This window comes from Leopardus geoffroyi, chromosome A1 (genome assembly GCF_018350155.1).
Source record: "Leopardus geoffroyi isolate Oge1 chromosome A1, O.geoffroyi_Oge1_pat1.0, whole genome shotgun sequence".
NCBI lineage: Eukaryota > Metazoa > Chordata > Mammalia > Carnivora > Felidae > Leopardus > Leopardus geoffroyi.
The window spans coordinates 12,899,973-13,188,330 of NC_059326.1; the positions used below are offsets into that span (position 1 = coordinate 12,899,973).

Sequence of the window (288,358 nt, forward strand, 5' to 3'; positions counted from 1 at the left end):
GTTACTTTCAAGTATATAATACAGTGTTATTAATTATAATCACCATGCTGTACCTTAGAGCCCCAGAACTTACTCCTCTTAAAACTTGAAGTTTATATTCTTTGACCAGTATCTTCTCATTTTCCCACTTCTCAGTTCCTGATAACCATAATTTTACTATCTGTTTTTGTGAGGTTGGGCTTTTTAAAATTCCACATATATGATGTCATACATTATATGCCTTTGTCTTTTTCACTAGCATAATGCTCTCAAGGTCCATCCATATTGTCATAAATGGCAGTGTTTCCTTCTTTCCCATGGCTGAATAATTCCATTGTGTGTGTGTGTGTGTGTGTGTACACATGTATACGTACATATGTATATATGCACACACACACATCACATCTTTAACCATTCATTTGTTGAGGGACATTTAGGTTGTTTTCTTATCCTTGGCTATTGTGAATAATGCTACAATGAACATGGGAGTGCATATATCCCTTAGATTTTCCATTTTCCTTTACTTTAGAGGTATACACAAGTGGGATTGCTGAATCATGGATCATGTACCTGTTAGCCATCTGTATGTCTTTAGAAAAATGCCTATTCAGATCTGCTTATTTTTTAATTGGATCGTTTCCTTTTTTGCTATTGAATTGTATGAGTTCTGTACGCATTTTGGGTATTTGGATACATATTTTGGATATTGGATATTATCAGACATGTTCCAGAAATAATTTCCTCCCATTCAGTAGGTTGCCTTTTCATTTTATTGATTATTTCCATGGCTGTGTGGAAGCTTTTTAGTTTTTTTTTTTAAGTTTATTTATTTTTGAGAGAGAGAGAGAGCATGAGTGCAAGCAGGGGAGGGGCAGTGAGAGAGGGCGACACAGAATGGGAAGCATTCTCCAGGCTCTGAGCTGTCAGCATAGAGGCCAATGCAGGGCTCAAACCCAGGAACAGTGAGATCATGACCTGAGCCAAAGTTGGACATTTAACTGACTGAGCCATTCAGGTGCCCCGAAGCTTTTTAGTTTGATTTAATTCAAATTAACTAGTTTTGCTTTGTTACTTTTGCTTCTGGTGTCACACTCGATCTGTGTCAAGGATCTTACCACGTATATTTTATTCTAGGAATTTTATGGTTTCTGGTCTTCAAGTCTTTAATCCGTTTTGAGTTAATTTTTGTGTGTGGTATAAGATAGTGGTTGAGTTTCATTAGTTTTGCATGTGGCTGTCCAATTTTCCCACCACCATTAGTTGAAGAGACTGTCTTTTCTCTATTGTAGTATTGGCTCCTCTGTCATAAATTATTTGATCATATATGCATGGGTTTATTTCTGGGCTCTCTATTTTCCATTGATCTCTATGTCTTTTTATGCCAATACCATATTGTTTTATTTACTATAACTTTGTAATATAATTTGAAACCAGGGAGCACAATGCTTCTAGCTTTGTTCTTCTCTCTTAAGACTTCTTTGACTATTTGGGGTTATTTTGTAGTTCCATACACATTTTAGGATTTTTTATTTCTGTGCAAAATGCCATTGCTACCAACTGCATTGAATCTGTAGATTGCTTTGGGGAGTATGGACATTTTATCAGTCTTCAAACTCATAAGCACAGAATACATTTTCTATCTTCAGTTTCTTGTAGTTTTCAATATACACGTCTTTAACCTCCTTGGTTAAATTCATTCCAGTTTATTTTATTCTTTTTGATACAGTTATAAAAAGATTGTTTCCTTTTCTTGTAGTTTGTTATTAGTGTATAGAAATACAAAAACTTTTTGTGTATTGATTTTGTGTCCTGAAACTTTTCTGAATTTGTTTTAGTTTTAACACTTTTTTGATGGAGTCTTTAGGGTTTTCTAGATATAATAATCAGGTTATCTGCAAACACTGACAGTTTTATCTTGTTCTTTCCAGTTCTGATGCCCTTTATACCTTTTTCTTGCCTAATGGCTCTGGCTTTGATTTCCAGTGCTGTCTTAAATAGAAGTGGCAAGAGTGGGCATCCTTGTCTCCTTCCTGATGTTAGGTGAAAGGTTTCCAACTTTTTACTATTGAGTATGATGTTAGCTCTGGGCTTGTCCTATATGGCCCTTATATTGAGGTATTTTTCCACTCTACCCACTTTGTTGAGTTTTTATCATAAATGGATGTTGAATTTTGTCAGCTCTCTTTTCTGAATCTGTTGAGATGATCATATGATATTTATTCATTATTTGATTAAAATGTGTATCACACTGACTGATTTGCAGATTTTATACCATCCTTGCATCCCTGGAATAAATCCTACATGATTATGATGTGTGATCCTTTTAAGGTATTTTTAAATTTGCTTTGCTAATAATTTATTATTTTTATATCTATTCTTGTTAGGGATATTGGCCTGTAATTTTCTGTTCTTGTGGTATTCTTGTCTGAATTTTGAAATCAGAGTAATGCTGGCCTCATAAAATGAGTTTGGAAGAGTTCCCTCATCTTTAATTTTTGGAAGAGCTTGAGAAGTATTGGTATTAATTATTAGAATGTTTGGTAGAATTCACCAGTGAAGCCTTCTGGTCCTGAACTTTTATTTGTCAAGGGTTTTTACCAGTTAAATCTCCTTCCTAGTAATTGGTCTGTTCAGATTTTCCATTTCGTCATGATTCAGTGTTGGTAGATTGTTGTTTCTAGGAATTTATCCATTTTTTTCTAGGTTGCCTAAATTCTTTACTAGGTAAATCACAGATCTCTTTGTCTTTAGATTTTGTTACCAGAGGATGATTGTGATCCTTTGGTGCAATCATGTTACCTTGATTTTTCATGCTCTTTGAAGTTTTGCATTACTTTCTTCACTTCTGAAGTAGGCGTCACCTCTTCTGGGCTTTACTAACTGTTTTTGGGAGAGAGAGACCTTCCATCAGCCATGACAGATATTCTGAAGCTATCTCAGATCTTTTTTGGGTCCAGCTGTTCATACTTCTTGCCCCTCGATGGCAGAGTGCTTAAGGTTTAAGCCTTTCCTGTATTCTATAATGCAACACGCCAAGTGCTGACAGTTTCTCTTTTGTTTCCCCTTAAAGGTGGTACTGAAGTTCAAATTTGTGGTCTTTCCCTGGCCCGCAGATTTGCCAACTTATGTGCATGTTCACTGGCCATCTTCCAGAGCTCACTCTTGTTGCCACCATTGGGAGCACAGATAGCTGGCCACAAGATAGGGAGGTTTGTACGTGAGGTACACAGAGTGCTAGAGGTTTCTGTGGGCCAGTTGAAGTGATCGACAAGTGAGGTGTTCCCATCAGCTCACTGGCAGAGTTCTGATGGAATCTGTGATCTAGTTAGGATCTGAGTCCCTTACTTTCATCCAGTAGTTATATTTGCCACTCTCCTCATCTTTTCCTGTCATGTAGCTCGTGATTCTGCACTGTGATGGGGCAATAAAGAAAGGGACCTCTTGAGCAGCATCATGTACAGATGAAGCCAGGGGCTCACACACTCTTCCCCTGTGGGACAAATAATGGTGAAGGAAGGTGTCTTTTGGCCCTAAGTTGTGATGCCTTGGGGAGGAGGTGATATGGATAAAGTTAAACTGTTACTGTTACCCACTACAATTCATTGAAACTCTTTTTTTTTTTCTCCAGTGGAGTGCTAGAACTTCTTAGAAACCTGGACTTCCACAAAGGTTCTCTCCTTTTAAAATGATTGTCTTAAGTTAGTGTTCTTCAATGTTCTCAGGGGACTGTGATTGGAGAGGGCCTGGACCCAGTTTACAGGCCACTGTAGGGTCAACAACGGGGACCGAGGTCTGTCTGTGACTCCATTGCACAGGTGGGAGAGACTCCTCTAGAGTCCCTTGACATATGGGGCTGAACCCCACAGCTTTCTCAAAGGCACTTCTGTCCATGGATACCAAAGTTTTGTTGTGGATGGGGGACAAAAACCGGGGAGGACTTAAGCTGTTATGATGCTGACTCTCCTTTCTTTTTATGTTTTTAGAATATAAATTAAAATTTTGTTCCTAAGATTTGAAGTTGTGCAATATACATCACAACAAAAAGCTTTGTTGCGGTTTTAATAAAGTTCTGTTTTATATTCAGATATATCAGAACTGAATGATAGAGATTTAAATGTTCTTTCCAAATTATAGCACTCCAAGTTGTGAAACACAGTTCATAAAAAGTAAAAAATCAACTCTTGGCAGCAGTTTTCCTTGTACCTAGTTCTCAAGAAAAACATAATTTTTTTTCATATTTTTCAAATTGGTGAACTAAATTCCACTAGATATTCACCCCAGTTTCTTTCCTGTTCATAGTTCCTATGGAAATTTGGAACATTATCACAAGATGCTATTTATCAGTTTGATCGTGGTATGCATGACTTAACAATAAATTACTCCTCTCAGTAGCTTTGCAAAAATAGTGGTCCCTCCGAACCTTAGCTCATGTCTGAATTGCAGCCTAATGCTGGTTATAAACACTGTATGGTACCTTTGTGACTTGGTACCTTCTGCCTGTTGCAGCTCTTTTGATTAGCTGATTGCCTCCCGAAGTTACCAGCTCTTTAATATAGCAGCATAAGAAACTTTAGCAACTTCCTGAAAAGCAGCTGTACAAAATAATCACTCGTAGTAGGCACATAGAGAACTCCACACAGCCTTTCCAGAATAACATTAAGTACCTCTGTGTGAGGCACTGTGCTAGGTTTTTTTTTTTTTTTTTTTTTTTTGGCATCCTCATTTAACTCTCCTAATAGTCTCAGAGCTACCCTGTTTTGCAAGTGGGAAAACGATCCAGGCAGCTGAGCACAGGTTCTATTCCAATGAATTGAAAGCCACCAACCCAAGAAATAGGTCTTCAGTACTGCCTAATAAACTTTACATTTCTCTATCAAGTCTCCACAATGCCTCTTTAAAACTTACCTCTTTATCAACCAGCTAATAAAACCAAATGTGTATGCATTCTGTATTATATGTTCATTTGTATGCATCCTATGTACTATCTATGCATGCATATTCTCTTATATAGAGAGAAGCTATCATCTTTGTTTCGAGTCTAATCTTCATCAGTTGTAGCCTGTGTCTAAAAAAGTGTCAGTATTTTCTATCCTTTCTCTCTTGTATTTTCAGTCCTCTCAAAAGTAGACCCTTGTGTTGCTTTTGATTTTCCTAACATATTATCATCAGAGTTTCCAACATACAGAAAACTGGAAAATATTGACAGCATTCATACTAATGTTTTATAGTGAATTTTAACTGTACTTGCTTTAATTTTTTTTAAGTTTATTTTTGAGAGAGAGAGAGCACACACACACACACACACACACACACACAGGGAGAGAGAGAATTTCAAGTAGGCTCCGTGTTGTCAGCACAGAGCCCAATGCAAGGTTTCATCTCAAGAACCGTGAGATGATGACCTGAGCCAAAATCAAGAATCAGATGCTTCCCTGAGTCACCCAGGTGTCCCAGTACTTGCTTTATCATATGTCTATCCTTCCATCTTTCAGTCCTCATGTTTTTGCTGCATTTCAAAGCAAGTTACAGACATCAGTACATTTTTCCCAAGACTGTTAGCACATACATCATTAACAAGCTAGTTGAATAAGGTAAGAAAAATATATAAGAGGCATAAGGAAACAAAAGGATGGAAGAAAAGTCTTCGTATTAGACAAAATGATTGTTTTCCTAGAAAAATTCTAAATAACCATTCCTTTAACAAATGGGTGAATTTAGTAAGATCACAAGATGTAAAGTTAATGTACAGAAGTCAATTTACATAGTAGCAGGATACTAGTGGAAAATAAAGTTTAAATAATTGATTAAATTTCTAATACATCAGAGACCCCCTAGAATAATAAATAATAAATTTAACCAACCTTTCCCCCAAGACCTGTATATTCAAAATAAATTCTTAAAAGGAATTAAAGAACACCTATATAAATAGAGAAATTTGTCTTGGATTTGAAGACTCAAGATGTCCATTGTCTTCAAAGTGCTTTGTGATTTATGACTATCATGTTACATCTACAACCTTGTAGAACTTATAATACAGTATTAATTTGCTTTAAACAAATAGACCCAAGTACTTTAAAAGAAATTAAGAGGAAAAATAGATTTTAGGGGTGCCTGGGTGGCTCAGTTAACTGTCCGGCTTTGTCTCAGGTCATGACCTCACAGTTCGTGGGTTTGAGCCCTGTGTTGGGCTCTGCGCTGACAGCTCAGAGATTGAAGCCTGCTTAGGAATCTGTGTCCCCTTCTCTCTGCCCCTCCCCCACGTGCTCTCTCTTTGTCCCTAAAAAATAAACATTAAAAAATAATAGATTTTAACATTAACTATTTACCTTTTCTGGAACTTCATTTTTTCCTTAATATCCAGAGTTTGATCTGTTTTGCTTTCCATTTAGCCTGAGTAACTTTCTGTAGCATTTCTTACAGTGTAGGTCTATTGGCAGATTCTCTTAGTGTTTATTTTGTCTTAATCTTTTGAAGGATGTTTTCACTAGATCTGAAATTCTAGATTGGCAGAATTTTCTTTAGTTGTTGCTCTGCTGTTGGATGATGATGATGATGGTGGTAGTGATGTTGATGATGTTGATGTTAGTAGCTTATCTTTCAGTTTTGGAGGTCAGAAGTCTAAAATATGTTTCACTGGAGGTTTTAGGGGAGAATTAGTTCCTTGCCTTTCCAGATTTTAGAGGCTGTTTGAATTGTTTGGCTCATTCCTTTTTTCTTCATCTTCAAAGCCAACAATGTGGCATCTTCAAATGTTTCTCTGACTCTGCTTCCATCCTCACATTTTCTTCTCTGATTATTCCCCCAAGTTTATTGAGATCTAACTGACCTATAACCCTGTAAGTGTATAATATGATTTGGTACACCTGTGTATTATGAAATGATTACCACAATAAGGTCAGTTAACATGTCCATAACATTTTTTTTTTGTAGTGATAACATTTAAGATCTGTTCTCTTAGCAACTTCCAAGTATATAATACATTGTTAACTATAGTCATCATGCTGTATATTAGATCCCCCACACTTACTCATTTTATAACTGGAAGTTTGTACCTTTTGTCCTTCATTATTTTTCATGAGAAGTCTTTGGTCATATGTGTTCTTGTCCTTGTATGTGTAATTTGTTTTCTTTGCCTGCTTTGAAGATTTTTCTTTAAATTTTTTATTATTTTTAATTGTGATAAAATGCATACACAATTTGGTACCCTAACCATTTTTAACTATGCAGTTTAGTGGCATTAAGTACATTTGCAGCTGTTACCAACATCCATCTCCAGAACTTTTTCATCTTGCAATACAGGAATTCTGTACCCATTAAATAACATCTCCCCATTTCCCCCTTCTCCTTAGCCCCTGGCAACCACCATTCTACTTTCTGTCTTTATGAATTTGACTACTCTAGGTACTTCATATAAGTAGAGTCCTACAGTATTTGTGTTTTTTTGAGCGACTGGCTTCTATCACTTAGCAAAATGTCCTCAGTCAAGTATTTTCTTAGCTTTGGGTTTTAACATTTAACTATAATATGCCTGGTGTTTTCTTTGTAATCATCTTACTTGGGCTCATTGGGCTTCCTATCTATGCATTTATATTTTGCACCAAATTTGGGATTATTTTCAGTTATTATTTTATGAAAATTTTTTACAACTCATTCACTTACAGCTCTACCAGGAATCCAGTTACACATATATTTGACTTATTGCTATTATCTCCCAGATCCCTGTGTCTTCATTTTTAAAAACATTTTTGTCTCTTTGTTTTTCAGACTGGATAATTTTTACAGATCTGACTTCTAGTTCTCCAGCTCCTTTGTCATCTTCATTCTCCCATTAAGACTATTCAGTGCATGTTTAAGATACTGTATATTTTAGTTCTAGAATTTCTGTGTTGTTCTTATTAACAGTGTCTGTTTCAGTACTGGTACTTTTCTGTCTATTATAAGCGTATTTTCCTTTATATCCTGGAGCCTGGTTATAGTCACTGCATTGAATATTTTTGTGTGTGAATTTCACAATCTGGATTCTGTGGGGCTGGTCTGTGTGGGTCATCCTTTCTCTTGATACGTCCTGTTCTTTGTATATTGAATAATTGTGAATTGCACCAGAAGTTCTGAATGATTCAGGCATTAGTCAGAGAGTGTATGTGCGGAATTGGAGCTCAGGCTCTCTTGTTCTCTCTTTTCAGGGATTGTCTCTACAACTTTCTGGCAGTTTTGGTTACCCTAGTCTTCTAGTTCTTCAATAAAACTGGATTTCCATGAGATATTAGATACCCATCTTAATGCAGACGAGGGCCTGCTCTTAGTAAAAGCCCTAAAAAAATGGGAAACTCTTCTGGTGCTCCACCATATCCCACTTGTTGACTCCCTTCCAGTTTCTCCTTGTTTTTTTTCTCTGTACAGCAACTGCTATTTTTATTTTGTTCAATGTTTATCCTTGTTATCTACTGGAAGGTTGGCCTGGTAGAAGTAATCAGCCAAACCAAAAACAGAAAGTTATTCCTATTGCTTGTAAATATATTCAAGTCCCTCCTATTAAGAAAAAAAAGTTGTTTATATGACTGTAGCCCCATCTTTGGGCCTTTTTTACTACTCTTTACAAACTTCTAAATAATGCTTTCTGTTCTCATTGCAACAGTTTTCTCACTTCTCAGCCCCTTTCAATCTGTTTTTTCCTCTCATAATTTCAAAAACCCATCTAGTCAAAAAACAGGTATATGTTTATATCTCCACACAATGAATATCTGCTCTATATCCAGTGAACTCTTTTGGTTGACCTCAGCAACATGTGTTACTCTTTCCTGAATTCCTCTTTTTTTTTTTTTTTTTTTTAATAGTAGACAAATGCTGTCTTCTATTTTCTTTAACTATTTCTTTGGGTGCTCAACTTTACAGGCTATTCTTACTAAACTATCAAATGTGGAATATGGCTTTATCTTTTACCCTTCTGCTCATAAGACTCTCCTTGAGTGATCTTATTCAAGCTTAGGGCTTCAGATACCACTTTGTAGCCAATAATTTCATTTACATAAGCTCAGACTTTTTCTGAACTTTAGACTTCTACACCTAAACACCTTTCTGATACTTATTCACAAATCTATCAAAGACGTCTCAACTTGGAACATGTCCCAAACTGAGCTTTTGATCTTCCCAGCTCCCAACTAGATCTTTTCCGGTATTCTTTTCTCAGAGTTATCTTTTTGGATTGTTTTTCATGTTCTACAACTGTTGGAATTTCTTGTGGTTCCATCTAGTTTTCTTTATTCAATGACCAGTTTATATGTAGCCTGAGATAACTCAGTTTGGGGTTTATAAATGATGCATATGCTAATGATTCACATGTCGAGACATTTGGTGTGTTTCCTAATATCATCTTCACTAACTTTAGCTTATCAAAAAAATAATTCACCAGCTTTTCTGTTAAACCAACTACTCCTCTTAGCTTCTTGCTTGTGTTAGTACACCACTTTTCTCCTAGTACATGGTGTAAAACTTTGGAGTAAATTGGAGCCCTGAGTGGCTCAGGTGGTTAAGCCTCCAACTTCGGCTCAGGTCATGATCTCATGGTTCATGGATTCAAGTCCCGTTTTGGGCCCTGTGCTGGCAGCTCAGAACCTGGGGCCTGCTTCAGATTCTATGTCTCCCTCTCTCTCTGCCCCACCCGGACTCACACTCTGTCTCAGTCTCTCAAAACTGAATAAATGCTAAAAAAAAAAATTTTTAAAAACCCCCCAAAACTTTGGAGTAAATTGACCTCTCCCTTTATTTTAAAACAGCCAGTTGTCAGGTTCTGGTTATTTTCTCTGATAAATGAGTGTTATTTTCATCCTTCTGTACTTGCACCATTTGGTGTATGTAGTTAATTGTACCTGCCACTAAATTGAGAACAGACTGACTATGTGGACTCATGGTTAGACTCACTCTGATGATACAACAGATTTCTAGAAAGCATGGATATAATGCAAAACATAGATATGTGTTAAAAAAAACAACAACAACAACTGTAACTCTTAATACTCATCACCTTAAGTGATCTAGCACCTAATTTATGGGCAAGAAAGAGATACATATAACTATAAATATTTAGATTCAGACCACTAAGTGCAACTTTTATCCATTCATTAGGTCAGAAAAATATTTATTGAGCACTTGTTATGTGCCATGGTATTTTTTTAAAGACACTGGGGATATAGCAGGACAAAATAGGTAACACTTCCCCTTGTGAATTACATTATACCACAAAGATAGATGATAGATAAAATAGTGTGCGTCAGATGTGTTATGGATGTGGAGCATTGGTTTGTTTTACATAGGATGATCAGGGAAAACCTCTTCAACAAGAGAACTAATCAGGGATAAGAGCATTCTAAGCAGAATAAACAATATAGGCAAGACCTGAGGCAGGAAGGAACATGCCAGTGGAGTGAGTTGGGTAAAATGGGAAAGTGGTAAAAGATGTCAGAGCTGCATCGGGTTTGCATGGAGTAGGATAGATTATATAGGGCACTGGTGTGCTGGTAAATGTTTTAACAGCTGGCTCCTTGGGGGCAAAATTAATAAAAATCCCTGGTTTTCACTGTTTACTAATTTCTCTGGTGTAAATATTCCTGCCACGGCAATTTCAAGCTACTAACATGAGAACAACGAGCTTTCAAAAATTCTATAAAATTTATTAGACCTTGTGAGCTGGTACGTCTTCTCCAGCACACCACTAATGTAGAGTCTTATAAACCACAGTTAATTAAGTTTTTTCTTTCTTTTCTTTTTCTTCCTTCCCTTCCGCTGCTCCTTCCAGAAAGGAGGTCAGTGGAGGGTTTTAGAGAAATTACATGATCAGGTTTATGTTTTAACAGAATCTAGCCACTGGGTTGAGAGTATTAGTTACTCTTTGTATAAACATTTGGCTGCAAACTCCTGGCTTACAAAGTTTTTAATTTGGTTTACATAGTGTTGAATTACACATTGCTTTAAAATATCTTGGTATCAATATTTAAAAATCTAGAAATATCCTATAAAGAATGAATTTCTTTCTCGTTTTTTTTTTTAGAAAAAAAAATAGGCATTCCTTTCGTTTCTAGAATTTAATTCATTGGAGCTGAGGAATGGCTTTGTTTAGAGTATGCATTCTCCATTTTGGTACATTTCTTAACCACATCCTTTTAACTTTCCCCACCTCCAACCTCCTGCTTTGCAAAGATTGGATTCTTTAGTTGATAATACAACACATGTAAACAGTGAATATTTCTATGTAGAGTTATTGTTATACCATTACACATCTGTGTTCTTCTGATATATCTACTGAAGTTGGATTTGGGAAATTATTTGGCAGGGAATAATTGAATAATCTGGCCTGCAATTTTATGAGAAATCCATTTCCAGACATTTAAATAACAGAGCTTACTATAAATACATTCCCCATTTGTAGAGTGGAAGACTGAATTCTAAAATGGACTTTCTGATGTCAAATTTTATGAAAATAATGTTGATATTTTAAACATTGGAATTCCATGAATGGGATTTATTAAATTGCAGTGCAATATGGTATTAAAAACATGAGAATATTATACCATCAGAATAACACAAACATCTTGAGAAAAGTTACTGTCAGTTCAAAAACGAATAAGCAAGGATTTCAACTGTGTTTGCAAATATTGTTAGCTGTGAATAATTCTTCATTCCTAGTATTTCCTTCTTGGGAAGTCGGCTCTATTAATGTAACTCCAGGCCTCTCTATCCTTTATCTATTCAGCTCCTAGAGAGATGAAATGTTTTATTTGAATGTCAGCATTGAGAAAAGTACGTGAACCGGCTTGAGTTAGCTCCAACTTTTTTTCTTATTGAGAATGAGCCTGTGTGTTCTAAGTTGTAAACCTTACCTAGTCAGGCTTCCTACATATGGGGAGGCCTACCCAAGTCCAGCACTGCCCTACCAAACAAACCATGCCATAGAGGCTGCTCTCTATCAGTAACAGGTGTTATTTTGGCCTCCCACTCTTATGTTTTGTTGTATTTCTCAACTTGTTCTAAACTGAGGGTAGGGGGCGCCTGGGTGGCTCAGCGGGTAAGTGTCTGTCTCTTGATTTCGGCCCCAGTCATGATCTTGTGGTTCATGGGTTCAGGCTCTAGGTCGGGCTCTGCACTGGGAGTGTGGAGCCTGCTTCAGATTCTCTTTCTCCCTCTCTTGCCCCTCCCGTGTGCTCTCTCACTTTCAAAATAAATAAACAGTGTGGGATAAGGGTGCGATTTATCGGGTAGGGGCTCTCACAGGTATGGTTTATTCATCAGGAACATTGAGAAATAAAAGAACATTTTGAGGGAGAAAATTTCAAGAAAAGATATTTATGCCTGGTTTACAGAGGCTTATTTTAGGCCAAACATGTTTTTACACTTTTGCACATGTCTTTGAACTTCTGTAGCCTAGGAAAGAAGCTCTAGCTATCATGAGGTATTTTGAGCTTGGCAGGTGACTGCAACTTCTGACTTACACAACTTATGTGAGAAAATAAGAGAACCCGTTAGCTGTGTTGGGAGCTTCAGGTAGAGGCTGCTTTAGCTTACTGCACAGGCTAGCTTTTCTTTAGCCAAGGCAAAGATTCCATTGTAGAGAAGAATTTTGCAAGTATTTTAGTCACTGGCTGACAAAAGAGTATTTGCTACTTTTAAACTGAAGGGCAGCTGAATTCTGCATGTATAACAGAACACTTAGAGATGCCCTAACTTTATACAGTTAGTACCATGGCTGGTTAGGCAACTACATTGGGTATTCCACGTTCTCTTCCTCTTTCAGGATCAAGGAGGGTACCGTGGAGAGACCTTGACTTCATGTGGCATTTCTGCCTATTTTTATGACTCACTGTCCCATTATAGGATCTCACATTGGCTTTATGTTGGTATAAGTTCTAACTCTGACTTGATACATGGCTTCACCATAAACTTACGTTAGATTTAATGAACAGGTAAGAGATGTGAGCCCCTATTAGAAAATGCCATCCCCTTAAGATAGAAAGTCACCCAGCCCCTGTTAGAAAGAAAATGCCATTCCCTTAAGATAGAAAGTCACCCAAATTACATTATTACAAACACAGAGTTAGAAACAAAAATGTTCTATGCTTGGAACTATTTGCCTGTAATAATCCCATTTGCTTAGGAAAACAAGGAGAAACCAGAGTGGTTTGAAAAGGGTACTTCAGTTTTACTATCAAACCCAGGAGCACAAAAAGATTAAGAAAATAAAGGAACACAGCTGATTAAACTGGAGGAAGAGATTTTTTTGTTTATTCATTCAAGAAAGAATAAGGGGAAAAGGGCATCCTGAATGATAAAAATGCAAGCAGGGGAGAAAAGTACCCAGATTCTAACTGCTCTTAAGAAGGAAAGATATTTTTGTTGTTACTAGAGCAGAAATGGTGACTGGGATCCAAACAAACCTAACAGCAACCTTGAGTGATTCCTCCAAGAAAGGCCAAGTCATTGAGAGATGATTTCTGAAAGTCACAGGCCATCACTCAGAACAATTGAAGAACCACTTCTTAGAGATTGGGACAGCAACCCCAAGTGGTTACAAAAAAATCTGGGCAGAACTGAGAGAGGAAATGCATGTGAAATAGGCAAATTGGTTTTTTATTCAAGTATAATTAACATACAGTGTTATATTAGTTTCAGGTGAACAACGTAATGATTCAACAATTTCATATATTACTCAGGGAAATGGCATTGCCTGTTTCTCTGTATACTATGATTCTGTCACATAGAAGCTCACTGAAATAATACTTTGGGGAAGGAACTTTTAATGAATCTAGCTGATAAATTTATGAAGTGAGGATCCTAAAGGGAAGTAGAGAAGAGATGTGAAGAAATCCAGTGACAAAGAACAAGTTCAAGCTTTAGCTACATGTCTGATGGAAGAATATCTCCAGGGAGGTGGGGATTATCCATCTCCTTGAGAATAAAGTAGAAAATATTTGGACAATAAACCCAGAACTTGTTGATTTCTTCTCTTTTATTAATAATGCAGAGTTGTTATAAAAATAACAGAAAGTAAAGATAAAGTGAACAGAAGGGAGGCACTCAGTTCCAGAAAGCAGCATTAGCTCTTGGGATTAGAGAAGGAAAGAGACCATTTTAAGAATTAGATTAAATTGTTAACAAACTCAAATAGCCTTCCTGAAAGCTGTCAGGAAATAGCAGAGGGAAATTAAATACCAGTGGTATGTCCCAGTATTTCAGAAAAAGACATAGCAGGAAAATAAAAAATAAAAAAAGCTAGTCAGACCCCAAGACATTTGAAACGGCTTTTCCTCAGGGCACAAGCTTGAGAAGCATCAACATCTCTTCATGCAGGAATCTGATTCCTCAGCTAAAACAAATGGGGGAATTAAGACCTCTTCCCAAGGGGGCAGGTCTCACAGTGCAAGCAACCCCCAAGCTAGAGGCAGTGAGACAACCACTGTGGCACAGGACAGAAAATACCTGTTCCCAGGAAGTGGTGCAGTTGTGTCACCAGACAGAACCTGTCCTCAGGGTGGTGTTAGGGGCCCAAGACTCCATGGGAAAGGGATCAAGAAGTACTGGGTAGGGGCGCCTGGGTGGCTCAGTCAGTTAAGCATCCGACTTCAGCCAGGTCACGATCTCGCGGTCCGTGAGTTCGAGCCCCGCGTTGGGCTCTGGGCTGATGGCTCAGAGCCTGGAGCCTGTTTCAGATTCTGTGTGTCCCTCTCTCTCTGCCCCTCCCCTGCTCACGCTCTCTCTGTCTTCCAATAAGAAATAAACATTGGGGCGCCTGGGTGGCTCAGTCAGGTGAGCGTCCGACTTCGGCTCAGGTCATGATCTCACGGTTCATGAGTTCGAGCCCCGCGTCGGGCTCTGGGCTGATGGCTCAGAGCCTGGAGCCTGTTTCAGATTCTGTGTCTCCCTCTCTCTGACCCTCCCCCGTTCATGCTCTGTCTCTCTCTGTCTCAAAGATAAATAAACGTTAAAAAAAAAAAAAAAATTAAGAAGTACTGGGTATGCTGGATGTGGAAGAAATCACCTGAAGCCCCACTGCAATTATTTGAAGGGGACAGAAATGCCTCACATGACACTTTATGTGAGGACGTAGGAATCAGAGATGGGTTTATTTTGTCCACAAAAATGTAAATGTAAAGAAGTGTAAATGAAAATGCTAAATGTGTAGGCTCAAATAACTTGTTGGGAGAATTTTCTTAGTTTGGCTTAAGTAAACAGGTCATGGAATCCAGACAGTTGGTCTTGAATGACAGACTTCCTGCTGAGATTGAGGCCAAGAATATTTTCCTTTCCTCTCAGATATCATGGGATTACTCTTGGGGTCTCGGCAGCCCTGGTGCTGGGAATGTAATTTGGCCTGCACTAATTGAATTAATGGCAGGAGAATGGATTTCTATATTAGGTAGATCTGGAAAAGGCCTAGGATAATTCTGTGTGACCTGTTAGCTCTGGAATTTTGGAAGTGAGGCTTCTGAGAAATTAGGCATTGTATTACTATGACTTCTGAGGGTTTTGAAGCTCCAAACCCATTCCAGGGAAAGATTGCTACAGTTGCTGAAGAAGCCCCATTGAACTTTACACTTTGAACTTCAACACACAGGACAAGAGAATTTGATTTCAGGCTTTAGTTCTTTCGGATTTTAATGTCTTCAACTTGTAAACGAATGCCATCTTCGGGCTTTAATTTCTTTCTTGGAATTTAATAATAAAAGGGAAATTGTGTTCAAATATGAAACATCTCTTTAAAGTCATTTTATTATTGAAGTATCTTTAAGATAGCATTCAATCTCTGCAGAACCTCTGTCATGCTACATTGGACAGCATGCCTACACAGAATTTTGGACAGAAAATAGAATAGGAAATACATTTTCTGCTTTTGGCGTGGAGTGGACTCAAAGCTGATACAATGAATGTGTTGTTTTGACCCATTGCAGATTCTTCTGGGGACAACATTTAAATATTTAAACATTTAAAAGCTTAAGCTTTGCCATTGGACCCAGGAGGAAACCCAGAAGAGCAGAAATTGGTGTAGAGTGTGGTCTCATGAGGGTCAGGGGTAAAGTTCTACTGAGGGAGAGAGCCACAACTCTTGTGACCAAAGGCTTCATGCTTAATGAAGTTAAGCTTCATGCTCAATGAGTTAAGAGAATGAAAGGCTGGGGGATGTTGATGGGGTTCACCTCTTCCCCACTCCTGAGGCTTTGTTCTTATGAGAGGAGCTCAAGTTCTTATAACTCTGGGCTCCCTTCTTCCCTGTTAATTGCTCTGTCTCTGAGAGATTTTTAGCCTCTGAGTTCAGTTAGTAGGGCATGCTCAGCTCAGCTCCCATTTTCCTTCCCTCAGAAGTAAACATGCGTTTCCCTCTATTATGACGCATGGAAGCCTAGCCCCTTTCCAGTGCTTCCTTGCTAGTCCAGTAGGTCTGCCCAATTCTGGAGTTCAGTGTTAATGGGTGTCAATATATAAGCCAAGCCCTCCAACTTGACCTCTGTTATATATAAAAGTGATGTTTTGGCTTTGTCTCTTTTGTTTTGGCCCCTGATACAACCCTTGGGTCTCTTTGCTCTGTTACAACCTAGTTTGATTAGTTTTTCAGAGTTCTTAATTTTTCTAATTTGAAATAAAAGTCAATTCAACAAATTCAGCACCTACTATATGTTATTGTGCTGGACCCTGGGAATACAGAAATAAACGATGTCTCATTAGATAGTGACTATTTACATGTTTATATATAATATTAGAAAAACACGTACACCAAAAAGATAACACAAAGGAGGAAGTGATCAGCCTGCCTGGTAATTTGGAGGTAGGCAGCTGTCATGGAGAAGGAAATTTTTGAGCAAAATGACTAAGCAGGGGAAGCATATTTTTGATGGAGAAAATAATACCTAAACATACGGGGTTATGAGATGCATGTTATATCAGGATACTAGAAATAGTTGATAATTCCTGAGCATACAACTCTTTTTCTTTCTTTCTTTCTTTCTTTCTTTCTTTCTTTCTTTCTTTCTTTCTTTCTTTCTTTCTTTCTTTCTTTCTTTCTTTTTCTTTCTTTTCTTTTCTTTTCTTTTCTTTTCTTTTCTTTTCTTTTCTTTCTCTCCCTCCTTTCCTCCTTCCCTCTCTCCCTCTTCCACCCCCTCTCCCTCTCTCCCACTCCCTTCCTTCCTTCCTTCATTTTTTTTAAAGCATAATTTCAATGTTAGGAAATAAGGATGGTGAGTAGAAGGAACCAGATCATACTGTTGAAGAAGCTTATTAGACTTAAGACATCTTATCAATGAGGAGGATGAACAGCCTGAACCCTGAGAGTGATAATGATCAGGTTAAACAAAATGAAACGGTTGGACATAACGACTTCTACATTTCTTTTAAGCCTTAGAGTTTTCTGATTTTTGTTTTGGACCTTTGCCACAGATTTAGACTATTTCTCAGCTATCCTAAATCAGCTCCTTACCACACTGTATTAGGTAGGATTAGGCTTGGCTACCTATAAGATACCCCTGATAAATAAGAACATAGATCAAATATGAGAGAAGTTTATTTCTCTCATGTAAAAGCAATTTTGAAGCTAGTCTGGTGGCTTTTACAAAACCATTGGTAACCAAGGTCCTTCTCACTCTTCACTCCACAATTCCTGCAGTACAAGTGTTGTCTTCATGTTTCAAGATGACAGCTGGAGATCCATATATCATGCTTGCACTCTAGGATGGCAGCAGAGTGAAGGGAACTTAAGAAGATTTCCTGAAGGTACCTCCTATACTTTTACTTATTTCTAGATGACCAGAATTTATTTCCCTGGTCACATCTGAAATTGGAGAAAAGCTGAGGATATGACTGTACTGAGTAAAATCCTTTTTTACAATCAGAGAAAAAGTAGAAAATTAATATTGAGATAGGCAATTATCTGTCTCTGTTCCAGTCATGGAAAAATGAAGTATCTATTTACTGATTTAAGTGGAAATAAAAGTGGTAGGTTATCAAATACAGAGGGTGTATTTTTCACAGAATTTATTTTTCTAATTCTAGCCCTTAGTCCTACCTTTTTATTTAAACTGTGGCAACATGGTGCTTGAAAATCCATTTATAAGACACACAACATACATTCTCAAATGCTAAGTGCATGGTTGTAATGTATGGCCATATCATCCTTCTCTCTCTGATCCCTGACACTTTGGATAAGCTGTTTTCTTCCAAAGGATACTAGGATACTATTCTCTGACTTATGTCTGTTAATTCTTTGGGATTTTGTGTCTCTCATGCTTTGCCTAAAGAAGACCAGGTTAGTACCCCTCCTTTGTCAAAAGGGCCACATTACTTTGTTGTAATAACGTCTCCATTGTCAGTCTTCCTAACTGGAAGTCAGTGAAAACAGAGAGGAGCTATATCTGTTTTGTTCCATGCTCTAACCTTAGTGGCTAGTATAGTGCCTAGAAAATAGGTGTTCGAAAATTTCATTGAAGGAATAAATGAGTATAAAGGTAAATGACTAAAACCAGATACAAAGGCATTCAAGTTCTTATTGCTGCGAATCAGCGAGTGGTGAAGTGTGGTGTAAGATTTGGGTATGCAAAAATGTAATAATTTTTATCCAACTAAAATTAACATTGTTGTTGAGCTCCTTATTCTACTTGGATAGTTAATCTTAGGCAATTCAGGATAGACTGAGTTAAATTATGGTTTTCTCAGTAAATTCAGGATTCCCCCTTCTGAGATTACATCTCAATTGTGAAGAAGTTACATTACATCAATGCATGAAGAAGAGGGTGCACCTGGGATATTCTCTACCCAAGTTGGCATCTGGTGATGTACACTATTCTAAGTGATCCTTGGGCTCCGTGACTTTTCCACTGCAGCATCTGCCGAGGCATCTGGGTTCTCATTGGTCTAGTTGCTGTACTCCACTGGCACACCTTTCAGTCGTTAATCCCAACATTAAGACAGATATCTCTTAAGACATCTTAAGACAGATGTCTCTTAAGACATTAATAAGATGTCATTAAGATGTCTTTTAATGAGAGTGTGAGCTCTCTTTTAATGACTCCATGCCTCAGTGGGGCACAGGCAAAGTTAAGCTCTTCTTCTATTCTACAATGTGGCCAAAGGAAACTCTGTGGAGCTTTCTTAGGTGTCTCCCTGTAGACCACCCCCCCCCCCCCACCATGGCATCATCTCTACCCACTGTCATCTTGCTGAGGTAGAGCCCTCTATAAGACTTGCCTCTTGCCTAGTCTCTAGTCAGGAAGTGGGGCACTGGTCTCCTCTTCACTCAAAGCCCCAAACCTATCTGGAGTTCGTTGCCCTCACCCTCTCCCAAGAGTTTTGGCTCTGGTGATGATGGTCAGAGGGCAGGATCTCTTTTCAGAGACCCACACCATCTAACTCCATGGCTCTACCCTCATGTCTCAGACTTCTCTCTTGTATGTTTTTATCCCTTCTAAACTGTTTTGGCTAATCTCACATGCTTTCAAATTTATTGTATATGGTATAAATACCACAAACATCATGATTTTATTTGACACTCAAAAGTCAGGCTTTTAAGGCTCAAAGGTAACTTTTTGTTCATCTTTGCTGCAAGTTTCAGAAGTCTACCTTAAATCTCGGGAGCTGAGTGTGGACTCTTTTCATTTGCCCTCTTGTCCTTTCCCTGAGGCAAAGCCCAAAGGACCAAAAGAGAGGTCATGGAGCAAAGTGAAAATTTTCAGGGAAAAAAAAAATCAAAAACAAACAAAAAACTCCAGATGGGTTAATAACCCAACATATTGACAACAGGGACAGTTGATAATCACTCTCAATGCCCCAAAATGATAAAATAGTTAAATAATATTATAATAGAAAGCTATAAAATCATTAAAGATTTTAAAGTATTTTTAAGAACATAAAAATCTTTTTTTAATGAGTGAGGAGAACTGCTTATAAAAGTGACTATGTACAAAGATTAGAACTTTACAAAAATACTCAGAAAAGGGACACCTGGGTGGCTCAGTTATTTGAGCATCTAACTTTGGCTCAGGTCATGATCTCATAGTTCATGGGTTCAAGCTCTATGCTGCGTTCTGTGCTGACAGCTTAGAGCCTGAAGCCTGCTTCAAATTCTGTGTCTCCCTCTCTCTCTGTCCCTCCTCTGCTCACACGTTGTCTCTCTCTCTCAAAAATAAATAAACATTAAAAAAAAAATTTAAAAATACTCAGAAAAGTCATGAGGAAAAGGAGCATAATTTTAGTAGTGATTGAGTAGCAGGACTATGGATAATTTCTATTTTCTACATATTCCAAGTATTTTCCCTCGAAGGAACATGAATTAAATCATAAACATATATATACATACACACACACATAGATGTATATATTTACAGTTTGAAATAAATAATAAAGATTCCTATAGACCAAGCAAATAGCATCCTTTATATAATGATAACCAAATAAGACTTACTTCTGTCTAAGTGTGTTACTTGTATTTATAAAAAAGGGGAAAAGACCCAGGGGAGAAACCTGAGGGAGCAAAGTCCCCCACAAGAAAATCAAGGGAACAATAATATGCAGGAGAAGGCCAGAAGTCCATTGCCTGCAGTTGGGGCAGGGTGCTACCTTCAGATGCTTGCCTAGATGTGGGTAAATGTTGCTTTCTGTCCCTGCACAAACACATTTAAAGACACATTCTACATTATAGAGCAAGAAATTGTGGTATATAGATACCATGGAATATTATTCAGCCAGCCATAAATAATTGAAATCTTGCCATTTTGTGACAACATGGATGGACCTTGAAGGCATTAGGCTAAGTGAAATAAGTCAGACAGAGAAAGACAAATGCCATATGATTTCTCTTATATATGTAATCTAAAAAAAAACATTTTTAAAAACCAAACCAAGCTCATAGATACAGAGAACAGGTTGGTGGTTCCTAGAAGCAGAGGGTGGGAGGGATGGGGGGTGGAAACAGGTAAACTGTTTTTGGTTTTAGTTTAAGTAAAATGAATTTTAAAGAAAGAACTCCAAATATTTAAATTAGTTATTGTATTGTTCCCTAGTTGCCCCCTCTCCAAACTAGACATCCTGTGACTTGGTGTCCAGTCTCATGTCCTTCTGGTTGCTCATCTCTGAATGTGTTTCTGCTTATCCCTTGGCTTCTTTATGTGACTCTAGACTCCATATGTGTTCCAGGCAGCTCTGAGGATAGAGAAACTCCTTGTTCTTTCCCTTTAGCCTAAAACAAGGAGAGAAGAAAGAAAATGAGATGTGTGATGTTTCTGTCTACAGCATGATTCCCTGTCATGATTTTCCTCCAATCAAGGGAGGTTACTTTGGCAACAATCATGTTATGTCCCTTTAAATAACTTTCCCCTAGTTAGTGATATTTCATTTTCATAAACAAGTCCTACAATGACTTCTTAAAGTAGCCAAACCTGTTTTTCCCCTCCTATTACTTAAGAAACATATTTGAACAGATCATACAATACTTAAAAACGTATTAACATACAAACAAAACACACCATTTAAAGGCTGCATGTTAATTTCAAGATGTATTAGAACAGTGATAATAAACTTGATTCTAGTGTGGCATTGAATTCTTTTTTTTTTTTTAATTTTTTTTTTTCAACGTTTATTTATTTTTGGGACAGAGAGAGACAGAGCATGAACGGGGGAGGGGCAGAGAGAGAGGGAGACACAGAATCGGAAACAGGCTCCAGGCTCTGAGCCATCAGCCCAGAGCCCGACGCGGGGCTCGAACTCACGGACCGCGAGATCGTGACCTGGCTGAAGTCGGACGCTTAACCGACTGCGCCACCCAGGCGCCCCAAGTGTGGCATTGAATTCTTAATATCAGTAAAGTCATCTTTTTTTTTTTAACAACCATACTAATTGTTGCTGATTTCGGGATAGCTTTGCAAAGGGAAGAATTGTGACATTTCCATGTTTGAAATAACATGTAGAATCATTGCAGTTCATTGCTATGGAGGCAGTTTATCTTGTAAAGACATTTACAACTCCACTTAGATTCTCCCAAAATGATTTTTCACTTAACAGCCTCTTACCAACTTCAAACAAAAGTGTGCCATACAAAAGTACTGCAACCAATTACAATTGGTGACCTTTGCGGTAAAAATAACCCTGAAAATGTAAGAGATTGTTTTTATAGGTAGTAGAAATGCCTATTCAGGAGCCTCTAAAAAATGCTAAATTTTACTTTGGGTGTAGAAAGGTGCCTGCAAAATTATGCTTCTTGCTATTTAATATATTACCATATGAAAAGGTACTCCACAGGGTTATTGGGAAAGTGCTATCAAACAGTGTTGTAGATTTATTTAGTGCGACACGTCTCACCTTTAGATATTTTAAGATGAAGTGTTTGTCCTTTCAATTAATCAAAAATGTTGTTCCCTTCCAGTTAGCTAGGTCACTCAGGTCTCTATTCAGTCAGCAGTTTCTCCCAGTTGTTTGGCTGAATTTCCATTACTGAAGAATTAGGTCGGTAATTAAATCCAATCTCAGCAAAATTTCTTCAGGCAGTTTATTTAGGTTCTATGCAAAATGGAATCCCTTAGGGACAGGGAATTAACATGTTGTGAAGTATAATTTCAATGAAATCTGTTTAACAGTTATTCTTAAAAGAAGAGCTTGGAGACTTCCCTTGACTTGACTCAGCTTCAATGTCTTTATGCAATTTTTTCCACGTATAGTTCCCATCTTTTATAATTAGATGTGTTCCTGTATTTTCTGCTGGTTTTCTACATCAATAAGCTACTTTTGTCCATGATTTTATATAAATCAGTATGTCTCCCACTGATTCATATACACACACATACACACATATCCAAATACTTTAAAAAAATGAGACAAAACTGTAAAAGGTTTAAAAAAGTTCTTATGTATTATATATTTATGTATTTTTACTATTTATGCGTGTATGTGTATGTGTGTGTATATATATGTGTGTGTGTGTGTCAACAACATACATATTTTGATATATGTTTTCTATAGTTGTGTCTTAAATTCCTGAGTATTTTTATCTGATCTCTTCTTGCAATTGGCAGTTTAAGTGTCCTGAAATTATATACGAAGTAGGAAACTTAGGATCCAGAAATATAATGAGGGTTGCTGTTTTGAAGTTACCTCTAAGGTCATTTTATTTAGTCTATTTCTCAAGTTTCCAGCTGTACGATTTCATCATAGAATGGAATTTACAAACTGCCTCCCAGCGCTGTCAGATTCTATTATTTATAATAAACTCTTACTTGAGTTTTCAAGAAAGTTTAGAAAATGACTTCCTGGAGGTCCTTAAGGATAGTGTTTCCCGCAGAGGACTTTGGTTTGTTTTACCAGTTGGTTGATTTTCATGTCTAGAAGTATTTAGAATGATGTTCTATAGTCACAAACTCCTCTTACTGACAGATTATCTTTTGTCACAATATTTATAACCACATTGTTATGGACTGAATATTTGTGCCCCCTCCCCCAGTTCATACGTTGAAATCTAATTGCCAGTGGGCTAGTATTTGGAAGTGGGGCCTTTGGGGGGTCATGAGATTGGAACCCCTCAAGAATGATTTTATTTATTTATTTATTTATTTATTTATTTATTTATTTATTTATGAGAGAGCACAAGCGGGGGAGGGGCAGAGAGAGAGGGAGACACAGAATCCAAAGCGCAGGCTCCAGGCTCTGAGCTGTCAGACCAGAGCCCGACGCAGGGCTCAAACCCACAGAGCACAAGATCATGACCCGAGCTGAAGTCGGATGCTCAACTGACTGAGCCACCCAGCTGCCCCCCTCTGGGATGATTTTAGTGTGGTTTTAGAAGAGACCTTAGAGAGTCCCCTTGTCCCTTTTTGCACATGAAGACACGGTGAGAAAACTGCCATCTGTGAACCAGGAAGCAAGTCCACCAGACACCACATCTGTTGGCACCTTGATCTTGTACTTGCCAGCCTTCAGAACTGTGGGAAATAAATTTCTGTTTATAAGCCACCTAGTCTGTGATATTTTGTTGTAGCAGCCTAAACGGACTAAGGCACACATTGATGATTTATGGATGAAAGAAAAAATATATACACATATAGATGTATATACTTAGTACATATATGCAGATATGGATCTCAAACACAAAATTAGGTGATTAAGAAATGATTATTTTTATTGTTCTGTAAATGAGTTTAATTTCTGTTCAGAGTCCTCAGTCTGCTAGGTAGCAGGTGTTAAGTCTTCATCAATTTAGCACCCTTTCCCTCCTCAACCCAAGGCCATGTTCATGAAAAGAGAGAGTGGGTTGAGGGAAGGCAGAGTAGCTTTATGATATTCAGGCATTGAAAAGGCCATATGCTACATGGGTCTTTGTGACTGACCACTCCGACATCAGCTGAGACATTCTCATTCCTGTTGGTCTTGAGTTATTTCACCCAGGTAATTCCTGTGTCTTCCATTCCAAACATAAGCATGTTCTCAGCCACTGAGGGGTTGTCAGTGCTGAGTCACCTCTTCCATGCTGTTTGCTGCTCTGAAATACTGTTTCTGGTGCAATGAAGTCATTCATTCTCTTGTCTGACATTGAATGTGCACCCAGGCCCTCTCTGAGACCATGTAAGGCTCTTCTGGATTTCCCACTCCACTGCTATATCTACTCCGTTCTTCCATGTATGCTGAGGTTAGGAACACCAGGATCTTGGCAATTTTCAGGGTTCTACTGGGCATAGAGCACAGATTCCTTTTGCTCTGTGCCTCCTAAACATCTATCTGGAGGTTTTTTAGTTTTTTTCCCCCTCCTCATCCTTATAATTTAGGAAAGGAGATGGCTAAGCATAGGATACCTTCTCAAGGATATCATTGTTGCATCCTCTCTCTCTGTTTCTGTTATTATATCTATCCTCCAGTTCTTGGGTTCTTTACCTGATCCAGTTGAGAAAGGAGGGTTGGGAGTGACAAGATGGAGGGAATAGCATGACTAGAGATGATGAAGTGAATTCGTGAAGGGTGAATATCAGAAATAGTAGACACTTGAGATTACCTTGGGGAGTATGGTTGGAGGTCAAGGGGTGAACTGGAGATCTGCTTAGAGACTGATAGGGCTGGGAAAAGACTGTAGATTACTGATAACTTGACCTTTTATACTATATAGATTTTTTTTTTCTTCAAGGCAATGGGAACCTTTTGAAAATATTTTAGCAGAAAATGGTACAAAAATGGTATGGATCCTAGAGACTGGAGATATTTGAAAGGAACTGGCATAGATGATGTGAGTGAGGGAGAACAACTGAACTATGATTCCCAGAACCTAAATTGGGTGATGGTGAACTTGTTTTATAGGAAGAAGGGGAGTTCGGTCTTGTTGCAGTGGCAACTTTGGGGGTGTCTGTTGTGCAGCTGGAAATGTGGGAATGGAGTTCACAAGAGAGAGAAAACCTAGGCATGTAGCTATGGTTGAAAAAAAAAATGAATAATTGATTGTGGTTGGAACTATGGGAAGCGAAGAGAGAAGATAGAGAAGATAAAAGATTATCTTAGAATCGTGAGGAATGGCCAGAAACTGAGGGAGAAAGTCAAAACCAGGAACATGAAATGACACAGGATAGAAGGAGAAGGATAGAAGGTTAGAAGGAGAAGGGTTTCCAAATAGGACAGTGATTACAAGCATCAAATGTTTCAGGAGAGTTTTACAGGAATATGGTGCTTTTGCTGTTCAGAGTAATCCTCTCAACTCAGAACACCTGGAAAGCCTGTAAAATATGCAAAAATATTTCTATAAGCATTGTTGAATTTCAGAGTAAGGCAACTTTATTTCACAGTACGTTGAGAGAGTTGCCCTGGAAGAAGTACTTTTTCTCCTTGACTTACTCACCCTAGTGATGTCTTTAGACTTGAAACCAAAGTGTGTGTTGAATGTGGGTGATGGAGGAGTGGGTGCTTGGGAAATTACAAAAGTAAACACAGGAGGAGAAGGTGACGTAAGGAAAGAATTAAACATCTTTGCTAGCTAATTCACGTCAGCAAAATCTACAGGGGAATGACTTCTGAGGAAGCTGTATCAAGGAGGGAAGAACAGAATCACAGAGTCGACTGAATTTATCAGTGCAGGCATATGCCCCATGGATTCTGGGTCCTGTGTGCTGGACCAAGCGGCTGGAAGTAGTCCTTAATGTTGATTTGGCTAGTTGAGTGAAAACTGGGTTTCACGGAGATCTAGAGTAAATAAACGTGATCTGTCAGAAAATAGTGCAAGGTAGCCTGTGTCTACAAAGACAGGAGTCCTTGATTACATTCATCAAGTGTGACTCCTATAGCTATGCCTTCCAAGAGGCCTCAGAAGAAACTGTCTTAACCAAGGCCTTGAGTAAAGCAGTGATGAGGTGAGCAGCTTTGAGAAGCAGTCCAGGGGTTCTATTCTGGAAGCTGCGATGGCAGTGGGAAGTGCTGCAGGAAAATGGACTCATAAACTCAGTGGGGATGGGAAGCACCCAGATGCCCAGGCCAGGTAATGGTGTTTATTGACAGAGGCAAAGTGGTGTGGTTACCTTCACAGGCAGCTGGGATAATGGCTGACTAGAAGAGTGTGACTCATACAGATTTTGGAGGTGGATAATTGATCATGGGATACCTGATTGGAAGCTCTCTGTGGTCCCTGATGTATTTAAGTAAAAAATAAAAATATCTGTAGGTGTGGTGAAAAAAGGCCTGATGAGCTTCTATGATAGAGTAGTGTCTCCTCACCCAATGCCCAGCCCTGAGCCACATCACAGACCTGGAGCCCCTGAAGAAAGGTGGCTCTGGGACCCCTCCTAAAGGACATACTAGAGGGGCGCCCGGGTGGCTCAGTTGGTTGAGCGTGCAACTTCGGCTCAGGTCATGATCTCACTGTTTGTGGGTTCGAGCCCCACATCGGGCTCTGTGCTGACAGCTCAGAGCTGGAGCCTGCTTCAGATTCTGTGTCTTCCTCTCTCTCTGCCCCTCACCCACTCGTGCTCTATCTCAAAAATAAATAAACGTTAAAAAAAATTTTAAAAAAGGACATATTAGAAAGTCACAAACAAGTGTGTACTCTTTACATACTTTAGGCACCACTTGTTCTTTAAGGGCTCATAGCCATTTACCATTGTAAATGTGTAATACCGAGTTACTTTGGGGAGGATTTCACAATGGTTCTAATTCAGGCTAGTTTCTGGTGACCCCAAATTCCACTAAGGTCTACCAAGAAGAATGGGGTTTGAAAAAGCGAGATAATAGAGTTTTGACTCAGATCCACCTTATCACAGGTTCAGTGTGTTTGTATACATGGTTATTTACCTAGTTCCTATAAATTTAGATGTATATGTATGTATATATAAATAAATATAAGATAAGTATACATATTACATAGAATAGTATCCCGAGTGATTGGCATATATCTTCATTAGTTTTCTGATCCATTAAGTAAAGACTGTATGGTAGGAAGGGCCAAGTGGAAGTTAAGCTACGGTATGAGAAACAAGGCAATGGTTGATGTGCATGGAATTCACTAAATTTATATCTTTATGACTAGAAGCAGTTAGCTTTATGAAATGGTGCAATGGACTATGAGGTACTCAATTTTAGTGCCAATGCCTAGTGAAGTTGGATACTGTCTTACAAAATTCAGAATGTGCTCTGAACCGACAACTGAAATATGGTGTTCTTTCTCCCATAGCCAGAATGTGCATGTCCAAGAATAATGAACTGGAAGTAAGGTGGATCCTTTACCTAGTATGACTAATGACCCACTTATAAACCTTGTTTTCTGTTCTGTGACTCTGGATTCTGTTAGTTTACTAATTATCGTACCCCAAGGAGAAATACTTCTTTCAGAGGAAATAGCAATAGTTTTCAACTGAACTGGAAACTAACATTAACCATTTCAGACCACTCATTCTTTTGGGAAAACAGAGGAAAAGGAGGATCATGGTGGTAAACTGGGGTGATGCATCCTGACTATTGAGAAGAAATACAGTTTCACTTACTGAAAAGAGACAGAGATGAGTACAGGTAATTCCCTGGGAAGCATCCTGTTACCACTTTATCAAGTTAAACGAGTTACTGAAACACTACAAATACCCCTTATAGGCTAACCCACAGGACTGAGATACCCCAGGTGAGAAAGAAGGTTTGTATCATCCATGTGGCTAAAGACCCCATACCAGTTACAATGCTGGCTAAAGACGATGGGTAAACAAAATGTGTGATAGAGGGAGAAATCATAACTATCAACTATATATCCTGTGACACTGTTTCCCTCCTTGCCGTGTCATATATAGATTTGTGTATTTTAACTATTTTTTTCCTTTCCTACCTCTTTCCCACACCATTTCTAAATAAATTTTGTTGAATAACTTTACTTTTTACTTTACTTTTTAATAATTTACTTTTTAATAATTTTTGTTGAATAACTTTGGGTTATTTGCAGCAGAATATTAAGTAGGCATTCAACAGAAATGGAGGAAAAAAGATTACTCCGAGATCTCAGACTTTGATCTAGAGGCAGAACTAGCAAGGCTGAAGGTTACCTTCCTTTGTTGGGAGGGGCTGAAAATATCTTGATTAAAGAGCATTTCATGATGAAGCAGGAGTATTTGCGAGTGAGGACTGTATGTAGAAATCCGGTAAGAAGAGCACTGACTGGACTGTGCTGGACATCTGCTATTGCTTGGCTACCTGGCATCCCAACACCCTTCCGTTTGTGGGAAATCCTGCAAAATTCGAACCTTGGTGGAACGCAGGCCTCATTTCCCATTATAGAAGCTAAAATGGCCAGACATTCCTGCCTGGCCCCCAGTGCTGGGATAAGCCTCCATTACCTAGGCTTGAGGAGCATTCTAGCGTTCCTGGGGTAGTGGCACTAAATCACAAAGCTAGTGAAAAAGTAGTAGCACCACTTCCTGGTGCTAGCTTGGGGATTGGTGGAGCTCAGCAATGGCAGTGGTCAGTGTCAAAATTCTGGAGGCAAGGCCATGAAGTGTCCGGTGGTGGCAACATTGAGCTGTTGGTGGTGGTGGTAATTGGTGGTCACATCCCGACTTGGTGTTCCTGGGTCACTGTACTGTGGCCCTGCCTGTTTTCTTAGCCTGGGCCCTCTAGCCTTCCTGTTGATTGAGTTAGCAACACAATATTCTTTTAATAAATGCCTTGCTGCTTCATTAGGTTAGTGATATTTGGTCTCCATTGTTTGCAACCAAGAGCCTTGACCTTTACAAGACTGATTCATGGGTAACATTTGATTTCTGTCTAGGGACAGTGAACCACAAAAAAAATCGAGGGCTACATGAAAAATGCTGCAGATTTTTTTTTTATGATTGTTGTTCTTTTTACTCATCTACTTTTTTATATAACAAAGTAAAAAGTAGAAAAAAAATGTGGAATAATTTCCACTAATTAATAGAAAATTAAACTCTTTTCAGGGAGGTGAGTGTTTCTCTGCAGAGAAGGATACTATTGAATTTCTCTTATGCCTTGTGCCTGCAGAGTTCTGCCTTTGTGTCTCCAGTGTGGGTTATTTGCCCTTCTCATCTTCATGTGGTTCCACCGCTGGATGGAACTGGCCTGCAGGTGCAGGATAAGGTGAAGTGAGTGCTTCAGATCCTACAAGTAAAGGGAAGAGAAAGAAAAGAATTTCATTATCATCCGGCCTTCAGGAGGAGTATCACAAAGGTCAGACCTTTCTGCACTGTGAAGGTTAATCTCCTAGCATGTCTCTTATATCTTAATCTCCTAAATAATTTGTATCATCTTTTTAATGTCACATTCTAAAAGGCCCCCCTTTTATTGTTTAAGCTTTCAGAGGCTCCAGATTCCTCAAGATGGTCGGTACAGAAACCCTTCCCCCCCGCCCCCCCCCCCCCCCCCCCCCCCCCCGCCGCAAAAGTCTGAGAGAAAGAAATACAAAAATCTAACTCTCTCTTTTCCTGATGTTTGCTAGCTTCACAAAGGGAAGGAGTGAGTCTTTGTTAAGTTGACAAAATACAGTGAGTGTTCTCATGAACTCTCAGAATTGCCAAGTTCCTGGGATCTGGTTCTTAAATGTATATACTCAGAATATTTTGGTTTCTATTTTGATTTTGGTGAAAATGTTCTCAAAGGATCTGTCTGATTAAAAGCAATTAACAGCTCAGTCTCAGACAAAAAAGGCCCTGTCCTTTGTATAGGGCCAGTGAAGGGCAAAAAGCATCACCTGGCTGTCCTCCTTAGCTTACTTCCAGCACCAAGTGCCTGGGTGGGTGGGCTTATTTATTCTGAAGATGATGAAATAGATAAATCCCAGATAAAATAATGGGATTCCTTTAATCCATTTATTTTCTTTTGTGTGTCTAGAATAGGGAGTGCTACAAGGAGGAATCTATTTTGTTGGAAATTCTAAGACACATGACATCTTAAAGATGGCAAGATAAGAAATAGCTGACATCATGTTTCTAAATATACAACACTGTGCAACAGCTACCTCGAGCAAAAGCAGAAAGGTTGAGGAGGCAAAATAATGACTTTTAGTTGCTGGAAGGCATCCATGTTCAACAGTCTGTCAGGAAGAGACAGGTGGGGTGGGCTCACCACCTGGGGTGAAGGCTGGTACAGGGCTTTTATTGAAATTACTGCACAGGAGCAGAGAAGGTAAACACTCAGTGGGTGTAGTAGAACTGCCAGACCATATGTTTGGCCAGAACTAAGCAACTCCTTCTCCGAAATAAAACTACCTAAGGCAAGCACCGTGTGTTTTAAAAAGTCCTGTGTACTAGGCAAATACATCCCAGGATTTAGAAATAAATTTTGTGTGCCGCTGTATCTTTAGTACTAATGTCTGGGGTTTGTGAGCTGGCTATATCATCATTTGAGTTATGGTATGGAAGGGAGAATGTAAACTAAATTTTAGAATATAGTCTGCATTGTTCCCATTAAAGTCTCTCAGGGCTGGAAGGGACTAACTCATTAACCAGAGTTAAACCCTGTGGTGTATGGATAGTCCTGAAAGGTAATGTGACTCATTTAGGGTCCCATGGCTAGTGGTGCCAATCTTTTTTTTTTTTTTCTTTTTTTTTTTTTTTGAGAGAGGGGGCCCAAGTAAGCAAGTGGGGAGAGAGAGAGAGAGACAGAGAGAGAGAGAGAGAGAGAGAAAGAGAGAAAGAGAAAGCTGGGCTCACCTGGGGCTCATATTTTACCTGAAGCAAGGATCATGCTCACCCAAGGTGGGGCTTATGCTCACCCTAAGTGGGACTTAAGCTCACTGGATGTGGGACTCGAACTCACAACTGTGAGGTCATGACCTGAGCCATAGTCAGATGCTTAATGACTGAGCCACACAGGCACCTTGTAGTGCCAATCTTATAACAGGAGCCAAAGTCTTTCTGACCCTCAGTCCTTTGCTCTTTTTACTAGAGAACACAGCTTCCCACTTATATCACTATAACAAATTACCACAAACTCAGTGGCTTAAAACAGCACAGTTATTATCTTGCTGTTCTGGAGGTTGGTAGTCTAAAACCAGTTTCACTGGCTGGGTCATGCTGGAGGCCTGAGGGAAAATCTGTTTCTGTGTCTTTTCCAGCTTCCAGAGGCCACCAGCACTCCTTGGCTTGGGGCCTCTTCCTTGGATCTCTCCACCTTCTTGCTTTTACTGCCCCATCTTCCATTACTGCCCCTGACCCTCCTACCTCCCTCTTGTAAGGACACTTGCAATTACAAAGGTCCCAGCCAGATAATCCAGAATAATCTCCCATACCCAGATACCTAATTTAGTCATACCTATAAAGTTCAATTTATCATGTAAGGGGCTGTATTTACAGATTCCAGGGATGAGGATGTAGACATCTTTGGGGGGCACTATTCTGCCTGTACTCCATCCTACCTCTCGTTATCCCCCTCTCCTGTCTCCTGAAACCAAACAATGTAGAAGGCATAAGAGATTTCTGGGGTCAAAACTATACAGTAAGACTCATGGAACAGTGGGGTGGTTCTCTTCACTTGACACAGCATTTTTGCCTCTGTCCATTTCCCTGACCCACAGATAAATGAAAGGCCAGCATCACCCCTATTTTACAGATTAGCAAAGGGGAAGGTTAACTTTGTTGCATTAGACTCTGGTCTTGAAGGCCTACCCTGCCTGCATCAATTAATATTGAACTGTACTCAGACTTACAGCAGTATTCAAAGCCCTGATGTTCCTGATTTTTTTTGTTAACATTCAGAGCAGGTGGTTTCATTTGTTGTCTAAATCATTTTTTTTTCTTTTATCTCTATGGCAAGAGATAAGAGAACATTTGCCTAATATCTGTTTGTTTGACTTCATGTCCTTGGGCTGTGCCAATGGGCAGAGTGTGTGGTAAAGAAAGCTTATCCATAATCTTAAACATATTATGCAAGTGGCTGAATCAGAACAGGGAGGTGCCTGTTACCCAAGGCAATGGAGTGAGGAAGCTGTGGGAGAGAAGGAGGCCCCATTAGCAAGAGAAGGTTGTCACCTTGGAGAGTTCAGTCATTTCTGTGCTTTCCACAGACAGATTAAGCTCATCACTCTCTGAATTTCTTTATTGGAGAATGATTGGGGAGAGAATAAAAATATTTACAAGTTATATGAACTTTACCAATCTCCAAATATTCGGAACACCTGGCATTATATTTTATTAAAAACAAATATAGTAGGCACTCAATAAATGTTTGCAGAGTGCTGAATGAATGAATCTCATCATTGGTTGATTGATTCTGCATGAAAAATAAATGAAGAATGTTTTCATTTGAGCTTGTTGGCTTCCTCTACATTTATTGATGACTTAAAGAGTCATTTAATTTTTAAAGTTGAGCTAAACAAATGTAGGCCCATGGTCAGAAATGTGCCAGATTTGGTATGCTTAGGAGACCAAATTAAGGGAAAATATTTTGCTGGGCTTTGGTAGGGCCTTCACGAGTATTTGAAAATAGTCACAAAATTCCTTCTATCAATCCAGAGTCTTAGTGACCAACTCCTTATACCCAGGCTTCTTCCATTGGGGTGGGGGGTGGGGTGAGGGAGGACAGTGGTCACTGGAACTAAAAAATGTTTGAGCACCCATCGTGTCCCAGGCCTTTTAAGACATGTTCTTTCATTAAACTCTCTCAACAGATCTGTGGAATGGATGTTGCTTCCATTTTACAGATTAGGAAACCTTGAAGGAGGTTAAGTGACCTTTGATAAACTTGGAAAATCCAAGTATTCCGATGCCTTTGTTTTTCAGTGCCAAATCCAGTGCTCTTTTGACTTGACTTTGGCTTATTTTTATGCCAAAAAATTCAATTAAGTGAAAAGACTAAGAGAATATCCACACGGAGTGTCTGAAAGGAAGTGAAGTCATACATTTCACACATCTTCAAAAGAAGGTTTTATGGTGACAAACTGGCAGAAGGAGGACTTGACTTTCAGTTTTGCAAAGGGCCACAAAAGCAGGAGCGCTACACTCAGGCACCTAGAATCTCAAGTCCACGTTTACTCACTAGAGACTTCAAATGGCCCCCTCAGCCCCACCTTTGTTTGCCCTCCTCATCTTTAAGACAGAATGGCGGTGCTTGGGACAGTAAGTAGAGTAACCCATATGAATCCAGTTTATGGCTCGCAGGAAGTGCTTCAGTCAGTGTGAGTGGTAATTATTTGGGGGAAGTCAAAGCCTTGTTCAGTTTTTTATTCGTTTTAATTAGAACCAGTCTTCCTCGAAGCCTCATTTCTCTTTAAATCGTCAAGGATTCTGAAGTTGTAGGTTATTATTTGGGGGATGATTACACATTTTCAAAACATCCCATTTTGGGCATTGCTTTAATTTGTGTGCCACCACTCTCTTTCATACATTCCATCATTCCATTCCATGGCACACTGACTAATCATTGTTAAATTATTAACAAACCCAACTGAGGTTTAGCAGCCAGCTGGTTTGGGTTCTGGCCTAGCAGTGCCACTTGCTAGCTGGGTATTTTCTTTCTAAATGTGGGCTCTTTCCTTCCATCTGAGGTGCTGTGGTTCTAGAAAGGTCGTGAGTCTGACTGAGAATGACTCAGTCCATGAGGACATATGTGCTCAGAAAATGTCCTTCCAGAAGGCAAAACTGAATAAAATCTTTTGCTTTAAAAATGGAAGTAGGCAAGGGGACTGGTTTGTCTGTCGTGAGTGTACTTTCGCTGCTATTTACAGCTGTACTTCCAGGTCTATTCCCTTCCAAATATTTCTCCTGTTTTGTGTCAACTAATGGTAGAAAACACGGACCTTCCAGGTGGTATATCGCTTTTACTTTCATTTGCTTCAGTGCATGGAGCAAGGATTGCGAGGGCCCACCTGTGCTTTTGTTATTGAAAACACAGCAGGGTGTTAGGACTTCAACAGAGTCTTCCAAAAGGCCACAAGATGGGGATGTTACTCTACAAACTTAGATCTTTTAACTTTTTCTACAAATAATTATTGAGTGCCTACTATGTGCTTGGCATTGTGCCAGGCCCTGGGGCTATAGTGATGAATCAAACAGACCTGGCTCAATGGAGTTTTCAGTATTATATAGAAGGTAGATGTTTGAAGTGTATTTAGCAGTCTACTTAGTGCCGTGGTGACAGAAATGCAAGGGGCCATAGGCAGGCATGGTAGGGACCCAAAATGCAATTTGAGAAGGGCCTGGACAGAGCTCTTGGAAGACTCCCTGGAGAAAGTAGTGTCTGCACTGAGACGTGCAGAATGACTAAGCACTAGCTAGGAGAAGAGTTCTAATCTAGACAGAAGAATGACATGCCCAGAGGCCTAGCAGAGACGGTGAACTTGGTTCTTTGAAGCAACTGAAAAATGTTAAATTATAATCGAAGTGTAAAAGTAATGTTTACAGACAAGTCTAGGCCATACCATGAAGGAACATGAAGACCATGTTTTTAGGGTGATTTTCAGGTCAATGGGAAGGTGGTTCCTCTTATTCTGGTTTGTCCACCTGGAAGGCGTGGAAGGTGTTTCTTACCCTTCTCTGACTGGTACAATCCTTGTCAGGTCTCATTGTACATGTTGTGCTCAGGTCTCATTGTACATGTTGTGCTCTCTAGGAATCCTGATCCTTATCCACCAAGACTGGGGTGCTATGGATTCCATAGCACAGTGTATTCTACATCTATCACTGGGGCAATGGTTGTCATTGTTAACAGACAGGGCTCGGATGCAGCAAATGGGGACTTGAATCCTACCTCCCCTGCTTTCTAGTAAGTTTTTGACTTCAGAGTCCTGACTTGGCAAATGAGGCTAATGATAGCAGCCATTTCATAGGGTTTTGTGAAACAGCCTGAAACTGCTTGAAAGTGCTTAGCATATTGCTTGGCACATTGTATGTGTTGAATAAATATTAGCTATTGATATAAGTTATCCTAAATGTTAGCTGTTGGTGTCCATTATCCTGGATTTTAGTTTTGTGATCTCTTCTTTCCCTCTCCTGTCATCTTCTAAGATTCTAGAGGACAGGGATCATATCTTATTTTACCATTATGGCTCCAGCTCCTACCATCATTACTAGAACAAAGGAAGTGCTCAATCAATAGTTATCCAATGAATGAGGATATTCATTGTATTACTTACATTTGTGTCACACTTAAAAATTATTATCTCGAAGGTGATACGATTGAAGACTGTTTGTAGTGAAGCTCCTTTGTGATCTGTGCAGGAAATGGGATCTTCCTAAAGGCAGAAAACGTGTGATTTAGGGTTTTAAAATCCTTATTTTATTTTTCCAAGTTTTTGTTGACAATCCTTACTTTAATCAATGTCCATTGTTTTCTGAATTTAATAAGTGTTTAAAAAAAATTAATTTTGCATTAAAAAATTAACTCATGAGAGTATTTTCTTGTTTCTATGTTATTTTTAAGCAATATGGACACATTCAGTAGCATATAAATTTGCTTTTACTTAAATTTTAAGCTTAGTTATAGATAGTTTACTTCAATTAATATAATCAGTCAAACACTTTGGAACAATATGACTAGTGATTCATTTTCATATTTCTAAGATATGAGATGGTGCTGAACTGACTTAAAAAGTTGTGTGTTTCTTAGTAGTTGAAAGAGCATCAGACTATAAGCCTAGAGATCTAGATTCTGCTGTTGGATCTGCATTAAACAAGCCTTGCCACCTTTGGAAGTCAATTTTCCTTTTATGAACCTCCATTTCATTTCTAAATTTGGCCAGATTGAGCTGGATTTCAGAAAAGATTCTCTCTGAGTTCCTAAATCCCACGATTTGATATCTTTCTGTTCAGATGATGAGCCAGTGAGCTTCTGGCAAAACAGATTGGTGTGTATATAAATGCAGTGGAGTAAAATCAGACCTTGATTTCTTTTTTCACTTGTAACACTTTTATTGCAACTCTGGTTTTCTGAGGATGGGGGCAAGATAACAGCTGAAAGCTAATATTTATTGAATCCTTATGAAATAAGGATGAGTGCTTTACATGCATTATCCAATTGGATTCCATTATAACTCAATGGAATGAGTATGATATTACTAGCTGCATCTTGCATGTGAGGAGGCAAGTTTCAGAGAGGTTGAGTGGTTTAGCCAAGGTCACACAGCTTGTAAAGTAGTAGTAACAGGCTGATTATAGAGCCCCATCTTTTAGCCATTATGCTATATTGACTACTTCCTATAGAGGGTCTACTATTTGTCAGGCATTGTGGTAGACAATTCACAAGCATTCTTACATTAAATTCTTACAATACTCCTGTGGAGTACTTCTCATTAACTTAATATATTTTATTTATTTTAAAATTTTTTTAATGTTTATTTATTTTTGAGAGAGAGAGCATGAGAGGTGGAGGGACAGAAAGAGAGGGAGACACAGAATCCGAAGCAGGCTCCAGGCTCTGAGCTGTCAGCACAGAGCCCAACACGGAGCTCGAACCCACAGACTGTGAGATCATGACCTGCGCCGAAGTTGGACGCTTAACCACCTGAGCCACCCAGGTTCACCAATAGGGCTGTTATGATTATTAGGGACAACATATGTAAAGCATCTAGAATAATGTGAAGAGTGTAGGAGATACTCAATAAATGATAATTGTAGTTATTTTTATTATTGTTGCATATTGTTTCCCATTTCATTTTAAACTTCTTGATATCAGGGAGTATATCTTCCCACAGTGATTTTCAGGTATATATTTTTAAATTTTTAAATGAAAATTAAACTATTTTTAAATGAAATATTGATTATAAGTCCTTTCCACAAATCCTGTGGTTATAAATCCTTTTCACTGATTGGATTGGTCAGGAGAGACTGATTGGAGTTTAGATGAGAACCAATGAGATGAATGGAGGCTCCAGAATTGGATATGGAAGGGATTGTGTGGAGGAAGAATTGTAAGGATTTGGTGATGAGCTGGAAGTGGTGGGGAGGGATGGGAGGGAGTCTCTGGATAACTGAGCTTTTCAGCTTGAGTGGATGGGTCAGGAAAAATGGGAGAAGGAACAGGGTTGGGGTGGAGAAAGATTTGAATAGTTGGGCTTGACATATGTTGAGTTTGAGGTATGTGGTAGGCAGCTCGATCGATGGATATGAATAGGTGATATAGAGTGGATCTCAGGGGCTCTGAGAGCAGGTACAGGAAGTTCAGACCCTTGAAAAGTACATTAAGAACAGATTTTCTGAAAACACTAAGAAACTGTCTCTATTTATATTTTTTCATTTTAGCATTGGCCATTAAAGCCTCAAACAAAAAGAGCAAATAATGTAGAACTTTCAGGTAGGGAAACAAATGTGGGTTTTTGGCAAGTTTTGGGGTAGTTTTTTAGCCCTCATTAAATCATAATGTTTTGGTATGTCATATGAAAACTCTAAGATGTATTTTAGCACAAAATTTCCTCCCATCTCAAATGTATTAGACCCACTTTTCTATTTTGATGCTAACAGTCAATATTTTATTGGCGTTTTTGGCTTTAGAAGCATGTTAAATTTTTTAAAAATGACAAAGTGGAAAATAAAATCTCATCTGATAGTATATAATCTCAGTAATTGACACAATAGAACAATTGTCTTCTTTCCATATGTAAATAGAATTGTGCATACTCTTCTACTGTTCTTAAAGATTATATCATTTCCTTGTCCTTTTCATGAAGCTAATAGATTAGCTAATTTTATCCTCAGTGCTGAGAACTTCATTTCAGTGTCATTTTCAGGCAAACAACCACGCTGTATTACAACTCTGTGCTTGAAGATTTAGCTCCAGGTCTGCTCTCCTCCTCCACAAGACCCACCATTCTAGGTTAAGTTCTAGGCCAGGTGGCCAACTTGAAGCCTCAGTGTCTTCGTTAAAGAACACCTGACAGCCAAAGTACCACTAATTCTTTAAAATCTGCTTCCCCACAACAAGAAGGAAAGAAAGAAAGAAAGAAAGAAAGAAAGAAAGAAAGAAAGAAAGAAAGAAAGAAAGAAAGAAAGAAAGAAAGAAAAAAGAAAGAAAAAGAAAGAAAGAAAGAAGGAAGGAAAGAGAGAAAGAAAGAAAGAAAAGGAAGCAAAGAAAGAAAGAAGGAAAGGAAGGAAAGAAAGAAAGAAAGAAAGAAAGAAAGAAAGAAAGAAAGAAAGAAAGAAAGAAAGGAAGAAAATTAAATAGAATTAAATAAGCAAGAGTTACATCCATTATACTGAATTTTAGGAACTTCTATTTACTTAGTTTCCTGTTGCTGTTGCACCAAATTATGACAAACTTAGTGGCTTAAAAAACAACACAAATGTATCACCTTATAGTTCTAGAATTTATCAGTCCAAAACTAATATGAACAGGTTAAAATTTAGGTGTTGGCGGGACTGCCTTCCTTTTTGGAGACTCTAGAAGAATTTGTTTTCTTGCTTTTTCTAGCCTTTAGAGGCTGCCTGCATTCCTTGGTGTATGGTTCTCTCCCATCTTCAGAGCCACCTTTATCATGTCAAGTCTTTCTCCTTCTGCATCACTTTGACACTGACTCTTCTTTTCCCTCCTTCTTCCATTTTTAAGGACCTTGTGATTCCATTGGGCCCACCTGGAAAATCCAGAATAATTTACTAATCCAAGGTCAGCTGATCAGCAAACTTTAATTCTATCTGCTACTTTCACTCCCCTTTTCCATGGAACATAATATTCACAGGTTTTGGGGATTAGGATGTAGACATTTTAGGGGGTGCTATTATTCTGCCTACTGCACTGCTTAACCATGTTAAACATAACATGGTATGTTAGTGGCATAATCATAAAATCTGGTATGTTTGTATAAAAGACATCAAGGTTCTAATATAGTTGGATTCTCCATAATTGTGCTGAAAGTAACTCAATGCTGAGTTATTTCAGATGTCAGGGGACCATCTGAGACATTGAGTGCTGAACCTCACACATGACTGTGTGAGGGAGGTAGGAAATATTCAGGGAAGACAAATTAGTGAGTCATTTGTGTATTACTTTAGGCAACACTGTGCATTAGAACTTTCTGAGATGACAGAAATGTTCTCTATCTGAACTAATATTGTAGCCATTAGCTACATGTGGATATTGAGCCCCTGAAAGATGGTTAGAGCATCTGGGAAACTGAATTTTTAACTTTACTTAAATCAGTTTAGGGGTGCATGACTGGCTCAACTGGGGAAGCATGTGATTCTTGATCACAATGTGACGCTTGTCTCAGGATCCTGAGTTCGGACCCTATTATGGGGTGTAGAGATTACTTAAAAATAAAATCTTAAAAAAAATAAAATCATTAAATTTCATTAATTTCATTAAATTTCATTAGTCACATAAGTCAGATCCTGCTGTTTAAATCCCAGTTTGGCCTTTTACTAGCTTGAGGGCTTCTTTCTAAGGGCAGTTTACTTAGCCTGTTTGAATCTTAGTTTACTTCTGTGTACATCTGGGAAGCTAATTTTTTGTTTTCATTTTTTATTTTCAAATAATTTTAGACTCACACAAAGTTGCAAAATTAGCACAGAGAGTTCCTGTGCATCCTCCCTGCTGGCTTCCTCTAATGATAAGATCTTAGAAAACCATAAGACATTATTAAAATCACGTAATTCACGTAGGTGGAATACCATTAACTAAACTGCACACCTAATTCAGATTTTACCCATTTTATACATGTAAATGTTTGGGGGAGGATATACAGTTGTGTGAAATTTTATTACATGTGGAGATGTGTGTAATCTCCACCACAATCAGGATATATGCCATCACCATAAAGAAACTCTATTGTGCTTTCCTTTATAGTTATACCTACTTTCCAATCCTAACTTCTAGCAATACTGGTCTATTTTCCATCACATTTGTTATTTTGAGACTGTTTTATGAATGGGATAATACAAGATGGATTTTTTTTACCCAGCATACTGCCCTTTGAGATCCATTCAAGTTGTGTGTTATCTGTGTTTCTGTTTGTTGCTGAATAGTATTATATTTTATGGATGTACCAAGTTTGTTTATCCATACCCCACTGAAGGACATTTGGGTTATTTGTAGCTTTTCACTCTTAAAAATGAAACTGCTATGAATGTTCATGTAGAGGTTTTTGGGAGAACATAAATTTTCATTTCTCTGATGAATACCCAGGCATGTAATTGATGGAGAAAAAGTAACAATATTTCTAGGTTTCTGCTATATTAAATCTAAATAATTTTTACTATAATGAAAATCCTATTATCACTCAATAGGTGATGTTTTATAGTGAGATTAACTGATTAACAACTAAACATGTATCTTAAAATGATCATATAAAAATATCAAAACTATACAAGGTCAGATTAATATTTTTAAATAATCTAGAGGGAAATATGATGAACATGAATAGAAATTGAAAGGAACTTACAAATGTGCATGTTAAAATGCATAGTTTCTGTTAGTTTATTTCTCCCACTTTAAACAATGATATAGTTCTCACCTCTCCTTCACAGTTCATTAAAACATTACATCAAGGGCAACATGATGGACACTTGTGGTGACGGAATTCTTTTGTGTCTTGACTATGGGGGTGGATATATGAACCTCAACACATGTAAAATTCTGTGGAACTACACACACACACACACACACACACACACACACACACATAGACATAAGTGCATATAAAACTAGAAAAATATGAGCAGGTTGAAGGATCATGTCACTGTCAATATGTTGGTTGTGATATTGTACTGTAGGTATGCAAGATATTACCATTGGAGGAAACTGGAACAAGAGTACTCTAGGTCTTATTTCTTACAATTGCAGAAGAAGCTACAGTTATTTCAGAAATAGAAAGTTTATTTAAAAAAAACACATCAACCATTTGCTCTATTTCTGGGGCTTGCCACCAATTCTGTAGGCTTTGTATAATCTTTGAATTTCCAGAGTGTATATGTCTTAGTCAAAAAGCTCAACTGTCTATCCTGAAACTGTTTTTTTGAGCAACTACACAATAATCTGCATGATCAAAGTATACTGAAAAACCTATGACTCAGAAACATGACATTCTTTCACTTCTTTTGGCTCACTCTTTTTAAAAATACAGGATAACATCTTAGGGAAAGTCTGTCATTGACCTCTCCCGTTCTTTAGATGCTGTGCTATAGGGTTCCACTTGAATGGGTTCTTCCCTGACCAAAGTGTGCTTGCTTTGGAGAAATTCTATTTTTACTTGTCTAATAGATAATTCTTTATGTTGGAAAATGAGGTCAAGTAAACACTCAGCCACAGTCCAGAATTATAACTACAGATACGGGGAACTGTTTAGAACCTAGACTTATTTAGAACACCTTTTGAAAACCCTAGAATGAGATGACCCAGTTACTCTGGTTTCTGCTTTATCTTCAAAGTCACCATTTTCTGAATTGTCCCTGACTGAGAACTATGCTGGATACAAGCTTTATAAGGGTGCCAAACCTGTTTTGTTCATAAAGAATTTCTTCCTGCAATTCATTCAGCTGAACCTTTTTATTATAGCTGGAGCCTTGCTCACCATGGTGACCATGGCTGGTGCAATCAGATATTAAATCTATTGATCTTGAGTGTACAGTCCATCTCGAGTTTTCAAATGGCCCATGCAGTCTCTTCCCCTGGGTGGAAGCACATCTTAGCTTCTTGTGGGCTTCTCAAGGTTCATCTTGTTTCTCGGTACAATGTGTTCTTTTGATTTGCTGGTAATTTTGTTACCTCCCATGGACAGATATAAACTAGAGGACAAAAGGAGGGAAAGAAGTCCAAGGAATGTAGACTTCTTGCTTTTCAAATCACATTTCTTATGCTTGGTTGCCGTTATACCCAGGACATTTCCTGAATTCTACTCTTACAGTGAGAGCCCACTCTTTAATTTCTCTCAGGTTGTATTGGGAAGATGGTGGGCTCCTGGAACAGAGAGTGCCTTGTTGAATAGAGCTACCTTTAAGCCTATAGTGAATAATTCCTATGAAGCTGATTAGTCTGTCTTGGGTTGCAGCAGTCAGTTTGAAGTATGGCAGTGATTAGCTATTACCCTATGTTAGAGTAGGAACCTTTACCATACTGTATATAATTAAATACTATCATACTATAATATCATACTTGAAAATATAAACATAAAATATATGAAAATAACATATGAAAATATAAACATTTGAGACATCACAGAAAAAAAAGAAAGCTGGTCTCAGAGTCAGGAGACCTGGGACCAATTCTGGGATTTATTATTTAATTACTTGCTGACTGTGTTGCTTAACCCTTCTTTGCCCCAATTTTCTCCTCTGCAGATGGAAATTAACTGTAATTTTGGTAGAATAAACAGAGAATGTTGAGCTGAAGCATACTACTCTTGAGAAAGGAGAAAAATAATACCGGAAGTTATGAAAACCTAAGTATAGTTTTAATAGACACTGACAAGAAATCTTTAATATTTGTCAAAATGTCTAGTTCTGGAGACCAAAAGCCTAATCTCTTTTCACCTTAGAATTGCCTGGAGACACTGTGGGTTGCCTATGCAAGAGCTTTCCTTTTCTTTATTTTTTCCCCCTAGTAGAGAGTGTTTGCACAATAGTGGTTAAAAAGAAATTTACTTGCTTCCCCAATCTCTCTTGTAGGTAGTACTGGTTATATGTAAGTTCTGGCCTTTGAGGTATAAGGGTAACATCTGGGTGACATCTGTGAACTAGTTTCTTCCCTTTAAAAAATAAAATAAAAAAGATACAATCAAAGAGAGTGTTCTCAGCTGCTGCATTTTCTTCCTGTATTCGGATAGTTTTCTGCAACTTTAGAAACCATCTTGTGACCATGTGATGATAAACCCAAGGACAGAAGCCAACATGCTGACCACAGCAGAATAGAATCATGGAAGATCTTGACTGACATAACCATGCACCTAGGTGTTAGGACCACTTCTTTTATATTTTGAGAAAATAAAACCTTCTATTAATTAAGCCACTTCCTGTAATATTCTGTATACTTGCATCTGAAGGCATCCTGACTGACATACAAAAGAGTTTCCCAGGAACACAAATTCAGAGGTCACCATTTATATATAGTGATGGTGATGCTCCATGGAGTCGTACAACTTGGTGACCTTGGTCTTGGTGAACTCTTACTCATTCTTCCAAGTTTATCTTACAGAGTGCCTTTTCTGAGAAGTCCTTGTATACAGAGTAATAACTTATAGTTTAACACAGCATCTTGTAATTATATTTTGTTATAGAGATAGTTATTTTTATAATACATTGATTTGAGGTTAAATGTCAATGAGTGTGTCTCAAGCACACGTATACAGCATATACAGTAGGTGCTCACAAACGGTTTCTGGAACAAAAGAAACTTTACTCACCTGTTCAGTGATAATAGAATTTTCATTATAGTAAAACTTATTCAGATCTCATATAACATAAATCTAGAAATAATTGTTATTTTTTCTCCGTATGGGGTTTAGAAAAGAGATATAGGCGATGAAAAATTTATTGATAGTAGATATTTATTTTAGTGAAAATTTGAAATTTATATTTCGGGACCATACTTTCTTCCTCCCAACTCTTACCCTTCCTACCTGTTTACTTGCAGCTGAAAGATGAAAATGGATTTAGCATATGATAATCCTGAGGCTGCAATGATCTATGACATCTTTGAAAGATGCAGTTGTGTTCACTATACTGCTTGATAAGGCAAGAGATTGCATACAGACATTGGGAGAAACATTTAGAAGCCATAAGAACTGAACCAACAGGAAGCTGAGCTACTCTTTAACCCTCAGGTGGCAAAACTTTACAGCTCAATCACGTGACAGGCTGGGTGATTGTTCAAGAATTTGCCTAATTAAAAATTAATCCATTTATTCGTTCAACAAATACCTTTAGATAGACTAGTATGTATTACTTTTTTTTTTTTTTTTTCCTGAGTGCTAGAGATATATTGGTAATCAGTATATTCAAGGTCCTTGCCTTCCTGGGCCTTAATATATTTATTCACAAGTAGATGATAATGGTGATAATGGCCAGTTTTAGGGTCAGGAATAACCCTACAATTTCCTGACAAAAGTCCCGGAGAGTGTTGAGGCTTACTTTTTAAGCTGGGCAAAGTAGGTAGAGTCCTAGTTTTCATTTGAGGGATTGCTAGTGTAATTCTTAGCAATGTGTTACTCTAAATAGAACTGGCATGTAGTGAATGATGTTAATTTATGAGTTCAGTCTTCTGGTTAGAGCCTATACCAATTTTCTGTTTGTGCCCATGATCTGAATACTGTTCGATCCATGTCTAAAATAATCTAGGAGCTCATGTATGTAGTATAGCTATCCTATATGGGTAGTCCTGCCCAATCTGATAATACCAATAATATAATGTTAATCTGACTTCATCAGACTGGACATGACTATGTCCCAGAAACCACATAATGGTGATTCAGATGCCATTGCATTGCCCCTGTGCTAATGAAATGAGCAAGAAATTGTTCAAAATGGTTTAGCGGATTTTCCTATCATAGTTCCAATCTCTTTTCAGAAAACCTATGAATCTTTGGAACTCTAATATTTATTTATCAGTTACTATGTGTCATATGTTATAAATAAAATATGTTATATCCTTTAAACTCATTACAAATTGATGAGATAGGTAATACCACTCTGACTTGATGAAACTGAGATTTCAAGAACCTAGGTTATTTGTTGAAGGTCACACAGCTTGTAGGTGGGCCAGCTGAGATTCAAACCAGGTCTATGGGACTCCTAAGTTCATTCCTGTTCTTTTTATATCATGCTTTCTTCTAGATACATCAATATGTAAAGTTAACTTAATTTTTAAGTGTAGACACATATCTTAGGGGATGGCATATTATTGTATATCAATCACAAAATTCATGAAATAACATTGGCTCTGTTATATGTAAATTTAATTCATACACAAAGTAAAAAACCCTAGAAATTATAATTTTCCACTTTTTGGTCCTTCTAGGTCATGGTCATTTAAAAAAACTGAAGAGTCCACTATGTTTCATGGTTATAAAAAGTTGTAAAGTAAGAATCTTTCACAATCTTACTTGCTAAGTCTGATATTAAATACACGACCAAGAATGGCAATGGTAATTTTCAGCATTCAGTATGCATTTGAAATACTGGCAGAATTTCATATGTAGGAACTCTAATAATAGAAACAACTCCACCAACCTTGGTTTTAATGCATTCTTTTTATTCATATGTCAGGTTCCCTAAAGGTTTTATCTTGAAGTGTTAACAGGGAAATTTGTCACCAGTAGAGGACTAAATGAAGTCACGAGTCATATAACAAGCAGAACAGACAAGTAACCTTCACTTGGATACTTAAGAAAATACTGGCAGAAACCCTGATATAATCAATTTGCAAATAACTTGAAGACAAGAAGGTACTTAGTGGATAATGACTAATGTGTTCTACTTAAAACCAAATCCTTTTAAGCTAATCTAATATGGTAGATCAAGGAGGAATGATAGATTTTCTCTGTTGTGATTGCAACAAATCTTTTGATTATCTGCATGTTACACCCATCAATGAACAAAAAAGAAAAAAAAAAGTGACCTGAAGCACACAGCTGGCTGGATTATAGTAACTACATAATGTCAAACATCTGGATGAAAATGCCAGATGCTCTTTTTCTGCAATGTCAAATATATTCATATAAACACTTATATATACACATGTGCATACACACATACCCAGAGTACATGTATGTGGAAATATATGAATTTTTGGCCTTTGTATTATGTTGGAATTTTTGCATCGTATAGACTTGGCTAAAGTTCTATGTCCCAACCATGAAGGATATGAATGTTGTGAGAAGGTTCACAAGAATGCAAGGAACAAAAGACACCAGAAAATACTTTCTTGGCATAGAAGTTAAAGATATCAGGACAATTCAATCTGGAAAAAAAAAAAGGAAAAAACAAATAAGAGATAATTCAATAACATTATTTGAATATGCCTACCTGGTATAAAACAATCAAAACATTTTGGTCAGATGATTATGCAAGCAATTCAAATGAATTTAAAAAAAAATCTGATGATGCCATCAAGATAGTAATTGACAAAATAGTATTTACTGAACATTTACAAATAGTTGAGGCATCTTAAATATAGCAATTTGCTGGCCCTTGGAGAGGATTGCCTTGTTGGCAGAGAAATAGGTAGGTTAATTAGATCTAAGACAAAAATTAGGGAAAGTTAAAAAAAAAATGGTCAAAGAGAATATAAAAACCAGGACTCTAGAAGTCAGAATTAAGGAATATGGACCCTTCTCATGCTAGCATGAAGGTTCTACCCATCTGAAACCATAGGGCCTTAAGAGTTAAAGAAAGGCTGTCTCGGGGCGCCTGGGTGGCGCAGTCAGTTAAGCGTCCGACTTCAGCCAGGTCACGATCTCGCGGTCCGTGAGTTCGAGCCCCGCGTCGGGCTCTGGGCTGATGGCTCAGAGCCTGGAGCCTGTTTCCGATTCTGTGTCTCCCTCTCTCTCTGCCCCTCCCCCGTTCATGCTGTGTCTCTCTCTGTCCCAAAAATAAATAAACGTTGAAAAAAAAAATTTAAAAAAAAAAAAATAAATAAATAAAAAAAAAAGAAAGGCTGTCTCAGCCTAGAGGCATCTTATAATCTTTCTACCCCAATTAAAACTATAAGGTTTGCAAAATTGAATGTTGGCCCACATTATTCCTATTTCCCTATTTCCTTTCCTGTCCATTTTTCTTCAGTAGTTCCATCAGTGACTCCTTCAAAGGGGCCTGCCTCACTTCAGGCAACCACCTTAGACCTATGGTCCTGAGTTAGTGCCTTTGTGCCCCTCTTCAACCCCCAGCAACCTCTACTTTCATGAATGTATTTCCTTACAGTTTAAAACTTTAGAGTCAGTCTTTGTGACTTTTAAAAAAGCAAATAATTCATGGATTATTTGAAGCTGCTTAGTGAGAAGAGCACTGAGGAGACTTCTTCCCTAGCAGAGAAATGTCCACCCACACCCCAGACCCTGACCCCTACCCTGCCATGAGTACATTTAAATTTTTTTTTTTTCAACGTTTATTTATTTTTGGGACAGAGAGAGACAGAGCATGAACGGGGGAGGGGCAGAGAGAGAGGGAGACACAGAATCGGAAACAGGCTCCAGGCTCTGAGCCATCAGCCCAGAGCCTGACGCGGGGCTCGAACTCACGGACCGCGAGATCATGACCTGGCTGAAGTCGGACGCTTAACCGACTGTGCCACCCAGGCGCCCCAATGAGTACATTTATAAAATGTCATACTTTTCAAATGTAAGACAACAGTAGTTACACAGAGTAACACTGATGGAGGGAGTGTCAGGCCAGGTAAAGAATGGTGAACAGATAGGTAGGAGACAGGGTGAATGTGATTGAAGAAACACAGGGCAATGTTTGGAGGCTTGTAGAGCATGATGAGATTCTCAGGTCCTATTAGAATTAGCCTCCTTGCTTGCTCAAACATAAGGCTGACCCTATCTCAAGCCGGTGTGATTCTATCATGGTAAAATCTGGCTAAGTTCCATGACTGTGGAGTCAGAATGCCCAGGACCAAAACTTGGCCCTTACTAGTGGTGTCACTTTGGGCTAGCTGCTTGACTTCTTCAGCCTAAGGTACTTCATTACTTACGGAAGTCTAGACAGCCAGCAAAACAAGGAACCAAGCCTGATTTGTAGCATTTGCTAATTTCTATGTTGTAAGTACCCCTACCTTGACCAATTCCAACTTACCAACGTGATGTCACCAAGCATGGCGTTGGGCAGAGACATGCAGTCATACGTCATCATATTTCTACCATACGGGTAAGAGTAGATGTAAAAACCTCAAAAAACCTCAAGAGCACAGGATAATAGTACAGTTTATAATATAATTGGTGAGTAATAAATTTTAAGTATTAATTGCCCTTTTTTAAAAATGAAACTTAATTGTAAGTATATATAATTTATTGTTTAGTAATGTGTATTTTTAAAAACTGGATTGCAAAATTCCTGAAAATTTAGCAATAGGCCCTCCTGAGCTGGTGCATGCTGGCTCCAGGACATCTCCAGTATGTACCCTAGAAGTTCTTAAACACTCCTGATTAGATTTGCATATTTATGCAAACACAAGAAAAGATTTACATTTTGTTCTTGGTCTCCCAGCTTTGACCTCCAGGGAGGGTAGTCCCATTTTGCCTGGGGCCCTGTTCAGGGATTCGTTACCTTTGTGATGTGGGGAGTGGTTTGGTGTCCTAAGTTTCCTTGTTAGGTCCCTCTGCTGTCATTTCTTGGTGATAACTCATTGGTTTTCTCCCCAAAATAGAAACTCAGTATCTCATTTCATCTTCCAGTTATGCACCGCTCTTCAAATTAAGCAAAGAAACAGATATTTACTTATGTTTTATTTTGTGGATATCCACGTTTATTACACTTATCTGTCTTTTTCTTCACTGATTTCACATTTGTGGGGGTGTATGCATACAAGATTACTTTTTTTACTTAAAAATTTTTTTTAAATTTAATATATTTTTATAAATTTCTGTCAGCACAGAGCCTGACGTGGGGCTTGAACTCACAAGCCGCAAGATCATGACCTGAGCCGAAGTCGGACACTTAACCGACTGAGCCACCCAGGTGCCCCATGCAAGACTATTTTTTTAAATATCAGTCTCATTTTCACCTTGTTAAAGATACTTATTTCTGAAATATTATTTGAACTTGAACATTCTAAAATCATTGTGGTAAATTTTACCTCATATTCAAGACCTTTGTCTTGACAAGACCTTTGTCTTTTTCCTAATTGTGTGCTCAGCATGTAGTGCATTGCTTGGTATATAACACTGAGTAAATTTAAAGTGTGCAACATGTTGTACAACACTTATATGTTGCAAAATGGTCACCACAGTAGCATTAGTTAGCCCTTCCATTACCTATATAATTACCACTTCTTTTTTGTATTGAGAACATTTAAGATCTGTTCTCTTAGTAACTTTCAAGTATATACTATAGTACTGTTAACTGTAAGCACCATGGTATATATTACATCCCCAGAACTTATTCATCTTATAAATAGAACTTTGTATCCTTTGACCAACACCTTTCTGTTCTTCCCCTCCCCCACTTCCTGGTAACCACCATTCTAGTCTGTTTCTATGCATTTGGGTTTTTTAGACAAGTGATATGATATAGTATTTGTCTTTCTCTGACTGACTTACCACACTTAGCATAATGCTTTCAAGGTCCATCCATGTTGTTGCAAATGACAGAATTTCCTTCTTTCTCATGGCTGAATAATATTCCATTGTGTATATATCTCACATTTTCTTTATCTGTTCATACATAGACACAGAAGTAGTTTCCATATCTGGGCTGTTGTGAATAATGCTGCAGTGAACAGGGGAATGCAGATATCATTTCAAGATGCTGGTTTCATTTCCTTTGAATATGTACCCAGAAGTGAGATTGCTATATAATATGTTAATTCTATTTTTAATTATTTAAGGAACCTCCATACTGTTTTCCATAGTGGCTGCACTACACAAGAATTCCTTCTTTCCACATCCTCAACGACACTTGTTATCTTTTGTCTTTTTCATAATAGCCATCCCGGTATCACCTCCCAGATAAATACCGTACCCAGGATACTGGCACTGGTTCTGTTTTTTGGGAAACCCAAACTCACACAGGAATATTTATTTTTGGGGATGCCTGGGCCTCAATCTGTGGAGCTTGCGACTCTTGATCTCGGGGTCATAAGTTCAAGCCCCACACTGAGTACAGAGATTACTTAAATAAACTTTAAAATAAATAAATAAAAGGTTGTTTTTTTTTTTTTTTTAAGGAGTATTTATTTACTTACTTAATTTTGTCATGGTGAATTTCTGTTTTTTTCTTTTTCTTTTGAAATAATTCTAACTTCTAAAAAAGTTATACTGAAAGAATAGTACAAAATAACTCCCACATTCTCTTTGCCCAAGAGCTCAATCACGTTTCATCTGTCATCTCAATAACATCCTTCATGGTAAGGCAGCCCAGTGTAGGATCACATGTTGCACCTATGTCATGTCTCCTGAGTCTCTTTCAAACTGGAGCAGTTCTTTAATTTTCTTTCACTGTCATGGCCTTGTCTTTTTAAATATACGCCATTTTATAGGCTTCCTTCAGTTTAGGTTTGTTCAATGTTTCCTCATGATTAGACTCAGGTTTTTCATCTTTGACTGAAATACCACAGAAGTGGCCCTGTGTTCTTCTTATTATGTCCTATCTGGTGGCACACAATGTCAACTTATCATATTACCTGTGGTATTAACTTCAATTATGTGGTTAAGATGATGTCTGCTGCCTAGTTTCTCCAAAGTAAATTTGCTTTTTTCCTTTCCTCTAATTAATAACATATTTTATGAGGAGATACTCTGGCAAGGCTGGTTCATGACTGTATCACCTGTGCAGTTACATAGGGTCCTGTGCTTAGAAAGATCCCAGACTTGGTTTTCTTTTTGCTTGGTTCCCACAAGGAAGGAAAGAAGGGAGGGAGGGAGGAAAGGAAAATAAGGTGGGGAGGAAACAGGCATACATTTAATTTTCTCCAATTTTTTAAATTGAGGTGAAACACATCTAAAATTTGCTATATTAACTATTTGTAAGTGTACAACTTAGTGGTATTAAGTACTTTCATATTGTTTTGTAACCATCACCACCATATTCCTTGGAGTCTTACATTGCTGTCTTCACATTTAAAAAAAAATGTTTATTCATTTTTGACAGAGAGAGTGTATGTGAGCTGGGGAAGGGGCAGAGGGGGAGACACAGAATCTGAAGCAGGCTCCAGGCTCTCAGCTGTCAACACAGAGCCCGACACGGGGCCTGAACCCACAAGCTGTGAGATCATGACCCGAGCCAAAGTCGGATGCCCAACCAACCGAGCCGCCCAGGTGCCCTGCTGTCTTCACATTTTAGGTAGTAGTCACCTTCTTCATTCTTTACTAACTGCTGTCTCCATCGTGTCCAAACACCTATAGTTTTGCTCCAGCGGTGTGCTGGAATTTCTCTGCTGGAAATCTAGACTTCCACAGAAGGTCTCTTGTTGAACTGTGTTGTCCGGGGCCTCTGGACCATAGCCGAGAGGGGCTGGAGCTGGTTCATGGGCCATTGCAATGTCCACAACCAGGAGTGAGTCTATATCCCTATTATCTGATGTATGAATGGATGAGATTCCTCCTGGGTGCCCTGGCATATGGTGCTGGATTCCACAGCTCCCATATAGACACTTTTGTCTGTGATTGGATACCAAATTGTTATTGTTGAGGGACGTACAAACAAGGGACCTCTTAGTCAGCCATGATGCTTGACACTTAAAATTATTGAATGATTGGATGGTTGTATCTTATTCTATGTCCAAAATAAGCAATATTTTTTTCTAAAAAATTTAGAAGGTTTTCTTCCTGACTTTCCTTTTCTGTTTTTCTTAAGGTACCACTTACTTTTTTTGTCACCTAAGCTCAAATCCTCTCAGTTGTCTCTTAAGCATTCATCTCCTCACCCCTGACCTTTACCAACTTTGGTAACTTCAGCTGTCCCCCCTCTACCCATTTATATCTTTTCTTTTTTTTTTTTTTTAATTTTTTTTTTTTAACATTTATTTATTTTTGAGACAGAGAGAGACAGAGCATGAACGGGGGAGGGTCAGAGAGAGGGAGACACAGAATCCGAAACAGGCTCCAGGCTCCGAGCTGTCAGCACAGAGCCCGACGCGGGGCCCGAACCCACGGACCGCGAGATCGTGACCTGAGCCGAAGTCGGCCGCTCAACCGACTGAGCCACCCAGGTGCCCCCATTTATATCTTTTCTAACTGCTGCCTCTGGCCTAGCTCATACCCTAATCACCTTTCACTGGACGACTGCTATTTGTCTTCGAATTAGTTTTCCCACCTCCAGTCTCATTCCACATTAATCCATCTTCCTGGTTCCAGAGAAACTCTCCTGAAGCACAGGTCAGATCATACCATGTCCTTTAAAACAGACCAGATGGTTCTGACACCATCAGGACAAAATCCAAATCCCTCATGTGCCATTTAGGCCCTTCTACAATCTGGCCTCAATCTGCCCATCCACCCTTTCCTCTCAGCAATTCCTTCTACATTTGACATGCCAATGTTTCCCAGGTGAATTCCTCAGAACAGTATTTCCTCAGAAATTAATAGATGCTACGTTGAACACATTTCCCACGGCCAAACAGGCTGGGATAACAATGCTGGCCTAAACAGATCTTGGTAGGACTCCTCAGAGCCCAGCTATGTTGAAAAATATGACTCAACAATATATATACGCTTTGGGTATATATTAGATAAAACTGTAGAGAAAAACAAGGGGATGCTGAATAAAAAATTCAGGGTAGTAGTTATCTTATGTGGGAAGGAGGAAAGTGTGACAAGGGAAGTGTATATAGGGGGCTTTAATGATGTTGGGAATTGTCCTATAGCTTAAGCAAGGTAGTGTATACATGGGTGCATGTTATTTGTTGTTGTTTATCCTTTTCTTTTCACATTTTAACATCTTTGAGATCAGGATAGTCTGACAATTGCTGAAAGTCAGTGACAATTGTGATATAGTTGTTTTTACCTTAGAAATATCCTAACCAATTTCTTTTACTCATATTCTCTTTTTTTTGTATGCATAAGAGTGACATATGACAAAAATCCAAGTCTGAAAGACCTCTTTCATTAAGTACAAAATAAAAATCTCAATGGCAAGAAAAAGTCATCCATAAGTTTTTAACAATATCTCTATTCCAGTTTGATGGCAACTTAAGGATATTCGTGACTGAAGCAGATTTCCCATGACTTGTTCCCTCATTATGGTCAATGTAGAGCATAAAGATGACTGTTAAAATAGCAAGCTCAGTGTCTCACACAAAGTAAGTACACACTAAATACTGTTGATTGACTTTCTAGTGACTGTTAATAATCAACTCAAATGACCCTGTACCATTCTTCACCAAATCTGGCCTTTTACACACACACACACACACACACACACACACACACACACACACACACAGAATAATGATTGGAAAACTTACTTTGGTAAATGTCTGACCTGATAAGGCAGTCCACATTTATGGGCTAATGGGAAAAGACTACAAGGAATCTTAAACTCAACCTGACCTTGCCCTTCTCCTAACTCCTGCTATGATTAGTTGTATGACACTAATTACTTCTGTTCTTAATATCAAATTCATAATGTCCTTAAGGAACTGTGGCTTCTGTTTGTTATTATATATGAAGCTGTGCATATAGTGGTACTTAATCTGTTGTTTGATTAATGATTTTGTTTGTATAAGTGGCACATTAATCACATCCTCAGAATATAGGGTTTGGCTTGTGACTCAACTCTGTGTATTGCCACAAGACCTTAAAATTCTATGCATGAATCTAAATTGCAACCATTCTCTAATACGTGATTCTTACTTATTTGGCTTATGGTCAGTAAATCAAAAGAGATTGAAAGTTGGATAAACTGATATATAAGGAAATTTCCATTTTCTGTGTTACTGACCTTCAAGCTAAAAGTGTTGGTTTTTCTAGTAGTAAGCCCAGTAGTAGACACACATTGGAACTGGACCTACAGGACATACCCAGAATCTAAATATGACCGAATGTGGCCTTCTCAGGTTCACGTAGACACTATATGTGTTGATCACTACTTTCTATGGAAATATAAGTCTCTAATTATAGAGTCGGCCATAACTCTTCAGTCTTTCTCACTGTTGACTTCTGTTTTTTAATTACACATTTTTCCTCTTTTGAAAGATCTATTTCTTAGTTCACTCTCAATCTCTATTTCTGTTATTCACAGTACCAGTGTGGCACTAAGTCCTCAGTAATGACTTATTGAAATCTCATCCTAATCATGTGTGAGGTAAAGGCTTAGGGTAATATGTTCTATCCCTCGACTGTTTGGCACCGTGAAAAGAAGATTATTTAGAAGGGGAAATTCTATTTTCTTCTTAGTTCTCATATCTTTATTACCCCTAAACCTAGACCAGAAATCTTGAGATTGCTGTATTTGCCATTTGTTCTAAAGAAATGATAAATCCTGAGATATATTTTACTGCCCCATGTTAGTACATATCAAGAATTAAATCTCCCCAAGACAAATAAGATAGATGAAAAGTTAATTGTGAATGTAGCTCATTTAAAAAATTACACTTAAAGCCACAGCCAAAAATACTTTTCTTAGTGAAGGAGACATCATATAATTGTCATGTAAAATTTTAGAATGAAGAGTTCTTATAGATTTAATTCATTCTAATATGAATAGAATTAATTGCTTCTATGGTTAATTCAAATGTTAGCAGTAATCATCCTGATAGGGATTATTTAGAACAAAAAGACAATGAAGAACAAGCTTTAATATCACTTGGCTGTCTCTAAAGACCATAGTTAAAAGCATCAACTATTTAATCTTCTTATTTTTTTATGAAATAATTTTCAAAATGAATATTTTAGGTCAGTGATCCAATTTAAATCCTATTAAAAAGCAAGAAAAGCATGTAGTCAGAAATAATTCTTCTGCTATATCTTATGTTACACTCAAGGCCTTTCACAAATCTTTGAAAAGTATTTGGGAATCAGAGTATCACAAGAAAAAATTCTTTCTCTTTTTTATGGCATGCTGATGTTATATGTTACTTTCTCCCTGACAGCTCCTATAATGGAAAGCCTTTAATGTGTTTGGAATAAAGAATTCTAGATACTAAAATTTCATTCTCTTTCTAAGGATACGCTGAAAGTCAGAGAGGGTAAAATAATCAAGTATTAAACTACTCAAAGAACTCCCTCAAATATTTCCACTAAGATTGATTTGCACTGTGTTTATCTGAAAAGAAAAAAGTTAAATTGACTAGTTCAGCATTTATTTTATAAGAAGGATGAGTATCTGCTGAACAGTCTATTAAAAAAGAAAGACACACTGCAGATTGGACGTTCAGTGTTTTGGAAAGTGTTCCATGGTGTTAAGGACCCATAGACCAGGATTTAGTGGCTAATAGCCCTGGAGTTCCAGGAAACTCTAACTTAAGTACCAGAGGAACTCTGGTTATCTGTAATTTCTGATGTGGCTCACTGGTTGCTCCATGATCTAGAAAGCTTGCTATAAATTGAATCCTAGTTCTTGTGGAGATTGTTCACTCTACAAAATTAGCAGGGAAAGTCTTAATAGTTCCAGAGAAGGTGGGAAATTATTAAGCCTTGCTTATTCCTCTTTTGTAATGATCTGTGTTCAGTCAGGATTCTCCAGAGAAATGAAACTCATAAAAGTTATATTTGAACTAAAATACAGACGTTAGAAATAATATATAACAACTAATATATATAATATGCATGCATCTATCTATCTATCTATCTATCTATCTATCTATCTACCTATATATAGAGAGAGGCAGACATAGAGATAGAAGTTTATTATAAGGAATTGGTTTATGTCATTATGGAGGCTGAGAAGTCCTAAGATATATAATAAGTAATCTGGAGACCCAGAAGAGCCAATGATATAGCTCCAGTTCAAGTCCAAACACCTGAGAAGCAGGAGAGCTGATAGCCTAAGTTCCAGCCCAAAATCCAGCATACTTGAGACCCAAGAAGAGCTTACATTTTATTTTCATTCCAAAAGTAGGAAAACACTAACATCTCAAATCAACCATCAGACAGGAGGAGTGCCCTCTTACTCAGGGGAGGTTAGCACTTTTGTTCTATTCAAGTCTTCAGAGAATTGAGTGAGGGCCACCACATTAAGGAGGGCAATCTGCTTTATTCAGTCTACTGATTCAAATGATACTATCATCCAGAAATACCCTCACAGATACACCCCAAAAATGTTTGACCGAATATCTGATCATCCCATAACCCACTCAAGTTGAAACAAAATTAACCATTACAATCTGATTCTATTTATGGACTTTTCTCATGTTGCCTGAAAGACACTGAAATTATCTATTATATACATTCTACAGTCATGATTTAAAAGAATTGAAAACAGGGCTTTCTGTAGACTTATTAATGTTTTAGACCTGGAAGAAATCTTAGAAATGTTTAGTCCAATTCTCTTGTTTTAATTCCCCAAAGATAATGCTCTTGGGGTCCCTGAGGTAACAAGAAACCAAGCTGGTCCCTCTCCTCCTGCTTTTAGGCTAGGGCTTCTCCCACAATCCACAGGACTTCTAAAGTCAAGGAAGGTGTCATTTAGGGAGAGGCTTGCCTTCTCTTTCACCTGTTCCTGCTCTTCCCTCTTTCTCTTTCTTTACTTCTTTCTCCCTTTTGCTCTTCCTCTTTTTCTTCCCCTTTCTCCTCTTCCTGCTCTGTCTCCTTTTTTTTTTTCCTGGTGTGGAAAAACTTAGCAATTAGAATAAATAGAAAACAAAGCATGCTTCTTTAACTTAAGTTTGTCCATTTTCAGCCTGAAGACAAAGACTGTTAGTCATCTCTATGTGACAGATCATTTTATGAGCCAACATCTTGGACATGTAACCAAAATAACAATGGTCCTTAGGACTTAGAAAATGCATACATGGTGCCCCTTTGATTAGGGTTGGCATACTACAGGAAAGATTCTTTGGGGCATTTGCTCATTAAAATTAACATTTGATGACCACAAACTATATGTTGGGTACTATGTCAAACACTTTAGCTCAGTTAGAAGGAGAGACGTCTTAGAAGTTCTGTTCTAAAAATGTAGTAAACTTTCACCTTTTCTGCAAGTGGGTAAGAATTATAGACCAGAAACCATGGCAATAATATCTAATAATATATAATAATATATAATATATATGTATGTATATGATTTCTCAAGTTTTGTTATCTCCATGTTTGATATTATTATATTACTTATTGTTGTTATTCTTTTTACTATTTTATTATTGCTTCTTTGCCATATTTATTAATTCTCTTGTTTATTCATTTATCTAGTTACCCAATTCCCTAACATTCACTTAGTTCCTATTGTGCACTAGGCATGTATTAAAAATGCACAGATGGGGGCACCTGAGTGCTTCAGTCGATTAAGCATCCGACTCTTGATTTTGGCTTAGGTCATGATCTCATGGTTTGTGAGTTTGTTCGAACCTCATGTCAGGCTCTGTGCTGTTATTGTGGAGCCTGCTTGGGATTCTCTCTCTCCCCACCTCTCTCTACCACTCCCCTGGTTCCTCTTTCTCTTTCTCTAAAAAAAAATAATATACAGATAAATAGGATAGAATTTTCTCTCAAAAAAAAAGTTAATAAGCATAATGGTTAAGAATTTGGACTCTGAAATTGGATGGATGGTGTTTGAAACCCAGTTTTTGTCCCTTACGTAGAAGTTAACATCTCAGATTTAAATTTAAAAAAGTTAATGTCTCACCTTTTTTTTTAAGTTTATTTTTATTTATTTTGAGAGAAATATAGACAGCAAGTGGGGGAGGGGCAGAGAGAGAATCCCAAGCAGCCTCCATGCACTGTCAGTGCAGAGCCTGTTGTGGGGCTCAAACTCACAAACCATGAGATCATGACCTGAGCCAAAGTCAAGAGTCGGACACACTTAACCAACTGAGCCACCCAGGTGCTCCTAGAAGTTAACATCTCTAAACCTCGATTTGCTCGTGTATAAAGTGGGGATTAATAGGTCTATAGGGATGATTAAAGTACATGGAAAGAGTTTGGCAGAGTATTTGGCACATAGTAAGCACTTATGAATGCTCATCATTATTTTTATTATTGACATTAACCTTACAGCCAAGTCAGAGACACATGGGAGTAAACCAAGAATATAGAGCAGCGTGACAATGTTGTCAGTGCTCCATGACAAACGGGGCTGAGGAAACTGGCACTTGATCCCAGCTAGAGGGATCCTAGGAGGCGTTCAGGAGGACATGCTACTTGAGTTGAGTCCTTGGACAGACTAGGAGCTACCTTACAAGGAGTCTAAAAAGAGGTGTTTTTAGTAAAGAAGAATAGCAGTTATGAAAACAATAGGCTGTGAGAGTTCAAGGCACTTAAGAGGAAGGGTTTTAAAGAAACCAGCAATAGCAGACCTTATGGAGACCAATTTGAGGTAGGACAGTTCTATCACCCATTTCGCAGATGAGGAAACTGAGGCCTAAATGCCTGGTTGGAAAGAATTCCTAAGTCCAAATAGCTGGTGAGAAGGAGAGCTCTTTCACATCACAGCCTCCCATCACCAACGCAGGACAGACATGGGAGGACATACTGCTCTTGGTTTATACACGGGAATATACACAGGAGAATTTCTATATATAAATTTGTATTAATAGCTTTGCCTATCTATCATTAATAATCTTTTCCTTAACTAGTTGGATATTGAAGGCTGATAAAATATGTATTTTTGGGTGTATATTACTAGAAGTCATTAATGTTTTCCTTTCTTAGACCTTACCCACACTAATATTAACACCTCTCCTCATTGCCAGATCAAAGAACTACTTGCAAATTCTTGCCTATGTGATCTAGTCAAGATGAAAAAAGGAAACCAAAAATTTCATGATATGAAGCCAAGAAAAAAAAATGTCTACAACTAGATATACTAGTTTTTAGCCCCTGATTTCTTGTCACTAGGGTTTATTTAGCCTATTAGTCAGTGATTCAAGAAATGGAGCTTCCATCTACTGTGTGTCCTAGGTCCTAGAGATATTGTTATGATCAAGAGAGACTGTTTTCACTACAGTGATGGTGGGAATGTGGCAAGTCAATGAGTGACTGCAAACTAGTGTGATGGATGCAACGATGGCGGAAGCCTCAGCCATTATGGGGTCTCTTGGGAGGGACATTTATTCTGACCCAGAGTGTTAAGAAAGGCTTTCTGGAGGAAGTAATTTTAGCATTGAGTTTTGAAATGTGTAGGAGTGAGTGAGCCAGAAAGGGTTGGTGGTTGCTCAAAGAAGGCTGGAGGAACAGCCAGTGCACTGGCCTGGAAGAAAGAAGATATATTCAGGACCAAGAAGCGAGTCAGTATGGCTGACTCATTCATCTCCAGAGGTGAGCCTGGAGAGTGGATGCAGAAACCAGCTATGAAGGGCTATATGAACCCAAGAGAGAAATTCAAAGTTCGCTCAAAGACAGTGTGGAATCATGTGCTATTTATTGGGGGAGTAAAAAGACCAGACATGCATTTTAGAAAGAGTCTTCCAGTTGCAGTGAAGTGACTGAATAGATAGTCTAGGCCAAGAGTAGGTACAGGAATATCAGTTTGGGGACTTCTGTAATAACTACAGCAAGGCATATTGGTTAATTATATAGAACAAATTGATGGTTACCAGAGGGGAGAGAGGTAGGAGACTGGGTTAAATTAGGTGATGGGGAAGCACCTGGGTGGCTCAGTTGGTTAGGTGACCTACTTAGGCTCAGGTCCTGATCTCACAGTTTGTGAGTTCAAGCCCCACATCAGGCTCTGTGCTGACAGCTCAGAGCCTGGATCCTGCTTCGGATTCTGTGTCTCCCCTCTCTCTACCCCTCCCCTGCTCACGCTCTGTGTCTCTCTGTCTCTCAATAATAAATAAACGTTAAAAAATTTTTAAAAAAATAGGTGATGGAGATTAAGGCATGCACTTGTTGTGACAAGCACCTGGTGATGTATGGAAATGTTGAATCACTATATTTTACACCTGAAACTAATATAACATTGTAAAAAAGTAAAATAAAATAATATAGAAAAAAAGATGTATTGGTAGCCTAGGGATGGAGTAAGTGGAAGGACAGGGGTGATAAACTGGCTTGGTAATAGATTGCATTTTGAGTGGATGAGGGTGAGGAATCATAGATTTGTATTCACCAGACTCTACTGAGAAAACCCACCTTTGGTAGTGCCATTCACAGAACAGGGGACCTTGGGCCAGGGACAGTTTTGAGGTATGGAGAAGGTCAGAAAGAAAAAGAGGGGAGTTTAGTTTGGGATATTTTGAGTTCGAAATGCTTGTGTATCACCCAAGTGAAGCTGTGTAGCATGAAACTGGCAATGACACTGTCAGTTTATGTAAGAAACTTAACTAGTTATTTTACTAAGGATACTTACTTTACTCTGGATAAGAAGATAAAACTCCCTGGACAAGAACATTTGCTGTCTAGGCTAGGATCTGGGGGTTTCTCAGTACCCAAGGCAGTGTCCACAGGCCTTAAACTGAGCTCAAGCAGTGATCCAGGTACTGGCAAAAGAACAAAGAAGCATCTGGATGAGTCTAAAGAGAGAGCCAGAGACACTTTTAAATCTCTCCTTCATTGTTAATCTATATGCAATTGGTGTGAAAGCACCAAGTTGCCCAAGTGGTAAATGAACTAATTTTGTGATCAGCTTGAAGGACCCAGTAGTTAAGAACATGGGCTTTTGAGATGGCAATTCTGGCTTAGAATTCCAGTTCTGTCACTTACCCTATGACCTTAAAGGGAAATTAATTTCTCTAAGCCTCAATTTCTTTATCTGTAAATAGGGTAAAACCACTTGGTTAGGTATAAAAATACGTAGCTTATCAGATTGTTCTAAGGATTAAGTGAAGTAGTGTACGTAAAGTTTTAGCACATTACAGTGTCTAACAAATAATAAGTCTCCAATAGTCTCTGTAGCGGCCATTGTTGGTAATTACGAGATATCTAGGAAAATATCTTTTTCCCCTTGTTAACTACAGCAACCAGGGATAAAAGGAGCCCACAGTCACACCCATTCACACAGATGTGCTGAGAGCATGTGACTACACATTTGTTTGTCATAACAGAAGACTTCAGTATTTTCTTGCTTTAAAACCATAACCATGTTGTTCTATGGAAATACGGAAGAAAAGTACATCCTGTTGCTAAGTGATATGCTCATGTAATTACTGGGGAAACAGATGGCCAATCAATAGTAGACAGGTAATTGCTTTAGAAATAGATTTAGTTAAAGATTGGAAATGATGATAAAGTATATTGTCCTATGATAGTGGTATTAAGGCAGTTTATGGTCAATTATAATAAAAAATTATATTGAAAAGAGCATCTTATTTCTACTTTAAAGCTAATAGGAAGCCAACGCTTGCTCTATTATTGAGCCAACCTTTGGAAGAAAATGTAACCACTCACTGTGCTAGACAAATGCTTTATTCTAGGCTACTTTTCTCTTAAAAGGAAAGAGTTGAGCATTTGAATAGTCCAACTATCTCTTCATTCATTCAACCATCATCTCTTGAACACTCATTATTATTCTTTCCTGTACTCCATTCTTCCCTCCTCTGTACCTTCTTCTTCCACATTGCCTGTATACACTCCAAACTATCAGGAAAACTTAGAAATGGCACCTCACACACAACAAATTTAGAAATGAGCACCTTACACACACATGTGGCTGATGACAAGGTAAACCGGAACAACCTTTTAAGAAAGTAATACGTCTCTGTAAGTTGAGCACACAAATATTATGCCATTTGATCTGTTAACCTCACTTCCTTGGAAATTTATCTGAAGAAAATAATTATCTGAAGAAAATAATTCAGAAGAAGAAGCTATATGAAGGTATTTATTGTGGTATTACCTATAATGAGAAGAAACTGGAAATAAACATCCAATACTAAATAATAATTAAGGATGACAATCATATTAATTCTAGATAATAATATGCAACTATTCACAATAGTTGCAAAATCTCTTTAGAAGTATGAACAAAATAAAGATCTGAGACAATATAGTTTGAAGACTTCACCTGTTCTGTCTATATATGAAGAATTAGCATGAAACATAAAAATGACTGGGAAAGAGCAAACACAAATGAAAATACTGTGTTAGGGTAGTGTAGAAATTTTTTCACCATCTTCAAAAGTTTATTTTAAACTTATTTTAATGATATTTTATGATACATTTAAAGTGAACACCACAAAGAATTGTTCTGTATGTGGTCAAAATCCAAGATGGCATCTTGCAAGCAGCAAATAGAAAGGCTTTACCACTTTTAGAATTCAAGTAATCTTAGAGAAATAAATAGTTCTGTTTCTCGGAGTTTTATCTCCCTTGTTTTCTATTGTGAGAGGCATTTACAAGTATATTGAATTTCTCTTGCTTATGAATTCAACTGCTGCTGCTTTTCCACAAACAGCCTTAATCCTTTGTTTGGCTGTCATAGTTGCTACTGCAGGAATTATGATGCTGCCAGCAGAGAATGCAAGAGCTAAAATGAAGAGGTTTTTAAAATGCCAGTACACACGTTCCCCTTTTTCTGGATATTATATATTTCTGAAATACACACACACACACACACACACACACACACACACACACAATTCCTATTAAACTCTAACCTTGTTTAGGGCAGGGACCATAATGTATATTTAATCTGAAAACATGCTTTCCAGGTTGTATTTTATTATAAAATAAAATAAATATATTCACTAGTCAGTACATCTGCTAGCAATGAAGAGGGAAAATGCTGGCTTTCCCTGGAATAGACTTCCATCGTCTTCCTTACACCCATGCGAGGGTTTTGCTTTTGTTTTCTTTTTCTTTCAATTTCGTAGAATCTATTTTTCAATCATGCAGGTAGTTTCAATTAATGTTGGGTGGGTCTACTTTCACAAATATTTTATCATTACTACTTTAGCATGATGAAATAAAGAAAACAATGGCTAAAATTATTCACAATAATTGATTTTAAAATCGAGAGAGGAAAACCGTATCTGAAAATGATAGAGCTCTACTCAGGTTAAGAAGCTGTAGGGAAAATGCTCACTTGTTAGGTTTAAGTTGCTGTAGTGGTCTATGTGAGCCTCACTCTAGACAAATCACAGTAGTTCTTGGGTGTCGCAAAGAGGTCTGGATCACATAAAGTCAGACTTTGCCTAGAGGGGGAAATATTCTTCATAGACAACTGGCCTGGTTTTGACTACATGGCATGTAATAATGTGGAATATTGCCTCATAGTCCCTGTGGAGGTTTGGCTAACGTGTCAATGATGGTTTCATGAAGGCCACTCACGGGGCAGGGGTTGGTGGGGGGGCAACTGCATGTATAGATGCAAACATGTACTTGCGCATGTGTATATGTGTGTGTGTGTCTATGTAAATGTTTTTAATTTCATTTGCTAAATGCATTTTTGGCTTATATGACTTCCCTCACCTCCAAGGTTACTGACCTCATTTATCACCAAAAGTCAAAGTTGTTATTTTGATAATTATTTTCAAAATTAAAGATGTAATTTCTAAATGAGTCCAGGGGATTCTGAGACAGTACTCTGTGAAGTTTCAACGTCCTGAAATTTTAAAACTCAGAAAAGAAGGCTAATGTCCTAGACATGATCTCCTGTCTTTGAGACACTCACCATGCAATGGAGTAGAGAGGCATGCGGGATCCTATCTCCCTTGTACAGTCCTTGAGTCATAAGACACTATCCCAGGCCAAGGTGGTTTCCCTGTCAGCCACCTCATTTCACAGAACTCAGGTGTCATCCTGCTAGGTAAGCCTATGAGCAAAGCAGGAGAGCCCTGGCTTCATTTGGACCTTTTAATATTGTAAACAGAGTAGATGTTTAAATGAACCAGAACCTTAATTTCTAGAAAGATAATCCCAGGCATGGAAAGGAAGTTTAGCCTGAAGTGCAGGAAACAGCCTGCAGGTCTAATTTTAGGACTGTGAATCTCAGCAGCATCCTTTAAATATTGCAGAACACTCTGCTGTTTCCAGGGCCTCTTCAGGATCTATTTGAATATATTAGGATCAAAAGAGCCCTCCTGTTTCCTTAGAGTTGAGCAAATGCTGCCAGTAGTTCTGTTTAGCTCCTTGAGTTGTGCTTTGTGCACTGCATAAGGCCCTTTCTGCAATCTCCACACTCCAGGCCCAGCACAACTCAAGGGTCACAACTCAGACGCTATTTAATTTTCTTCTGGAACCATTTTGTTTCATATAAGTTGATATTTTTCATACCTCTAGAATTGCCTCATTATGAAATGACAGCCCCCCTGGGATTAGGAACCTTCCTAGCAACACTGTATGTAAAGGTATCTGGATAAGACTATCCTCATTTAGAAATGAAAGGAAACCCTTTCATCCAGTCCACTAGCAGGATTCAGAACATACAGACAATCCTCTTGGATTTCACTAGAAAAACCTTTGCTTGTTGGGGCAAATAGTAGAATTGGAGTCAGAGATTGATCTGAAGGAGGTGGACTCTTAAGAAGCTCAAAATAATTATTGACTCTATTTTCAGAGTGCCTATTACCTGAAAAGCATTTAATATATGCCATTGCTAGTACTCCCCATAGCTGTCCAAGTTGCTTATTACAACTGGGGACTCTTGGATTGAGAAAAGCCCAGAAGCTTGCCCAAGGTCATCTAGTAGGTGAATTGCAGAGCTGGGATTTAAACCTGCGCCCTTGTGGCCCCGTTTTTTCATCACATTGTTCTGCCCCTCGGGACAAGTAATCTTCAAAAAGGAAATGCCAGGTAGACAGGCTGCAGACAGCCTGTGTGTTAGTTTGTGTGAATACATTCTATTAACAATAATCTACTTGGATTAGAGAAAATCTAGCAGTTTCAGACCTCAGCAATTGGTGTAGCGTTATTACTGAGCCAGCCGTGGGTCAGCCTGCTAGGATTCAAACCCTCACATTTATTTCGTACATGGTTACTGGCTAGCTGTGTAATTTGGGGCTGTTACTTAGGTTTCTCGAGCTGTAAATGGGGATGATAATAATAATACATTCCTCAGTGAGCTGTGAGGAATAAATGAAAGAATCCTTGCAAAGTACTCTCGGATAATCAATACAAGATAACTATTGTTATTGCCAAAATTGCTTATAAATGTTTGTGTCTCCCCTGCCCTGTGCATATGGGAAATAATTTTTTTTACAGGGGAATATTTTGGAGCAAACTAACTTGTAACTTGCTAGAAGCCTCAAATAATAATACCAAATAAGTAAAGCAGGCTGGTGTACGAAATTTGCCAGCTGTGGAGGGCATTGCAACAAAACCTGTGCTGGACAGAAAAGGCTGAAGCATCCATGCCCCATTACTTCATAGCCTAACTCCGCTGACTCAGCCTAAGGCAGGCAGTAATCACAGCCAAGTTTATATGCTCGAGAATTGATGTGACCATATTTTTACATTCTCAAAAGCAAAGTCAAGAAAAAAAGGGTGATCAGAAAGTTTTTATGGGACTAATCATGAAATGCTGACAGCTCCAGCTTATTGATTTACCTTTAGTTAACCTCTATAATTTGGATGATCTACCCAGCCCAAACTGGAGGTATAGCAGGGGAATCCCTTTTGTCTTTTGGTGACTTTGGAACAAAGAACTTGTCAGTTCTTATTTATCCTATAGAGGGTAATTGATTTTGGATGGTGGTGAGTGTTCAGATGGGATTTCTAGAGGACATTTATCTTAGTCCCTCCACAGCCCACACAATCAATATTGTTTATGCTAATGATGTGATCCTCTCACTGCATCAGAAATTCTGAAAAGTATGTGCCGGAGCAGTCATAGTACCGTATTCAATTATCTCTTTGTGTTTCTAATAATAGAAATAAATTAGAAGACATGTATTTGACTACTGTTCTCAAGCTGCAAATCCATTGTTTTCTTGTTAAATGGTACTAATTGTGGTTGTCATGGAAACCCTGAAGGTACTTAGGCCGAATTGCCCGATCTATTTTTTTCTTTTGTAAGTGATTATTTCTTTGGCTGACATTGAAATTCCTCCTCTAGAAAGCTATTATGCATATGCTCACAAGACACTTGCTCTAAGTTAAAATGCTCGATAAACCTGTTACACCAATTATATTGTACTATGGTTATGAGAATCAAATTACTTCATATGTAAACTGATCATTTAGAAAAATTAATAAAGCTAATTGGCTGTTTTTTTTTTTTTGCTAAAAGTATTGATGTGAAAGCTAGATGATTTTGAAAAAAAAAACTTGCTTAATTTTATTTCTATGTATGGTTTATATTATTTTATTAATATAAAACCATATATTTATATAATTATATAAAATTATATATAATAATATTTTTATTAATGTATACATTTTATATTATTTTATTTGTGTATGCTTTTAAAATATCATTTTTCTGTAACTTTTTCAAAAAATGTAAACTTTACCTTAAAGAATTTCATCTGCTTCTTGTTAATCCCATGGGTAGGTTTCATGGGGAACAGATATTTGTGGAGGGTGTGTATGCAGAGGAAAACATCTCAGGAGTCTTATGGTCTTGGGTAACATATTAGACCCACTAGTAATCGATTGTGGGTATTTTACCTGTGTTTCGGTATCCTCGTGTGTAAACTTCATTGGGTTTGTAAAGTTGAAGCATAACTCTGTATGTCATGCTTCTGGTCCAGTGCCAGGCAGATAGCAGATGCTGGAGAAATTTCACTCCTGTTCCAGTCTGTCTCCCTATTCACCCTATTCACTCAGCCCTGCAGAGAGGCTCACCCCCAGGATCCTGGAGTGACATATTTGGGTGAAAAGGACAAAATGTTTGGCTGGCAGAACCTCAGCAAATTTTTAGTGTCCTCATGCCATTCCCTTATTATGGGATACAAACAGTGTCCTGGGACAAGTCTGATCTGGAAAGAGAAGGTTTTACAAAGATTTGATAAATTTCATAATGATAACTTCCAAGTAACTATTAGAAAGTTTATTCCCCTCCCAGTACAACGTAGGATCACCCAAGGGTGGGTTGGGGTGGGGAGAAAATTCATTAGTTTACCTTGTACAAGTGTGAGTTTTAGAAAATGCATAATTAAAAAAATATTTATTGTGGTGCTGTGGCTACTCCCTCAGCTCATTACACTTCTGCAAAGTCTTCATTCTTGTGATCGAAATGCAGTCATCACATTGGTTGTATATGATATCTAAAAGGAAATAAAGTCTTATGAGTTTTTATCTTAGTAAGTCTTCCCTACTACACATTTGATTCATATTATGAATCAAATTTTATTTATTTTAATAAAATTGAATATAGAGTAAATCCAGATTATGTTCCCACTGTGTCTTCTATAAGCCTCAATTGATAGCATATACACATGCTTGCTTACCATATGATATTACCGTTGTTTATATATGTATTTATCCTCACAGATTAAACTATTTACATATAGGGACTGCAGTTTGTAAATAAAAAAAGAAAAATGAAATGAAACAAAAACTTAAAATCTCCAGCACCAAGTAGGTTTAGGCTATTTCTTTTATTCATTGAATGATTATTTACTGAGTGCCCACTCTTGCCCTCTGCTGTACTATCTGCTGGGGATTCAGTGGCAGATGCGTCTCCCTGGGCATTAAGCATGCATCTAAGCAGCGGATGCTAAGTGCTGTGAGCACTGAACTGCAGGCTCTCAGAGAACATGTTGGCTCCCTAACCCACATGGGAATGGCACGTAAGTCAAGTCAGCCTTCCCCAAGGTGATGCCTTCGAAGGGGAGAACTGAAGATGCACAATTTGATTTAACAAGGTTAGGAAGACGGTTCCAAACAAAACGAAAAGCAAATATAAACAGCCAGAGGTCAGGGACCAAAAGACGGTTTCTTGCATTCCTGTTCCCGCAAGTTTGTAGAGAAGAGTATCCAGCCTCTACAAAATCCACACTGGTGCCATTGATCAGCTGTTTTTAAATAGGAGATCTCATGTTTAACAAACTGAACTATAAGCTCTGTGGATCTTTGTTTCGTAGGCTGAGGTGACAGCTCTGATAGGCCCTGATTGTGTAGCCTTTCAAGATGACTTTGAATCAACATGCCACCCTCCCAGCACACCCCAGAATGGAGCCCGTGGGTGAAGAACAAAGGTGACCTCTGGGTTTGGTTTTTTAAATTTCAATTTACTGATCTATTATTCCAGATTTCAAGTATGTATTTAATACTATTTACTCAAATAGTATTTGGGCAAGGATTTGGACTAATTTTTCAGTATTTTAAATAAGGCATAATGGGGTGCCCGGGATTAAGGAAATTGTAGAACTCAGCATAGTCAGTGGAGTCCAGAGAAATCTGGATTTGCCTCCTGGCTCCTTCTCTTCAGATCTAGGAAACCTCTAGCATGTTCTTCCCTCATCTGTGAGGCAGAGCGGGGGGATACCTATCCAGAGGACTTCTGTGAAGATTAAGTGAAATGTAAATTAAAAAAAGTGAAACGAAGCAAAGAAGTTTCTTTGATTGAGATTCCCTTAACATGATGCCTGATGCCTGGTTTCATTAGCAAATGATAATTAGTAATGAAAGTAATTTTTTAAAAATGTTTATTTATTTTTGAGAGAGAGAGAGACAGAGAGAGACAGAGAGAGACAGAGTGTGAGCAGGGAAGGAGCAGAGAGAGGGAGACACAGACCTGAAGCAGGCTCCAGGTTCTGAGCTGAAGCAGGCTTCAGCACAGAGTCTGACACAGGGCTTGAACCCACGAACTGGGAGATCATGAGCTGAGCTGAAGTCAGACGCTTAACTGACTGAGCCACCCAGGCGCCCCTGAAAGTAATTTTTAATAGCCTCAGCAACATTCTTTATTTCTCCTGTATTATTAGTATTTTTTAAACTAGTTTGTTGGGATATACTTTACATACTATAACATTCATTTATTTTCAGTGTACAATTCCATGAATTTTAGTATATGCAGAATTAGATAATTGATATTGCAATAAAATTTTAGAACATTTCCATCACCCTAGAAAGAATGTTTTATGTCCAAGAATTCCTAATTGTGTTTGGGAAATGTTCTATTTTTTTAATGTTTAGTTTTAAGAGAGAGAAAGAGAACGCTCACCTGGTTGGAGGAGGGACAGAGAGAGAGGGAGAGAGAGAGAATCCAAAGAGGCTGCATGCTCCTTAGAGCCTAACTCTGGCCTTGATCTCACCAGCATGAGATCATGATCTGAGCTGAAATCAAGAATCGGATGCTCAGCTGACTGGGCTACCCAGGGACCTCAGGAACTGTTCTATTTAAGAATCCATGATAATCATCATATTCACTTAGTAACCACAGGTTGTCATGTGGTGATATTCTGATAATTACCACAAAAAATGTTAATTCTTCCCAACACCCCTGACAAGTTGCAGCTGACTAAGACTATTTGGAGAAAATACAGTCTAAACTGAGATCCATCTGCAGCACTGTTGTGTGATTGTTGGATGAGTTAATAGCCAATGTACCTAATACAAAACCTGAAGTCTTTTATCTGAAAATGGACATTACTTCCGGTACCTTTGTTATGTATAGTGATGATGGGAAACAAAGTATAGATAATTCTCCAGGAGTTTCCAAAAGATATTTGATACTAAACAAGAAGGAGAGGCAACCCACATTCTCCTCCTTTCTCCCCACACACCCCCACCAAAAAAAAAAGAGGTTAATTCTTTAAGTATGTTATAACTTCTGATAACAAGCTTGGCTAAATACTATTGATACAGTACAAACGAACCACTGTATTTTACTTATGTGGCTATATATTTTGGCATTTTTCAGTAATCAATCATTCTAAAAAATTTTTTTAATGCTTATTTATTTTCGAGAGAGAGAGAGTGTGTGTGTGTGAGTAGGGGAGGGGCAGAGAGAGAGAGAGAGGGAGACACAGATTCTGAAGCAGGCTCCAGGCTCCGAGCTGTCAGCACAGAGCCTGATGTGAGATCAAACTGTGAGATCATGACTTGAGCTGATGTTCGATGCCCAACCGACTGAGCCACCCGGGCGCTCCAATAATCAATCATTCTAAAGAGTATATTCTCTGATACCTTCCTTCCAATTTCTTTTCAGATAATAAGGGAGGGCATCATTCATATTTGTTGATATCATTAAGAATTATTGAATTTTTAAGATTTCATACAAAGAACATTCCATCATGACACTTGGTGGTTATTCAAATAAGCAAGTTTTAGAAAAGTGACAAATATTGTCATGAAACTTCTGTGGAAAAAAGTCTTTCTTATTTAAGTGTTATTCTGAAAAGATAGTCATTGATAACATTGAATGTGTTGCTGCAAAATCTTTGAAAAAGGGCAAGCACTACAAGAAAGTATGCTATGGGGTCAGGTATGAGGGCTCTGCATAGGAAGGCTCTGGCCAAACTGTGGTTAATTCTGCCAGGTTTTAGCTGTGGGATGTTAAACCCAGTTCCTTAACTCTGGTTCACAGTCTCCTCATTTGTAAAATAGAGGTGATAACACGGTTATGGGAATTAACCTATTATATTAGTAAATCAATTAGTACAGTGCCTGCTATCTAATAAGAGTTCAATAAACGGCTGCTGGAGTTTTATTGAGTTGTAGACTCCTAGGGAATTGGTAAAGGAGCCATTTTATTAAGTTTAAGAACAAAGGGGGTGACTTCCTATTAGGAAAATAATAAATATGGGGGAAGAGGTTTTTTTAATCTTCAGTAGGGAACCCAAAGTCTCCCCCTCTGACTGGGAAATAGTAATCATTGAAGAACTGAATGAAAATAAATTTTGGTGCACAAACTGGGTGACACAGAGATTGATCTATTGTACTGTAATCTGATTTTGCTCTTTATCTATGAGGAGAGGAGATGAGGAGGCCAAAGAAAAACAAATCTTAGTAGAAGGGTCCCAGACAGACATTCTAAGGCCTTAGGTGTATTGACACAGAAAGGGCATCATCTGTCTCCACCTGAGCCTGAAAAATGCCAGAAGTGTCCGTGAAAGGCCTGAGACTGACAAGTTGGATGTCATCCATGTTCATGGCTCTGTGATGACTGATGTGTAGTTGGGGGCTAGGATATTAACATGAAAATCAGTGGACCCAGAACAAGTGAGAAGACCTGATTGTCTGGGATCCTCAGGCCACCTGGTCACTTTCAGGACTGAATTAAGAGTGATACTGAGTAGGGCTGATGCCTGGTGATTGCTGGGGAAGCTGGATCTAGGAGCTCTAACAATGACTCAAAGTAGGGATGGATTACAAATGGGGAATGATGACCACAGGAGGAAATGGGGCAGGCTGATGCTGTGACTGAAGTTCAGGGAGCTGGGAGCTGCATCACTCCCAGTTGGTCTTTATAGCTTCTTATAATTTGAATGTACTTGTCTTTCCTGGCCTCTCTCACCTATAGGAGAGCCTCAGAGGTCCCCAGGCTGTCAGAGAAAGTTTAGTTCCATCGTGGCAGTGGTATCCATCCAAGATTCCTTGGTTTTCCCATAGTTAGAGCTGGATTCATCTCTGAGGGCCTGAAGGAACCAGCTTTCCCAAGGTCCAGAAACTTTGTCTGTGGGGGCTGGTATCAGCGCTCAGGGCTCTCTTAGTTATACTTTTAGCTCAACCCTGAAAGGGGCTTTGAAACTAAGGTGAAGCGAAGTCGTGGACTAAACATAACGTATGAGCTCGGAAGGGATTTTGCCTACAGGTTCAAACTCTAAAAGATGCATCTTGATCTTCCAAAAGATCTATGATTGATTTTAAAAGACAAGAATAGATTTATTAGGCGGTTGTAGGGGACACACTCGTTCATTCATTTTTATTCAATTTTTATACAAATATCACTGACTTTATATGAATGGAAGGTGGTGCATTCTCTGTGAAGTTTAAGAAGATCTAGACATAGTCTACATTCTCAAGATGTTTCTTGTCTAGAAAGGTGGTTGGCAAACTATGTTGGCAGGTTAAATCCTGCCTGCTGATTGTCTCTGTAAACAAGGCTTTGTTGGAAGATAGCCATGCTCATTTGCTTACCTATCATCTATGACTGCTTTCCTGCTACAATAACCAAGTGGAGTAGTTGCAACAGAGACAATATGACCCTTAAAACCTCAAATATTTACCATCTGGCCCTTCATGTAAAATGTTTTCTGACCCCTGGGCAAGAATAAGCCACTTAGAAAAGTTCCACTCTTCACTTCACCTTACACAGTGACACGGTGTTTCTTCAGTGGGATAGAAACAGAAAATGGTGATATGGCACTTTAGGCAGAGAGACTATAAGATGAACCCCACTCTGCCATGTGTCTCCTGCCCTGAGTGACATGGGACTCAAGAGTATATGAGATTTGCTATGACTTTTCAGAGATTCAGAAGAAGCTGAGTGTGGGCTGTTGGGCTAGAGAGGCCTGGTGAGTGGATGAGGTGTGTGGTCCTAACTGGAACAAAGGTCACTGGGTGAAAAAGAAGTTGGTTTATATCAGCAATGGATGGTCCCTCAAGTCCAAGGAGGGGCTTTGGATGAGATAGACCAATATGTTGGTAAAATAGAAGTTCCCAGGGACTCCATCCAGCAGTAAGAACAATGGCTAACATTCTCATGGTGTTTACTATGTGCCAGATACAATTAACATGGTAAATGCTATGAGATATGCCATGAGATAACATAGTTTAACTCATTTAATATTCAAAACAGTCCTGTGAGGTGGGTAGCTATTATTATCACCTCCTATCTGACAGAGGGTAGACCCAACGTACAGAGAAGTTAAATAACTTGCCCAAATCCCCATAGCAGTGAAGTAACAGAGACAGGAGCTGAACACATGCAGGATCAGGATCGTGGGCTTACCTAGTATTCCAAATTGCTTCTCTAAGGGAAGGAGGGAGGGGGTGAGACTGAGTATTTCCCAAGAAAGATTGAAAGTGGCTCAGTCGCACATATGGTAACCTGAGGAGCAAGCAACGCCCAAAAATAGGGAGATAAAGTTATGTATTTATACACTAGAATCTATGGCTGTAAAGATAGATATCTGCTACAAATGTTAGTCCTGAATTTTCCATTCAAGTTGTACGGTGATGACAGGATTACTTGTCTCTCATGAACCAACAGATAGGGACTCCGGCTCCGGGAGGGTTCGTTTAGAGGCTATGACCATGCTCTGAACTCGGTATCCATAGGTATGAGTAAGTTGGGCATTTAAGGTGTGTTAAATATGCCCTTGTTAAATTTCATGAGTTTGCTGGATCCTATCATGTTTTCAGCCCCCCTGTGCCTCATCCCAGTTCTGGCCAGAGCAGGGGATCTGGAGCTTTGCAGCTTCTTTGGTTGTGCAGCCTCCATAGGCTGATGGAGCAGAGGCCCCCAGGATTACTGGCTATCCTTACCCTGCACTCTTCCATCTATATCCCATCAGTACTGCTAAGCCCACCAGCCACTTGCCTATGCTTAAACCTGTGCAGGGTCCATCAGTCTCATGCCATCTAATCAAGTAGGCAGGCACATGTCTGTTACAATCACTGTTGCATTTGAATGATGAGACCCCAATGTCTGGGAGGACATTGAAGCCTATCTGAAATGAACTAGTTTCCTCTGAACACAGAGCTGTAGTTCTTTGTAGGAGAACATGCCCACCTTTGGCCCTGAGTTAAGATTACATCTAAAATAATTTTTTTCTATAGTATTTTGTGGAAAAGTTTTCAAAATCCATTTTACTTACCACTACTAGTCTGAAATGGATGAAAATAGAGTTTATAGCTTTTTCAGAATCTGAAATCTTAAACTAAGAGGATTTAAAGGAAGGCTACCTAGTTGCTAATAAAATATCATACTGCATTTATTCTTTTTGATATTGTAAATTCACCAAGAAAGACAGAAGAGAGGTCTGACAAACATTGCTAGTCCTAAATTATCCTAGAAGGTTGGCAAAATGCCAAGAAAAGAAGGGTTCTATGATGGATAGAAAAATATTATAGAAGTGCTTGCCATAGCCCTCTTTTCTAAACACAGCCAGAACACTTAAGGGATTTTGTTCCAAAACATTTTAATTATATGTAATGGAAGAGTGTTGCCAGATAAACATATCTCTGATTTCATATTGCAAGTCAATGGAAAAAATGGATCTACTTTTAAGGATTTAATTAACACTAAATGTACTAATTATGTCATTAGAGTGTATTAAAAGTTATTGCCATGGTGATTTTTATTTTAGAAAGATCATATAGCCCCAAATATTTTCCCCCAAACATTCCAAATGAAATTTTCATGTAATATCCTTTAAAATTTTTTTCTGGAAAATGTTATTCTGTGTAGAAACTTCAGAAAATGTGGCAAAGTAAAAGAAAACAAATTTACTCATAATCTCCAACCATACATGAATACTGTTACTGTGTAGTATGTGAATATGCTTATTATATTTATGTATTTGTACTCAAGTATATAGATTTGATATAGTCACATACAATATATCTATATATTTGAAATCATACTATATATTTGATTCCGTATCCTACTTTTTCACAAGAAAATTTCTGAACTTTTTCTTATGCTATTATAATTTAATAAGTGGATTATTTCCATTTTTTGTGTTATAAATAACGTTAACATTTTTTGAGTTAAATATTTGTCCATATTCCTGTTTCTTTTGTTCTTTCTTTCCTTTTTTTCCCCCAAATTTTGAAATAGTTTTATTGGTGGCAACCATCTCAGTTGCATTTATCTACTTAGCTCCATTAACACATGAAGGACAATATATTACTCTTAGGTTTTATGTGTATGGAATGTCTTATGAAAGACTCTTGTTTATATGAAACTTTAGTAGTTCTTTCTAATTGCAGTGCAGTTATGTAATGAGGATGTGTATTGCACACATTGTCAGATTTCGTTTTGGTAGATTAATCAAGGACGAAATATTCTATACATAAATATTGAGGTTTGTAATTATTTGTTACTAAAGAATATTTATTGCTCACTCCTAAATTTATTTGAAAATTAGACTATGTGATAAAGTTCCAAGCAATGTAGTTTATTGTACAAATTAATAACATTTCAAAGATGTTTGAAAATAGAGACATAATCTATTAATAGTATTAATTAGACATTAGAGCTTTATTTTTTTAATTAATTATTTTTTAATTTACATCCAAGTTAGCTAACATATGGTGTAATAATGATTTCAGGAGTAGAATTTAGTGATTCATCACTTACATATAACATCCAGTGCTCATCCCAAGGGTGCTTCTCAATGCCCATCATCCATTTAGCCCATCTCCCCACTCAAAACCCCTCCAGCAACCCTCAGTTTGTTCTCTGTATTTAAGAGTCTCTTATTGTTTGTCCCCTTCCCTGTTTTTATATTATTTTTGTTTCCCTTACCTTCTGTTTTTCTGTTTTGTATCTTAAATTCCACATATGAATGAAGTCATATGATATTTGTCTTTCTCTAATTTCACTTAGCATAATACACTCTAGCTCCATCCACACTGTGGCAAATGGCAAGATTTCATTCTTTTTGATCGCTGAGTAATGTTCCATTGTATATGTGTACCGCATCTTCTTTATCCATTCATCAGTCAGTGGACATTTGGGCTCTTTCCATACTTTGGCTATTGCCAACAGTACTGCTATAAACATTGGGGTTCATGTGCCCCTTTAAAACAGTACTCCTGTGTCCTTTGGAGAAATACCTAGCAGTGCAATTGCTGGGTCATAGGGTAATTCTATTTTTAATTTTTTTGAGGAACCTCTACACTGTTCTTCAGAGTGACTGAACAAGTTTGCATTCTACCAGCAGTGCAAAAGGCTTCCTCTTTTTCTGCATTCTCGCCAACATCTGTTGTTTCCTGAGTTGTTAATGTTAGCCATTCTGACAGGTGTGAGATGGTATCTTGTTGTGGTTTTGATTTGTATTTCCCTGATGATGAGTGATGTTGAACATCTTTTCATGTGTCTGTTGGCCATCTGGATGTCTTCATTCAAAAAGTGTCTATTCACGTCTTTTGCCCATTTCTTCACTGGATTATTTGTTTTTTTGGGTATTGAGTTTGGTAAGTTCTTTATAGATTTTGGATACTAACCCTTTATCTGATATGTCATTTGCAAATATCTTCTCCCGATCTGTTGGTTGCCTTTTAGTTTTGCTGATTGTTTCGTTTCCTTCTCTGTGCAGAAGCTTCTTATCTTAATGAGGTCCCGATAGTTCATCTTTGCTTTTGCTTCCCTTGCCTCCACAGACATGTCAAGTAAGAAGTTGCTGTGGCCAAGGTCAGAGAGGTTGTTGCCTGTTTTCTCCTTTAGAATTTTGATGTCATCCTGTCTTACCTTTAGGTATTTCATCCATTTTGAGTTTATTTTTGTGTATGGTGTAAGTTTATTTTCTGTATGTGTATGGTCCAGGTTTATTCTTCTGCATGTTGCTGTCCAGTTTTCCCAACACCATTTGCTGAAGAGACTGTCTTTTTTCCATTGAATATTCTTTCCTGCTTTGTCAAAGATTAGTTGGCCATATGTTTGTGGTCCATTTCTGGGTTTTCTGTTCTGTTCCATTGATCTATGTGTCTGTTTTTGTGCCAGTACCATACTGTCTTGATGATTGCAACTTTGTAATACAGCTTGAAGTCTAGAATTGTGATGCCTCCAGTTTTGGTTTTCTTTTTCAGGATTGCTTTGGCTATTCAGGGTCTTTTCCGGCGCCGTAAAAATTTTAGGATTGTTTGTTCCAGCTCTGTGAAGAATGCTATTTTGATAGGTGTTATTTTGATAGGGATTGCATTGAACATGTAGATTGCTTTGGGTAGTATCAACTCCTGTTTATTTCTTTAAAGTGGAGTGCTAGGGGCGCCTGGGTGGCGCAGTCGGTTGAGCGTCCGACTTCAGCCAGGTCACGATCTCGCGGTCCGTGAGTTCGAGCCCCGCGTCAGGCTATGGGCTGATGGCTCAGAGCCTGGAGCCTGTTTCCGATTCTGTGTCTCCCTCTCTCTCTGCCCCTCCCCCGTTCATGCTTTGTCTCTCTCTGTCCCAAAAATAAATAAACGTTGAAAAAAAAATTAAAAAAATAAAATAAAATAAAATAAAATAAAGTGGAGTGCTAGAAGACACTTTTGAGTCAGAAAGAGTCAGCATTTTAAGGTTCTTAATGTAGCTTGCCAAATTGCCTTCTAGAATCTTTGTGATAATTTAATACTTCTGTCATCACTGAGAATTTTCCCCTAATACTTGAACAATTGAATAAATGAAAACTGAATTGTACAGCTTTATTTTTCTGTCTATCATTACTACAGAGGCTTACCATTTTCACATTCATAAATTAGCTCTTTTAATTTTCTCTTCCATGACTTGTCAGTTCATGATATTAGTCACTTGCCTTTTGAAGATTTGGGGATTTTCTTGCTAATAATGTGTATTTTCATGGGGCATTAGTGGAGATAAATTAACATCTTTGGGAAAGAGAATACACATGGAGATCTCAAACCTGGATTCCCAGCATGATCTCCGTCTTCCCACTTTCCTTCATTCTTCAGGAAAATAACATCATTTGGCATCACCTGTCATTTCTTTTTGCATTTCTAATGCTATAAATTGGTACACTGCATTCTCTCTCTTTTTTTTTCTTAGAAGGGTTTTTAGTGCTTGTTTATGCTTGGGACAAATGTAGACTTTGACTGTTTCAGCCTATCTTTGCTTGATATGTAAGACTTTAGGTGCTGTTGATGTTCTCCTCAACTTTGGTTTGTAGATCCTGAATCTTGGCCATATTGGACTGTGAAGAATTTCCTAGGCACCAACATGGTAGGAATATTCTGATGAACATCGATTTTCTAAGATTGGCTGAAGGGCCTGGGACAGGACAATATGACCACTAGGTGTGAAAATGGTATTTGCTGCTCATCGTGGTAAGAAAAGTGAGATTGAAATGAGAAGAGTTTGTGGATTCAGTTGTAATATGGCTGGTGGCTTGTTTCATCTGAGCCAGTGGTGCTCAGACTTCAGCACACATCAATGTCTCCAGCATAGGTGCTGGGCTCCACCCCAGCATTTCTGATTCAGTGGGTCTGCTGAGGGTCAGGTGATACTGATGCTGCTGGCTGGGGACCACACTTTGAGAACCATTGATATAAGCTCTCTGAGAGCTGAGATTAAGATTTCTATGGTGCTGATGCATAAATGAGATCTATAAACTCTTTTAAGATGTTGCCAGTTAAAGTGGACCAAAATGACTGGGAAAGTCAAAATGACTGGTCTTGCAGGGTCACCACATTTTTTTTTTTACCTCGAGGGGGCACCATTCTCATGTGAATGACTGCTCATAAAGTTGTCTTTCGCATTTGCATGTGGCCATACACAGGTACCCTGAAGGCTGATAGCGGAAATAATTTTTTCTTTGTGATATCTGATTTTTTTGAAACACTCACTGAACGTCCCTTTCCCCTGCCTCTAAGAGCTCCCAATCCCCAGTCCAAAGATCAAATTTATAGTCATCCATTTTCCTCCAGTTTTTTATGAATTCTCTTTTTTATACTTTAATTATACATCAAGTGAAGTTCTGTTCATGTATCCTGTGGGGTGGTGATTAAAACAGTATATTGTTTCCCTAAAAAGCAATTTTCTCAACACTTTTTGAATAAAACATTTGTATTTCACTGATTTATGATTCTGTTTTTTTCCATATGTTTTATGTGTATATATATTTATATTCCAATACTGTGTATATTGTCCTTACTGTGCTAGCTCATTTATTCTACAAATGTTTACTGTGTTCCAGGCACTGTGGAGATATCAAAATGAATAAAATAGTCATGAACAGAACACATGTGGGCTCTGCCTGCATGAAATTTAGCAACTCAATAATCTGTTCCATTGTTCATCTATCTATTGGTGCATGGGTACCACACTGATTTTAATTTGTGGTACAGAAATTTCCTCCTCATTACCACCAAAAAAAAAAACCCCTTAGTAAACCTTACCCATTTATTCTTCTAAATATCATTTTGTAAATTTCAAAGAGGTGAAGAAAACCACTTTTTTTTAATGTGTGTCTTTGATTGGAATTATCTTACAGTAAGTATTTATTTAGAAGAACGGATGTCTTTTATAGTAATCTTTCCCTCAAAAAAAGTGTTGTTCTCCCTTATTTATTAGGGTCTTCTTTCATATTTCCTGAGTAATAAGATAAAATGCAAGTACTAAAATGTGTTAGTTAAGCTGTATTGTAAAGTATATTTTATTAGTGACACAAGAAATTCTAAGAATCTTCAGAGTTGAGCCCCTTGGAAGGAATGAAGAAAGAGGTTGTCAAATAGAGAATAGAGAGAAAGCATTGCCCTAGAGCAAGGATAGTCAGCAAATTCTTATATCAAGTTGATTATGTGAAGTACTGGATGATCCACTATGTCTAAATCAGTATTATGTATGTGCACACACACACACACAAACACACACACACACACGCACATTTTTGTTTGTTTCTTCTACAAAGCACATTGCTATGTAAGTTTGAAACAGTGGGGACCCCAGTCCCTAAGCAATATTCCTGGGATCCTGACAACAACGACTGGCTTTTGCTATGCAGATTTGCAAACATTGGTTGAGACTTGTATACTGACAACTTAAACGGACAATATGCCTACAATCTGTGTGCCAACTGGCACATGCTGATAACGTCTGACAGGCCTCTCTTGTCAAAGCTTTTGAACACCTAATAAATACAATTGTACTCTCTTCACCCTTTGAAAAATCAGAGATACTCATTTTCCCCTTTGAGGTACAGATGGCGACATCATAAGAGCTTTGAGCCAGCTGCTCAGCCTCATTGATGCAAGCTCTTATAGCAGACAATAAATTCCTCAAATCTGTGATTGTTTTTCCTTTTCCTTTTCTAGCTTGCCAATGCCAAGCTGATAATAGGGAATATACGCCTCAATAGCAGTTTCGGTATGAGAGGTCACAAAGCACATGGAGGTCTGGGTGAACAAATAAAGAAGGTGCAATAATCACATTCTACCTGTTCTACATCATTTGGGAATGAGGTCTTATTGTGTTAAAATGAACTGCTGGTCAGTGCCGGGGAAGAAATGTACCCTGAGAACTTAATATTGGTTTAGTGATTGTCTTTTATTACCACGGCTTCTGTGGCCATTGCTATTATTGGGCTGGATGCTCATCTCCTTTGTGATGTTTAAAGAGACCTAGCCATGATGAACATAATTGTTACCATTTATAACACTGGGCCAGATTCTCATCCTCTATCTCTGGTGTACCAAAGAGATAGTAAATCAATGAGATGATAGAATTTAATAATGTGCCAAGAATTTCATTGTTGGTGAGACTTTTTCAAATGGTGACTTAGGAAATTTGAAAACAAGATTGGGGGCAGAAACTTTTTTTGTTTCTTATTAAGAATCACTGACCCTCTTGGGGGTAAAAATGTCCCAGATCAGATGCATATAAAGGAAAATAATTTGTTTTCTTTTATCTTTTTATGAGAAAGAAATATTAAAAACATTCTAAAGCCCTCCAAATTTGGGATTTTCAAGTTTCATTGAATAGCTACATGAAATTAAGAGAAATATGCCATTTTAATATGATGGATGACTGGAGACTCCAGAATCAGGGAAGGAAGGAATAGTAACAGAAGGAAGTGGGTGAACGAACCATTGAATGGTGTGGGGACGCAGAGAGGGTCAGACAGGCGAAGGGGAGAAGCAGAGAGGGGAGAAGGTGGGGAAGAGAGGGCAAAAGAAGAGAAATGGGCCAGAGGAATCAAATATTTATAAATAGAGCAGACAGACAAAGGCAAGATGAATAAGAAAATAATTGAGAGGGAGAATGTGAGAGGGAAACAGGGTGAGGAGGCAGGAAGAGGGAGAAGGAAACAATGAGAGATATAGCAAACTCCCTGAGTTCTGAGATAACCATGTGTTTTGGCTTGGGTCCTTCTGTTGTTATTTGGACATCAGAATCAGTAACCACCCAATTCTTCTGAGAGCCCAGCCTCTGAGGCTCCCATCTTTCTAATTTTTTTTAATGTTTATTTATTTTTAAGAGAGAGAGTGCAAGCAGGGGAGGGGCAGAGAGAGAGGGAGGCGCAGAATCTGAAGCAGATTCCAGGCTCTGAGCTGTCAGCACAGAGCCCGATGTGAGGCTCGAACTCACCAACCATGCGATCATGATCTGAGTCTCATGACCTGAGTTGAAGTCAGATGCTTAACCGACTGAGCCACCTAGGTTCCCCAAGGCTCCGCTCTTTCTATAGCTTGATCCCTGCTGCTTGTTCCTGACAGTGTGGTTTTTATGATCCATGCAGACCTTGATTAGATTCAGCAGTAGACATCCTTGCCCTTAGCCCATCTTTGCCTTTTGTGTTGCATTTCTTGTAAGCAGGTCTCTTGTCATTTGTTTCCTGTGCCAGGGCATCTATCCTTGGTTATCTCTCTAGTACCATTTTCTCTCTAAGTGTTAAGTGTTGCCTTTCTCCTATAAGTACCTTTTTGGGGACCTGGAGACCTTGCTTGCAACCAAAACCCCAAACTCTCAATTCATGAAGTTTCTGCCAGCGTGGATGGCTGGATCCCACCCTTGCTGATGGCCTGCCCACGTGGCAGTGTGCCCGGCTGAACCTCTCCTCACAGACTGCCTAAACCTCCACATTTTGGATCTTTTGGCTGCCTTTCTTGGTTTGAGGGTCTTTTAGTTACCAGATAATTGGATCATATCAATGTCCTAAAATATGTTAATCTTCCCTTGGAAGTGTTACAATTTTCTTTTTCTGCCTTGAGATGTCTTCCCACCCCACCCAGATGTCAACGGGAGAAAAGCATGTTATGGGATTCTGGAAATAATAATTATGACAAAACAATTTAAACTTTAGAAATGTAGTTATAAAATTTTAAAGTGCCATCAACTTCCTATTTATGAGCAGGAAGTCTCTTTGACATTCAAATGATGCCAAAATACCTTACCTTTCTTCTTTGGGAAATTAGGCCTCCTCTCTTCCATAATGTGTAGAAGTTTTACTTGGAATTACTATCACATGCTACTTACTAGAAATGGATGGAATTAAGTAGCTGGTGACCTGAAATTGTCCCACTTCCAAACTTGTGAGTATAAGTGAGGCGTTGGTCACAATTAAATTTCCTTCCCAATTAAAAATAATTTTTTTCTTTCATATATTCAATATACTGCTTTTTAATGTTTTACTAATAACTTTTGATTGTAGCACTTTCCTTTGATCCTAATTTATGGGATGGTAGTGGGAAGAGAGGATTTAGAATTTCACTGTGATTCACCTTTACACAAAAAAGATGTGGCTTAAAGCACTGTCCAATTTCTTCTTGAAACTTTTGTTACCTTATTCATCCTATCACTCACAGGCATGTTCCAATTCACTTTGTAGGGGAAAGACAGAGTTAGCAACACTCTGGTCTGTTAGGGGAGAACAAAAACAAAAAGAAACAATGTCTTAAAAATACCTTTCAAAACTTAAATCCATTGCCTGTATCTACACAATTATACCAGAACGGACTAGCAGGAAAAGGTATGTTGGGGCTGAAGCACCATTTCACAGTTGAAGCTGTTGCATGAATGGCATGAGCAGATCCACACACATGATACACTGGGAGACATGTGTAGCACCTGGGCCGCAGAACTGGCCTTATCTTTCTTCTGTGTGGAGTTCTGGTACAAGTGGTGTGGTATGCACATGTGTGCATGTGGGCACAGGGGGGTTGGTGTAATAATGGGAGAAGGGAGAGGCAGACAGCGCAAGGAAGTCCGATAGCCTCATGCACATTGTCCCAAAGGCATGGAAAGCTCAAGGGGTCTTTGAAATAGCTTCTGGGAGATGCAGTCAATGAGAAAAGTCATGGTAATGAGTAACCCAGATGGCGGGTGATGGTCCGTATGAGGTGGGAATGGGCAGAGTAGCTCTGGGAGACAAAGACACTGACACCTACATTTTACTTTGGAACTGAGAATATACTAGGGCTGGATTGCATTATGGGGCAATTTTCCTGGACTAAAGTCCTATCCATCTATAAGCATGGGTGCTGTATGGCTTGAATTGTGTCCTCAAAAAAGATGAAGTCTCAACCCCCAGTAGCTGTGAATGTGACCTTTTTTTTTTTTTTTGAAATAAGGTCTGTTATGAGGCAAAAGATCCCCCCCCCCCCACCCCGCTCCAATTGATTTGTTAAAGCCCTAATCCCTGGTTCAGCAGAATGTAACCATATTTGGAAATAAAATCATTGCAGGTGCAATTAGTCAAGACGAGACTATTAGTGTGGAACCTAATTCGGTCTGACCTGTGTCCTTATGAAGGAGGGAAATCTGAATATGGAAACAGATATGCACACAAAGAAAATGCCATATAACGATGAAGGTTGAGAATGGGGTGATTTAGGAAAATGGATTTGGAATACATATAAGAGGATTAGCAGGTAACTTAGAGTTACAAAATGAGTTACAAAAATGTTTAGCTTCACTTGTTACCTAAAATTAATTTGGCGTGCCTGGGTGGCTCAGTTGGTTGGGCATCCGACTTCGGCTCAGGTCATGATCTCACAGTTCATGGGTTCGAGCCCTGCGTTGGGCTCTGTGCTGACAGCTCAGAGCCTGCAGCCTGCTTTGGATTCTGTCTCCCTCTCTCTCTGCCCCTTCCCCACTCACACTCTGTCTCTCTCTGTCTCATAAATAAATAAACATTAAAAAAAATGTTTTTAATGAATCTAACTAAAATTGTATTTTAGATTAACTCTGCTACTTAAAAAAATCTAAGTGGCTATCTGAGAGCAATAAGATTTGTTCCTCTGATGTGCTCCTGAGGGTGGTGGCGCTAATCATTATTTCTCAAACTACTAGTCTGTTAATATTTATGTGGATGACTGTGGAATACCTGGCCCTCCTTGTAAGTCTCTGTTCCCTGCACAGGGGAGCCAATCCCACATGGAGGGGACTACTTTTCTCTGTTCTTGGTTATAGGACAATGCCCATTGTACATATTCATCCGGAAGGTCATTAAGGAAGAGAAATGACCCATTGGCTTTACCAAGGTTTCTATTACCTGAGTTAGTTTAGTTATTTCTCCTCCCCCCCCCATCCCTTTCCACACAGTCCAAGGATGTTTGCAAATTTCCTAAAGGAGTATTTTTGTTGCTATAATCTTGCATTTTCAAAGCCATAGCTCAAGATAAAGCCTAACCACAAAAAACAGGATTGTATTTTATATTATGCCCCCAAAACAAGAGTTGCAAACTAAAATGCCTTCAAGGCCATGAAGGTAACTTCAAAAAATAAAGTAATTGGAAGTTTGCGTGTTAAATATGTTGGCATATTCTTCACTTCCTCAGGGAAATATGTTCCATCCCACTTTTTAAATCATATTTTATTTTTAAACTTTTTATTGAAGCTTAACTTATGTTCAGAAAAACCTTAAGTTTCAACTTTATGAATTTTCACGAAGTAAGAGCACCCATGAAACAAGCATGAGGTTGAGAAGCAGAATGTCACTAGCACCCTATAGAGGCCCCCCTTGGAACCTCTCATGGTCATTACCTTTCCTGGAGGTAACCATTATACTGAATTTTAACATTGTAGATCAATTTGGTATTCCTATTTTTGCATCTGATACAAGTGGAATCATACAGCATATAGTATTTTATTATCTTGTTGTCTCAGCATTGTGATATATATTTGTGATTTCTTCATTCTCATCACTGAGTAGCGTGTCATTGTATGAATATACTACAATTTATTTAACTATTTTAAATAGGGATTTGGGTACTTTTCAGTTATCTCTATCACAAAAGGTGCTACTATAGACATGCTATTAGGCCCCATACCTTCTTGCTCTATGAACATCTTCCATTTGGGCATTCCTGAGTTGTACCCTTTATAATAAAGGATGGATAAAGTAAACCTAACTACACTATTTTTCTGACTTCTGTGAACTGTTCTAGTAAATTATTGAACCTGAGGAGGGGATCGTAGGGACTCCTGATTTATAGCCAGTTGGAAGTATGGATGGCTCTGGACTTGTGGCTGGTGTCTGAAGTGGGGGCAGTTTTGTGAGACTGAGCCCTTAACCTGTAGTATCTGTACTAAGTCTGGGTCAGTAGTGTTAGAATTGAATGGAATTTCTGGACACCACTTGGTGTTTGGAGAATAAGAGAATTGGTTGTGGTGTCAGAATAAACACTCCAGAGCATAAAATTATAATTTCCTCTTGTCCTTTAAATATTTGTCAAGGGGTGGCTTAGTTGGTTAAGCATCTGACTCTTGGTTTCTACTCAGGCCATGATCTCAAGGTTGTGGGATCAAGCCCCACCTTGGGCTCTACACTGACAGTGTGGAGGCTGCTTGGGATTCTCTCTCTCTCTCTCTCTCTCTCTCTCTCTGCCCCTTCTCTGCTCATGCTGTCTTTCTCTCTCTCTCAAAATAAAAAAATAAATAAATAAAAGTTTAAAAAAATAACAAAAAATTAAAAATAAGTATTTGTTAATCTGAGATGATGTCATCTTTGCATATTTCTGATTTTGGCAGTTCGTATTCTTTTTTTTTCTTGATTCATCTTCCTACAGGTTTAGTCATTTTACTAATATTTAAAAATCCTTTTGGCTTTGTTGATCTTCCTTGTTGAATACTTGTTTTTTATTTTGTTAATTTCTATTCCAAATGTATTGTCTTCCTACTTCCTTAATTCTTTTTTTTAGGAGAGGAAATAATTTGTTGAGTTTTTATCTAGATTCTTGAGTTAGATACTCAGATCACTAATTTTCAACTTTTCTTCTTTCCTGATGTATTAAGGTTATAAATGCCTTTCTAAGGATGGATTTAACCGCACTCCACAAGTTTTATTATGTCTTAATCTTTACTATCGTTCAGTTCAAAATATTTTTTTATTTTTCACTGTTTTTCTTCTTGATTTTAGAATTATATTGCTTAACTTCCAAACACTTGGTAATTATCTCAGTCAGAGAATATTCTTTGTATGATTTCAGTCCTTTGCAAAATTTGTTGAAAATTGCTTTATAGCCTAACATATTGCCAATTTTGATAAATACTGTATGTGCAAAGCATATCCTACAAATGATATGTGTAGTATTTGACATATGAGAAACATGCCAGGCGTGTTCATCATTTTGTTCTTATATCCATTGTTTTACTATATTGTCTTCTCTGGGGTAATAAAATATTTCTATTTCTTAATTTTAATTCCAATTATCTTGTCTGTTATACCTTCTTCTGTTATTTTTAAATACCTACACTTGACTTATTGCAGTCAAATAAAAAATATTCCTTTTGTCAATTCTCTGATTATGTTGGAAACTCTGAATACTTTAATTCCATTTATTCTCAATCTGCCTTTCCCAATGCTGTTTCACCTATTTTAGTGCATTTTAAACTCTGCAGGGCATCATTATTATTGTTTTGTACAGTTGCCCCCCATTTATATTTATCCAAGTATTTATCACTTTATGCCACCTTATAGTCTCTTTTGCATTTTGTGCAAGACTGTTTTCCTTTTGCCTGAGGACTTTCCTTTAGTAATTATTTTAGGAAAGTCTACTGGTGGTAAATTTTCTCAGTTATTGTTTGTCTGAAAACATCTCAATTCTACCTTCATTTCTTTTTTTTTATTTTTATTTTTTTATTTTTTTATTTAAAAAAAATTTTTTTTTCAACGTTTATTTATTTTCGGGACAGAGAGAGACAGAGCATGAACGGGGGAGGGGCAGAGAGAGAGGGAAACACAGAATCGGAAACAGGCTCCAGGCTCTGAGCCATCAGCCCAGAGCCCGACGCGGGGCCCGAACTCACGGACCGCGAGATCGTGACCTGGCTGAAGTCGGACGCTTAACCGACTGCGCCACCCAGGCGCCCCTCTACCTTCATTTCTGAAGGATGTTTTCATAGCCTATATACTTCCAGTTTGGCTCTATAAAAACATCCTTGTATTGTCTTCTGGCTCCCACCTTCTCTGTTAAAAGAGAAGCCCAGTCTTTTTATTTCTCCTCTGAAGATAAATGCCTATTTTCTCTGTCTGTCTTTAAGATTTTTCAGTCTTTGGTGTTTGGCAGTTTTACTACAGTGTGCCTAAATGTGGATTCTTTTTTTAATTTTAAATTTTGGTGTTTATAGCCTTCTTGAATATATGAGTTGATGTACCTAGTCAATTTTGAATATTCTAAACCATATCTATTTAATATGGCATCTGCCACATTGTCTGTATTATCATTTTAGGACACTGATTGTGTGTATCACAGAACTTATTAAGATGTCTTATATATTTCTTATAGTGTTTTCTGAATTTTCCAGATTTTTTTAATGCTTTCATCTGTATACTTTTTCTGTTCAGTAAAATCATCTTTTCAACTGGGCCCAATCTAATGATGAGCTCATCTATTAAATTATTGATTTTAGTTATTGTATTTTTTAGTTATAGAATTTCTATTTGATTTTTTAAATACATTTGACTTTTCATCCAAAATTCTCTTATCATTATTTTTTGGCCATATTAATCACTGCTATTTTAAAGTCTATGTCTGGTAACTCTAATGTCTGGATAACCCCTTGGTCTGTTTCTATATTCTGTTTTCTTTTTGTCTTGACTATATTTCTTGGTATATCTGGTAATTTTTAATTGAATGCTACACATTGTGTATGATCATAATAATATCTTCACAGAGGAAATTAATTTTATTTATTTATTAAAAAAAATTTAAATGTGTATTTATTTTTGAGAGAGCAAGAGACAGAGCATGAGTGGGGTTGGGGCAGAGAGAGAGGTTGACACAGAATCTGAAGGAGGATCCAGGCTCTGCATTGTCAGTGCAGAGCCTGATATAGGGCTCAAACCCATGAACTGTGACATCATGACCTGAGCCGAAATCAGATGCTTAACTGACTGACCACCCAGGTACCCTGGAAATTAATTTTAGATTATGATAGGTAGTGAGAGTAGGGCAGATCACCCCAATCCAGTTAGGGTCAGGGCTCAATCCGGTCTAGACAGGAGTATTTTAAAGAACTTAACTGGATCCTGGGAAGATGGTGGCGTAGGAGGACGCTGGGCTCACTGCGCGTCCTGCTGATCACTTAGATTCCACCTACACCTGCCTAAATAACCCAGAAAACCACCAGAAGACTAGCAGAACGGAGTCTCTGGAGCCAAGCGCAGATGAGAGATCCACGGAAGAGGGAAGGAAGGGCGGCCAGGCGGTGCGCACTGCACGGACTGGTGGGAGGGAGCCGGGCGGAGGGGTGGCCCGCCAGTTAAGCAGAGCCCCGCAGTCTGGCTGGCAAAAGCAGAGGGGCTGGACGCAGTGTGTTCCGACAGCAAGCGAGACTTGACATCTGGAAGGTTATAAGCTAACAGCTCTGCTGGGAGAATGGGAGGGCTGGAGGACAAAGGGAGGGAGAGTTGTTGAGCCCTGGATGACAGAGCTCAGCTTGGCAAGGAACAAAGGCGCTCGCCAGTGCCATCTCCCTTGCCCATCCTCCAGCCAAAATCCAAAGGGAACCAGTTCCTGCCAGGGAACTTGCTTGCACCGCGCAAACACCCAAAGCTGTGCTTCTGCGTATCCATTCCTCCAGAGGGTCTGACTCCCTCCTGGTGCCACAGGGCCCCTCCCGAAGCGGATCTCCCAAGGAAAAGCGAGCTGAGCCTGCCCCTCCCGCCCCCATGCACCTTGCAGATCCACCCCAGCTAATACGCCAGATCCCCAGCACCACAAGCCTGGCAGGGTGCAAGTAGCCCAGACGGGCCACCCCACCCCACAGTGAATCCCACCCCTAGAAGAGGGGAAGAGAAGGCACACACCAGTCTGACTGTGGCCCCAGCCGTGGGCTGGGGGCAGACATCAGGTCTGACTGCGGCCCCGCCCACCAACGCAAGTTATTCAAGACAGCACAGGGGAAGTGTCTTGCAGTTCCACACCACTCCAGGGACTATCCAAAATGACGAACAAAAGAATTCCCCTCAAAAAAACCTCCAGGAAATAACAACAGCTAACAAACTGATCAAAAACGATTTAAACAATATAACGGAAAGTGAATTTAGAATAATAGTCATAAAATTAATTGCTGGGCTTGAAAACAATATAAAGGAGAGCAGAGAATCTCTTGCTACAGAGATCAAGGGACTAAGGAACAGCCAGGAGGGGCTAAAAAATGCTATCAATGAACTGCAAAATAAAATGGAGACAACTACGACTCGGATTGAAGAGGCAGAGGAGAGAATAGGTGAACTAGAAGATAAAATTATGGAAAAAGAAGAAGCTGAGAAAAAGAGAGATAAAAAAATCCAGGAGTATGAGGGGAAAATTAGAGAACTAAGTGATGCACTAAAGAGAAATAATATACGCATAATTGGTATTCCAGAGGAGGAAGAGAGAGAGAAAGGTGCTGAAGGTGTACTTGAAGAAATAACAGCTGAGAACTTCCCGGATCTGGGGAAGGAAAAAGGCATTGAAATCCAAGAGGCACAGAGACCTCCCTTCAGACGTAACTTGAATCGATCTTCTGCACGACATATCATAGTGAAACTGGCAAAATACAAGGGTAAAGAGAAAATTCTGAAAGCAGCTAGAGATAAACGTGTTCTAACATATAAAGGGAGATCTATAAGACTCATGACCGATCTCTCTACTGAAACTTGGCAGGCCAGAAAGGAATGGCAGGAGTTCTTCAATGTGATGAAGAAAAAAAAAATATGCAGCCGAGAGTCCTTTATCCAGCAAGTCTGTCATTTAGAATAGAAGGAGAGATAAAGGTCTCCCCAAACAAACAAAAACTGAAGGAATTCGTCACCACTAAACCAGCCCTACAAGAGATCCTAAGGGGGATCCTGTAAGACAAAGTACCGGAGACATTGCTACAAGCATGAAACCTATGGACATCACAATGACTCTAAACCCGTATCTTTCTATAATAACAATGAATGTAAATGGACTAAATGCGCCAACCAAAAGATATAGGGTGTCAGAATGGATAAAAAAACAAGACCCGTCTATTTGCTGTCTACAAGAGACTCATTTTAGACCTGAGGACACCTTCAGATTGAGAGTGAGGGGATGGAGAACTATTTATCATGCCATTGGAAGTCAAAAGAAAGCTGGAGTAACCATACTTATATCAGACAAACTAGACTTTAAATTAAAGGCTGTAACAAGATATGAAGAAGGGCATTATATAATAATCACAGGGTCTATCCATCAGGAAGAGCTAACAATTATAAATGTCTATATGCCGAATACAGGAGCCCCCAAATATATAAAACAATTACTCACAAACATAAGCAACCTTATTGACAAGAATATGGTAATTGCAGGGGACTTTAACACGCCACTTACAGAAATGGATAGATCATCTAGACACACGGTCAATAAAGAAACAAGGGCCCTGAATGAGACATTGGATCAGATGGACTTGACAGATATATTTAGAACTCTGCATCCCAAAGCAACAGAATATACTTTCTTCTCGAGTGCACATGGAACATTCTCCAAGATAGATCACATACTGGGTCATAAAACAGCCCTTCATAAGTATACAGGAATTGAGATCATACCATGCATACTTTCCAACGACAATGCTATGAAGCTTGAAGTCAACCACAGGAAAAAGTCTGGAAAACCTCCCAAAGCATGGAGGTTAAAGAATACCCTACTAAAGAATGAATGGGTCAACCAGGCAATTAGAGAAGAAATTAAAAAATATATGGAAACAAACGAAAATGAAAATACAACAATCCAAACGCTTTGGGACGCAGCGAAGGCAGTCCTGAGAGGAAAATACATTGCAATCCAGGCCTATCTCAAGAAACAAGAAAAAACCCAAATACAAAATCTAACAGCACACCTAAAGGAAATAGAAGCAGAACAGCAAAGACAGCCTAAACCCAGCAGAAGAAGAGAAATAATAAAGATCAGAGCAGAAATAAACAATATAGAATCTAAAAAACCTGCAGAGCAGATCAACAAAACCAAGAGTTGGTTTTTTGAAAAAATAAACACAATTGATAAACCTCTAGCCAGGCTTCTCAAAAAGAAAAGGGAGATGACCCAAATAGATAAAATCATGAATGAAAATGGAATTATTACAACCAATCCCTCAGAGATACAAGCAATTATCAAGGAATACTATGAAAAATTATATGCCAACAAACTGGACAACCTGGAAGAAATGGATAAATTCCTTAACACCCACACGCTTCCACAACTCAATCAGGAGGAAATAGAAAGCTTGAACAGACCCATAACCAGCGAAGAAATTGAATCAGTGATCAAAAATCTCCCAATAAATAAGAGTCCAGGACCAGATGGCTTCCCAGGGGAGTTCTACCAGACGTTTAAAGCAGAGATAATACCTATCCTTCTCAAGGTATTCCAAAAAATAGAAAGGGAAGGAAAACTTCCAGACTCATTCTATGAAGCCAGTATTACTTTGATTCCTAAACCAGACAGAGACCCAGTAAAAAAAGAGAACTACAGGCCAATATCCCTGATGAATATGGATGCAAAAATTCTCAATAAGATACTAGCAAATCGAATTCAACAGCATATAAAAAGAATTATTCACCATGATCAAGTGTGATTCATTCCTGGGATGCAGGGCTGGTTCAACATTCGCAAATCAATCAATGTGATACATCACATTAATACAAGAAAAGATAAGAACCATATGATCCTGTCAATCGATGCAGAAAAGGCCTTTGACAAAATTCAGCAAACTTTCTTAATAAAAACCCTCGAGAAAGTCGGGATAGAAGGAACATACTTAAAGATCATAAAAGCCATTTATGAAAAGCCCACAGGTAACATCATCCTCAATGGGGAAAAACTGAGAGCTTTTTCCCTGAGATCAGGAACGCGACAGGGGTGCCCACTCTCACCGCTGTTGTTTAACATAGTGTTGGAAATTCTAGCATCAGCAATCAGACAACAAAAGGAAATCAAAGGCATCAGATTTGGCAAAGATGATGTTAAGCTTTCACTTTTTGCAGATGACATGATATTATACATGGAAAATCCGACAGATTCCACCAGAAGTCTGCTAGAACTGATACATGAATTTACCAAAGTTGCTACAAAATCGATGTACAGAAATCAGTTGCATTCTTATACACTAATAATGAAGCAACAGAAAGACAAGTAAAGAAACTGATCCCGTTCACTATTGCACTAAGAAGCATAAAATAACTAGGAATAAATCTAACCAAAGATGTAAAAGATCTGTATGCTAAAAACTATAGAAACCTTATGAAGGAAATTGAAGAAGATATAAAGAAGTGGGAACACATTCCATGCTCATGGATTGGAAGAATAAATATTGTCAAAATGTCAATACTACCCAAAGCTATCTACACATTCAATGCAATCCCAATCAAAATTGCACCAGCATTCTTCTCGAAACTAGAACAAGCAATCCTAAAATTCATATGGAACCACAAAAGACCCTGAATAGCCAAAGTAATTTTGAAGAAGAAGACCAAAGTGGGAGGCTTCACAATCCCAGTCTTTAGCCTCTACTACAAAGCTGTAATCAGCAAGACAGCATGGTATTGGCACAAAAACAGACACATAGACCAATGGAATAGAATAGAAACCCCAGAGCTAGACCCACAAACGTATGGCCAACTAATCTTTGAAAAGCAGGAAAGAATATCCAATGGAAAAAAGACAGCCTCTTTAACAAATGGTGCTGGGAGAACTGGACAGCAACATGCAGAAGATTGAAACTAGACCACTTTCTCACACCATTCACAAAAATAAACTAAAAATGGATAAAGGACCTGAATGTGAGACAGGAAACCATCAAAACCCTAGAGGAGAAAGCAGGAAAAGACCTCTCTGACCTCAGCCATAGCAATTTCTTACTTGACACATCCCCAAAGGCAAGGGAATTAAAAGCAAAAATTAACTACTGGGACCTCATGAAGATAAAAAGCTTCTGCACAGCAAAGGAAACAATCAACAAAACTAAAAGGCAACCAACGGAATGGGAAAAGATATTTGCAAATGACATGTTGGACAAAGGGCTAGCATCCAAATCTATAAAGAGCTCACCAAACTCCACACCCGAAAAACAAATAATCCAGTGAAGAAATGGGCAGAAAACATGAATAGACACTTCTCTAAAGAAGACATCCGGATGGCCAACAGGCACATGAAAAGATGCTCAACGTCGCTCCTCATCAGGGAAATACAAATCAAAACCACACTCAGATATCACCTCACGCCAGTCAGAGTGGCTGAAATGAACAAATCAGGAGACTATAGATGCTGGCGAGGATGTGGAGAAACGGGAACCCTCTTGCACTGTTGGTGGGAATGCAAATTGGTGCCACTCTGGAAAACAGTGTGGAGGTTCCTCAAAAAATTAAAAATAGACCTACCCTATGACCCAGCAGTAGCACTGCTAGGAATTTACCCAAGGGATACAGGAGTACTGATGCATAGGGGCACTTGTACCCCAATGTTTATAGCAGCACTCTCAACAATAGCCAAATTATGGAAAGAGCCTAAATGTCCATCAACTGATGAATGGATAAAGAAATTGTGGTTTATATACACAATGGAGTACTACGTGGCAATGAGAAAGAATGAGATATGGCCCTTTGTAGCAACGTGGATGGAACTGGAGAGTGAGATGCTAAGTGAAATAAGCCATACAGAGAAAGATACCGTATGTTTTCACCCTTATGTGGATCCTGAGAAACATAACAGAAATCCATGGGGGAGGGGAAGGAAAAAAAAAAAGAGGTTAGAGTGGGAGAGAGCCAAAGCATAAGAGACTGTTAAAAACTGAGAACAAACTGAGGGTTGATGGGGGGTGGGAGGGAGGGGAGGGTGGGTGATGGGTATTGAGGAGGGCACCTTTTGGGATGAGCGCTGGGTGTTGTATGGAAACCAGTTGACAATAAACTTCATATATTGAAAAAAAAAAAAAAAGAAACCCCCCCACACAAAAAAAGAACTTAACTATTTGCAGTCTATTCTCAGGATATTGCCCTTCAGGAGTTGCATCAGAGAGCCAGGCTATTCACTGGACTTCATCTCCTTGATGAGCCCTGAAATTCATTTTTGTCTCTCTGACACAATTAGATTGAGGATAGCTCTGCCTAGTTTCTCAGTCTTTTAACTGACACTTTGTTCTGAGCCTCTTAGCTTCTAGTCTTGCTCTGCTCATGAATCAGCAAATACTTCAAAGGGCAAAGCAGAACACATTTTTGGTTTTACTTTTCTGCCTTTTCCTCCTTTCTGGAATTTTTGACCCTCAAGTTCTAGCTTCTTGGTTTCATGCTTTCAATTGAAGTCTTAAAATTTTATATATATTCTTTCTATTTGTATTTGGAAGGTATTAGTTTGCTGAAATCTAGTGTTTGCATAGCCAGAAATTATATGCTAATATAATTTTTATATAATGTTACCACATTGATGGCATCTGTTGGTATTTTATGCTTTTCTGCCTTCAACTTGTTTGCTGATATAATTTATATATGGATGATGTAGCAAATACATTTCATATGTGGCACTGTATATGTAACTTATTTCATAACATATTTAAAATCACTAGTAGATATGTGGATTTCCATAAACTTTTATGGGTCAACACAAAATAAACAAAAGGTTTGCTGTTAAGACTATATCTTATCTAGTACATACATCTTTCCTTAAGATGATCACAAAACCCAGAACCTTCCATTTTTTTTTTCTTTTTGAAAGAATATAAACTGAGATGTATACAAAACCTATACATTTATATAAATGTTTAGTGGCAAACCTCTCTCAACTTGTAATTAGTTTTAATATATGTTTCTTTAGCAAATTTGCTGTCCTCTGACAATATTTATGGACAAGACATGCATTTTGGTTTGATGTGGTATCATTTTCTGGATATTATTTGAACTATTATTACTCTTTCAGGAAGGATAACTACCTCTTCTCTGGTGTGTATCTTTTAAAATTTTAATATTTAGTGGAAAATTTCTAAGGAAGCATATAAACATTTCCCATTATATTTAATGGATTTTTGTCAAGTATTAGATTCAAAACTTAAAGTTTCTTTTTATCTTCAACATGTTATAAATGTTTCATTTAAAAATTTTGAATCTTGCTAATAATCATTCATATAAAAATTAGCTATTATTTTAATATGTCATGTACTTAGGAAGAGTTTCAACATTAATGACACTGGGCATGAATCCATATTTCAAATAATCTTGGTTATGATTTCAACTTTTTTGGTGTTTTATTGTGATGTCTGAGTAGTTTATATTATTTTTATGGTAATGAGGTTATAAATGATATAGGAACAGAATTTAGAATTTAGTAAAAAATTTAGGGGCAGAATTTAGAAGCATTTATTGTGTTTTTTCAGGGTACATGCTGTTGATTCAAGGACACTCCCTCCCCATTTGAATGGTAGCTTAACATTTAACATTTTTTCTTCACATGAGCTGGATACTTGTGGTCAATGGGTACAGCGATTAGATTGAAGTGGAATGAAAATGGTTCCAAATTCTGTGAAGAAAATCTTGGGAAATCTGGTTCCTGCCTCTAGCAGTTGACTTGTTCCAATGATAGGAAACCTTGACTAATAAAGTGTATAAAGGCAGAGCTGTTCTTGTACTCCCCACCCTTGCCTTGATGAATGGAATGATGCTTGGAACTTATTCCACTGATAGCCATTAGAGGATTTCATGATTTTGATGGTCAGCCTCAATATTGTGGTGGTTTCCGTGATTTTAGCAAAGATCTTTAAGGAAAAACATTGTGCAAACTCTTTGTGTTATTACTGACATCTTAAAGTTTAATTAAGCTTTGATTTTTCATTTATGGACAAGGATAAGCACTGCCTAAATTTATGCAGGTTTCTGAGGTATCTTGAACTGGGGTCTCTAAAATTGATACTGTTGATGGATTTGTTATATAAATTATCAAACTTACTTGATAACAGGTGCCATTACAAAGTTTTCATTATGTATGAATTACAAATTACAAATTTTTACATTGCAAATTTTTCATATGTAGTATGAATTATTTTTATTCCTATTTTACAAAAGAAGAAATTGAAGACTTTATCGTTGCATAACAAATTACCACACACTTATTGGCTTAAAACATCATCTACATTTGATATCTCACATATACCCCAGTCTGGGCATGACTTAGCTGGGTCGTATTCTCAGGATTTCACAAGACTCTAATCAAGGCACTGACTGGGTCTGAAGTCCTGTCTAAGGCTCAGGCATCCTCTTCCATGGTCACCTGGTTGTGGTAGAATTAGTTTTCTTACAGCTGTAGAACTCAAGGGTAGCTTGCTTCTTCTTGAGACTTGAAGGAGGTTCTCTTCTGATTAACTTAAAGTAAACTGATTAAAAACTTTAATTATAGGGGCGCCTGGGTGGCGCAGTCGGTTAAGCGTCCGACTTCAGCCAGGTCACGATCTCGCGGTCCGTGAGTTCGAGCCCCGCGTCGGGCTCTGGGCTGATGGCTCAGAGCCTGGAGCCTGTTTCCGATTCTGTGTCTCCCTCTCTCTCTGCCCCTCCCCCGTTCATGCTCTGTCTCTCTCTGTCCCAAAAATAAATAAACGTCGAAAAAAAAATTAAAAAAAAAAACTTTAATTATATCTGAAACATTTCTTGACTGCTGTTGTATTCTACTGAGAAGAAGCAAATCCACGGGTTCTACTGGTTAGGAACAAACACTCAAAGGGAAGGGATTATACAACAGTGTGACTCGTTAGGGATCACTGTAGAGTTTGCCTTCCACAACCTGCCCATTTCTAGTCAATGATGGTAAGAGGACTTGAATTCAAGGTATTTGGTCCTAGAGCCCACTCCAATGGATCCGTTTTCTGAAATCTATCGTGTTATTAACAGTAGTAAAATATGCTCCTTTTTATTTTTTCCTGTATTCATCCTCCTCTATTCTTTTTTTTTTTTTTTTTTTGGCTTGAAAACTAACTAGAATTTTGACATGACATTTTGGGATAAATTTTAAAGAAGGGAAAAACTAAGCCGACATACTTTAAGAATTATGAGTGTTAGGTAATACACAGTGTTAATAAATAGAATTTTACTGATCAATATGATTCCCTTTTACGTTTAAAATATATCTATGAAGTAACTCTCAAAGCCTGGGATGACAGAAAGACCTCAGGAATATTCTAAAAACAGTTCATTTAAAGAAATATAAAACATTGTACTAAAAGAATGATTTGGCATTCTTAAGTCCCCTTCACCTGACTTCCAATCTAACTGGCAAAAAAAAAAAAAAAAAAGATAGAAACCTTATAAAGGGTTAAAGAAAAAGAACTTTTATTATCTTTTTTTCTCAAGTAAAAGATATTTTTAGTAGACACATTTAGGGAAAAGATAGAATATCTATGTTTATGTGAAATCAAGCAAAACCATTAGCATTAGGGAAAGTTTCATAAACATAACTAAGAAAGAGGATCACAATTCACAAAACAAGTTTTTGTCATTTCAAGAGCATACAAGGATTCTGAATGATGGTCATTTCCCAAAACATCTATGAATTTTGTCTTCCAGGCACCAGAGGGCATCATAATGCTTGGACATAGGAAGATTTGAGATTAATCAGGTAATGTGCAAAAGTTGAGAGTAGAGCTAATTCATCCCGATCTACTTTTAGTTTCATGAAGCCCATCAATTGATGTCATCTATTTTCAAAATTTAGCATTGAGCTTAATATCATTTTCTGTAGCAAACTTTGCAATTAAGACACAAACCCACTGAATGTAGTCCAACAATAAGGTTTTGATATTTTTGGTGTAGTTTTCTACATGTTCTTATGAGTGGTAGGGACAGGAAATCTCTTATGGTGTTCAATTTCCTTTCAAGTGTTTAGAAATAGATTCAGAAGGAACAATCACTTCACTGAGCTACTGAGACAGGTAAAGTAGAACAGTAATCAAAGAGAATGAAAAGGTTGAAGGCTTCCGAGGAGCATTCAAGGAAGATGGGTGTGTGAAATCCTACAAACTAAATCACAGAAGCAGTTGAAAAACTAAATGATGGAGGTCTTCTGAGAAATGTTTAACTCTGCTTAAGGATATTGTTGGATAATTTTTTATATTACTAGTATGGGCTATGAGAGTAGAACGAGTAACTATAAAGCAACTATGCAGCAGAGTGGAAAGAGAATATCCGTATCATAAGCATGAGGTTTCCTAGGGGAAAGTATAAGGAAATAAATCTTTTTTTGCCTTGACTATAAACCTAATCCTAATCCGACTCTCTCTTAACTAGTCTTTACCCTGCTTGCCTTACTGATTTTGTTCCACATACTCATAATTATGTTTTTTTAAATACGAAAATCAGTTGGGCAATTTAAACATAAGATAGTGATCAAACGCAAACATGAATGCAGTAGCATAAATTATTCAATTGGTATGGATCGTCCTCAGAAATCAAGTTTTGTGGTCAAATAACTTCATGACACTGGACTATACCCCCCAAAATTGTCCCTTCACACCTCCCAGTGATGTTTGTGAGATGTTCATAGGGTCACACACAGTTAACTCTTCTAGGACGCTAGAGTAGACAGCATTTCCTGAATGTCTTTTTTTACTATCCTGTTTTTAAAGAGTTTACTAAGGAGCATAATCTACAAAATTTTGGTTCCTGATGAGTTTTTAAAAAAATAAATAGGGTATAACATTTCCCAAACAGCAAAAATAGCAAAGTGTAATAACAGTATCATCCATTAATAATGTGCTATTTCTCCTCTTTTCATTGATCTGTTTTCCCTTCAACTCACTGGACACATGCCAACTTCTCTTCCAATTTCTGCCACCTGGGGAAAAAAAACCCTCAATCTTGCCTCATTTTGGAAAGACATTCAGAGGAGAAAACAGGAAAGTAAAATGACGTTTTCTTTCCTTGAGCCAGCAATAATTTAAAACAGTACATCAGAATACCAAAACATTAAAAATCAGTACATTGGGTTGGAAATTAGTGGTTGGATTTCTAGGAAGAGTGAGCCCAAGTATAGTTCAATCTCAGAAATAGTACATGGTGATGATTTCTGGGCTCAACTGGTTTAAGACATTGCCTGATGGCAGCTTGTGAATACAGATGAATATAGCAAATTATGCACCGTCTCAGTACTGCTGAAGCCAAAACTAATAAATTTTCCTAAAGTCTGCTGAACCAGCATATTAGAAACACACTCCACAGAAAATATTGTAACTTAGAAATAAAATATATTATATCGCACCAAAAAGTGTCCAAGATGCCCAAACCTTAAATGAACGATTGTATAAAGTTAAGGAATTTTGTTTCTTAGAAGAGCTTCTGCATCAAGAACATATAAAGGAAGAGTGTGGACAGGGAATAAACTGGCATCCTATTCAGATGTGTGACCTTGGGCAAAACAGCACTAGACGGCCATTGAGTCTGTGTCCTTGCTTATAAAACGGGAAGATAACTCCTCCTTAACCAGCCATGGATATGTCCTGACAATCAAATCAGAAAATTTATAAAATAATTATAAAACTCTATAGGAATGTTAGTTACTAATAGAATATAAGTTTTTGCTCTTTCTTCCTGTGTGTGTGTGTGTGTGTGTGTGTGTGTGTGTGTGTCTGTGTCTGTGTTTCTGTGTCTGTATGTGTAGATCTATGCAGGTCTGTCATTTATCTCCATCTGTGTTCCTGTGTATCTATATATCTATGTATCTATCCATACATATACATAGATAGTTACGTAGATATCTTCTTTTCCTCCCTCCCTTCTTCCTACTTTTCTTTCTTCCTTCTTTCCTTTCCATTTCTTCCTTCCTTCCTTCCTTCCTTCCTTCCTTCCTTCCTTCCTTCCTTTCCTTTTCTTTTCTTTCTTGCTTTCTTGCTTTCTTCCCCCTCTCCCTTCCTTCCTTCCTTCTGCATTCTCTTCTTTCTTTTGTTCTTTCTTTCTTTCTTCCTTCCTTGGTTCCTTTCTTCCTTTCTTTCTCTAAGTTTTCCTTTATTGTTATATTTTTATATACTAACAAGTGTATGGGCAACTTCTGGTTTTGGAAGATGACTATAAATGTGTAGGTCATTTCGTTTTTCTTTTAATATTGTGCAGCTTCCCAAGATTTTTGTTAAAAAATTATGGTGAAAAGCTAAAGAGAATAATTTATTTGCATCACTTTTCTCCTAGAACCCCAATAGATGATCAAGCCTACACTTATTTTCTTCTTTATGTCATGCCAAAGAGGAAAAATGCATAATTAGATTATTTAGGGCTTATATTTTATACTGTTACCTAATTTTAGAATAGAACAGATACGCTTATAGCAATGGAAGACAAAACATGGAAAGAAGTCATTTAGGATGCAGAGCAGCATGGTTGGTGTGCATTTTGCCCTGCTTGGTGCTGCATGCAATGACTGAATATACAACCAACGTGTACAACACGTGAAATAACCAGGAAGAGCAAAGCCCACTTCTGCTGCTCTGAAGGACCAATAGTCAAATACATAAACGTGAGGTCAGGAAGATCTGAGCCAACTTGTTCAAACATGTCACACCGTGGTTGCTTGACTTTAGCACAACAGGCTCAAGCTCACTACATGTACCAGGCTGAGCTCTGTGAAGTTGATTGTGGGTGGTGGGAAGTAAATTTATCCTGCAAAGAAGGAGGGAATTGCCTCTGGACCTGGAAGACCTTCCATAGTTACCAATATTCCAGGCTGACTGAGTGGTGGCTGACCTGCCTGCCCCTCTTCCTTCTACAGGTATTTCCTGAACATTTGCTATTGTACCACACACTGTTATGGGTATTAGGGATACGACGGTGAACCACACAGATGCTGTTCCATCTTCATAGACCTGATATTCTAGTAGAGAGGAGAGTGAAAAAATGTCATATTAATAACGTTATAGAAGTTATTATAAATGTTAAGAAGGAAACTAATAAGGACCAAAAGAACAAATCAAAGGGGTGGTGCCTTGGATAAGGGTGATCAGTGTCAGTCTGTCTGAGGAGGTGAGACTGAAATTAAGACAGACATATAGGTCTTAGATCAAGACATAAACCTAGGTCTTAGATTAAATGTCAGGGCATGGAGAGGTTTTTGCTAGAAGAGGGTGGTAGTAGTGATGGTTAATGTTGCAAGTAAAAGAGATAGCATGTGCAAAGGCCCTGAGGTGGGAAGAAGTGAGATTTTTGAAGGAAAAGCAAGGAGAAAGAGATTTCTGGAAATATTTGTACCTAATTCCTGCTATCATGATAAAGTAGAGCCTTTGAAACTGATACAAGTAGCCTGGTTGTACCAGGGCAATCTAGTTGGGTATTGCTCTTGAGAATTGGTTTCCTTGAACATGCTTTGGAAACATACTCTATGCAACAGCATACAGACAAAATAACAACAATAATAACAACAACAACAATGACAACAACCAGAAGACATTTTTGAGAAACAGGAAATGATTTTGTGTGCTATAGAGGGGAGTTTGGGTAGACGTCTGGTTTCAGATAAAGTTTGATGTACACTCTGAGTAGATAGTGGAAAACTCTGAATGTTTTTTGTTTTCTGTTTTTCTACCATGTAATGAGTTTATTGTTTCTATTTTTATTTTTAAAATTTGTATTATTTCCGGCTTTATTGACATGCAACATATGTAAGTTTGGAGTATACAGTGTGATGATTTGATACATGTATATGTTGCAAAATGATTACCGCAATGAGAATAGTTAACACTTCCAACTCCTTACATGTTTAGCTTTGTGTGTGTGTGGTGGTAACATTTAAGATGTACTCTCTTAACAACTTTCAATTATATAATATTGTTAATTATAATCACCATGCTATGTATCAGTTCCCCAGAACTTATTCATCTTATAGTTTGAAGTTTGTACCCTTTGATCAATGTCTCCCCATTTCACCCCCATCTCTCTCCCAGCCCCTGGAAGCCATCATTCTACTCCATTTCTATGAGTTCAGCTTTTTAAGAATCTTCATATAACTGCAACATTTGGTGTTTGTTTTTCTCTGACTCATTTCACTTAGCATAATGCCCTCAAGGTCCATCCATGTTGTCATATAAAGCAAGATGTCCTTCTTTCTCATGGCTAAATAATATTCCATAATATATAATATATATCATATTCCTATATATTTTTCTTATTTATCCATTCATTTGTTGATGGATGCTTAGGTTATTTTCATAGCTTGGCTATTGTGAATAATGCTGCAGTAAGCATAGGGGTGCAGATCTGAATAAATGTGTTTTTTATCCACTAAATGTTGACCGTGGCAATTTAACTTTGCTTGTAGACCTGGATGCTGAGAGCTCCCTCTGCATCCTGGTTGCCCTGGCCCCCTCACCTGGCTTCCTCTACCACCTCTCACTATCTGGGACATGTCTAGTATTACAGAGGGCCTCTAGGACCTTTCCAGCATTCATTCTGATTAGTGTTTATCCATTATCCAATTATTCACTATTAAATACATTGAATGTCATTTCTGTTAGTTTGGTAGAACTATTATAGAAAAAAAAATCCGTGTTCAAATATGTTGGAGACATAAGAGAGAGATGTTAAGAGTTAGTGTCTCTAAACATGCTTGGGAGCCTCTTACCCCTCCGGTAGCAGCTTATGAGGCCAGAGGTTCACAGAATAAAGCACAGGAAATACTCCTGATCTGCCTCAGTGGTCTTACTTGTTTTCTCATCTCATGTACCCTCTCTATGCTGTCTCAACCTTGATGTTGTGGCTCTCTTTCTAAAAACAGTTATGATGAGGTTATTGTCTTGCTTCCAGTGTTGATAATTTCTCATGTCTATGGAATACAGGCCAAACTTCAGAGCCTTCAAGAGTCTTTGCAAACTGTCACCTACCACCTGCTAACACTGTCATTCTCAATCCCTCCCACAAGGCCTGCGTGCGGCTCAGGCACACAGGACTACTCTGAACTTGGCAAAGACTTCACGGCTCCTCTCTGGTCTTTCACGTCATTGACCCCTGATCCTGCAGAGCCCACTGTGAATTGCAGTCTTCCTGTAAAGTCATTCTCTGGATGAGTTTCTCCCTCCTCCTCTCAGCTCTCATGGCAATTTGTTCACACTGGGAGCATTTATCCCAGGCCCAATTGTATTATTGTTAGCCAAGTCCATTTCCTCCTCCTCCACCAGACAGCGAGCTCTTCAAAAGCTGGCAGCACACAGTGCCCATTCCCTCAGCCCACTCTGCCTCTTTCCTGGCTTCCTTGTGTCTGACTTCACACCTTGCACCCAAGTTAGCTGTTGTTTCATCAACCTAGGCTAACCAGGAAAACAGGTGACATTGTTGAACTAGCACTGGGTCAGAAGACCTGGCATTCAGAATGGCCGCCGGCCCTGAGTAGCCATGTGCCTTGAGCAAGTTGTATGAGATCAGAGGCTCTGTTTCTTCAAAGGATTAATGAGGAGTCCAGCCTATGTGCAGCTTCTCTGCAGCTTTTTGTCTAATCTGGTATGTATAAAAATCCAGTGGAATTTTAAACATTTGTACTGTCAAGTCCCTCTGATATGCTCAGGAAATATTAATCTCCTGTGTTTCTACTGTCAGTGCGTTCCCTACCTACAAGCTTTAGGTGTCCTTAGTTTAAGATTTGGGCCACTGGATCAGTATCGCAAGTGATCTAGGAGGCCCTTTCTATAGGTGAACCATCAGAACTAGACTGGAGAAGTCAGTATACAGGGCAGGAGTGACAGCTAGAAAACCCCACTGGCTGATTCAGATGCCCTTCCTTATCACCTAGAGCACCTCAACGGTCTAGCCACCTGCATTCAAGCCTCACATAGATGCCCAGCAGGCCCTTAACATGCAAATATGGTCATTCCTGCCCTGCCTTACATCTGCCAGTGATCCGTAATGCTTTCAGGAACAAGTTTGAATGACTGGATGAGTGGCTCTTCACGATTTGATCTGTGCCCCTCTCTTCAGACTCTGTATCATTATACACTTCTTGTTGCGGTCCATAAGTCACTAGCCTATCTCTGTAAAATATGGGACACCCTATATTTGAATTTTGATAATAATAAATACTGTTTTAGTATAAGTATGTTCCAAATATTGAATGGGATATACTTATACAAGAGTATTATTGTAATTTTTTAGCTAAACTTCAAATTTAACTGGGCATCCTGCATTTGAATTTGCTAAATCTGACAACCTTGTTTATCATTCCATGTGACCTCAGGAACTTCTGCCTTTTTCCTGCTATTGATTCTTCCATGAATAGTTTCTCCTCCCATCCTCTCCCATTTCACTTCCACACATCATTTAGGACTCTTTCCATTTCTTCTAAAAAGCCTCCGTCACCTCTCATTTTAATGTAGGTATTTTTCTGTGGTACCCTGGGCTTATGTCTAATAGTGTACTTATACACATCTATTCTACTTATTTATTTGTATATTTATCTGACTCAGTAAACTAGAGGATAGGATCCATGGTTGCAGTCTATTTACATTTAGAAACTGACAGAATGCCTGGCATATAATAGCTTTTCAATAATGCTTGTTTGTTAAGTCAAATGGTGTCATTTTATTAGCTTTTAAAAGCACATAGAGAAAAACACATGGGCAGAAGCCTAGGTTTCTGGGTTGAAGGAGAAGAGGGTGCCAGACATCAAAACTACTAACTGGTTTCCAGATGGTCACATTCACAGGACATATCAGTATTGAGTATAGGCACAAGAAGAGGGACATTCCAGGAAGGCACAGTTGGAAACATCATGGCCAGCCATCAGAGATTGAAAACATAGAGACGAGACCAGAAACAAGACAGTGTTTGGGAAGCCTTTCATCCTCAGTGTCCCCATGGAAGAATAAATCAGTATAATGAGAATTTGACAGTGAAGAAAAGATGGATTACTAGCTGACAAGGGAACAAAGGCTGTCCCAGGAAACCTTTTCCTCTGTAAGAATTTTAGCAGGAGAGACAGAATGGGACCATCTGGCCACACCTATCTTAACAAATCTGTTCTCATAAGCAATGGGCCTCAGAACAATCATGAATGGAGGCTTCAAAGCGCCAAGGCAAGCCCTTCTGTTGGGTATAGGAGGGGAGAAGAGTCCGTCCTGTGGGAGTAGCAAGTGCTTGCAAAGGCAGATAGCAACCTTCCTGTTTTCTTTGTGAATTAATTAGGGCTGGGAGGACAGTTATGCAAGGGGTGAGTTGATGGATCTGCCAAAGAAAGGAAAAGAGAAACACAGACTATCAAAATTTGGCAATATCTTTGGATCCCAGCTCATCCTTGGTTGAACTCATTTCTTAAGCAGAAGCTTTTCCCCATTTTTCTGTTCTTTCCTCTCCCTTTTCTTCTCATCAATGTACTTACTTGTATCCCTCAGCCCCACTCCCCAAGTGAGTGGTTTTTGACTTAGCAGATCTTCAATAATATATAAGCCACTGTATCATACTTTCAGAATAAATATTAAGAGCCTGAAAAATATTCATGGTTCTCACAACACTCCTCTTCAAGCAATTAACCTAAGGAAATGAGGCAAAAAGTTTCTGTTCAATAATGCTCATTACAATATTGTTGTAATAAATAATTCTGAGACATTCATGTGATGACATAGTATACATTCAGAAAATAATCTTTTCTAGGAATGGCTAATAGCAGAGGGGATGCTTGTGATTGGAAATACATTCCTGAAAGCCAGAATAAAAGACTCTAAGTTCCAAGGAGTTCCAACATATGTGTTACACTATTTGAGTGTATGAGAAACAAAGCATTGAAGTTAGAAGCATTAGGTTTGGGATCAGGAAGATTGAGGCTTACCACATACTAGCTGAGATCCTGGGAATTCAACAGGCCTCAGGACATCACTGTAAAATGAGGACAATAGTACCTGTCTTGCAGAGTTATTTTGTGGATATATATGAAAAATCATCTGTCAAATGCCTACAATAGTTCTACTACATACTAGGAATTCAGTAAATGAGGTTTATATGTAAATATGTAAAAATGCAAAATATTATCACCAAAATATGTATACCAAAATATTAACATGAGCTATCACTAGGTAGTGGTATTAAGGGTTTTTCAATTTATTTTCCATGCTTTTTCATTTTTAAAGCTACCTATAGTGCTTATATATCACTTTTATAATAGAATTAAACTGCTATATTAAATAGATTGGCATAAAGCTTGCAACAGCTACATGTCTTTGGCACCAAAGAATGCTTTGTTTTATCCTTTCTTTTCTCTTATCATTAGAGGCATGGTAGAAAAAGATCTAGGGATATTGTCAAAAGTATGCCAAGATCAAATAGGGAGCTTTGCACGACTCAATACTTCCTGGCAGAAAATGAAGGCTCCAAATCGTCATACTTAAGCAAAATCTTAACTCACCGGAGTCTGTAGGCATTATGTCTGTTTTATACTTGTAAAATTCAATTAATGCTACCTGAACAGTAAGATGGTATGGTTTCTGAAAGTCATACTTTGCAGCAAGGACACCAAATTAATTATGCTTGATGAAGAACTGTGTTAGTGGGAGCAGTACTTAGTAACAAAGGGCAAGATAAAGCTTTCACTAGTTGCACGCCGGATTAAAAGCCTTGAAATTCTTTATAGAGCAGGCTGCATTAATTTAGGGACATTATTAGTTCGCTTGCTGATATTTCTTCCATCCTCTGTTGCTCTCATGGGCTACTGGGCTTGACTGACTTGTTTCTGTTCTTTTGCATTCATTTCTCTCTGAGGAATGACAGTTAATAATGAGAAAACGGGTGTGCTATCACAAACAACACTGAGATTGAGGAGGGATTTCACAGCAGCTGCAGCAGCTTAAACCTTACCAGACAGGAATACCCACCGAACAAAGGCAATTTTGTTTGTCCAGCGTGACAAAGGTTATTACCACTTTGTTTATAATGAACTATATGTCAACGTCTGGTGTGATCAAATGATGGAGCCTCTCAGTCTAGAAATAAATGTTTTTACAGTGGTCTGTGGTTTCTGTTATCAGCTATATAGGTAGTAAAAACAAACTCTAAAGCATTTTCTGACATGTGCCTTCCTGCAGGCTATTAAAAAGCCTTCTTTCTGTCCTCTGCTCTCAGCATCATGCTGGTCTTAACATCATTAAATTATGAAATCACTGTAGTATCTCTGGAATTGTTTGCTCTGCTGCTGGACTCTTGGCATTCAAATGGCTCTTCTGAGGCTCAACTATGTTATATGTTCATCACATTAGATACAGTTTATAGTTTAGGTAATGTGTTAATTCAGGAAACATTAACAAGTGGAAGGTGTATTAGAAAGGAGGCATGTCATGATTGTTTTCAGAGAAGGAGAGGATTGTATGGCCACAGAACTCATGAGAACTCGAAGAGGTAGAAGAAATACAAAATAAACATTCCAAACCTGGAACACTTTTCAGCAATAATCAATAATAGATTATAATGAGAAGATACGATTTTCAGCAGTGGCTCTTCAATGAGCCAGACAGATGTGGATTTTTTCCGGGTGGAGGAATGACACATTCCCTAAACTTGCCCCTCACTCGGAGCCCTGGGCTCCTAAACCATGCAGCCTTTTGTTCAGAATTTCACCAGGTGGATTTTGAAAAGGTTGCCAACAGTTTCTGGCTGTGGGAATCACGGTCAATCAAATTCATGGGGGAATAAACATCAGAACATCTTCCTCATCCTCCTCATCTCTTCCTAAGACAAACACATTTCCCCAGTTATTAACTGGGGTGTTTGTCTCCAGCATAGACAATTGTTTACAATCTTACCCTAAAGCAGTTTTAGCTGCTTCAATCACATCACCATTTGGAAAGTATGTTTTGGTTAGGAGGATTGTAGTGGGTTGAACAGTGGTCCCCCAAAAGATATGTTTATGTTTTATGCTCCAGAAACTGTGAATGTGACCTTATTTGGACAAAGAGTCTGTAAAGGCCCTTTGTTGATAAGTGATAAGTTAAGAGGAGATCATCCTGGATAATACCATTGCACCCCAAATCCAATGACAATACCCTTATAGGAGACACACAGAATAGAGACAGAAGAAGAAGAGACACTGTGGTCACTGGAGACAGAGATAGGAGTGATGTGGCCACAGGCCAAAGAATGCCACTAGAAGCTGGAAGACACAAGGAGCAATATCTCCTCTGGAGCCTCTGGAGGGTATATGGCTCTGCTGACACCATGATTTTGGACCTCTGCCCTCTAGAATTCTCAGAGAATAAGTTCTGTCCTTTGCAAGCCACCTAGTTTACGGCAATCTGTCACAGCGGCCACAGGAAACTAAAACAAGCAGGTTCTAAAGTTAGCAGACCAGGGCTCCAGTCTTGGATCTGCTATGACCTTGGGCAAGTTGATAAACTTCTCTACAGTTCTCATCTGTAAAATGGCCATAATAGTAGTAATGATAGGGTTGTTATGAGAAGTAATAAAGATGTCTGTACATCGTCATCATTGTATCTACATCATTAAAAGGGCAACGAACAAGGTTTGCCTTGTTAAGAAATAAGCTGAGCCATATTAAAAATTTTAAGAGTTTATTTGAGGAAAGCCCAATTTCACTTGGGCAGTGCCAACTGGAAATGGTTAGGAATGCTCCACTGACAGGAGTTAGAGGAAAGACTTACGTAGAGGAAATGCAGACGCGAAGAAAGGAAATTATTTGATTGGCCATAGCATAAAGCCTAGTTAGCTGTTGGTAATTGGTGTCCTTAGCACTTTGATTTAATAAGAGATATTTACAGGCTTGGGTTTTGGTTTGCTTACATAGGCCACCATAGCATTCGAACCACCTCAGTAGAATCGCTCAATTAATTTAATAGCCTGAACAAGGGAAGAGTGATCTCTAAAGATGTGTTGGAGTCACCACCTCTTACCAGATAGAAGCTACTTTCAGCATGTAAATGTCAGCTTTGCTTCAGCTTCTACCAACCCATTTTTAAATATGCTAAAGTCTGTGTTTTACCTGAGTACCCTGGACAGGGTTTTGCACAAACTCTTCTTGACACGCTGAGTGGATTCACCAGTTTTCATCACGATTTCTTATAATCTAGATGATATTTAATGATACTAAATATTTACTTGTCTTGACTTTGTTTTCTTCATTCATTCATAGATTGCTCCTGGACTGTAAGTTAGTTTGAAGGCTATTACGTATCTTTTGTATCCTCTATGGAATCTTGCATGTAGTAGGGCTGTGATAAACAATTGAACTGGTGGTAACGAATACCTCTTATGGTCCCATAAGGGTGATTGAAGAAGCAGTGAAATACTCAGAGAGTCCCAGGAATGGCCTTCATTGACCTAACTTCTCTCTTATGTTGTAGCATGTGAAGTTTTGCATATACTTTGCACTTTGCTCACAATGTGCCGATGTCTGCTCTTTCTGTCGTTCAGGCTTCAGAACCCAGTCTGAACATCATTTCTTGAGAAAATTCTTCCCTGAGTGATTAGGTCCATCTGCTAATCATGTCCACAAACCCCCTACTTCTTCAAAACACTCATCTCACCTGTAACGATCACTTTGACATGTTGTTCTCAGAACATAATAAGGTCCATGAATCAGGACCAGGTAGGTTTATGCCCACATGCATTCCTTCATGTAGCTCATCTCCTGGTACTTATTTGTCATGTATTTAGTACATAAGTATGATTAGCTATGCCACCATGTGATGAAAATAGTATTGTCACTGGGGCGCCTGGGTGGCTCAGTTGGTTAAGTGTCCTACTTTGGCTCAGGTCATGATCTCACTGTTGTGGGTTCAAGCCCCACATTGGGCTGTCTGCTGTCAGTGCAGAGCCCGCTTCGGATCCTGTCTCCCTCTCTGTCTTCCCCTCCTCCACATGCATCCACTCTTTCTAGCTCTCTCTCTCTCAAAAATAAACATTAAACAAAATATTTTCACTTTTTCTTCTTTAGCTTTAGTCTACATTTTTTACACATATTTTTATATATATGCACATTGGTTTCTCAGGGAATAAAACAGCTGACATGTGTATTGTGCTTTTATAAAAGACAAAGTAACTTAGAGATTTAATGGACTCAATGAAAAATATTATATTCAGAAATGACCTCTCTGAGCTCTCAGTCTTTCTTTTGGCTAATTTGTAACCCTGCAGAATTAACATGAGTTTCTGTAGCTGCAAAGACAAAAGGCCTTAGTTTTATGATAAACCAATTGAAAATTAATTTTTTTCCAGAAAAATTTTGTAGGAAGAAGACATTAGGAATGAGTTGAAGTTACCAATTTTATTGGCATAGTGATGAGGCCAATTCAAAAGAAGCAAATTAAATTTCATTCCCTTCAAATACATTGGTAGTATTTCTAATACCATATGCTGTGGAGCACCAGTCCCTTGAGATGATCCATGAAAAAGAGCTTAACGAGCAAATTAGTTTCAGAAACACTACTATTTATGACCCCTTTTGAAGAGTATAATATGTATTAGCATATTAAATGCTCTGAGGTGTCCTAATGTGAAGAAACCAACTTAGTTTAAACCAGAAATTCCTAGACTTGTTTAAACAAGGAGTTCTCAAACTTTTTTTTTTTTCCTAAACATGTCATGCCTATTAACAGTCTGAGAAAATCAAGCTCTTTAAGAGTTTTTGTACTAGGGTAATGACTATGGACATGAAACTTTAAAATTATAGAACAAATGTATAACAATTATTGCCACAATGAAAGTTGTTTATGCCTCCTAACTATTGTGTAGAGTCAAAACCTTACCTGTATAAAACCAGCCTCAGTGTGTCAGGTACTTAATCCTTTCAAATGTGGCCAAGGATACCTGCACTGCCTGGTAATTTAACCAAGTGACCATAGACTAAGTTCACAGAATGAAGGACAGCCATCATTTGTCCAAAGCTTAGATTCCCTTGTCTTTTAGTCATAATTAAAAGTTTTTCTAAGCACCTTCCATGTGTAATGTACTTAATAATCAGAAGAAGGTTTAATATCCAACACTGTCAAAAAATGTTCACAGATTCATGGAATTATTATTGTGAGGACTGAACCAGCAAAATTAAAAGCAGACACTTTATAAATTATAAAGTGCTCATCTAAGCGTTTTGCCACTATATTTGGTGCAACCTTCTCAACAAGGAAGATTGTCATCAATATCCTTGAAATTGCCTCTCACATCTTGGAAGTTCTGCTTATTAGAGAGAAGAGACACAGAACAAGGCTCTGAAATTTTATCTTGACAAATTGGGCTGCATGGCAGCTTGTTCATAGGACCTGAAATTTCATCTGAATACTAATGTTGGCATTGTGTTGACTTTACCAAGTCAAGCTCGAACACTCAGGCTTGCTTGCAGTTCACCCACCATACAAATTTTCTTCATTACTGCCATGTCCTTACATTCTAAAGTCTGCCTTGCAAGAAATTACACGCATCTGAACACCGTCAACAAATGAGATCTGACAAGTAAACATTTTGCAGCAATGGGATTTGAAATCTGGACTTTGATTGCCTTCAACTCCTGATGATATTGTATCACAGATTCTTCATGTGATGTATTAAAAGTGTCCTTCCTTTTTGAAAAGCCATGGGGAATCAATAAGGAGTGAGAATTTTTAACAAGCTGAAACACCTCAAAGCTGAAGTAATTAGTTCATGAAACTTGACATGCCACTCTTCTGAAGGTGAACCTAGGAAACTGTGAGAAACAATCTGATAGAATAAAGTCTGTTTCACCTGTCATTTTCCTACAGAGGCTGGGTGGCTTTCCACCCTTACTAGTAACTCCCAAGGAGTAATCCAGGTAAGTATTTTCACCAACTGGCACTCAGGAAATCCCAGCATCCTTTCTGATGTGCATGGGCCAAAGCCCCCTCAAAACACATGAGTCACCATTTCCAGGGAGTTGCAACAAAATCAAAGTGTACCATTTATTACAGACTCAAGTTCTCATAATACAACTCCTATTACACAGTAGAAATGGAGGCCCAAGATGTTCTCACGTAGCACAACACAACGGAAAGGGTCAAATGTCTAAGATCAAATTCCATCTGTTACTAGCTAGACTTTAATGGTGGTGGTGGTGGTGGTGGTGGTGGTGGTACTGCTGGGAGAGTAATGTCCCTGCACCTTAGTTTCCTTCCCTGTAAAATAGGGGGGAAATGCTCTGTCCAACCCACTTACAAAGAAATGACGACTGTCGAAAATACATGTTAACTTATTCTGTGAACATAAATGGCTGTCTCAGTTTGAATTCCTCTAGAAACCAATCCTGAGATAAGAATTTGGGGTGCATTTGTTTATTTGGAAAGTAGTCCCAGGAAATACCAGCAGGATAAAAGGAAGAGGTGGTAATGGGCATGATTTCCAATAATCATTGTGCACAACTGACTTAGTCTCACTGGGAACTCTGGGAAGCGGTGCGGGATACAGACCTCAGAGTTATGGCAACTAAGGGGTGATACTACTGAGTGCACACAGACCAATCCCACTTAGCCATGAAGGAAGGCTGTTCTGAGAGATGGGGTGTTGATTCTTGACACTTCAGCGGTCACATGCATGGGTTCAGTGGTCTCAGAGGAAGCAATGGAAAGTCCTTAGGAAAAGAGATGTTGGTCCCGACAGCTGGAAGTAGCCTGATATGCAGCTAATGCAGAAGGCCAGAGAAGTATGAGCTGAGTATTGACAGATATATATACAGTATACGTATACACACGTGTATATGTATGTGTATATATTTACACACACATGCATGTATATGTGTATATATATACGCACATATGCAATACACATATCTGTAAATATGTTCACCAAGAGCTCTTTGTGATCTTCTCAGTCCTTTTCCCTTCTATTCCTCAGAATTTTGAACCACTGTCATGAGTTTGATGAAAACATTTTACCTTTGAAATTTTATAAAACTATTACCCAAAAAGTATTCATAACCAACTTACAGTACTATTCTACTTGTTTTACAATTTAATAGGAATGGTATTAATGGTATGCATCATTCTACAGCTTGTAATTTTCATTTAACATTGCTTTTATAGTCTAGTCATGTTGAAACATTGGTTTTCAATTGTTGTATCGCAAGAGTCGGCAAACATTTTTTGTAAAGAGCCAGATAATAAATATTTTAGGTGTTGGAAGTCATATAGGCTACCATACAGGCATTTTATGTTTTGATGTAATTAACTTTATCAGTTTGTTCTATTATTTATGTTTTAAAGTTTCTTTATTACTTTTTAAATAAACCTCAAGGTGACGTGAAAGGTTTTCAAATCTATCTTAACTTGTAGGACAGTCCCCTCGGTGGTCCCATGTTTATGCACTGACTCCAACTGCAGCTCCTCATTTAGTGCTGAGTGATAGGCTTTACTTCCAGCTCTACCAGGACATCAGAACCCAGCTGTCTCAAACGTGTATCTCGCCCTCAACGTTGAGAGAGGCGTTTTGGTTCAACTCTAGCTTTCCTAGATCTGAGTCACTTTTTCATTTTTTAGCCCCTGAAGATTTCCCTTTCTTGCTATTAAGTAGTTTTGTTTTGCTGTTTTGTTTTGTTTTGTTTTGTTTTGTTTTTTGGTATATTTCCCCCCAGAGTTTTCTTCTTTTGTGGATGGGAAGGGGCCTTATAATTTCTTCTTGGGTCTTCCAGATGTTTACAAAAAATTATTCACATTGCTTCCCCAAATGGACACCAGACTCTGTACCTACCAGATTCATGATAAAATTGGTGCCCTGGGAGTATAGCTGGCAACATTAATTCACAATTAAATTGTGAATTCCTTGAGGGCAGGGACAATATGTTATATATTATTTCATCTCTAGCATCTATGATACCGTAATATAGTATTAGGCACTTGATAAATGTATTTTAAAAGAATGTAAAATAGAAAAATTTTGAAGAGGTTTTACAGGACCTACATACAGAATGGTTTAAGAAAGTCAATGATTATTTCTATACTGGATAATAGGAACCAATACACTTAACATTATTCATTTAGCGTCTATTGTGAGCTCATCTCAACCTTGAAGGATGATATGGAAAATAGCCTACGTTGTTTCCTTCTGACCTGAAAGGGCCATGAGCTCCTTGTTGTCTTGTAAAAGAGCAAGGAGAACACACCAGAAACATTGCAGAATGTGTGTGTGTGTGTGTGTGTGTGTGTGTGTGTGTGTGCGCGCGCATGCATGTGTGCGCATGCCTACATCACAGACTATAGGGACGGTTAAGCCGCAAGTGATGAGAGAGTTTAGAAAACTGGAGATCTCTTATGGGACTGGGAATCAAGAGACACATCTTAAAGGAGGAGAGATTTGATCAGATTCTTCCAGAATGGGCAGCATTTGGATAATCCACCAGACAGCATTCCCAGCAGAGGGAATAGTACATGAATTAAGGACAGCAGATAAAAACAGCACAGTGTGTCCATATGTCCATAGGGATGATTTTGGATCTGCCTTTGTTAAATCACTGGGTATTGCTCCCAATATTCTCCACTTTTCTAACTAAAGCTGGGAATATAGTAGGGGGATAGCCCCACATACCCAGACAAGAGTGAGGCCTGTAAAGGCATTTAGATAGTTCATTGAGAGATCCTAAAAGGAGAGGCGAAAGCTCTGCCTCATCTAGGGCATCCACCCAGTGGCTTTAAAAGCCATTTGCCAACTCTCTTGTTTTCAGGCCAAGTCTCGGTGGAAGACTCATAAAGGCACCTCTGGGTGTCTGTGCAGCATAATAATCCTGGAATTTGAGATCTATATTTAGTTCTGCCCACACACTGTGTGATGTGAGAGCAGAGATATGGGATTGCCAGCAGCAGTGGGTCCCACACATCCTGACTAGTAAGAGGGCAGAGACTGAAGGCATCTGCAGAGAGAAACCAATCTGCGCTTAAGGTCTGGCTCGTTTGCACCCTGGGTGCAGAAGTCACCCTGGTAACAAAGTCAGCTCCAAACTCTTCACTCAGGAGAAATCATTACCAAAGTGTCTAGAAAATAACTGAGTACACAATATACTTGTTTTCCTTTTTTATTTGCTTTACTTAAAGCAAATAGTTGTATAAGAAAGAACAATATTTCCCACCTGCTCTTCTGCAGCCTGTTGTAGATTGTGTGTGGACACTGTCCCAGGCCTCACTAGTGGCTCACTTCTCAGGAGTCACTTCTTCAGGTGTTTGGGGCCCAGACTACTGGTCTCTTGCTGCCAAAAACACCTTTATTCCCTTTTCTGATCTCTACCCCTTCTCTAGGATGAGTTGATAGTCCCAGAACCATTATTTAAAAAACATTTTTAAATGTTTATTTATTTTTGAGAGAGACAGAGACAGAATGCGAGTAGGTTAGGGGCAGAGAGAGAGGGAGACACAGAATCTGAAGCAGGCTCCAGGCTCTGAGCTGTCAGCACAGAGCCCGACGCAGGGATTGAACTTACAAGCTGTGAGATCATGACCTGAGCCGAAGTCGGATGCTCAACCAACTGAGCCACCCAGGCACCCCCGGAACCGTTATTTTTGCCACAAACAAAATATTCTTAGCTTACAGTATTTGCTAAGCTCACAAAATAAGAAAGTAATGACCAACTAAAATAAACTTGAGAACAATTCCCCTAAATTAAAGAATGAAAAAAGGTCATGCAGTGTTATTTGGTGGAAAACTTTACCAAATGCTTGAATTATGAGGGTAGATTTTAAAGTGAAAAGGGCACAGGCCAATTAAAAAATGGGCAAAAGATATGGACACTGCACCGAAGAAGATATACAGGTATCAAACAAACATAAAAAAAATGGTCAAATTTATTTGTTATTGGGATATTGCAAATTAAAACAACAATGAGATATCACTGTCCACCTACTAGAAGGGCTAAGATCCAAAAATCTGGCAATACTAATTGCTGGCAATGATTTGAATCAACAGGAAGTCTCATTTATTCCTGGTAGGAATGCAAAATGGTACAGCCACTTTGGAACACAGTTTGGCAGTTTCTTACAAAGCTAAACGTTGGTTTACCATATGATCCAGCAATCATAGTCCTAGGTATATACTTAACTCATTTGGAAACTTAAAACCTTGCATATGAATGGTTATAGTGGTTTTATTCATAATCACTGCAAACTGGAAGTAAGCAAGATGTCTTTAAAAGGTGATTGGATAAACAAGCCGTAATACATCCATACAACAGAAACTATCCAATAGCAAACACACACACACACACACACACACACACACACACACACACACACAAAAGAGTTTCCAAGCTCTGAAAAGCCATGGGCAAATCTTAAATGACTATTCTCAGTGAAAGAAGTTAGTCTGAAAAGGCTACATGTATGATTCCACTTATGACCATCTGGAAAAGGCAAAACTATTGAGATGGTAAACAGATCAGTGGTTGCCAAGAGTTCTGTGGGGGAAGGGGAGGGGGTTGAATATGTGAAGCACAAAGTATTTTTGTAGGGTGGTGAAACTCTCCTCTGATACTGTAGACCCATAGAACTTGTAGTAGAAAAGTGAGAATATATGCAAAATTTAAAAAGTCTTTTAGGATATCTGGGAATCCCAAAATGGAATATAAAATGTGGCAAAATTGTCTAACTGTATTACAAGTGTATGAAACACGCTCACTGAAGAGTATGGGGGAGAAGGTGCTGATCTAAATAACTTTGGAAATGGGTGGAATCTCTCAGGCTAAAGACAAAAGAACTACACATATGTAATGTAATCTGGTTGATAAAGCTGCTGCCTACAGGTATACGGATTAATAATTCTGAAACCCCTATATATGTATATGAGATTTGAACAGTTAACTAAATGGATAACAGATTGAAGGAATCACATTTCTTACTGTTATAATGGGCAGGTTATGGATAAACAAAGGAAGAGGCTTGAGTGACCCATGTCGTAATGGATTAGAGTTGGAGACATCAGTATGAATGCATGTTTAGGTTAATGTAGATACAAGTGGTTACATATAGATATATTTACAGATATGTGTGTATACATATAGAATATAGAAATATATATTTTTGCTCTGTCTACAGTGAGGGCCTAGAGGCAATGATACCTTGGAAGCAATGAACCCACTTGGCAACCAGATTTTGGTTTCTAATGCCATTCTCCAATAAAAAGAACAAGGGCATCTTTGGAAAAGTGACTGATTATAGGACTAGGATAGGAAGTGTACAAGATGATGTTGAGCTATCTTATAGTGCAAGAAAATAAAGTGTCCAAGATGAAATGTCAAGCACATTTCAAAAGACACAGGAATCAACTGAAAGAGCTCCCAATATCCAATTCTGAAACAATTTGAGATACAAAATAAAGTAGTATTGGATTATAACATAACATATAAAATATATACCATGGTGCCATACTTATAAATAAGTAATTGAGTAAAATAAATGGAGATGAAGAGACAAATATCTTATGTGGTATAATTCTAAATCATTTATGCAGATATTCTGCTCTTAAGGAGGTGGAATATGACTCATCAGTCCTTAAGTATGGGCTGCCCATCTGACTTCCTTCCAAAGAGGGCAGTGTGGAAAGGGGAAGAAAAAGAGTAACTTTATAGGGGAAAACCTGACAAACACTACCTTGGCCAGGTGGTCAAGGTAAATGTCAACAGTGATAAGTCATGTTGATTGTACAATGTGATGAGAATGGCACTTGACCTTTGTGATCTTCCTTCTGAAAACCCATAACCCTAGTGTAATCATGAGAAAACACCTGAAAAATCCTAACTGAGTGAAATTCTACAAAACACCCTATCAATACTCCTTTAAACTGTCAAGGTCATCAAAATAAGAAAATTGAGAAATTGTCACAAGCAGGAAGAACCTGAGGAGACATGACAACTAAATGTAATGAAGTATTCTGGGTGGAATCTTGGAACAGGAAAGGGGCATTAGAGAAAAACTGACACAATCTGAATAAAGTATGGACTTTGATAATAATGTATCAATATTGGTTCATTAATCGTGGTGTATGTGCCATCCTAAGGTAAGATGTTAACAATAGGTAAAATTGGCTGTAGGGTATATGGGAACTCTCTGTATTAGTTTCTCAATTTGAATGTAAATCTAAAAACTATTCTACAATAAAAAGTTTATTAAAAAATGAAAAGGGTCTTATAATAATATTTCTACTTTGAAAAATGCTGCTTTATACCAAGTTTATTAGACCTTGTAATATCAAAGTATTTTCCACAAAAGATTATGTACTTCAGCAATCTGATAGAAATTCACTATAAATTTTATTTTCCTCTACATTTTAATCAGGAATAAAACCAACATGCATTTAAAAATGTATTATATAACAAATTTTAACATTGGAACCAACTAGCTTGTTATCTTGTGCTTATAAGTTAATTAATTTTTGTGCAGTCCTCAGGATAAACCTTCTTTTGCTACTATTATATAGCTAGTGGGTACTGTGATCATGCAAGGTGAGTTTTTTATTTTTTATTTTTTTTGAGACAGAGAGAGAGAGAGAAGAGAGAGAGGCACCACAGAGAAGAGGGGCAGCAGAGGGAGGGAGGGAGACAGAGAGAGAGAGAGAGGGAGAAAATCTCAAACAGGCTCCACGCTGAATGTGGATTGCTTGATCCCATGACCCTAGGATCATGACCTGAGCCGAAATCAAGAGTCTTATGCTCAACTGACTGAACCACCCTGGTGCCCCATAAGGTGAATTGTTTTAAAAGAGCAAGAACACTTGTTTATGTGAATATGGACTTTTTCTAAGCTGAATAAAGAAAAGTCATGGCAGGCATTAATTTCAGACTCATCTTCAACTTGCTGGCATAATCCCAGTTTTGAATTGTTTGTATTTATTGAAACAGCTTAATTAAGTGACCTGTAAAATTACAAGGCAAAAATACATTTTGTAAATTAAATATATTGTAAAATAAATTTTTATTAATGTAATATCACTGCTTAATATATTAGGACCACTGTTTTATATATTGTATCATACTTACTCATTAATTTTAAAAGAGGTTTCTGTTTGTTTTTGTTTACTTATTTTGAGTAAGTGAGTGGGGGGACGGGCAGAGAGAGGAGACAGAGAGAGAGAATCCCAGGCAGGCTCCGAGTTGTGAGTGCAGAGCTGAGCCCAACTTCACAGAGCCCTGAGATCATGACCTGAACAGAAATCCAGAGTCAGACATTTAACTGACTGAGCCACCCAGGTGCCCCTAAAAGAGGTTTCTGATGATTGTTTTTAAGCCTTGAAAGCTACTTTAATGCAACAAAACTTAGTCTGTAATATAGTCTAGAATTGATATACCTGACAATTCATTTATGACCCTTGTCACATATGACTATTTTCATTCAAAATTTTCCTAAGTTCAGAAATAACACTTGCATCAAAAAATAGATATGAAATTTAATAAGCAAGATAGCATAGACTCACAAACCCATTACTAGTAAACAATATTTTCTGATAGGAAAGGTAAAAGGACAAGAAAAAGCACAGTTGCGATGTTCTGGTGGGAGTCATTTTTCATATTTAAGTGAGAATCCGACAAATCATTCTGTGAGCCTCAGTTAGCACATCCATAAATAGATATGCTAATACTTGACCTGCCTAAAAGATGAAGGACAGGGGCCAAAAAAAGCCCCTGAGAGCCCTGAGTTCTAGCATGAAAACAATTGTAGGCTTTTATCCCATTTACCAAATGATCAAGTATAAACTACTGTGTTGTTTTCATAGTATCGTTATTTAACACGTCGGTCCTGTTTTTTTCCCATTTCCTACTTTTTCTTCTGTTGCTTCTTTTCACCACCCTTTTCTCTTCCCAGAAGTCTGGAATGCTGTTGAGTCTCCCAATCTTCTGAGTCAACATTTTGTTTGAAAGTCAGATCTAATTTTTGCCCTGTGCAATATTTGAGGATTGACTGTTTCCCCCACTCTCTCCATAATGGAAGAGTTCCTTAGATTTCTCTCACATCTGTGGGTGCCCCTTTGCAGTCTCCTTTGAGGCACCTCTTTCCCTGGCTCAAGCCTTAGCAACAGAAACTCTTTGGGGCCCCCCTGATTTTCTACTCTGCTACTTTTCTACTCTTCTACTTTTCACACTCTTCTGAGTGACCTAATCAACATCCATGGCATCAACTACTGCATAATATGTTGATGATTCCAGAAACCTATATTTTTAGTCAGGATTTCTTTTGTGAATTCCAAGTCTTATACTCAATCACCTCTTGAACTCTTCCACTTAAGCTGTCTTACAAGTATTCCAAATTCATCGTGTCTAAAACATCATCCCCACCTCCAATTTCTAACCTCTTATTATATTTCCCACCTTAGCAAATGGAACCATCCTCAACCCAGTTACCCAAAGGAGAAATCTAGGAGTATTTTAGAATTAATTAGCTCACTAGAGCCAAGGAATAAGTGCTTATATTATTCTCACCTGGATCTTTCAATTAGTCTTTCTTTTTCAGTCTGGCCCTCCTTCAATCCATCTTTATCATATATCAAAAGAATTTTCTAAAATATAAATAATTTCATGCTTAACATCCTTCAGCACGATGTTTTAGAATAAAGTCATACTCCTATTTTAGGACATAAAATTATCATCTCATTCCTACATGCTGCTGCATCTTCCAAGACTTTACCACCCTTCTGGGCTTTTGAGACATGCTCTCTCTGTCTGAGATCTCTCTGTTCTTCCCTTATTCCTCTTCTATTCTTTCCTAACCATTCCCATCTTACTTCCTTATCCCTTGCTGAGACTACAGCACCTTCTGTATACCACCCTCATAGAGTTGACTAAAGTAAAATATAATCACTCATGTGCTTATTTCAACCTTCATTAGACTGTAATTTATTTGAGGATAGGAACATGTCTTATTTAACTTTGTATTCCCAACACTTAGTTCAGTGCCTGATACATAGTCAGCATTTAAAAACCTTTGCTGACTTGGGGTGCCTGGGTGGACCAGTTGGTTAAGCATCCAACTTTTGAGTTTGGCTCAGGTCATCTTCTCATGGGGTGGGTTCAAGCCCTGCTTCAGGCTCTGCACAGACAGTGCAGATCCTGCTTGGGATTCCCTCTCTCTCTCTCTCTCTCTTTCTCAAAAAATAAATAAACTTAAAAATAAAAAAAATTGAATAAAAACGTTTGCTTTCTGAATGACACTGATGGGCACTTCCTTCCTTCCTTCCTCCCTCCCTTTCTTCCTTCCTTCCTTCCTTCCTTCCTTCCTTCCTTCCTTCCTTCCTGCCTTCCTTCCTTCCTTCCTCTCTTCCTTCCTTCCTTCCTTTCTTCCTTCTTGCCTTCCTTCCTGCCTTCCTGCCTTCCTTCCCTCCTTCTTTCCTTCCTTTTGTTCGTTATTTCTCATTTGGGAGCAAGAGAGAGAGCACGCAAGGTGGTGGGGGGAGAGGGGTGGAGGGTGAGGGAGAGGAAATCCCAAGCAGGCTCCATGCTCAGTGCAGAGCCCAATGTAGGGCTTGACTGCATGACCCTGGGATCATGACTCAAGCTGAAATCAAGAGTCCGACCCTCAACCGACAGAGATGCTCAGGCACTTCACTTTATTCTTTTAAAAGCCATATCACATGCCACACATCATATCACCTCCACCCACCTACTTCAACAAATCCTGATTTTCTTTTTTTCTATAGAGAACCATTTGCAACTAAAGAGTTTTTATTCAGTCAGCAAACCAAGAATGATGAAAGGAAAAAGAAATGAATCCATGCTACAACCAATGGAGAGGTTGATATTATGGATGGTCATTAACGCAATTTCTTAGAAAATCCCAGAGTTTTAATCAGATTATAGAAACAGAGGCAAAAGAAAAGGGTGATTTTGTATGGCATATCAAAGTTACACAAGGATAGAGTCCAGGTTCAGAAGAGGCCAAAAAGCAGCAGCTATCTGGGAGAAATGAAAGATGGAAAGAGGTCAAAATCTGGGAGAAAAAGATGATTTTTTAAAAAGTCAGAAGCCTTTAATTTTAATGATCTTTATTTATTAAAAAGATCACTTGTGGTCTTTCCAACAAGTATGTCTACTTATGAATGACAAGGAGATGTCCTCCAGAGAAGGAGAATATAAGAGGGAATGACTTGAGAAAACAAAATTTCAAGAGGTGAAGGTAGCACTTAGAACTGGTTAAATTATTTAAGATATTAGGGTTGAATATAGGTCAGTATTCATAAATTTTAATAATTTATTGACAAACAAATTATTTAAAGGCACAGTGTACCTAAAGATATATCTAAAAGCACTTAAAATAAATGCTTTGCATAGTATTAGAAGTGTCACATTTATTGTGACTATTAATGCTATTGTTATTGTTAAAAATAAAAGGTTACCCTGAACACCATGGAAAAAAAATCCATGTAAAGATGCAAATCAAATAAGTTATAGGGCACCTGGGTGGCTCAGTCGGTTGGGCATCCAACCCTTGATTTTGGCTCAAGTCATGATCTAAACAGTTTGTCAGATCAAACTCCATATGGGACTCTGTGCTGACAGTGCAAAGCCTACTGGGGACACACTCTCTCTCTCCCTTTCTGGCCTCCCCTGCTTGCACATGCATGCATTCTCTCTCTCTCTCTCTCTCTCTCTCTCTCTCTCAGAATAAATTAGTTTTAAAAAATAATTTATAAACACCTGGAAGAGTAAATGGTACTAAGTTGCAGCTGTTTCATACATATATATCATATACAAAAATATATATTTACACACACAGATTTACTTTGTTTCTTTAGAGAATGCCTTAGGTCAGACATCTCATTTCCACCTCTAGCAAAAAGGCAAATCACATCAACAAAAGAGAAAAGATGGTGAATTATGTAGCTTAGAGAAAACCTTTCATGTTTGCTACATAGGATTTGCTGTCAATGAATTCAGGAAATAAAAGTCCTTGTTAATAAATATTATTGAGTATATTCCATGTGCCAGACAAAAACAGACCCCAGAAGAACCTTAATTCCTGCCATTTGGGAGCATATATTGTAGTTACAGTGGATACGGTTCATAAAATAAGACGAAACAAGTAAAATGCCTGTTACGTCTAGCCCACATCCCAGGAGCCCTTCTCCACTCGGTACAGACATCCCAACACCTCTCTGTGAGACCCTGAAACTCTTGGTCTGAGGGCTCACCCCTAGAGCCAGCTCTGCCTGGAGATGTGGGAGGCCAGACAGTTCCAGGAGCAGTCTTCAGCCAATGACTGACAGAAATGTACTTGTGACATATCCTAGGAATCTCAGCTCTCAGGAGGGATAACTATGAAGGCTGTGTTCTGCAGAGATTGCCCGAGTCTTCCTCCAGTTGAGCTCCAGTTGCTCTGCTCCACAGAGGAACTTGCTTGACAAAGCATCCTTTGCTGCCTTCTTTCCCTTCCTCTCACTCTTCCACCCTCCTGCCTGTGACTTTGTATCACATCCAGCTCACCCTGGAATCAGTGTCTTAGAGTCTCCTTCTGGGTGAAACCAAATACATGAGAATGGGTCCTAAGTTAAGGAAAAAATAAAGCAGAGAAGGGAGACATGGAATATGGATGGGTAGAGGGCATAATTTTACCTGGGGAGTCTAGGAAAAGTCTCACGGATAAGTGAATTTTTAGAAAATAAACATTTTTATTGACGAATAACATTTATAGAGAATCACACAAATCATGTTAGTTCCATCAATTTTCATGAAATGAAAACATCTTCAGATGAAGATCAAGAAATGGGATATCAAGAACTATTACATTTCAGCACCTCCTTCATACCCACTTCTAGTCACTATGTCTTTTTTTCTCAAAGATAATCATGATCCTGATTTCTATACCATTAATGAATTTCCCTTGTACTTGAGAAATGTAACTGGGATATAGAATGTATACTCATTTGTATCTGATTTCTTTTCCTCAACATTATGTTTTGCAGTGTGCTTGTGTTGCTTCATGTAGCAAGTTTTTTTCATTTTCATTTCTGTATGCTATTTTATTGCGACTATAGTGGTAATTGGCTACTATGAATAGCATATATATATATATATACATATATATATATATACATATATGTATATATATATATATATATATATATATATATATATATATATATGTAGTGCTGTTGGATAAACACCTAGGGTCAGAATTGCCAGGTTATAGACTATGCCTGTATTTTGGTACACTAAACAGTTTCCAAAATAGTGGTACCAGAGATTATACTTCCGCTGGCAGTCCGTGAGAGTTCTAACTGCTTTCTCGTCAATATTTGGTATTTTTCACTTTTTTCATTTTAATCACATTGATGGTTACATACAGGTATTTCATTGGGGTTTCAGTTTGTTTCTCTGATGACTACAGAGGTTGAATGAGTTTTTAATTATTTACCAGTCTATTGGATATCCTTTTTTGTGAAGCGCCTATTCGAATCTTTTGACCATTTTTTTATTGATTAGTTCTTTATATAATGTGGATTTGAGTGTTTCCTCAGTTTTGGTAGTGTATTTTGATTAATAGAATTCATCCTTATTTTAGTGAATTATTTAAAGACAATTTTGCCTTAATTATTTTTGCTTTTTTCCTGTTTAAGAAATATTCACATAGCCCATGGTCATGAACGTATTCTCTTATGTAGTATTGCAAAATTTTTGTTCATTTTTTTAATTTAAATACAAGTTAGTTAACATATAGTGCAATAATTATTTCATGAATAGAATTTAGTGGTTTATCACTTACATAAAACACTCAGTGCTCATTCCAACAAGGGCCCTTCTCAATGCCCCTTGCCCATTTAGTCTATCCCCCTCACCCAACATCCCACCAACAACCCACAGGTTGTTCTCTGTATTTAAGAGTCTCTTATGGTTTGCCTCCCTCTCTGTTTTTGTCTTATTAGTATTATAATAAATTTAAAGGTTACTTTGGGGACATCTCTACAATATTGAGTATTTCAATTCATGAGAATAGTATATACCTCATTTAGCTATTGCTTAATGTGTTTCAATATTGTTTTATAATTTTCTGTGTAGAGATATTGCAGTCATTAAATTTATTCTTGTATTAATTTTTCCTATTTTATTATTTTAAGATTCAAATTTATTTCCGATGGCTTATAGAAGTACAAATAATTATGTGTATTGGTGTGTATATAGTGACCTTGGTAAATTCAGTTTTTAATTCTAATGGTTTATCTATGGTAGATTTGGGGGGGATTTTCTACATGCATAAGGATGTGATTTGTTATGGCAGTCTTATATCTTCCCTTTCAATCTTCATAAGTTGTGTATCTTTTCTTGCCTTATTGCCTTTATGAGGACTTCTAGTAAATTACTGAATTAGCGTCACTTAGCAAACATCTTTGTCTTAAGCCGAATCTGAAATGGAAAGCATTTAATGTTTCAACATGATATATGGTGTTTACTGAAGGTTTTGAGTAGTTACCCCTTTTCTGATTGCTTCCTTTAATTCATACACACTAATTTCCTTTCTCAGCTAATTTGTCAGAAGAGAGTATTTATTAATAAGAACTTGAAGGAAACAAGAGAGCAGGAGAAAACTTTAGGGCAGTCTAGAGAAAGGGTGCTATATGCAGAGGTGAGAGTAAATATAAAGTCCTGAGGTAGGAGCATATTTGACGTGTTTGAGGAGCAGCAAGAAAGCCATTGTGGCTGGAGAGAATTTGAAAAGTGAGAAGGAGCAGAAAATAGTGGTCGAGAAAGAATGGGGACCGGGAGGGACATAACAAGACTTCCACATTAACAAAGCCATGAATTCTTTGGTGCTAATAAAGGGTGACTCAAAAGTAGAAGTAAGGAGACACACAGTAAGGTATAGTTGAAATGGTCCAAATTTAATACGTTTAAAAATAAAACAAACAATAGGAGAAGTCCACAAGCCAAAAGTAGAATTTCACAAGCATTAGTAACAGTGGTAAACCCCTAGCAAGATTAATCAAGAGGGAAAAAGAGAGAGAGAGAAGTAAGACACAAATAACCACTATCAGGAATGAAAACACTCCACCAGGGATGTTACAAACATTAAAACAATAACAAGGAGATACTGTGAATTTCTTTACGGCATGCATTTAAACAACTTCGATGAAACGGACGAGTTTCTTGAAAAACACGGTGTACCATCAAAAAAAAAAAAAAAGAAAATCTGAATATCTCTGTATCTATTAAGGATTGCTATTTTAATTAAAAATCATCTTCAAAGGATGGCTTTACTGATCAATTCTAAGGAATATTCAAGAAAGAAATACAGTTGACCCTTGAACCACATGGGTTTGAATTGTGCAGGCCCATTTGTTTACAGTACAGTATTAGAGGTGTATTTTCTCTTCTGTATGATTTTCTTCACAACATTTTCTTTTCTCTGCCTCAATTTATTGTGAGAATATAGCATATAATACATATAACATTCAAAATATGTGTTAGTCACCTATTTAGGTTACCGGTAAGGCATCTGGGTCCACAGTAGGTTACTAGTGGTTAATTTTTTGGAAAGTCAGAAGTAATGCACAGATTTCTAACTGCATGTGGACTTGGTACCCCTATCCCGCACATTGTTCAAGGGTCAACTATATTATCAATCTTATGCAAACTCTATCAGAATATAGAGGAAGTAGGAATATTTTCTTACTTATCTTATGAAGTTACCAAGGACATTTCCAAAAAAATTACAGACTAATCATTTTTGAACTCATGAACATAGATGCAAAATCCTAATAATATATGCAAATTACATCCAGTAAAATATAAATTTATATAAAATATGTTAAATAAAATTAAATAATTAAATTGTTTAATTAAAATATATTTAATAATATTTAAGACATGTGACGCATTTAAATATTTACATTATAATTAAAATATGCTAATAAATTTTATTTAAAGTATTTTGAATATTAAAATTCATAATGTTATGTCTAAAATATCTAATAGTAAAGTAATATAAAAATATTTTTAAAGCCTAAAATATAGTATATTAGGTGGCATTTATTTCAGGAATGCAGAATTGGTTTAGCACTCAAGAGCCAATCAATATAATACTATAATTCACTGAATAACTCATAAAGGAGTAAATTATATTATTGCCTCAAAAGATATGAAAACATTCAACACTCATTCATGACAAGAAAAAAACTCTCAGACAATGAAGAATAGGACAGGTCCCCAATCTCATAAAATATATAAAGACATCCTACAACTAACATACATAATGGTGAAATATTTGACACTTTTACCCTAAAATCAAGAACAAGAAAAGGATTCCATTTTTTCCATTTTTATTCAACATTGCCTAGAGGTTCATGCTAATGAAGTTAGGAAATAAATACATGTATGTGTATATTCTTTAGGATTTTCTAGTAATGCAGGTATGTGATCGCTGAATAAATCAAGAAATATTAAGGTCAGTACATGAATACATCAAGATTTAACTGTGGTCATTTAAATTTTCAGAAGGAAATTCAGTGAGGAAAAGGATTGTCTTTTTAACCAATTAATTTATATATAGAAAATAATTCTAGCCAACAGACAAATGAAATTTGATCACCTGTTATTAAGTTTATTTAGAAGAGGAACATGGTCAAGAAAATTTATACAGATAAGAACAAATATTGAAGACTGGTTCTACCAGATATCAAAACACTTTTGAGCATTAATCATTTATATAGTTTGATTTGTATAGAAAGAGAAAAATAAAGAGAATTTGGACATAAAGTTACATATTTTGATTAAATGAGTAAAGAAATGATAGTTTAGGGACGATTGATTAAGTCTTCTTCTGGGGAAAAAAAAAAGTTTGGGGGCGCCTGGGTGGCGTAGTCGGTTAAGCGTCCGACTTCAGCCAGGTCACGATCTTGCGGTCCGTGAGTTCGAGCCCCGCGTCGGGCTCTGGGCTGATGGCTCAGAGCCTGGAGCCTGTTTCCCATTCTGTGTCTCCCTCTCTCTCTGCCCCTCCCCCGTTCATGCTCTGTCTCTCTCTGTCCCAAAAATAAATAAACGTTGAAAAAAAAAAAATATTAAAAAAAAAAAAAAAAAGTTTGATTCCTAAATCATACTATATGTAAAAATATATTCCATAAATAGATTAATGTAAAAACAGAAAAATCAAAAGAAATAAACTAAAAAATTTGCAAACATATGTCTAAGAAGCTCTTACACTTAAATAAGGAAATGTCCAAAACTTATTATGAAATAAGCAAAGGTTATAATCAGACAGGCTAGCAGAGAAGTAGAAAGAATAATGAATAAACTAAATAGACCCATCCTTTTTCACCTTTAATTACAGGAATGCAAATCAAAATAGAGGCAAAATATTTATTTCTTCATCAGATGTGCAAAAATTAGAAAAGAAAACTGGTAACATGTAATGTTAGTAAGGATGAGGTAAAACACTCATAGTTTGCTCTTAAGAAAACAAACTGGTATAGCCTTTTTGGGAAAGAAATCTGGGAATTGCCATCTGAAGGGCATATACTTCAAACCCAATAGTTTTATTTCTAAGTATTTCAGAAGAAGCCATTTATACATGTGCACAAACAAACTATATATCTAAAGGTGTCTAACGGTGTACAATTGAGTATAACAGTGTGCAAAATATTTATCAGAGAAGGATATTATATTTAATAGTATGCATTAATTAGAACTATATTTTACTGACATGAATAATGTTCAAAGCAGACAAATATGACATTTTCTCAGAATATGTAATGATCTTCATAAAGTCTAAAATTTATAATCCTCATATATCTAACAGTAGCAACAGACTGCTGAACTTTACCTCAGATGAGAGATTAGCCCTTTAGTAAACTAGATTGTGCCAAAGAGAAGAAACATGTCTCTGAGTGTTCTGTAATTTGATTAGGAAAGCAGAGGCAACATTACACAGTTTCACAAAGAATCTGTGTTGCGAACTGGTATGGTTGAATTGTATCCCTTCAAAAAAGATATGTTGAAGTCCTAACTCCCAGTACTTCATAATGTGACCTTATTTGGAGATAGAGTCATTGCAGAGTAATGAAGTCCAAATGTGGTCATTCGGGAGGGCCCTAACACAATGTGACTGGTGTCCTTATAAAAGGGGAAATTTGGGCACAGAGATAGACACACATAAAGGGAAGACAAAGTGATGAGACACAGATAGAAGGTAGGTACGTACAGGCCGAAGAGAGAGGCTTGGAAAAGATCCTTCCCTCACAGCCCTTAGAAGGAGCCAATGCCTTGACCTTGGACTTCTAGCCTCCAGAACTGTGAGACAATAAGTTTCTGTTCTTTAAGCAAGCCAGTTTGTGGTACTCCATTACAGCAGCCCTAGCAAACTAATAAAGTAACTCTGTCAAGTTTTAGGCTTCTATTAGGCCTTGTGTTTGGTTTGCATTTTTCTTTTGCCTGCATGTATAGTTACTTTTGAAAAATTCATCACCATTTCACTTAAGCCAAATGACAAGGAAACAAAACACTGTACAGACATAAAGCAGGATAGCCACAAGGCTCAGAAGGAAAAGAGAGAGGGAGAGTGAATAAGGCAACATGATCTTTATTGCCCTATTTGCTCTAAAATTTCATGACTTTCTTATTGTACTTCCTGGTCTTATTGATGTTCTGAAGCTATCTGGGCACTACATTCCCAAAATATTTCCCACCTTAATTTTAGTTTTCCCCCAAAGCAACTCTAAGACAAGGACTTGGATGCAAGTCATTTATTTGGGAAGTGGTCAAAGGAAGCACAGGAGAGGGAATGAAAAAATTGAGAAAGGAAAAGATAAGTTGGGAAAGGAGAAATGCCACTAAAATTGTATCATTGTTTTAAAGTTGCCCCACGGGGGAATTAAATGTATAGTACTCTGTGATCACTTTGGTCCTTGGCTGGGCAAATTCTTAGACAGCTGGGAAAAGCCATTGGCAGAGAAACAGAAAGATATAGGCACTTGAGCTGGGCAGTCATCACCCTATAATATACTGTCCAGCCCAGCACCAGTGAATTCAGAGATTGGTCAATAGGATGTGGAGGGGAGGATTGAATCAGTAGCATCTTCTACTCTACCTGAGGAAAATTAATGGTAAGATTATGGTGATAATATGCAAATACGCATAGGTCTATGAGATCTTCAGAGATAGTTTTGTTACATGTGGCTTCAAGAGATTCCTGTTCACAACTTAAAATAAGAAAGCAAAAACAAAACAAAACGAAACAAATAGGTGTTTGAGAGTGAAGTCTAGTCTGCATATAGTAAGACAATATTAAAAGGTATAACTAGTGTCCCTGAAAATAAAAAATGAAAGAAACTATACTTCTGAGTCATGATTGAACTCATAAGTAAAGTAAATCCTTATTTCCAAGTGATTAGAATGTTTGGAAACTATACGTAGTCACTCATTTGATAATGCTCTTTTTCAACAATCAGTGAGTAATGATGAAGGCTCAGGCTAGACTTTTTGAAAAATAAAATTGAATAAATTTATGTATACTGAAGAAACTCACAATCTGTGGGCCAGGGTGGAGTTATATCATGAATAGTCATACTACCTAGGATGTGGTATCATAACTGCATATGTACAAAAGACTCTGGCAGAAGAGAAAGATCTTTTATCCTGGCTGTTGGGATACTAGAGGCAGTGGATCAAGGAGTTTTCCACAGCCCCTGGAGTTTGCACCTAAATGATAATTGGATATTTCCAAGACGTACAAGGTGAGGATGGAGGGGTCTATTCCAGGAACAGTAGCCAGAATAATCAAATGAAAATAAACATAGAAGTACATGGTAGTCCAAGGTGACTATAACTTAGGGATTTTGAGTTTATTCCTAGGCCACGGGGAACTATGAGGATTTTGAAAACGAGAGGGAGATTTTAGATTTGTAATATTGGAAAAGCTACTCTGGCAGCAGTGGAACTTGAATTTGAATAAGGAGATGTAAATGGGGAGACTCTTCATGTCATCAGGGTACAAATGCAGGTGTGATTGGTTCTTGGGCTACAGCAGTGATCAGTAAGGATCGCTGAGATTGAGGGAGGAATGTTGACTGTAGGTGTTTAGAGCAGGAAAAGAGAGATACTGAGGATGGATCCCAGATTTCTGTTTAAGTATGTGGGAGAGCCAATTGCTGAAATAGAGAAGTAGGCTTGCTAAGTTCTGGGTGATGATTTCAGGTTTGGGCATATTTTGGGTATGTAGAAATACAACCCATTACTGAGTGTGAGAAAGCCTTTCACCTCTTACTTATGAAAGAAAAAAAAAAGGTTGTGATGAACTTGAAGAGAATTATTAACACCTTTAGGGCTTTAGAGGGAGGTCCTATGAATACGTAAAATATCTACTGGGTTCAACCCTATGAAATTGCTAATATCTGTCCATTTTTAGTTTTTTTTTTTCAATTGAGAGAGTGTGTGTACTCACATGTCAGCAGGGGAGGGGGAGAGAGAGGGAGGGAGAGAATCTTAAGCAGGCTCCACGCTCAGTGATGAGCCTGATACAGGGCTAAATCTCATGACCATGAGATCATGAACTGAGCTAAAATCAAGAGTAGGACGTTTAGCTGACTGAGCCACCCAGGCCCCCCTAGTTGGCCACTTTTGATCTACATAAAATGGCAATTTCATATGGCCCATCAAATAGTTCACTGGCTTTGGGGAAGATCCTTATGAAGGATCTTCTTTAGATTTCACTAAGGAAATAGGGAGTATTATTAAGTGTTGAACATAATATTCCAAGAAAAATAAAACAGGTGACAAAAATTTTATTAAACCGAAGTATTTACCTTTTATTACTTAACTTTCACTACCTACTGTCTTGGGAAGGTCAGTGTTATGCGGGGAAGCTAGTGGACTTGGGAAGTGAGTGGTAGTGGTGGGGGGTACTTTTTAGGAGTCTACTCCCAAGAACTGTACTGGACAAACGGGGTTGTATCCTCCTTTTTCTCCCCAGTCTCCACACTCGTGTTCCACAGCAGCTACCACATAGAGCAGCATATCTTAGAACTTTAAAGAAAGATCTAAGGACTGTTGAAAATATCATTTACCTTTCATGTAAGTTAAACTGAAGAATTCTTCTTTGTTAGCTAAAGGGAGGAGCAAAACATTTTTGGGCTTTTCAAAGAGAAAGAAAAAATACATGAAGAAATGTTATTTTCCTTGGTGACTGATGCCAGGAACATTTTGTTTTGATAAGTTCAATTCTGCCATCATTATATTACAGTCAAAATAGAGTTTTTGACTGGATTATACATTTCTCTCCTAAGCTGCCCTGCTCTCTGGAACTGAGATACTTCCAGTTCAAAATTATTTCTGCCTTTTAGATTTATACTGACATTAGTATAAACCAAATGAAGAAAAATGAAAATATATTCATGCAGCTGTTTCTGCATATCACCTTTAATCTTCCATATACTTTAAAATATGTGCTTCTCAGAGAGGAAGAGAGGGAGAGATCTATTTTTGCTTTATGTGAGTATAAAAGTAATTTGTTGCCATGGCAATGTATTTTTTCCATCCTGTATTTTCCAAACACAGCCTTTGCTTCAAATTTTGGATAAACAGTCGCTCTCTGTGTCCTCCATTTACAGTGCCATGCTCCACTGACCACTTCAGGTCAAGCACAAACTAGTCTACAAGATCAAGTACCATATTTGACAGATATTTTTATTTTTTGGTGCTTGTATCAATACAAGCCTCTTGACAGAGTCAGGGAGAGGGCATTTCAGATTCCTGAGACTCTTGATTTGGCAAACTCTGTTTCTATTAACTCTGTGAAAATTGTAGGAACTAGCAACTTTTTGGTTGTTTTGTAAACAAACATAAATCAGAGGCCTAAGTATTTTTGACTTACGGAAAGTGTAGTAGAAGGAATAAAGAAAATAGAACCTGGAAAGTCGATCCATAAGCTCAAAGAAATTAAATAAATCAACAATTAAGGAAAATTACCTTAAAGGTGAGGTAGATGAGGGAAGATGGAGAAAGAGGGGTGCAATCAGAGAACTATTTTAGTTCTGAGGATATCTTGTGTGTATGGTGGTGGTAAGAGGTGGGGAAGGGAGATTTGAGGGGGGAAATAGAAGAGAACCATGCAGGGAGGAAAGGAGGTAACAAACACAGGACATCATGCAATAGGTAAGCAATTTTAGTTCTATTATTTGTTCAAATGACAAACCAATATTAATGGTCAAAGTGTCAAATCCTCAAAGTCAAGCGTCACTTATAAGTTTGTCTGTATAATCTGTTCTTGGGTGGGATGAGAGGCACAAATACACAAGAATAGATCATTCATTTGTAGATTAACTGTTTGTTGAACATCTACCTGGGAAAGGCATTGTGTTAGCCTTGAGGAAGGTAAACAGAAGTAGAGTAATAGATCAAAAATTCTGAAAGAGGGGATAATATGTAAATGCATAAAAGGTAGCTAATTATATAGAAACCACATGAGCTGTACAGGTAGATTGGAGGCGGTGGAGATTCCTTTCACTGTGGGGGCTCACAGACCATGATCAGAACTAGCTTTTGAAGAACAAGTTAAATTTAAAGAGCTACAAAGATGAAGAGGGAAAGGAACCCCTCTTTGCCTCTGGATACCTACCAATGGAGGAAACACATAAAGGAAATTGAATGGAATAGGAGGTTGGAATGGACACTATGTCTTAGAGTCTAGTTTAAAATAAGCTTCTTACCCTCTACCCTGACTCTCAATACTAATACTCAGAGATTTTACTGGGCCTGAAGTACAGACTCAAAAACTCAGTACCTAAGCAGCTAGATGAATGAGGACCTCAAGATTACCTTAAACATCCATTTGGAGGCAGACAATAAAGTGGCCTAGTTACCTGAAGAGAAGAGGCAGCTCAAGTTTGACAGAGTGCAGAGAGTGAAAAAGGAAATGTAGAATCAGGTCTGGCTTTTGGCATCAGCATGACCACTAACAAAATGGTTCATTGGATGTCAATTTCTAATAAAATTCATCACTGCTTTTTCCTCTGTGAGGAATGTTGGCATGAGAGAAACTGTGTCTTACCTTCCATACTCTCCTAGGTAGAAAGTTTTGTCTATTATCCTTAATGGGTAGAAGTAGAAACGAAGAAAAAGAACAGATATTCATTCCTTCCCCTCGTGCCTGCCCAAAGCCAAACCGTATGTCAAATTCTTTCCATTTACCACATAACTAAATCTTTACAGTAACCTAATGAGGTGGGTATACTCGGCTCCATTTTACAGGTAAATAAACTGAAATTTAGGGGCTAAGGTAAGGGAACTTACCCGAGGTCAAATAACAAGTAACTGGGCAGACCCAAGATCCATACTCATAACTGAAGTCCATACTCTCCATACACATGCCCATTATAGTAGTCCTGTAAAAGCTAGGAAATATATAGGAAATCACCAGAGGCTAATCTCCAAAAGATTATAGCAAGGATAAGAAAAATTTGTTCTTCCGTCAATCTGGTCCTTCTGGAGCGATTTCTTTGAACAAAGAAATGACACAACATGGCATACTTTAAATTCAATTTTGGATGAAACTCAGCCCCAAATGTATGTAACAGCATAAAAATAACCCACTTAGCATTTAAAGCCTATTAAAAATAATTTTTAAATAATGGATTTGGCGGTAATGAATGGTTTGCTGTTTTTCACAACAAAGCATCCAAAAATTCAGTTGCTTAAAACAACAGTGATTTATTACTGCTCATGCATCTGTAGGTTGGCAGGAGGCGGTTGATTCAGGTTGGGCTTGGCTGGATGGTTCTGCTTTAGACTAAGGCTGCTGGTCAGCTCTGCCTCTCACTGTGTGTCTGTGGGCTGGACTGGGCTGGCTTTGCCCCATGTGTTTCTCATCCTTCTTGGACCAATGGTTTAGACAAGAAATGCCCTTCTCATTGGGATGGGTATGGCCCAAGACAGCAAGCAGAAACTCTTAAGGAACACTTAAGGTCCAGGATTAGAGCTGACTCATACGCTGTCACTTTCCTCTTAATTTATGGCACAAAGCTGGTCACTCTGCTAAACTGAAAGCCAAGGGGCAGGGAAATATACTCAGCTCTTTTCCTGGGAGAAACTTAAGAGTCACATGGCAAAAGGTATGAGGAGGAGTGAAGAACTGGGCTAAAAATGAAACCATCATCATCATCATGGATTACGTATAAGTACTGAGAAGAAAAATCAAATCTTCTGCCCCGAAGCTTTGATTTTACTTCCTCATGTGTAAAACAAAAAGTTTGGATGCGGCAATCTCCATGATCCCTTCTAACTCCATGAATCTAGGTTTCTATTATTCTCCCCCCATCATATTGCTTTCAGTTTCAAATGTTTACAAACATAGTCAAATGGGATTTCTGATCTAATGTATATTCTATAACAAATTAATAGAGAAATACTTAGGAAAACTTTCAATACTCTAAGTTTCAAGAACTACAAAGATAGGCTAAAATTTCATTTTGATTAGAAAAACTGACTTGTACCTTTACAGACTAATCACAGCTAAGACTTTTGAGTCACCCGTGTCTAATACATATTCAATATTCTCTTTATATAAAAGGAAACATGGATTGAATATAATTATTATAATGCCCAACAGTTCAAAAGTTCTCTTTCAACATGTGTGGATAAGACCTTTTAAGCATTACTCGAAACACCAGACACAGAAAATACATTTGGGCAACAATATGAGGCTTTATACATCTCTATAATCCTTCCTTCTCCTGAATCCTCTCCTTCACAACAAGGACTGCCACTTCTGGGGAGTTTTTCCTGATGAGTGGGGATATGGAAGCCACATGAAGGAAGCCAAGGGCAGGAGTTGTGAAGAAAATGATTGGCATCATGCCATTGCTTCATCAGGCTGCATGCAGTGACTGGGATGGCTGAAACCCATGTGTCTGCCACTGGCCTCTCTTCTCTTTCCAGATATGTAGTTCATTTAATGATCTTCTCCTGTAACCTTACATCTTCTCTTAATTTTTACTTACTTTGTTCGTATAATGACATTTCATTTGGAATTTCATGAATGGATATTTTGCTCATATATTACCTACTTGTATATTACTTATGTCTTTTAGCTTTCCGGGATTACTGTATCTTTAAATTTTTCTAATGTTTATTTATTTTTGAGAGAGAGAGAGAGAACGAGAGAGAGTGGGAGCAGGGAAGGGGCAGAGAAGGAGGGAGACACAGAATCTGAAGCAGGCTCCAGGCTCTGAGCTGTCAGCAGAGCTCGACACGATGCTTGAATTCACAGAGCATGAGATCATGATCTGAACCGAAGTCAGGTGCTTAATGGACTGAGCCACTTGGGCGCCCCTGGGGTTAGTGTATCTTTAAGATTTAACTCAAACTGGTTTCTACCCATTACATATGTCAGACGAACACAGCATCATTTCTATTAACTCCAAGGGTTCTTGGGTTCTTAATTTTCTCCCAGCTACCCTGGCCCTGAGTCCCTACTGCTGCTGATGCGACTTTCCTTTCTATAATATTTTGTTTTGCTGGACACCCATTTCCCTCTATTCTTCTCTCCTCCTCTGAAGTTCCACAGACACAAAGCTGGGGATTAGGTAAACTTTGCAAAAATGCTGGGAAAGTGGAAGGGGTGAATTTACATGTAATGCTGGAAATAATGTAATAGTAGGTATTAGAAAGCCCTGTAATTAAAAGTCCTTCAGCTGTGTTCCATGACCAGCCATTCTCATGGAGAATTTCTCTTCAGCCTCTGGTTATCTTATGAAGCTTCTCTCTTTGCTGCACCTTGGCTGCCTCTCAGAAGACAGCAAAGGCTCCAAGGCTATTACATAGAAACATTATCCGCCATACTTACCTTATACCAAATCCCAAATGACTTTAGGTTCACACAGATCATAACGTTACTAAACCATAGGCTTCTCTTCTAGGACTCTTTCAGCAGCACAAAGCCTTGAAATGGCATATTTTTTTTTTCTTTTTTCTTTTCTTTCTCTTTCTTTTTTAAAATTGGGTTAGCTAGGGGCGCCTGGGTGGCGCAGTCGGTTAAGCATCCGACTTCAGCCAGGTCACGATCTCGCGGTCCGTGAGTTCGAGCCCCACGTCAGGCTCTGGGCTGATGGCTCAGAGCCTGGAGCCTGTTTCCGATTCTGTGTCTCCCTCTCTCTCTGCCCCTCCCCCGTTCATGCTCTGTCTCTCTCTGTCCCAAAAATAAATAAACGTTGAAAAAAAAATTTTTTTTTAATTGGGTCAGCTCAACTGCTTTGATAGAACTATCTTTGTTTGTTTGTTTTATTTTTTTAAAATTTTTTTAGCGTTTATTTATTTTTGAGACAGAGACAGAGCATGAACAGGGGAGGGTCAGAGAGAGAGGGAGACACAGAATCCGAAACAGGCTCCAGGCTCTGAGCTGTCAGCACAGAGCCCGACGCGGGGCTCGAACTCACGGACCGTGAGATCTTGACCTGAGCTGAAGTCGGACGCTTAGCCGACTGAGCCACCCAGGCACCCCTATTTGTTTGTTTTAATAAACACTGTCTGGAGGCCACACTAGGACTTAGACTTTTTTTTCAATATCTTTTAAATAGTTTTTAATGTTTATTTATATTTTGAGAGAGAGAGACAGAGCATGAGCAGGGAAGGGGCAGAGAGAGAGGGAGAGACAGAATCCAAGAGGAGAGACAGGCTCCGAGCTGTCAGCACAGAGTCTGACACGGGGCTCGAACCCATGGACCATGAGATCCTGACCTGAGCTGAAGTTGGACGCTTAACTGACTGAGCCACCCAAAGGCCTCAATAGGACTGTCTTTGAATATGGACATTGCCAATGCTACTCTACCAGCTCTCATTATTCCCACACCATCATTTACAGCAGGAAGGCTTACAGTCATTTTGTTTTTATTATTGTTTTGAAAAATAGTTTCATTTCTGATACAGATAAATATGATACCTCAGACACAGAAAAAGAGCATTCCTAATGTATAAAATAAGTCATCACAGTCCAGATGTGGAAGCAAGGATGCTGGGAGAATGTTGTAGAAGCAGTCCAATTTACGCTTATGAGCCCATGGCATGTAGGTAATCAGGGGAAGAAGAATCTGGAAATGTACATTGGCTTGGGCTAAGGAGATCCTTGGATGACAGGCATTTGTACTTTCCTTCGAGTGATTCCCTATCACTTACAAAATGAATGATCACCCAAACCAATGATGGTTTTTGAGTAGAAACTGTTTCATCTTTATAATTTTGCTTTAGGGCAGTATTTCATGAATAGGATAGAATCAACTCAGGTGCCTAAATGGAGGTGGAAAAATCCATAGGAAGACTTGCAGGAATTTCTTTGTATGCTTTGTGTGTATATAATAGATACAGAATTGAAGCAGTTCTTTTTTTAATACCTCATTTATTTGCTGGGCCTGTATAAAGGACTGGGAGCCTGTTTGATTTATTGTTTCAGTGAATTGAGTAATATTGTGTGGGTTGAAAAAGTCATTGCTATTATTTTTTTGTGGCAACTCTCAAAAAAAAAAACCATGAGGAATTTAGTATTAGAAAGATCTGGCCACTCATATATAGTAAAAAAAAAAAATACTTGGTATTTTTTACACAGTACTAAATTTGACTTCAACATAAGTCAAGGGCATATTTGCAAGGGTTTGTATGGCAGTTACAGAGTGGTTGTCAGGGCTCCTCAAGGTGGCCACAGCCAATATAAAGACCTGGAATGGCTTTCCATCACAACCATCTCCTGACAAACGTCACATCCTGAGTATTGTGAGTGGTGAAATTGTCTTCCAGAGAAATAGAATCCACTCCATTCAATCTCCATGCAGAAGTCAGCCTCCAAATCCACAGTGTGTGTGTGGTGTGAGGTTTGGGGAGAAGGGGAAGGGCACAGGAGTATAGAAAGCTTTCATGTTGTACTTTTCACATTTCTGTATTTTTATTTCTTCATATGCATAAATTGATTTTATAATGAACATAATATCAAAACAAATATGCAATATGTCATCCCATTGTGTAAAATTATTCCTACTGTTTAGTAGTTACTTGACTAGGGCTTCTAAAATTAAGTTGAAAACTGAAGGTGTAACAGCTGTTTGAGACTTCTGCTTCGATACTATTGGACTATTCGGAAGTGGAGTGGAGGTGAGTAGGAGCTGAGGGAGACTATATCTAATACAGCACCTGCACCTTCAGTCTATATTCTTTGGTTTATTTTATCTCTCTCAAGAGACCACCTGCTAATATAAATCAACTTTAATAATTTAATGCAGTCAGGGTGAAGTTTGAGTTAGAGCTGCCTTGCACCAAATTCTGCTTTGGCATTAGGATATTGGATCTACATATTGGGTTCTGGTGTACATGTTGAGCCATTGAAAAGAGAAAAGAGAGACATATTTATTAGGCATGAGGGAAGATATATCTACTACGTACTTGCTTTTTATCCAAGCCCTGTGATAAATCTTTACTTAAGTTAATAACTTAATACCCATTGACATCCATGAGTAGATAAGAAAAAAAGTTTGGAGAGGTTGGGTAATTCACCAAAAATCACACAGTAAATGATGGAGTCATCTCTTAGAATCCTTTTTATTTTTTTATTTTGTATTAAAAAATTTTTTTTAATGTTTTTATTTGTTTTTGAGAGAGAGAGAGACAGAGTACTAGTGAGGGATGGGCAGAGAGAGAGGGAGACACAGAATCCGAAGCAGGCTCTAGGCTCTGAGCTGTCAGCACAGAGCCTGACACGGGGCTTCAACTCACAAACTGTGAGATCATGACCTGAGCCGAAGTTGGACACTCAACCGACTGAGCCACCCAGGCGCCCCAGAATCCTTTTTATTTTCAAAGTCACGCTTTTCCTTACACAGTATGTCCCCCATTGATTAACGTAAAATCCACAGTGATTTATCTGAAGTAACTCAGTGTGAATAGCCCAGAAAAGGCAGAGGCATGATGGTGTGTATCACACCCAGAAGCTCCCTTTCCTGCCAGAGCTCAACTTAGCAAAATTATTCCTGAAGGCTGGACCTCAGGATGAAGAAGCAGTCACCAAATGTGTGTGTTTGGGGTGGGGTGGGGAGAGCATATTTACATGTTAATGAATTGGTACAATTTCTCAGTCTGAGAAGGAAGTAAACATCTTGAAAGAGAAACACAGTTAGAGGAAACTAATGAAAACAAGTTCTCAGTGCCTTAAAAACTGTTCGATGCCATTTTGATTGGCAGCCCAGGGAGGATGCTGTTTTTCTGTCGCGTCTTTATTACAGTTGCTGTGCAATTGTTTGCCCACCTCTCTGACTTTGCGTGCTCACTGTTCTTTGAGTTCAGAAATAAATTCTGGGCTGTATTTAAAGTGAAGAAAATATCTGTCTGGAAAAATTCTATATGAATTAACATAATTAAACATGTTCTAACAGCAAAACTGGACTGTTGATTTGGTCACTTGTAACTGAAAGAGAAATCGGTGCGGTGGTTAGAGCAGCCATTCAGATCTCATGCTTCACAAGAATGTGCTTTCCTCCCGATTATCTCCCTTCAGCTCACAGCCCTCACTTCCTGAATGATTGACTCAGCCCTGGTTCCACAATGGCCAGGTCTCCACTGCCAGGGCAGACATTTGTGCCAATCGCTGCACCTCGAGAATTGAGATGAAACTGCTTTCCCCCTAAATTACTTGAAAAATTGCCTCAATTTCCTTTTTCATTTTTGCTAGATGAGGCCTGGCCTTTAGTTGAGAGGGTCTAGCCCAACGAGGCCATTACTGAGTGAGTCCTGCAGGGCCATTTCTAAAATGCCATTGTATAGTCATTGCAGTCCACTTTAGCGGCTGGGATATTATCGCTTTGAGCTTTCGGGGTTTCTTCCCTCTGGAAAGCTCAAGCCTCTTGTCAAATTTCAAAAGTATTGAATGTATGCAAAATGGAAAGTGGAGAGAATGATGAAAAAATTAGGTGCCCCATATTTATAAATGTGAATATGCTCAATTCAGGTATGTTTTCCTTGTTACATTTTCTATAAAGAGGGTCTTGTCCTCTCAAATAAGAGGGTTCCTCTCTAAGGAGAACAGGCTAAGCATTTCAGCTGTTGAAGCTATTGCAAATTTTTACATATGCAACTTCTAAAGATATGACGCAGTGGCTATGATGTATATTGAGTGCCTACTGTATGGCCCATGCTTTACTTACCTCATTTCACTGAATTCTGAAGGGAATCTTATCATCAGGCATTTCCCTCACTTTTTATAGATGCCTGGCTCTAGACCTTAATCTCTATTGGAGCAGAGATGATGGGACATTTATTCACTGCTATCTTCCAAGGAACAAACGAGAGTGATGGGTACTTATAATGAGTATTTGGTGAATTAACACTCACCCTCAGTGGGTGTTAATATACTAAGTGTTTTGAACTGAACTACTTGATGAAACTGAAGGTCGGCAAAGTGAAGTGACATATCCAAGGTCTCAAAATCATTAAATAATGGGCCAGAATTCAATTCAGTTCTGTTCTCTTTATTTTGGAGTCCTTTATTTAGACCTGAATTGTCAAGAACCCTTCCTGTAGATGGCTTATCTTGCTTCTCTCAGTACCTCTGTGAGTAGGTACCATTCCTGATGGATTACTAAGCCTGGGTGCATTTTCTGGGACACACTCCCTCCCTCCCAACTCACAAATCTGGTTCTTCCTGTTAGTGAAGCAGGAACCTTTTCAGTATCAGGCAGAAATGGCAACTTGGAGACTCACAGGAGGAGTGACTGAGAGATCGATTTCTGACAGACATTAATCTTCTGTGCCTGAGGGATAGGTGGCCCTCATGATCTCTATTCTCTGCCTTTGACAGGTGAAAAGATGTGACAGCTCTGAGTACTCAGAGAACCAGTCCATGGTGGAACTGAGGCCTTTTCTGGGATTAGCTAAAGTCTTCTCATGTGAAGGAAACAAAGTGTTCTTAAATCCAGGTGAAACCAGAGCTGAGCTGTGCATTTATTTAGGAATTCAGTCATGAGCACGAGAAGAGACTAAGCAGGAAGAAAGCCAACAAATGATGAAAAGCTACAGGGATTTTGGCTTATGACATAATTTGTTAGGGAGCATAAACGCCTGAAACATGCAGATTCCAGGGTAAGAGAACAGTCAGCAATGGGGAGGATGTGGAAGATGAGGGACTTACAAAAGTTAGTCTGTGGAGTTTTTAAATATAATTTAGGTCTTTCTATGATTTTCAAATTTAGGCCCTAAATTATCCAAGTAAATAGATATAACTCTGTAAATGTTTAACCCTTCTCACGAATTCCTTTTTATTTAAAAATGTAGAATTGAGGAGAAAATAGAGCTGAATGATTAATACTCTTCTTTACTGCAAAACGTGGTCTTCAATCTCTGGATCAAAGGTCAGAAGACCCATGTCTTAGTATCAAGTCTTCCCTTGCTTATTTGCTTACTAACTGAGTCGTCTTGGAAGGTCCTTTCGGTCTTTTAACCTTGGCTCCTGCATGCAGTCGTGGCATAGCACTGTGGAGGCCGCTGCCTTGGATCCGTGACTTGCCTGGAAGCACTAACTTACCTGTCTGAATTGGCATGTTTCTTAGCTGCTCTGTGCCTCAGTTTCCCTGTCTCTAGAATGACAAGAACGGTAGGATCTGCCTCACTGCTTATCTGCAAGAGTGCCATGATTCTCACAACACGTTAAGCACGTTGAACAGAGCATGGCACAATAATGTGTCACATCTGGGGGATGGGGACCCACAACTGTAAGGATCGATCAAAAGGATACATTGTGAAAACTTTGTGTGTGTAATGTGCATATGTGCTTAAGTAAATGAGAAGCATTGATGTCTTTATCACGTCATTTTGCCTTTTTTGTCTGCTTGCTCATTTTCCTCAAATTGCTTTATGAATGCACAGTTCTCCCTAAAGAAATAGGGCCCTGGTATCAGGATCTCTGTATAGAATTTCCTTTGTATTCTTTAACATCGTTCAACAATATTTATAACACTTGGCTGTTTTCAAAGCCCTTTTTAAGACACCTCAGTCACTCCATGAGACAATCCTGAATGGTACATGTTTTTGTAATTCTTTCTTCACAGTTGAAGGAACTGAGGCTCACGGAGGTGATTTATTCAGTATTCCTTGGGGGCGGGAAGAGCAAGAGGCACATCTGTGTTATGAACCCAGATCTTTCCATTCCAAGGTCCATGTTCTCCTAACCTCACCAGGCTGCCTCTTGTATTTACTGACCCATCACTCAGAGTCAATCAATCTGAAATGCACAAGGGTCTGGCCTGCTCCGGAGCAGTTTCCTTACAAAGGCAGGAGTCTAGACCCATCCTGTGATTGACTAAGAGAGCCTCCTTGGCCCCCCAACCCCATTCCCCAGTCTCTTTTCCCTCTAGCTCTGGCTGATCCAGGAGCTCGCCTCGCACATGGTCACGTGGATGGCACAGTAACGGCTGGGGCCTTAGAGCAGTAGCTAGAGCCAACCTCTTTTTATAACTCCCACTTTGCTGAATTATTACAATAATTGCACCCCATCTATGCTATGTGAGGTTGCTCTCCAGGGGCAGAAGGTCAGCAGCTAATCAGCTGTCCTTTGCCTCGCGGAGATATTTGAGCAACATGCCACAGTGGTTCAGAGCTGGCCCATACACGGGTCTGCAGCCTCTGCCTGAGTCTCTCTATTCCCATCTGGGCAGGCTCCGCTCAGCGGAGGTGAGGGTCATAAGGCGCCATGCGTTCTCAAATCACTCCACAGTAATACTCTTTATAGGTCCTATTATTGTCAGTAGAACACAATTTTGAGGCCTGTATGTGATTAGGGCAGATGGCCAGCTGGAGGCATTTGAAGAAAATATCTTTTTACATTTCCTTTTATTGAATTTGGAGAATTCAAGGTTTAATGCAGAGTTTTGTACTGCATGTCGATACAGCAAAACTTGGAAGAAAATCTTTTAAAACTACAGATGGATCTTGGGAAAGCTTTGATTAAATAGTTGTTAGCGAGTCACATTTCCCTGCACTCATCACAGTCCCTTCTCTAACGACAGTGATTTTCACCTTTGATTTCATTATTTTATAAACGAAGACAGAAGGGAAAATGAAATACAATTTAATGAGTCTTTTACGCACCCAATATGCAAAAAGAGAGACCTATAGGACACACAAAGCATAAGCCAGCACACCGCCAAGCTTTCTAGGCATGAGATTTTTTAAATAAAAAATCACTGGTTATAGAATCAATAACCGGGTTTTCTGATTAAAATGTAATCAACTTTCAACAATGTTTCCTCTTTACCCCTAAGGCACTCAATGCATGCCGTGTACATAAGGCAACAAGTCAGGAACCTCCTAGTGATAGGGTTTTGCTTCTCCTGTTCTTAGAGTTGAAGGGGGTATGTGACAGTGTAGTGTTATATCACTTTTGTGTTTATGATTATAAGTCTTCTCTCTTCTGGAAACTCAATTGTACACTCCTAGAGGGCGGAGATTAGGAGTTCAATGTCTTCAGTGTTACCCGTGCTCTGAATGTAGCAGGCCTGTATCTCAGGCGTGGGAGGCAAGGGAAAGCAGAGGGTTTCTATGTGCCCAACTATTTTAATATGCAAAATATTGGCTCATATTCCAACACAGCTGTTTGGTCCTTTAATCTGTGGGATGAGTACTACAGAAGGTTTTGAAATGGAAAAAAAAAGCTATACAGAAAGGGGGTCTATTTATTTATTTTATAGGATCCCTAGAGGCAATTGATCTAGATGCTATTTCTTCCCATCCATAGTGGACTCTGCTAAGTGTTTACCAAGATATGTTTCCTTTCTTTCCCAGCACTCAACTAGAACTCATTTCCTAGTTGCCCCTTACAGTTTGGTATAGCCACATAAATGACTGAACTATAGTGAATGGAATATGAGCAGAAGTGACATTTGTCATATCTGGGCCTGCTTTAAATCTCCCACACGTGTTCTTCCATATTTTTCCCATTTTTGGAGACTTTAGAAGACATGAGTCAGACATGACAAAGTCATTACCAGCCTGGTGCCCTGAATGACTCCTCCCACTGACTTGAATTCACCCCGAGCCCCCTTGACCTACCACATGAAGGGCCTCCAAATAGCATTACATGTTGGATCTATTTGCTACCGCAGTCTCACATACCCTAACTAATTCACCTGCAACTGTTGAGTTAGGATAAATATTACTTCCAGGTAAAAACTGAGAGATCACTCGAGTAAGATTCTCAGCAACGTTGGTAGGGCACGTTATCCACAGAGATGGAACAGACAGGACCAATGTGATATTAAAGGTTCTACCTTTACTGTAGCATTTCTCAAAGTGCTATTCAACAGATGTCCAAAACAAGCTGAGTGGGCCATAGAATCTGCCGAAAGCTCACTGCCAAATTAACGATGATGGATGAAAAAGCAATACTCAAGACTTTAGCAAGTAAGCAAAAGGGATCTCAGATGAATATATGAGCCATCTGGGATTCTGCTACGGGGTGGGAAAGGAATTGGGAAGCTCAGAGCACCAGTGATATGTGTGTGTGTGTGTGTGTGTGTGTGTGTGTGTGTGTGTGTGTGTGAGTGTATGAGTATATGTATGTGGATGCCCAAAGCCTTAGATTTCTTTTCCTTACATTTTCTTGACACTGCTTTTGTTATCAATTCTCTTTGATAACCTTCCCTCAAGCAGGTATGCCTAAGGGAAGCAAGGGCGGCATATTAATTACATCCAGTAAAAGCAGAAAGTAGGTCTCAAGAGAGTATGTGCAATCAATTTTTTTGGTTGTTGTTATGGAGGATATGGAATTTACATCAACTAGGAGTTATTTAGTGCATTTGCTTATATTTTTCAAAAATGTCTGAAGTTTTTTGCTTTCTAACCTTGTGCTTTTTAATCTAGAGAATTATAGTTTTCATCTGAGGCCAAAAATAATGATTTACTGTCGAGACTAGGTTTATTTGGCTAGTCATGAGATGTAGAGGCAATTTGAGATTTTCATTTTTATCACTATACATAAAAATCTGATTAACAAGTACTTTTCAGTAGTCTCATTGTCTTTCAGAATCACCTCTACTTTCTTACATTTTAAATCATACTTTAATTTTTAAAGGAGTCTGCCTTTTCTGGGGTCTCTTTAAAACTTTCTGCTGGTCTATTGAGGAGGAGGTCATAAGGAATTTTATTTTTCTTTCCTTCTGATTGGCTAAAGAAAAGAGTGACTTTTCTGATGTGTGCACATGTATTAATCCTAAGGTTTATTGTGTAATTCAAAAGTCACAAACTGGGGCGCCTGGGTGGCTCAGTCGGTTAAGCGTCTGACTTCAGCTCAGGTCACGATCTCACAGTCCGTGAGTTCGAGCCCCGCGTCGGGCTCTGGGCTGATGGCTCAGAGCCTGGAGCCTGCTTCCAGTTCTGTGTCTCCCTCTCTCTCTGCGCCTCCCCCGTTCATGCTCTGTCTCTCTCTGTCTCAAAAATAAATAAACATTGAAAAAAAAAAAAAGTCACAAACAAGGCCCAGAGAATGACTTTTCATTTTCTTTTCTTTCTTTCCCCCTCCCTCCCTCCCTTCCCCTTTCTTTCTTTCTTTCTTTCTTTCTTCTTTCTTTCTTCTTTCTTTCCCAAGTCTTTAAAAGTACCTAAATGTCTATTAGAACTGGTAGCACTGTGCTCACATTTCTGCCTGCAGCAATTGGCTGGACCCAAATAGAGACTGCTTTCTTAAGTGGCTGGTGCACTTCTTTGCCAGAGTGCCTCCCACTTGCTCATTGTATACACATACACCTGGGTTACATGGATTGCTTCACTTATGTGTGATATTTTTCCGATCTGTGTACAGATTTGAGTTTGCAACCTTGGGTTTAATTGTTAAATTAAATTGTTAAATTAAACAATTGTTTAATTGTTAAATTAAATTAATTGTGTTTGTGTTTATAAATGCATATAATTAAGAAATCAATTAGTATAAACTGGTACAACTGAAGGAGATTTTAACCTATTATCAATATATTCTAGGTGGTTCAGGACCAGAAAAGAAACCTCTATGCCATTCTAATTTATGAAAGTACATGTAAACATTAAAAATAAAGTATTAGCTGTATATGAAAAGATCAGGAAGTATTTAGTCAAGTATTGCAAGAAACATTAATGTAAAAAGTATATCATTGTAATTTATTACAGTAACAAATCAAAAGTAAAATTAATCATCATCATTTCAATAGAATTTAACAAAATTTTACATCTATTCATGATTCAAACAACAAAAAAAATCTCTTCTCATATTGGTATAGAAGGAAATCTCTAATTCCATAAAAAATACCTGTCAGAAATCCAGAACTGATCACACTATTAATGGTAAAATATTAAGTGTGTTCCCATCAGGTTCAAAAGCAAGATAAGGAAGCCTATTGTGATTGTTGATATTCAAGGTTGTGTGAAAAGTTCTAGCTAATACAATAAAAGGAGGAGAAGTGAATATGTGTAAATATTGGCAAGAAGGAGGAAAAACTCATTGAATAGGGTGTACAATCTACCTAGAAAAAGAATGAAATCAGTTAGCAACATATGTTTGTTTAACAAGGTGGTCAGATACACCAGTGGATAATGAGTTCATCAATCATGCCTATGTAACGTGTCATGAGACTTTGATAAAAACCTTTGAACAAGTTGAACAGTGATTCAGAGAGTTTGTGGATTGGTGAGCACATTGATGTGCTGGGTGGGTGGCATATCCAGACAGGGTATAGAAACTCTGCATCTTACTCCCCCCATACTTTGCCCAATACTTCTCTTCCATTTGGCTGTTCCTGGATAGTATCCTTTAGAATAAAAATGCCATCAGAAGCATAGTTCTTTTTTTATTTTTATGAGTCATTCTGGCAAATAATCAAAATGAATTTGTCTTCAGTTGTGCAGAAGTGTGAGTAGCCTGGGGATCCCACCTGCAACTGATATCTGATGTGGGGCCAGTCTTGTGGGACTGTGCCCTTAATCTATGGGGCATGTGCTGACTCCTTGTAGCTAGTGTCAGAATTTAAATGACTTGTAGGACACCCAGTTCATTTCAGAGAATAGGAGAATTAGTTGTTGTTGGAAAGACACAGTCATGGTTAACAAAAGAATAAGCAGTGAAAAAGTCTTGCAGAGGAAAAAATGGTACATTGGCGTATGTGACAAATTGAGCAAAATTATTGGCATGCAAAGATCAAAAATTGGTGGTTGAAACAGCTACCATCACAAGAGCTATCTCAGAATGTCACTATCAAAATATTATGTGATCATATTTACAGCCATTATACAATCTTTTTCAAGTGTCATTGAGGTGTACAGAGCACAGCACTATTTTGATTTTTGAGCGATGTGATCCCAGAAACATACTTACTGCACGCTGTGAACCCTATCCCACATAAAAGGTTACCAACATGTAAAGAAACATCAAGACTTGCTAGCATATGTGGGCAAGAAGGATAAAATATAAAGAAGCAGAGGAATCCTTAGAATGAGGAAGATCTAATTACAAATTAAAATGCTATGATCGTCTTCAAAAACTGTCTGGAACAAACAGAAAGGATATCTGCACATGCATGTGTCCATCTATCCACACACGTACATACAGAGCAAAGAGTCTGCTAGCACTCGCGGGAGACGGGCAGAGGTAGACGGAGGAGGGAGAGTGCGGAATGGTGCAAGTAGGAACCAAGTAGGGGGAGACGTCCATTTTCCCCTTTTGTGTGTCCTCATGTATTATTTGAATTATATTTCTCATGATCACATGTGGATGTCACCTCAAAATTAATAAAATAGAACAAAATTCAAGCCTTATTGTCAGTCACATTTTATAAATGAGGAAACTGGAGTTCTTACGTACAAAGTCAAATGAGATCTCCTTCCAGAGCCCCTGCTATACTTCACTTTCAGGCATCAGAATTATAGATCGCTCATATTAAAGGTCTGTCTGTACCATCCAGGAAGGCATATAGGTTTTTAGATAATAAACAGCCATATGAAATTCTGAGGTCTTTCCAGGACATTGGGAGAGTGTGGGATTCATGAAACTGTTCTCTCAGCCTGATGAGGAGAAAATGAAACCGTATCATCCCAAGCACCCATAGAATATTTGCTGTTCTTGATAAATAGCCTGGCTTGCGTTCCAGTGCATGAAGTCATGAAGGGAACAAGCTGGTGGTTTTCACACAGCATTTGCAAGTCTGTCACTTTTCTTGGAGGGAGGGGTCTTGCTTGTCTTTTCTATGGACAGGTGATGGGTGTACACACTACACTTAAATTTGTTTTTCCTGTTTCTGTAAAATGGAATAGAGTGCCAGGTGCCAGACAAAGTCTTTGTGTTTGGTATTTTTATTTTTTGATGATGAAGATCGAGTAGAAGTAAAAGTAGCTATATTAATTATGCCATACAGCAGGTGAACCAAAAAATGTGTAGGTGGCACATTTCCATCCCTAGGGTATTTTATGACAGCTATAAGCCTATAAAAGGACTGACGTGCAATGGAAACAGTGACACAGCTTTCAGAATGGCAATGCAAATGACACCACAAAGATTACAACTCTGTGACATGTTTTCTTCTCGTAAGATTTAAAGGATTGAATTAAAAAAAAGAAAAAAGAAAAAGACAACTTTCCTGTCTTTACTTGGAGTGCTGAGGAAATTCCCAGCAGGGAATTCAGAAAAAATTCTGAAAAAATTCAGAAAATAAATAGACTACCACTATCATAAGTGATTAAGGACAACAATAATAAAAACAAAATCCCTGCCATAGTTAGCTACTTACATCGCCGGAAGTGAATAATGTAGCAATAACCTGGCTCGAGACATTCACCCAAGTTGACATCTCATGTTTTCTCCAGCAGCCTCCTAGCCGCTATAGCCCTTTGTACCCATAACTGTTCCCTGCTCCCTCAGCCTACCCCCAAAATCCCCTTCCAACCATGCCCCCATGCCTTCTCAGATGCACAAGCCTGTGGTGAATTATTTTCCAGGAAAAAAATGTCTCCTTAAAAGCTTTGCAATGAGTGTACTATAGACTGACCAGTATTCCACCATAACCCCCCCACCCCCCGGGGCCAAAAGCTTTTCCATTCAACAGGCTTCCTCCTCCGTTCTTCATCATCAATGCAATATACTGAGCACCCGCTGCCTTGATCCATTCTGGGGACTACAGAATGAGGACAAGCCTTTCCATCCTCAAGAAGCAAGCCAGAGCACTTGCCAAATAAACTCTACACGTTGCTGTTTTCTATTTTATGATATTCTTACCTTCTCGTTAATATTTCAGCATGGGTGACAGCTAAATGGAAAAGGAGGAAGGAGAAGATGTATTTTGTAAAATGTGAAAGGGAAAAGAAAGCTTTATTTCTAAAATTAAGAAGCAGAGATTCTGGGATAAAAAGGTATGAAGAAGGCACTAAAAAACAATTTTGTCATGACTAAACTTTCTATTAAATCCTCCTTTTGACAAAAAGAAACACAAATTGTTCAAGCTTCTGTATCCATTTCCTCAATCCCTCTGACCCAATAGAGACCATTCTGGAAGCAGGGATACTGCTGACACCCAGCGGAGGGTGGCCTGAGTTAGGCACAGCATAGAAGGTAGAAGGAAGGGATACACTGATAGATATTTATGGAGTACAATGGCCAGGAGTTTCTTTTTCTTTTTTTCCTTTTTGCATTTTTATTTTTATTGTATTTTGTTTCATTTTATTTTATTTATTTTTTTAATATAATTTTTTGTCAAGTTAGCTAACATACAGTGTATACAGTGTGCTCTTGGTTTTTGGGGTAGATTCCCATGATTCATCGTTTCCATACAACACCCAGTGCTCATCCCAACAAATGCCCTCCTCAATGCCCATCACCCATTTCCCCCTCTCCTCCACCCCAATCCCATCCACCCTTAGTTTGCTCTCTGTATTTAAGAGTCTCTTATGGTTTGCCTCCCTCTCTCTCTTTTTGTAACTATTTTTTCCCCTTCCCTTCCCCCATAATCTTCCACCTCTGAGTGAAAACATATGATATGTCTTTCTCTGACTGACTTATTTCACTTAGCATAATAACCTCCAATTCCATCCATGTTGCTGCAAATGGCAGGATTTCATTCTTTCTCATTGCCAAGTAGTATTCTATTATATGTATAAACCACATCTTCTTTATCCATTCATCAGTTGATGGACATTTAGGCCTTTCCCATAATTTGGCTGTTGTTGAAAATGCTGCTATAAAAATTGGGGTACATGTGCCCCTATGAATCAGCACTGCTGTATCCTTTGGATAAATTCCTAGTAGTGCTATTGCTGGGTCTTAGGATAGTTCTATTTTTAATTTTTTGAGGAATCTCCACACTGTTTTCCAGAGCAGCTGCACCAGTTTGCATTCCCACCAACAGTGCAAGAGGGTTCCCATTTCTCTATATCCTCGCCAGCATCTGTTGTTTCCTGAGTTGTTAATTTTAGCCACTCTGACTGGTGTGAGGTGGTATCTCAATGTGGTTTTGATTTGTATTTCCCTGATGATGAGTGATGTTGAGAATCTTTTCATGTGTCTGTTGGCCATCTGGATGTCTTCTTTGGAAAAGTGTCTATTCATGTCTTCTGCCCATTTCTTCACTGGGTTATTTGTTTTTTGGGTGTTGAGTTTGGTGAGTTCTTCACAGATTTTGGATACTAACCCTTTATCAGGTATGTTGTTTGCAAATATCTTTTTCCATTCTGTCAGTTGCCTTTTAGTTTTATTGATTGTTTCCTATGCAGTGTGGAAGCTTTTTATCTTGATTAGGTCCCAATAGTTCATTTTTGCTTGTATTTCCCTTGCCTTTGGAGATGTGTCAAGCAAGAAATTGCTGTGGCTGATGGCCAGGAGTTTCTAATGATCACATGAGATGGGAATATAGAAAAGGAGATAAAAGTGTCAAAGATAATGTCTTAATTTTTGGTTCAGGCAAAGATTTGGATTGGCAGTGCAATTCCCTCTGATACTGATGTAAGAAATTCAGGAAGGAGCAGGGTGAAGCTGAAGAAAAGGAGACTATTTCAGTTTAGAAACTATATTTGTTGGATTTAAGGGTAAATTGATCAAGCTTTCAAATGTAAGGGTAAGATGATCAAATGTAAAGAGGAGGGAGATGAGAGCCTTTGAAAATACAGGGGTCCTCATCAAACGTCTGACCTTGTACTTCATAAGGCAAGGTCATGAACCTTCTGACTTTGGAACTATAAACACAACCTCCAAGATGAACTTGAAAGTCCCTCTTGTGTGTGAGACAGTCACACACAAGAGGTGTGTCCTCTAGTCTCTATTGGAGATAAAAGTTTTTATTGTTTTTCCTCTTTTGCTTTTATGAATGAGTTTATGTGAAATTCTGTCCAGACATTATAGATAAGTTCCTGCTACCTTTACTTATATGTACATCTGATAACATTTATTCAATTTTAAATTGATTTTTCTTGTGGCACCTGGCTGGCTCAGTCAGTGGAATGTCCAACTCAAATTCAGCTCAGATATGATCCCAGGATCATGGGATTGAGCCCAGCATCAGGTTCTGCACTCAGTGTGGAGCCTGCTTAAGATTCTCTCTCTCCCTCCCTCTGCCCCCCTCCCCTGCTCTTTCTCTCTTTCTCTCTAAAATAAAAAAATATATAACAAAATTGTTTTTTCTCTCTTGTCTATTGGTATGGAGGGGTCTTGCATTGGTAGGGTTGTTTTATTTCTCCAACAGTAAGCCATGGAATATGTAAGTGGAGATGTCCAGAAAGCAAATGCTATGGACTTGATATCATTGGCTTACAAAATATCAGAAGTTATCCCTGGAGTGGAAAGAAAAGGAGAGTGGGATTAGATCCCTGAGCTACAATATCATGCTCACAGAAGAGATGGAGAAGAGTCCATAGATGAGGAGAAAGTAAGAAGGCCATATATCTCTTGTTCATTGTGCTTCCCTGGGCCTAGACATATGATAAGGTTTGTTGAATGAATAAGTGAATATTGTTGGAATCTTCCCTGGCCCAAAGGTAGAAGACACTTCTCTGAATCAGAGGACATTTCACTAAGACTTGGTTTGACTGTTGCTTCATATCTCAAGTTTTAATCTTTCCCCATTAGCCAAGACCTTTTCTCCCTCATCTCTCTGTTATAGACACATAGAGAAGATGACCCCAATAAGATAGGAACCCCACCATCTGCTAATCAGCTTCCTCTTCGTCCACATACTGATTTGGTGGGGATGCATTCTCCCTGCATTATTCTATCCCTCAGTCCAATTTATATTCTCTGGATCCACTGCATATTTTCTAACATTCTCTTTAAAAAGTATTCTTGGCTAACATTAACAACTCAGGCAACAACAGATGTGGGCTAGGATGCAGAGAAAGAGGCTCTCTTTTACACTGCTGGTGGGAATGCAAACTGTGTAGCCACCCTGGAAAACAGTATGGAGGTTCCTCAAAAAATTATAAATAGAACTACCCTATGACCCAGCAATTGCACTACTAGGTATTTATCCAAGGGATACAGGTATGCTGTTTCGCAGGGGCACATGAACCCCAATGCTTGTAGCAGCACTATCAACAATAGCCAAAGTATGGAAAGAGCCCAAATGTCCATCGATGGATGAATGGATAAAGAAGAAGCGGTATATATACACAGTGGAGTATTTCTCAGCAATCAAAAAGAATAAAATCTTGCCATTTGCAGCTATGTGGGTGGAACTAGAAGGTATTATGCTAAGAGAAATTAGTCAGAGAAAGACAAATATATGACTTCACTTATATGAAAACTTTAAGATACAAAACAGATGAACATAAGGGAAGGGAAGCAAAAATAATATAAAAACAGGGATGGGGACAAAACATTAGAGACTCTTAAATACAGGTTACTGGAGGGGTTGTGGGAGGGGGATGGGCTAAATGGATAAGGGGCATTAAGGAATATACTCCTGAAATCATTGTTATACTATATGCTTAACTAACTTGGATGTAAAGTAAAAAAAATAATAAATGGAATTCAGGTAAAAAAAATAAAAAGCATTCTTAATGTTTTGTGTTTTAAAATTATTTATTATTTTGAGGTGCCTGGGTAGCTCAGTCATTAAGCATCTGGCTCTTGATTTTGGTTCAGGTCACCATCTCTCAGTTTGTGAGATTGTGCCCTGACTCGGGCTCTGTGCTGACAGCCCAGAGCCTGCTTGGAATTTTTTCTCCTTCTCCCTCTGCCCTTCCCTCCCTCCCCCTCTCTCTCTTTCTCTCTCAAAATAAATAAATAAACTTAAAAAATAAATAAAATTATTTATTATTTCAAAAAAGATAAATGAAATATGTGTATTTGTATATGTGAATAGTGGTAAAAAAATATCCGTATAGCCACTATGCAGTTTAAAAAATAGAATATTCACAAACCACAGACACTGTTGAAGCCTGTTGCATTTCCCTTATCCTGGTATCTCCCTCCCTTTGTCAGAGGGAATCAGTATTGAGAGCTATGCATTTATAATTCCTTTACTCTCATTATAGCTTTACATGTGCAGTATAACAAATATGTGATTCAATTTTACATTATTGGAAATTTATAAAATGTTATCTTGTATGTAACTTCACTTTTACTCAACGTTACATTTTTGAGATTCATGATTTTTTATAGGCAATTAAAGTTCATTCATTTTCTCTGTTGTATACTATTCCAGTATATTACCAATTCTCTATTCCCTGCCCAACTAGATTTGATTTGTGCCCAGTGTTTTTCTTCTATGAGCAAAGCTGCCAAGGACATTCTGGAATGTGAGTCTTGGTGCACATTTCCCAGAATGGTGTGTATTTGGGAGTAGAATTGCTGACCACAGGGTTCTCAGGCTTTGAATAAGTTCACATTTACAAGATAAGACCAAACTTTTCCAGACTTTTCCAGACTTCCATCAGAGGTATATGAGAGCTTTCATTGTTCTATGTTTTTACCAAAATATAGCTGTGGTAGAAATTTAAATATTTTTTGCATTTATTTATTATTAATTGAATAATGGTTTAACATTTGAGAGGATCAGAAGAGTGTAGAGTGAAAAATATCTTCAATTCCTTTCTCCAAAGGCGATGAGTGTTGCTAATTTCTAGTTTATCTTTTGAGATATGGTCTATGCAAATCCAAGGAAATATGTGTGTATATGCATATGTGTGTGTGTTCACCTTTTTACATAAATTGTAGCATGCCATACACACTATTATGCACCTTGGTTCTATCCAAATGATAAATTATGGAGATTGTTTCATATTAATATATGATGATGAGTAAGGGATGAGCACTTAAGTTTTTAAAAAGTTTTTGTCTTAAAGTAAATTCAAACTTATAGAAGGTTGCAAGATAGTATAGAGAACTTCCTTATAATCTTCACCGAAATCCATTAATTTTTCATACTTTGTTACGTTTGGCTTATCATTCTATGTCTCAAATATTTTTTTAATCAGTTTTGAGCCATTTGAGAGTAGGTTGCCTATGTCATGCGTCTTTACTCCTTAATATTTCTGTATGTTTTTCCTAAGAGCAAGCTATACCCAATGTATAGTTGCCAAATTCAGAAAACACAATATTGATATTTTTTTAATCTGTTATAAAGCCAGTACTCCAATTTCATGATGGTCCCCAAAAGCACTTTATAGCATTTTTTTTCTTTACTGAATGAAAAGTTACATCTAACTGGTTCTTTTTATTCTCCTTTATTCTGGAATAATTCCTCTGCCTTTGCTTGTCTTTAATGATGTTGATACTTTAGAAGAATTAGGTTAGATATTTTAGAGAATATCTCTCAATTTGGGTTTGTATATTGTCCATGATTTTTGCTGGCATGTGACCTGGGGGACACTGTGTCCACTTGAGATATTACATCCAGAAAAAAGAATATCTGTTTACCTCTTATTGGTGATGTTAATTTTGCTCATTTGACTAAGGTACTGTCCAGTTGTGCCACTGGACAATTATTAATTTTCCTTTTGTGATTAATAAGTAATTTGGGGGGCGATATTTGAAATTGTATTCCTTTCCTAGAGTTAGCATCCATTGATGATTCCTGCCCCTGTCAGTTTTAACTGGGATGTTTGCAAAGAAAGTGATATGATTAAAATTCTATAATTTCTTTCATCGTTATTAGTTAGCATTAGACTATAAGAGTTTTTCTGGAGCGCCTGGGTGGCTCAGTCAGTTAAGTATACAGTTTTGGCTCCGGTCATGGTCTCGCAGTTCATGGGTTTGAGCCCCGTTTCGGGCTCTGTGCCCACAGCTCAGAGCCTGGAGCCTGGTTCGGATTCTGTCTCCCTCTTTCTGTGCCCATCCCTTCCTCGTGCTCTGTCTCTGTCTCTCAAAAATAAATTAACATTAAAAAATTTTCAAAAACAAAGAAAGGGTTTTTCCCTTCTCTCTTTCCCATTCATTCATTCGTTATCAATACCATCTCATGAGTTCTTATTTTATTCAGTGGATTATAATTTGCCACCATTTCCCACATTTGGTCAGTGCGAATCCCTTCAATCTTTCTTTCATATCTCTTTTTATTAAGGACTTTATGTATATATAATAAAGTTCTTTGATTTAAATTATACAGGGTATCTATCACCAAAATCAGGATTAGAACAGTTCCCTTATTCTAAAACAATTTTGTGCCCACTGTAACTGATTACTTTCCCACCATCACCAACTCCCGGCAAATACTGATGTGTTTGCATCATCCCTAGTTTTGCCTGTTTCTATAACTCTGTCTAGTTGAAATCAACTTGAATCCAGCTTGGTAAGGACTAAAAAATACATTGCTAGATTTGCTAACATTTTGTTTAGGATTTTCACATGTATATTCACAAGTGACATTGTAGTTAATTTCCTTCTCATACCTTCCTTGCCAAGTTTGGGGATCAAGTTATTGTAGTTTCATAAAATTATTTAAGAGGTATTCCCTTTTTATAATTCCCCCTTAAATGTATAAGATATTGAAATAATCCATTCCTTGATAAGTGAATAGAACTCACTTGTTGACCTGCTATCTTCCTTGTGAGAAGATTTTAAACTACTGATTCAATTTATTCACATATTAAAAGACTCTTCATTCAGGCTTTTTTATTTCTTTCTGAGTCAGAATTTGTACATTATTTCATACTAGGCCTCTGTCCATTTAATATGGTTTTATATTTGATGGCACAAAGCTATTCATGGTATTCTCTTTGAATTTTGAATTTTTTTGAATTTTGTCTGCATTATCTGTAATTATGTCTTTTAAACATTTTCTAATGTAACATATATACTAAATTTTTATGAATCTTTATCAGATATTTATAATTTTTACTGGGTGTGTGTTTTAAGAACCAGATATTGAAAGTGTTAATTTTCTCTATTGTATATCAGTTTTCTATTTGAAACCATAGGGGAGAGAACAAAGATTCTGTAAAGGATCGTTTTTCTGGCAGGCGTTTGTTTTTCTGGCCCATTTTTCACAATGATGTAGTCATCTTCCTAACTCCTGATCTAATGTGCACATCTCACCTTTAGCTTTGCCACTGAGAGCCGTCCCAGGGCTTTGTTGGATTCCAAGTAATCGCCAAAGCCCCAGAACAGACAGATCCTGGGTTAGGAGGTTATTCTTCACTCATGTGCTTTTGGCTCGTTTTTCCCCTGGTAGGCGTTTTACCTTCTGTCCTGCAAGCTCATCAATGAATTTGAAAATGTGCTTGTTACAATTTATCCAGGGGATATTATAAGAGGAGGGCTTTAAAAAATATCTAGCCTGCATGCACCAAGGAGCTGAAGTCCATTTAATGAAAGACAAGTTTAAACTAAAAATAAAATCAGAAAAGAAAAAAATTATTCTGTATAGCAATGTTATGAACTAGCAAATAGAACTATAGCATAAGCCATATATGTAATTTTAAATTTTCTCATGGCTACATTAAAAAAATGGAAAAGAAATAGATGGAGTTAATTTTAAAACACCATTTTATTTGATCTAGTATATCCAAAATATTATAATTTCAGTATAATGAATGTAAACACTATTGGTGAAATAGTTTATACGGTTTTGTGCTAAATCTTCAAGTGTATGTATTTTTATACTTACGGCACCATTCAGTTTGGACTAGCCACATTTTAAGTGTCTAATTTCACATCATGCTAGCCACTATTGTCCTGGATAGTGCAATATATGGCATCTTTACCATGTTTTTATTATATTTATCTAGATTTTCTCCATATATGCATAATCTCTAAAATCTTTTCCTCATATCATCTTTGTCTTTCCTTTTAGAAAATGATTCTTATTTTCTCTATATGTAAAGAGAGATACAATTTTCAGGAGCTTCTTTGGTTTAACAACTTTAATTCATATAAGACCTTGATATTGTCAAAATATTTTTCATTATTCTAACAACTATGCCTTGTTAAAAGTCTACTGCAAATGAAGAATAAGGGAGAGGTTTCACATTTGGAGTTTAAAACTTTCAAATAAAAATAAGCAGCCATTTGATGTGTTTAAAATTCATATCCGTTATGTTAAAATGTGGAAGCAAAGTACTTCAGAATACTTCTAAGTGTTGTATATTTAGGAGCTGAAAGATGATTCCATTTTCCAAGCTAACAGATTCAAGGAATAGCTTCATAGTTGTTATCACCCTGAATATATTTAATCATTTATTTCACTGGATGTTTAAAAAACAAATGTCCCACTGTCACCAGGTACTTGCTAATAAGCCACAATAACCCAGTTTTCTAGCCCTGCTTATAGATGCTGCTTGCCATCAGAAACCAAGGCAGGATGCCAGAAACCACAGGTTCCAAATAAGCCCCCTGACCCAGTTTTTGACCTGTTTGATCCAGGTCAGGCACCATGCTAACCCTCCAGATGATCTCAAGTTCATTACCATCTAATTGTATTAGCAGTAAAATACACCAACCAGGGCCATGATACATCAGACTGTGCCTATTTAAGGGAAGAAGAAAGGTGGCACTCTGATTCTGAAAAGCCTCCTCCCACTTTGCTGAAAACCCCCTATGTCAGCTTGCTTACCAGCCCTTTAACTACTCTCACCTAAGAAACTCTGACCTAATTGGGGAGAAGGTCCTAGAGCATAAACTCCCCTTCTCCATTCTCTGGCCATTGAATAAATTACCTGCCTGCCATCACATACTCTTTCGTTATTTGGCTATGTGGGGACCCATATTGAGTAGGCAAAGAACCTACCACTTTGGTAACACTACTATATATATATATATATATATATATATATATATATACACATATATATATATATACACACACATATATATATATCCCATATATATACCATATATATTATTAAAATATATTATTAAAAATATATATATATATCTCATATATATACCATATATATATCATGTGTATATATATATATATATTTTAAATGTTTATTTATTTTTGAAAGAGAGAGACAGAGCGCGAGCAGGGGAGAGGCAGAGAGAGGGAGACAGAATCCGAAGCAGTCTTCAGGCTCTGAGTTGTCAGCACAGAGCCTGACGTGGGGTTCAAACTCACACGAGCAGTGAAATTAAGACCTGAGCTGAAGTCAGACACTTAACCGACTGAGCCACCCAGGCGCCCCTAACACTATCAACATATAATACTATGTACTAGGCTCTTTTAGGCACAGAAAATCAAAGTAGGGAAAATTCATTCCTGCCATTGTGGAAATCTCACAGTAGAGAGTGATTCTACGTATTGCATTCCAAGTATTTCGATAAATGTAGTGTTTTATCTATCTATCTATCTATCTATCTATCTATTATCTATCTATCTATCTATCTATCTATCTATCTATCTATCTATCTAATTATGTATGGTACTCTTAGATAGACTGTAGGCACAAAATAGATGATGTATAATTTCGTCTATGTAAATTGGAAAATTAGGGGGATTTTTCATAGAGAGGCTGTACTTGATCCCGGTCTTTAATAATGTTGAAAGTCATGAAAGTACACTTTTTGTCAATGACTCCAGAATAAGTTTAACATATGGAGGCTGACTGGTATTCCTAATGTACCCACTTAATTATAGCTAAATTTTAAAAATATTCACAATTTGCTTCAGCTTCTGTTTTAGGTATAGCCATGATCATCCAGAGGACAAAAACATTTCAAAATGATTAAAAATTTTTACCTTTCTTGAGGGAAAAATTCTGATGATCACTTTAAAGAAAAAAAACAGGGGGAAAGATATTCATTTTCATAATATTATGGCTGAAAATTATTAACTCAAGATTTATGGAATAACAACATGAAATGTCTTTCTTAGTGTATAAGGGCTATTTCTTAGGGTTTAAGGAACTTAATTTTTACTTCTTTGTTCTAGCATTTCCTTCGATTAGTTGGCTTAGAATTATCCCAATCCTCAGAATTTTCAGTGTATATCTTTCCTTTCTTCTTTCTTCCTTCTTCCTTTCTTCTTTCCTTTTTTTTTTTTTTTCCAAATGCAGTCCCTTAGTGTGAAGATTGCAGCTCTTTAAGTGGATCAGGTGTGTCTCAATAATAACCCTCTTGCCTTCTCATTAATCCTGAGTGAAGGCAAGTCACAAACATTTTTACCAGGATAGAAAATGCATGAGAATAGAGCAAGTTGCTTGTCTTTGACCTTTAGTAATTTTTAATAGCCAAGAAGAGTGGTTAGTATTCCAATTAACACCTTTCAGAGACTGCCATCCATGAATGAGTAGCACATTCAGTTGAAGGTGAATCTTATTTGGCACATCCTATGCAAAACAATCTTCTTGTCAGGGAAAATCGAAAGCTACCAAAAAAGTCAGAGTGGAGACAGCAGCTAGGAGACTGTATAACGTCAGCACATTTCAAATGCCCGAATAAAGACACAGCAGTCATTTCAAGGTTATCCCAATCTTTGATCTGACTGCGGTGAGGACCAAAGTCTCATTTGGCCAGTGGGTCGAGTGGTCACTGTCATGGGCCCATGCAACATAGCAGCAGGTGGAGCAGAAAGAAGAGCAAAGCAAAATACTTCCTCTGATGTTGATGGTGCTCAAAAGGAAAGACTGTGTCATTTCAGGTGAAATCACAGGATCTTAAGAGTGGTATTGGATTTTGAATGCTCTCTAAATATATATTAACAATGGAAACTACAATAATAAAAGATCATTTAGCATCCAACTTTCCTAAAAGTGATTGTTTAAGGGGATAACTCTATAACTATGGCACAACTTTACTGAAACCAAAACATAATTCCCTCTTGACCCCTTTCACTAGAGAAGTAATGCATCTCACAGACTGAATTCAGAAAGAGCACCATGCCCGGGGGGAACTTGCAGGCATGCCTGGCAGGTGCTACCTTCTCTGCCCAGCACAGTGTGGGCAGCAGGCAAGAATTCATGCAGACAGAATAAAAATGCTGGGCAGCTTTCCAGCTCCTTTGGAGTCAAGTCTTGACAGTGCGACTTCATTAGTTTTATTAGAGCATCATCTATTCCCTAAATGTCACATGAATCTCTATTCAAATATAAGTAAAGAAATATAATCCAAAGACAAACATAACTTGTTTGGTGATTATCTAGTGTTTATAAATATTCACACTCTGGCTCTCCTCCAGTGAAAACATTAAGAGCTTGGAGAGTTGATTCTATGTATCATGGTTGTCAATTTTTATTAAGTCATTAATTTACTGAGGACTCAATTTCCTTATGTTATAAAAGGTGGGGGGCAGTTAAATTTAGCATTAGACTAGCCCCTTCTGAAAAGTTCTGTGACTCTAATGAATTAACATCACAGGTGTCAAAATGATTCGCCAGACCAAGCTTTGCCAATTTTGGCCATTATGAGAGCTAAACATGGTTTAGTTCCATCTTCTCCATGCCTTGGCTGTTGACAGTTTATTTCCTGTTAATACCATAATATTCTCATCAATGATCATATCAACGTCATTGCAACATCCCAATTGGTCCTCTACAGTTACATTTCTCAAAGTGTATTCTTGGGAACCCTAATCCTATAAGATATCTGGTGAAGTTTCCATAGTGAAATAAGTTTGGGAAAGGTTGCCTATGCCCTTCTTGGAGAAACAAAACAAAGGTGAGCAAGTTAAATATTTGAGGTGTTCAAATATGCTTAACCCATCATTTTCTCAGACTTACCTGACCAGAAATCATTGAGTCATAACTCTTAATATGCCAACGTCCTTAGAAACATTCTTTACAAACATCGCTGTACATTTTTAAGTGAACACTCCAAGATGTAAATATGACTGTGTTACAATTGTGCTTAGATGTTGCATTGGTTATCCATTTCCCATAGGGTCAAGTTCAGAACTACCCAGTAGGGGTGCAAAACCCTTCCCAGGTCGCCCCTAGAGCTCATTTCCAAACACTTCCTGACATATAGAATGCCTGTTTTCAATGTATACTCTGCTTTCTAAGACTTCCTGTGCTATGCTCTTGTCTGGATTCCTCTTCCCTTTGTATTCTGATAGAAAATTCCCATTCTGTCTTTAAATCCAGTTTAAGCACGACCTCCTTGTGGAAGATTTCCTTGGCCATCACCCCTACCCTACCCACAATTGGTGAGCTTTCTGTGCTTGTTCTCCAGGCTTCTAGAACACCCTGTGCATGAGTTTCTACATGTTATAGATAGTTTGTGTTGCAGTTGTTTTTGCGCATATCTTCTTTGCTGTGCTTCAAATTTCTTGATAGCAGGTGTATTCATATTAGTACTTTTACAAGTGGGTTAAAGTAAGACTTTAGTAATGTTTGTTAAAAGAGCAAATGAATACATGAGGACAATTGTCTAATACATAATTGTTAAGGGTAAGTGGAATTTCCAAAAGAGAGTTAGATTGAATTTTCTTGAATTCTCCTTGGAAAGGAAGAAGAGATATGTAGAAGCTATTTTTATTTTTATTTTTTAGGCTATTCGATTTACTTCCTGTTTTATTCTATTGAGCTGATCTGAACTAGGCAAATTTATGAAAATTCTCTGTGAGTTGAAGAAACCTCACAGATCTCCCAGTCCAGTTATTCAGACATGTAGTCAATTGTAGCAAACTCTGATCAGATCTATTATAGTCTTTGCAGTAGGTATTTGGGGAGCCCAGAAGATCAGTATATAGCTATTTGTTATGGAGTGTGGCTGAGTGGTGGTCAGGAAAAGCATTCAATAGGCCATGGTATTTAAGCATAACCACAGGGAGTATTTAATTCACCATGCTTAGAAACAAACGCAGAAGAGGAATTTTCATTTCAGGAGAATGCTGGAATGCGACGTTGGAAATAAGATCAATGTTTCCATTAGAATCCTCAAGTAAAGCCAAAGCCAAAGCTAAAATATAACTCTGCTACAGCATAATGGAGTATCTTTGCTTAATACATCCCTGTTTATCTTCCTGCATTAAAGTGATAAATGAATTTCTAACTGCCTTTGAGATTTCATAACTCTCAGAAGCATTGCTTTTCTCTTTTAAGATGATTTCAAAGGAAAAATAAAATATTCCCAAAACCATGTAGGCAATGCTTAGAATGTGTGGGCAAACGAATGAATCTCTTTACAATTAATTATAAAAGAAAGAAAGCACTCACCTTCTATCTTTTCTCCCTAATATATATATATATATATATATATATATACATACATATATATATATACACACATATATATACATATATACATTTATATATACATATATATATTCTAAGCATTCTAAGGCATTATATTATATATATTATATATACATATATACATACATATATATATGTATATATATACATATATACATACATATATATATTCTAAGCATTCTAAGGCAATGCTTAGAATGTGTGGCAAACAAATGAATGCTTAGAATGTGTGGGCAAACAAATGAATCTCTTTACAATTAATTATAAAAGAAAGAAAGAAAGAAAAGAAAGAAAAGAAAAGAAAGAAAAGAAAGAAAGCACTCACCTTCTATCTTTTCTCCCTAATATATATATATATATATATATATATACATATATATATATACACACACATATATATACATATATACATATATATACATATATATATGCATATATACATACATATATATGTATATATATTTTCTTTAGAAAACTGGACATGCTTCAATAAGAATATCACCTTAAAGGAACATTTCTCAGTAACGACAATGTTAGGTAGGATATGATCCAAGCTCTACTGATTGGTGAAATATGCTGCTTCCAGACTCATAGATAATGCTACTGTATCATGTCACTGGTCAGTTGTGTACTTTGAGTCCCTTCCTGCATGGAAAAGGGCTAGACCAAGCCATCTGCTCAGTTGCTTTCAGGAAAAACAAGACTCATTAATTTTTCCCTTCAATAAGAATGCATTGAGCTCTGCTATGTGGTAGGCATTCCATCAGGGATAGTGAAGAACGAAGATCTTTCTTGATATCATAGTGGGAACGGAAAACAAGTAAATAAGCTTTTGCAATGCAATGGTATGATTTTATTCTAGGAGTAAAGAGAAGATGCTATGGGACTACACAGTTAATACCTAATGCAGTCTTGGGAAGCACTAGAACAGGGAACATTCATCAAGGCAACACGCATCAGAAGAGCTCTCAGACTACCTAAGTTAGATGTCACATGTCACATAGTCACCCTATGAACCTGTTTAGCTCCTTGATCTTAGAATGATGTTAGGCTGACTCTATTGTGGGATGTTGCTTCTTACTCCAATGGTAACGTACAGTTAAAATTGCATCAATTTTTTACAAATTATTTTAATGTTTATTCATTTTGGAGAGAAAGAGAAAGAGAGCATAAGTGGAGGAGGGGAAGAAAGCAAGGGAGACACAGGATTTGAAGCAGGCTCCAGGCTCTGAGCTGTCAGCACAGGGCCCAACACGAGGCTTGAACCCACAAACCGCGACATCATGACCTGAGCTGAAGTAGAACACTCAACCGAGCCACCCAGGCGCCCCTAAAATTGCATCTATTAATAAAACTAGAAAGTTTTTCTTCTTTCTTGTCCACAGGCATCTATATTTAGCACCTTTTATGAGAAACAAAGGGAAATAATGGAACTTGGGCTGATGGATATGTTCATTATCTTGACTAAGTGATGATTTCACAGGTGTGTGTGTGTGTGTATATATATATATATATATATATATATATATATATATATATATATATGCAAATGTCTCAACTGTGCACTTTAAACATATGCAATTTATTATATGTTGATTATACCTAAAAATTAAAAAAATAATATGCTAGGTATGCCACTGTTAAACAAATATACTAACTTACTGGATGTAGTTTTAAGCAATTTTCACTAATCAGGGACTTAAACTCACCGCGTGTCTCTAATTCTGCCTTCTATTCCAAATGCATCAAGGGCTGCATTAGATTGAGTTTCAGAAATCATCTCGTCAAAGAGAAAGACATTCTTCACTGGAGCTCCTATGGGAGCGGAGAAATTATTTTTGCTGGGGGTGGTAGTTGATAGATAGTAAACTGCAACTAATTCCTTAGAAGACTTGTAGAACTGGGAGGCCAATAGCAAAAATGATTTGAAGCCCATTTCCAGCTGGGGTCAGTTTGCAGTAAAATATCAGGGAGAAATTCCAGGGATGGAAAGATGAGTAATTTGGGATAGTCCTGCTGAATACTTCAGGAACGTGCTAGTTCAACAGGGGCTAGTTTTTTTCTTGATCATTTATGGACATCATTGCATCACTTAAGATACAGACTAAAGAAATAAAATGATGTAGAGTGAAGGGATACACACAGGGACAGGTTAAGACCTTCAACCTTCCCATGTCCTTGGCAATGCTCAGAGAACAGATGGCTCAAAGATTGGGGGAAAAAGAAAGCAAATAAGTCAACAAGCAATAGAAATAGAATTTCCTGGAACCTTTCATACTTGTCACCAGAATTGCTCTTTAGTGCCCCACTGGCTCCAGCCTAATAAAGCAGGAAGTTTCCGTGCCATTAAGGGACTTTTGTGCACACATTGACAGGGTACTTCATATCTATGAGGCAGTAGGGGAGGAAGGGCTTTGCTGTTACTTGGTATAAATGTTTCCCCTTCCTTCCACTGCTTGTACCCAGGTATAAAAAGTACCTACACACCTTGTGGCCAGAATCCCACTTCTTTAGAGGCTATAGCTTGCCTGACCTGCCTCATACCAGGTTGGGGTCACTTCACCCCCGCCCCTGCTTACCCCTCTTAGAGTTCTTATCATTCTGGATATAATTGCCTATTCTCTTGAGGTACATACTTTTTTGAGGGGAAAGATCAAGTCTACTTTGTATACTGTTGTGTCTGTGAATGGATAGATGACATCTTTCTCATATATCCTATGCTGTACTTCCAAACATGTGGACTGACTTCTTGATATTTTATCAATGTTATAGTTGGCATTCCATAACAACCAAAACCACTGAATGGAACTAAACAATTCAATTGGTAAAAATTGAGATTTATCTCCAGACCAGACCTCAGCAAGCTATAAGGACTCCAAAGTACTTACCCCACACATTCAAAAATGTCACTCAACAGGGTATACCACTTCTTTCCTTAACATTGTAAAGATTCCTAAATTGCCTCTAGTAGTTTTATTTAATAAAATTCAATCTCATCTAAACACAAGTCTTTAAATTATGAGCTTGTTTTAAAGTGTGAATGAAATACTTTACAGTTTAAGGTTAACTGGAATTCTTTCAGAGGCATGTCTCTCTTTAAAGATGAGATCCAAGTTTATTGGTTTATTTCCCAAAACTAATACAGAGTAAAGAATCAACTTAAAAGTTACACAGCAAATAATAGACAAATTATATTTTGGAAAAGCAGTAGAGCTCTGTGAGGACATCGCTATGTTGGAGATATTTTGCACCCACTTTTATAAACCCTGGGGTGAAGTCATCTTGCCTGACTCAGGGCTTCAGGACCATCCTCCAGGCCCTTCCAAACCCTTTTCCCCAACAGCATTCCTTTCCAGGGAATAAACACTCTTTTCTTGTAATTCGGCTCAACAATCACCTTCTCTAACAAGCCTTTTTTCACACTCGCTCTCCTTTTATTCAACATGTCCTTACAATTGAACTCTCTTTGTTCTTCTGCTTTCTTTTATTTGGATGCCAATCAGAGTAGCTGTAACGTATAGTATGCATCTCTCTGCTGGACCGTATATGCCAGGCCCTTAGGTGTAGAGATACAATTTTATTTGATATTGTGTCACCAGAATTTTCAACAACACTCACCACATTGTGGGTACTTCATAAGTGCATTTGGAATGATTCTATATAGTCCTCCCTTCCTGCCACTTCCCAATGCACTCATTTTTTTTCTTTTTTAAATATTTTAGGTTTAAAGAAAGTTACCAAACTAGTACAGATAGTTTCCGTATACCATTTATCTAGCTTTTCCTGATGTACACATCTTCTATAGCATGATACAGTTAATAACATTAAGAAATTAACATTGGCTTAATACTATTAGCTAAAATATAAATTTTGTTTGGATTTCATAAGTTTTTCCATTGAAAACTTCGTCATTTTTCTTTCCAGCTTCTAATTCAGGATGCCACATTACATGTTAGTTGTCTTCTCCAAACTGTGATAATTAATCTGTCTTTCCTTGTCTTTCATGACACTTGAAGAGTGTTGGCCAGGTATTTTGCAGAATGTCCCATGATATGGGACTCTCAATTGTTTTTCTTTTTAAAAAAAAATTTGTTTACATTTATTTATTTTTGAGAGACAGAGACAGAGCACAAGTGGGAGAGGGGCAGAGAGAGAAGGAGACACAGAATCTGAAGCAGGCTCCAGGCTCCTAGCTGTCAGCACAGAGCCCGACATGGGGCTCGTACTCACCAACTGTGAGATCTGACCTGAGCCAAAGTCAGATGCCCAACCGACTGAGCCACCCAGGTGCCCTTCTGTTGTTTTTCTTATAATTAGATTGTGGTTACGGGTTTTGGAGGAGAAAACCACAGAAGTGATATAACCATCTCATCATCATATATCAGAATGCATGACATCAACATGACTTATTACTGGTGATGTTATTCATGATCACTTTGTTAAAGTAGTGACTGCCAGGTGTCTCCAAAGTAAAGTTAATAACTAATAGAATTCTTCTTTAGTAATAGGTATTAAATAAATATTTCATTGCTTTATTCAACAATAGTCACTAACTTGTACTATGGGCCAAACTGATGGTCGTCCAGGTACTGGGATATAACAATGAAAAAAGATAGCCAGAAGTCCTTTTCTCAAGAAGTTTACATACTAGTGGGAGAGGCACATAGTAAATAAGATAAATAATCAAAAGATACATGTTTAAAGAGAAAAATTAAAAAGGAAAGGTATGGGAAGAGTTGACATTTTAGAAGAGATTGTTAGGGAAAGTCTCTCTGAGAAGTGAGAGACTGAATATGCAAGCAGGCAATGTCCACACCATATAAAAGAATAGAACACTGATCTACAACCTATGGCATCCAGCTCAGGAAATCAATACCTGATTTACAGTAACCAGCCAGGAAGCCAGTCTGCTCTTTCTAAATCAGACTTGCAGGAAGTCAGACCACTGTCTTTAGTAAACACTCCAAGAGGCCAAAACAATAATCCCTTTAAGAAGTGGCCCCAAATGTCCAACACTTAATAACTGACAGCTTTCCAAATTTAGGACCAACTAGAGAAAGCACTCCTAATAAATCACATATGTAGCCCACTTACACCTTTCCTATGCCAACAACCTCCAATCTGGACATACCTGAAACCTCCTTTCCCGCCATAAAGTTTTCCCATTCCTATTCCTGTCTGTGAGTCTCTGCTGAAACTCTGGAAAAAGTGATGGTGCTGACTCCTTTGCTGTAGTGAATGCTGAACGGTCAGCCTTTTTTGTCACTTGGTTGGTTTCTGTTTATTTCCACAGAGTAAAGACTTGGAACAATGAAGAGACAGAGCCATGATGGGGGAAGAGCACTGCAGGCAGACAGAAGAAGCACAGAGGCCCTGAGGTGAGAATCATGAGGAGGCCAGGCCAGTAGACTGGGATAGAGAGGGAGAAGATGGCGGCATACCAGGTCAGAAACACAATGGGGCTCAAGCAGGGGCAGATGGGGTAGGACATTGTAACTCAGGGAAAGGGCTTTGGATTTTATTCTTCGTGAGATAGGAAGCCATTGGAGGATTTTCAACATAGGAGTGAATTGATTTAACTGAGATTTTATTTAAAAAAATTTTTTTAACGTTTTATTTATTTTTGAGACAAGGAGAGATAGAGCATGAACAGGGGAGGGTCAGAGAGAGGGAGACACAGAATCTGAAACAGGCTCCAGGCTCTGAGTGGTCAGCACAGAGCCCGACACGGGGCTTGAACTCACGGACCACGAGATCATGACCTGAGCCGAAGTCAGCCGCTTAACCGACTGAGCCACCCAGGCGCCCCTTAACTGAGATTTTAATAAGATTGTTCTCAGTGCTGTGTTTTGGACAAACTAAACCTATACAAGGATGAAAAGAGATCAACTACAAGGCTGTGTGGTCATCCAGGTAAGAGATGATGGTTTGACCAGGATGAATTGACCAGGATGGTGATATTGGAGCTGGCGAGAAATGCTCAGGTTCTGGATAAAGATAGAGTTGTTAGGATTTGCTGAAAGCTTATACCATGTGTGATGTGAGAGAAAGATGATAATCAAGATTTACACCAAGGCTTTTGATGTGAGCAACTAGAAGTACACATATGGCCTGTACTTTGATGAGCAAGACCATGGGAGGGGCAAGATTTGGTAGAAATGTCAGGAGCTCAGCTTTGTACATGTTAGGATTTGGGTGTTAATTAGACATCCAGGTAGAGATGTGAAGTTAGAAATTGGACATTTGAGTCTTCAGTTCAAGAAAAGGTTGGTATTAAAGATATAAATCTGTGAGGCATCATTGCTTAAGCAAACTTGAGAGCCCTGAGGATGGGTCAGGGCAACAATGCAGTGAGCACAGAAAGAGCAGAAAACGAGGCCAAGGACAAAGCCTTGGAGTGCTCCAGGTTTCAGAGGCCAGGGAGATAGTGGGAGCCAGCCAAGGAAACTAAAAAGAGCAGCCAAAGAGGTATGAGGAATTTCTGTTTTTTCAGTAGTGTTCAGGGAAGGCACTTGTTTTCCATTGTCTAGAAAAAAGCTGTCTGTTTTTACTTTTCCTTCACTCTTTACAACTACAGTTCTATACTTCTCAAACACTGCTGACACTAGATGTGTGGGGTTTTCACCTCAAGCAGTTCTGACACTGGCTGCCTGGAGTTAGTGCAGACCCCGTCAGTTAAGGACTCAGTCCCGCGAGACTACCCCTGCCTCAGATACCAACTGCAAGTAGTATGTCTCCAGGTCACCCACAACTTCTGTCAAGTTTGGTTACAAATCAGAGGTTTTCGTGACCTCCTCCTTGGAATCTGTCATTGGTTTTACCAGTTTACAGAACTTAGAGAAACACTTGTGTTATCAGTTTATTTTATAGTAAAGGACATGCTGAAATATATAGATGAATACTCAGATGAAGAGATACATAGGGTAAGGTCTGGAAGGGTCCCAAGGGCACGAACTTCTGTCCCCCTGGAGTTGGTGTGTACCACCCTCCTGGCATATAGCTGTGCACCTACCTGGAAAATATCTCTGCACACCATATTTTGGGGACTTTTATGGGGGCTTCATTATGTGGGCATGGTTGATTATTGGTTCCATTTCTAGCCCTTCTCCCCTCTCTGGAGAATAGAAGGTGGTGCTAAAAGTTTCTAATTTCTGGTTTTTCTGGTGACCAGTCCCCATCAAGGAGCTCACAAAGAGTCATCTCACCAGAACAAAAGATGTTCCTATTACCCAGGAAATTCCAAAGGAGTTGAGTTCTGTATCAGATGTTGCTGTTACTCAGGAAATGACAAAGGTTTTAGGAGCTCTGTGTCAGGAACATGGGGCACAGATCAATATATGCATTTTCTGTTATTTTGCATCTACTAATGGAAAAAACAGTCAGCTATTTCCTTCATGTAGCACAGTCTTCATTCCTTCACATAAAACAGGAATAATGCCTGTCTGTGGGATAAGTTAGTCCAGGGTGTCAGTGAGGGTATCAGTGACATCATTTCTCAAGGCACAAGCAGAATTATGATTCATAAAAAAATAAGGAAAAAAGGGTGCTTATTTTGTAAAAGTGTGTCTTTTAACCTTCTACAGTAAAGGGGGGAGGCAAAACAGTTGTGTGTTTCTACCTTGAGTGGTTTGGGCCACAGATTTGTCCCTAGCGATGTTCTTACTACTAACGGTCTATGTAGACTGGAACTGCATAATTGCGTCTTCTTGCTCCCGTGCGCCTCAGATGATCCAAGCGTGGTTCTAGAGGATGATTCCAGGTTAGGGCTGCTTCTGGGTTCCCTGCTCCCCTGCTGGCTCTTCTCAGGAGGCTCTGTTGGCACAGCACCTGACTGCTTTTCACCTATTACTTCAATCTCTCTGGATGTTCCAGAGACCAAGAGGTCAAATTATACCAAAGGGGAAAAACATTTATTCCTTTACTAAATTGAGACAGGGACAGACACACACACACACACACACACACACACACACACACACAAAACCCTAATAAAATAAAAGTTAAATCTGCAGAATTAGAAAAGCTGGCCATAAAGCACACAGTGACTTCAAAGCACTCCAGCTGAAGGCAGAACATACATGTTTTCAGGAGGAACTCACGCTGAACACCAGCTTGGTCTCTGGCTGTGGCAAATCCACACCTGCTGGAAGCAGCAGGGAACCCAAGTTCAGGAGCACAGCTCTCTCTCATTCAGAGCATAAGGAAGAGCTTGAGAAGAATACAAAATATCTGCCAACTACACATTTGCATCATAATTCTTCAAAATCAACTAGAAAAAGCAAACAGAAATGTTTCAGCATCTGGAAGAACAAAGGGTGTAGTCTTGTAGGAAAATGTGTTATTTGCATGAATATACAAACCCTGTAGTAAATTCTTTGTTCAAATCTCTATGGAGAACTACAGAGCAAATAGAAGCAAAATAGGAAATGAAATGCCTCAATTGCAGGCTTTCTTTAAAGAATGTCTTAATTCCTTAGATATTGGGCAAAATTTCAGAAGGCTTCTGAAAGAAATAATATAGTAGCCCTTGGAGGTTGCCTTTTGGGGATGGGGAGCCGAATGAAGTCACTGAAATTGGTCCACCAGGAGTTGGCTGTGTTGTCCATGCAGGCACATGGCCTCTCACAGTTGGGGGAGGCGTCTACCACCTACTCTAACTATAGTTTTTATGGTCTCTTTGAGACTCAGCCATTCCTCACTTCTTTTTTTTTTTTTTAATTTAAAATCAAGTTAGCTAATATATAGTGTAATATTGGTTTCGGGAGTAGAACCCAGTGATTTATCACTTCCATATACCACCAAGTGCTCCTCCCAACAAGTGCCCTCCTTAATGCCCATCACCCATTTAGCCCATCCCTCCACGCACTTCCCCTCCAGCAACCCCTCAGCTTGTTCTCTGTATTTAAGAGTCTCTTACGGTTCTCCTCCCTCTCTGCTTTTATCTTATTTTATTTTTCCTTCCTTTTCCCTATGTTCTTCTGTTTTGCTTCTTATATTCCACATATGAGTGAAATAATATGATATTTGTCCTTCTCTGACTGACTTATTTCACTTAGCATAAGACATTCTAGTTCCATCCACGTTGTTGCAAATGGCAAGATTTCATTTCTTTTTGATTGCTGAGAAACATTCCAATATTCCACTGTGTGTGCAGTCGATGGATATTTGGGTTCTTTCCATAATTTAGCTATTGTTGATAGTGCTGCCATAAACATTGGGGTTCATGTGCCCCTTTGAATCACCACTCCTGTATCCTTTGGGTAAATACCTAGTAGTGCAATTGCTGGGTTGTAGGACAGTTCTATTTTTAGTTTTGTGAGGAAACTCCATATTGTTTTCTAGACCTTTCCTCACTCTTTAAGAGATATTTTTAAAACTACAGGCAGAGTGTTCCTTGAGGATAATAGCTCAGTGCTATTTGTTTTCTAGAAGTGCCACTAAATAGCTGTGTGATTTAACACAAGTCATAATATCACTCTTGGCTCCAGTTTCCTCACCTATAAAATGATGGTAATTATATATATTGTGAGAGATAAAATGCAATCTAGCATGTGACAGAACCTAGTAGAATACCTAATAGAAAGCCTAAATATTTAAAGGGGACCCTTCGTTTTCCAAGGGAGGAATAATTGTGATCTACCAATACAAATACTGATGGGAGTGCTATTTTAAAATGAAATCAATGATATCTTGAAAACAAACTCCAGGATAAATTCCTCCGTATATAAATAATGCATTTTAATTTTTATGACAAAGCAGACACTAAGTTTTGCTACTTCTGTTTCCAGGATTTAGTATAAATGCCAATTATGTAATTTATCTTTCAAGTTCAAGGCCAGTCTAGCCATTCCTTCCTCCCATGCTCTCACTTCTGGGATACTAAAGTTCTAGAAGGATTCAGAAAACCAGGGCTTGTTGCTTTTTTAGCATCACTTTTCAATGAGAGTTTTGCGGTTCATAGTTTTCATCATTATTTTAAAATTTGACTTACAGAACATAGAAATATTGAATGAAATGCATTTTCAGTGAAATTTTGAACTCGAGAAACTTTTATAACAAAATTAACAGGGCATATTTGGAGAATACATTTGGAGACATCAAATGTATTCATAACTGAATTTTTGTGTGTGTGTTTTGTGTTTACTTTTAGAAAAATGGAGCCACTAATGTTGACTCCTGCTTAACAAAATCATTGTTTCCATTTCCTATGATTCATTCAGCGCTACTAAGAGTTGCCATTTGTAGAACAAACACCGTATGCCAGACTTTATGTAATTTATCTCATTTGATCCTCATCATAAACTTAGGAGTACTTTTTATTATTTCCGTTTGACAGATGAAATCATGTCTCATACCTTGTGGCTCCTGGGATAAGTTCAAGTAGAAAGGTAGAGACATAGTATAGTAATTAGGAATTGGGCAAGAGGAATATAAATTTGTTAATATTAGACACTGTCTTATTTTTTGATAAGGAGTAGATTTAAAAAATAAAGTTTGGGTCTCCTTCCATCCATGAAGGATTAACTGATATGGTAAGGTTTGTCCTTCCACCATAAGAACTAGACAACCAAACAAAATATAGAAAATAACTACTTTCAGATATTGAACAACAGGCAATGTCATCCTGACAGAAAGGAAGTAAATGAGATGAGCCCTGTAATTACTCCATTTAGGAGGAAGTTTTGAGGTATAGTGCAGGGAGGGAGATACAAAGAAAACTCAAAGTTCTTAGTGAGTTCAGGAGACAGACATCAGTATTCAGACAGCTAAAATTGGGGAATATCAGAGAGGAGAGAGGTGCAGAGGCAGAGACAGATAGAGAAAGACAAAATGGGAAAGAGAGCTCCAGAAATCTTCAGCAGATCCTCTGGAGTCTTTTGTTGAATATCATCCTATGCATTTGGTGGTTGAAGCTCTGTGAGGCCAGGAGAGAAAGTAGGAGAGAACATAACTTCCAGAACTCATGTAGGATCCATAATACACAGGCGTCAGATAGAGTGTTTAAGAAGATGTTGCCTCAGTAATTGAGCTAAACTCACCCTAGACTAAAGGTTGTTCTAGACCTTTCCTAACTAAGCTTAAAAGCAAGTGTTTAAAGAACAAAGTGATCTCAGGTAAATTAACTGCATGTCAGACAAAATCCAACAATATAAAAGTTGAAATATCCAGCATTCAATAAAAAATTACCAGGAAAAGCAAAGAAGCAGGAAAATATGACTCATAACCATAAGAGAAAATTCAACAGACCCAGAAATGGCAGAGACAATGTTATTAGCAGACAAGGGTCTTAAAATATCTCTTACAATATGTTCTATATGCTCAAGGTGTAGGAAAAAAATGAACATGTTGAGATGAGAAAAGAAGATAGATATAAAAAAAGAACCAAATAGAACTTTCAGATATAAAAAAAAATCTAAAATGAGGAAAATCACAAAATGAGATTAAGGGCATATTAGACACTGCAAAAGAAGAGATTCATGAATTTGAATACAGAGCAATAAAACTATCCAAAATTAAGCACGCTAAGATAAAAATATAGGGAAAAAATGAAAACAGCATCAGTGACTCTCTGGGACAATATTAAGAAGACTAACATGTGAAACTTGATCTCCAGGAAGAGTAGAGAATGTATTTGATAAATAAGATACAAAGGGAATTTGTTGGCCTGTAAAACTAAGCGGTGGACCATTAGGCCCGCTACATTAGGCCCTGCTCAAAAGATGTCAGGAATATGCCTGTTTCTTCTTTCATTTTGGCTTTCTCCTGATTTTTGGCTTCATTCTCTAAGAAGGCTGTCTCCATGAGACAAAACATGGCCTTTAATATTCTTGTATTTATTCCTTTTTATTTATCCATACCAGTAGAGGACTGCTCCTTCCCAGTGTGTATGAATCAGAAATCCAGAGAAGGACTCTGATTGGCCCAAGGTGAATCAAGTACTCACCAACAAATAATTCTTGTTGTCAGAAGAGTGAAGAATCGTAGCTGGTACAACTTGGATTAGGTATTGCGCTATGCAGACTCATATTTGATAGCTTGCAGGACCATGGGGAATGGGGCCAGGAAATCTCTCCAAAGGTTATAAGGCTGCTAGGTGAATAGAAATAACAGATGTTCGTAACATTACCTGTTAGATTTAGCTGCACCAAGATGGACATTTTAGTCACACTGGTTCTCATTAAATACCCCAACACTGAATTTAGTAATGCATTTCTTAGTGCTTTGTGCCATTACATATATTATTGTGTTGAATCTGTTATTGAGCTCTTATAAACTTTTCCCTGAAGCTGGATATTAAGTGCCTAGAGAACAGAGACCATGTCTCATATATTTTTAATCTCTCCCAATGGCTGGCAGAGTGTCTCTCAAATGGTAGCAGAATAAATGTTTGTTTTGATGAATTTGTTGCAGGGACTAGTCAAATGCTCCCATTAAGCTGAGGAGAAATTAGATTGAGTAAATACCCTTAGTCTGTGCCATCATGAAAGAATAAAGTGTTCATTAAAAGCTAATTGGTAAGCAATTTGCAAATGAAAAACTGGTTTCTTTCTTTTTTCTCTCTTTCTTATCAGGATCACCAAAGCTGTGATGAAAATACCAGGGGCAAAGAGGTAGATTTTTACATTTACATTTGACATTTCTCGCTGCCTAGAATCTTTGGGCTCAAAAAGAGCATGTGGGTGTGTATATAATGGAATTTGATGGATACTTAAAATCTCTCTTTCCTAATATATCCTTCCTGGTATCTTGAAAATTCATCAATTCAAAGTCAAGTATTTTGAATTAAGATATTGTGTTTTCTCCAGACCCCTTTACAATGCAACACCCAAGAAGGGGAAATGTTATTATCCATTAATGTCTTTGCCTAAATTTGTTTCTCTAAGGTAGTTTTGGTTACTTATCAGAGCCCTGAGGGAAGGAGTGAATGGCAGGGAATGTTCTGGGAAAGATGGGGATGAGGGCCTGTGTAATGCCCTCGATTTCGAATCTGAGAGACCACCAAGGACCCGATACCAATGCAAACGCACGAGGGTTTATTTGCAAGCTCGAGCTTGGGCCCAAGTATACCCGACACAGCGGAGCAGGGACTTGGACCCCTAGGTTAAGAGGCGTAGCAGTTTTATAGGGGCCAGTGGCCAATGAGATTGTAACACACACAGCAAGTTGCATAGTCATGTTAGTCCACACGCAGGGGCCAATTACCCTATAGTAACTGTTTGAACTAGCCTATCACTCTGGTCAGAATTGGCACGCAAGTTTGGCAGGCAAAAGGCGGGGGTTTAAGAATTGGTGCACAAGTTTGGTGGGCAAAAGGCGGGGTTTACATTCTTTGGCGGTTGGGGTTCCGCATTCCTATATGAGCTGTTTTCCAGTAAGGGTGTGCTCAGCAGCTTGACTAGGGTGGGGGAGTGTCTTAAGCAATAAGTAGGTCATGTGGGGGTTATACATGAGATGGTGTGTGTAGCACAAAATGGAGTTAGTCTTGCTCTGCTTGTCCAGGGGTAGGGGATTTTTGTTAAATTCCTTGGGTCCCACATTCCCCCCTTTTCCAGAGGATCCTATGCAGGACCCAATCATGGGTTAGAGCTTGGGGTGATGATTTGCCAGGTTAGATTAAGTGGTTGGTGGGGTTTGGGGTTGGGTTTAGCCACCAGGGGATACAGTGCAAGTAATATTAGTGGGGTAAGTGGGAGCGACGCAGCCTTAGCTTTAAGGGATTGTCCTTGTCGGGCTGACTCTTCCATTCCGGAACAAAGTCCTTGAGGACGGCGTGTGGATCAACTGGCCGGACGTGGGTGTAGTGGACCCAGGGAGTTATTCTGTTGACCTTAAGAGCAGTGGGCGTGGTCAGGATCGCCATGTAGGGTCCTTTCCATCGAGGTTGGAGTGTCTGCTGTTGGTGCCTCCGCACGTACACCCATTCGCCTGGTCGATACCAACGGGGGTCAGGAGGTGGGCCGGTCTTGTAGAGGGCCTTCAGCTTAGGCCACACCTGCTCATGGGCCCTTTGTAACATTTGGAGGGAGAAAAGAAGCTGTTGGTCATTGAACTCATCAAGCACTTCGGGTTTCAAGGCAGGAATGATAGGTGGGGGTATACCAAACACGATTTCGTAGGGAGTCAGTCCCATCTTATATGGTGAGTTTCTCACCCTATATAGGGCAAAGGGGAGGAGAGTGACCCAGTCCCCACCAGTCTCCAAGGCTAATTTAGTTAAGGTCTCTTTTAATGTCCTATTCATCCTCTCTACCTGACCTGAGCTCTGGGGTCTGTGAGCACAATGTAATTTCCAATCTGCCCCCAGTATTTGTGCTACTCCCTGTGTTACCTTAGAAATGAACCCCGGTCCATTGTCGGATCCAATCCTGGCAGGAAATCCATACCTCGGCAGAATGTCCTCCAGCAACTTTTTGGTCACGATTTGCGCTGTTTCGTGCTTGGTGGGGAATGCCTCTGTCCACCCTGAAAATGTATCTAGGAAAAGTAGCAAGTACTTGTACCCATACTTTCCAGGACTTACCTCAGTGAAATCTACTTCCCACTATGCTCCTGGGCGGTCTCCCCTGAGTCGGGTTCCGGGGTTAGACCCATGGGTGGTGGCGTTGGTTAGCTGGCATGCATGACAGCTTGCCACGATCTGCTCCATCTTTGCTCGAGAGTCCTTAATAATGATCTTAGCATGTCGTATGAGCTCTTCCATCTTTCTTGTTCCCATATGAGTACTCCGATGCATTTTGGATAGGACTTATCATCCTGGTTCCTCTGGCAGGATGATGCTGGAGTCTGCGGCCCTCCACCAGCCACGCAAGCATTGGGTCGTAGGCAAACGTTTAATCCACTGTCAGTCAGTGCCAGTATAGCTGGGGGTGTCCGGCAGGGTCGGTGCCCCCAGATCAGGTAGCGTGGTTGTTAAAACCTGGGTCACCGAAAGGGCCGCCTCCTTTGCTTTTGAGTCGGCTAGCCGGTTTCCCCTGGCTACTGGTGTGTCTGCTTTTTGGTGTCCTGGACAATGGATGATAGCTAGCACCTTGGGCAGCCAGAGGGCCCTTAGGAGTTCAAGAATCTCTGTTTTGTTTTTTTTTTTTTTTTTTTTTTTTTTTTTCAACGTTTATTTATTTTTGGGACAGAGAGAGACAGAGCATGAACGGGGGAGGGGCAGAGAGAGAGGGAGACACAGAATCGGAAACAGGCTCCAGGCTCTGAGCCATCGGCCCAGAGCCCGACGCGGGGCTCGAACTCACGGACCGCGAGATCGTGACCTGGCTGAAGTCGGACGCTTAACCGACTGCGCCACCCAGGCGCCCTCTCTGTTTTGTTTTTAATAGTCTTTCCCTCTGCTGTCAGAAGCTCTCTCTCTCTGTAAAGGGCTCTGCGGATATGAGCGGTGGCAAAGGCATACCTGCTGTCGGTGTAAATGTTTATTCGTTTACCTTCTTCCCATGGTTAGTGCCTTGGCCAGGGCGATTGGTTCTGCCCGTTGAGACGATGTTCCAGCTGCCAATGGCTCTGCCCAGATGATCTCCGTCTCTGTGGTTACGGCTGCCCCCGCGTATCTGATTCCTTCTTGGACAAAACTGTTGCTGTCCATATACCAGGTGGCATCTGCGTTCGGCAGTGGCTGGTCCCGGAGATCAGCCCTGATTCCATGGACCTGTGCCAAAATCTCTTGACAGTTATGCAGAGGGGGGTCCCAGTCTGGGTTAGGGAGTAGCGTTGCCGGATTCAGGGTTGTAGGTGGCTTGAATAAAATTCTGGTGGGGTTTAGCAGTAGGCTCTGATAATGGGTCAGATGAGCATTGCTGATCCAGCGGTCTGGGGGCTGTTTGAGTACTCCTTCGATAGCATGTCGGGTGATAACATATAGCTCTTGCCCCATGGCTAGCTTGTCTGTGTCCTTGACCATAGTGGCCACTGTGGCAATAATTTTTAAGCATGGGGGCCATCCAGCGGCCACCGTGTCCATCTTTTTAGAGAGATAAGCTATGGGTCTTTTCCAGGGACCTATGTACTGGACAAGGACCCCTTTTGCCACCCCGTCTTTCTTGTCTACATATAGGTAGAAGGGCTTGATTAGGTCAGGCAACCCAAGAGCCGAGGCAGACAGCAAGGCCTGTTTAAGGTCATTAAAGGCCTTGTTCATGGCCTCTGTCCATTCAAAATTTTGTTGGTGCCTGGTGGCCTCATAGAGGGGTCTGGCCATCTCAGCAAAACCCGGAATCCATAATCCAAAACCCAGGAATTCATGTACCTGATGGTCGGTTTGCGGCTGTGCGATCCTTAGGACAGTTTCCTTCTGCACATCCGTCAACCATCTTTGTCCATCCTTTAATTTGTACCCCAGGTATCTCACCTCTGCTCTGCAGATTTGGGCCTTTTTGGCTGAGGCCCGGTATCCTAGAGCTGCTATAGTCTGGAGTAAGTCCTTGGTGCCTCGCAGGCAAGTGTCCTGGTCCTCCGCCGCCAGCAGGATATCATCTACATATTGCAATAAGGTCAAATGAGGGTTCTCAGAACGGAACTCACCCAAGTCTTTGTGTAAGGCCTCATTGAAGAAGGTTGGTGAGTTTTTGAATCCTTGTGGTAGTCGAGTCCAGGTGAGTTGGCCATTGATGCCTTTCTCGGGGTCCATCCGTTCAACGGCAAAAAGGTCTTGGCTCTTGGGTGCTAAAGGCAGGCTGAAAAAGGCATCTCTTAAATCTAATACCGTATACCAATTTTTGTCTGGAGGCAAGGTGGAGAGGAGGGTGTATGGGTTTGGGACCGTGGGGTGCACATCCATTACTCGCCGGTTGACTTCCCTTAAGTCCTGGACTGGCCTGTAATCGTTAGAGTGCGGTTTTTGCACTGGCAGCAAGGGAGTGTTCCATGCTGATTGGCAGAGCCTTAATATGCCTGAGTCTAGTAGTCACCGTATGTGGGGCGTGATTCCCGTTCGCACCGTGAGAGGCATGGGGTATTGGCAGACCCTGACAGGGTCTGCCCCCGGTTTTAGTTCTATGTATATAGCTGGTTGGTGTCGGGCCAGCCCAATTCCCCCAGTTTCTGCCCATGCCTGAGGAAATCCCTGTAGCCAATGGTCAATGTCAGTCATTGGGGCTGGGGGCATCTGGTGGAGACGATATTCGTCTTCCAAACTCAGGACAAGTACCTGAATTGGTTGCCCTTCTTTGTCTAGGATTTTTGCTCCTCCGGGGTGGAAGCAAATTTGTGCCCCCATCTTGGTGAGCAAGTCCTGACCTAACAACAGGTAGGGACATTCAGGGATGACCATGAAGGAGTGGGATACCCGGCCCATGCCGAGGCCCACAGTTCTTCAGGTAGTCTATGAGTACTGTTTGGTCCCTCTGACCCCTTGCATCCATGAGGTCTTGCTCGCCAATTTCCCCTTCAGTTGTAATAAGACCGAATGTTGTGCCCCAGTGTCCACTGGAAATTCAACTGGTTGCCCCTCCACTCTGAGAGTTACCCTGGGCTCGGGGAGGGGTACCGAACCCCGACTCCCCTAGTCGTCCAGGTCCTCCATCTCCAATATCTTGGCAGGGGCCTTAGAGCTTTTGTTAGGGCAGTCTTTCACCCAGTGGCCCTCTTCCTTGCAATAAGCACATTCGTTTTTGTTTAGTTTAGGGCGCTCCCATCGGGGACCAGGGCCATCCTCCTTACCTGTCCCTGAAGTCAGCTTCTTGAGGTGCCTCCGTTTTTCCTGTGGGTCATCCATGGTTGTAGCCAGCAGGATCTTAGCCAGATTTCGCGTTTGCCGGTTGCTTAGTTTAGTCTGTTGCTCCTCCGGGCTTTCTCTATTATTGTAAACTCTTTCTGCTACTATTATTAAGTCCTGCAGGCTCTTCTCTCCTAGCCTCTCCACTCTTTGTAATTTCCTTTTGATGTCTGGAGTGGCCTGATTAACAAAAGCCATGATAATTGCGGCCTTTGTTTCTGGGGCTTCTGGGTTCATAGGGGTGTACTGCCTAAAAGCCTCCGTGATTCTCTCTAAGAAGGCTGCTGGACTCTCATCCTTACCTTGTCTTACATCATATACCTTGGCTAGATTAGTAGGCTTTCACGCGGCAGCCTTGAGACCTGCCATTAGAGTCTGGCGGTAGACCCGGAGTCTCTCCTTACCTTCAGCCGAGTTGTAGTCCCAGGTAGGGCAGGATAAGGGGAAGGCAGCGTTTATGAGGTCTGGGTTTTGAGTCGGCTGTCTGTCCTCTCCCTGGACAGACTTCCGAGCTTCCACCTGTATTCGTTCTCTCTCTTCAGTGGTGAAGAGAACCTGCAAGAGCTGCTGACAGTCACCCCAAGTAGGCTGGTGGGTAAAGAGAACAGTATCTAAAAGCCCAATTAAATCTTTAGGGTTACTGGAGAACTTTGCATTTTGAATTCTCCAATTATATAAATCACTGGTGGAGAACGGCCAATATAACATTGGTTGTTCTCCAGACTCATCGGGAGGCCCCATGGCACGGAGGGGAAGGGCGGTGGAGTGGCCGGCCCCATATTTGAGGTTGGGGCCGCCCAGTGGGTCGGTCCACGTGTCCCTGCTGCTGGCCCGAGCACAAAAATTCCTTCGTCAGGGAGGGCTGGTGCCCCTCCTGCAGCCCCTGGTGCTTCCAATGGAGGGGCGGAAGGGGGAGGGGGAGCCTCGTAGGGCAGTGGATGAGTCAGGTCCTCCGGAGAGGAATCCTGCAAGACCGGATAAAGGGGCGTTTTGGCCTTTGTGTCAGTCTCCTTCTCCGCTTTCCGCAGGGCTAGAATCTTGGTAGGTCCTGTTCTGGGGGGTAAGAATGGTGTTAGCCAAGAAGGGGGGTTTTCGATCATGTCCTGCCAGACCAGGATGTAGGGCACCTGGTCAGGGTGGCTGTCCGGTTTGTCCTTGAAGATTACGTCCTTGACCTGCAAAATAATAGGTAGGTGGAAAGTTCCTTCTCGGGGCCATCCCACGTCAAAGTTTGGCCATTCTGACATGCAGTAAGTCTGAAATTTCCCTTTTCTTATGTCTGTGCTCAGATTATGAGCCCTTTCCTTAACGTCCGAGAAGTGGGAGAGCATAAGAGACAGGGGGGTGGTTTGGATCTGCCCCATTTCAATCCACACCAAGACACAAACAATTATGACGATTAACAAGGACACAATAACACAGACAAATGTTCCAGTGTGGCCGCGGAGACAAAACAGAAAGTAAAACGAAGGGCTGGCTGTCCGTAATGGCAGCTGGCTCTCCTCACAGATGAGGACTTCGTCCTCCTGGTGGGGGCAAGGGACGTCTCCCAAGGCCCCCAGTCGACAGCTCGCCAGCGCGTCCGCTTAAGCCAATGCTGACCCAAAGACAGTTTGGAATTCCTACAGGTAGAGATACAGTATAGAGCTCTCAGAAAATATGCGCATGAAAGGTAGAAGAAGTTGAGTGCACTCATCAGACGTGGGACCCTCCAGGTGGGGTCCTGGGGGGGGGGTCTCTCGAATCCCGGACGAGTTCCCAAATGTAATGCCCCCGATTTCGAATCTGAGAGACCACCAAGGAGCCAATACCGATGCAAACACACGAGGGTTTATTTGCAAGCTCGAGCTTGGGCCCAAATACCCGACACAGCAGAGCAGGGACTTGGACCCCTAGGTTAAGAGGCGTAGCAGTTTTATAGGGGCCAGTGGCCAATGAGATTGTAACACACACAGCAAGTTGCATAGTCATGTTAGTCCACACTCAGGTAGCCAATTGAATTGAACACAGAAAGTTGCATAGTCATGTTAGTCCACATGCAGGTGGCCAACTGAATTACAATTTACCCTATAGTAACTGTTTGAACTAGCCTATCACTCTGGTCAGAATTGGCAGGCAAGTTTGGCGGGGTTTACATTCTTTGGCGGTTAGGGGTTCCGCATTCCTATATGAGCCGTTTTCCAGTAAGGGTGTGCTCAGCGGCTTGACTAGGGTGGGGGGGGGTGTCTTAAGCAATAAGTAGGTCATGTGGGGGTTATACATGAGATGGTGGGTGTAGCACAAAATGGAGTTAGTCTTGCTCTGTTTGTCCAGGGGTAGGGGATTTTTGTGAAATTCCTTGGGTCCCACAGCCTGTGGATGTTGGGCTAGTCTGGGGGGGATGACAGAACCCCAGTGCTTCAGGTGCTCTGAAGAGCTAGGGGAAAACGTGCATTTTAGACATCAAGGGACACATTTCAAAAAGAACATGAAAAGGTGACTGGGAACGTGCTCCAATTACCACTCTTGTGTAGACAAAGATGCTTTTCCTCTAAGTACAGCTATGATGGGGAAAACAAAACTAAAACAAAGCAAAAACAAAAGCACAGGGAAAAATGTGGGCTTGGTTACCTCATTCTAAGACAATTACCATCTGGTCACAGGTGGCTCTGCACGCCCCACCTCCCTGGTCCCACCTGCCTTGGATACTCAGGTCTGGGCACTCATCTTCCTACTTGTTTCTGTCAACCTTTAGTCCCTTTAGCCTTATAGGCTGGAGGCAGAGTTTCAATTTTATAGGCCATGATACCATATTCACTCAGTCAATTTCAAGATTTTAAGCTGGAAAAAAAAGCCTGTGTCTCAGAGTTCAGAAAATATAGTAAGAAGTAACAATAGGAGGAATTGGGCTGGTGGACTTACTTGGGTAGATAAACTCTTTCAGAGTGGAGGGCTCTCACATAATCACAGCTAAGTCAGGCACACAGCAGATCCCCTACCTCCCAAGTGTAACAGGCAGTTTGCTCACAGGGGCGCTAGAAACAAAGTACTAGGTATGTGCTGTGCTTGGGTCACACTGGATTTCTGCAACCCAGAGGCTCATGCTTTCCAGGCCCAGTGCAGAGCTTCGAAATCAAACTTGCATTAGCAAACTTCAAAGCTCGGACCTAGCAACATTTAAAGACAGGCAATACCTCCCTGACATGGTGATTAGATTCACCTATCAAGAGGAGAGGAAATGAGGCACCTCTGGCAGTGTCTCAATTTTTCTGGGCTGGCTCCCTGATAATCATGGAATATTCAGTCGGTATTACTAAGTGATCTCATTCCATCTTAACCACCTACTTGGCGACATTGCATACTGTGTTCCTCATTTCTGCAGTGTCTTTTGCCCTCATTTGTAAATAGCTTTCAGAAACCTGAAATGAAATTGCATTTACTTTTCCTTTCCCTCCATCAGTCTGAGTCAGCTTCCCTTGGAATCAGCTGTGCCTTCTGGCCTTTTTAAGGAATCATTATTTTCATGGAGGAGAAAAATGATCACTCTGCAGGGTGCTGTGGAATGTAAAGGGGACTGAGGGGGAAGGCGAGCATGAAGCCACCCTCCCCACCCTCTTCAGTGAGCTCATTTCCCCCACTCCTTTAGGTATAAAAATGTGCACCTGCTCAGTTGCCTTAGATTTAAAATGCTTACATATAATTTCTTGCACACATTTTAATCTGGTTAGCACTGGGCCTAGAGAAGGACCCATTCCTTTCCCTGATCCATAATAGCTTCACTCTCTAAATTGTTTCCTCCCTTGCATGTCTCAGATACTCATAGTAGCCTTGCACAATTTCAGCTCAGAACAGAGGCAAGGAAATCACCAAGGTAACACTGGCAGTCTACACTGCAGTTTTGTTTTGTTTTTTAATAGAAATAACAAGCAGATAGGCTGTTCTTTGTTAATGTCTCTAATAGGCTAAAAGTGTCCAAACTTCTGCTTTTTCTTAAGCTAGTAGGAAATTTAACCTGAGCCACAAGGGAGGAGGCATAATTTGGGTGTGAATGACCTAGGAGAAACAGATCTGTAAGCAGCATTGCTCAACAGAAGCCGTGCAAAGCCAACCAAAGGGCTTTCTCTACTGTGGATCTCAGGTCTCAGCAGATCTCAGGTTCTCTTAAATGCAAGGTTTAACCAAAGTTTCTAAACAAAGGGCCCATTAGGAATATTTGCACAATCTCTGTTTCAGATGTTTGACCCCAAGGCTTTTGTTTACTGAATTTGTTGAAGCAGTGCCCACCTGGCATATCAAAAGCAGCAGTTGCCTCTGTTCTGGTTTCCCATAGGAACAACATGACCCTTTTGCCCTCTAATTTTCCCAGATTCTCTGCATCTTTCTGCCTCTACTTGTCCTGTGCCCACTTTTCTCAAACGTCCTCACCTTTCCTCTGCCCTTCCCACTTCTATCTAGATGGACCCTTCTGATGGATGTCCCATTCTTTCAGGGTCTTGTCCTCTCCTTTTCAAGTAGACAAAGGTAACAACCTTACTCCCCAGTAACCTCTCAGGATAAGTTATATTATGAGGAAGCTCTTAAGAATTTATAGGTTGGCCTGTGGGAAGAATGCAGTGTTAGATGACCCGATCAGGTGGAGGCTGGTGTCACGGGTGGTGAAAGAACTCACCTGAGGCAGAACAGAGGAGATAGAAGTTTATTGAAAAGACTGCAATTGGCCAGTGGGCAGGACAGCAAAGGAGAGGCTATCTGTCAGGAAGCAGAAGTAGGGGGCTGTAGTTAAGCTGAGGAAGTGAGGGGGTTTGGGAACATGTGGAAGTTTACATTTCAGGTACCTGTGCCTGGTTGTTAAGTAGCCCGTATTTTGAGGTGGGTCACCTAATGAGCCTGTTTGCGTTCAGCCTGGTGGTCACTGTTGGCCTTTTTACTGTACTCAGGTTTCCATTGCTCAAGCCTGTTGCCCAAAGCAGCCTCTACAGTTTCTAGACCCAGGACTAACATTAAAGAGAATAGAATCCTGATATTGCTAACTGGCTTTGTAAGTCTGAATAAGTGAACTAACTTATCTGAACCTCAGTTTATTCTTCTTCATAATGGGGTTATGAATTTGCATTTCATAAGGATGTTATAAAAACCAAATGGAATGATTTTGCAAATTTCCTAGTTTTAGGGCTTAGTACAAAGTTAACTACTTCAAATTAGCATTGGAGACATGCTATTTATCTCACTTTGTAGAATAACAGTCATGTTTAACTACAAAATTGTTTTGAATGCTGTTATAGGATTGAAAATGCTTTAAAAATAATAAAATACCATAAAACTATAAAATAAAATAAATCCTTGCGTTAAAATACAAAGAATTATTATTATTATTGTTATTGTTATTATTATATCATTAATTATCAAGACAACAACCTGGAAGTCATGTTTGAATACCCTCCATATTTCACCCCCAGCACACAATCCATCAGTGAGTCCATTAACTTTAATCTAAAATATATCCCCTATATATTGACCTCTTTTATCTCCACTGTTATTAACCACTGTCTAAAGCCACCCCAACAACTCTTTATGGGTCTCTCTATGGGTACGCTGCTGTGCAGACACTATCTGAGGAGGGTTTTAAATTTTTTTTTTTTTCCAACGTTTATTTTTTTATTTTTGGGACAGAGAGAGACAGAGCATGAACGGGGGAGGGGCAGAGAGAGAGGGAGACACAGAATCGGAAACAGGCTCCAGGCTCTGAGCCATCAGCCCAGAGCCTGACTCGGGGCTCGAACTCACGGACCGTGAGATCGTGACCTGGCTGAAGTCGGACGCTTAACCGGCTGCGCCACCCAGGCGCCCCATGGAGGGTTTTTATTACACACAAACAACTGCGTTCCTTACCAATCTCTCCTCTCTAGAACAGAGAAGTCATCTCATCTGTCTTGCTCACCACCATTATTCCAGACTGAGAACAGTATTAAGCACACAGAGGACATCAACAAAGATTTTGTGAATGAACTAATAATGAATTATATTCATTAATATTTTCTAGTAAAAACCCCACGGGGCATTTTACATTATTAGTGCATTTTACAAATAAGAAATCTAAGTATCTGTATTTAAATGATTAGCCTTTCCACAAGACATGGGGGATTGGTTGGATTCAGTACATTGGTTGGATTCAGAATTTTGCGGAAGCTGATCTGCACTAAAAAAAGAACAATAAATCAAACAAATAGTGCTCTATTCTGTACTCTAGGACAACTTGGCCATCCCCAACTTCTTTCACATTTCATTGGAAATGTATACTGGATCTTCTCTAGAATATTTTTTTCTACCCTACTTTCCACTACGGAATTTCAGTGAGTGATAGCTAAATTTTTTTGTTTTCTATAAATATTATACTGAATAATTAATTAAATTGTTTATTTTCAAGGTTCTAAAAACCGGTATACTATTTTCCACTCTCTGTTGGTATTCTGAAGATAAATACAAATAAGTTCTTTTGTTATGTTAATTTTAAATGAAAAGATTTGTTTTATTAACCTTTCACCATGACTGACATTATATTAGCAGTTTTTATTTCCAACATCAGTGTTCTAACAGCGGCAATAATTTTCATTTATACTTACTTTATATTAAGACTGTAGACATAGTGTTAATCATATCAGAGTGTATATTTAGAAACTAACAATCATTACAGCAGGGTGTTGCTACTGGATGGCAGATTTTGTAAACATTATGAAATCTTAGAAAATGAAATATTTGTGTCTGGGCTCTCCAATTATTATTTTCACTTTCATACAAATCATCTGCATAAATGACCATTAGGATATCTGAATCAAACTTAATGCAACATTAGCTCAACCAAGGCAGAGTAGGATTGAGTTGAGTAGCTGATGTGTTAGGTCAATGGAAATGTGTGAGAAGTCATCCACCCATAATGAGTTTATTCCCTACTCTCACCCTCATCCCCCAGATACTTACAATGATAGCTCAATGTTTTTATCTCTCTTGTGTGGAAGAGAAACTGGTGACACTAAAACATCAATCCTGAATTGTTGAGCAAATATGAAATTCAGCTAAGGCTCATTGGATCAGATTCCAAATGCTAAGATGCTCATCAGTGTCCTTGAAGAGGAGCTCACGGTGACATGGAATAAACTCAGTTTCCGATGGACACCATTTACAGGGCAGTTGAGAAGTGCTGGTGTATGAAACAGATCCTTATCTTTGAATATACACCACCATTGGACCCCTATCCACCCAAGCAAGAAGTTAGTGGTATGGCTTTGCTAATATCCATATCTATAGTTTTCTGGGTTGATGACACAGATATTTGTTCATCCTAAAGGCTGTGACTGTGACATCATTAGCTGTTTTAGGTTTTTAAATGTATCCAATGGACAGAAATTATATTTACATACAATTGTAAAGCAAAACAATGTGATCTTTAAAATTTTAAGGAATAGCATTTGTAGACTTCTGGAAAAGTTGCAGAGTAGGAGGATCCTAAACTCACCTCATCTCAAGGACACACTAAGGTAACAGCCACATCAGTACAACTAACTCAGAAGATGACCCAAAGACTGGCAGAACAGATTTCCACAGTTAATTGTAGAAAGCAGGCCACATAGAAAAGGGTAGGAGAGGCAGAGACACAGTCAGGAACAACACTCCAGGCAAGACTAACCCCAAGGCACAGATACACAGGGACCCCACAAGCACAGAGAAGCAAGAGGATCAGACCTCATGTCAGGCAGCCCAGATAAGGGGGACCCACAAGGGGAAGATAAATTTCCATAACATTTGGCTTTGAAAACCAGTAGGGCTTTACTTCAGGAGCTGTTATAATCTGTGGGGTTTACCTCCAGGTACTTTAAAAATCAGTGGGCTTAGGGTGATAGGAGACTTAGTCCCCACCCTAAAAGATCTAGCAAAACAAATAAACCAGCTAAGATATAGCACAGAAGCAGCAGTTTGAAAAGTGCCTTGGGCTATATGTGAAGGAGGTTTTGTTTTGTTTTGTTTTTTTAATAATCTCAAAATGTGTACTGAGGGGCAGAGATGTTTAGGAGACTTCTCCAAGAGCAAAAGAGCTAGTGAGTGCCATTTATCTCTACTCCCTCCTCCTTCCCCACTCCCCCTGCCCCCAGCCTAGATAGCCAGACACTTGTGGGAACCAGCATGAACACTCTCCACCTACCTTGCTAACACCAGGCGCCCTGCCCCCACATTCTTCTGCAGATCCACTGCCAAAGCAACTCCTATTTTGACACACCCTGAAAACATCCCTGGCAGGGATCAACACCACTCCAAAGTGACTCCTGCCCAGGAGAGAGGGGACACCACACATATTAGTGCAACTGCAGCCCTGGCAGATGGACTGGGGACAGACATAAGATGTGACTGCCAGCCCTACCCCTCAACAAAAGCCTTTCAGGGACAGAGAGCCCTGCAGTTCAGGATGACTACAGCCCCAGCAGACAGACTGGGGGCAGGCATCTGGTCTGACTGCTGGCCCCACCCACCAACAAAAGCCTCTGAGGGGACAAGGCATGGCGAACAAGCTGCAGATCAGTGATAATGTAGTCCCAACAGATGGAATGGTGGCTGAGTGCTGATACTGCCCAACTACAAAGCCACAACAGCCCCAGACTGGCCCCTTAACAGTGCAGGGAACAAACCTCGCCTGGTGCACTCACAATAGGCAAAGTGAGCCATTACAGCTGACTGAGGTGAAGGCAAACACAGCTCAACCACAACAGTAGGGTGAATGTAATTGACATAGGGGACACCCCCTGAAGTACCTGGTTCTGGTGAACAGGGGACATTGTGCAACAGGGCACCACAGGATCTCTTCTTCATAAGGACACTACTTTCAAAATCAAGAAACATAGGTGACTTTCCTAATACATGGAAACAAATGCAGAGTGTTAGACAAAATAAGGAGATAGAGTAACTTGTCCCAAATGAAGGAAGGGAACAAAACCACAACAAAAGAGCTAAATGAAATGGAGATAAGCAATATATTTGATTAAAGAATACAAAGCAATGGTCAAAAAAATACTCACTGGACTTGAGAAAAGAGTGGAGGAACTCAGTGAGACCTCCAACAAAGAGACAGCAAATTTTAAAAAGAACCAATCAGAGATGAAGAACTCAATAACTGAAATAAAAAATACACTACAGAGAGCCAATATCAGACCAGAGGAGGCAGGAGAAAAGATCAGCAACCTAGAAAGCAGAGTAATGGAGGCAACAAAGCTGAGCAGAAAAAAGAAAAAAAAAGAATAATAAAAAATTGAGAATAGGTTAAGGGAACTTCAAAGACATCAAGAGTAATAGCACACACATTACAGGGATCCCAGAAGGAGAAGACAGAGAGAAGAGACATAAAATTTATTTGAAGAGGGGCACCTAGGTGTCTCAGTCATTTGGTTAGGCATTGACTCTTGATCTCAGCTCTGGTCATGATCTCATAGTGAGAGCCCCACGTTGAGTTCTTAACTGACAACATGGAGCCTGCTTGGGATTCTCTTTCCCTCTCTCTCTCTGCCCCTACCTTGCCTGTATGAGTGTGTTCTCTCTCCTTCTCTCTCTCTTTCAAAATAAATAAACTTAAAAAAATGTTAAAGGGAATTCTTTAAGTGGTAAAAAAGGCCACAATCAGGACTAAGAAAATTATGAAAGTAAAAAATTTCACAAGTAAATGCAAACATGTAACAAAAGTAGTGGATTGATTATTTATAAAACCAGTATGGAGGTTAAAGCACACAGCAGTAAAACCAATTATATCTGTAAAAATAAGTCAAGGGACTCACAAAACAAAAGGATGTAAAGTCTAAAATTACGTACATTAAATGTGGAAGTAGTAAAAATTTAGTGCTTTTATAATCAGTTCAAACTTAAGCAACCATCAACTTAACACAGACTGCTATATACATAAGATGTTATATATGAACCTAATGGTGACCACAAATAAAAAACCTATAATAGATACACAAAAAATAAAGAGAAAGGAATACAAGCATACCACAAAAGAAAGCTATAAAACCACAAGGTAAGAGAGCAAGAGAAGAAAGGAATAGAGAATTACAAAAACAACTGTGGAACAAGTAACAGACTGGCAATAAATACATACATATCAATAATTACTTTGGATATAAGTGGACTAAATGCTCCAATCAAAAGACCTAGGGTGACTGAATGTATAAAAAAGCAAAACCCATTTATATGCTGCCTACATAGGGACTCATTTTAGATCTAAGGACACATGCAGATTGAAAGTGAAGGGCTAGAAAAACATCTATATGCAAATGAAAGTGGAAAGAAAGCAGGGGTAGCAATACTTATATTGGACACAGAACACATTAAAACAAGGACTGTAATAATAGACAAAAACGGACATCAGATAATAATAATAAAAGGAATAATCCAACAAGAGGACATGACAATTGTAAATATTTATGCATCAAACATGAAAGCACTTAAATACATAAAGCAACTATTAACAGACTAAAGGAAGAAATGAACAATAATACAATAATAGCGGAGGACTTTAGCAGCCTACTTACATCAATGGATAGATCATTCAGACAGAAAATCAACAGGGAAACTGTGGTTTTGAATGATGATACATTGGACTGATGGGCCTAACAGATATATTCAGAACATTCCATTCAAAAACAATAGAATACACATACTTTTCAAGTGCACATGGAACATTCTCCAGAATGGATCACATGTTATATCACAAAGCAAATATCAATGAATTCTAACAGACTGAAATATCATGCATCTTTTCCAACCCCAACAGTATGAAACTAGAAATCCATCACAAGAAAAAATCTGGGAAAAACACAAATACATGGAGGTTAAATATCAAGCTACTATAGAACGAATGAATCAACCATGAAATCAAAGGGGAAATAAAAAAATACATGGAGACGAATGAAAATGAAAGCACAATGGTCCAAAATCTTTGGGATGCAGAAATGGCTGTCTTAACAGGGAAGGTTATAGCAATACAAGTCTACTTAAAGAAACAAGAAAAAGCTCAAACAACCTAAACTTACACCTAAAGAAGAGAGAAAAAGAAGAAAAAACAAAACCCAAATCCAGTAGAAGGAAGGAAATAATAAAGAGTGGAGGAGAAATAAATGAAATAAAAACAAACAAACAAACAAAACCACCCCAAAACAATTGAACAGATTAATGAAACAGGAACTGGTTCTTTGAAAAGATAAACAAAATTGATAAACCTTTAGCCTAACTCATCAAGAAAGAAAGAGAGAGGACTCAAATGAAAAAAAAAAAATAAATGAAGGGAGACAAATAACAACTGACACCACAGGATTACAAAGGATTATAAGAGAATATTATAAAAATTGTATGCCAACAAATTCGACAACCTAAAGGAAATGGATAAATTCTTGGAAACATGTAGCCTTCCAAAATGGAATCAGGAAGAAATAGAAAATTTGAACAGACTCAATTATTAGCAATGAAATTGAATCGTTAATAAGAATAATCCCAACAAACAAAAGCCCAGGTGAATTCTACCAATATTTAAAGAGTTAATACATATTCCTCTTAAACTATTCCAAAAAATAGAAGAGGAAAGAAAGCTTCCAAATTCATTCTATGAAGCCAGAATTACCCTTGTACCAAAACTGCACAAAGACACTGTTAAAAAAGGAAACTAAAGGCCACTATCTCTGGTGAACATAGATATAAAAATGCTTAACAAAATATTAGCAAACCGAATCCAACAATATATTAAAAAAATAATTCGCCTCAGTCAAGTGGGATTTATTCCAGGGATGCAAGGGTGGTTCAGTAGTCACAAATCAAACAACCTGATACATCATATTAATAAGAGAAAGGATAAAAACCATATGATCATCTTAATAGATGCATAAAAGTCATTTGACAAAATGCAGCATCCATTCATGATTAAAAAACTCTCAATGAAGTAGGTTTAGATGGAACATACCTCAACATAATTGAAACCATATATATGTGAAAAACTCACAGTTAACATCATACTCAAAGGTGGAAAACAGCTTTTTTTTTCTAAGGTCTGGAATAAGATGAGGATGTCCACTCCCATCACTTTTATTCAGCATAGTACTAGAAGTCCTAGCCACAGCAATCAGACAAGAAAAAGAAATAAAAGGTACCTCAATTGGTAAATAAGTAAAACTTTTATTATTTGTAGATGACATACTATGTAGAAAACTGTAAAGACTCCACCAAAACACTGCTAGAATTGGTTATGAATTCAGTAAAGTCACAGGATATAAAATTAATACACAGAAATCTGTTGCATTTCTATGCATTAATAATAAAGTAGCAGAAAAATTAATAAAACTCCCATTTACAACTGCACCAAAAATAATAACATACATAGGAATAAACTTTATCAAGGAGGTGAAAGACCTGTACTCCAAAATCTATAAAACATTGATGAAAGAAATTAAAGATGACACAACAAATGGAAAGACATTCCATGTCATTGTCTGGAAGAACCAATGTTGTTAAAATGCCATACTGTCTTAAGCAATCTACAGATTTAATGCAATCCCCATCAAAACACTAACAACATTTTTCAACAAACTAAAACAAATATCTTGAAATTTGTATGGAACCACAAAAAACCCTGAATAGCCAAAGCAATCATGAGAAAGAAGAACAAAGCTGAAAGTATCACAATCTCAGCTTTCAAGATATACTACAAAGGTGTAGTAATCAAAACAATATGCAACTTGCACCAAAAAATAGACGTATAGATCAATAGAACACAATGAGAGCCCAGAAATAAACCCAAGCTTATATGGCCAATTAATCTATGAAAAAGGAGGCAAAAATATACAACAGGGAAAAGACAGTCTTTTCGACAAATGGTGCTGGGAGAATTGGACAGCTGTGTGCAAAAGAATGAAAATGGACCATTTTTTTTTTATGCCATACAAAAAATAAATTCAAAATGGTTTAAAGACCTAAATGTGAGAACTGAAACTATAAAACTCCTTTAAGAAAACATAGGCAGTAATTTCTTTGATATCAGCCATAGAAACATTTTTCTAGATATGTCTCCTTTTGGCAAGAGGAACAAAAACAAAATTAAACTATTGGATTTACATTAAAAAAAAACAAACTTTTGCACAGCTAAGGAAACCATCAACAAGACAAAAACCATCAACAAGACAACCATCAACCTACTGAATGAGAGAAAATATTTGGAAATCATAAAATCAATAAGGGGCTAATATCCAAAATATATTGAGAACATATACAACTCAGTAACAAAAAACCCAAATAATCTAAATTAAAAAATTGGAAGATGATCTGAATAGACATTTTTCTAATGAAGACATACAAATGGCTAACTGACACATGAAAAGATGCTCAACATTACTAATGATCAAGGAAGTACAAATTAAAACCACAATAAGATATCACCTTACATCTATCAGAATGGCTAAAATAAAAAAAAACAACAACAAGAAATAGCAAGTGTTGAAAAGGATGTGGAGAATAAGGAACCCCTCGCTCACTGTTGGTAGAAATGCAAACTGGTATGGCCACTGTAGAAACAGTATGAAGAATCCTCAAAAAAATTAAAAATAGAATTACCATATGATCCAGTAATTCTACTACTAGGTATTTACTCAAAGAAAATGAAAACACTAATTCAAAAAGATATATGATTATTGAAGCATTATTTACAATAGCCAAGATATGGAAGCAAGTCAAGTATCCATCAATAGAATAATGACCAAAGACGTGTTACACACACATGTGCACGCGTGCGAGCGCGCGCGCACACACACGCACACACACACCCTGGAATATCACTCAGACCAAAACATAAATAAATAAGTAAACTCTTGCCATTTGTGACAACATGATGGACTCAGAGAGTATAATGCTAAGTGAAATAAGTCAGAGAATGACAAATACCATATGATTTCACTCATATATACAATTTAATAAACAAAAAAATTAAAAAGAAAACCTAAAAAACAGGCTCTTAAATTCAGAGAACAAACTGGTGGTCCCCAGAGGGGAGGTGGATGGGAGGATGGGTGAACTAAATAAAGGGGATTAAGATTACACTTATCTTGATGAGCACTGAGAAATAGATAGAATTGTTGAATCATTATACTGTACACCTGAAACTAATAAAACACTGTTTGTTAATTATACTTCAATTAAAAAGATAGTATTTGTATTTGTATTTCAATTAATCAGTTTTTATTGAGAATCCCAGAAGCATAGTGATAGCAGAAGTAACCATATTAAGTCTCAATTTTTTTTTAATTTTTTTTTTCAACGTTTATTTATTTTTTTGGGACAGAGAGAGACAGAGCACGAACGGGAGAGGGGCAGAGAGAGAGGGAGACACAGAATCAGAAACAGGCTCCAGGCTCTGAGCCATCAGCCCAGAGCCTGACGCGGGGCTCGAACTCACGGACCGCGAGATCGTGACCTGGCTGAAGTCGGACGCTTAACCGACTGCGCCACCCAGGCGCCCCAAGTCTCAATTTTTTATAATCTAAATAGATATTATAAATTCCAGGCTATCTTTTTTAATATTTTAAATTATAGTATAATTTACCTATAATGAAATATGCTGATTTAAGAATGTGATTTTATCTAGTTGAAAAATGTACATGTTCATATAACCTACAAGTCTATCAATATATACAGTATTTCCAACTTCTTAACACCTTTGTGCCCCTTTGCAGATAATCACAAGCACCCCACCAAGCAACAACTTATCTGATTTCTATCCCCATTGATTAGTTTCGCATTCTCCGGAACTACATATGGATGGAATCCCACACAGAGTATGTACCTTTGTGAGTTTAGCTTTTTTCACTCAGCATAATGCTTTTGAATTTTACCTACATTCTTGTATGTAGTTTACTTTTATTGCTGAATAGTATCCCATTGTATGAATATACCACTATTTATCCCATTGCCTGTCTTTTAAAGATAAATTCAGTAAAGTTTTTCAGCAAAATCTTTAGACTTTTAGCTTGACCCACAAGTAAAAGTGGAATCCTAAAGAATTAGAAGTGTTTTTGACCTTAATTAACCTGATAATTACTTACAAGTTTCATCTCATTTTGCAAATGTGTTCATAGCCAGTCATCATAGCATTTCAAAGTTGGAAGTTGCCTTAGAGATTATAATGTTGAACCCTTTGTTTTATAGATTAAAACTGAGGCCTAGAAAGGATCACTTAGTGACAGAAGTAAAAATACAAATCAGATTTCCCTCATCTTTCTCTCTCCCCTATCACAAACTCTAAATTTTTCTTTTAACTCAGTGGATAAAATTAATGAATTTATTTCAAAAGTAAATGGAAAAAGTGATTGTTTTGTATGTGCCAGATAGAATTTTGTAGTATAGAAAGCTCACTGAACCAATCTAAAATCTGATACCATTTTCAAATGTGTGTTTTCACAAAGTATTTCAGGACTAGATTTTGGAATTTTGAAAAATAAAGTTGAAGTATATACTACCAAATTCAGGAAACATACTGTGTATGTATTAGGACTTTTCTTTGATCACAGTAGCTGAGTGTGATATTAGCATAAGCATTGTCAAAGACAGGCTGCCAAGATATCTTGTCCTCTTTCAATAGTTCTTATTAGTATTTACCCTGGGCAGGGAAGGCATTTTGGAAAGTCTATGATACAATGAAACTGGAGAGAGTATGAATCAAATACAACTTATTCTTCTTGAATAATATTCTTCTAAGAAAATGGCACTTACTTTGTCGAGGTCAGCTCTGAAGGAAGTCAGTGACATGCTGGTAAATGTTTAACAAACTGATCTCTGGAAATAATAGCTCTGATTTCTAACATTTGCTTATTTCCACAGTGCAAATACTTGCACCTTGGTTGATTTCCAGCTACCAACATGATGTTAATGTTTGTAAAATCCCTTGCAATTTAACAATCAGCTTTCATGAGACTCTCAGCATACCACTTGCTGAAGGAAGCAAAGTGGTTAGCTACTTTTCAGCTCTCAACCTCTAAGAGGATAAGTTAAAAAGGAAAAACAAGAAGGAAAGGAAGAAGGGAAGGAAGGGAAGGAAGGAGGGAGGCAGGCAGGAAAGAAGGAAGGAAGGAAAACAAAAGGAAAGTAAAAAGGAAAGAAAAGAAAGGCACCTTCACCGAAGCTAATTAGATTAACTCAAAGTGTAACCAAGGAAGCCATTTTTAGAAATCAATTAAGCAAGGAGATTTCCCCCACAACCTTAGCTGGGAAGGCCCAAATGGTTGGAGGCTGGGACAATTAGGGTTGGAAGATCTACTTCAAAGATGACTTTTCACTTACATCCTAGCCTCCTGTCTAGGATGGCTGAAGATGGGCTTAGCAGGGACACTGAGACTGCCAACCAGCTACATATTACTTCTTTATGTGGTGTGGGCTTCTCATGACATGGCAACTGGGATCCTACAGGAAATATTTTGAGAAAGATCCTCATAAGAGGAAGTATTCCAAGATGACCAAGCAGAAGTGGAATCCCTATTTCAAAGTAATCAGAGGCTCACTCAGATTCAAAGGGAACTTAGACTTCACCTTCCACTGGAAGGAGTATGAAAGAATTTATAGCCATTTTTTAAAACATCTATGATCAGCAAACATTTAAACAGTGCATCAGAACTAGATGAACTATCACTTGTTTAAAGCAAGGTTAAGGGGGAAAACAGTTGAAATATATTGGCTTTTGCGTGCTTGAGTAGAATAGTCTAAATGGGAATAATAAGACATTTTGCACACAGAGAATTGCCTGAAGTAAAGCTTCTGCTGTCAAGAATGGAGGTGGTAAATGAAGAGAGTCATAATGCAGGGCAGGGGGGCGGGAGAAATGGGGGCTGTGCAGTCTGAGGAAGACCACCAAAGAGTCATGAACAGGGAAACAATTTTATATATTGAATGGCAAGGAATGCCAAGGATTGCCTTCGGCTACTAGAAGCTAGGAAGAGACAAGGAAAGATCCTTCCCTAGAGCCTTCAGAAAGAGCATGGCCCTGCTGATTTTGGACTTCTTGGTCTCCAGAGCAATGAGAGAATGGATTTCTGTTGTTTTAAACCTCCCAGTTTGTGGTCATTTGTTATGGCAGGTCTAGTAAACAAAGATAGTTTCTAACCAGTCCAACGTAATGACAAGGGTCCTCATAAATGGAAGAGGGAGGCAGAAGAAAGAATCAGAGAGAAGGCAGCATAAAAAGGACTTGAGATGACATTATTAAATGCAGGAAGGGTGCATAAGCCAACAAATACATGTGGCTTCTAGAAGCTGGAAAAGGTAGGGAAATAAATAGAGGATTCATAGAGCTTCCAGAGGGAATACTTCCCTGCTGACACTTTGGTTTTAGCTGATGAAATCCAGTCCGGACTTCTGACCTCTAGAATTGTAACATAATGGGTGTGTTGGTTTAAGTTGCTCAGTTTATGGTAATTTGTTACAGCCATGATAAGTAACTAATACAAGGTTGGTTGATTCTTTGGCTCTAAGGAGATGACATACAAGCCAGGCTGGTTTTGATGGGAAGAGGATTGGCAACATAAGCCCCTGGGGAGTGGGGCCAGGGAAGGGTGCAGGGTGGCCAAGTGGACACTACTCTACGTTACATTGTTATAGCAGCTCTAATAAACCAATACACCTCGATCCTACACTTTGCTCATTTTCTAGACTAGGGTACTAACATTCAGATAAATAAATGACTTCAGTCATTTACAGAGCTATTGGGGCTGCAGTCTGCAGTATTTGATGGTGATGTAGGGGACTAATTAACCCTTGAGGCCCTTCATGCAATTTTAGGTAAGGTTTTGTGGTCTGGCTGCCTGTTATTCAAACCCTTCACATCTGAACATTTAGAACTCAGTGTGTGTGTGTTTTCAGTCATTTCTCTCTGGATGAATGCAGGTCAAATTGTAAAAAACAAAACAAAATGAAAATGGTCAAGTGGTCACAAGATTTAAAGCTGAAAAACAAAATAGTCATTAGATACAAGTCAAATGTGATTTTCTTCAAGACTGTATTTTATAGTAGATTCCACTGGAAAGATACACTTCTCATATACATCGTTATCTGGTTTTAAAAATTTCTTTTCTTAAGGATGATGGGATATAGGAGGATGGGCCAGTTAACAGTGAGATGTGCCTGTATGGAATAATTCACTATAACTCAACATAATTGCTTTGTGTAGTTAGGTTGATAGATACTATCATGTTACTTGATAGTTACCATCATTCACAAGAAGTACAGTGGACTTGACTGGAAACAACTTCCCTACTCTGTCCTGTCATCCTGATACATGGCAAGGCATGGATATATTTATATATTTAATCCAGTTGCACATAGAAATTAATAATAGATATTTCCAAATAAATTAGTACATTGCAAATTAAAGGAGATTGGGGTTTTTTTTTCTTCTTAATATATTCAAATCAAATTCCCTCAGCCTCAGATCTCCAAGGGAGAGAATATGGGTTACTTCCATCCTGGGTGTAAGAGAGTAATCTAAGCAGACTGTAAATTATTTAAATTGGTCACTTTGTTCTAATACATGCTAAGTAGCTCTTTAAATCATTAATGAGGACTTCAGCTCCCGCAATCTAGGTAGCAAATTAAAAAAAAAAATCTGTGCTGCCTTTAATTACTTTTAAAAGAAAAGAAAGAGCCTGAATTTATTAAAATCAGATCATAGGTACTTAATAACCTACAGCAAAAAAAAAAAAAAAAAAAAAAAAAAAAAGTTGATTTTATACTACCCAAATTTCTAAAACTTTAACTCATAATATATAGGTTCAAGTACTGCCTTTTTTGTTCCTGTAACTTTTTCTACATTATTTCTCTTAGTCCTGATAACAGTGTTGGAGGTAGGCATTGTTATCCCTCCTTTACAGATGAGGAAACTCATTCAGAGATTTAAATAACTTACTCAGCTTATAGGTCTCTGAACTGAGATTCACACTGGTCTATTTGATGCCAAAACCCATGCACTTTCTACTATATCATGTTGAATTTTATTTCATGGTTTACTAAGTACTCTCAAAAATTTTATTTTATTTGAGGCTCCAAAAGCCCTATGAGGTAATTCCCTATTTTATGGTTGAGAAAACTGAGCATTCTAGCATCTGATCCCAAATAATACGGTTAGAAATGGTCTTTGAGTGCTTTTCCCTCTACCCCAAGCCATGCACACACGTGCACCCACATATTCCACACACACATGTAGAGGGAAAATGTCTTTTCCTTCTATCCTTTTAGGTTCTTGGCTTTGGCCCCAGTTACAAACGAGTCTAAGAAGAAATGAACAGAAATGTGTTACTATGTATGTCTCACATATGTATGGAAGAAGCTCAGAGATCAGTAAACTCACAGATGTGGCTACAACTTGAGTTTAAGTACCATCTTCAGCTAAAACAAAGGAAAAAGGATATGAGGGAGGCAAGTTTTGAGAAAGTGACTAAGAAAATTAGGTAAACAATGGTAAAGTTTGTTATTCAGATTTAATCCATTTCCTTCTCCATTGGTAATAGGCATGATTTAGAGCCCTCCTTCTTTTCCTGGTAGAGAGGGAAACACCCTTACAAATGGTGATTTCCTTTATAAATATAAATTTCCCTTACAAAAGTGTAACTTCCGCTCTGTTTTCAGTGCTTCTCCTGTATCTGCTATTTCCCAAAATAACCAGTTCAAAATAATCCTTATGCCAAAGATCCATATTTGGGGTGGCATATTCTGGTCTCCTACACATGCAAGTACAAGAAAGCAGTGCCCCCCATAACCCCAGCCCTGCCTCCCCATCAAGGCAAGGAGTATAGTAACCTGGCAACCTACAGTGAGGGAATAGATGGGAACAGTCTTGTACTTCACCTCCAAAGCCACCTATTCGCAAATCATTTCATTAATAATGAAGGATATGGTAGAAATACTCTTTAGTTCTTATTATTTCATAGAGGAAGTACTTGTGTATGTATTGAATTGATTTAAACTTCAGAGCCTTCTCTTTACTTATACTCTTCACTATTCCTGGGATTAGGGCTGCCAGACAAAATTCAGGACACTTTATTAAATTCAATTTTCAGATAAACAGATAAACAATTAATAATTTTTAAGTATATTATAAACATTGCTTGAGACATACTTATGCTTAAAAATTGAGTTGTTTCTGGGCACCTGGCTGGGAGCATGTGACTCTTGATCTCAGGGTTGTGAGTTCGAGCCCCACGTTGGGTATGGAGATTGCTTAAATAAATAAAACTTAAAAAAATTAATTGTCTGAAATTAAAATTTAATTTAATATCATGTATTTTTATTGACTAAATCTGGCAGCTTTTCCTGGGAAGGAAGTTGGAGTGCTACTGGGGGAGAGAAGACATGACTCAGTGATCTAAGAAGTCTCTAAGCCACTAATCATAATGTCAAGAATGCTTCATGACAAGACTAGCCCCATTTGGACTTGCAACTGTTATTTTGGAAACCCTATAACTTCCCTTGTGCCTTGGATTCTGCTGTAGTTCTCATGAAAAGTAGCAATTACAGTTATATATACCTAAATAAGAAAAGGAAGATAGAAAAACTCTTAGCTAAAAACCAAGCAGAAAACCAAACACAAAAATAATTCATATTATTGAAGTGATGATGGGATTTCTAATACCACAAAAATTACTAGTCATCCCTGATTCTCTAAATCAGTGATTCTTAAACCTTAGCAGTATCAGAATCAGCTGGATGGCTTGATAAAACACACTCCTAGAATTTCTGCTTCAGTAGGAGTGGAGCGAAGGGTGAGAATTTATACTTCAAACAAGTTCCCAGGTGACCCAGATGCTGTTGGCCCAGAGACTACAGTACCAAAATTGGGCTTCCTCCAATAGTACTCGAATTACTGATGAGGTCACGAGTTAATTGAATTTGACTAAATTCTGGTTCGGCGGTAGAGCAAAGATTTCTAATACCTAACCCAAACTTCTTTGGAGCACGTTTTTAGTAGGCTGCAAAGTAATAAATCATAAAAGAAAAACTAGCTTTGCACTGCTCTCCCTTGGCCATTGTTAAATTCTGAGCCAAGGAAAAGATATGCCTGCTGGTGAGCGCACATTCATTCATTATCCTTTATTATCACCTGAAGCTATGCTTACTATGCTGCAAAATAACAACCTGAATAACAGTCAGGAAATACTATCCAGAACATCATCTTCCTGTTGATCTGCACTCTTTGAACAAGAGAATATTTCCTGGATTTATTTTTCCACAAATATTCCTTCTTGTTTTCATAGCATTTCTCCTGCTCAAGTGCTCATCTCACATTAACATTTGGAAGTGGCACATTTATTTTGATGGCAAAGTTAGGGCTCTTGATAATGCTTGTATTATTCTGGACCTTTGCCTTCGCTCTTCCCTTTCCTTCCTTCCTTCCTTCCTTTCTTCTGATATTTTAATGTGCCAAGAGAATATGATAAAGGACCATGTCACAGAAGTGTGTTTGCACTGTAATTCAAAAACACAGTCTTAGACCCAGCAAGTTAAAACACTAACACCTGTTCTAATGGAACATCTTTAAGGAAGTCACATATGTGACTTCTCTAGCTCAATCAAAGAAGTTTGTTTTAATCATCAGCCCTCCCCCACAAATTTTTTTGAAAAATTAAACTTTTATTTTTTCAAAATGCCATGCACTATTCTTCCCTCTTCAACTGAATATACTAAATTATGTAATCTCTCATTGATTTTTAGGTCACCAGGGTGTATCTGCTGTTTGTACTTGACATTGATAGTTTTGCCAACAGGGACAATTAAGATGTAGTAGGCAGTAGTGGGGGACTGCTATCCAAATGGCTTTTGGAGTTCCTGATATGTTTGTCTTATAGATCTGCTGTCACCTTATTTATGGCCAGTTGTCCTTTCTTGCTATTGTTACTTTCTACCAAGTTTTCAAATTGCTCATCTTAATTTACGTACAGTTATAATCAATTCCTTTTATGAGTCAAGTACTTGGGTTTTGTGACTTTTTTGTTTGCTTTTGAATTTCAAGCTATGCTCCAAGTGCTAAACATATGGCCTTTGATAAATCATGTTGAAGGGTATAAGTTATTCTTTATATGTGGAATAAAGGCTGCCAACTCCCTTTTCAGAAAGCAGAGAATCTGAGTGCTTTTCCAGCCACAGGAATGTTTTAACATTGAAGCTGTCACATCTTCTTATATGTTAGGATGAGTGGACTACTGGACAAAATAATGGGCTGCAAAAGACTGGCCCTAGACAATACTGTGAAGTAAACAAATGTTTTTCTCTACAGACTCAGCCTCTTTTTTCGATGAACCCTCAAGTAGGAGTTGACAGATTAAGTGTAAGAATCTCAATTTAAATTTGAAATTCTGTTAAATGGCTGATACTTTTTAAAGCGTAAGAATGTCCCAAATATTGAATAGTACATACAATACTAGAAAATTATTTGTTGTTTGTCTGAAATTCATGTTTAACTGGGCATACTATCCAGTTTAAATATTCCCCAACCCCAAATCACGGTAACCTTTTTCTTTTTCCTCTACGAAGCTACTCCCATGGGAAAATTTTTGAAGTGAATCAAACTGAGATGTAAAATGGTAGATAGGATTATAGTCATGATGGATGTCATCATTTGATGAAAGCAGGATGGTATAGAGGAGAATTAATCACTGAGATGGTGGTCAAGGGTGCTGGGCACAGGGGGTACTTCTTGCTTTTAAACTCGGTGTCTCAAAGTTAAAGCTAGCTCAGGAACAGGTGAGAAATATTGGCTTTCTTCTGGCCGGGCTGCTAGGAAACAGTCTAGAAGATGCCACTTAACCTCCTTGTCACAGTTACCCATTGCCACATACCAAACTACCCAAACCTACTGACTTAAAACAACAGCCATCTTATTATGTCTCACAATTTAATGGGCCAGAGATTAAGGTATGTTTCCACTAGGTAATTCTTCTCCATGTGGAATCAAATAGAGTCACTTGTAGTAGTATTGGCTGGTGGCTTCTCTGGTCTGGAGGGCCTGAGCCTGTTCCACTCACAGGCCTGGTACCTATGAGCAAGCATTATTCTCTCTACACCTGGTCTGGCCACGTGGTTAGGTTAGACTTCCTCACAGCAGCATAGTTTCAGGCAGTTGGAATTCTACATGGATGGCTCAGACTCCAAGAGGGAGTGTTTTGTTGGGAAAGAAAAAACTTTTTCTCTATTCTTTTAGGTCCTTTGTCTAGGGGCTTGCAAATTAAACTGAAAAAAGGAAGATTAATGGGACAGAAAGGTTTACATACACAGCAGCCAAGAAAAGAATTAGCTAGCTGGTTAAATGAGTAAAGTTAGGGGCTTATATACACAACTTAGTAAAGAAAAGGGAAGGGAAAATGCTCATTGAGAAGAGTAAATAAGTTTCTTTAGGAAAGACAAATGGAGTTTTAGGAGAACAAACAGAAGCTAAGAAAGCTTGTGATAATGTTTGTCTGTATAGGTATGAGTCGCCTTTTTGGTCTTTTTCAGCGCCATAAAACTCCTAGACAGGGAATCTATGGTAGGCTTATTCTAATTCTTCCTCATGGCAATAGATTTACTCCAAAGAGGGAATTTATGGTAGCCTCATTTCCCAGAAGTTGTCTTTAATTAGATAAGGGACACTCAGAGAAGGCTTCTTCCTGCATCTGTTGAATCTCAAATGTTTTTGGGCTTCATACCGATGCTGGTATTCCAAGTGGCTCCTCAGTTTCCAAGAGATCAAGGCAGAAGCTGTAAGACTCCTTCCCACTTAACCTCACAAGACTTGCAACCTGACTTCTGCTGCATTCTATTAGTTGAAATGAGTCTTATGGCCAGTCCAGAATACCAGGATATATGATTCATTGAAGAGCTCTCTTTGGAGACCAGAACCATACTCCCTGAGACTCAGTTTCTGCCTTTGTAAAATAGGCTGAGATTACAACATGTTGTAGAAGCAGAAATTACTCACATAAAATATATGTAAAATTTTTAAGTTTATTTATTGAGAGAGAGAGAGAGAGAGAGAGAGAGAAAGCATGAGCAGTGGAGGGGTAGAGAGAGAGGGAGAGAGAGAGAATCCCAAGCAAGCTCCACACTGTCAGGGTGGAGCCTGACATGAGGCTCAAACTCATGAACCACAAGATCATGACATGAGCCAAAATTGAGAGTCAGGCGCTTAACCAACTGAGCCACCCAGGTGCCCATAAAAAAAAATTGCATTTCTATTGCAATGTATTATGTAGCCTGAGTCTAACTTTTCTACTATACCTGTTTTCTGAATTTTGTATGTAGGATTTTATTTATACATAACAAAATTATAATTGTATATTATTTTAATATATTTCAGAACTTTATATATGTAGTTATATATATAACATATTTATAAATATACAAAATGTATATTATATATATATGTGTGTGTGTATATATATATATATATATATATATACACACACACATATATATACCCTAAGATATTCATTATATGTAATGAATTGGCTTCTTTCTATGCATCTAAAATGGTACTAGCTAAGGACCATTCTTGGAGTGAGAAAATATTCCCTCAAATTTTTTTGTAGAATTTGATTCTGTCATAGAATCTCAGTTGAAAAAGACTGGTCTAAAATGTTGATATCACTTTGGAAAACCTAATCTAGCTCTTACGATACCATCCCTTTAAGACAGTATATTACCTACTTACTGAAAATTAGTGTGTAGATAATGAAGACAAGATAAGATTAATTTTAAAGATGAGGTAACAGAAATATCCTCCCTGACTACACCATTACCACACACAAGCACGCACTCACACACATATACAAATATGAGAGGAAAAATGTACTCAAGGATGTACAGAATCAAATCAATTGTGCATTGATATGCTGGTCTTCACATATCTCTTCCAATCACTAGACTCAATCCTTAAGAAGTTCAAGGGCTAAGGGGCTACTGGGTGACTCATTCAATTAAGCATCTGACTCTCGATTTTGGCTCAGGTCATGACCTCACAGTTCATGGGTTGGACCCCCACATTAGGCTCTGCACTGACAGTGTGGAGCCTGCTCAGGATTCTCACTCCTTCTTCCTCTGCCCCTCCCTTCCTCTCTCTCTCTTTCTCTCTCTCTCAAAATAAATAAGCATTAAAAAAAGAGGTTGTTCAAGGCTGAGAATCAATTGCTTATTAGAATTCTCCTGTAGAATCCCCTCCTTTTTAAAAAGTGAAAAACTTCAGTAGCAAGAGATCTCTTCTAGCCTGCAACCTTAAAACTTGTCATTTGGAGACTCCATGAAACCATTTTTTACCACATTATTTATTTGAGAAGTCATAAATTTTACTGTTTGAATTTAGCGAAGAAAAGACTTTTGTGATACCAGATTGACGATTTGACAGGATTTTTAAATTTATTAACCAGATATTTTATTTTTTTTCAAATTAAAAATTTTTTTAACATGTATTCATTTTTGAGAGACAGAGAAAGACAGAGTGCAAGCAGGGAAGGGGCAAAGAAAGAGGAAGACACAGAATCCAAGCAGGCTCCAGGCTCTGAGCTGTCAGCACAGAGCCTGATGTGGGCTCAAATCCATGAACCATGAGATCATGACCTGAGTCAAAGTCAGACACTTAACTGACTGAGCCACCCGGATGCCCCAACTAACCAGATATTTAGATGTCTTAGAAAATTAAGGTCTTGAAAATTTTAAGAAGTTAAAATTTTATATTTCTTTGGTGAGATGTCTCTGACACAGTCTATGAACTGTGCTCTGCTAAGATGTTTGGTGGCATAAGAAATTTTCACACACACCACCAATGAGATTCTCAGTGAGTACTACGAACATGTCTCCTCAGTGACTTCTGCAGGAGTTAAAATGACTCGGCATTATTGTGCATATGCTTTGCCACTTTAATGAAGAAGCAATCACAGATAATGTTTTCCAACAACATAGGTAAAAGAAACTTTTTGCAAAGTCTGAAAAATGTTCTGTTATATTATTTAGTCAGGGAATATTGCATGAATAGAATATTATTGTATTTCCATAAATACAGAGAAATTCAGGTGTTAAAATGATTATTTTATGTCATTTAGACATAAACTTTTTTTCTGAAATAATCTGGATGGTTCCAATGATTCTTGACAGCCTTTTATTTTTATTTTTTAGTGTTTATTTATTTTTGAGAGACAAAGAGACAGAAAATGAGCAGGGAAGGGGCAGAGAGAGAGGGAAACACAGAATCCAAAGCAGGCTCCAGGCTCTGAGCTGTCAGCACAGAGCCTGACATGGGGCTCAAACCATGAGATTATGAGCTGAGCCAAAGTCAGACGCTTGACTGACTGAGCCACCCAGGCACCCCTGATTCTTGACAGTCTTGATAGTCCTTTATTATAGTAACTTGGCATATGAGTGGAAATTCAGAAAAATCCAAGTGTTTATCCTAATACAGATGATCAAACTAAAGCTGAAAATCAGTGTGTAGATAATACAGAGAAGATAAGATTGCTGTATTACCAAATATCCAGAATTCCCAGGGGTTTGGCTTTCAATTCACTATACCAAAAGGAACACGTGCTATTTTTTTGAAGAAATAGTGGCAAGTGAGATTGAAACACCAAAGAATCATCAGTTATTTGGATCAAGCAAATTAATATATTTTCCTGATATTTTAGGTATGTGTGGAATGTATAAGTATGTAAGAGCGCACAGTTAACCAAGCAAGTTTGGGAAAGCATCAGGAAAAATACAGTTGTTTTAGGGGAAGTTGATTGTTCTGACAATGAAGCTTGTCAAATTATGGTGTGTATTATTTGAGGCTACCCTTGGAGATCACCTGGTGATATCCTGGCAGCTGGTGTTAGAAATACAGAGGTTGTTTCATCATGAGAATTTTCTGACTTTTAGTAGCTTCCTAGGGACAATCCCAGATGGCTTACTTAGCAAGAAACTAATTTATTTGTAGTTCCAAACACTTGCTAGAATCCCTAATGTCTTCATGAACAGGACCAGAAGTTCAGAGTTGCTCCCTTATGGTTAATCTGCAAGCCACATTAACTCCTTCAGGCTAAAAGGATACCATTAAGAGTCAGGTTACTTGTATTGCTTGTTATAAATTAATAAGTTGGTTGGACTTTGAATTAATTAAGTTAATTCAGTTGGAAAGCCAACTAGCTTTATACAATGAGAAGCTCCAGGTCAAGAGCTTCTTAGCTGGGTCATGTCCTGCCTGCTGTGGAATCCAGCCCTGGCCAGACCTGCTCTTTCTAGACATTCTAGATGTCTAGATAAAAAAGGTTAAAATTCCAAGAGGTTAAGACCTAAAAGTGAGTGGAGATAGTTGGTAGTTATGGAATATTCTCCAAGAAGCTGAGGTTCAAAGGAAGAGTTGGGTTTTTGTAGACAGCAAGAGGTTTGAATGTAAGAAAGGAAGGGAGCATTAAGGACAAATGACAAAGTATAAAGAATTCAATTCCTTGGGGCATATTAACCACTTTGATTTTTAGTCTATTAATCAGATGGTGAGATGTTGAGTTTCACTCAACCATAGGGTCCCTGGGCATCATGTTGGGGGAATAGCAATTAGGCAGGGTCTAGACCACAAAAGTCTTTGTAGGCTACCTAAAGAGTTTGTCTTTGGTTTTAATTTTTGTTTTTATTTTTGAGAGAGAGAGAGAGAGAGAGAGAGAGAGAGAGAGAGAGAGAGAGAGAATCTTAACCAGACTCCACACTCAGCACACAGCCTCAACGAGGGGCTCAATTCCATGATTCTGGGATCATGGCCTGAACTGAAACCAAGAGTGGGATGCTCGACCATCAACCAACTGAGCCACACAGGTGCCTCCCATCCCCCCTTTTTTTCAGACAACAGGAAGTGAATAGAAATTTTTAAAGAGGGGAATAGAATAAATAGGTTTGCTATTTGTGGAAACAAACACTGGTGATGACAGTAGATGGAAGGGGCAGAGCACGTTGCCAAGGAAATGAGAAGCTGATGTAACAGCTCAGATAAAAGACTGAGAGAGAGACAGTGGCGGTAGGAATGGTGATGAGAGGCCATTTATTCACTAGTTCAACAGATATTAAATGCTGTTTATGTGCTAGGTGCTGAGTTTTACATACTAGGAATACAGGAATGAATAAAATGGACTCATTACATGATCTCAAGGAGTTTATATTCTAGTGAGAAAGACAAAAATAATTACCGAAATTAATGATCAGATTTTTTTCTTTTTAGCTAGAGAGAAATGCTTTGAAGAAAATAAAACTGGGTGTTAAGGGAGAGTGATGAAGCTAGGAGGTCTTTAGAAGGAAGTGACAGTAGGTGTAAGACTTGATTGACAAGAAAGAGTGAGTCATGTGATCTTGGGGAAGAGTGTTCCTGGCAAACAGACAGTGTAAAGGATCTAAGGTTGTAGATAGATGGGAGGAAGAGTTGGGGTGGGTGGTGATGGAGCAGGTGATGGAGGGTGTAATGGTAGGGAAAAGAACTGAAGAGGAAAATGTAAAGTGATCATGGGGAATTTAGATTCTAAAAGCAATGACAGTAACCCAATCATGGCTTGCATTAAAAAAAAAAAATCACTGATTGCTGTGTGGAAATATGGAAGCCAATTATGAGATTTTTGCAGTAGTTCCAATGAGATACTGGTGCCTTGGGTCAATGTGATAATCATGAAGACAGAAGTATTGAAATTCTGGATAAGCAAGGTACTGCAGACCCTCAGCTTTTGAGAAAAAGGTATTTAGTTAATTCTCCACAAATTCTTAAATATGAAAATATTTCTATAGATTCATTCCCAAATCAACTAAACCATATGAAAATAATGTAGCCCTTTTAGTGCCTCGAGGAGATTACGTTGTATGCCATGATGAGCAGAGAACAAGAAAACCCCAGTGGAGTACAATGCAGCATATGCCCGTTGAGTACACTGACAGCTTTACACGTATTCAACAGAAAGCAGGTAGACAGGTACAGTTACTTTTGAAGGAAGGTGTTTATTAAAAGGAAGAAACTTATCTGCTGGGCTTTTTGATGACTGATTGGAAAAGTCTGCACTTGGGTGTCAGGGAAGGATGCATTGCCTCATAATAGAGTAATTGAGAGTCAACTGTCCCTTCTTCTCAGCTCTCAGGAAAGTCTACTCCACATACATGTATGGGATGAAAAATTTCCCTCTGCCAACTTAATTCCAGTGATAAGGGCCAGGAGATTGCAAAGTAACTGAGAGTAGACAGATTAACAGAAGAAACGTTTATTTTGTGTGGGGGAAACATTCAGATGAAGAAGATCCCCAAACAGCTAGAGATAGAGGTTTGTATGCTGACTTCATAGTGGAAAGGGAACAGGGAGAAAGGGTTTCTGTGGAAAAACAAATGGGCTTTAGGAAAGACAAATGGGCTTTTAGAAGAACAAATGGAAGACACGACAGTTTGTGATACGATTTGTTTACGTGGTCTATCCCAGTGTGAGTGGTCATCTCCTTACTGGGAGCGAAGCTCTCCCTGGGAGAAGGGAGGTATAACAACCTCTCAGAAGATTCTGCCTTTAGTCAGACAAGAGTAGCTCTAACAAATCTTCCTCCTGCATTTGCTCTATCTCAAGTGTCTTTAGTTTAAAATAATCTTCATGCCAGCTCTGGGATCTGAGTGGGTTGCCACACTTTATTTTAATGAAGCTCCATGAAGAAACGCAGTGTCTCACTTGGATCCATACATATGAGATCAAGATAACACATGCAGAAGCAGATACCCAGGAGCAGAGGAGGCCATGGGAATGTGGACCTTCTAGTACTTCTTGGAAATCTCAGTGTAATTTCAGCTTCCTCAGGAGTTGGAATTGAAAGCTTAACCAATCTTATCTAGATAGTAAGGTGCACAGAGAGAGCCCTAATTACGGGCATTAATACCTCTGCCTTCAGCTAATCTACTACAAGTACACCTTATTTAAGAACTAAGATGTAACAAGTGCTACAGGGATGTGTAAAGAAGTATAAGACATGGGAATTTATAAGATAAGGACTGTGTGTACAGGGATGTGTAAAGAAGACATGGGAATTTATAAGATAAGGAGTGGCTGTCTTAATTCATAACCTGGCTCAGGCATTTATATGTGAGGTTAAGATACTTACCTAACTCACATAGAGAGTAAGCAACAGAGCTGAAATTAGAATCCAATTCCGTTTTATTCCAAATTCCATCTTTTTACCACTACTTATTCCACCTTAGTATACCATAAGGTTGCTATAAGGTTTAGATTAAATTAAATGATTAAATATAAATAAATTGGCCAGCGTAGTCCCTGGCATATAGAAGGCACTCAACAAATGTAACTTTTCATAATTGTTTAATCATGAAGGATGAAATAATCTCCATAAGGTTCTTTCTGTTCTAATGCTTTCTGACTTTGATCCCTGACCTGCTGGAGATTAAATCTTATAACAGAAATTACACACACACACACACACACACACACACACACACACTGAATTAAATTAAAATGCATACCTTATATAAGAGAGCAAATGAGTAGAAGTATATTGAATTTAGAGAATCAGAGAAGGGAAAATTGATTGAGGTAGGAGCCTCCTTCATGAAGGAGGTAGAATCTGAGCTGGGGAGAATTTGCATGGTGCTTAACTGGTTAATAGAATTTCCCTAAGTACCTCATTTACAATAGAGATTAGTTTAGGCTTTTGGGTGAATATGACTCATTTAAATGCTGAAAACCATGAATCACTCAGAGTAGCATTATGGGTAATTTTAATGAAACATCTTTAAGGTCTCTATTCCTTTGTTAAGTGCTTCTATTGAATTTAAACAAAAGTCCCATTTCATTCCAAATTTAAATCCAAAAGAGATTTGATCTTTTCTTCCTGCCATTTTGCAGCCAATGTAATTTCTAACAAGTGCCTGGAATTAAGATGTGAGTCAGATCAAAAAACTGCATTTGAAACTGAATGGAATAGCAAAGCAGAATGGGGAGGAAGGGAAGATTTTAGAGTGACATTTCCAGTTAAAACCACTTGAGCTGGCCCTCATCAATTCTTGACTTCCTTTCAGTAACTTACAGGACCACTAATGTTCCTCTACTTGGAACACAGTGAAGTTAGAAAAAATAACTTACAAAAATCAAAACATCATAAGTAGGTCACGCACACAGATCTGTATGTATTAATATCAGGTTTGTTTTTAAAATCCTAAATTGGAAACCACCCAAATGTCTATCCCCTGGTAAGTAATATACAAATTGTGGTGCATCCCTACAACACAATACCACACAGTAATAAAAAGGAACAAAACTGATGCCTGCAGTAACAAGATTGAGATCCTAAAGCATAAAAGTTAAGTGGAAGAAGCCAGGCACAAAAGACCACTGCCTACTGTGTGATTCTATTATATATCATATTCTAGAAAAAGGAAAACCATAAGGACAAATCAGTTCAGTTGTTACCAGGGACCAGGAATGGAAGGAAAAAAGAAGGAAGGGTGGGAAAGAAGATGGTAGAAAGAAGCAAAAAGGCATACATTTAATTTTTCCTAATATTTTTGTGGTAAAATACATATAAAATTTACTATCTTAACCGTTTTAATTGTGCAATTCAGCAGTGTTAAGTACTTTCATATTGTGGTATAATAATTACCACCATCCATCTCTAGAATTCTTTTCATCTTGCATAACTGAAACTCTCTATCCATTCAATAACAGTTCCCCATCCCCACCACCACCACTTGAAGCCCCTTGGTACTACCATTCTATTTTCTATCTCTCTCATTTTGGCTACTCTATATACATCATACAAGTGAAATCATACAGTACTTTTTATAATGCCCCCGATTTCAAATCCGAGAGACCACCAAGGACCCGATACCGATGCAAACACACGAGGGTTTATTTGCAAGCTCGAGCTTGGGCCCAAGTATACCCGACACAGAGGAGCAGGGACTTGGACCCCTAGGTTAAGAGGCGGAGCAGTTTTATAAGGGCCAGTGGCCAATGAGATTGTAACACACACAGAAAGTTGCATAGTCATGTCAGTCCACACGCAGGTGGCCAACTGAATTACAATTTACCCTATAGTAACTGAACTAGCCTATCACTCTGGTCAGAATTGGCAGGCAAGTTTGGCGGGCAAAAGGCGGGGTTTACATTCTTCCGCAGGTAGGGATTCCGAGTTCCTATATGAGCCGGTTTCCAGTAAGGGTGTGCTCAGCGGCTTGACTAGGGTGGGGGAGTGTCTTAAGCAATAAGTAGGTCATGTGGGGGTTATACATGAGATGGTGGGTGTAGCACAAAATGGAGTTAGTCTTGCTCTGTTTGTCCAGGGGTAGGGGATTTTTGTTAAATTCCTTGGGTCCCACACTTTTCTTTTTGTGACTGGCTTATTTCATTTACCATAATGTCTTCAATGTTTGTTTATCCATGCCATAGCATATGTCAAAAATTTTTTTAAAGACTGAATAATCTTCTATTGCTTATCCGTTCAGCCATTGATAGACATTTGGGTTACTTCTATGGTTTAAATAGTGGGAATAATGCTTGTGTGATGGGCTAACACAATACAGCCTAGAGAAAATTTCATGTGCTCTTGAGAAGAATATGTGTCCAGCTGCTGTCAGAATGTTTCATACATTCTGTTAGGTCCACTTGGTCTAAAGTATAGCTCAAGTCCAATGTTACCTTTTTGATTTTCTCTCTGGATGATCTATCCATTGTTGAAAGTGGGGTACTGAAGTCCTCTTCTATTATGATAGTACCTGTCTATTCCACCCTTCAAATCTATTAGTATTCGTTTAATATATTTATTTATTTTTTAATGTTTATTTATTTTGAAAGAGAGAGAGAGAGAGGCAGAGCGCGAGTGGGGGAGGGGCAGAGAGAGAGGGAGACACAGAATCGAAAGCAGGCTCCAGGCTCTGAGCTGTCAGCACGAGCCAGATACAGGGCTCAAACTCACAAACTGCGAGATCATGACCAGACCTGAAGTCGGACGCTCAACCTACTGAGCCACCCAGGTGCCCCTGTTTAATATATTTAGGATCTCTAATGTTGGGTGCGTATATATTTATGATTATTATATCTTCTTGACGAATTGATTCTTTTATCATTATATATCGGATAATATATGTATATTATATATATGTGTGTGTATGTATATCTATCTATCTATCTATCTATCTATCTATCTATATATAAAGGATTTTCTTTATCTCATGTTATAACTTTGTATTAAAGTCAATTTTGTGTAATGTAGATATAGCTACCCCTGTTCTCTCTCTTTTTTAAAAAAAAATTTTAATGTTTATTTATTTTTGAGAGAGAGAGACAGAGACAGAGAATGAGCATGGAAGGGGCAGAGAGTGAGAGACACAGAATCCGAAGCAAGCTCTAGGCTCTGAGCTGTCAGCATAGAACCCAATGCAGGGCTCAAACTTATGAACCACAAGATCTTGAGATCATGACCTGAGTGAAGTCAGATGCTTAACCAACTGACTGACCCACCCAGGCACGCCACCCCTGTTCTCTTTTGGTTTGTGCTTGCTTAGAATATCTTTTTCCATCCTTTCACATTGCGCATATATGTGTCCTTAAAGCTGAAATGAGTCTCTTGTAAGCTGCATATTGTTGAGCCTTGTTATTTTATATATTTAGCTACTGCCTGCTTTTTGATTAAAGAATAAATCCACTTATATTTAGAGTAATTATTGATAGTTAAGGACTTAATAATGCCATCTTATTCATTTTTTTTCTGGATTTTTGTATTTCCTTTGTTCCTTTCTTCCTCTCTTGCTATCCTCCTTTGTAAATTGATGACTTCTCATAGTGATATGTTTTGATTTCCCTCTTTTTATCTTTTGTGCATCCTACTATGGATTTTTGCATTGGCCAGACCATGAGGCTTACATAAAATATGGCAAAGATATAATAGTCTCTTTTATCCTGATAGGAACTTCAATCTCATACAAAAACTTTACCCTTTTACCCCCCTTTTTTCATATTGTTGATGTCACAACTTACTTCTTTTATATTGTGTATTCATTCACAAATTATTGTGGCTCTAGTTATTTTATTTATTTATTTATTTATTTATTTATTTATTTATTTATTAACATTTATTCATTTTTGAAAGGCAGAGAGAGACAGAGTGTGAATGGTGGAGGGGCAGAGAGAGAGGGAGACACAGAAACCGAAGCAGGCTCCAGGCTCTGAGCTGTCTGCACAGAGCCTGACGCAGGGCTCGAACTCACGGACCGTGAGATCATGACCTGAGCCAAAGTCGGCCGCTTAACCGACTGAGCCACCCAGGTGCCCCTATAGTTATTCTTAATATTCTTGTCCTTTAACATATTACTAGATACTAGAATTAAGTGGTTAATATGTGCCAAAGTACAGAATTAGAGCCTGGTGAATTTGACTGTATACTTACCTTTATCAGTACCTTGTATATTTTATGTTTTATGTTATGAATCAGCGTCTTTACATTTCACCTTGAAGAACTCCTTTCAGTATTTATCGTAAGGCATGCTTAGTAGTACTGAAGTCCTTCAGTTTTTGTTTGTTTGAAAAAGTCTTTATCACTCCTTTGTTTCTGAAGGACAATTTTTCTGGGTACAGTATTCTTGGTTGCAGATTTTTTAAAAGCACTTTGAATAAATCATTCCATAAATTTATGGAATAAATTCCATAAATTTATGGAATAAATCATTCCATAAATTTCCATAAATCTCCTAGCCTATAATGTTTCTGCTGAGAACTGAAGTACTTCTTTATAAAGATGGACAGAAATGTGCAGTCGAGCCCAGATTGCCGACAGAAACACCTGCATGAACAAACACCGTCATATTGGCTTTTCCATATTCCCCATCTCACTCAACTTCCCCTTCCCCCCAAATCCTGCATCCTGGTGTCACTTCCCAGATAAATACTATACCCAGGTCATTACCTCTTGCTCTGATTTTTGGGGTACCCAAACTAAGGCCAGTGTATTTGCTTACTTATTTACTTAATGTATGTATGTACACATGTACGTATGTATTTTTGTGATGATAAATTTGCTTTTTTCTTTTTATTTTGAAATAATTCCAAACTTACGAAAATGTTACACAAAAGAATAGTATAAAATAATTCCCATATTCTCTTTTCCCAGAGACTCAATCAAGTTTTGCTTTTAAATCGCTCAATCGAGTTTTGCCTTTAAGCCACTTCAGCCAGAGGGAGGGGCTTTCAAGAATGAGGAGGTATAATAACAGTGGTTGCCTGCCTTCAGCTGCACCCATTTGATCAGAAGCAGCAGTCACTGATCAGAGCACAGATCTCCAATATTTGAAGGAAAATTCCTTTTTTGCTGCTTCTGGCTCTCATAAGCTATGTGTGGGCTACTCCAGGGAGACATGTGCAGCTGCCTGTCACTCGGCTGGGGAATGATAGATAGATAGCTGCTAACTTGCTAAGAGTTGAAATTAACTGATGTTAACCACAACTTACCTTCCAAGACCTAATTTACTGGCGAAATTTTCCACTGGTCATTGTAAGCCTTCAATAGACTCCGGATTTCCAAAATAGTTACACCAGACAGATTCTGCCAGTGCATTTATTGTCTGGGAGGGAAGACAGATTTCTTTTCTTTTTTTTTAAGTTTATTTATTTTGAGAGAGAGAGAGAGAGAGAGAGAGAGAGAACCAGTGGAGGAAGGGCAGAGAGAGAAGGAGACAGAAGATCTAAAGCGGGCTCTGAGCTGACAGCAGAGAGCCTGATGTAGTGCTTGAACTCATGAACCTCGAGATCATGACCTGAACTGAAGTTGGATGCTTAACCAACTGAGCCACTCAGGCGCCCCAAGGGAAAACAGATTTCTGATGCTTTCTACTCCATGATTTGCTCAGAATCCAAGAGTAATTATTTTTGTCTTTATAAATGGATGTATTGATTCTTTGTTGGGTGCTGGGGCTACAAAGGGAAGGTCTATCATATAAACAGATGATTGTCAATTGATGTGTAAATATCCTGATAGTTCTGTGCATGAAGTACTAGAAGTGTACTGGAGAGACACTGAACCAGCCACCCCTGTCTGCAGCACCCAGGCATCACTAATTGATCCAAGTTCTCTTTCACACAAATGGCTTTGGGAGTCATTTCCAGTATGATGCTGGAGCTGTCTATTACCAAATACACCAAAGTTTTCATTCTAACTCTGAAGTTTTTAACGTTCTAAAAGTTTCAGGTCCTTTGAAAGCACAAATTAACGTATGAGAGATGTTATTCTGTGTACTTTTGGCCCATGTAGGCTGAGCTTTCTTTCATTTTTGTGCTCCTCTGGGACTAGCTTTGAGGTACCTGCAATTTTTAATGATAACTAGAAGATTCCTTAATTCTGCAGCTGCTTACTTGCTGGATTGTGACAACTTGCTGTTTAATAACATTTACTGGAAGAAGTAAAATTTCAACAGTCCTTTCCCCATGTAGTTAGAACGTGTTGTAGTTTGTTCAAATCATTGCTTTTAAAATCTGTTGTTCTCTATATCCAGAGACAAAGATTCCATGTTAACTTACTGTCATGCTGTGTTCCTGTAGCAATTATTGTATGGTACAACCTGCTAATTTCACTATACTTTCCTTCAAGTGAGATAGGAAAGATTACACCATCATTTCATATTGTCCTTTGATCTGTCTCACTGGCCTTTAAGAAATATTTCTGGGAAAAGAAAACAATGAAGAAAATTGTTTCTCTTTTCAAAAGAAAGATCCTGTTAAAGGAATTGAAATACTTCTTTATGAAAATGGATAGTAATATGCAGCTGTCTCACAGATGGTAACCTCTCCTGAGATTTGCAGGTGCCCCTTCTCAAGACAAATGGGACATATGAACAGGAGGTGTGAAACCCACTGCTATTGTTATGGAAAGTTAAGCAAAGTTTTGGCATTCAAGGTTTTCTTACATCTTACACTAATTTCAGTGACTGGGGACCAGTTCCTGGGCACTCAGTCTCTAGCCTCAGGAGAGACTTGGGTGGTAGTTAAGGGCTACTTGCCATTATAGCTGTTTAAAGGAGGGAGGGACGTTTGGGGAATTCCTGCTAAATGCCAAGAGCTTTACTGACTTAATTTCTCTTTGTCTGACAATCTTACCCAAAAGATGCATTTTTTTCCAGGTAGAGAAGCTGAGTCTCAGAAAGACTGAGCCATTGTTCCAACTTCCTACAGTTAAATAGAGGTTTTGCTGGAATGGAAAGTTAGGTCTGCATCAGAGGTAAATGTTGCTTCAGTTAAAATATTTTGCACGAACCCTACAATTTCTGATTGATACCCATCCCCAAATGATTACTTGTGACTAATCTTGGTTTAACATAGCACACTCCCCCACCATTGGTTCCCTGTTAATTCTCATAGCCTAATTGTAAATTGCAATATCAAGTACCTGGACCCCTTTTCCCACTTCCTACAATCCATCCATCCCAGGTGAGGCTGGGCTTTAGTGGCATCTATTGTCTTAAAGAGAGTGTGGGGATAGGGTGGGGTGTGCCCCCTAATTCTCTTAAACCAGCTTGGGAAAGAAGAAGGTCAGATGTCAGGGTCATACTCTCCAATCTCTTCCAGTATTTCCCATGACTTGCTTATTGCGATGGCTACTGCTGTCTTTCCCATCTGGAAAAGAGAAGGTCCAAATGTCTGTATGGAAAGCCTAAGGCATCAGGGATGTGCTGGGAGCTGAGACAAGAATAAGATATCCTAAATAAAGAGGCAGTAGGACAGGACTCCTGAGAATAGTGGAAAATCCAATTTTCACTCTGGCTGCCTTCAAGTCAAAGTCATTGTGTTCCACATCTCTCCCAGGCATTCGTAAGGTCCCAAACACAGGGGCACATGTGACATGAGTCATCTGTATGATTACTAAATATTTCCATTATCCAGGAGAGGGCAAAAAAGGACTTTATATAAATGAATGCCAAAGGGAAGTGCTGACACATCTAAGAAATGGCACCTGAGTGACGTTCTGGTGACTGACCAAGGTCTCCCTAAGTCTCACTTCTAAAAAACTTGTTATTGTGATCAGTCTCTTGGTTTAATAATGTTCAGTCAGTAAACAAAAAACAAAATAAAAAAGATGACAAGCAGCTGGCTAGTACCATCTAGTGGTAACAGAGAAACAAGAAACAATAACTTTTTTTTTAATGACCTTTTCAAAAAGGGGGAAAGAGAGACTGAAACTTTCCCCCCTTTCTGGGCACAGTGATGGTTTATTATTAGGGTGCTGAGCTTGAACCTTTCCTCCAGAGAGATGGCTCATTATCTGGGGTGGTTGTCAGAGAGAACAGAGTGACGAAATTAGGATGCACTTCAGGATAAACTGATTCCAGTGCTTTGGAATAAGGGCACAGAGATTTACACAAATAGCTCATTCTCAGTTCGGCTATCTCCTGTGGCAGGGATCTCTGTGGGCGGGGGCTGGGGGTTTCTTGAGAACCAGCTGCTTTGCTTACAAGCCTTGTCATCTCGAATTCAAATATCGGATTAAATTCTGGCCATGGCGATTGGTTTTAAGGCCTTTGTTGTTTGTGCCACTTGCTTCTTTGTCTCACAGGCAGAATTTCAGAGCAGGGAATGCTCACAGCACACATCTTCAAAGGTTTTTAGCCGATGTAGCTGCATTCCACTCAGCCAAAAATCATAGTTACTACACTTAACTCAGTACCTACTGTGTGCCAGGTACGACAGTAAGCGCATTAGCTGCATTGGCTAATGGAATTATTGAAACTAGTTTGAGACAGGTATTCTTGGTCTCATTTACATAAAAGGAATAAGGCTCAGAAAAAAAAATCTCCTGACTTGTCCAAGGTGGCAGAGTTGACAGAGAAGAGAGGAGCCCAGTCGTGTACCCCCCAATCACTGTAGAGGATATACTCACTGCATATGGTATGGTTCCTATTCTTAGGAGGTTTATCATATTTTTAGGAAGACAGCAGACACAAAAATGGAAATAGACCATGAGGTCCTCTGCAAAGTCGGTATGTTTCTGAAGATTGCTGACTGATGGATAAGGGTAGACCAGGCTGAGACACTGGTTCTCTCTACCCCCATGAAAATGTCCTTGTCTGTTAGCCAAGAAGGCTCAGAAACATTCTTATCTTCCCCTCTCTATTCAGTGGCCCTCATTTAAACGCAGCCTGATTTGTTGATAACCAGTGAGTTGGCACCAGTGCAGAATAAGGATATGGAGCATTTAGGAAGATTAATCTGGTGCCATGGGCAAGATGGACTGAGAGAAAGATTGTGGGGTCAGGGAGATCAGTAAGGAGGGTGTTGTGATCATAAGGCTGTCAGGAGATGGGTCTGGACTGAACGGAGGGCTGTGAGTATGGAGAGGAAGACACTGTAAAAGAACCATGGAGGGTAACTGGGACTGTGTTGTATATGAGGGATGAAGAAGAACAATGACTGGTGACAGGAGGAAAAGGTTGTGTGTCAGAGGGGAAGTCTGTGAAGAATATTGCACACAGTCCCAAAGTTGGTTATAGGAATGGGTATTTAATATTTAATATTAAATAAATTTAAATTTAAATAAATAATTTAATATTTATTTAACATTTATTTTATTTATATTTAATATTTAAATAAATATTAACTAAATAAAAACAAAAAAGGACATCTTTTTTCCAAATCCATTACTAGCTCATAATGATGTTTTTAGATAATGGTTTAAAAAAGTAAGTTGAATATTTTTTCTCCTGAATATATAAATACCCTATGCTTGCAGACATAAGAATTAAAAAAAATTTTTTTTAATGTTTATTCGTTTTTGAGAGAGAGAGAGAAAGACAGTGTGTGAGCAGGGGAAGGGCAGAGAGAGAGGGAAACAGAATATGAAGCAGGCTCCAGACTCTGAGCTGTCAGCACAGAACCCAATATGGGCCTCGAACTTACTGTGAGATCATGACTTGGAGCCAAAGTCCGATGCTTAACCAACAGAGCCACCCAGGCGCCCCAACTTCAGAAGTTATTTTTCTTCATTTTCTTTGTTAATTTTGATATCTTGACCTTAAAATACCTTTTAGCACTTTTTAAAAGCATTATAGTTCTAAAGATGTGTGTGGGGGGGAAGCTTTATGTTTATATATAGTACAAAGAGTCTGTATCTTTTCCTTCATTTAAATGTGGTAGACAGAGAAAAAGATGGCTTCCATAGTCTGTTTGCCCTATTGTTTCTCTCTGATTCCAAGATGGGATTGACTTAATCGAGGATATTCCTCCTGTGGACAGAAGGGATTGATGGTGGACTGATGGAAGGGCAGGGCTGTATCTGAAGAGGAAGAGGATATGCCAACTATAAGTGTTCATTATGTGAGTGAATTGGGTTGAATCTTTGTATGACGCACACAGACATGTACATATCAACACAAGATATATATACACATGCAAACATACTCAGACACAAACACACAAAGGTACACACATCCCCACAACTGTACATTTATAAACACACAGGGCAGTACTCACTGAGGGGTATTCAAACAGCAGAAGGAAATATTTTGTTCTCACTTGATACACACTTATAACGTGGTCAGAAAAACAAGTATGCAATTATTATTAGCTCAGCTTTCAAAATCTTGCTGTGGGGCACAAAATTTAGTAATAAAAAGGACTGGAGCTATTTTATGACCTGTTCTTTCTGATCACTACAAAGCAATTAATTTACTCAGACGCATATACTCTAAGTCAAATGTATTAAGTGTAACTTTTATTTTCTCTTCCCAAGGTGAGATGATGCAAAGATATCCTTTAGAAAACTCTCTACATGAAGGAATTTTAGGTGATAGTGGGACATCCTAGGGTTTGAAATGATATCCAAGGGGCAGATTGGAGTGAAGCATGGATGAAAATCAGGGCTTGGAAATATAAACATGGAAGTGAGCAGCACAGAACATTTTTATTAGGCATTGAAAGAACTGCTCAGAGGTATTTGAGAAACATCAGCTCAGGGAATGTCAGATAATGTTATTAAGTAAATATCACTCAAAGAATGTCAACCTTTAATGAAGACCCCTGAATGTAATTTTATTTGATTTTTAAGTGATATGCTCAAGGGGCTCTAAGTTTGTTGATCTCAGTTTGGTTTTTAGTCACATGGAAATAGATTCTCCCTCATTCATAAGCAATTATCTTCGAGAAAGGCTATGTTGACATAAACCCAAACTACCAATCACAATTCATCTGGGGCTTGCAATAGACTCAGCAAGTGATATCAGTTGTTCTGGAATTGAATTATGAATAGAAATCAAATATAGTCAAGCTAGGAGAGGGACAAATTGAGGCAAGAGAAAGAGAAATTTATTATTACTCTATGGCTGACTTCTTCATGCCATGAAGGTATAACCTACTTTTGAATTGTTAATAGTTAATTAGTGACTCCCCTTTGAAGTCTTGGGTTCTAGAGGCAGGTTTTTGCACTGGCATCAATAGTTACCATTTATGTTGGACTACATGGTGAGTTTTTCTTCTACCTTAAACAATTATCACTCAGGGGAAAGAGGAGTTTCACATTACAAGGTACTGCCTCAATTACTTTATTTTGAATAATAAAGACATTTGGGACCCATAGGCTTGAAAATACCTTAAGGCATGCTAATTTTGAAAACTTTTTGAGCTCAGCTGACAGAACTCATGAAAAAAAAAGGTAAAATTTTGACACAGCCTTGGTTATATCCTTGTTTGTATGACCAACTAATTTCAAGTTTTGAATGTAAGGAAGACTTAAAGTTTTAAAGGTTATTCTGGGAGCAATACAGTGGATATATATGCAAATAAATAAATGCCTATAAGACAAATAAAAAAGTATATATTCCTGAAAAAAATACGATGGGTACTCGTGGCTTGGGATGAGATTTTCACTGATGGCACCTACGCAAATTAAAAATAACTATCTCTCAGTCAATTTAGATTGTAAAACAGATGATGGACCCTGGAAAACTGTAAGAATCTGAAAAGTGAATCAAATGAGGGTGAGAGGGTGCCAGGATGTCTCAGTCAGTTAAGTGTCTTGATTTTGGCTCAGGTCATGATCTTATGGTTCATGAGATTGAGCCTCATGTTAGGCTCTGTGCTGACAGTGTAGAGTCTGCTTGGGATTCTCTTTCTCCCTCTCTCTCAGCCCCTCCCCTGCTCGCTCTAGCTCTCTCTCTCTCTCTCAAAATAATTAAACGTTTTTAAAAAATGAGGGTTGGGGCAACACAGACAGGTGCATGTGAGACATTTGAATAAAATTATTTCAAGTATTGAAAGACTAGACAAATGCAATATTGCTAAATATATTGTAAATATGTTTTTATATATGTGTGTAAAGCTAAATGAATAAATCAGATATTGTAGATATTTGTCTATGTATATCAATAATGTTTATATTTCATTTGGCCCAAATCCTTTTTTTTGGGGGGGGGGGTGGAGGTGAAATATGGAGAAAAGCTTGCTTTTTGGCATTTCTCCAGGCCAAAAAATTGGGATAGCTACATATCTCTGAGTAATCTTTTCAACTTTCCAAGTTACCTTGTGTGCACTTGGAAGCCTGGGGTTCAGAAGGATGTACTGCAGGGAGAGATTTGCCATATGCATGGGCTCTAGTTTCTCTCACCACTGATTCCTTGTGATTCTGGTTTTAGAAATTTGTCTGTAAGCCTAGGTCTTTCTAGATGGTATGAACATACAGTGTTTCTCACCCTGGCAAAGGAGCAAATAGGCCGGTGTCTAGGGATAATGGGATGTCTCAGGTTTTACCTTAAAAACTTGTGTAACTTTTTTTTTTTAAGTTTATTTGTTTATTTTGAGAGGGTGGGAGAAGGGACAGAGAGAGAATCCCAAGCAGGCTCCACACTGTCAGCATAGAGTCTGACATGGGGCTTACTCTCATGTACCATGAAATCATGACTTGAGCAGAAATCAAGAGTTGGACGCTTAACCGACCAAGCCACCCAGGTGCCTTTTATGTAACTTTTAAATTACACTGTATAATAGATTTATTATTTAAAAAAAAATTTGTCGTGTTTACCTTATTTCTTCTTCTATGTCATGGTGAGGGGTCATGTGTACCCAGTGGTGACCACACCCCAAGTTGAGAAGTATGACACCGGCCTGGACTTTGGAGTCAAGAAGATATTATATGTTGCCTACAACAGTTTGACCTTGAGTTAGTCATCTAAACACTCTGAGATTTTGTTTTCTTACTCACTCAATGGGGACTTTAATGCACATCTTGTAGAGCTGTAGTGAGGATTAAATGGAATGTCAGATCTAAGGAGCATAATAAATATTGGCTCCTTCCACCACATTAAGGTACCCTCAGAGACAGCCGCTTAGAGAGACTTATCCAGGGATTTAGGCTTGTACACTCTCAGGCTTGGCGTAGCTTAGATTTTAAGTCCACACTGGTTCTTACAGAGATTTAGCACCAAGATTAACCATCATACACCTGGATTGGGCCCAGTGTGATCTAGACCTCACTTCTTGGATTGAGTCCCTGGGGCTTGGGGGTAAAGCAACCTGAGAGGATGATGTGCTTACTGGGAAGAATGAGACAGTGACTGCCAGGAGCAAGCTTATGTTTTTCTTACTGGAATTTTCCCTCCCTCTTCCCATTCTGTCTCCAAGTCTCCTCAGTACTTTTATTGATCCCCTCCTTCATAGAAACTTCTTGAAGACAACCCAGGCTTGTTAATTGTCCAATCCCATTATTTCTTCTTAACCCTCATCTCATCATCTTATCTCATCTTTTTGTCAGGCTTGATGCTGTAGACTTTATAGTTTTGAAATGTTTCTCCTTCGATTTCTGCAGAATTTCTCTGATAGGTTGTCTTCTGCCTCTCTCCTGCCTTTTCAATAGCTTCCTCCACTCAGCTTTTAAATACCTTTATTTTGTCCTCAACCTTTTATGTTCTGACTCTTTACACTCTCCTTTGTGTACTTGTGAGGGGTTGTCAATTTCTAAAAATCTGACTGATTCTTTAGTTTCTTTTCTCCTCCAATCCATGTTCTACACCATATAGTGATTTTATTTTAAAACTAGTTTACTAGGTCTGGTGGAATATCATGTGTATCAGGGAATGACTGGGGGTATGGCTTGAGAAGTAGGCAGAGAGGAAATCACGAGGCACCTTGTACCATTGTTAATGGATCAGTCTTAACAGGATGGTTAGGCTGGGTTAAAAAACAAATCCTGCAGTCTTATTGGCTTAATATAGCAAGAATTTATTCATACCAAGCATCTTCTGCAGGTAAGCTGTGAGTTCTGCTTCACATCACCCTCACTCTGGGACCCAGATTGCTGAAGTGGACTTTATCTGGAGCACCGTTGCCAAAGCAGACAGAAAGAGAGAGGATGGAATTGCATACTGGTTTTAAAAACTTTTGGCTAGAAATAACTTGTAAAAAAATTTCATTGACTAAGGCAAGTCAGATGCCACATTCAATTTCAAGAGGGCAAAGCACTTATTTCCAACCATGTGCCTGAAGGAGAGCTGGAAATATCTGGTGGATAGCCCTGATGACTACCTAATCCTATCACACAACACACAGTGAGTTCAATCTCCTTCTGACATGCAAAAGTATTTACTCCTCCCTAAGGGATTATGGCTCAAAAGTTCAACCAAATAACTGCATCCCACTCCAAGTCTAGGGTCTCTGAGTGAGGCATTTGGTCACTTTGGCCGTGGCATATCTCCTCTTATTGCACAGTTCTATAAACTAATTAGGTTAAGTTGTATCTCTCCCACATACCTATATACTACAGTATAACATGTTATAACGTGTTATAATAGTATAACCACAATAGCAGTAAGATGGAGGAAGAATAAAGATACACATTCATCCCTGGTACACTGCACCACTGAAATCCCCCTGGGCAAATGTTGCAACAACTCTCAACCTTGGGAATAGAGAATGTCGTGTATGATTAGGGCCTGTATGCTACTCATCAGTCTATCATTTTCTTTACCTCTTGGCTCTTCCTCCTATGAGACTTTCTATTCCATTATCATTGTAGAGCAGTTGCTGGAGAATGCCTTCTTTGGGTGCTGCAGCATTTTCTCAGCTCACTCCCTTCCCATTGATTTCTGAGGGCCTAAGGATCATTTTTAGTTTTAAAAATCAGTCATTTTGGGGTGCCTGTGTGGCTCAGTCGGTTGAGTGTCCAACTTCAGCTCAGGTCATGATTTCGCAGTTTGTGAGTTCGAGCCCCGTGTCGGGCTCTGTGCTGACAGCTCAGAGCCTGGAGCCTGCTTCAGATTCTGTGTCTCCCTCTCTCTCTCTGGCCCTACCTCACTCATGCTCTGTCTCTCTCTGTTTCTCAAAAATGAATAAACGTTAAAAAAATTAAAAAAAAATAAAAATTTAAAAATCAGTCATTTTTAGTCTAGCCTACATGATTCTTTTGCTATATGATTTTTTGCTATATGATTTTTCAAATCAGCCAGTTTTCAAATTGAATCAAAACTAAGCCAGTTTTCAAATTGAATCAAAAACTAAGATTCAAGTCTTGAGGACTGTGTGTGTGGCTCTTGGTGTATAAAACTGCCTGGAATTGAACAGGTAAGAACCTAAGATTTATATTTGTATATAACTGGTTGATTTACTTTTTTACCCTCATGAGCTACTACTCCGACCTCTCCTTGAGTGAAATATAGCTATCTGAGACTGTCAGGCACATGGAAAAACTCTAGGTTCTTTTCCCTGAGCCATCTTAACCAATTGGGAAGACTTACTAGATACTACATCAGGGAAAATTTGATATTTGCCCTGAATTACTTTAATTTATCCAAAGATCTTCAAAATAGATCTGACGACAAATCCTTAATTTACTTCCAGTACAAGGTTCAGTTTTAATGGGCCATCTTTTCTAAAAGTTCTTCTCATTTTTTTTTCTGTTTGCAGTTAAGAAGCAATAAAAAAATTCTCTGAATTTCTAGACCTCTCCATTTGTAAAAATATTATGCTTGTGTTGGCAAGGAAGAAACTTCCTATACCTTCAATTTCCTCCTAACTGGACTAAAAGTTGAATTGACATGAGACAGAGTAACAGACGAAAATAAAATTTAGTTTCATATGATGGGGAATCCAAACACACATGAAATTCCAAAGACAGTCAAGAAAAATGAGGTACCTATATCATTCTGAACTAAGGAGAAGGGTGTACAAGTCTGGGACTTCAAAGGAAGAAATGCAATTCATAAGAAGATGAAAAAGAGTAAATGTTTGGTAAACAAATGCTTGCTGGACCCCACAGACACAATGGGACATAGAGAGGAATTTTAACCAACAAACTTTGCTAAATTCCTCTTTGTTTACCACCCCTAGTTTATATTATAATGTAGTTATCTGTGGAGATCACTCTCTTCCTGGAGCAGATTCTCAATCTAAGTTCTTTTTAGGCAGTTAAGGGAATGGTAAAGAGCTTTTCCTGAATCTGCTAGGTTTTGATTGCTTTTAACTCAACTTAATGTTCATGCCAAAGTGGCTTATTTTGGAGCAATCTGCTCCTGGCCTTTTGCAAATTTGTCTTCCCTTTTTCAGCTCATTTATTTCTCAGAGTACCATGTCAAGCATAGTCAACTGCAGCCAATACTCACTACTTCCTCTGTGTTTCAATCTCTTCCCATATTACTATGACTTAATTATGTTCATGATCTCCCTAAAAAGTTAGTTTTGACTAGAATTTTCTAACTGCTTTTACCATGGGTTACCATCTTTGTAGCTTCCAGTATCAGTTTACTCACCACAACCATCCAAGCCCTCCACTAAGCCCACCACATCTTTTCATTTTCTTTGTTATGGAATCACCTGTTTCTGGCAACAATATATGTATCTGTAAAAATAGGCAAGGTTATGCTGAGGTAAGAATCAAACACCTGATGACTTAACATGACAACAGTTTGTGGCATACCCCAAGGTCCACAAGAGATCTGGACAAAACTCTAGGACACCTGTTCTCTGGGAAATGGCTCTGTGATCCAAATGGCTTTAGTGTTCTTTAGGCTTTTGCAGTCAGTGAGGCAAGAGCAGAGTGGGGAAGAGAGCTGAGTATTAGAAATAAATACTTCCATACAGGAGTGCCATGTTATTTTTGCTCATATTTAATTGACTAAATCAAGTCAGATAGTCATGTTTAATTTTAAAGAGATGGGGAGGTATAGACTTCCCATGTGCTCAGAAGTGGAAAAGAACTGTATATGTGAACAGTGGTAATGCCTACCACAATCTGCTTTGTATTACATTTGTGTGTGTGTGTATGTGTGTGTGTGTGTGCATGTATGTATGTATATTTCTCCATAGAGTGAATGAATGCTTTAAAGACAAAATTGTCCATATCTGTATCCTCAGCTTTAAAACTGGTGACTGGTATATGTAAATATTCAATAGATATATTTCATACTAAAGTGCTAACAGTTCCCCAAATGTGTTATGTTATTATTTTAAAATATTTTCCCTTCTCTTGGAATCTCCTAACTTTACTTAACCCTCAGCAGATTACTCCTCTTTTTGAATTTAGTTCAGGCATCATCTCTTCTAGACAAAATAATAACTATAAGTCATATTCACTGGGCACTTATTATGTACTAAGTAGTTATAATGTATTATTTAAGGTAGCCTATACAATTACTCCATGATGGAGGTCTTATTATAACCATTTTATGAATGGGAAAAGTAAAGCCTTCATTTAAGCAACTGGCCCAGGGTTGTAAATTTAGTATGCAATTGGGCTGGGATTCAAATTCAAGTCAGTCAAGATCCAAAGACTGTGGTCTTAACCATAATGTGGGCTCCTTATGATGTGACTTAGGTCCCCTGCATATGGCTCTTATTCACATTCATTATAGTGCACTGTATTTGGCTGTGTTTTTCTGCCCATTTCACCCTCCATCTGTAATCTCCTCCATTGCAGACATTATGTATTTAATGCTAGCATGGAGCATGGTATTTGTAGACATTCAGCAAATATTTGTTGAATGAATGGATTAAAGAGTGAATAAGTCACTGAGTGAAATTAGATTCTGTGACAAATTTTTACATTAGTTCCTATATTAGTTTTCTGTTGCTGTGAAAAGAATTATCACACATTCAGTGGCTTAAAATAGCATATACTGTTTATCTCCCTGTTTCCGTGGGTCAGAAGTCTGTCCAGGTCTTTTGCTCAGAGTCTCTCACAAGGCTGCGATCAGGAAGTCAGCCAAACTGAATTCCTTCCTGAGCTCATGTAGTTGTTGCAGATTTCAATTCCTTGTGGTTGTAGAACTGAGGACCTAATTTCTTGCTGTCGTCAACAGAGGGCCACTTTCAGGTTCTGGAGGCCTCCACACTTCTTTCCACATGGCCCTTTTATAAGACCTCTTACAACATGGCAGCTGATTTCTTCAGAGCTAGCAAGAGAAGCTTTTGCTCTGGTCTACTGAGAAAGACTCTTCTATAAGGTAAAAAAAAAAGTTACGGAGTGACTATGCTAACACCTCTGCTATTTTCTATTGGCTAGAGGCAAGTTACAGATATTCTCAAATTCAAGGAGACAGGATTATACAAGAATTTGATTCATTGGGGGTATCTTACAATTCTGTCTATCATATTTCCTTTTTCTCCTTTAAGTCTATTAATTTTCCTTTGCATATACATGTGACAGAAAAATCTTACCATTCTCTCCCTGGTTCAATTTTTTTTTTTAAATCTTAAGAGTGATTCGAATACTTTCCAGATTGTGTTGGTACAATAAAACTATCCATTTCCTCTTAACAATGAGACATAACCACTGTTAATATTGAGATATAAATCCATAATGCCAACATATATATGATATATAGAAACTCATAACTGTGTAATTTTATTTATTTTTTATTTTTATTTATTTATTTTTAATTTTTTTTAAATTTACATCCAAATTAGTTAGCATATGGTGCAACAATGATTTCAGGAGTAGATTCTTTAGTGCCCCTTACCCATTTAGTCCATCCCCCTTCCCACAACCCCTCCAGTAACCCTCAGTTTGTTCTCTATATTTATGACTCTCTTGTTTTGTCCCCTTCCCTGTTTTTATATTATTTTTGTTTCCCTTCCCTTATGTTCATCTTTTTTGTCTCTTAAAATCCTCATATGAGTGAAGTCATATGATATTTGTCTTTCTCTGACTGACTAATTTCACTTAGCATAATACCCTCCAGTTCCATTCATGTAGTTGTAAATGGCAAGATTTCATTCTTTTTGATTGCCGAGTAATACTCTGTTGTATATATATACCACATCTTCTTTATCCATTCATCCATTGATGAACATTTGGGCTCTTTCCATACTTTGGCTATTGTTGATAGTGCTGCTATAAACATGGGGGTGCATGTGTCCCTTTGAAACAGCACACCTGTATCCCTTGGATAAATACCTAGTAGTGCAATTTCTGGGTTGTAGGGTAGTTCTATTTTTAGTTTTTTGAGGAACCTCCGTACTGTTCTTCAGAGTGACTGCACCAGTTTGCATTCTACAAGCAGTGCAAAAAGGTTCCTCTATTTCTGTATCCTTGCCAAAATCTGTTGTTGCCTGAGTTGTTAATTTTAACCATTCTGACAGATGTGAGGTGGTATATCATTGTGATTTTGATTTGTATTTCCCTGATGATGAGTGATGTTGAACATTTTTTCATGTGTCTGTTAGTCATCTGGGTGTCTTCTTTGGAAAAGTGTCTATTCATGTCTCTTGTCCATTTCTTCACTGGATTATTTGTTTTTTGGGTGTTGAGTTTGAGAAGTTCTTTATAGATTTTGGATACTAACCCTTTATCTGATATGTCGTTTACAAATATCTTCTCCCATTCTGTCTGTTGCCTTTTAGTTTTGCTGATTGTTTCCTTCACGGTGCAGAAGTTTTTATTTTGATGAGGTCCCAGTAATTCATTTTTGCTTTTGTTTCCCTTGCCTCTGGAGACGTGTTGAGTAAGAAGTTGATGCAACCAAGATCAAAGAGGTTATTGCCTGCTTTCTCCTCGAGGATTTTGGTGTCTTCCTGTCTTACATATAGGTCTTTCATACATTTTGGGTTTATTTTTGTGTATGGTGTAAGAAAGTGGTCCAGGTTCATTTTTCTGCATGTCACTGTCCAGTTTTCCCAGCACCACTTACTGAAGAGACTGTCTTTATTCCATTGGATATTCTTTCCTGCTTTGTCAAAGATTAGTTGGCCATACGTTTGTGGGTCCATTTCTGGGTTCTCTATTCTGTTCCATTGATTTGAGTGTCTGTTCTTGTGCCAGTACCATACTGTCTTGATGATTACAGCTTTGTAGTATAGCTTGAAGTCCGGGATTGTGATGCCTCCTGCTTTTTTTTTTTTTTTTTTTTTCAAGATTGCTTTGGCTATTCGGGGTCTTTTCTGGTTCCGTACAAATTAGGATTGTTTGTTCTAGCTCTGTGAAGAATGCTGGTGTTATTTTGATTGGGATTGCATTGACTATGTAGATTGCTTTGGGTAATATCGACATTTTAACAATATTTGTTCTTCCTATCCAGGAACATGGAATCTTTTTCCATTTCTTTGTGTCTTCTTCAATTTCTTTCATAAGCTTTCTATAGTTTTCAGTGTATAGATTTGTCACCTCTTTGGTTAGATTTATTCCTAAGTATTTTATGGCTTTTGGTGCAATTGTAAATGGGATCAATTCCTTGATTTCTCTTTCTGTTGCTTCATTGTTTATGTATAGGAATGCAACCAATTTCTGTGCATTGATTTTATATCCTGCAACTTTGCTGAATCCATGAATCAATTCTAGAAGTTTTTTGGTGGAATATTTTGGGTTTTCCATATAGAGTATCATGTCATCTGTGAAGAGTGAAAGTTTGACCTCCTCCTGGCTGATTTGGGTGCCTTTTATTTCTTTGTGTTGTCTGATTGCAAAGGCTAAGACTTCCAATACTATGTTGAATAACAGTGGCAAGAGTTGACATCCCTGTCTTGTTCCTGACCTTAGGGGGAAAGATCTCAATTTTTCCCCATTAAGGATGATATTAGCATTGGGTCATTCATAAATGGCTCTTATGATCTTGAGGTATGCTCCTTCTATCCCTACTTTCTTGAGGGTTTTTATCAAGAAAGGATGCTGTATTTTGTCATATGCTTTTTCTGCATCTATTGAGAGGATCATATGGTTCTTGCCCTTGTATTAATGTGATGATCATGTTAATTGTTTTGCGGATATTGAACCAGCCCTGCATCCCTGGTGTAAATCCCACTTGGTCATGGTGAATAATTTTTTTAATGTATTGTTGGCTCTGGTTGGCTAATATCTTGTCGAGGATTTTTGCATCCATGTTGACCAGGGAAATTGGTCTATAGTTCTCCTTTTTAGTGGGGTCTCTGTCTGGTTTTGGAATCAACGTAATGCTGGCTTCATTGAAAGAGTTTGGAAGTTTTCCTTCCATTTCTATTTTCTGGAACAGCTTAAAGAGAATAGGTGTTACCTCTTCCTTAAGTGTTTGGTAGAATTCCCCTGGAAAGCCATCTGGCTCTGGACTCTTGTTTTTTGGAGATTTTTGATTACTAATTCAATTTCTTTAATGGTTATGGGTCTGTTCAAATTTTCTATTTCTTCCTGTTTCAGTTTGGTAGTGTATATGTTTGTAGGAATTTGTCCATTTCTTCCAGATTGCCCATTTTATTGGCATATAATTGCTCATAATATTCTCTTATTATTGTTTTTATTTCTGCTCTGTTGGTTGTGATCTCTCCTCGTTCATTCTTGATTTTATGTATTTGGGTCCTTTCCTTTTTCTTTTTGACCAAACTGCCTAGTGGTTTATCAATTTTGTTAATTCTTTCAAAGAACTAGCTTCTGGTTTCATTGATCTGTTCTACTGTTTTTTTTTTTTTTGTTTTGTTTTTTGTTTTTTTTTGGTTTTGATAGCATTAATTTCTGCTCTAATCTTTATTATTTCCTGTCTTCTGCTGGTTTTGGGTTTTATTTGCTGTTCTTTTTCCAGCTCTTTAAGGCGTAAGGTTAAGTTGTGCATCTGAGATATTTCTTCCTTCTTTAGAAAGACCTGGATTTCTATATACTTTCTTCTTATGACCGTCTTTGCTGCCTCCCAGAGGTTTTGGATTGTGGTGTTATCATTTTCATTGACTTCCATATACTTTTTAATTTCCTCTTTAACTTCTTGGTTAGCCCATTCATTCTTTAGTAGGATGTTCTTCAGCCTCCAAGTATTTTTTACCTTTCCAATTTTTTTCTGGTGGTTGATTTCGAGTTTCATAGCGTTGTAGTCTGAAAATATGCATGGTATGACCTTTATCTTTTTGCACTTGCTGAGGGCTGATTTGTGTCCCAGTATGTGGTCTATTCTGAAGAACATTCCATGTGCACTGGAGAAGAATGTATATTCTGCTGCTTTAGGATGAAATGTTCTGAATATATCTGTTAAGTCCATCTGGTCCAGTGTGTCATTCAAAGCCATTGTTTCCTTGTTGATTTTTTGATTAGATGATCTTTCCATTGCTGTGAGTGGGGTGTTGAAGTCTCCTACTCTTATGGTATTACTATCAATGAGTTTCTTTATGTTTGTGATTGATTTATATATTTGGGTGCTCCACATTTGGCACATAAATGTTTACAGTTGTTAGGTTTTCTTGGTGGATAGACCCCTTGATTATGATATAATTCCCTTCTGAATCTCTCGATACAGTTTTTATTTAAAATCTAGATCGTCTAGAACTGGCTACTCCAGTTTCTTTTGCTGACCATTAGCATGATAGATGGTTCTCCATCCCCTTACTTTCAATCTGAAGATGTCTTTAGGTCTAAAGTGGGTCTCTTGTAAACAGCATATAGATGGATCTTGTTTTCTTATCCATTCTGTTACCTATGTCTTTTGATTAGAGCATTGAGTCTATTGACGTTTAGAGTGAGGACTGAAAGATATGAATCTATTGCCATTATGGTGCTTGTAGAGTTGGAGTTTCTGGTGGTGTTCTCTGGTCCTTTCTAATCTTTGTTACTTTTGGTATGTATATATGTATGTATGTATGTATGTATTTATGTATGTATGTTTTTATTTATATTTTCATCTTTTCTCCCCTCAGAGAGTCCCCCTTAAAATTTCTTGCAGGGCTGGTTTAGTGATCATAAACTCCTTTAATTTTTGTTTGTCTGGGAAACTATATTTCTCTTATTTTGAATGACAGCCTTGCTGGATAAAGAATTCTTGGCTGCATATTTTTCTGATTCAGCACATTGAATATATCCTGCCACTCCTTTCTGGCCTGCCAAGTTCCTGTGGATAGGACTGCTGCAAACCTGATCTGTCTTCCCTTGTAGGTTAGGGACTTTTTTCCCTTGCTGCTCTCAAGAATGTCTTCTTGCCTGAATATTTTGTGAATTTGATTATGATATGCCTTGTTGATGGTCGGTTTTTGTTGAATCTAATGGGGTCCTCTGTGCTTCCTGGATTTTGATGTCTATGTCTTTCCCCAGGTTGGGAAAGTTTTCTGCTATGATTTGCTCACATAACCCTTCTACCCCTATTTCTCTCTCTTCCTCTTCTGGGACCCCTATGATTCTGATATTCCTTTTTAATAAGACTGATTTCTCTAATTCTTAAATAGTGCTCTTTTGCCTTAATCTCCCTCTTTTTTTCTGCTTCATTATTCTCCATAAGTTTGTCCCCTATACTGCTGATTCTGTGTTCTGCCTCATCTATCCTTGCTGTGGCGGCATCCATCCATGATTGCAGCTCAGTTATAGCATTTTTTTATTTCATCCTGACTAGTTTTTACTTCTTTTATCTCTGCAGAAAAGGATTCTAATCTATTTTTGACTCCAGCTAGTATTCTTATTATCGTGATTTTAAATTCTGGTTCAGACATCTTGCTTATATCTGTGTTGGTTAAATCCCTGGCTGTCATTTCTTCATGCTGTTTCCTTTGGGGTGAATTTCTTCCTTTCATCATTTTGAAGGGAGAAAATGAATTAATGAGCTAGAAAAATTAAAATAAAAAAACTAAAATTAGAAACAAAATTAAAAAATTAAAAACACACACACATACAAAAATCGAATAAATGATTTAGATCCTAGGTGTGTTTTGGTCTGGGTGTTGAAAGTGGTTTGATAGATTAGAGAAAAAAGTGGGAAAAAAATAAATAAAAGGAAATCGTTTGAGAATTTTAAAAAATGAATACACTGAAGTAGACTAAAATAAAATGATGGAAGTAAAATAGAATTTGAAAAAATTTACACAAAAGTAAAAAATATAGTAAAAAATATTAAAGAAAAATATTTTTAGTAAAAATGGAAAGTAAAAATGATTTTTTTTCTCTTTCTGTATTCAAGAAAAAGAAAAGAAGTGAAAAAGAGGGAAAGAAAGAAAGAAAATTGAATACATGGACCTGCTAACAGATTGAAATATGACTGAAATTACTTGATTTTCCCCTAGAAGTCAGACTATGATGGGCTTTATAGTCCATAAACTAAGCGGGCGGTGAAACTTGTGTTCTTGAAGAGCGAGGTTGGCCCAGTTGGGCGGAGCTTAGTGTTATGGCTCCGTTCTCCACTAGATGGCGCTGCTAGCCTACTTGGGTGGAGTGTGGTGGCGCTCATAGGTGCACATGTGCAGGAGCGGTGAAAATGGCGTCACAGCTACCCAGTCTCTAGTATCAGAAGTCTGTTCTCTCTGATCAGCAGTCATGCACTTGTCCTCTGTCTTCAGCTTTCATCCACTCCCCGCTTTTTCACTATCTGTGACCAAGCCCCAGGCAGTACGTCTCTCCCAAGTTTTGTCTCAGATGGGGCTGTTTTCCCCAACCCCTTACTTCTGAAGGACTGTGGCTTTGACCTGTTCCTGCCCCTCTGCAGGAGGGCTCAGGGAGCAATGGCCAAATGTCGGCTGTACCCAGGAACGCCTGCTGGACCCTGCTGCTGCCAGTGCCCTGAGACTGTGGCCAGGTCCCAGCTGCCCCAGAAAAAGTTCATGAGATAGTGTAGCAGCAGTGTTTCAGGGATTATGGAAACTCACGACACACATCTGGCACCAGGCTTCACCCTCAATGACCTTGTTCCAGCACCAGCGAATGTGGCCGTTTTCTGGGGTCTGCTCAGACCAGGTCGCCTCAACAGTCTACCAAATGTCCTTCCAGGAGTGGAACTGCTTTTCCTCGTTTGACCCAAGAACCTCCCAGACCCCGCTGTGCTCCTGGGGATTCGCCCTTCCCACCAGAGCACCCCCAGGTATTGAGCTGTGGAGTTGCAGACTCTGTGCTCCCCTTGTTTACAGTCTTAATGGAATCTAAACCCTCTCCTTTCTCCTTTCTCCCTTTTTAGTTTAGTCCCTGTGGCTGTTTCCAATTTTCCACTTTCTCTTCAGCTGCTTTTGGGGAGGGGTGCTTTTCCTGTATTCTTATCACCCCTCATCTCTGTCCTCTCTCCGCCCGTAAAAGCGGCTCCCTGCCTGCTGGGGCTTCTCACTCCCCAACTTTACCTCTCCTCACCGTGTACCTGCTGAATTCTGTGGTTCAGGTTGTGCAGATTGCTGTGTTAATCCTCCAATCAGTTTTCTACGTGTGCAGGATGGTTTAGTGTTGGTCTGGCTGTATTTCATGGACACGAGACACAAAAAACTTCCATGCTGTTCCAACATCTTGGCTCCCTTCTCCATAACTGTGTAATTTTAAACAACAATTGGCTCAGCTACAATCCTGTTTTACAATTTACTTCCTTTTTAAAAGAAATCTTTATTTATTTTTGAGAGAGAGAATACAAGCAGGGAAGGGACAGAGAGAGAGAGGGAGACAGAGAATCTGAAGCAGGCTCCAGGCTCCAAGCTGTCAGTGCAGACCCCAACGTGGGGCTCGAACCCACAAACCATGAGATCATGACCTGACCCTAAGTCAGAGGCCTAACTGACTGAGCCACCCAGGTACCCCTACAGTTTACTTCTTTTTATTTTCTTTAAAATTTTTAACATTTATTTATTTTTGAGAGAGAGACAGAGAGACAGAGAGACAGAGTGTGAGTGGGGGAGGGGCATAGAGAGAGGGGGACACAGAATCCGAGCAAGGTCCAGGGTCTGAGCCGTCAGCACAGAGCCTGACGTGGGGCTCGAACTCACGAACTGCCAGATCATGACCTGGGCTGAAATAGGATGCTTAACCAACTGAGCCACCCGGGTGCCCCATGTTTGTTTATTTTTTGAGAGAGAGAGAAAGAGAGAGTGTAAGTGAGCACGAGTGGGGGAGGGGCAGAGGGAGAGAGAGGGAGAGAGAGAATCTCAAGCAGGTTCCACCCTGTCAATGCAGAACCCCATGTGAGGCTCAAACCCATGAACTTTGAGATCATGACCTGAGCTGAAACCAAGGGTCTGACACTTAACTGACTGAGCTACCCAGGTGCCCCTACAATTTACTTCTTTATTTAACCATATATCATGAACATGCCAATGCCATTAAGTATTCTTTTATAGTTTAATTTGTAATTGTTGTGCAGCATTTGATCACACAGATACCTCATGATTTATTTAGGTTATTTCCAACATTTTGCTCTTATGAAAGCTCTCTTATAAACTTTCCCATAGTTACTTTCACCTATAATTATAATTACTGTTGGTGGGATAAATTTCTAGAAATAAATTTTTCTGCATCAAAGAATATATGTACATTAAAAAAATTATTTGAGCTTGCAAATTTCGCTATAGAAATTAGCAGTTTAAACAGCAGTGTTTAAGAGGGCCCAACATGGAGACTTGTGAGTGTATGTGTGAATGTGTTGGTATTTTTTGTTACTTTTCTAGCATGTGGCTCTTTTTTAAGTTACATGACAAATACATGTTGTCTTAGAAATTTCAGATATCTCTAATACAGAATTAATTTACTCTTTCCTTTTCTATTCCATCCATTGGAGGTAGCCAATATTAACAGTTCACTTTGACTCCCTCTAAAGCATCCTCAATGCCTATGTCTGGGTCTTTTCTGATTGAACAGTTGAAAAATGATATCTTGTTGCTTTAGTTTGATTTTTTTGGACATACTAGTGAGGCTAAAACATTTTTTTATTGGCTTTGGTAATTTGCATTTTTCTTTTCTTGGTTGCTGGTTCATTTTTTGTTGTTGTTATTGTTGGTCATTAACCTTATGTTATTAAACAGTCATCATTTTTAGATAATCCAGCTTCAGTATTGTTCATAACCTTTACATTTGAGTTTACTTCCCTTGGGTTGCACAAAATATCTTTTCTGCATACTGTTTGACAACACAACCTAGGTTTGAGGAATAAAAGATATTTTAATTTTTTTTTTCAACGTTTATTTATTTTTGGGACAGAGAGAGACAGAGCATGAACGGGGGAGGGGCAGAGAGAGAGGGAGACACAGAATCGGAAACAGGCTCCAGGCTCCGAGCCATCAGCCCAGAGCCTGACGTGGGGCTCGAACTCCCGGACCGCGAGATCGTGACCTGGCTGAAGTCGGACGCTTAACTGACTGAGCCACCCAGGCGCCCCTAAAAGATATTTTAATACAGATCTAGGACCGTTCCAAAAATATCTTTTGATTACAAACGATTTCAAGTCCCAAGTGATGGCTCATTTATTTCAAATAAAATTCCATGTCACTTAATTCCAATACACTGAAAATATTTAAGATATACCCAATATTATTGTAATAAGATTTTATCTATATTAGAAAAATTCATAAAAGTGTACTCAAAAGACAGTATCAATTTTGTATTTTTACATTATTTCTTCTCTTGGATATTTCACACATCTGTTAATATTCTTTGGTTATAAGTACACAATCTTGGACTAGTATTAAACCTGAAAGAGTTTATAGACTTTCTAAAATTGCACAGGCACAAAACTAGGAGTAAAATGTATACTGTGAGAGACTGATGTATTTTCTCCTAGTGTAGCGACAAAGCAAATGTAAAAAGGCATGGTGCAGTTTCAGATGGTGGATTTCCCTTTTGGCGCTTTGATTTTTAAAACTCCAAAGTGTCTATGCAAAGAGCTTCAGATTTAAAGAGATGAAAGGTAACAGGCAGAGCTTAGCAGAGTTAGCTTTCAAAGAGGTTTTTGTTGTGCTCTTTTTCCTTTTTCCTGGAAATGGGTTATAGAATCTAGCTTGAAATTTTATAAATCTGTGCTGAAGACAAGGAAATTAAGGGGTAGTCCATTCTTTATTGATCAGGCTATCTCTTCCTCTGGCTGCATCAATCTGCACCAGGGTTTTCTCTCATTTTTTATATACTGCATGCCAGACTCCCCTCAACATATCTTCCTTTTTACAACTTTTTTTTTTAATACTAGGGCTGATACTGTTTAATACTGTTTACTGATAAGAGTTATTGATTTCAAATGTGTAAAAGACAGGGGTGTTTACTGTCAATGACTAGGAGATAATTCAAATTCAGCACAGAGAGAAATGGGATCACAGACCCCCGTGCTGAAAACAACCAAGAAGAAAGCTGGGAGAACAAGTTGTATTCAGCTTTGGAAATGAAGAAATCTTATGAACACAGTGAGTGAGAAGAATACCAAACCCCTGAATGGGAGAAGGCAACCACAATTTCAAATATATCTGTTAAAAGTATCATGTTGGGGCGCCTGGGTGGCGCAGTCGGTTGAGCGTCCGACTTCAGCCAGGTCACGATCTCGCGGTCCGTGAGTTCGAGCCCCGCGTCGGGCTCTGGGCTGATGGCTCGGAGCCTGGAGCCTGTTTCTGATTCTGTGTCTCCCTCTCTCTCTGCCCCTCCCCGGTTCATGCTGTGTCTCTCTCTGTCCCAAAAATAAATAAACGTAAAAAAAAAAAAAAAAAAAAAAAAAAAAAAAAAAAGTATCATGTAGGTACAAAGATATTATGAGATTATTTTTAGTACTTGTCTGTATGTCTATAACATTTCATAATGAAAATAAAATAATTTTTAAAATGTGTATAAGGAAAAGGGGAAAGAATGTTGATGATAATGTTTTCCCAATAGCAACCTTCAATCAGATAGGGCATCTTCTTGATAATCTCTTCTTGATAATAACTGAGCTCATGCTCAATGCTGTCATTTTTTTTCTCCTCTCAGCAAGGCCATGTTTCCCCCTCTCACGACTGCAGCATCCCTTGGAAGTCACACATGAGAACAATCTCAGTATAACTACAGCTGAGAAAATTAATTAGGACATGTTTAAAGCCTAATGGAAACTAGGCCAACCTTAAAGCAAACCATTACCCCAGAGAAAGGAGGAAGTAATAAGTGTAGTTAAGAGGTAGACTAAACCCAAAGATTGGGATCAAGAACTCTAGTTCCTTGGAAGACACCCACTACTCTCAGCCTGTGTAGAAAGCAGAAAAGTAATCTCCATTTAGTCAACACATAGCCATATGGTCTTCTGTTGTCCAACAGACCCTCCAGTCATCTACCAGCAATGGGATGATTCACCATATGGGAAATATTTATTTGAATGTGTAAGATTTTATAATTGGAGAAAATAACAGTTTAATTTCTTCATGGGCTTAGTATTGAAGTGTTTCAAAAATACACTGCTTTATGCTTTTTGTGTCTTATCTAAGAAAATCTTAGCTTACCCAAAGCTTGTAAAGATCTTTTGTTTACTTTTAGAGGTTTCATGGCTTTAACTCTATGGTTAGGTCTATATTGTGTTCTGAATTAATTTCTATATATGGTGTACTATAAGACATATGGGTTTTTTATTTTGTTTGTTTGTTTGTTTGTTTTGTTTTATTTTTCCCAATTGGATATCCAGTTGTTCCACCATCATTTGTTGAAAAGTCTACTTTTTTCCCTAATAGAACTACTTCGGCACCATTGTTGAAAATCTATGACCATAAATGTGTGGGTCTACTGGACTCAATTTTGCTTCATCGATACATATGCTCATTCTTATTCCATCAGAACTAAAAATGTTTGCTGTCTGAATGATGCTATTAAGAAAATCGAAACGCAAGTCACAGACTGGAGAAGAAAATATTCACAGTGCACATATATAACAAAGGACACATACCTTGAATATATAAAGAACTCCCACAATTCAGTAAGAAGAAGAAAAAGACCCAACAAAAAGAGACAAAATATTTTAACAGAAATGACACGGAGGAGATATGCATAGGAAATGATGCTCAATATCATTAGTCCTTAGAGAAATGTAAGTAAAAACCGGAATGAGATGTTACTGTACACCCACTGGAATGACGAAAGTTGAAAATCTTGATAATAGGTGTTGGTAAGGATTCAGATTGAGTTTTGAATACTAATCATAATTAATTTTTTCTTTTTTTTTTTTTTAATTTTTTTTCAACGTTTATTTATTTTTTTTGGGACAGAGAGAGACAGAGCATGAACGGGGGAGGGGCAGAGAGAGAGGGAGACACAGAATCGGAAACAGGCTCCAGGCTCTGAGCCATCAGCCCAGAGCCTGACGCGGGGCTCGAACTCACGGACCGCGAGATCGTGACCTGGCTGAAGTCGGACGCTTAACCGACTGCGCCACCCAGGCGCCCCATAATTAATTTTTTCTTGCACACACATAGTGTTCTGGATCAGAAGACAGATTTGTTTGTTATTTACATAATAATAACTCTAGTGGGCCTCCTTGCCTCATTGATTACTGATGTTGCAATGCAATGAAAGCCAGATGGAAAAATTTCCTATACAAGAGATAGATAAACATGGATTTTCTCTGCCTGTTTACAGAGTAAAGTCAGCTATCTCTCCTTCTATCACAGGAGAGAGAGAAAAGCCTTTTCTCCTTAGAGATGAGTTGGAAAGTATCCTTGGCTCTCATTCTAACTTTTTGAAATGCAAATTAATCTGTTCAATGACCAGATAAGCCCTTTGTCTCAAGCTTTTATAATCTAGAGATGTCTTCAAAATCATAGGCCTTATTTTCCCTTAAATGTAAACATACACATCCAGAGTTAGATAATTCTCTCTGGAGTTCTCTCACTACCAAATAGTTGTAAATTAACTTCCCAAAGCTAGTTCTCAGCTCAGGATCTCACGTTTTTTAAAAGCCCCAATTTTGCAGAAACACAGAAATATAGTCTCTATAGCCCATAAGGTGGAATAATTGGAACTCATATACGGCTGGTGGGAGTGTAAAATGACACAACTACTTTGGAAAAGATTTTGGCAGAGTTTTTTGTTTTTGTTTTTAATAAAGTTACATACACAGTTACCATATGACCCAGCAATCCCAATTCTGAGTATTTACCTAAGAGGAATGAAAATATATTCACACAAAGACATATACACAAATACTATAACACTTTTATTTATTATAGCCAAAAACTAGAAATGACTCAAATGTCCAGCAGCAGGTGAGGGGATCAATAAATTGGGTAAATAAATTTGAATAAAATGGAATATACCGCTCAGCAGTAAAAAGGAACCAAGTTACCCATGCACTCAACATGTATGAATCTCAAAAACATTTTGCTGAGTTAAAGAAGCCAGACACAAAAAAGTACATATTGTATAATTGATGTTAAATCCATTGATGTTAAATCCATTGATGTTAAATCATAGAAAAGGCAAAAGTAGCCTATAGTGACAGAAAGCAGGTCAGTGGTACTCTGGGGTCAAGTGTGGGAGTGGAGTTTGCAAAGGGGCTTGAGGAAAGCATTGGATTGGTGAAAACCTTCTACATCTTGATTGTGCTGGTGATTACATTTGTCAGTGAATATTTACATTTGTGAGAACTCATCAAAGTCTATCCTTAAATGCTCATCGAAGTTTGAGAAACACTGGTCTCAAATGTGAACACAGGCACAACTCAGGACATTCAGCACCCCCCAAAAACAGAAAGGAACGCTTTGTTGAAACCTGGAACTCAAGCAAACACTATAACCAAGTCATTGTTCTCAAAGAATCTGAAGTTTTAAAAAAAACTCTACAGCTAAAATCTATGCATGTTATTGTTTATAAATTTTACTTCAGTAAAATTGATAAATTAATAATTTATTTTTTTGTATAATTTAGTGTAATTGTTTTAAAGTTAATACTGGGCAACACAGTTACCAAGTTCCATCTTATAAAGTTGTACTTAATGGATTACAGTATCATGATGTATTGTCTAAAAATTAGGCAATGAATGGTCAAGATATAAATTATATTTAAAGTACCAAGGAATCATTCATTGGATTGCAAATGGCTATTTTGAGCCTTATATTAAAAAAAATTTTTTTTAATGTTTATTTATTTTTGAGAGAGACAGAGACAGAATGTGAGTGGGTTAGGGGCAGAGAGAGAGAGGGAGACACAGAATCTGAAGCAGGCTCCAGGCTCTGAGCTGTCAGCACATAGCCCAACGCAGGGCTCAAACTCACGAGCTGTGAGATCATGACCTGAGCCGAAGTCAGACACTCAACTGACTGAGTCACCCAGGCACCCTGAGCCTTAGATTTAAGAGTAAACAAACAGACAAACAAAAATTGCTCATATTAGGAAGGTAATGAACTCTAGTGCTGGTTTGAATTTCAAAAACTACATGCAGGTATTATGGATAAGAAGGAAAAAAATTTTAATATCTTAAGTTTACGATTAAACCCAGAAATTTAGTGCCTTCCTGTTTGGCTATTATTTAGGCCAAGGTTTTGAGGCCCATGACATTGAAATGTAATAATATGGTTAGGGAGTAAGTGATAGAAATTTTCATATAAATAAGGACTAGTTAGTATAAGTTCATACGACATCATGATCCAAGGAAAAATGCCCAATATTTGGTAACAATTCAAAAAAAGCAAGTGAACTCTATATTTTGAAGCCACCACAGTTGCCAAGAGCTTGATCTTTGATACCCACCTTTATGCTGGGAAATCTATAATGAAAAAAACAGGCCAGGCAAATAGATATCCTTGCTTCATTTTCATACAAAGCCATTCATGAGTTTGAAATAAATTGTTTTCCAACATTTTTCTCTCAAAACCTATCTTTGAAAGCTTCACATCCCAGCACACCCTTCTTTCAATTAACTGATGTATTGCAGTAAAACTAAACCACTAAATACAAAAAGGGAAAGAACTTCTATATAATATGTTATAACACTGTAGCCTATTAAATAAAATTTTATGAGATTGAACATGGTAACTATGTTGCCAGTATTTAGTTGAAATATTTATACTAAATTATACTAACAGGTCTATGTGTTTTATATAAAGTTGGTGATTAAGCCTAGGATTATGATATCTAAATGAATTTGGATGCCAGGTCCTTATCAGGATTTTCAACCTTATACAGTAATTTTTTTCTATGAGAAAATTATGTGCTATTTTTTTTTAATTTTAGAGAGAGTGGGAGAGAGAGTGTGCAAGTTGGGGAGAGGGGCAGGGGGATAGAGAGAGAATCTTAAGCAGGTTCCACGCTCAGCATGGAGCCCATTGTGGGGCTCAATCTTATGACCTTGGAATCATGACCTGAGCTGAAATCAAGAGTTGGATGCTCAACCAACTGAGCCACCCAGGTGCCCCTAGATGCTATGTTTTAAATGTTATTTGATTTCAACAAATGGTATTGGGACAAATAGATATCCACATACAAATGAATGAAATTGGTTGGAACTTTACTTCATGCAATACATACAAATTAGCTCAAAATGAATCAACTTCCTGAACATAAAGGCTAAATGTATAGAATCTTCTGAAGTAAACTTAGAATTACATCATCATGACCTTGGATTTGGTAAGGGATTCCTATATATGACGCCAAAAGCACAAACAACAACAAAAAATTATAGATAAATTGGATTTCATCAGAATTAAAAACTTTTTTTTTGCTTCAAAGTACAATATCAAGGAGATTAAAAGACAACACACAGAATGGGATATAATATTTGAAAGTCGTATCCAATAAGGGGCTATCTCTAGAATATATAAACTACTCTTACAATTGAAAAAAAAAATGGACAGAGGATCTGAATGGCATTTCTCCAAAGAAGACATAGAAAATGGCCAATAAGTCTACATAAAGAGGCTCAACATCGTTTGTCATTAGGAAAATGCACATCAAAACACAATGAGTGAGAGGTACAAACTTTCCAGGGATGAAAAGTACAGCACGGGAAATAGAGTCAATAACATTGCAATAACTTTGTATGATGAATGATGGTAACTACACTTATGGTGAGCACTGAATAATGTAGAATAGAATAAAATTGTCAAACCAAAAAACAAAAAAAAATCCCCAAACCACCTGCAATGAAATACCACTTTACATCCATGAGGAAGGGTATAATCAAAAAGAAAAGTAACGAGAAGTGTTGATGAAGATGTGAAGAAATCAGGACCCTCTTGCACTGCTGGTGGGAATGTAAAATTATACAGCCACTTTGGAAAACAGTCTGATACCTTTGTAAAAAGTAAAACGTAGAATTGCCATTTGACCCAGAAATTCCACTGCTAGGTATATACCTAAGACTAATGAAAACATGTCTACACCAAAACTTTTCATGAATGTTCTAAGCAGCATTATTCAGAATAGCCAAAATATGGAAACAACCCATTATCTCTGAACTGATGAATGGATAAATGAAAGTAGTCTATTCATACAATGGAATATTACTCAGCCATTAAAAGAAGAGCAGTTTTGCCACATGCTACATCAATGGATGAAACTTGAAAACATTATGTGAAATGAAAGAAGCAGTCACCAAAGACCACTTACTATATTATTCCATTTATATGAAATGTCCAGATTAGGAAAATATATAAAATAACTCATAAAGACAAAAAGTAGAATAGTGGTTGTTTAGGACTTACAGGGAGGGTATGGAAAGCTTGATGGTTACAGAAAATAGTGGTTGCTTTTTGGGTGATGAAAATGTTCTAAAATTTATTGTGGCAATGATTGTACAACTCTGAATATATTAAAAATTACTGATTAAAAAAAGTCACGGAGCTCCTGGGTGGCTTAGTCAGTCAAGTGTCCGACTTTTAACTTTGATTCAGGTCATGATCTCATGGTTTGGAAATTTGAGCCCCATGTCTGGCTCTGTACTGAGAGTGTGGAGGCTGCTTGGGGTTCTCTCACTCTCCCTCCCTCTCTCTCTCTGCCCCTTTCCCACTAGCTCTCTTTTTCTCTCTCTCAAAATAAATAAGTAAACTTAAAAAAAGAGAAAATGGTAGTCTTCAAAAATAATTGAATTATACATGTTTAAATGGGTAAATTATACAGTTCATGAATTATATTTCAATAATCTGTTAAAAATAATTTTTATCTGCATTATTTTGATTTATAATACTTTTCTGGTACAGTAACTCTATATAAGTACAAGGCTGGCCTATATGTCCATGAATTTTTTTTTAATGCTGTAAGTTTGAGACATTCACATGTATTTTTAAATTTTTTTTAACGTTTATTTATTTTTGAGACAGAGACAGACAGAGCATGAACAGGGGAGGGGCAGAGAGAGAGGGAGACACAGAATCTGAAACAGGCTCCAGGCTCTGAGTGGTCAGCACAGAGCCCGACGCGGGGCTCGAACTCACGGACCATGAGATCATGACCTGAGCCGAAGTCAGACGCTTTAACCCACCGAGCCACCCAGGCGCCCCTCACATGTATTTTTTAAAATTATTAATCATTAATTACGATAGAGAATTTTTCAAAAGGTAGATGTATTAAGGATTTGTGACATTTAGGCTATGGTGCATATGAGTTCTAGTTGAATACAGCCTTTGTTGACTTGTGATAAAGTATCTCATGGTGACTGTGGTGCCCAAATGTTTAGCTTTCATGAAAAAAGTAGAAATTTCTACCTTGTTTCCAGCATACTGTTATATGATGTAATTGCCCATGGAGAGAATATAGAATGTAGATAGCCACTGGACTACGATAAGATTCTAGAATGGAGTAACTCATGTTTCATGGCAGTACCTACGAACATGCACAAACAAAAATTATCTTTGTCCTGCCTTTTCGGGTGGTCCTTATAAACCCCCCACACCTATGATGTGGTCACGGGCAACTTCATGAGTCAAGTTACAAATGGATCTACAATGGACTTAAAAGACCAATATTATCAGGGAGCCTGGGTGGCTCAGTCGGTTAAGCTTCCAGCTCTCAATTTCAGCTCAGGTCAAGATCTCATGGGTTCGTAAGTTCAAGCCCTGAGTTGGGCTCTGCGCTGACAGCACAGAGCCTTCTTGGGATTCTCTCTCTCCCTGTCTCTCTGCCTGTCCCCCGCTGGCACTCTCTCTCTGTTCAAAACAAATAAATTAACTTAAAAAAAAAAAACCCAATAGTATCTACTAGTGTGGGTCACACAAGACCCCCAATGTCCAAGGATTTTTAATGACAAGCTAAAATGAAAGTTGTCTGCCTTTGTAGCACAAAATCCAACACTCCCTTAATTGCCAGAAAAAAAAAATACTATGCTGTATCAAGAATGCCCATGTAGTGCCAACACAGCAATAGATCTAGACTTGGCTAAGGGCGAAGGGAGTAATACCATCAAAAAACCACTTAAAATATGGCAAGAAACCTGCAAACTGGGTCTCTTGAGTAATTCCACCAGTGCAACTTCTGCTCATCACTAGGAAACCCCAGTCATGGCACACGGCCAGTCTCCAGACATGGCTCATCCGGAGATGATGTGGGGTGAGTGACAGCAGCATGCCTGAGCAGCTCCTGGGCAGTGAGTGCAAGTGGACCACCTCAATCAAGGAAGACAGAACAAACAGTTTAAGGAAGCCCTGAGGCTCCATTTTAAACAATGTGGCACAGCTGTGGACCACTGAGAACTAGCAGATCAGGCATCTGTGAAGATGAAGGAGCTACCTCTGAACAAAGGCTTCAGGCTGAGTGGAGTCTAAGTGGCTGACGCTCACACACCTGCGGGCTTAGCAGACTGTATTTGCAGCTATGAATCAAAGCTCTGCTTTCAGAGTGTGAGGAGACGCACTCTTGCCTGTGTTTCCGTCTTTTAAACTGCATATGCACACATCATTAGTATCGCCTTTGAACCTGAAAGACAGCGTTACATCCTGGGACACATCAGGCATTGTTTTTGATGTCTTCGATATTTCCTATGGCCCATAGGGTGTTGCATTAATGAGTTCTTCAGATATCTGAAGAAATGAAAAAATAACAATAATTTTGAAAAAGCTCAATGTAACATTTATCTACCAGAAATTTGTATTAGATGCTGTTTTGTAAAGAGAGATTTTCTAATAAAAAAAAGAAATTGGGAAATTAGACACTTTTCTTTGTAATGAGACCTCCTTGAAAATTTCTCTAAGAATGATGAATACAATTATTTGGTAATTACAGACCAGAAAGATATAATAGATTTTTTAAGACTCAGGTTAGCGTTTTGAAAACAGTAAACGACATTGATATGCAAATTAGGTTCAACCACTCATTTATTTTCATTTCTTCACAGATTTTAGTTATATGGACTTTTATTGAAAAATCATACGGGTTAACCTAAAAGTAGAGGTCATTAAAAAAATTAAGAGAGGTTATCTGTATAGGTTATTATGTCCTATACAGAAATAATTATGCAATCACTACTCAGCCTTAATTTCCCACCTAGTAGTTGGCTTCTTTTTTGTGGCAAGCATTTATCCGAGATGAATTGAATAAATTAGAGGGCAAATCCTTAAAAAAGATTCAACTTGCACAATGACTTCAGGGGAATCTGTCCTTTTCCCCCTCGCTGTCTTGGTTGATTGACCTTCTCAATCACTAAACAGGAGTGGATGTAATGGCTTACGTTCATCACTCCACTGCTACTGTTCTTTGTCAGAGGACAGCTCTTTCTCTTAGGAGTATTGAAGCGATTATCCTGAGAATTTTGGCCCCAAATTCATGTCTGTGATAGTCAAAATTTCCCAAGAGAAGTTATCTTTCCATATTCTAGCGTTACTTATCATTCTATGATGAATTTTGCAAAGGCAAAGTGGATAAGAGAATTGGAGTACTTAATTATTCTTCAGGGGGAAAAAGCGGTCTTTCCTCTTTGATAATTATCTTCGTTTTCAAGCTAATTTTGACAATGGGGACTTGGTTTCCAGCAGAAATTTAAAAATAAAGCTGGAAGGAGTTTTTTAGTAGGCATGTAAAAATGCTCACTACTAAATTTAGGCTATTGCAAAAGATAATTATTTGCCTGATAGCTCATACACTCATTTGAGAGAGACAGTGCTGTATTTCTATACAATTAATACATGTACATGATTATAAAGGTAAATAGTATTACCGAATTTAACATGAAAAACACCAGCTCCTGGCTTTGCCTCTTCTTGTGACTAATTTCCATTCCCCAGAGACAACTTTCAACTTTTTAGTTTCTTCTGGTACTTTGTTACATATATAAAAGTGACTTGATTATTCTATTTCTTGATTTTCAGTTGTTCTGGATAGTATTCATTAATTGTGTTCTGTGGTTAGATTTAGCTTGTTTAGACATACTCCCTTTCCTCTCCCCCAAGTATTCATTATTCTCTCATCTTTCCAAAACAGCTATCTCACAAATGCCATTAAGTTATTTTATTAGTCATACCTTAGTCACATGGTATCCATGATTGTATTTCCCCTTCTTGTAAAACTTTCTGATTTCTCTACAGATGACAATTACATCCTTTTTTTTTCCTTTTTTTTCCCCAAATTCCCTAACAGTATTTCATTTTTGCCAGAAGTGTAAGTGCCCCTCAGTGGGTTTAATGCAACAGTAATGTAGCTCTACATTGTGTGTGTGTGTGTGTGTGTGTGTGTGTGTGTGTGTGTATTCTTTTTTCTTAGAAACATAACTCTGGAGTCCTCTGTTGTTCTGCATTAATTTCTAATGACGGTTTCTTAGGCGGACTACCCATTATCATCACTAGCATTCTCTTACTTCTGTGTTAGACTGTATCCTGAAAGCCAATTTTTCTCTTTTTTAATTTCCTCCCTTATTTTCATGCAGTTCATCCTCTAGTAACTCTATAAGGTAAGATGCTTAAAAGTAAAATTTTTGAAATATGAAATGTCTCAAAATATTTTAACATTACCTAAAATCTTGATTGATAGTTTGCCCAGGCATATAATTCCATGTTGGAAATAATTTTTTTTTCTTCAGAATTATTAAGGCCTTGCTCCACTGTCTTCTAATTTCCAATGCTGCTTTTGGGAAGTACAATGTCATTTTTATTCATAACTCTTTAAATGTGACCTATTATTGTTCCTCTGGGAGCTTTCAGCATTTTATTTTTGTCTTTAATATTGTAAAATTTCATAAAGACATGACTTTTGAAGAAGACAGATCTTTTTTATTTTATTGTTCTCAGTACCTTCAATTTGGAAATTTGTGGTAGTCAGTTGTGAGGAATTTTCTTGAAATATTTATTTAATCATTCTCTTCCCTCTGTTTTCACTCTTTCCCTTCCAGAGTTGCTAATAGTCTAGTACTAGAAGTCCTAACCCACCAACACTGTTTTTCCCTGTATTTTGTATCTCTTTGTGAGTTTTTCTTGTTTCTGGATGTTTATTAAATTGTAGTTTTCAACTCTTCTATTGAATTTTTGCATTATATTTTTATTTTTTGAGAATTCCTTTTTTTTTAATTTTTAAAAAATGTTTATTTATTTTTGAGAGACAGAGAGAGACAGCATGAGTGGGAGAGGGCAGAGAGAGAGAGGGAGGCCCAGAATATGAAGCAGGCTCTAGGCTCTGAGCTGTCAGCACAGAGCCGAATGCGGGGCTTGAACTCACGAGCCATCAGATCATGACCTGAACCCAAGATGGAAGCTCAACCAACTGAACCATGCAGGTGCCCCGAGAATTATTTATTATCTGAATAATACTTTAAAAAAATTTTCTCTGGGGGCGCCTGGGTGGCGCAGTCGGTTGAGCGTCCGACTTCAGCCAGGTCACGATCTCTCGGTCAGTGAGTTCGAGCCCCGCGTCGGGCTCTGGGCTGATGGCTCAGAGCCTGCCTGCTTCCGATTCTGTGTCTCCCTCTCTCTGCCCCTTCCCCGTTCATGCTCTGTCTCTCTCTGTCTCAAAAATAAATAAATGTTAAAAAAAAAAAATTCTCTCTGGAATGCAGTTTCTTCTCTTAAATCTCTGAAATTATTATGGTTAAAAAAATTTTTTTTTGTTCTATTTGCTGTCTTGGATTTCTTTTTCTTTGTTTTATTATTTTTTTATTTTTTTTTATTTAAAAAAATTTTTTTTCAACGTTTTTATTTATTTTTGGGACAGAGAGAGACAGAGCATGAGCGGGGGAGGGGCAGAGAGAGAGGGAGACACAGAATAGGAAACAGGCTCCAGGCTCCGAGCCATCAGCCCAGAGCCTGACGCGGGGCTCAAACTCACGGACCGCGAGATCGTGACCTGGCTGAAGTCGGATGCTTAACCGACTGCGCCACCCAGGCGCCCCTCTTTTTCTTTGTTTTAAATTGACTTTTACTTTGTAGTGGTCGTGTTTAAAACAGATATAAAAATCACTACTTGGAAGTTGATGTTTATGGGTACACCTTGTCAAGTACTGAGCTTGAATATAGAATGATTGGCTGTGACCCTGCTATTTTGTTGCAGGACCTTCAATTATATATCTCTGTAGGTCCTTTCCCATGGACAGATCAGTTTTATCAGCTTATTGCTTAAGGGACATAAAAAGCCAGCTTTCTAGCTTTCTGGAAGCTGAGGGATGAAGGTTACTGAAAGTCTCAGAGTTCAGTATGTCGACATTCACATAACTTCCCTGTTTTTAGTACAGTCCCTCATCTTTGCCCTCAGCTGTATCTCTTATGAGCAATACCAGATCATTTCAGGTTTAATTCTCCAGAGAGTAAACCTCTGGGCTTAACTTGTACTTGGAAAGAGATAATTGCAACCAAAAAGGTCAATTTTCCCTTTAAAAATGTAGCCAGCCCTTCAACTCATTCTTCTGAGGTAGCCCTGTGCACCTGCCCTTTTAGAACTTATTTCTGCCATATCCAGAGCATCCCAAAGGGCTAGAAGGTGAACATCAATTTGATTCTTGTTAGTTTCCCCTACTTTAGACTCAGATTATAGTTTTCTCAGATATTGGAAGTCAGTTACCACTTATATCTTCCAGCTTCTAGATTTTGTTTTATCTCTTGTATCCTTTGTCTCTATTCCTGCTCTCTTCATCTTGGCGGGTTTTTTTTTGCTTTTTGTTTGTTTGTTTGTTTCTTCACTTTATTTTAAATGTGATTTAAAATGTGTGAAGATAGATTTTGTGCTCAATTTGCCTGCTTACCTAGAACCCTTGACATGTGGAAACAGCAGTGTACTCTGGAAAAAACCTAAGCATTTTGGGAATTTTCTTGACTGAAAAGTGGATATAGTCTCAGGCCTTCAAGAAAGATAATTTTGCATTAAGTTGAAAATTAAAGCAATAGCACTGAGGAGATTTATTTGTAACTGGTAATTTTCACATAAAGTCACACCCATGATGAATTGTAAAGGCCTAAAAACCATGATCGAGGTGTAGAATTTTCAAGCATAAAGGAGTTTGTTTGGTTATCTACACAATATTTGTCTTTATTTGCATATAGCATCTCAAATTCCACAGTTGCTTTTATGAGTTTTAGCAGTTTCCATCATGCTTGATACAAAATATAACGGATTTGGGCTGGTATATAATGCAGTTAGCCGTTTTGCTACCATTTTTGGATTAATCTCAAAACAAATCTAAAAACAACTCAAATTTTGCTATATTTTAGAAAATGCTTCAACAGTTACCTTTCTGTGAGAAGCATTGAAGACAATAAGATGGAAATCATCCTGACTAAAATTCTCTAAAAATATAATCAACCACAAACAATAAACTAGATACTTATGTTGATGCTGGTTGACACTGCTTGCTTTGCTTTGATTACATTATTAGGCCTTGACCTGAGATGCAGGGTTTTCACAGGTAGAATCAGTGTAAGCAGGGCAGGGCAATCATGTTGACTTCCTGTGTTCCTAATAGAGTTCCTCCATTTATTCCTGTGCTTTTTTTCCCCAAATCCACATAAAACTTCAGGATCTTTCCCTCGGCTGGGATCTATTACCAATCTATTGGATTTGACTTGTGAAATGATCTCTATTTGCCAGTCTTTGCCTGGAGATAGCTGGACATCTGAAGAAGGGGCCACGTTTAGCAAAATTTACCTTTAGAAGTAAGAGAAATGAGAGAAAGCTGTCAGGATTTTAGGATATTGAGAGTTATAGGTTAAGGTTTGTCCCAGTAAGAAATGTGAAAGGTTATTTGATTTTTCTAAAGATTTGGCAATAGAATACTGACCATGGAAAGGGCTTCCATATGTCCTCCTGGGATAGTTGGAAGATGAGAACCTATTGAGTCACAATCCACAGGCAGGCCGGTAGATACATATTTCCTGATTTAGAGTACATTGGGAGAGTTTTACACAGGGTTACAGAATTTGCAATTAGAAAGAAAGGGTCACAACTTAAATTTTAAAATATTCAAAATAAAAATCTTGCCCATAAGGAAGACCACATTAGCTTGGCCAGACTACTGGAGGATATTTGGAGGTAGGGTAAAAACGAAATTCTTTTTTTTTTAAAGGTTTTTTTTAATGTTTGTTTGAGCAAGAGAGAGAGAGACAGAGAGGCAGAGACAGAAACAGAGACAGAGGACCTGAAGCAGGCTCTGCATGGACAGCAGAGAGCCTCATACGGGGCTTGAACTCATGAACCATATGATCATGACTTGAGCTGAAGTCAGACCCCCAACCGCCTGAGCCACCCAGGTGCCCCAAAATAAATTATATAAAACACAGTTTTAGTGCTGCTCAAATACTAATGAAGGCCTTGAAGTTCTGCAACATAGAATAAATAACCAGAGTTTGTAGATTCAGAGAAGGAGTCATGATTATAGACTATGGAGTCAGGTGACTTGGTGTTGAGGAAACTCCTATCAGCTGTGTGACCGGGTGCTAGTCAGAGACAATAACACCTACTTCACCAAGCCAATGTGAGATAGCATTGCAGATAGTAGGTGTTCCATACACAGTTATTATTATTTCCCTGGGAAAAATATTAACAAAGAATATGGTTAAAGGAAAAAATGAAGATGTCTGGACTTTAGCAAAGTGACAAAATACGAGTTAAACTTCAGAATACATTTTTTAAAAGTGAAACTGATATAGATAATCAACAGTCTTCCCCAAATACTAGTTTTGGACTTCAAATTAAAAAATATGTTAACTGAACTGTTCTCACCCAAGAAGGACTGTGTCATCTGCAAAATAGAATCCACATGTTGCCCAGCTACTCCTGTCTGGAAGGAGATAACCAAGTCTTCTAAAAGCTGGGTATGGCTTACTTAGGTATAGATTAAAAAACTAGGAGAGTAAGAAACATCCTGGCTTGACGACATTTAAAATGTGAATTTGCTCTTTGAAAAGGCCATTTCTGTCTGTTGTTTCTCAAAGTGGTATGATCAAGGTTTAAAGTTGTATCCAGAGCCTTCTTGATGCGAACACTGTGATTCACAAGTATAGCTTTCCTTCTGTGTTGAGGCCAGAATGTTTCCTTTGGGAATATGCTTCTCTGAAATGATAGCATAAGACTTCTGGGAAGTGATTCCATGCATAGTAAATACTGTGGCTGTTGCCACATGAGTGCTTGGGCAACGTTGCCAGGCCCGGAGAGGTAGTAAGTCCAGGACTCACAGAAATTCCAGGGCAGCACGTGTGGCAGGACCTAGAGGAAGGCTGCCTTGTGGTTGTCACCCTACACTATTGACAATGCAACCCTAAGCCTCAGCTCCTGGCCTTGACTCTTTTTAGATTTTTCCATGCTTCCCATTTGGGGAAGAAGCCGTTCCCTAACAGGCTTACTCTGGCCCTGGAGAGATAGTAGGGAGCAAGATGGAGAACAAAACAGGGAGGGAGGCAGGAGTTGAGAAGAGCAGAGACAGAGAGACAAATCCTGACACACGGTGTTGATGGCAACTTAGTAATAAGCTCTTTTGATAAGATATCCTCCAGTTGAAATTCTAGACAAGTTACCATCAAACTTTACTGGTTGTATTTGCCCACTTTACAGCCTTATTTTGATACATATTGAGCTAGTGTACCATTCAAGATTCAACCAGAAAAACACCAAATACACAAAGGGCTTTGTTGTTGAGATTTGACTTCTGCAGTTGTGGGAGCTCGTTGAGCAGTCTCTGTAAGGCTTTTGCCTTTGCATCTGATACTGGGGCTTGTAGCCTACAGACAGGCAGTCAGGAACAATATGATACTCAACACAGAGCCAACCTAATCACATATGCAAGCTTCAACACTGATTACTCAAGATATGTAAAATTGTGGTTATCCAGATGACATAGAATATGCTTATATTTCCAGGTTATCAATACAAATTTATTTTTTATTGAAAAAAATTAATGTCTGAGAATTAGTATGAAACCCTTAGGAGTTTGTGAGGCCCCAGTTTGAGAATCATTGTTATATGATTATATGTTATATGTTATATGTTATATGTTATATGTGGAAAGTAAAGAGTCAGACAAACTGGATTCAAATCCTACCTCTACTACCTCTATCACAATTTGACAAGTACTTAAAATCTCCATGTCTCTGTTTTCTCAAAAAAAAAAAAAAAAAAAAAAGAGAAAGTATGCATTGGCTGGAAGAATTCAATGAGTAATTCACTAATTCAATAAACAGTTATTGAGAATTTATAATATGTCAAGTACTCTTCTAGGTCCTGGGCATATAGTAACAAATGAAAGTACATAATAACCCAGTTAGTGGAGACAGACAAAAATTTATATATGGTGGGGGGGGGGGTGGTGAGCACACTTTAGGTGACGATATGAACTGAGAAGAAACAAAGCATAAAGCAAGACTAGGAGACACAGGATGAATGGGTAGATTCTATTACATGAAAGGTAATCAAGGAACTGTATTTGATATTTATTGCTGAGTAAAAAATTATCCCTAAAGTTAGTAGCTTAGAATAACATACATTATTATTTCAAAGTTTCTGTAGCTCCAGAATTTGAGCATGGTTTAGCTTCAGGATCTCTTACAAGGGTGCAATTAAGATTTCTGTAAGATCTGGGGTTGCATTCCAAGGTTTGGTTGGGGAAAGATCCACTGCCAAGTTCCTTGTGTGGTTGTTGAAAGGATTTAGCTCCTTAGTAGCTGTTGAACTGTTGCGGACTGTTGGCTGGAAGCTGTCCTTAGTGTCTTGCCGCATGGGACTCTGCAACATTGCAGCTGTTTCATCAAAGGCAGTGAAAGAGAGTCTCCCGGCAAGGTGGAAGTAACAATCTTTGTATTCTAACCATAGGAGTGACATCCCCTAAATGTTGCCATGTTCTATTGGTTAAAAGCATATTCATGGGGAGGGGATGGTACAAGGTCATAAATAGCAGGAGGTAGGAATCTTTGGACACCATCTTGGTGGCTGCTTACCACAGAAAGCTTCTCTAAAGAGAGAATGTTTGAATGAATATTCAGTTAAATGAATAATGAACCTTGTGTATAACTCAGGAAAGAGCCTTCCCAAGCAGAGGGAATATAAGTGCAAAGATTTGGAGGTGAAAGTGTCCTTGGTGTGCCCAAGGGAAAGAATGGAAATCAGAGTTGCTGGAGCAGAGTGAAGGAGGCAGAGGGTGATCGTTATAGAAATTAGAGAGGCCAGTTCATGTGGGACTATGAAGGCCATTGGGAAAATCTAGATTCTATTCTGAATGAGATGAGAGGCCATTAGAAGACCTTGAGGAGTGGAGCCACATGAAATGATTTATCTCTTAAAAGACTGCTGCTATGGAGTTTGTGGGGTGGATGGAATACAAGCAGAATCAGGGACATGAGATGAGACGCTGAGGCAATAGTCCAGGTGAATAATGAAGGTGCTTAACAGGAAGGGGGCAACAGTAACTGGAAAATAGAAAGCATTCCATCAATGTCAGCTATAGTGCTATTATTGCCTTTATTTCTTAGATCCTTGATTCTCAAACAATTATATACCTACATCTTACCTGGCGAACTTGTTCTAAATATAGATTTGAGGCTTTACCCCCAGATGGAGTGATTTAATATGCTTTGTGGGTGGGAAGATAGAACCTACATGTACATTTTAAACACTGAACTGATTATCCTGGTGCAAGTTGTTCATGGCTACCTATACTATCTTTGTTGTTGCTATTGTTATTTTTCACAAAACAAAAAGTAAATAAAATATTCGTGCCTTCCCCCCCTGGCACACACCCACACCCAGATTTGAATTCCCTAATCCATTCTTGAGTGAAGTCTGACATGCCCATGAAGACTTGGGTGGTTCTTTTGTGAGGAAAACAAGACAGGGCAATAGAGAGGAGTATATTTCCGCAGTCACTATTCCTAGTTCCAATGAAGAGAGATCAAAGTGGTAGGGATATGTTTATTTTATTTTATATTTTTTACCTAATTTGTCCAGGTAACTCTAATTTCAGGCCTGCAAATGCACCTCTCTTTTAACCAAACTTCAAGGGTGTCTTTTTTTTTTTCCAACGTTTATTTATTTTTGGGACAGAGAGAGACAGAGCATGAACAGGGGAGGGGCAGAGAGAGAGGGAGACACAGAATTGGAAACAGGCTCCAGGCTCTGAGCCATCAGCCCAGAGCCTGACGCGGGGCTCGAACTCACGGACCGCGAGATCGTGACCTGGCTGAAGTCGGACGCTTAACCGACTGCGCCACCCAGGCGCCCCTTCAAGGGTGTCTTTAAAGGAAGCATGTTGCATGAATTCCCAATATAGGTATTGGAAACCAGAATTATGTTTCTCTCATGTAGTCTTGACAATGCAGCAGATTGTGTTTGACACATTGTTAATGACACAAAAGTTTGAAAAATGGCTTAGATGTGTGATAAAGTAGGTGTGCTGCTTAGACAGCTCATTCTTACTGATAAGATGTAAAATCATACTCAGTCGAGTTAGTGATGTTTGTGTTTCTGGCTTTTGCTGTGTGTGTGTGTGTGTGTGTGTGTGTGTGTGTGTGTGTGTTGGAATGGCAGCTTTGGTCATTTGAATAACACCTCAGTTCAAGGGCACATGATCCTTCTTAGAAATTGCTAGATTAGAAATCATGCCTTTTTCTTTCCCTTAATCTACTTGCATTTCATGTGTTATATGCAAATTTTCTTTCATAATTAAAAATTTTAAGGACAAAATTATCTTTCACCTGCTTTGGAACACCAGTCCCACTCTTTAGAGTTAGCTAATATCAAGTTTCTTGTGTATCCTTCTAGAAACTTTTCATGTATATACACAGATCCTTTTGTTTATCCAAATAGGAACATAATGCATTCTCTGTTTTATTCCATGTACTTTTTCAATACTATTTTTTTTTTCCTCTAAACAGGTAAGTACATTTTTTTTTAAAATAGGAAAACACATTGTAAAATGACTCTTACATCACCCAAGATGAGACAGTATGAAGTAAGTCTCTATTCTACCCTGTTATCCTGAATTGCCCCAGATCCCTTCCCCAGAAGAAACTCCTTATTATTCATTTCTTGTGTATCCTTCCAGAGATGGTATATGCATGTACATGCATAGAGGTGCATTTATGTCATTCTGTAGATTACATGCTGTATCTTACAAATCACTTGATACTTCTGTGCAATGGAGTAGGAGACAAACTGTTAATACATAATGTGAGACACCTCTCTGCCTACTCTACAAGGGAAATAATGGCACTTAGTTTGGAGAACTGAAGATGAAACAAGAACCCAAGAATATGAGCTCCCCAGACATGTGCAAGGAGGTGGGGGATGTTCTTAGTTTAGCAGAGGCTTGGCCTGAAGAAGCAGAGATGAAGGGAGTTCTCCATGGCCTTAGCCTGGCCCGGAAAACAGATTAAGATGCTAAAAACCATTCTGACTTAATGAGATTCTAGAACAGAAATAGACTGATATCCAGTAACTGGATAAAACGTCCAGTCCTAAGCCAGCCCCATCTGACTTTGCCTGTCATTACATTAATGTGCTGTTGGTGTCCAAACAGCTGGACAGCAGCCTTTCTGAATGTAATAAAAACTTGGCTTGGTTTCTTAAATGAAATGAAAACAATTTTATTACCACTCACAAGAATCTTAGTGGGAAGAGATAAATGTTTTAATGCTGACAGTGCTTGAAGAAACAGCCTTTAAAACCTTAGAGGGCCAAACTGAAAGCAAGAAGAGTGTGATGCTGTTTCTCTGTGACCCAAATTCTGAGCTTACAAGTCTTGATGGGAAGTCTCTTCCCCATATTCAGGTTAGTTCTTCCCCATTGGAAATAACAGCATAGGGTGCAGTGAGCTCCTGTCTATATACATCATCAAATACATTCTGTTGGAAAATTGATGTCCCATCAGAAAACTGCAAATACTTTGAATTCTGAGAACTGTGTTCCACTAGTGACCAGTTTCCTTGTAATTGTAGGTAATTGGGACGAGAAAATGGGATTTGGAGATAATTTATACAAGTACTTGATGAAGGCTTGGATTCCAATGACCTTCTAGATCAGATAATTTTCCTAACAAGATTGTCTAAAGGAGTTGTTGACTGACTTGCCTAAATTTTCAAACAAGCCCATGAATCATAATAGAGGATATACACAGAGTTCATTTCTTGAGCCAAAGAGTGAGAGAGAAAGAAAAAGTTTAAAACATTAGTTATTGATTTTTTGCCAGGTGAAATTAATAGTGGTTTCTCCCCCCCCCCCCCACAATTAAATCTATGTCTTAATTGTAACCTTCCTTTCATGAAGAAGCACACGCAGAACCTTGGGATTACTTCTTTGAACCAGTTAAGTCAAAATATTATTCTTCATGGGAGGCTGGATCAGTATTTGAACTGCTGATGTGAAGGTTTCCATTTTGGCTGTCCTTTGGGAGCTCTGGCTCAGCCTTGAGCAGCCCTTCTCTCCTCAGGGAACTGGTTTCAGAAGGAAACCTGATTAGAATAGACACACTGTGGCTGGTGAAGCCCACGGACACCTCGTAAGTTTTAATATGCGACAGAAAGGAAACCCAATTACTTTTGACCCAGTATTCTTACTAGACATGATGCCTACACATGATACAATTTTCCATATACACACTTACATTTACTGGGGCAGGGAAAAAACATTGATACACAGTTCATTGTTTCAGTCGTTTTTACTGAAGTCTTTGTTGTTTTACTGTTTCTCATTTCTCTTTCAGAAGATACGTGAAAATGGGTTGATATTTGTGTGATTTAGCAATGGTAAAACAAGCTTGTTTGCATCATTAAAATGAAAAGAGGTATTTCTGTCCAGTTGCCTACATATTCTGTGCTGGTAGTCTTCTTGCTATAGATGCTCATTTGTCACACTAATAGTTTCCAAGTAATTTTTGTCCATTGCCCATATTTTAAAGTAAGCAGATCTGGGTTTAATGTAAAGATACATTCAGATATCTGATAGGCATTAATCTCACTAGGATGATTGAAAGGTAGGATATCAGTGTCTGAAAATAAGCTTTGGGCCAGAATAAAAGCTTGGAGAGCAACCCTTGGTAGCAGAGTCCTTTCTCTGAGATGGCGAGACTTGGCCCTATCATTAAGAGTTATATTTATCTTCTTATGTGGTTTCTCAACATTCCTTAAACACCAAACCTAATGTGAAGATTAGGGATCCTGGACTCCAGTCATCCTTGACTAAGGATGCTTCTGGGTAAAACTGGTGTCTCAGAATGTGGTTGAATAAACAGGTGGAGTGGGCATCCTAGAAATACCTACAGCTTGACTTTGCATTATGTAGCATCTCTAGGCAAAACAGGGAAACTTGAGCCTCCTCTTTTGAGAGCTACCTTATTGTGGTCAGTGTTTGGCTGAGCTGATCATCTCTCTTTTGGGCCACTTTATCGAAAAGATAGATCTCAGCCATAAGCTAAATTAAATGCACCTACTTCCAGGAGTGGAAATAAACCCATGAGCTCTGCTTCATGCCCAGCATCATTGTTCTTACTAACCTGATCTAATTTGGAAATACTCAGTTTACTATCTGCCTCTTATGTGCCAGCCACTTGGTTGGAAGATGTGTGGTGTTTCAGTCTTTATGAATAGCCTTTTACTTAGGAGAGAATAAAATAATTTATAGTAAATATCTTGATGTGTTTTATGTTTGTCTTCTTAGAAGACTGTATTAATAGATTTTCCCCTCTGATTTAAAGTATTAGGTTTTTTTCTTTTTTCTTTTTTGTCAGTGGGAGCATTAATATATTTTTTACTTTTTTAAATATAATTTGTCAAGTTAGCTAACATACAGTGTATACAGTGTGCTCTTGGCTTCGGAAGTAGATTCCCATGATTCATCACTTACATACAATACCCGGTGTATTGTATGTAATACCGCTTACATACAATACATTGAGGTGCTCTCCTCAATGCCCATTACCCATTTTCCCCTCCCCCCACCCTCCATCAACTCTCAGTTTATTCTTTGTATTTAAGAGTCTCTTATGGTTTGCCTCCCTCTCTGTTTCAAATAGAGTATCAGTTTTTTTTTAATGTTTATTGATTTTTGAGACAGAGAGAGACAGAGCATGAACAGGGGTGGGTCAGAGAGAGAGAGGGAGACACAGAGTATGAAACAGGCTCCAGGCTCTGAGCTGTCAGCACAGAGCCTGATGCGGGGCTCGAACCCACGAACTGCGAGATCATGACCTGAGCCGAAGTCAGACGCTTAACCGACTGAGCCATCCAGGCGCCCCATAGAGTATCAGTTTTATTATTGTCAACATACTTGTTATATTGCTGTTGATCATTCTATAAATTTAATTGATTTTATGTTATTTTGGAATGTCTTGATACTCAGTTCACTATGTTGGTAGTCATAATCTGCCTTTGTTTCTGCTTCAGTTGAGACCCAGACAGTTGATTATATTCTTTTAATTCCTTGAAATAGTTTGGTCATAAAATTTTCATTCACTTACATAGGATACTCCATACATATGCTCTCTGAAGGCATTGTGTAAGTGATACTTGATATTGATGTAAATACATTTTTGCATATTATGAAAGCTTTAGTTCAAATCTCATAGAACTTTGAAATGAGAAACACCCTTAAAAGTATTATCAGAGCATCAATAGCTTAGTCCAGTTTCATATACTAATCTGTATCTAGAACTTTGTCTTTTATTTCTGGACTTTCAGTTGATTATGTACCTTTGAATTTACATTATGATTCTTCTTATATCATATAATAGGCAATATCTTGCTCTCACTGTTCCCTCCACCTCTCCTACCCTCCATGCCACTCCCAGGCCCCAACAAATATGAGCTGAAATGACAGGAAGTGGCAAGTTTCCTGGACGGGGACCTCTATGTCTGCTTGTTCCCATTGTCCCAAGTTGTATCTGTGCCTGTTGTAGCCCAAAATGTCTTTCAGTCGGGATACGGAGTTGGTGCTCAATTTTCTCTTTTCTTCATTTATTCACCATGTTCTGATACTTTATGCCTCTGATGTCCTCCTTTCTCTCCACACCTGTTGTCACTCTTTTGGTAGGGGGCTTATTCACCATATGTCTTAAATATTCCAATAGCCTCATTTATTCACTTAAAAAAATGTTGCTGAATGCCTTCCTGTGTCAAGCCCAGACCCCTAGGGATACAGGTATGAAAAAGACAGCACTTATTCAGAAAGGGCTCTCAGGCTACAGAGAAGACAAATGTGAAAACATAAAAAGCATAATACAATGTGGATAAGTGTGTAATTAAGGTAGAAACAAGTGCTTCAGAAGCCCAGAGGAAGAATGTCAATTTCCTACCACTTGAATTTGTAGATTTTATGCAAGTTATAACTCTTCAACCAATTAAAATTCATTAGTTCTATCTCCTGACTACTTTATTTGCCCCTAATTGTTCACTTTTTCTGTTTGTTCTTAGACTAGGTTTTCTAAAAGGTCAGTCTGATCATACCTCTCTCCTCAAAGGCTGTCACTTCCCTACCACGTACAGGTTGAAGTCCAAGCATTATTTCACATCAGAGCTTACCTCAATGATTCATATCTAACCCAGAGTCCACTAGTTACCCTCTTTCCCTTCCCCATCATTCTCATTCCTTGAGGAGAATACAACTCCCTTCCATTGTTTTCCCACACACTAATCCCATTTTCCAACTACTCCATGCTTCCTCCAGGATTCATCTTCTTAAAATGAGTCTGTTCTGCCCCAGGGAGGCCCTAATCTCTTGTAAACCCACCATTTTAACTCATACCTCTCACAAAATTCTCCCTTCAACTACTTTGCTTAAGTGTGAACTATTGTTCTCTCAAAAGATTCATCTTTCTTGCCAACCATTCGAACAGAGGCTTCTCTTGTTTCCCGCCATATCATGTTGGTAGCTCATGTAAGGGCCAGGACAGCAAGAGAGGGCCCAGCATTCTTTCCTTCAGACTTGCAGCCTCTTTATGAAATCTTTCTCCCTGTTTATTTCTTTTTTCTTCCTTCCTTCCCTCCCTCCCTCCCTCCCTCTCTCTGTCCCTCCCTACCTTCCTTCCTTCCATCTTCCTTTATTTATTTCTGAGGAATATGACAAGTATGTATAGCCTTCTTTTTTTTGTCTCCCTCCTTGTCACTATCATAGCTTCATTTCTCTTGTGTTTTGAGGACTTTACCTCTTATGGCTTCACGGCATCACTCACTATATCAGGCAGCGTAGAGTTTAGATTGCTGTAACAAAGAAATTTCCAAATTCCATGGCACAGATAAATTTGAAGTTTAAATATCTGAGAACAGATATGGTCCAGGGCCAGCATGGAGTTCTGTAGGGTTGAGGGTGTAATAAAGTCTGACTCCTTTTTAGATGTTTGACTGACAGCTTTCAAGCCTGACCCCTCACTCTTTCCCTTTTGTTACACATCTGGTCAACCCCGTAAGGATTCCTCTGTTTTCCCTGCATTTGCACCAATAGTAAGTCCAAATTACACAAACTCTGGCCAACTGTGGAACCCTCATCTCAGCCCCAAGTTTTAATCACAATAAGTTGATCTTACACTCTGCTGAACAACCACAAAATACATGATGAGAGCATCCAGGGTTTGTTCTTGGCCCTCTTCTCTCCATTCTTTCTATTTTTCCCGAGAAACCTCATTTACATACTTGGCTTCTAGCCCAAATTTCTCTCTTGTCCTCAGGACACTTATATATCCTAATAAATTGACCATCTCAACCTTCACATTGCAAATTTAATAGGTCCTCGTACCTTTTCCCCCACAATCTTCCTCTTAAGTTTCTCTCTTGATAGATTGCATTATCATCCATTCTGTCACTCCAGCCATCATTGTGGGACCAATCTAGGCTCCTCTCTCACTTACATGATGTTACTGAATGCTATTCATTTCATACCCTCTTTTGTTCCTTAAACTGGCTCCCTCCTCTCTGTCTCCACTGCTCTTCTAGCCTGTTCAGTCCTTCATCATTTCTCTTTTGTATTATTAAATTATCTCCCTGCCTTCTAACTCCTCCTCCCCAATCTATCCTTGGCACAGGTGTCAAAGTGATCTTTCTAAGATGCAAATATGATCGCACCACTGCCCTGTTTATAAACCTTCCTGAGGCTCTCTATCCTCTACATGATCAAATCTAAATGCGATGGCATACTATGATTTGATCTCTGTCACATTCTGCTCATATTTTTTCCCTCCTACTCTCCTGTATGGATTCCACTCTTTAGTTATACTGAGCTATTTGTGATTCCCCGCATACATCCCATATTTTCTTGCCTTTCTTCTTGGGCACGTGATGCTCTTGACCTTCCCCTGTGAGACTAGCTAACTCTTATTCTCCCTGAGGCCCAGTTCAAAAGTCACCTCCAGGATTCCTGCTTTGAGATACTTTCTCCTAGACAGACTCATTTTGCTTCCCTTCTTTTATGTTCCCCACACTCTATGCAAACACATATTATAGTGCTTATCCCATGAGGTTATAAATATTGATTTCTTGCTGTCTCACTCTACAGAATGTGAGTATGTGAAACTCCTTACATGCAGGTACACATATTTCACCTTTGAATACACCACAATCCCTAATTCATAGGAGACATTAAATAAATGTTTGATGAGTGAATAAATTTCCTTCAAGGCCCTCAAGCCAACTACTTACCACACCTTTCTATTTTTATCCCTGATTTCTAGCTTTTTCCCGTCTCCATGCTGGCAACCAGGAACAATCTGTCAATGAATAAAGGGTTTTTAGCAGGGAGAAACACTATTATATTTATCAAGTTGGAAAATTAACAGCAGTGTTTTTATAGCTGTTATGGTGGTTGTTTTTGATAAATACAAGACACTTGAGAAACTGAAGTCCAAATTAATCTATTTTGGTAGCTTAGAATCTGTTTGAGAAAGAGCTTTATAACTGTAAGAACGTGTGTGTGTGTGTGTGTGTGTGTGTGTGTGTTTATATAATAATAAAGATAGTAAATCAAAAATCAGTGGACAACATAGGACATGTTGTAACTTCTCCAAGACAGGGGAGAGATCAGTGCTGGTTGTCATTACTGGAAAACTACAGGGTGGAACACCACCCTGGCTGAGCACTGACCACTGAGCCTAGCAGGTGGAGAGAAGGTGTATAATGTATATGCATATAAGTGAGGGTGATGGGATATGTTTGTTTCTGACAGTGGCTTGTTGTAGGGGATGAATAAAATAAGGTCATATTAAAGGGAGATCTGAATATTGCCTTTTGAAAATTCAACTTGATTGTGTGGTAAAAAGAAAAGCTATTGAAGTGTGTGTACTGAAGCATACTACATAATATGCTCCAAAGTACTAATATAATCTTCACCAGCAAGGTCAGAGAGCCAAATATGCTGATAGAGTCACGGTTGTATTCATTTTTATTTTGGAGGAACTTACACAGATTACTTACAAAAATTGAATATGGAACTAGAAAATTTCAAGTTGGAACCTAAGCTGTTTTAACAATCCAGAATTTGGAAAATAATGTGTAAACCATAAACTATAGCCAGTTGTGCTTTTTCAAATGAAAATTTTTGCATCAAGATTTGATTCTAAACCTCCTAATACCCTCATTTCTTCTTGTAAATTGTTTCAGTAATACATATAGAAATACCACAACCCATGCATACAGGTTTAGCACCAGGTACAAGTGACTGAAAAGACAATATTACTCAAATGTGAAATAATTGATTTCATAAAATATTAGTATTTGAACCATACCAATTTATGCTTAGATTTTACTTGATGATCAATTAATCTAAATTTGGTTTAAAATAATTCTCTTACAGGTGAGAATTTCTGTCTCCTACATATTTTTAGTCTAGTTGACATCACAATGTTAGATGAAGGATGAATTTTTTGTCATGAGTATGTCTGTGGAATTATCAAATTTTAAATTAGTCGTAGCCTATTTTCTTCCCTCGTCAGGTTTTTTTTGTTTGTTTGTTTGTTTGTTTTGTTTAATTTTCCCTATTGGAGAAAAAACCCAGTTAAATATTTACATTTAAAAAATTAATAAATTTGTAATCCTTAAAGTTTTTTTTCTAAGACCACAAGTAACTTATTTTTCTTATAACTATTTAGATAATTGTTTTAATAAAACACATTGAATTTTCAAAAATTTAAAAATAAAGTTTTATTTTAGAGAGAGAGTTGGGGAGAGGGGCAGAGGGAGACAGAGACAGAGACAGAGATAAGAGAATCTTAACCAAGCTCTACACTCAGCATGGAGCCCTACACAGGGCTTGATCCCATGACCCTAGAATCATGACCTGAGCTGAATTCAAGAGTCAGACACTCAACAGACTGAGTCACCAAGGTGCCCCTACGTTGAATATTTCTGTCTTCTAAATACATAAATATACTTGTAGACTTACACATTTACTTATTTTCTTCACTTTCTTTGTCTCATTTTGATATTCTGCTCTCAAAATACATGTTAGCACTTTTCTTAAACATTATCTACATCTAACATGTCCATACTGAATATGGCTCTAAAGACATAAAGAAAAGTTTTATGTTTATATACAATAGGATGTGCCTCTATCTTTGCTTTCATGTAAGTGGCAAAGTGCCTTGAATTAGGCTTTAAAAATAGCAACCTTGGATAGCCAGTCTTTCAATAGAACTCTCTGTTATGTTGTTCTCATTTTTCAATTGAGTTTCTGTTGAGCTGAATTTTATGGCATTAATTACTGACTTGCCTGAGTTGGATTCATTAAAAAAAGTCTAAGTACATATCTGACAAGCTATATACATTAATCTTGGGCTTTACTTCTTTTAAACCACTGGTATGGGTGGAAACCTCTAAACATTGATTGCTCCTTGGGGTTTGGGGTTGATGGGAGGTGGGAATAGTTTCCTGCAAATGCAAATAGTCAATTAGCTTTATAACCACTCTTCAATTAAAATAAAAATAGAATTCTCTGGGGAAAAATCTAACCAGAAAGATCACTTCACTGTAAATAGGACAGTCAATTTTATAGAAAAAAGCCTCCAGCACCAAGCTCTCATTCCCATATATATTGATTTATTCATTCCACAAATATTTACTGAATGCATATGCTGTCCTAGGCATATTGCATCCATCAGTTGCATTTTATACACACAGTGACATGACTCAGTTTTGGCAACAACAGAGCGAGTAAAATGAGGACTGGTACTAGTCCTACAATCACTAGCGACAACCACCACTGATTGTAAACTTCTTATATGCCAGGCATTATTCTAGAATCCTCATTTGTCACATTGCTTTCAACAATCTGGCAATAGAGAGGTAATAATGTCCATTTTTTAGAGACGATATTGAGATCATGTTTTTCATGAAGCCATCAGATATGCGTTTTAGAAGTATATGAAAAATAATTAAAGCTTCCATTTTCTTTTCAGAGAGAAGACATCAGTATCAAAGTAATGACAGAGGGAGGAATTGAGAATATGGAAGAAAAGCTAAAGTGAAAGTTTCCTTATTCTCAAAATCCAAAAAAAAAACAAAACAAAAAACCCCAAACCAAAAATAAACAAACAAAAAAAACATTGAGAAGAGCAAAAATCAGGATTATATCAGCAGTCCCTTTCTGCCATTTACCTTCAAACCAGATTATTTTTCGGTGAGAAGGAGGTGGGTAGAAAGTAAGAGAAAAAAGAAAAAGATGATGTTGGGTTCCAACCTGCCCTTCTCTGCTTGTATTTTACAGTTTTCATCACTTTTTAAAGTTTTAAATAGTATCTATTGATATCCAACTATTGACAACAAGAACTTAATCTTTCTCCATCAACCCACACCTCTGTACATTTCCTCACCCCAGCCTCTCCACCGTTAGAACATATGTACACTAAATATTTAACTAACTTTTGTTAGTTGGCTAAGTTATTAGTCAAATATTTAATATTTACATTTTTCTAACTGTGGATATTACTTATAGCTAAATTATGTAATGTACTATATTTCTAATAACATTTTTCTTTGTTGTAGTTAATTTCTTTTGAGTTTTCTATGAACCTGTTACCTAATTGTTCCTAAATTCTCTGCTAAAAGTAAAAAATCCTTCAATGTGTTTACAACCCATGTAAAGTGGTTCTATCCTAACCCACCCTGAATGCTTCTAGAAATTTCTATGGTTCTCCAGTGTTCTGAAATTTCATATGACTGATGTGACTTAGTGTAAAATATTTTTCCAACCATTATGTCAAGCACTTGACAGGCTCATTAAATTTGGGAAATCACATGCTGCATTTTGAGCATTGCATTATTGTTATTATCAATATTAATATTATTTTATTACTTGATAATTGTTCTCTTGTCTTTTCTCTTTCTTCTTTCTTCTTTTTGAAAACAATTTTTTAAGCTTTATTCATTTTTGAGAGAGAGAAAGCATGAGTGGGGAGGAGCAGAGAGAGAGGGAGACACAGAATCTGAAGCAGGCTCCAGGCTCTGAGCTGTCAGCACAGAGCCCGATGTGGGGCTTGAACTCACGAACCTTGAGATCATGACCCGAGCTGAAGTCGGATGCTTAACCAACTGAGCCACCCAGGCACCCCCTTTTTGTTCTTTCTTTTGGAATCTTTTTATCTTTATGTTGTTCTGACTGTACTGATCCTCTATTTTCTTATTTTTATTTTCTGTTTCCATCTTTATCTTTTTATTATAGTTTCTTAGAGATTATATTCTAACATTTTTGTAGGGCTTTGTATTTCTGCTTTTAGAATCTTTAATATCTTAGAGTTTATTTTTGTTCTCTGAATGTTCCTTTTTTAGCTTTTGACATAGTGTATCTTTAGGACACCAATACTAATAATTTTTGAAGTATTATTTTGCTCTCTGAACTCTGTTTCTCCATATATAATAGTGAACAAAAATAAAATAACTAGGAATAAAAATAAATAAGAAAGTATAGACCTTTACAAATAGCAATTGCCTTGCCTACTTCTCATATTCTAATCCCATACTATATTTCTTCAAAGCACATATGACTCCCTAGCACTGTATTTTACATTTATTTATTGCATTCTTATTATATAAAATTCTTGCTAGAATGCACCTTCCTTGAAAGTAAAGGCTTTGTTTGTCTTATGCACTTTTGTACTGAAGTCAGTATTCACTTTTGTACTTCAGTACAAAAGTGCCTATAGCACTGACTAAATACAGGGTAGGTAAGCAATAAATCTTTATAGAATCAATACATGATTAAGTAAGTAAAAAACAAGCAAACAAAAACTTCAAATTGTAAAATCTTATTTGAGAATGTAACACAAAAGTTGAATCAATGAGAAGGCATATATGTTCTTATCTGGGAACACTGACACATTTTAAGGTCATTTTTTTTTCACCATGTTGAAAATAGATTGGAAGTTCCAAAAGTAGAGTATGGAGACTTTTTGCAGGCTGTTGCAATCATCTAACAAGGAATAAAAATCACCTGGACCAAAGAAGTAGAGAGATATGGAGTGAAAAATTCAAGCAATGGTCTATTTTGGCAAGAAAATTCAACAAGACTTTCTGTGTCATATTGCATAGCGTGCATCCACAATTTCATTCTACTCTAAAAAATAATTTAATTATTTCCCTAATGGTAGATATCTAGATTGCCTCCAACTCCCTACTTTCATAAGTAATTCTATATTAAGAATCTTTGTGTATATCCCTCCATGGGTTTGGGGGATAGTTTCTCTGAGATAGGAATACTAAGATACAGGATACAGGATATATATAGATTGTTCTCTGAATGGTTGAACCATTTACACTCCTATGAATAATCATCAGAATTCTTATCTCCTATCCTTACCAATGCTTGGTGCCATGTGACACTGTTGGTTTGCAAACTGGCCCTTGTACCCACAGGGCAGGGAGAGACCAAAGAAAGAGGCAGACCACTCCAGATTGGCAGGTGGTGGGTTTAATAAGCAAAGGAACTTACATATGAGGCTAGGCTTGTCATAGATGGACACAAGATGAGATCTCAGCACCTACCACAGAATCTTAAAAGTTTATATAGAGGCCTTAACTGGGTTCAGTCATTTAAATCATCCAGATAGCTTTAACACCACATTTTTATCTCAGGGTTGTGTCCTTGGAGCAGCTTCTGAGAACAGGGAAAATAAGCAGAACACACATTCCAAGAAAAAAGGAGGGGGTGGGAGCTTCCAGTTTCCTGGGTCCAGTTCATAGATCAACTGGTAATGTTTACTTGATTACCTCCTTCAACAGACTTTCTAGTTTTTTCTAATATCATGGGCATAAAGGAATCTGTCATTATATTAATTTACACTTCTTTGATGACTAGTGTGGCTAACATTTTGACATTTCTAGCCACAATTTCTACATTTCTGCACAGTAGACAACTTCTTTTTGATTACCTAGTTTTGCCTTGCTGATTTGTAGAAATTCTTTGTATGATCTAGTTGATAATTCCATCCTGCTTTTGGATGTATATCAGTCTGTCACATATCTGTTCACTTTGCCATGATTTCCACTGTGTAAAAGAAATCTTTTCATTCCCGAATTCAGTGGAAATGATGGGATCCTGGACAGCTGGAGCCAAGAGACAGCACTTAATCTCTAAAAGTAAGATGAGCTGGTTGCCATAATGGATAACAGAACAAAAGCAATCATCACGGTAGTCTACCGACAGAGATTGTCAGCATTGGCCAATCATTTATTATGCTCTGGGTCCTGAATATCTGGGAGTGTATTAGTTTCTTAAGGCTGCTGTAACAAAGTATCACAATCTAGGTAGCTTTAAGCAACAGAAATCATTCTCTCACAGTTCTAGAGACTAGAAGTCTGAAATCAAGGTGTAGGCAGTGTAATGTTCTCTCTGAAACTTCAAGAGGAAAATCTGTTCCATGACTTTGCCTTAGCTTCTGGTGTTGCTGGCAGTCATTGGCATTCCTTGGATTGTTGACATATCACTCTAATCTCGGTCTCTGTCTTCACATGGCATTCTCCCTGTGTTTTTCTTTCTTTATTTTTTTCATATCAGTCATAATTGATTAAGGGCCTACCCTATTCCAGTATGACTTCTCCTTAGTTTAAATATTGATTACATTTGCAACAGCCCTATTTCCAAATAAAGTCACATTCATAGGTATCAGATGTCAGGACTTCAACATACATTTTTGGAGATACAACTCAATGCACAATAGGCAGTTTAATATGGTCTTACTTGATTTATATTGGCAAGAAGCTCTATATCTGGTTTATGGATCCCTGGCTTGAAACACTAAAGAATATTGTAGTTCTTCAATCAATTCCAAGACTTAAACCAATTGACAAGTCCAGAGTCCATTAAATGAAGAGAAGCCAAGTTTCCTTGAGGAGGGATGCACTATGTAGCCAAAACATATGCTATGCTATGTTTTCCTCTTAGCTGCCTCCAAAGGGACCTATGGCCATTTGCCATGGTGATTATGCATTGGGGAAGGGAAAATAATTGACCCTTCAGGGATTACTAAACCCTGGCTTTGAACTGACACAATTCCTGGAGATCTCTATGCTATGTGGTCTACCAGGCAGATAGAGAATTCTGAATGTTAGGTTATCAATGCAATTTTGGCTTAGGTTTGTCTCACCAAACACCCTGTGTTATTTCCCAATGTTGGAATGCATAGGTGGAATTGACATGGTTAGGAACTGGTTGTCTCTACATTGATTCCATGACCTTAGTTGAGTGGGATATTATGATAGGAAAAGAAAAGTCACTGTAACTATTCATCTTTCAAAATAGTGAATCAAAAGCAATATTGCATTCCTGGAGGGGTTTCAGAGATTAGTGCCACTATCAAGGACTTAGAGGAGGTAGGGGTGGTGATGCCCATGAACTCATTATTTAGCTTCTGTGGAAGACAGATGGATCTTGGAAAATTATTGTGACTTATCATAAACCTTATCATGTGATGACTCCAGTTGCAGCTACTGTTACAAATATGCTCAACTTCTAAGCCCTGTGTCATAAGTGAGTCTGTAGGCACCTCTGTCATCTCTCCATTTCATAGGACATCATGCTGGCCCACTGTGCTGAGGATCTGGTGAGTAGGAAGTAACAAGAATTCTAGGTGCCTTGGTAAGACACTTGCATGCCTGAAGGTGTAAAATAGATCTCACAAAAATCTAGAGGCTTGCCACCTCAGAGAAATTATTGGTGTCCTGGTGGTCTAAGGCAGTGTCCCAAACTATGACTTGCAGGCCAATGCTGATCAATGGTCTGCTTTTATACAACCTGTGAGCTAAGAGTGGTTTTTACATTTTTAAGTGATCATTAAAAAAACAACAACAAAGAATCTGTAACAGAAACTATATGTACCCAGCAAAGCCTAAAATATGTACTAGCTAGCTCTTTGTAGAAAAATTATGCTAACTTCTCCTCTAGGTCATGTTGAAATATCTTTCCTAGGTGAAGAACAAAGTGCTGCATTCAGAGTCTCCTACTAGTAAGAGTGAGGCATGAACTATAGTGGGTCTCTTTGGATCATAAAGGCAATTGATACTTCGATTGCTTCAAATTCATACTTCAAATACTTCATTTGAATATGTTACTCTGATCCATTTACCAAGTGTCCAGAAAAGCTTCCATTTTTTAGCATGGCTCAGGAAAAGAGTAGGTTCTGTAAAAGATCCAGTCTGCAGTGCAAATTGCTTTGTCACTCAGGACATATGACCCAGCAGATTCCATGGTGCTTAAAGCATCTGTGGCAGATAGAGATACTGTTTAAACTTCTGGCAGGCCCTAATTGGAGAATTACAGTGTAGATCTTTGGATTTTGAAGTAAATTTGTGTCATCATTTGCAGAAAGCTACTCTTTAAAAATAGCTTCTGGCTTGTTAGTGGCCTGAATCCTTGACCATGGACTACCAAATTACGATGTGATCCAAGCTGCCCATCCTGAATGGATATTTCCTGATCCACCAACTCATAAACTTACGCATGCTTAGAAATCCTCAATTGTCAAATGAAAGTCATATTTGTAACAGTGAGCTCAGGAAGATCCTAACAACCATGAGCAAACACCCAGTTTCCAAAGTACCTACTCCTGCTGTACTGCCTCCAATTTATACCTATGTCCTTATGTTTCCTATGACTAATAGAATGTAGAAGAAAAAAAAACCTTCAATCTGAGTTACAAATGATTCTGCATTATTTGTTGCTACCACCTAAAAGTAGATGGATATCTATAACTAGATGACCTTGAAGGACAATGGTGAAGGAAAATTCTCCCAGTGGGCAGAACTATGAGCAATGCATTTGATTTAAGTTTTTCTGGTAAGAGATATAGACAGAAGTGCAGATAATCATTGTTTCATGGGCTGTGGCTTCATGGTTTGGTTTCATAGTTAGGGACTTAGAATGATTAAAACATTAGTGATGATGAGGTCTAGAAAAGACGTATGTGGATTGGCATATCCTAGGGCACAGAGTATGATAATACTCATGTCACATGTGAGTACTCATAAAAGCCAACTCAGAAGAGAAGGACCTTAATAATAAGGTGAACACCAGTCAGCCTCTTTTCCTATCTGACCTAGAAGTTGAGACTGCCACCTGGCCACTTTGGGCTCTTACTGACGTTGAATAAATAGGCCAGAAATTCCTATAGTAGCTGTGGTGATTGATCCTGGCTATGAAAGGGAAATTGGGTTGCTATCATGCAAAGGAGATTTAAAAAAAAAGTGTGTTTTTAAAAGGAGGAAATCATCTGGTCTGGCTTCATAGTCCTCCCCTGATAAAAGCAAACGGATCCACGCAGACATTTGTCCATGAATGTCCACAACAGCATTATTAATAGTAGTCAAAGGTGGAAACAAATTACATGTCCATTAACTGATGAATGGATAAACAAAATGTGGTGTATCTTGGTATATTCCATACCGATTGGAATACTATTCAGGTGTGTAGGCATAAAGAAGAATATGGTACTAATACATGCTACAACATGGATGAATCTTGAGAATATTATGCCAATGAAAGAAGACAGACAAAAAAAAAAAAAAACAAACAACCCATACGTGACTCCATTTGTATGAAATGTCCAGAATAGGCAAATCTCTAGAGAAAGTATGTTAGCAGTTATCTAGGCTGGGGAGGCTTGGGATAAGTGGAGGGAGGGGTGGTGGTGTGTGTGACTACTGATAAGTGCAAGATTTCTTTTTTGGGTGATGAATATGTTCTAAAATTGATTATGATGGTTGGTGTACAACTCTGTGAGTATATTAAAAACCACACTGAATTGTACATTTTAAATGAGTGAATTGTGTGGTACATGGATTATATCTTAATAAAGCTCTTTAAAAAAAAAAAAAGCCAGTGGAAAACTACAGCAATTCAATTGAGACTCCTGATGGTTAACAGCTTCAGGCCCTATAAAAGTGAAAGTTTGGGTCACCTAATCAGGCAAAGCACTCCGACTAATTTGCCATGGCGTTTGCTTTATGGCAAAAAGAAAATATGGGTTACTTTCTTTTGTTGCTCAGGTTGCTCTAGCGTTGGCCATTGTAACTTTTCCAACCCTCCATCCTTATGTTTTTTGCGCTGTGTCTTACTTTCGGACATGAGATGCTCAGGCTCCTCTTGTACTTTCTGTGCCATTTTCATTTAATCTAATTGCTGATATGATTGGGTTTATGTCTGCTATACTGATATTTGCTTTATATGTTCTCATCTGTTTTGTATCATTTATTTTCTCTTTCTTACTTGCTTTAGGATTTAACAATTTTTTTTATTATTTTTCTTCTCTATTAGCTCTTCAGTTATATCATCTGCTATTATTATTTTATTGGTTGTGCTTGAAATTATAATACATATCTGATTCATTATAGTCTTTTTAAAATTAGTACTTTACCATTTCTCAAACAATAAAAAGTTTACAAGAGTTATAATTTCTTTTACTGCTTCCCTCTCTTGTGGTATTTTTGTTATATATCCTACTTTTACATATGTTACAAATCATACAAGATATTATTGTTGTTTTTAAGAGTCAATGTTTATTTCTGTTCGCTGATGTATTTGCCCTTTCTAGTGTACTCCCTACCTTCTTACAGTCCCATGCTTCTATCTGGTAACATTTTTCTTCATACTGAGGATTTTACTATAGTATTTCTTGTGTGCACACCTTCTGGCAACAGATTCTTTGAGTTTTTTTTGTTAGTTTGCTTATAAGTTTAAAAACGTCTTTATTGGGGCGCCTGGGTGGCGCAGTCGGTTAAGCGTCCGACTTCAGCCAGGTCACGATCTCGCCCTGTGAGTTCAAGCCCCGCGTCGGGCTCTGGGCTGATGGCTCAGAGCCTGGAGCCTGTTTCCGATTCTGTGTCTCCCTCTCTCTCTGCCCCTCCCCCGTTCATGCTCTGTCTCTCTCTGTCCCAAAAATAAATAAACGTTGAAAAAAAAAAAGTCTTTATTTGCCTTCAGTTCTGAAGGACACATTCTCCTAAGTATAGAACGGTACGTCGACAGGTTTTCAAAATTTCAGTGTTATAAAGATGTCATCCTTTTGTCTTCTGACTTCATGGTAATTTAGTGTCCTTTACTTCTCTCAAGGATTATTTCTGTTTTATAATATTTTATAATATATTATAAAATTTTCATAATATTTTTATATTTTTGGTCAGCTGTTACAATTGTTTACATAGGATCCCAAGTACTCCATTATAGCCAGAACTGAAATTCCTAGCTCTTTTTTCTTGTCTTTTGCATTGGTCATAACATAGGCCACTTCTGTAATAGAATACATATTTGTCCTGTTCCTAATCTTAAAAAGGAATGTATTTAAAAATGCCTTCACTAATTATGTTTATTGGTATCCTTTATCAAGTGGAAGAAGTTTGCTTTTATTTAGTTTTTCAGAGAATTATTTTTTTAAATCATAAATAGGTGTCAAAATCTATCAAGCACTTTTTTCAAATCTATTGAAACAATATGTGATTTCTCTTGTATTTTATTATTAGAGTAAGTTTCATGATTGATTTTCTAGGGTTAAACAAGCTGTGTATTTCTCGGATTAACCATGCTGATGAATATACTTGATCATTATATATTTGTTTTATAGATTTTTTTTGGTTTATATTTACCTGGTTTATTTTTTCATTATTTAGTTTTATAATTTCTTTATCTTTTGTTTATATATGTCTCTGGTAAACAACATATTAATGGATTTTTTGAAGTCCAATCTGGAAAACTGTTAACCCTATACTATGAACATTGAAAGAATATCTTTTTGTTACTAGAACTCTTGGAAAGCAAACAGACTCTACTCCTCCCAATGAGGTCAGTAGACCTTAGGCCTCCAGAGATTTAGAAGTCTTCATCTTGAGCCTCAATAACGGGCCACTTTCCCCCAAGGCTGCAAAGAACACTTTCTTCACCTGGAGATACAGGGAGAAGTTGTCTCAGACCTACCCTCCACTTTTTTTTATCATAGAAAAACTGCTCATGATTCAGAGTAGTTGAGAACCAAAAATTTAGGTTCCCATTTACTCAGAGTCCTCTAAATTTTTTAGAGATTTATATTATCTCCTAAATAGAAAATAATACTTGATTAGTATATGAAATTTAGAAAATATTGGATATACAAAGAAGGCATTGAGAATACTTACAATGCATAGGTAATCAGTGTGTGTCACTTGCTTGGGGACCTGTGTGTCTTTTTTTTTAACCAGAAGGTGTCAAGGAGAGGTTGCTAGGCAACAACTAAGACTTGTCTTCCTTTCTGCCTGAGTTTTGAAAGACTGCATTTGGCCAGTTAGGCCATCAGAAATAGCAACCAATTTCATACAGGTCCAAGCAATGGACATCACATCAAGATTGCTGACTGGCCACAATGATATAATACACTTTCCATTATGAGACATATCCCAATTTTAGAGATGCTAAAACATGAAAAAGAATGTGCTTTAGAATTGATGAAATACAGTCATACTTTTTAATTGAAAAGTAGCAGGTAGACTAGATGGCTGTATTTCCACCTCTCTCTCTCTCTCTCTCTCTCTGTCTCTTTAAATCAATTCATCCTTCTATTTTGTATATGAAGAGAAATATGTCTTAATAATATCATGTTGGTAAAATTTGGATGGTTTTAAGTTCCCCTTTTACATTTTTAGCATACTGTGATTTTTAAATAGTAAATATATAATTATGCAAAAATAATGGAAGTCTTATTCTTAAATGCAGAACAATTAAGAAGCAATCAAAAAAATCTAGTAGCAATAAGGGAGAGGGAGACTATTGAAAAGTGAGATATTTTTTTCTGGACTTTATTCCACTCTTGTTTATCAAATAGAAATGTTAGAAACGTGCGTCATGTTCTTCAGCGACAGAAAACTATTCTTGTAAAGTGAAGTCCACCTCATGCTTGTCATCAGAAAGATCATTTACAGAGTTGGAAAGTCCAAGACTATGTTCTAGGAGTTAGGAAATATGGAGAAGGAAGAAAAAACTGACACATGAAAAAATATTTAATAATACAATTATACCACAATGCTCAACACATAAAATATGAAGTCAAAAAGATACAGGTTAGAGGGGAGATTTGGGAAGCTGGGACAAGAATCTCCTCAGCTCATTAAATGAACAACTCATTCCTGAAGTAAAGGAAAATTCGTGGAATTAAAAAAAAGAATGTCACAATTCTAATTAGTATCTTCAGATAGACACCATAGTTATTAGTGGGTTTTCCTTACTTATTTATTATCCTCCAACCTTCTAATTTTGAGAAGAAAATATTGTTAATGACATAAACAAATTATCATCTTCCTCTCATAAATTTCCCACCCACCCACATGCACCCTACATTTTCCCCTCCACACTACCAGCCTTTCTTCCTTCCTTCTAAGGGTTCACTTATTCTCCGGCTGAGATTCTGATTTTTTTCACTGTCTTATAAAGTTATAAAGAAAATTCTACATGAAGAGTTCTAATATGACTTCTCTGGGTATCTTTATTGAGATTTGATTTGGAAAACACATTATCTTTTTTCAATTTTCTCCTCATAGATTAAAGGAAGGTAGGTTTCTGTCTCCATTGAGAGTCTGCGTATATATACTTATATAATATAATGTTAGATTTATTTAAAAACATTGAGTATATGCATACTATGTGTTAAGAATAGGCTAATGCTTTATCTTTACTTTGTAGAAGTGGAAACATAGACTTAAACAGATTAAAAAAAAACAAAAACAAAAAAACTAGCTCAGTGTGGCAGAAACTACAAAAACTCACTGACGTCCATGTCCTCATGTATATTTTCCCAGCCTCCTTTGCAGTTAGGTTGGACATACAGTCTGATGAAAAGTGAGTACTTCTGGTCAATGATTACACATCCGAAGTGCCTTCCATCCACATGGGGTCTTCCCCTTCATCTGCCAGGTGAATGATGAGAGAGCATCCTTGCAGCCATTAGAAGGGAACAGTTTGGATCCCCGAGTCACTGCTTATAGGAAAGCTGCCCTACCTGCATTACCCTGTGATGGCAGCAAAAAATATACTTTTACCGTGTGAAGCCCTCGAGATTTAGGGAGTTATTTATCACCAATACCAGTGTTAATGACTGTGACTAGTGTACCCACTATCATATAGCTAGTATCTATAGAAGGTGCAGAACAGGAACCCAGAACTCCTGGGCTCATTGTCTGTGCTCTTGGAGAGGAGCTACAGAATTCAGGAAAGAATGAAAAAGGAGGAGGAAGAAAAGCAGCAGCTCTCTGTGAAAAATGAAGCTAACCAGACCTGCCCTGGAATGGGAGTGAGATGCCGTGGCTAAGACAAAACTAGCTTGTCTACCTACCGCTTACTGCTGTGTTGTCATGAGCAACTGATTTACCCTTTCTGAGCCTAGGTCATCTTGCAAAATGAAGATAATAAGCACAGTAAGTGGCACACAGTAGATAAGTCAGTAGGCAAATATTATTTATTATAATTATCTACCTGTGATAAAGTAAGGAAAATAGTGATTATAATATAAATTTATCATTCTTAATAATAACACATTGATGTTTATTTTGTGGTAAATAAGAAAATGAGTGAAAATGTCATTATATGTGCAAATTAATTTTAAAAAGCCTAATTGAGAGAAATAGGGAGGTTTTTTTTTTTGTCTTTACCAAAAGCGACATAAAGCCTTGTAATAGCTACACAAATTTAGATAATGTAATGAAATGAATGCATCTCACACTGGCATAATTGAGAGTCATTATTTTCAAAAGCAATAGGGCAATTATCAAATAGGAAAAATCTTAAAATTATTCTGCTACTCTATTGTAATATCAATATGGAATTTATGAAACATGGCCTTTTTAGGTGGCATTGGAACATTTGAGAATGTGGCTGTCAGAGTGGAGTACTTTTTAAGAGAGGCTTTAAAGAATTAGGATTCCAGAGATGTGTTCAAAATGCACATTAATCACTTGATATTCAACTTGTATTACCCTATGTTCATAATAAGAAATGATTTGGAGTTCTGAAATACAAAGGTGCTTCATGGAATCTCATTTTACTTTCTGACTAATCACAGTGAGCCTGAAGCAATTTATTTTCTTTTACTTAGATAACCTCTGCTCTCAAGGCCTCAGCTGCAACATTTCAAAGGGGAGTGGAGAGGAAAGGTTACGGAGGTACTGTTGTGGGAAGTGTGGTCTTCAGGCCATATGTGAGTCTCAGTCATGGAGAACTCTCGTTTAAAGCAGCCTGCTTGCATGATCTGGCCCCCAGTTCCAATTATGGCTTTTCTTAGTGACTCTCCAGCTCAGTTACATTATCTAATCCCAATGTACTTACTCTTGACATTCGGGGTTTGATGACTATGTTATCTGGGTCTAAAATGGGAACTCTTGAATTGCCACGTGTACATACTTGTGAGAACAATAGACTACAATATCTGAAATGTCACAGTCCTGCAAAGATCTATATATTAGTTTCCTTAGGGATGGGTGAGTATGTCTTCATATTCTTTAATTTTTTTTTTGTTTTTACATTTGTTTATTTTTGAGAGTCAGAGAGACGGAGCACAAATGGGATAGGGGCAGAGAGAGAATGAGACACAGAATCCGAAGCAGACTCCAGGCTCTGAGCTGTCAGCACAGAACCTGATGTGGGGCTCGAACTCACAAACCATGAGATCATGACCTGAGCTGAAGCCAGACGCTTAAATGACTAAGCCACCCAGGAACCCCGGTCTTCATATTCTTAACCTGTAGTCTGTTGGGTTTGTGTTTATCTGTACTGGGACTTGGACCTCAGCTGTTAGAACTGCTACTTGTGTGTCTAAGTGGCCTAGGAAGAACCTATTGGTTTCCAAGAAAATGATACCTTGAACTATATGGTTTTGATATTCATTATTATCTTGAATATTTCTTGGTGTTAGATTTCTCATTTATAAACCATATACAACAATACCAGCAACGGGGTCAAAATTTGCATACTACATATTGGGAGTACGAAAAATGTAGGTTCTTTGTTTTCCAAATCCAATTTTATCTTGCTCTGGATTCTACAATCTTCCTGCTATCAGAAAAAAGAAGTACTAAACTTTCTCACTAATGATAAATTCATCTCTTCCAGTCTACAATATTCTTTCCAGCTAACTCAGTCTCTTTTGGATAGATATTCAGACGATTATCCATCGTTTGAACCCTCCAAAAGAGCTGTTGCTCTTCACTCAAGTTTTCTGTCTCTACTTTCTTTCCAAGGTACCATCTGGGTGACAGGGGACATTTGTATGTTCTGAAAGACTGACTATCCAAACAGATAATGACCAGACCATATATTAACGATAGAACTCTGAACAACCACCTGCAGCAACTTGCCCAGGAAACCAACTCTTTGTCTACAATAAACAACTCAGGAAATCAGCTTGTTGTAAGTCAGACTTGCAGGAAGCCCCATTGTTCACAATCCACCACAAATGGCCAGGACTTTACTAATAACTGATAGCTTCCTTAATTTTTGTCCCTATTTCAAATTTGGGACCAAATAAAGAAAACCAAATATGTACCACATAGGATAACTCTTTTCTAGTTAGCCCACCTACCACTTCCCCATGCCAATCATCTCCAATCAGGGGACACCTGAAAGACTTCCCTTTCTGCCACTATAAAGCTTTCCTATTTCTTTGCCTGCTGTTGAGTCTGTGCCAAAGTCCAGGTGGCAGCGGCTAACTCCCTTGCCATAGCAATCTCTGAACAATTAGCATTTGCTTTTCTCATTTAGCTAGTCTTTATTTCCATAGTTCCCATAGCACCAGTGGGGAGCAACCAATCTCATAGCATCCTTTCTGTAGGCACCCACTGACCTGCCGAGACACAATGGATGTCTCTGGGCATTGTTCTTATTCTAGCTGCCTTTGCCAATAAAGTACCTGTGACTGGTATACCTGTAGTCTATCCACTTGTCATGGTGGGCCCCCCTGACCCTGAATCTAAGTTGGCCTCATCTTGGCCTTCTTGGTGTGAAGATCTTTGAAATCTTAGTGGAATACTCTATCTAGTCCCTGCCTAGGCTGTGGGGCCCATAGTCTCTGCTATAGGGTTTCTCACTACTTGCCTCAGTGACTCTTTCCAGACAAGTTTGGCTCTTAACTGTCAGCTAATTCCCCACAATCCCTAACATGTGTGTCTGTTCCATAAGAGATAAGATGGACAGGGGGAGTTTTCCTGCCCTCTGTCTGCCCAAACACACTATCCCACTGTTTTATTCTGTTGTGCTGCCATGTTAGAGGGTACCCTGCTAAGCAGTTTCTAAATAGTCAGTGGGCAAGGGTCCCCTTTACTTTGTTGCCCCTTTTACTATCTGGGCTCCTTCCCTGCCTTTACCTTTTCCATTGCTCTCATTCTGAAGATCAGGTCCAGGAAGGTTGATCTACTACTTTCCTGAGACCCAGGTTACACTTCTCCCTTCCTTTGTGGTTTGCAAACCTCTTCTCTCCCTTGTACAGTCAGCCTGATATGATCTTCCCCCTCTGTTATATCCTCATTTTTCCCACCTTGTGAACTTTTTACCTCTAGGTTGTACATTTACTTCTTTTCCTTGAAGTCAGTAAGCCTTATGATTAGCTTTAACAATGGAAGGAGTGCAGAAAAATAAACCAGTCTACAGGTAAGGAAAAAGACACCAGAAAATTGTTTAAAACCTTATCCCATCACCTACCACTTCTGATTACTCCATAGTGTTGAAATAAAGAACTGCGATAAAGTATGAGGAAATACTTTGTGATTATAAAGGGTGGGCAAACCAGAATTGTTGTCATTATTTGAATCAGAATTTGGCTACTCAGTCTTGTCGTTAAAAGTAGTTTGTTTCCGGGGCGCCTGGGTGGCGCAGTCGGTTAAGCGTCCGACTTCAGCCAGGTCACGATCTCGCGGTCCGTGAGTTCGAGCCCCGCGTCGGGCTCTGGGCTGATGGCTCAGAGCCTGGAGCCTGTTTCCGATTCTGTGTCTCCCTCTCTCTCTGCCCCTCCCCCGTTCATGCTCTGTCTCTCTCTGTCCCAAAAATAAAATAAACGTTGAAAAAAAAATTAAAAAAAAAAAAAAAAAGTAGTTTGTTTCCTTGCTTATCTAAAAGGGGTTCTTTCCTTTTTCCTGTTGTTTTTAAGGAGAAAGAGTTCACTTTAAACTTTGATTTTTTTTTCTTCTAAGCTAGTCAGTGGTGTGTTTATACAACTTTTCTTGTCTATTTTTATTTTTCCCAATAAAAACAAGAAATGTGAATTCTAAAGTTTTCATATATATATATATATATATATGTGTGTGTGTGTGTGTATATATATATATATACCACCCCTTGTTTATCCATTTGGCAGTCGATGGGCATTTGGGATCTTTCCATAATTTGGCTATTACTGATAGCACCACTATAAACCTTGAGGTGCATATGCCCCTTCAAATCAATATTTTTCTATCCTTTGGATAAATACCTAGAAGTGCAATTGCTGGATAATAGGATAGCTCTATTTTTAATTTTTTGAAGAATCTCCATAGTGTTCTCCAGAGTGGCTGCACCAATTTGCATTCCCACCAGTAGTGCAAAAACGTTTCCTTTCCTCCACCTCCTTGCCAACATATGCTATTTCCCGAGTTGTTAATTTTAGCAATTCTGACAGGTATGAGGTGATATCTCATTGTGGTTTTGTTTTGTTTCTCTGGTAATGAGTGATGTTGAGCATCTTTTCATGTGTCTGTTAGCCATCTGGATGTCTTCATTTGAAAACTGTCAATTCATGTTTTTTGCCCATTTCTTCACTGTATTACTTGTTTTTTGGGTATTGATTTTGATAAGTTCCTTATAGATTTTGGACAGTAACCCTTTGTCCAATATGTCATTTGAAAATATCTTCTCCCATTCCTTCAGTTGCCTTTTAGTTTTGTTAATTGTTTCCTTCACTGTGCCGAAAGTTTTTAATCTTGATTCTCTATTATGGATTCTCTATTCTGTTCCATTGATCTATGTGTCTGTTTTTGTACTAGGACTACACTGTACTGATGATTACAGCTTTGTAATACAGTTTGAAGTCTGGAATTGTGATGCCTTCAGCTTTGGTTTTCTTTTTCAACATTACTTTGGCTATTTGGGGTCTTTTCTGGTTCCATACAAATTTTAGAATTTTTTGTTCTAGCTCTGTGAAGAATGATGGTGTTATTTTGATATGGATTGCAATGGATGCATAGATTGCTTTGGGTAGTATCAACATTTTAACAATATTTGTTCTTCCAATCCATGAGCATGGAATATTTTTCCATTTTTTTTGTGTCTTCTTCAGTTGCTTTCGTAAGTTTTTTATAGTTTTCAGTGTACAGATCTTTTACCTCTTTGGTTAGGTTTATTCCTAAATATTTTATGGGTTTTGGTGCAATTGTAAATGGGACCAATTCCTTGATTTCTCATTCTGCTGTATTATTGGTGTGTAGAAATGCAACCAATTTCTGTACATTGATTTTATATCCTGTGACTTTGCTGAATTCATGTATCAATTCTAGCAGTTTTGGGGTGGAGTCTTTCAGCTTATGTCATCTGCAAAGAGTGAAAGTTTGACTTGCTGATTTGGATGCCTTTTATTTCTCTTTGTTGTCTGATTGCTGAGGCTAAGACTTCCAACACTATATTGAACAACAGTAGTTGAGAGTGTACATCCCTGTCATGTTCCTGGCCTTAGGAGGAAAGCTGTCAGGTTTTCCCCATTGAGGATGATATTAGCTGTGGGTCTTTCATACATGGCTTTTATCATCCTGAGGTATGTTCCCTCTATCTCTACTTTCTTAAGTCTTTTTATCAAGAAAGTTTGTCAAATGCTTTTTCTGTATCTATTGAGAGGATCATATGGTTCTAACGTGTTTCTAGAAGAACGAAGGGAACCCTGAAAACAGTCCTATGTGGAGATGGTCTGTTTTGATGTTGAATAAAAGCTAAAACTGGTATTTACATAGCACTTTGTAATTCATAAGGTGTTTTTTTTTCATTTCCTATGTCTTATTGAGCAAATGAAAATCTTAGAGAAAATCTAAGAAAAATATTATTATCATTCCCATTTTATAGATGAAATCAGACTCACACTTATTTGGTTTTATTTTGACTCTTACTTTAGCTCACTGTGTTCTTTATTTAGCCAGTTCCTTTACTTTTCAATGCAAGCATTGAGGGAAATGCCAGCTGTGCTCACCTTGACATATAGAGGTTGGGGGAATTTCCAGTTGCATCTTTAAAACCCTTCAGCTTGGGGCAGCTGTGGAGATGAATAATGTTCCTATCATCCTTCATTTTCAAAGCTCACATGTGAAAACTACTTTATAGTCAAAATACGCCACCAATAAAATCTATAAATATGCAATTTGGAAACAATGTTTCTATGGCAATGTATTATTTGCCAGAGCAGTAATTATGGCAGTGCAAATGTGTTAACGGCTGGTTAGAGAAATCACACCTGTTTCTAAGTGGGTTGTAGTTACTCGCTATCTTTTCTTTTCCAAATTTCATTACTCAGAATACATGTTCTTTGAGAATGAATTCATCATTGATGCTTTAATCATTTATTATTTACTGAGTGCATATAATGGGTAAAGGGGGTGATTTTTGTCGGGTTTTGAATGAGAAGAAGAAGCTGGCTTTGGGAATGTGAAGCAGGAAGCTTTGCCAAACACTAGGGCTAGTATGGGAAAAGGAAACATGGAGATGGTTTGTATGAAGCCAGCTAAGAAACTGAGAGAAGTGAATTTTAACTGAAAAGTCATGGGGAAGGAAACTTCTTGCATAATTGGGAGTAGGAAGAAAGGAAGTAGGAAGTACTATGAAGGAAGTATGTTGAAGTAGGAAAAGGAAAAAGAGAATGGCTAAAGCAGATTATGAGAGAGAAAGGGGATACTGTGAGGTTATTCAATCATTCATTTGTTAAAGAAGAACTGAAAACCTGTTATGAAACTGGGAACTCTGAGACATTAATGTATTTTGTTGGGGAAACTTATGCTCAGAAAGTTAAGGGAGCTCACAGAGATGGTAAATAGTTGACTTTGACTTTGAATCAGAGCCTTCTGATTCTGGGGTCTGTTTTTTCTGCCACACTAATGCTCCTATCTCCACAGGAAGCACTGTTTTTATTATTTTTCTTACAAATTTTTACATTTCCTGAATTGAAAGTTTGAAAAGAAGTAGATATGTGGGGTTCTAGGTGTGGAAGAGACTGAAAACACTAATAAACTTAGTTGGAAGGAAATCATTAGTGAGAATAACTTTCAGGTAATCATTTCAGAATGTATATGTATATCAAACCATAGCATTATATGTATCACATATATACAATTATATTTATAAGCATTCCTTAATAAAGTTGGAAACAAAAGAGAGAATAACTTTTGGATTGAGTGGTGTAAGTACTGGAAAGAGAATGTGTTGAGGGCATCTTTGAATGTTTGAACAAGACAGCTAAGGATGCTCCAGGAACTTGATTTATTGTTTGTTTCTTCCTTCTCCTTTGATTCATTGGTAGATATTCAAGATTTTTGAAGAAAATTCTTATTGGCTGTATATTTTTATTTAATTATTATTGTATCTTCAGTCAAACTATGAAAGTGACTTATCAGATCACAAAGCTAGCATTCAGTATTTTTATGAGCTAAACTCTTGACAAGGTATTATTTGAATAGACAAATCATTTTTTTAAGTTGATAAAAAGAACTGTCTTCTCAAAGAAATTGTTTTCAATCTCAGGGCAGTGTATCAATCTGACAAATTAACAAAACACATCAAATAGCATAACACTGGAGATTTAGAAGCATCAATTCTATCTTCACAGCAAATTGCCCGAAGAGTTTTGGTGATCTTTAATTTAAGAACTCAGTGTATTCTGTTATCTATTACTGACCTTGACTGAAGATTCAATCAAAAATAAACTTTCCATCTTAATTTTGTGAAGTAATTTTAAGGATAGTTCAGAAGGGCCTAATAGCAAAATGAAGTGGACTCATTTATCTAACTAAATCAGCTTCCGACTTCTCCCATGTCTGAACTACCATTTTTATAAATAAATAGAAGATGTTGTCTGCTCATTTCACGTTATCTGTTTGTCATTTTTCATTGTCTATGATAGCTCTTTGCTCGTTAGAGCCATAGTTTAGCTCCTTTGAATCAAAGTCTGCCTTAGATGCAGTGGCTCCCTTGCATACTTGGGCACTTAGAAATAATTTATCAATTATAATTATGGGTAACCTTTAAAAAATATGTAATATATGTGTTTCCAGATAATTCACAGCATATGTTTGGTTGCCAGTGTTTTTGTAACATAGGATGTTAACCTGATGTTGCAAAAGTCCTCTTCTCCAAGATACAAAATTGTTTTCAATGCTCTGAGTGCTTATTAAGTATCTTTTATGCACTTAGCATTGTACATATTGAGGACGGAAACCCATGGAATATTTTTAGTAATTGCTTAGGGAAGATTTTCAGTCTCGTTTAGGAGGCACATCCATATAAATGGAAGCAAAGAGGTAAATGGTTCAAGTCAATATATGTTCAAATGCCAAACTGTATGACCTAAACAATGCACCAAGCAGATCAGAAGAAGGGAAAGCTTGAATTCAAGTAATCTATGAGGGCTACTTGGAGAAAGTGTGTCTTGTAGGATGCTGAGCAATGAGCCTAAGACATAGTAACGGATGTAATGAATATCGAATGAATGAATGGACTAGGAATAGGGAGGAATCGTGGGAAGGGCATAAGCAACAGGAGTGGGGGGGTTTCCTTCAGACTTTCAATGTTAGTTGGATATCAGTATATGGATTTCTACTCCCCTGGGATCTTTATCTCCCCCCCCCCCCCCCGCAAATGATTGCTCTGTCTGCTCTCTTACCTTATTTCCAACAAATTCATAAGCCTCTTACCTCCTGCCCAAAAGGTCTCCATGTATTCCCTTGTGTATAGTGGTTTACCTTTTGACGGTCACTTCCATGCACACTCCCCTCATGTCACAGGGACTGAACTTCTAAAAAGCTATGAGTACCCAGTGCTATAGAGAAGGAAATTGGAACTCACAGACGTAAGGAAACCAGCTGGGAAATACATGCAGTGACTATGCCTACAGTTCTCAAATTATGATTTTTTTATTGGAAGATCACTGAAAAAAGAAGTTTCTGCCATGAAATAAGTTTAGGAGGGGCTGCAGGCTCTCACCTTTGTAGATTTTATTAAGCACATTACCATAATACAATCTCTGAGAAGCTCTGTCATAAAAAAAACCTGTTAAATTTTTTTAATGTGGCATTTCCCCTAATTTATGGTCACAATCTTTTTGTCTCATTACCAATTATCAGTGTTTCCCAGATCATCTGAGTATATATTTCATCT

General features: G+C 38.3%; 2 long non-coding RNA genes across 2 annotated transcripts; one reads left to right on the forward strand and one right to left on the reverse strand.

Moving 5' to 3' along the window:
- Nucleotides 1-17,620: 17,620 nt before the first annotated feature.
- Nucleotides 17,621-218,570, forward strand: LOC123595872. The gene is made up of 4 exons (XR_006711414.1): nt 17,621-17,727; nt 168,711-168,795; nt 175,990-176,028; nt 218,286-218,570. It is a non-coding gene; the product is annotated as an uncharacterized LOC123595872 (long non-coding RNA).
- Nucleotides 45,541-63,706, reverse strand: LOC123595868. The gene is made up of 4 exons (XR_006711410.1): nt 63,081-63,706; nt 49,565-49,733; nt 48,573-48,712; nt 45,541-46,269 (listed from the first exon to the last, which is right to left on the reverse strand). It is a non-coding gene; the product is annotated as an uncharacterized LOC123595868 (long non-coding RNA).
- Nucleotides 218,571-288,358: the final 69,788 nt, after the last annotated feature.